General features: G+C 42.8%; 1 protein-coding gene and 1 long non-coding RNA gene across 6 annotated transcripts; one reads left to right on the top strand and one right to left on the bottom strand.

The window, feature by feature from the left end:
• The first annotated feature begins 6,869 nt into the window (after positions 1-6,869).
• On the top strand, positions 6,870-154,314 carry JADE2 (jade family PHD finger 2). 5 transcript variants are annotated; one of them, XM_083428812.1, is made up of 12 exons: positions 6,870-7,085; positions 26,928-26,985; positions 30,728-30,813; positions 53,294-53,451; positions 85,789-85,958; positions 111,882-112,093; positions 116,741-116,908; positions 117,370-117,486; positions 126,150-126,611; positions 137,876-137,993; positions 146,951-147,079; positions 148,507-154,314. In XM_083428812.1, the coding sequence occupies exons 2-12, from the start codon at positions 26,928-26,930 to the stop codon at positions 149,400-149,402; spliced, it is 2,574 nt and encodes an 857-aa protein (XP_083284938.1). In that variant the 5' UTR covers positions 6,870-7,085; the 3' UTR covers positions 149,403-154,314. The 5 variants fall into 5 exon arrangements, with proteins under 5 accessions (XP_083284938.1, XP_083284937.1, XP_083284941.1 ...); XM_083428811.1 differs by lacking the exon at positions 6,870-7,085 and adding an exon at positions 8,340-10,273; XM_083428815.1 differs by lacking the exon at positions 6,870-7,085 and adding an exon at positions 8,963-9,151.
• A 30,773-nt stretch (positions 154,315-185,087) lies between these two features.
• Positions 185,088-191,004, bottom strand: LOC310672187. Its single transcript, XR_014508462.1, has 3 exons — positions 190,669-191,004; positions 188,032-188,084; positions 185,088-186,069 (listed from the first exon to the last, which is right to left on the bottom strand). It is a non-coding gene; the product is annotated as an uncharacterized lncRNA (long non-coding RNA).
• Between the last annotated feature and the right edge of the window lie 18,687 nt (positions 191,005-209,691).

Below are 209,691 nucleotides of genomic sequence, written 5' to 3'. Positions count from 1 at the left end.
TGCTGAAGGCGCTGGCATGCTTTAAAGGTGGCAATAAGAATGGTTCCCCACCTTTTGATACTTGGGTCATGAGTGTTTCACCTCCTCCTGGATTATATTTTAAGCACATTGCACTCTTACACCCAAAAACATACTACGTATGTGTTTTTTCAGTATTTCTTCTAGGGCTTAATTCTGCTTCCACAGATTTTAATGAGTTCCTGAAATGGGTCTTTATAACTTGTAAAGAAAGTGAGTGAAGCTTATCATTTTGGATTTGTAGAATGAGTGTACAGAATGTTTGCGAACCATTCTTGTATTGAAATGCAAACAGAAAACCTAGACCAGGCTCCTGTTCTTCAATGTTTGACTATGTTGATGATGTTCCTACCATACTCAGGTTTGCTGTATTGCCTTAAATAAACATACTGCCCAAATGTGCAAATTGTTCTTGAGGGGGCCCTGAAACACACTGACTGTGAACCATGCTTCTAGTGAATTTGCTAAGGAACCCATAACTATAAAACTTCTTTTATATATTCCTATATTATCTCCAGGCTGGTGGAATACTGCTTTCCACGATATTTACTGAGTCAATATTTGTTGTAATGAAAACAGAATAACCAGAACAACACTTTAAACACAAGATAACGGTTTACACTTTAGAAACTCTACTAAAATTTCTTTTTTCTTTTTATCAGTGGTGATAGTGCAACAGGAAACTATTCAAGTGTCATCTGATAGCTATATCACTTACACAGCTGCAATTTATAATGCAGATATATTTAATAGCACTTCTAAGCCAAAGCAAATTCTTCTAATATGCAGTACTTGTGGAAAACAAATGTCATTCTAGCTATTTGTTGCTTATTGTGTGCATGTGTGCATATACGGTATATACTGCTCCATTCTGTCATGCAGTAAATTAGGCACTTGCTTTTGGTAAATTTTTCCCTTGGGAACTAGAGGCTTTAAAATGGAATTCTTCCTCTCTTTCCCAGGAGAAATGCTGTGGAAATTGACTAAGTGCTTTATATACTGAGCAGCTGAAGGAAATCCGTATAAAATGTTGGATCTATACAGTTTTAATACCTGCAATATATGTAGTTTCAGGATCAGTTGTGGGAATCCTAATATTGTGGTAAGGTTGTCTCTACTCAACACCTGTGACACTTTAGTTTGGCTTCAAGCCCAGTCATGACACTGAAGCCACTTTGGTCATCTTGGTTGATGCCATTTGTCAAGATGGCAATGGGAAGGCATGGCTGATGACAGTCTCTTTAAGGGGCAACTTCTGGTCCTTTTAGGCTGAGTCATTGTCACCAGTACAACCCTCTTAAGTTAGAAAATGGGAGGAAAGTCTCTATGCAGTGCACAATGCCATCTGGCATTATCCTACTTACAAGATTCAGGTTGTGTCTATAGCTGCAGTGGCACCAGACCAAGTTGTTGATTCTACATGCTTTTTAGTTTAGCTACACAATCATTTATTTGTTTTCAATTTCCCCTCCGGTGTATTTGTACAAAATAGGTAAGAAAATTCTTCTTGCAAGAGACAGTTAAGTAAAAAGAGGTTAGCTATAAAAAAAGAAGCGCAAGCAAAATGAGATCCTTTGTGGTAGATGTAAAAATTACTAGCCACAGCTGAAAACCTTTTGCGTTTACAGGAGTAAGAAATCTGTGGCCCTCCAGATGTGGTTGGACTCCAAGTCCCCTCAGACCAGCCACCAGGCCAACAGTCAGGGAAGATGGGAGTTACAATAATGATGATGATGATGATGATGATGATAATTTATACCCCACCTATCTGGCTGGGTTTCGCCAGACACTCTGGGCAGCTCCCAACAGAACATTAAAAACACCAAACATTAAAAACTTCCCTAAACATCCGAACAACATCCAAAGGTTGCACAGGTTCCCCATACCTGGTTTGCAGTATTTAAGTTGTCCCCAATTATATCATTGCTATTATTTATTTATTTATATTGGCCAATAGGCCCCTAGTACATTAGAGAAGGTGTCTCATTATTTATTTAAAAAACAGCATTCTCCACACCCCCCCCTTCCCTTTCCCTAGCTTCATGTAAATATGCAGGCCTCTGGAATGCCCTCTTATGTAGTTAGTGTAGGAACAAACGTTTAAAAAGAAAGCCTGCACATTAAACGTTTGACATTTTAAGGGGTCATGTTGAAGCGGTGCAAAATATAAGGGATCTTGAACTTTTGGATAAATTGTGGTTGGGAACATTAATTCTTGCAAAAGGGCTGTTTGAATGACTGTTGAATAATGGAAGCACTATTGGCCTGTGCTATGAACTATTCTGTAGTTTAATTTTGACAAACTTTGGTACTGCTCCAGCTCCCACTCCCCATTAGTATTTTTTGGTTAGGTGGTAGTAAAAAAAGAAGAATTGCCTCATTCTTCTAAGATGTTTGTCTCAACAACAGCCTGTTTGGGGTCTAAGTGGGGAAAGGGGCTGTGAGTAACAACTGGAAGGAAGGACAAGGAGCAAAGTATTACAGTATATTCCAGCAGGAAGTTCTTTTAATAAGTAAATCTTGTAGTGATGACTTGTAGAGATTCAGAGAATGGTGTTGGATAAAACAATAACAACACAAAACATTTATTTGCAGCTTGTGACAAGCATTTGCATTTTCTTTTATATATACTGTACATATGAAACTGTAAGGTGCCTTTTCTTCTACCATTGTGTCTGTTAATTACTTTTTCTTGTTTGTTAGCATTGGGGCTGTCACCTTTTAATGGGCAGAAATTCTGTGTTTGTAATAGAGAAAGCTTTACAACAGGCGGGTGGACGAAAGAAATGCAACTTTATTGTGGCTGCAAATTTTTGCACAGCTTCCACATATCTTCCTCATAAAAATGCTGTCCTATGTTATTTCTCAATTTAATCTGGATTTACCATTTCTGCAAAAAAACAACAACAAACACACAGTAAAAAACACCTTAAGAACACAGTAGATTAAATGGAGATGGGGTGGTGAATATGGAATGGGATTTTTATGAGAATGCTGTAGAAAAACATGGATGCATGAACGGCACCAAATCCACAATAAATTGTTGTGTGGAAGCGTGGCCTGTGTTGGGAGAAACCAATTTTTGCCTTTCATGTAGCTGCTCATTGCACAAATCCTCTGTTTATAAACTAAAATTAAACTCTTAACCAGGCAGCACTGCATTTTAGGCAGCACTCTTGGCAGGATCAGGACCTGATGGGTGAGTTTATTCTGAACCGGAGGCTGCACAAGGCAAACAAGCACAAAGGTGGCAGGCAAAGCCCAGAATCTGAAATCCAAGTTTGACAACTGAGTGAAGGTTTTGAGAGTGCAAAGTTGTAAGGGATTAGAAGTTGTTTGCAGGAAGAAATAGGAGCCCAGGAGGTGCAGCAAATGTAAGTGAAACAAGCATTGATAATACTGAGATATAGAAGGATCCCGGTAGGAAGTAACAGGAAAGCCCTAAGTGGACAGTCATAGGACCTTCATGTCCTTATTAAGGGCTTCTAAGAAGATCCATGGACGCGGGTGGTGCTGTGGTCTAAACCACAGAGCCTAGGGCTTGCCGATCAGAAGATCGGCGGTTCGAATCCCTGCAGTGGGGTGAGCTCCTGTTGTTCGGTCCCAGCTCCTGCCCACCTAGCAGTTCGAAAGCACGTCAAAGTGCAAGTAGATAAATAGGTACCGCTCCGGTGGGAAGGTAAACAGTGTTTCCGTGTGCTGCTCTGGTTCGCCAGAAGCGGCTTAGTCATGCTGGCCACATGACCCAGAAGCTGTCTGCGAACAAACGTCAGCTCCCTCGGCCAGTAAAGTGAGATGAGCACCGCAACCCTAGAGTCGTTCGCGACTGGACCTAACGGTCAGGGGTCCCTCTACCTTTAAGAGGATCCATGCCACCCACAAGCAAATGTGGAATATACTTTTCTACTCCATCAGTTCCTGACAAGAACCCCACATAGTCCTCACATCCTCAGTCACCTCACTCTTCTTTCAAATCCTTTCCCTGTATAACATTACCTCACTTCCTGATTTTTGTGGCTGCTTCTGTCCTTACAATAAAACTATGATCAGAATGTATACACAGCTTAATTAACATATGTGGTAGTAAGTTACACAGGTGTTATTTGAGTGTTTGGAGCTGCCTTACTATGAAAGCTGGTGTAGCTTTTATTTAGTTTTCTGTCTCCCAAAATTTCTCTGCTTTGAAGTATTTAGTGGCTCTTACATCCAGCTAACAGGGATTGTTGCAAGCAATTATTGCAAGGTAATTTATGTTTTTTATGTATGCTGATTCAATACTGTTGTATTAATTTGCAGAAATAAAAAAATGGGGGGTGCAATTATGATTAAATGCAAAGAAGTAAAAGTGTGAGCAGCACCTGTTCAAGCCTTCAGCAGTCTCAGTCTGCGGAATATTTATGGGAAAAGTAAGTAAGAATCCTGCAGTTCTTGTAGAGAGCCCTCTTTAGTTACTGATTTAAGACCATATAAAACCCAATAAAAGATAAACTCTTTGTTACAAAACATCTGGTAATTCCACTTGTGTTTTCATTGTGCAAAGGCTATTTCCCTTTTTCCTTCCAGATAAGCAAATGCAAGTGGGAGTATGGTCTTAGTGAATAAAGATGGGGGGGGGGGATAAAGCAGACATCATCTCCAGAGATTAAATTTCTTACATATTAAACTGTTAAGTGCATCGTTCTGCCCTTTCAGTAGAGAGAATTCCTTTTGGGGTTCCCAGTAAAGTCTGCACAGCACAGCACAGCACAGCACAGCACAGCACAGCACCGCTACCATACACCATTCACATTATTGAACCATCTTCAGGGTTAGGATGTGGTTGTTCTTAGTGGGGCAAGGGGTCAGATTCAGCAGTGGCTGCTGCTACAGGAGAACACATCAGATTTTCACTCTACTCCATCCCCACCCCAATTTAGCAACAGCATTTAGTATATTGAATTTATGCTTGAATTTGACACCCCTGCTTCAGAAGAGATAATATTATGCAGTGAGCTCCCATTGCTTGGCCCCTGCTCCTGCCAACCTAGCAGTTCGAAAGCACGTCAAAGTGCAAGTAGATAAATAGGTACTGCTCCGGCGGAAAGGTAAACGGCGTTTCTGTGCACTGCTCTGGTTCGCCAGAAACGGCTTAGTCATGCTGGCCACATGACCCAGAAGCTGTACGCCGGCTCCCTCAGCCAGTAAAGTGAGATGAGCGCTGCAACCCCAGAGTCAGTCACGACTGGACCTAATGGTCAGGGGTCCCTTTACCTTACTACATTTATTATTATATTCATTTCTGCAGTGAGCAAACGCTTGCTGAACTCTGTATTTCCTGCCCCACTTTAAGTATTGTATAAACTGTGTTTCTTATTTATTAATCCAATAATTATTTTCTAGAATGTCTAATTATTCAATACACCAGTGTGTCTTTATGTCTCCTAGGAAGCTGAAGGAACAATACATGGAGTTCCCACGTGGTCACTGAAACTGACCAGATGAAGACCTCCTTCTCAACGGTGTCGCTGCATCATGTAGATCAGAGATGGGGAACCTGCGGTTCTCCAGATGTTGTTGTATTACAGTTCCCATCAGCCCCAGCCAGCATGACCACTGGTCTTACTATTTTACAAACGCAGGACACCTGAAGAGGGTTTGTATTTCTGAAAGGGAAGCTGGTGGAAATGGGCTGGTGGGGTGAGAGGGGAATGCTGCTTATGATTGCTAAAAAGCCACGAGTAGTAGAAGACAATCTACTATTGATAAAATCTTTGGCCTTAGTAAAAAACAACTCCAGTCAGTTCAAACAAGTGTGAGAGATAGAGCAAAATGGAGACTGTGATTCTGCTGTTGATGTATTCAGTTGCATACTGGAGTATGCAAAGCATATGTGCCGCAGCTAAACCATCCTGCCCATCCAGTTCTTCACCCTGTCATGACCTGCTGATGATCATGCCAATTCAGTACACTTTGATATTTTGTTCCATATGCCAGACAGAAGGCAAACCATGCTTATGATTAGGGCTTGAAAACCCCACTGGGTCCCTCCAAAATATCTAGCATATGATGAATGTTAATTGTATTACATTAATTATTCCCTTTCTCTGGCACAGGACATGTGTGTTCCAAGGGCCAAAAACAATGTGATATGTTCCATGGGATGTGGTTCTGTAGCCGGGCAGATCAGAAGGGGCTAAACACAAATGTGGGAACAAGGTGATAAACTGACCCATTTGTCTGCCAAACTATCTACTTAGAAACTTGTGTATGAGGCATCCTGGTGTCTTCATTGGTTCTAAAATACACCAGCAATTTATATCACTATCGCACTTCTAATGTACATATGCTAGAAAGTTAGTCATCAATAAATCAGAGGCAGCATGGTTTAATGAATGCAACACAGTGATCTGTAGCGACTTAGGCTTTGTGGTAATATTACCACTTAGTTTTAACTCTGTGGTAATATTATTATAAACTTTTAGACCCTGGTGCATTTCTTGGGCAGAGTATCTATCCTCTTTTGTGTTTTCAAAGCCAAGTGGTAATATTACCACAGAGTTAAAACTAAGCACACAGTTTGAATGCTACTATGAAGGCCTCATTCATTTGGCTAAGTTCCATTTGTTCCCTGTGGAATATACCCTAATGATCACTTTTCTTAATATAATTGCTGAGGGATGTGTGTTAACTCTGGGATTTATTTATTTTAAATCTTCACTGGGAAACACATGAATGGTTTTCCTAAAATGGCAACTCCCCTGAATCTTGCAGTGGCTCTGAGGCATCCCCAGATAGTTTGAATGTATTGGGGTGCTATTGGGGTTCAAACAGTGAACATCCGGACAGAAAAGTTGTTGAGTGTTTTTTTTTCAAAGTTGCAAAGCTGCTGACCTTATTTTGACAAAATTATGCAGTTTTTGAGCTATTTTTTTTTAATAGGCAAAAACAGCACTGTGACATGGGCTTCCATACGTCTGGATTTTCCTGGACATTTGCTGCTGCTGTGAGTGCTGGAAGGAAGACCTGCTCCCTGCTGCAAGGCCCATTTCCACCTGGCCTAGGGCGTGAGGCCGACTCACCCTGAACAGGTAAAAGGCTCCTGGGAGGCCACTGGGACATTGGTGGAACAACTCTTGGTTTGGGGCAACTGGCTGAAATGTTTTTAAATGTTTTAAACGGTTCTAATTTTGGTTCCTCTGTTTTGTTTTTGTCAGGTTGGTGTTGGTTAAATGTTTAGTTGGGGTTGGCAATTATTTTAATTTTGGTACAACTGTAAACTGTTTGTTGTTGTTGTTTTCTATTGATTTATTGGTTTTCTATGTTGCTTGCCAACCTAGCAGTTCGAAAGCACGTCAATGAGCAAGTAGATAAATAGGAAGCTAAACAGCGTTTCCGTGCACTGCTTTGGTTCGCCAGAAGCGGCTTAGTCATGCTGGCCACAAGACCCAGAAGCTGTACCCCGGCTCCCTTGGCCAATAAAACGAGATGAGCGCCGCAACCCCAGAGTCGGTCACAACTGGACCTAATGGTCAGGGGTCCCTTTACTATGTTGCTTGTATACTAGGATATTTTGTTTTTTAATGTTTGGTTGTGTGTTTATATATGTTGTAAGCCATCCAGAGTGGCTGGGGAAATTCAGCCAGATGGGTGGGAAATAAATAGTATTATTATTATTCTTATTAGCCCAAATTCTGCCTGAACACTGCTAGAGACAGCTGGATTCCAGCTATGTCCGGGAAATCCGGGACATATGGAAACCCTAGAATGTATAGTTCCAATACATGAGGTAAATAAATAAATACCTTCATATTTTAGGACAAGGGTGGTAGCTCAGTGATAGGGCATCTGCTTTGCTTGCAGAAGGTCCCAGGTTCCATCCCTGGCATCTCCAGGTAGCGCTGTCTGATACCTTGGAGAGATGCTGCCTGAATTGCAACAGCATAGCACTTTCCCCTAACCACAATACTGCAGTGTTGAGTGTTAGGAGAATGTAGCTATAAATTTTGTTTTCGTACATCTGAATAACACTTGCACATGTACCACTGTAAAATCCCTTAGCAAGCCTACATCTTGAACCCAGAGCTTTGAGCAGCAGCTCCTGAGGAAAGTTCTACTTTTGAAAATGCACAAGGTTCTCAGTTAAGTGGGAACCACTCTAGAAAGGCAAAGCATTATTAACAAGTGGTGGTGGTGTGCGATGGTTAAGGAGGCACTTGGGGGAGGCTGCTGCCTTGAGTGGGCGACAGTTGATCAGGCAGAAGGCCTCCCCTGCGTGAAATAACTGTTATTTTATGAGAAGTAGGTGCCTGCCTCAAGCAGGCAGCGGTGGGTGTGGCCAGCTGGATGTTGGGAGCTCTTCTCAGCGGCTGCTGCTGCTGCCGCCACCACAGAAAACAGACAGGCAAGAGCAACAGCAACAAACACCCTTCCAGCAACGGATTGAAGTGTATTGTTTGTGCATCACAAGGTCAAGTCGAGAACTACAGGAGGGCGGACCTGGCTCCTCTTCTTCCTGTGCAAACTGGGCAAAGTTCTTTTTCCTCTTTGCCCTGTGGAAACCTTTCGGTAGTAAAAGAGGGCATTTGGAGGGATCGAAACAAACAGGCTCAATGGGGCAAAAATGTTAAGCGCCCCCCCCCCCATCTCTGTGTGTAGAGGGGGTGTCGAATCCTGTCGTTCAACTCCTGCTTTCAATCTCCCCCCCCCCCACCCTTTGGCACGGTTGCTGAAAAGGAGCAAGTGCTTAACGTCAGCATGCTCCCGGCTGTAAGTGATCTGGATAACTATTTGAATTAAAAGCGACCCCCCCCCATGCCCGTCTCTCTCCAGAGTGGTAGTATTTCAGCACAGAGGTGGCCGCGTAACTTTTGTGACCCGCGGGGAAACGATTCTGTTCCGATCTCGATTTGCAACCTCCCCCCCCCCCCGCCGGCTTCACTCCCTCACCTCCCGTGCCCTCCTAGCGAATGCGAACTCCCCCCCCCCCAATCCCCACGCGCGGTTTTCGCTGCGAGGGTCTCTTTCCTCCTTCCCGCGGAAGAGGTTTCTTGCTCGGTGTTCCTTTCCCCTTAATATCCCTCGCCGCCCGCCTTGCACCTCATCTGTTATTTGCAAGAAACGTCTTTTTGACGCAGGAAGAAATGGCAAATTTGAAGTACGTCATTAATATGGCGCCAAAAGATTTTGTTAAGTATAAGCTTATTTTTTGTAAGGTTGCAGCAGCAGGCTAGTGTGTACGCCTGTGCATAGCTCCGGGGAGGTGAAAGCGGCGCGGTACGGGGGGGGGGGGGCGCAGAGAGAGAGAGAGAGGAAAAAAGAGGGAGTGTGTATATATGAGAAGGGGAGGAAGCAAAGAAAGTGTTGCAGCTCTGTGATCTGTGTGTGCACTGCTGCCGCCGTTGTGTGCGCGCGCGAGGCTGAAGATCATTGCGAAAGTGACCTGATCAGGCTTGTAGAGAGAGAGGGAGAGAAGGAGAGGGAGAAAAGGAGAGCGAGCCCGTGTATGCAACCCGACCTCTTTCCAGCTGCCCAGGGCACAAGAGAAAAGAGATGGGGACTCAGCGCATCGGAGGGAGGTGAAGGCGAGGGAGGGGTGGTGGGTGAGCAGTGCGTTGGGGTGGGAGGCAACACATGCCGAACACAATCAGGGATGGGACCCACGTTTGCTACTGCCGCCGCCGCTGCCGCCGCTGCACCTGGACCTGCTGCTCGTCAGGGAGGAACAACAAACAAGAAAATAAGAAATTGAGGGAAGGGGGTGCGAGGGGGCGTGGGGGGGAGGAAGAAGGTGGGGTGAAACCGCCAGCATCACCCTAATTTATATACTACTCCTTTGAAGAAGTCCCTTCTTCGCCAGCAGGGGAAAAGGGGGGTCGGAAGAGAAAAGAAGAAAAAGGGCAGTCGCAGGATTTCGGGCAATTGCAAAGAGATCCGAAAAGAAGTCTGGATTTAAAAAAGAAATAGGAACACGCAGGGCTCGCTGGATTTTGCACAGAGCGGCCATCTCAGCTGGAAGCAATTCTTTGGAATTGATTTTTTTGTTGTTTTTGTTTTTAATTTTGCATCCATGGAGTTACTTTGTATCTACTCCTAAAAGAAGGGCATCATCTTCGGATCCTACAAGGGGGATGGTTTGCCCCCTGCGCAATGGTGCCGGATTAGTCTTTGCAAAGGGAGATTCCATGAGCGGTTACGTTTTTGGAGCATCTCTCCCCACACCTCTCTGGTAACCCGAGGGACAGTCTCAACTCTTGGAGGACGCTCTTTCCCAGGCAAGGTAAAAAGGGTGGAGAATTGCTCCATTTTTTATTTTTTTGCAGCTTCTCTCGATTCCCCCCCCCCGCATTTGTTTTACTGCTCCCTGACTGTGCTGCCTGCAAAGGAGGATGGGGGGTGGAAGAGTGTGTAGCGTTTTTAGACATGGATTGCGCATGTTGGTCAGTCATGTTTTAAAAGGGAGGCGGCAGGAATGTAAACAACAACTTTTTAAAGGATCAGAAGCCTCAGGAAACGTTTCCTCGAATTAATGACTGCGGCAGAGCTAACCCCAAAAGGTCTCAAAGCAAGAGGGTCGCTTTGAGGGGAATTAAACACGTTTTATTGAGGTGGAAGGGGGAAGAAGGCGCTCGAGGGGCAAAAAAGGGTGGCGGGCGAAAAGTGCGCGGCGTGTGTGTGTGTGTGTTGTGCCCTGTATCCGCGAGTAAAAAGAGGTTCGCGCGGCAATTAGCAGAGACACGAGTTTCATTTTTGTTGATACGCAGCACGTTTTGGAGCCTTTGCATGTCTTGAAGCTGCACCCACATGATCGGCTCCTCTCACGTGCTAGGGTTGTGGGGTCCCTGCCAGCTCCTGCAACAGACACAAACAATGCGCCCAGGAGGCAGGCAGGCAGGCAGACGAGAAGAGGCGCCTTTCCTTGGCGAGGGTGGGCGAGCCCGGGTGGGCTTGGAAGGGCGCAGGCTTTTCCGGGGTGCCGGTGGCTTTTGCAGTCGGGCTGCACAGCCCAGCGACGGCGGTGGGCGGTTGCCCGGGCTGGGAGGGGGCAGGGCGAGAGTCGCGCCGCTGGGGGGCATGGAGAGATTTGGGAGTGGAAATGTACAGGCAACGGCTGCGACGGAGCTGCGCGGTGGGGAGAAGGACTGTAGGGGGCGTGGCTGTTGTTTACCTTCTCAAACTCTCCCGGCTCCCAACGGGCTCCTCCGGGGGCGTCTCATCTCTTCCTCCATCTCTGCCACTGAATCCCTCCCCCTGCCGCCCTCCCTGCACTTCCTTGCAGGCTTTGCACTTTGCCTGGGCTGGGCATTCCTCCTGAGGGCGGCGCATCCTCTTTTCCTGCCCTGCTGCACCCACCCCTCGTGCGGACACCCGATGCCCCGCTTGCGGCTGCTTTCTATACAGTGCATTTATATGAAGTCAGAGAGACAGAGACCTGCAAGGCGCAGGTTCTGCCCTGGAAGCCCACCCCTCGTCCCAGAAGTGTGTGGGCTGGTTGTGGTTTACATGACCCTGAGGACAGATGCTACCTCCCTCACGGTTAAACCAAAAGGCCTTTTCTTCCATTATGGTTGTTTGGTCTCTAGGGCTGAGTCCTCTTGTCAGCTTAACCCCTGCAGATCTTTCTTCACTCAAACATTCTTCTCTGCTACAGGTGCTGCTTATACTCCCCCCCCCCCCAAGTGCTGAACACCTTTCTGTCTTTCCAGGGCTTGGTCAGTCATCTTTTCCAGGCTGAGGGCAGGCATTCTGAATAGGGGGAGATACCCTTCAGCAGGGGTGAGGTGCCTGTGGCCCCGCAGGTGGTGTTGGACCCCAGCTCCCACCAGTCCAGGCCAGCGCAATTGGCAGGTCAGGGATGATGGGAATTGTAGTTCAGCAATGTCTGTAGGGCACTATGTGAACTGCCTCTGGCCTTCAGCCTCCTGAGCTTTCATCATGGTGGGAGGTTGAATACTGGTGAAGGAGAAAGCAAACAAATGGCTGGGAATCTTTAGGCTAATTTGGGTGTCGGAAGATGCTCAGAATCAACATGGAATGAAAATAAACACATAGCTCACCCAGTCCCTCCCAATCCTTCATTCTTGTGTTTCCCAAGGGATTAGATTAGGCCTCATTCAACACTTCTTTAAAATGAGTGTTAATCTTTTTTAAAACAAAAAAACTTTCCCATACAGCTTGCCTACCCCATCCCATCTCCCATTTGTTCTCTGCTCCTTTTCCAAACTCTTAGGGCTTGACTTCCTTGTACATGTGATTTTTGTAGCAGTGCCTGAGCTTCCTACTCTTACCCAAGATTGTTCTCTTGACTCTTTAACATTCTTTGACGCATTCTGCACTTTGCTGTTACCCATGCTTCAATGGAATCTCCTTACCCTTCTGTTGTGTTGTCAGTTATTCTGTCACATACACCCCTTGCTATTTTCCTGTGCCACTGAGACAGTCATACCTTCTTTTGATACTTTTCCATTGCTGGCACACTGGGACTATGTCTCTTTTGTATAACTTTGCTTCTCCTGTAGTCCTTAATAGTATTAGCAGCCCTCAAAGATGCCCAGGTGCCCATCTTCTCTATAGCTTCAGTAAGCCCCACAGCAACATGATCATGCTCACTCCGTATTCCTGTTCTTAATTGCAATCCTCATCCTTTTTGTCCTCTACTTGTTGATATGTGGATGCCTCCTTCCTTTGGTGGGACTGTGAACACCTGGAAGTACCATAAATCATGAGGACTGCTTGGTAGATTCTGGGTTATTGTCCAGAAACTTAGAAGTAAACAGAAATGCAGGTTAGCATTTAACTGTGTTAACTGTTGGTTAACCCCCCTCAAAGCATCTCAAAGATAGTCAGTTTCTCTTTGCCTGTTTCTCCCTCAATCAGCTTCCTCTGTTACTCCTCTGTTACTCTTCATTCCTCAGTAAGTGATGCTTGATGGTCCTTGCTTTTTCCACGTGTCCCTCTCATTTCTCATTTTGTCTTGCTTACTCTCCTTCATCTTCTGTGGAATTGAGTTCATAGAAGCAAACATTTTAATCTCTCCTTGCTTATGTTTGCATAAAGAAAAAACATAATCTCCAGAAGGTTGATTTCTTCAAGTAGCTTTGCAAATTGTTGGGGCCTCCCAGCTGTCACTCTGGGATATAAATTAATCTCTTTGCCCTCCACCCTTGAAACTTTGAGCACATTTTCCCTACAAATCAAATGCCCGTCTTTGATCGTGCGGCTAACAGCATTTTAATTTTAGACCTAAATTGAATATAATATCCTAATTGCCTTTTCAAATGCTAGGGAATCTGTCAGCACCCCTCTTAGAAATTGCATTTGTAGTTTTAAGTTGAAGATGAAAATGCACCTGATCATTGCAAAAAGCAACTGAATTTCAGATGCATCTGTATAGATCCCTAGGTGCTGTGAACCTTATGCACAGTAGCAGCAGCTGTTTGCAAACAGGCAATTGATTATTCCTCCAACTGTCATTAAACGCAGTGCACTAATTTGGTAAATCTACATGCAAAACAATATCAGAAAGACCTTTGCAAATGAGTCTTTGGCTCCTGATAGGGCAGCAGTTCACTTCCCTCATCTTCTCACTGGGGTTAAGCAATATTGGCCTTTAAGAACTATACTTGACCTTTAAACATTTGCTGGCCCCTGAAGTTGAAGCATATTTGAGACTGAATGAAAAATAGTTTGTATAAAGGTCAAGTTTGCTGTAGGAAAATTCAGCTTGGGTTTTGACAGCCAAGGCTGCTGAAACAGGGCAGGAAGGTAAACATATTCCTTGCTTATGGAGGCTGGCCTTACTCAAAATTTCCCTAAGGTTGTTGCCACTGAGGATATAATTGGAATAACTATAGTTGCCTGCATTAACATGGTCAGATGTTGAGGAGGACAGAACTTTTAATGTTAGGTAAAAGAGGGAGTTCTGTCAGGAAAAGCTTTTATCATGCAGAATTGAGAAAAGCTGTCCCTGCTGAAATTGCCTTGTTTATATAATTATTGAAAATATTGAAACCTTGGCTTCTTTGGACTTCTGTCATGCTAGTCCAAATAGGTATCTTAAAGTCGCATTAACTTCTGTTCTGTTTCCAAGAATCTAAAGGCCTGACTATGTTTACCCTGCCTTAACCTTGTTTGTATGAAGTTAAAAATGAGGAATGAAAGTTGTAACCTGTCAAATCTGGCTGTGTGAATGGAGCCCTGGGTACTCCTCTGGCACTAACGCACATTTTTCATTAACCTTCTGATCTTGTTCTATAAATAACAGAATTCCTGTTCTATAAATAACAGAAAATGGGAGGTGAGAAGTTGTGGGAACAGAAGACTGAAGTATGACTTAAGTTGTCAGATACATATGTTGGAGCTGCTTCTGATTTGGGGAAGATGTTGAATAGTTTGGGACAACAGTGCACAGATAACTCTGGAGAAGATAAATTTGCTGCTAGGGTTACCACTCTTGAGTTTATTTATCATTTTATTTATTCATTCCATTTATATCCCACCTTTTTTCGAAGGAGTTCAAGGTGGCATAGCTGGTTCTCATCTCTCTTTTCTTTAATCTCTGCAACAACCCTGTGAGTTAGGTTAAACTGAGACTAGCCAAGGTCATTCAGTGAGTTTCATGGCCAAGTCTCCCAGGTCCTAGTCTCACACATTAAGCACTATGACTTCACTGGGATAGATAGCTTTCAGTTAAAAGCTGTAGATGGTAGAAGTTATTTTTCTCCCTTTGCTAGTAGTGCAGCCAGCAGCTGGCTTTGAAAGTTGGTTGCCAAATCATTTTCAAGGTGCATATTTGCCAGTTATTGTAGGATTCCAGAATCAGGGCCTGGAGCATGCATATTCTGTATTTGGCTACCCACCATCTTTGAATAATTCTGTTTAGAGTGGGCTATGCTTAGTTGTATTTTATTATTGTTATGCTTAGACATTACTATGTTGGTGATGCCCATCTCTCCTCCCTGTATCTGGATATCTGTTATCATTAACTTAATAATAATATAGCATTAATTTATTATTTATACCCCGCCCATCTGACTGGGTTTCCCCAGCCACTCTTGTCTGTCTCTGTTGCTAGTTTGTCTGGATATGTCTTTGGATAACCAAAGGGTTAGCAGAATAAAGAGAGTCAGAAAGGGAAAGTAGGATCATAAATATGTGTGATAAAAAAAATCCTCCTAGATATGGAAAAATGCAAAGCAGACAAAGTGAATACAAGAGAGTTTTGTTTTAAATTTAAATGAGCTTAGAGGTTGCTCCAGGAACCAAGACAGTGAGCATGGCTAAAGCAAAATCAAAAATACCCAACCCTAAGAAGTATGTGTTGATCGAAGCACACAGTGCTAGTTTAACCCCTCAATCAGAGTAATTGAGCCCTTGTTGAATCTTGAAATGTCTGAATGCAACTCTTTGGTAGCTTTTTGCTGGGTGATTGCACAGACAAAAATGTAGAGTAGTTTCACTGGATCCATTTACCAGCTGCTTTTTGGATACCAGAGACCAAGCAATTTCAGATGGAAGCTGCATGAGTCATGTAGGAGAGAGAGAAAATATGTGGTGTTTGGTGACCTCTGAATATGGCCAAACAATGCTTTCAAAGCGGCATTTTTATACTGATGCTCTGCTAAATAAATAAATAAAATGTTTACATTCTGTCTTCAGACAGCAAACTCGCACAACAGCTTGCAAGATAATAGAACAAATCCAGCACTGATATAGCTGTTGATGATTAAAGCTATGTAAAGTAATACAGCAGAGCACAAAAATGCAGAGTATCCAAAACCAGCAGAGAACAGTTAAAATCACCAGGTTAAAATCATCTAGCTGACATTCTAGAAGACCTGGGCATATAAAAATGTATTCTGGAATCGGGCTAGGTGAGCCGACCCTGGGAAGGGAGTTCCAAATGTGGGGGCACCACAGCTGAAAAGGCCCCCTCTCTAATTACCACCTTCAGAAGAAGGGGGCTTGAAGAAAAGCCTCAGGTGACAAATGCCAACCGTTGGGGAGGCTCATGTGGAAGGAGGCAGCCCTTTAGGATCATAGAAAGTTGCCATTAACTAGGTCAAGCCATTGGTCCATCTAGCTCAGCTCTGTCCACACTGATAGGCAGCCCTTCTCCAGGGTTTCAGACAGGAGTTTCTGGAGATGCCAGGGATTGAACCAGGGACTTTCTGCATGCAAAGTAGATTCTTTACCACTGCACTATAGCTTCATTCCCCTTAGAAACCCAGGTCCCCAGCCATTTAGAGCTTTAAAGGCCAGCACCACCACTTGTGCCCAGAAACTGACTGGCAGCCACTGTTAGCTGGACAAGCAACTTACAGTTTTCTTCATTCATTCATTCATTCATTTAATAAAACTTCGGCACTGCTTGATTGTAAGCAACCCTCAATCTTCTTATAGCCAGTCTCGGTTAGCAGCATAGTCACTGTATTTTGAAATAACTAAAGTTTCTGAGAAATTTGCAAAGTAGTTGCCTGTGCAGTGCAGTAGTTTAATTTAGAGACTACTGGAACATGAATAACTGTAGTTGGGCCAGCAGGGATTGAAGCTGATGGCAGGAGGTGCATAATGTGACCTCCAGTGACAACACTAGATCTATCGGCACCCACAAAATGCAAACTTGATTCTTCAGGTGGGTGTAACCATGTCCAGAATGGGTATTGTCACAATTTGGCTTCGAGTGTATTGCTTCTTGCCTGGTCCATTATTATTATTATTATTATTTTATTATAATATTTTATTATAATATTTTGTAAAGAACAATTATAGCAACAGAAGAAAATCAAAAGATGAAAAACAAAGAACATAGAATGAATACAGTTGCACATGGGTTAAACCAAAGTCCAAGTAAAGACCATCAGTGTTGTCAGATTATGAAGTATAGTTCCAGATTTGCCAGACTTGTGACAAGGGTTGTCATGAAAATGATGGTTCTGCTGACCTAGTCCGTTATTGAGCCTTAACACTGGCCAAGTTAGCTTGTGATCCTATACTGTGGTTTATCACTATGTACATGAGCTGCATCCAACATAATTAAACAAGCCAACTTCATAGCCAGTGTTCTGAAGTTGGCTTGTTTGGAAACTAAGCAGAGTTGGTCACTGAAGTACAGGAAAATTAGAAGGGCCTCATCCTCCCTGTCCTTTCACTTGTGTAGGTGATCAAGGCTGTTTCAGTGTCAAAACCAGGAGTGAAGCTAGATTTAATGGATCTAGATTTTTCATATGTTGGAGCTGGCAGAGGAAGAAGCAGGAAGTAACTTTTCTCTTTGTTTAGAAAGATGACTACAGTTATTGGAGTCATCCTTTTCAACGAGACCTATTAAGTGGAAAATGTTTACAGGAGACACACAATCCATACTTTCCACACAGGCCAATCTCCCATTCAGTTTCTAGATAATCCAAAACAAGGGTAAGTGCAGGGCTTTAAATATAATGGGACTTTTCCTTCATGGTCTTTTATTAGTTGCTGCTTCCTCAGGTATTCAGGTCTGTCATATTTTTAGATGTTGAAACGTGTAGTGCATTACATATTCAGCTATGTGCATAACTACTACTTTGTGTAGTTTTAAGGAAAATGGATTACAGTGGTACCTCAGATTAAGTACTTAATTTGTTCCGGGGGTCCGTTCTTAACCTGAAACTGTTCTTAATCTGAAGCACCACTTTAGCTAATGGGGCCTCCTGCTGCTGCCGCACCGCCAGAGCATGATTTCTGTTCTTATCCTGAAGCAAAGTTCTTAACCTGAAGCACTATTTCTGGGTTAGGGGAGTCTGTAACCTGAAGCGTATGTAACCTGAAGCGTATGTAACCCGAGGTACCACTGTACTTTTTAGTGAAAGCATTTCTGCCAGAGATGGGAAGCGCCTAGTCATGCTGGGGGGTTGTATCTGAGGCTGGAGAATGCAATAATTTACACATCCTTTCCACAGGATCCCCACACACAACCAATGGGAATGCTGCAGTTATTGTCCTGTATTGTTACAGTATAGTATTGAAGATGATTGATATGTAAACACAGGAACTGAAAAACAATTGAAGCTTTTTTGTTTGATTCTGTGTTTATGATTCTATGGCATATTTCTCATTGAAAACTAGAAAGTAACTTAAAAATGAGAACTAGAATTCACAGGATTCTTTAAAAGAAGAAGAAAAACTGAATTATTGGACACAAAAACCAAAATTTGGTGTATACAGCATGGAGGGGGGATGGGTCACCTTTGCTTTTCAGTTATGTACCAGGAAAACCCCTCTCCCACGGTAGAGGTGCAAGATATCACCCAGTGTGTGTGTCATGCTTGATGGTGCAAATGCAAGAGTTTCTCTTTGGATCTGTTTAGTTAGTCTACTCCCCTTCTCAACTTTGTTCTTTCCTCCAGTAGAGGGCCTTCTTATCAGTTTGGAAACTTCTCTTTCTTGGAATAAGTAGAATGCTAAAAATAAAAATTATCCAAGAGAAAACCAACTAGGATAGTTAGATATGTGGAAGGGACAGAGAACAAAGAGCACAGTCCTACCATGTCTACTCAGCAGTAAATCCTATTAAGTTCAATGGCGTTTACTCCCAGATTAATGAGATTAGGACTGTAGTTTTAAAGCATGGTTAGGATTGCATCCTAAGTGTGGTTAAGCATCTTAATACTAACAAGTACAGAACATAAACATAATGAGTGCCAAGTCAGTTCTATGCATTAAATAAAATATTTATTGAACCATTTAAATAAAATATTTATTGAACCATATAGATACTATAGAGGGAACTTTATCCATATTTTATTGGCTTATTGGCTTGTGTATCTCCTTCTGTTCCATGGTATTGAACTCAGTACATAAGAATCCCAAACTTTATATTACTAAAGCTCTTTTTGGAAGGTCACTTCTTCTCTTCTTTCATAATGTGCCTCTCTTTTGTTAGCCACAGAGGGAAATGTTAAGAGTTCCCATTGGTTCAGTGCAGGTAAAACCAATCAAAATAGCCAGATTGTTGACCAGGGCTGGTTATAGGAAACATATTGCTACAACACTTCCACTGGCTACTGGTCTGTTTCTGGGCACAGTTCAGCATTTTGGTTATAAAGGCCTACAGGGCTTAGGTCCAAGCTCTCTGAAAGACCATATTCCCTCATAGGAACCTGCTCTTCTTTAAGTTTCTCTACCCTCTCAGGCACAATTGGTAGAGATGCAGGTACAGGACTTCTCAGTAGCTGCTCCATCCTTAGAGAAGCTAGACTGGCCTCCTCTTTGTTGGTCTTGCCGCAGCAGGTGAAGACTTTCTTGTTTCAACAGGCTTTTGGGAACTGACTGCTTTTAATGAAAGGGGTTGTGCTGTGCTTTTTAAATTGCAATTATTGATATGTTTTAAATAGATTTTATGTATGTATATGGTTTTAATTTTATCCATGTTCAATTGTTTTTGTATGATTCCCCCCCTCCCCCTATGTTTCTAGCGGTTCTTATTTTATATGTAAGCTGCCTTGAGTTCTGTTAGGGGAAAAGGTGTAGTAATAGTAGTAGTAGTAATACTAATATAGTGGTACCTCAGGTTACATACGCTTCAGGTTACATACGCTTCAGGTTACATACTCCACTAACCCAGAAATAGTGCTTCAGGTTAAGAACTTTGCTTCAGGTTGAGAACAGAAATCGTGCTCCGGCGGTGCGGCAGCAGCAGGAGGCCCCATTAGCTAAAGTGGTGCTTCAGGTTAAGAACAGTTTCAGGTTAAGTATGGACCTCCGGAACGAATTAAGTACTTAACCCGAGGTACCACTGTAGAATGGTAAAGTTAGCTATATTATTATTTCCCAGCATCTGAAGTTTGAAAAATGCAGAGCACAAGCTAAACAAAATGTCAGCTTGGTCAGAAAGATGATAAAATGAGATCTAGGAGCTTAGTTTTCAGATGTGCTCTGAGCCAATCTTAGGAGTGTAGGAAGCAGCACAGTCAGACCACACTGGTTCTGTCTAGCTCAGTATTTTCTACACTGGCTGCCTATGGCTCTCCCAGGTTTCAAGCAAAAGCTTTCGCCAGCCCTACCTGGAAGCAACAGGGATCGGACTTCTCCCATGCAGTGCTCCATCACTTTGAAACTTGAAGCTAGTCAAACACTAGTCGATGGAGCAGGTGTGGAGGGGCATGACTAAAAAGCTTTAAACCTCATTTGCTTTATTATCTTCAGGCTTGAAGATGGGCTTAGAGTATTTTGAACACATCGTGGGCTCTTATCATACACAAAAGCTCCAGAAATCTGAATTTGATTGATAGACTTTGAGAACCATGAGAATGACTTCTTTGCTTTTTATTGTAGAAGAGGAATTTGGAGCACCTGGCTTGGACTCATTCTTTTCAGATTCATGAGCCCTCTTGTCTGAACCTTGAGTGAGGCCTAGTTTTTACTGAGGTACTAAATGTGGGTCTTGGATCACTTTATAGTGCAAGTGAAGTTTTATACGGCTGTGAATGATGTATGACTGCAAATAGTTATAGCCATTCTGCCCCCCCCCCAAAAAAAATTATGTTATTATTATTATTTGGTATAGAGTAGTATTCAATCAAGTGATGCAGCCTAGGGTTACCTAGGCCTTACATAGTTTTAATTCACAAACTGTAGAGGGGAATGTTTTATGGCACGGAGCAAAGAAAATACAAAGAAGAGAATGAAAACCCAAGGATCAGTAAGATACTTTTTAAGGAAAAAGGTTAGCTGTATTTTCTAGAAGTTACCAAGCAGTTTCCATGAAAGCTAAAAGGCAGTGAACTGTCCCGTGTGTTTTTAGCTGACAAAAAGAAAAGTGTCTGAAAATGGATTGCTAGAGAAGAATTATGGATTCAGAAAGAAGATTCCTAACATGCCACCGGGGGTGCTGTTTTCTTTTTTTTATTCAGGTATGTAGGAAGAACAAACAGGAAAGTGGTTTCTTTCAGCTGTACCACAACTTGAGAGAACACAGAATTCAGTGTGTGCGTTTCCCTTGACCACCACAGGATAAAAAATGACTAGGGATGGGGAAATTTGAGCCCCAAACGGGACACTGTTAAGTAAGGCGTTCCAAAGGCAGATTATCTGATGACCAAACACTTTTTTCCTTTTCTACAATTTGCTCTCCCAAGACGGTATTTGAATAAATTAGTGACATTAAAGATAGAGATTCCATTCACATGTTGGAGTGGTTTAGGCATTTGCACATTACGGTTGCTGTATAATTCTCGCTTTCATGTTAAAGAGTGCCACTCTGGGAGAGACTTTCCAGGCAAAAGTACTTTAGATCTTATTAGCATCTCATTTTATTCAACTTCTTAGTGACCTGCCACAGGGGGAAGTCTCAGAAGTTGCCTCCTGCAGTTAGCATTGTCAATTTAAAGTGTGTGTGTGTGTGTGTGTGCGCGCGCGCTTATGTGTATCACTTTGAGGCAATGGCTTTGTGGATTGTAATGCTGTTGCAAAGCTTATTCCTACACTGGGTAGGCTGGCTCATAGAGCTGTGGGGAGAAGTTAATGCAGAGGTGTGCTAGTTTAGAATTTATGCCAGAATTCTGCCAGATCCTTGCAATATATGCCATACAAAATAATGTTGTGCCTTCTGAAAAGTTGTAGAACTTGTGATACGCTTCTGAGGGACAAGGCTGCTGGGCTTGCATATATGACTTGTTTATGCACGTTATCAACCTTAATAAAAAGTGTGTGTGGAAATAATGTAAATAGAGGATTAGTTTACGAGTGGTTTTTAGCTATGAAAGTTAAGTGGGCTCTCCATGTTCAGGCCAAACAAATGACTATCACCTCTTGTAACTTGCTATGAGGCTTCATAAGTATCTGGCTAGCTGAGACCGAAAACAGAGTGCTGAACTAGATGGCTTGGAATGATCCAACAAGAAAATGCATATGTCCACAAGTGAAAGTTTTCAAATAAAATGAGGGAGCAGGCCATTGTAAGTCAGAATTTTCTACGCCTGAGAGAATGACACAGCTAATGCGTAAAGCAGAGGAAGGAATGCATAGAATGTCATTTCCCCTGCTGGATAGGGTAACCTAGTAATCTAATCAGCAGGTTGTGGTTATTTAGAGACTCTGGAACCGCATATAACATCCAAAGCCTGGCAGGACTGACTAAGCTCTTCTTCCAAGGGAAAAAGGGAGAGCACAATACAGCTTGCTGTTAGGAGGCTCTTTGAAGAAAATCTTTGAAAGAACATTCATCCTTAATTTCTTTTTGGAAGAGTAAAGTTCTCAACCCACATTCCTACAGTTATCTGCCAGGCCTAATAACATTAGCTTGCTTACTGGTGGTCTGCTTTGTACATAAAGTGAAATTACTGCCAACACCGGGGCTTCCCTTACCGTCCCTGTGTGTGGCACCTGTGCCGTGCAAGGACCTCCCCCACAGCATGTCAGGTCTTTATAAATGCCTGTGGCTCAGTTGTTCAAGAAATATAAAAAGGTCAAACATAGTTGTCATTCTGTTGCACATAGATTTTGAGGAGTACCTTGGGACGGTTATAAAAACATTCTTAGATGCTTAATCATCTTTGGCAAATTTAGTTAGTAGATGTGATGAACCAGGCTCTTGCCTACAAAATCTCACTTTAACAAATGTGCTGGCGTTTAAGGAGCCACAATATTTTATTGTGTTTTTTTTTGCTGCAACAGACTAGCATGGCCACTCTTCTAGAATTTTTATACCTTTGCAGCAAACTTACTCAGTGCCATTAGGCAAGACGTGAGCACTCAACCCCAGACCCCATTTGCTATATGAGGATAATAATGCTGGCCATCCTTACAGGGGTGTTGTATACTGAAGGAATGCATGTGGTGCACCTTAAGCACAAAAGTATTTTTTTAAAATAAATGCTGATTATTATAGTGTGACTGTTTGCTAACCTAGAAGGACTTCACCATAATTTCACATGTTATAGGAGCAGCATGAAAGAACATTAGCCTCTCAGCTTGGTGCAAAAGGGGAGGAGACAGGCTTTACTAGCATCATTTTACAACTGACAACTTAAGTATCCTAGAAGAAGCCTGGTGATCTCTGCCAGGTAACTTGTTTACTCCCGATTCAGTGACCTAGGCTCTGGAGTGCAGTGCCTGCTCACCTACCAGCGTTTCTCCATTTCAACTCAGTGCCGAGGAATTGGGCACACAGCATCCTGTGCCATTGAAGTGGCGCAGGGGACTCTGAATTGGCACAAATCACTTTGCCACAGCTGGCAACAATATTAAGAAGTAAAAGTCTCAGTGGAACTTAGCAGAATTTTGTAGCTCTGAGTCTTGCACCCTTCAGGATAATTTTGCATTTAATTTGCCCCACAAATACTTTTTTGCAGGAGAGCTTGTGAGGGACAAATATCAAGTCCTCAAACGAATCTTTCTCTGCCCATTCTTAGTTCCAAAGAGTAGAAGCTGCTCTGTTAAGTATTTATTTTTTTAAACTGACCTGGTCAGCAAAACCCCAGTAGGAAGATGCTCAGTTGGAATTTCAGCTTCATAAACTGTCTTCAAATCCATCTGCGGGATCTTTCTCTCTCCCTGAAATCTAATGGCCCTGAAGTGCAAGGCTGGTTTAATAACATCTGTTCCCCCTGAATTACTGGAGAAAAGTATTGATATAGCCATATTGTCAAGAAGTAATTTTAATCATGTTTTGACAGGGCAATTCTTTACCACAGCGTTGTCAGTAAAAATGTTTATGTTACTTCGCTGTTATTATCCTTCGTAGTGGCATGGTAAAACATTGCACATGTGCTGGAAATGAAGGCAGTGCTTAGGATTTTATGATTTAGTATTTATGGGAATTCCTTTGCGGATTGTCATCTTTTCCAAAGGATAATAGCATCCTGTGGTCTTGTCATCAAGTGCAATTTTCTCCTAATAGCTCTTGTGATTAAACCACAAACAAAACTATTTTCCACAGTTTTGTTCTTTCCTTCCTCATTCCTAGAAGAAGAAAAACAGGGTGGTGGTGGTGGTGAATGGTATCTAGTCATTGGTACCTTAGAGAACCCCTGCCCTGTATGTTATGATTTCATATGGTGGCAGCTTGTGAGATAATGTTGTACTTGGGGATTAAAATATGCTTATACTGCTTTAGTTATGATGAAACCAGGCATATTTTGGAAAATCTGAAAATGCACAGAAGCAGCAGAAAAAAGCAGGCCTTTGTTCTTAGGGTTTGCCAAATCAGGACCCAGAGGTTATGTGGGTGGTTTTAAATCCCAGAGCTGCTTCTGCCTGTTTGTGTTCAACCAAAGGTGAACTGTTCTGCTAATGCCATCTTGGTAGTCAAGATAACCCCACAATTAATTGGTAGTTGTTGCAGCAATGAGCTCATATATATTTATACTCACTTGCTTTGATATAAGTTAATGGGCTTGCTTTGATGTTATCCTTATCTGTGGGCTTGGGGTGCTGGGCTCTGAGCCCAGAAAAGGGGAACTATCCGTTAGACTTGGGTATTTGCCATCCATGCCCTCATCTGGGCAGGTGAGGCAACGGGAGGGCCTAGACAAAGTGATGTTTGCTGCTTTGTGTATAAAGAATGTATGCATGTTTATTTGGGCATGGACAAGCCATCTCCTTTCTGTGGTGTCCATCCCATGTCTGCAAAGGCTGAGGGTGCTTACCTTTTTCCTCTCTTGAGAAGTACATAGAGCTAATGCAGGAAGTTGGAAGAGTTATTGGAAGAGCTCAGATTAATTTTACTGGATCCAACGTTTACCTGCATTGCTTGGAAATGTAAGGCATGTGTGTGCATGTGTATGCTTTCTCTTTCTATATCTCTGTGGGAGGGGGCCCCATCCAGGAAGGTGGGAGTGAAGGGATCGGAGGATGGTACCCATGACGCTTGCTCAAAAGTCCTAATGTCCCCATGGGCCTAGAAAGGTTTGTGATATATGACTTGTGCAGTTTGGACTAGATGTAGTGCCATCTGTTGTTAGATAGCAATATATAAGGGAGGAGGAATTGAGAGTAGGTGTAGTAAGGATGAACTGCTCCATTTGTGTTGCATAGCGTATCACTGTAGTTACATCCAGCACAGTTAGCTGTGATGGTGTGTTCACAGCAGGGTTTCTGTACAATTGGTGTGTGAATCTCTGCTGCCCTTAATATTCATTTTCTCTCAATATACTTGGTTCAGTGGACAGTAGGAAAAATGCTTTGGATTAACCAAGGATACTGTTCTTAAAAAATAAAGGAAAGGATAAGAGTTCTAGGAATAAGTGTTCCTAGAAATAACTTGGGCCATGTCTTCCTTACAGTTTATATTGAGTGAAATCTGATTTCCATGCACATCTGACCTGTGCACAGATGTGCATTCAACCCTTATGCACCATAGCAGAGAGTTAATTGATGTAGATGCAATGGGTTGGTATGTAACATGGCATCTGGCATACTTCTTCCTCTCGGGAATCATTTGTTTTGCAAACAACTTCCACACCTGCATGCAAATACTGTGAGAGGAACGCATAGGCTTTTTTTTAGTGTTATGTAGAAACAATGCCACATACCGTGAGCTCTGACCATTGAGATACTTGCACACCCACCCACTTTGTATGTACCAGCGGAAAGAGTGGTAGTGATAATGTGCAGCACAAGTGAGGCTTTGAATAATTGGAAAACAGTTGGCTTGCGGTATGGACATAAATGAACTGAAGTAAAGATTAGCTTCTTCCATCTTAGAGATTTGGTGGTGATCTTGTGGTGTGTACCTCCCTCTCTCCTGTTTGAATATGAAATTGGGTTTGTGCCAAAAAATAAACCTCCAGAGTGGCTTCTTGTCCTTCTGGAGTGTGCTGGGGCATATCCTGATGTGGATCCTCTAGTTTAAACAGGCAGTGGTTCATTGGTTTAGGCACTAAAGTACTGTAATACAAGGTCATGGGTTGAGGAGAATTGTGCCAAGGTGCCATCTTTAATCAATAGTGTCACCCTCCCCTCAAGGTAAATGGCATTTCCATGTGCTCTGGCTTCTGTCATGGTGTTCTGTTGCGCCAGAAGCGGTTTAATCATGCCGGCCACATGATCTGGAAAGCTGTCTGTGGACAAATGCCGGCTCCCTTGGCCTGAAGAAAGATGACCGCCGCTCCCCATAGTTGCCTTTGACTGGACTTAACCATCCCGGGGTCCTTTACCTTTTTTTTTACCTAGTTGCAGAAGCTCAGTAGGAGGCTAGTCTTTTAACCCATTTCATACAGGAAACTTAATCGGGAGCATAAATTTATGGGAACAGAAATTTCTCCCTCAAACCCTTCTAAATGTCAGTCCTAAAATCTTGGTGAAAACCCTTGTGAATGTTACTGACTTGGTGAAATCCGCATGATAAGCATTTTACATTTCAGTGGCTTGTTGAATGGAGCCAGCCACCATGTGGTTCAATTTTCAAACCATTACCATGGGGCTATTGCTTGTCCAAGACTACATCTCCCCTTAGCAAACTAATTTCCACCTTTTATTTGACATCAAGTCAAAGATCGATGGTGTTGCCGCTATGGGCCATGGATGGTTTCTAAAGGTGTTCTCCCAAACTTTTCATCAACTCATTTGCTCCATTGGGCAATTGGCTATAAGTAAGTGCTGACCTTGATCCAGATTTAGATGCATGGTATCCTTGATACCATGTGATGGACATTCCTTAAATTTGTATTGTAGAATTGGTTTGAAGTTTTGGTTTCCACGAATTCTGCATGATTAAAAATAAAACACACCCAAGTGGCAGAGGGATTTAGAACAGAAGTGTTACTGCACCTTAAATTGCAGTGGTTCAGTGCTGTTCTTTTTCACTCTTTAAGCCCCTGGTAATTCTCTTGTCATTAGGCTAAGTATTCACTGGTATGGTTGGGTTAATGCGATGTGTGGATATCCTGAGATAACAGTGATTTGGTGCCATAATGAGTTTCCTGAACAGTAAGTGTAATATTCACTTTCTTTTGTTACAGATGGAAGAGAAACGGCGAAAGTACTCGATCAGCAGTGATAACTCAGACACCACTGACAGTAAGACCTTTAATTCAAGGCTTTGAACAAGATAACTAAACGATTCACCTCCAGCAGGGAAAGCATTTGAATAATTACTTTGCAGACAGCCAGGGAAAGCTACATTTTACTGGGTAGTCCCTGAACAATAAATTGTACTTGGGGATTGCTTTTCAAAATATGCTACAAGACGTTAATATCCACTTGCATATCTGGCAGTGGGGTGCCTTTTGTCTGATCTAAGTGTCCTTCTCCTCCTGTGAATGGTGCGCAAGAGGAAGCCATAAAATAAAACTGATTATAAAACTTTGACTCAGACAAAACCCTTATTAGACAGCACACTGCAACCCATCTTCTCTCGTAACAGCTTAGTCAAAGGACACTGGGCTTCAGGAAGGAGCAAGTGTTTGAAATAAACTTAACTTAAAGTAGTCTTTGGCAAGGCTGGAAGCTATCTGATGGCTATGTTACAGGAACAAAAACCGAGGAAAACACCAAATGCAAGGAAGCCAAAAAGAGGCGAAGCCTCCAAGTGGTGCTTAGAAGTACAGCATTTTAATTGAAAGATGCAACATAGTCAACACATTTTAACATACAACTTCTTCCATGTTCAATAAAGTGTTCTGTTTCCAAGCATAATTTTGAGTACTGTATGGGAACTGTTCTGGCTCAGTTTCCCATCAGTAAATTGTGTAGTTTAGGCTCTTAGCACTTCAAGGGCAGAATGTTTGTTGGCATAAAAACAAAGTGTAGGTGGTTAAACTGGGCATAGTGTAGGAATTAGTTTGGGATGTGCAACATGAACACAATTTACTTTAGTGTGCAAATATTATGGACTCTTCTCCGTAACTTCCCATGCTCAGTTACCTTTAAACAAGCTACAAGATGTGGCATTTAAAACCGTGTGACAATGTGCAGCTACTGTCACTTCCTGGAAAAGGAAGGTCATGGCTGTGTTTACAGTTACTCTGCAGGAGAGCATTTGTCAACAGTTAAAACATCACCTACTGCATAAATACCAAAGTCCAACTGAGATAAGGTGGTGCAGTTTAATACTGTGATTAACAATGTTTTAACCCCTCAAGAGCCCTGAAGTTCTCCCGAAAAGTTTTTTTAGAGGTTTATTTTTTAGGGTTAATTAAAAGGATAAGACTAAACCATTGGGCAGCAGCTTGGCAGGGTTACTTTTGTAAAGGAGTCGGATTCATCTGCTGGTACAGCCTGGTGCTGAGAGGAAGGGGTGATAGTTCAGGGATAGAGCATGTGCCAGGCAGGCAGAAGGTTGTTGAATGACTGGCATCTCTTTTTAAAGGAGAATCTAGTGCAGCCTTCCCCACTGGTGCTTTGCAGTTGTTGTTAGACTCCCAACACCCACTCAGTCAGTATTGTAAATGGTCAGGGACAATGGGAAGTGTAGTCCAGAGCCTCTGGAGGCCACCAGGTTGGTAAAGGCTGATTTAAATAAGACACTGCCAACTGAGTGGACAATACTGGTCTACATGTTCTAACTCAGTAAGAATCAGCTTCATGCGTTGTGCTTTGCCTCTTGAGTTAGCCATGTGAGGCTGGATGATTCCACTCTTAGGATCAGACACTTCCTGGGGATTTTCCCTTGCTGACCCAAACTTCTAGGTGGACTTTAACATTTCTTCCACGTTTAACTTTTTAATACAGGGGTGTACACATCCGGGACTTGATACATTCAAATGCAAAATGAGAACAGCATATTATTACACATCTTTCATTATGTCTATACACATCTTTATACGCAAGTGTCTTTCTTAAAAGAATAACCGACCACCTCTTAGAATAGAGCATCCAAAAGCTATATGCAAGTAGAGGACTGTGATCTGCAGTGTTCTTTAACTCATGTAAGAGTAAACAACACAGTACAAAAATTGGCTTGCATTTGGTTTTGGGTTAGATTTCCCCACACAGATGTTTTCAGAATAGTATGCATGGGTAGGCCTCAGCATGGCCTATATAGAATTACTTCCATAGCCTTTTACCCCTTGAGGTAGTGTATGTGCATCATTACACATGCCGGCATGCTGGCAAAGAGTTTGTCTACCCATTCAGATTTATAAGTGTCAGACTCAAGGAGGAGTTGACACGTGGGAGGGAAAGTTTGCCCTCCTGACCCACAGAATAAAGCAAGTTTATTCTGAACCGAGAAAGCCAAAAGAGATAAATGGCAGCATAAGGTTCTATGTTATGATTTAATTGGAACAAGTCAAGCAACAAGGACCTTTTTAGCCTGCGGGGACTTTTACTGCAATGGCAACAGCAGCTTTCCCCCCCCCCCCTCTTTTTTTTTTTTTTTGCAGACTCTCTGCATGGAGAGCCATTAAAAAAATTGTAAAGGTGTGATCTCTAGCACTTGAGAGAGGATCAGAACAGAGCTTCTGCATAAACTATTTAAAGCAACAGCTAAAAGAGCAAGTTTCTGTGGCCTTCCTCTAAATAGCAGAAGCACATAACAATGGATGGTTTTTTCAAATACCCTGGCTGGCATCTTAAATTGGATTAGAAGAGACTTAACACAATTAACAACAGTTTGTAATCCTTGAATGTCTGCAACCTGTAAAATCCACTCATTCTGTGACTGCTTGTGTGAGTACTCAGCACCTCATGTGAAGTACACTTCAATGACCAATAAAATTAAGGCTTGTTGATGACACTTGAGATGCTACAAGGGCTCTTGCCGGGCTGCTTCATTGTAGACCTCACCATGTCTAAAAGCTGCCATTCTTGTCACTTGGTAAAGCACCTGAGTGGAGTTGCTCTAGCAAGAGACTCCTCCCAGGACCATAGGAAGCTGCCTTAAACTGAGTTTATCTATATTTCTCCATCTAACTCAGTATTGTCTACATTGACTGGCAGTGGTTCTCCAGGATTTCATGCAGGGCTGTCATGCAGCCCTACCTGGAGACGCCTGTGGGGCTTGGACCTGGGAAATGCTTGCAATGATGGAGCAATCTGCTTAGCTGTGTTGAATCCTTCACTTTGGGTCTGCATAGGTTGGCTCACAGTGACTGAGATATATGATTAGCACAGGGGGGAAAGCAGGAAGGAATCACCCAGCAAAGAGTTAGAGCTAATTAAAAACCTCAGCTTTCCACTAAGGTTTGTCCACTCTTACTAGGCTTAAAGCTACTAGCCCATAACTGAAGCAACACTTGATGCTTCACCTGGATTTGTATTTTTTTAAGACCCAGATGCTTATCCAAATTAGAAGCATTTGAAGTACAATAGCTACACAGGATATTCAAGAGCATCATTTAGGACAGTGGTTCTCAACCTGTGGGTCCCCAGATGTTGTTGGACTACAACTCCCATCATCCTTGAGCTCCGGCCTTGCTAGCTAGGGATGATGGGAGTTGTAGTTCACCAACATATGGGGACCCACAGGTTGAGAAAGGCTGATTTAGGAGAAACCTATATTTCCAATCAAATAATGCATCTAGCAAAGAGATAATTCAAACAAGAGGCAACAGGAGCAAAACGAAGCTGCTGGTCTCATGTAGAACCAGTTTATATACCTCTGCTAACTTTCACCCAGTCGCTCTCTCAGAAGTTCTGGTGCATTGAATTATTCTCCTCAGCAACACAGTTGGTGTTCAGATTGCTGTCCATAGGTCCTGAAGAATCTTCAACAAATGAACTGTAAATTTCTTGTTAGATACCAGTTAGATGGTGATTAGACTTTTCTTCATGGAAGTCTTGCTATTGTTATCTTAATGAATTTTGTTTTCGTTTGAAGGTCAGACAACATCAGCTTCAAGATGCTCCAAAATTCCAAATACAAAATCCGGTTGGTCAAGGCAGAAGGAGAAGAAACCCTCAGAGGTAAGTTGCATTTCATCTTTCTATTCAGCCTCCATGTTTGGCGGAGTGTGTGTGTGTGTGTGTGTGTGTGTGTGTAGGTTTAAATACAAAAAGTAATGATCTCAAACCTGAAGTTAAGGGCGGCACTTGACACACCAGCAGGGATCAGAGACACTAGAAGAAAGCCCATATCTCTCTCCTTAGAAATACATAAACAATTCTAATGAACTCCCATCTGAAGATGCAGAAAGCACATCCAGAACCATTTTAGTGCAGGGCCAGAACTCTGCTTCTCATAACACCTCTCCAGCTAACAGCTGTAGCTGGGGCTAGATCTGGTCCGAGGAATTACAGCTATATGACAGTTCCCAGTTGAGCTTTGCTAGAGCTGTCTGTCTAGTTGCTGTCCTTGGTCCTGCAATACCTACTATCTTTTGGCTTTCATTGCACTTTTGATCCAGGTAAACCCCTAGTTCATCTCAAACTTGAGTCCAAGACAAATGAAAGCCTCCGCAGACATTCATTCACTTGTCATTTGTGTTCTGGTTCCACTTTTTGTCTTGACGTGGTAAAACCTTAATTACATGTTTACTCCTTGATACGCTTACATATGTATATATTTTAATTTTGCACACTGGTGTGACCAAGCAGAAGGCACCCAGAGTTGTGGTATATGACCATCCACAGAAAGACTTGGGGACGGTCCAGTAAATGGCTTTCCATAGAGCTCACTAAAACCTAGGGCTAGCCTTGAGCATATCGTTTGTAGATGATGGAATGTTACCATCCTTGCAGCACTCATGGATCAGTGTAATGTGTGAATGAGCCTGACACAGTGGGAAATGCTCCAACAGACTTCCATATGGCTTCCAGTTTCTTTCGCTATTTTAAGACAATAGCTAAATTTGACTGGATGATGAGTATTCTCAGTAGACCACAGTTTAGAGTTATCCTGCATCTCCCAACAAAAAGCAGTTTGTGTGTGCATTTGGGTGGTGCCAGTTTTAACTACAGCTAAAGATGCAGTGCTGCACTAGTGGCGTTTGGGATGAAGACTCCACGTAGTGCAGGAACGAATGTATTTTATTTGTTCATTCTAACGTTCATTGGCTGTGTTTCCCCTGAAAACTTTGCTTAAGGCAATGCACAATAAAATTAAATGCACAGAATAAAAGAAGCAAAACAGCAAACTACAACTCAGCAGAGAACGAAGATCAAATTCTATACATCAGTTACATTTTTTAGTTTCGCTACCTGGTACTTGTGGTGAAGAACAGCTCATTTGACAAGAAAGGTTAGTTATACATATTTCTCTAGGGCCCCAGGAAGTGTGTGACACACAGTACCCAACAGAAGAATCAGATTCCTCGGAGATGAGGTGAATCACTCATCACAAGCTGAAGGAGAAACAGCCTGGCCCTTTCAAATGACAACTCAGGGTTGGAAAACTGTTCTCTTTGGTTGCCTGAGGTGTCATTCTCCATTGCTCTAGCAAATACCATTCCTTTCCAAGATACCACGTTTCAGGAATTATGCCTTTGCACAGACTGAGAACACACATTATTGTAGACTGAAAACATGAATTTTGTTGCCATGTGGGAAGAACTGGCTGTTGATGGTGAACAGGAAAGAAGATATAACGGGTGCTTTTAACACATTTATTTATTTATTTATTTATTTATTGATTGATTGTGGCTACACCTGTATGTGCGGTTACTGAGATAGAAAGGAATCAAAAGCATATAGACAGGCTTGAATAAAATGGCCTTGTGGGATCTAAAAAACATTCCCTGTCATAGCACTGGTGAATCTTCACTGTAGTGTAAGCATTATTAAATATTTATTTCTAAATTTTAGATTATTTTTTTAAAAAAGTACTTAGAATTAGACAGCACTTTCAAGCACTCCACATACAGTGACTTGGATCCCAAGTTGCTCCTCCATTCACACCAGGGAGATGGCAGTTTTTGACTGCACCCACCCGTCCCAAATCATGCCCAAAGGTTTCACAGTCCCCTGGAGTGTATTTTCAGGGGACATCAGAGGAAAGCTGAGGCATGAAAGCCCCATGATCGTGAACTCTGTTGTGATCCAAGCCATTACAATGAAACTCTTACAACAACCCTGCAAGGTGGGTGTGTATTATCAGCCCCGTGTTGTAGATGTGGGTGTTGAGGCTGTGAAGCAACCAATGACTTGCCTAAAGCTAGACATTAACGACAGATGTAATACTCTGGGACCTGCTGATTCATAGCTCAGTCTTTTAGCCACTCTGCCACATTGACTCTCCAAATGAGCTAAGATGCCGTCTCTGGCACACTAAAAAGCAGCCCTGGATTCTGGAAGGCGCGAGATCCAAGATGAACGACCCTAGGACTGTCCCTCTTGAGGCTGTGTTCTAGTTCCATCTTTGAGCTGAGATGCCCTTCTTGTTTCCTCTAGATAGAAGCATAGGCAGGAAAGATAAGGAATCAAAGGCATTAGTGCAACATAGTCATTAGCTAAATCAAGAGTGGTGCTTATTATGAAAGGCTGTGTGACAAGGGATTAGCTATATGCATTTGCAGTGCAACTGGAAAAACGAGCTTCTTTGCAGAGGAAAAAAACACACCAAGCCTTTTGTCAACACCGAGGTCATTATGCAGCATTATCAGGACACCCAGCAACAAGCCTGAGGCCCGTTCCAAACAGTCAAGGTAGCTGCCATGTATCTGTGGAGATGGTGAGACTATAGAGTCCTAACACAATATAGGCTTCTGCTTGCATATACATTAGCAATGTGGTTTACAAACATGTGCCATAATGGCTCTGTTTTGGCAAGACAATATATATATATTCCTTTTGACAGCCTGAAAATGTATTTAAGTGGTGATAAAGCATAGTGAAATCGTAGTATGGATGGAATTGCAAGGCTTTTCACTGTTCACCTGTGTCTGTTCCTCTTATTCAGGGGCTGGCTAGTGACATATACCAAGGGAATATGTATGTAAAGAAGTACAACCAAAGGAATTGGGGAATACCCTTCTTTTGGCTGCCGCAGCACAGGTTACCCAGATACAGTGGTACCTCGGGTTACAGACGCTTCAGGTTACAGACTCCGCCAACCCAGAAATAGTACCTTGGATTAAGAACTTTGCTTCAGGATGAGAACAGAAATCATGTGGCGGCGGGAGGCCCCATTAGTTAAAGTGGCACCTCAGGTTAAGAACAGTTTCAGGTTAAGAACAGACCTCCAGAACGAATTAAGTTCTTATGTACAGTACGTGGTTAAGTGATCTTAAGTGTGACAACCTCTTTTGCCCTTTTCCAATCCTGCAAGACCTCTGTCATCACCTTCCCATTGTTCCCTGAGTTTCTGGTTCAGATCTGACCTTGCTGTGTTTGGGATCCATATTAGCTGAGAGCTGCCAGAAATTGTCCACTGAAACTATCAACTTAATGTAGCCATTCAAAGGGCAAATGGCATACTAAGAACCAATAGTAAAGAATATGTAATGCCTCATTTACAATTATATTCTGCCTGCCTTTTGAATATTGAGCACCATTTTTGGTTGCTGTCTTATGGAAAGGATTTAGTAGACTTTGGAAAATAAAGCAGAATAAATTGACCAGGAACATGGACCAGGGGCCTTAGATAGCAAAAGGGAGAGATGGATGGTAGTACTATATCTGCATAGTACTGCTCTATACCAAAAGTGAACGAGGAAATGCTTACTTAAACACACAGGTTTTAAAACAGATGGAAGGAGATACTTTTACACAACTCACTATTAACCCACAGAACTAATTATATTGGGAAGGAGTGAAGGCTAACTTGCAACCAAAAAAGGTTTTTATATTTTCACAGAAGTGCATCAGTGGTTTTGACCAAGATGTCCAGAGGCTTGGAATGTGGATTAAATCCTGCATAAGCCTTTTGTATACCTCTTCTGAAATTGCCAATACTTGCTGCTTTCAGAAAAAGGGTTGAAAACATCACTTTCTAATACATAAGATTCATAACAATTATTCACAGTGGGGCCAGTTCTCAAACACACACTAATGAGAACAACACAATCCTATACTCAGAAGTATGTCCTGTTGCGCTATATGGGACCTGATCCCACATAAAGACGTGTAGGATTGTAGCCCTCAGTGCCTAATCTAGGTTCCAGTCCCACATCCAAGCTTAAGTGAAAGGATTAAGATAAAAGCCAATTCATTCCCATGGCTCCAAGTCCCTATCTAGCTGCCCATGCTGGTCTTGGAACTCACATTCCCATTTCTTGCCAAAAAGGTCCTGAACTTTGAGCAAAACAAAGCATTGCAATTCAAATTAAGCATGTTTATGAAAAATGGCCTTATCTTCTAGTTAAAAGCAGTTTTATTCTTTGTTTTAGTTTTAAAGTCCAAAACAGAATCAAAAGCTTTAGATCTCAGCCAGAAGCAGATTTCACACAAACACAGAAAGGTTAACCAAAGAGGAAGGAACTCTGGTCTTTTCCAGGGACGCTTAAAGCAAGCTAGGTGTCTAGCAGCCCCAGATTTGCCAATCTGCAGCTGCTTTTAAAAGCATTGGCTGTTGGTGGAGGGTTTAAAGTGCCAGTTGAATTCTAGTGAGATTGGCTAGAGCTTTTGTAGGTGAATAAAACAGCCTTGAAACGGATATAGAAAAATTAATAGGAAAGCAAGTGAAGAGGCTGATGGGAAGAGAGAAAAGTGAAGTGGTTAGATATGAAGCAGAAGTGGTTTTGTGCCAAGCCAGTGAAAAGCAGCACATTATGGGAGATGGAGAATTTCAGCAGTTGCACAGGGGTCTGACAAAACTGCTGACCATTATCATCTTCAGGTTTCTCTTGTTTGTACGCGTCACTGGGGTAATAAAGTTGAGTCTTCAATGCAGCAAGAAAATGGCTTCTAAAATTATCTTCCTCTAGATTAGGCTCCAGTGGAAGTCTGTTTATGGTGGTGATGTCCCGCTTGTTTCAGCACTTTGCAGAGCATATAGGCACTTCTCGTGGTAGGCATGTGCTTACTGTAGACTGCTAGCCACAAATATGCTTAAACTGCTTAATTGATTTGACTTCCCTGTATTTAAAGCAATTTTATTGCTTGAAGAGCTCCTACTTGTTTGGTCCTGTTGGTCAGCTGACTGTCAGTTGGAAACCAGACAGCAGTGGTAGTGGTGGGGGTGGGGGGAATCTTCAGAGCCCTATTTGAAGATCCTGGGGATTGAACCAGGAAACTTCTTCATACAGAGCAGATGCTCTGCTACTGAGCTACAGTGCTTCATGTGTAACATCAATTCATGGATTCCATTTGCACCCATCTTCTTTTCCACCACATGCATCCATAAGGGAATGCCTTGCAGAATGGTAGTTTCCCCCAAAGTATAAATGCAAGTAGGCCTGAAAATGATCTGCCTCTACTCAAAGTTTGAGGACTGTAAATTGTAGTCCTGTCGGGCCAGTGAGTAGAGGCTGATCATTTTCAGGGACGCGGGTGGCACTGTGGTCTAAACCACTGAGCCTAGGGCTTGCTGATTGGAAGGTTGGTGGTTCAAATCCCCACGATGGGGTGAGCTCCCGTTGCTTGGTCCCTGCTCCTGCCAACCTAGCAGTTCGGAAGCACGTCAAAGTGCAAGTAGATAAATAGGTACCGCTTCTGCAGGAAGGTAAACGGTGTTTCTGTGCGCTGCTCTGGTTTCACCAGAAGCGACTTAGTCATTCTAGCCACATGACCCGGAAAAACTGTCTGTGGACAAACGTCGGCTCCCTCGGCCAGTAAAGCGAGATGAGCGCCACAACCCCAGAGTCGTCCGTGACTGGACTTAACTGTCAGGGGTCCTTTACCTTTACCTTTACCTTTTTAGGGCCAGTGAACACACTTGGTTGCAGCTTGATCCTGAGATGTGCTCACTACTAAATACAGGCTATGCCTGATTTGTGCGTGGTCGTGTTCTGGGTTATTGTGCATGACAGTGGAGCATGTATAAGCCCACTCTGCCCTATTAAGCCCCATTCCACTCCCTTTCCTGGCCACCTCTGGGTTGCCGTGATGCGTGCGTGCACAGTTGTGCACATTCTAAATATGTGTGAATTGGCCCTTGCCTGTAAACTGTTTGGTTTAGTACAGAATATACTGACCACCCATGGAACTAAAAAACCCATAGAGTGTGATTCACCTAAAGATCCTGCATAAGGAATTCCACTTGTGCCATGGAGTTCCCCCCACCCACAGTCCCCTTCTGAATTTGGCTCTGGGGAACACTGGGAGAATCCCCAGAACAGCATACAGGGGGAGGAGCAATTGTTCTGTCTGGACATCTGAAAATTTTGTGCAGACAGACTGATCGCCTCAGCTTGACATTGAATTCCACCCATAACATTATGTTTATACTGAAGGAGTATTATACTGGCCTTCAGGGCAGATTAGTCAGAACAGATGTTTCAGATTGGAGTGTTATGCTTTGGTCAGTTACTTTGGAGTAATCTCAGTGGCTTCAGTATACGTAATCTATGCTAAAGATTCTGCAAATCATAGCCTTAGGCTCATTTTAATACTCATGCAATAGCATGAACTGAGCATAAACAATTGTTCCAACACATTAATGAGCCTTCTCAGTGTGAGAACTACACAGCCTGCATCAGTGTCAGATTGTTCCTTTATGGGCAAAGTCTACAGCTGATAAAGTATTCAAATTAAGCAAATTTATGCAAAACTGTCTGATCTGCTAATTAAAAGCGGTTCTAAGCAAGACTTCCTTCAGTTTACTTAAGATGTCTAAAATGAAAATGATCACTTCTCCTAAACATAGTTGCTTGGAAAGTAAATCTCACTGTTTCAGTAGAACTTTCAAGTAAGTGTGTTTTGGATCAGGGCTTAGAGTCTCATTTCAGAAGATGGCAGTGTCATGGATTGGCTAGAAATAATGATACTTTGAGAAGTGGCTGATTGGTTCTGCATTGATTGATTATACAGTTTCTTTTAGATTCTGCCAGCCTTCAAACCATTCATGAAGTTAGTGCCCAGTTGACTTACTCTTGCTTGGTAATTCCAGAGCACAGTCCATTAGGGGCTAACCTCACTGGATTTTAATATTCTAGATTGCATTTTCTATGTCTCTTAAAAATAATATAACATCTAGTTGAACTTTTTTTTTTAAAGAGCACTTTGGGCAGGTATAGCCATAGGAAGGCTTCCAACTCTATGACTCTATAAGTTGCTTATGAAAAGCTAGACGGCAGCCTTTGTGATATTTGTTTATGATTATTCTTGTGATCTCAGGTTCACACAATCAAAGTATTTCCTCGGCCTTGAACCGAAACCTGTGATTGGTTGTTTGAGCTCCGAGAAGTAAAGAGTCATGCTGGTTGGGTTATCTTTTGTTATGGCTGTGGCTAATATATGGGGCTATTGCTTCCTATTGATTCAAGGCTTTTAATTCTTCAGAAGTGTTTAAAAAGAATACCAACCCACTTTCCTAAGTAGGCAATAAATAAGAACCTTTGCAAATAGCATGTTGAAACACACTTGTGGTGATTTGATTCAGCCTCTGCCAGTCTCGGGAGCTCAGAGGAGTGGAAATGACATATATTTCCATTGAGCTGATTTTTAATGACAGTATTTATCATGTTAAAGCAGTAGCCGATGCAGAACCAATAACTCAGAAGGACAGATTGCCAGTCCAGCACCCGCAGCACTTCCTAATGCAGGGTTTCTTACTGGCTTTGGAAGTTATAGATGTTTGCTGTAGGTTCTTTGGGAGCAGGAACTTTTCTCTGGGTGAATGAATTCTCCATTCACAAACTGTGTGAGGCAAGAAGAGTTCTGAATGGATGACACAGGGCTGATGAATGGCACCACATGGGCGCCAAGTATGGGGTGCTCTGGGTGCCTGAGCACCTACCAAAATTTTGTTGTGGGTGCTCAGCAGCCACACCACAGGGCCCCCACACACTTCTGAGGTCGTGCAAGGCCTCAGACAGCATCTCTGAGGCCTCAGAGATGCTTTCTAAGGCCTTCTGAGGTTTTAGAACCTGACTTCCAGTGGTACCAGAAGTCAGGTTTGAAGGCTGGGGGGCGGGGCGGGTGTGACGTCATACGCTGGGCACTCATAACCTGGGGCCCAAGTTGGCTCCCCTGGTACACCATAGGCTTTATTAGAGCAACCAGTTGGCAATTCACCCATCAGTCAGTACAATGGCCCTAATCCAATTAAAGTTGGTGGTGCCAAAGTCCCATTGAAACCAGTGGATAAAACACATGGACTAACTTAAGTCCAGTTCCTTTCAGTAGAACATAAGGTCAAAGGGTTATATCCAATGGAATCCCCTCAAAGACAAAAGGCTTATTGATCCAGTGGCAGCAAAACACAGAAGGGAAGTGGTTTGAGCTTATTCCTCCTCTCGCTGACTGTTCCGCCTGCCTTTGGGAGTGGTAGTGCAAGGAGGCTGCAGGATTGAGGCTGAATTGGCAAAATATACACTCCCTTCTCATTGCACTAATGGGAACTTCCACTGCATCAAACAGGTTTCAGCTGCTATCTTGGCAGCTGTCACCAACTGAGTTTACTATTAGCAGAATCCGCACATTGGAACTCCCTGATTATTGACACCAGGAGAAAATATACATAAATAAGAAAATCAGGGGAAACAAATAAAATACAGCATCTTCACAAACAGGGAAAGAAAAGTAATACAATACAGTGTTGTGTGAACAATTAGTCTATCAAACTTAAATTTATATGTGCATTCACAGGCTTGTCAGATAAATAAAAAAGATAATAGCATTGCTTCCTATGCTCTCTTTTCTCAGTTTTTTTTCTAACCAAAACTGTTTTCTGTTAAGACTAATACCTCAGACCAGAACATGTTCACACTATCCAGACCTTAGTTTCTGGCCATGCGTCTCCTAGTTTGGAAATGAAATGATACTGTTCAGCAAGGAATTTTTCCTTTGTACTTCTTTGTCCCCTTGGATACTTTATTTATAGGAAATTTCTCCCAGGAGGGCAATTTGCCATACAGGTAACTCTCAACTTAACACACATATAACTTGTGTGCATTCAGCTTGATGTGCTTGACAGTTAGGGGGAGGGGGGAAGAAAGGGGGTGGGTGTCCATGGAAAAAGACTTTGGCAATCCCACCTGCCATTGAACCCAGTGTGTATTGGCTTTACACGCTGTCCCCAGAACGTAACCCCCATGTAAGTTGAGAGTGGCCTATCCTATTCTAAGCTGATCAAGGGTCTTTCAGAATTTTACTACATATGACCATGCCAGTGCTAACAAATACAAAATGATGCCTATGTTTAAGTCTGCCGCCTCCTTTGTGTATAAAAATCAGCAGAGCTAAATAAAGAGGAATGACGGTCTATTTAATTAGAACGCTCTCATTTGTGCTGACAAAAAGGTGGTTTAGAGCCCTGCCCATTCCATTTCTGCTCCTCTAGTGGTGTTCCAATTAAGTTCTCACCAGAGTCTCTGACTCTTGAGTGGAACCAAAAGAGGCATCAAATCAATATTTCACATGATAAAGAGACCAAGCCCTTTACAGGCACGTTTGCATCTTTATTTACTTGGCTAAATTGGATTAATTACATAGTGGCGTCCCCCTTTTTTGTCTATGAACCTAACAGAAAAGACCTCAGTTGGCAACCCAAGAGCCAAGTGTGTCTTAATATTGGTTGTAGATAATGTTTTTCATAGAAGTCCAATAGAGTGTATAACTGATGAGGCTATATATTAAATGATCTGCTATTATATTTGAACAAGAAATGGCGCTGCAGTAGGATAACTGGGGCCATTCCCGATGCCAAGTGTCTCACCCATTTGGTCCAAATTTTAAATGTTGTCAATGTATAAGCATTTTCGAAGAATTGTAAAGAACCAAAATTTGGTTTCCAGAGGGTGCTGTGCTGTGTGTCCTCTAACTACATCCCTCATCCATACCCGTTGTTCATTCTCATTCTCCGTTAGCAAAGGAACCATATGGTTTAGTTGACATGCTTCCAGTTCATAAGTTTATTTTTCTAGCCAAAAGCCATGACAAACTTTTATTAGGCAATAGTATTAATAAAATAATACAGAACATACATCCACAATATAAAAATCCATAGTATAACTAAGGCTTTGTGCATCTCTGACAGCTAAAACTGTTATTTTGCCTTTTAAAAATCCAGCTTGCCAACACCCATGATGTAAGAGAGAAGTTTCCAGAGACACCAGCAAACTGAAATCCAGCTTGATTTCAGATTAAACCTCCGAATCACTACAACAATTTATAGTGATTTTCCTGATGCTTTTGCAGCCAGTGCATAGATGGCCACTCTCTGTGTTACGAAGCTATTATTTTCCTTCAGAAGAAACCAAATCCTTTCTGCTGGGGTGTGCCTGCTTGCTTGTGTGAACAAGGGTTTCGGAAAGTGATCTCTTGGATCTCTATATGAGGGGCAGTCTAACAGATAATGAGTGATGTATTTTACCTGAGGTTGACCACAAATACAAAGTCTGCTTGAGTATGTTATAGCAGTGGGTGTCGCTTGGAAATGCAGCCCAGTAAAGGCATTTCTTAAGGAAACTGGTGAGAGTTCGGTCAGATAATGAGCTCTAAAATGCTCTCTTCTCAAGAGTGGATACCAAGGGGGGAAATTGGTGTTTCTAATTAGTTGTAGGTTCCTTCTGGATTCTATCTAGAAGAGCCAGTCCTTTAGTTGACACTTATTCAAGGTCAAAATAGAGCTCATTTCTGAAAAATAATAATACAAACATCTTGACAAGCTGCTTTCCAGAGCTGGTTATCACCTGATTCTATATAGCACAGTACAGGAAAATGCTCAATAGGCACAGTAGCAATTTTAAAAATGTACTTCAGCTGAGTACAGTCCACTTTTGCCTTAATTGTTGGACTGGACTCTGTGCAAAGAAGAACTGCTCATATCCCTGATGGTAGAGAGTAAAGCTGAAAAAAAGGAGTGCCAGGACTGCCTCAAGCAAATCCAAAATAATGCAGCCCAACTCTCGTTGGGGCAAAATTTCCAAAGGTGTTTGTGGCACTATCCAGACACTTAATTCCTGCCCTCTTCTGTTCCATCCTTTCCCCTCATGGTGCCAACATCTGAAGCTGATCTCTTTGCCCAAATGGCAGAAGCAGTCATGGCTTCAAATGCTATTACCTTCCATCTTCCATAACTTCCACACTCTGCTTTCTTCTCCAGAAATTTGTTACATAGAGAAGGCCCACCTGAGCAACTAATTTCTGCTTGGGGGTGTCCTGATTGTCTTTTGCCCAGTGGCTACGGAAAGGCCAAATAAACTAGAGCCGTAAAGCTGATTAACCTATCATATTCCTGACCAGTTTATCATTCTATGAAATTAGAGGTGTATCCCTTTAAACGTTTCTCATTGTTTGGAGAAGCAATTAACATCTTCCAAGCAGATCAGTGGAACTGGTGTTGCTAAGCAGCAGAACTTTAAAGATAATTTGTCAATTTCTGCAGAAGGAAGAAAATAATAAACAGTCCTATTGAGAGAAAATTGCTCGTTTTCCAGTATGCAACTTTCCCTCCACCAGCAGGTCTTCAGTTCACCATTGCTCAATTTATTCTTTATTTAGCTTCTATAAATAATTCGGAATTGAGTGGAATGATTGAGACTTTTCCCAAACGCTAATCCTAGATAATTTGAAACAAAAGGGGGGAAATGTTCAGATTACAGTCTGAGTATATTAGCTGTTGGTAGCTTTCCAGACCACTTCTGTGGTTTCTTTTAGGCCTTTTCTGCAGCATTCCATCACTTCTAAAGGGCCCTAGTTTGAACATTCATAATTTTGTGCATTTCCAGCTCCACATCAGAAGAAGTATCATCATCATCATCATCATCACTAGAGTGGTGGCACACTTCCTTGTCTTTGAATGTGGGAAGCTTATCTCTTCAGAGGGGCACTAAACAAGTGAGGTAGCAATATTACAAATCAAGGCTGTGCATGCCTTTCCATTTTCAAGGAAATAGATGCAGTCATTTGGCATAATATTAGAACTAATCTGCTGTCTCGGTCCTGATATGAAAAGCCAGAAGAGACAGCTTGGGAGTAGGGGATTCTAGGAAAGGGTAATTTAGTGAAGGAAAAAGCAGAAGTTTTGCAACCTGTGTGGTTGTTCAGGTAAGATATTTGTCCCAAACATCCATTCTGGATTCTATAAGCTCTCTTGAGCTTTGATACCCTGCGACTGTTGCGTGTTTTCCATTCAGTCCTGGCTCACCAGGTAGCCAAAGCCTCACACACAGCTCAGTATATGTAAGCCTCTCAGCAAAGATGATGCTGACAGAGGCTGTAGCAGGTGAGAACATGTGTTCAAATGCAGAGAAGCCATGACCCCCATTAAAGCCATCCTGGTGACATAGAATGAACTAAATAAGTGGAGCCAGGTAGCTGCTGGAAATCAGTCGATCAATCAAACAAACAAACAAAAACACCAACCAACCAACCACCACCACATTTCATTTTTATGGTAATGAGCTTGCTTGCAAAACAAGATTCCTTTCTCATCCAGGCACATGTCAGGGAGAAGGTGTGTCCACCTGCTGCTACAAAAGAACCCCAAAGTGATTGATTTTTAATGCTTGATCTTTAATGCTTGATCTTCACTGCCTGTGTGCCTGCGGCATAGAAGTTGGGGGTGGGGAGGGAGAGAGAGAGTGAGTGAGTGAGTGAAGAGGGAGGGGGACTGCAATGAAAGCAGCAAACTGTCAGGTAGCTGACTGTCAATTAAGCGAACTGCTCTTCATTCATGACCTTCCGTTAGCCCACCCTCTGCCGAAAAGGCCTCCAGATGGTGGGGAGGGCGAGGAGGAAAAGCACTTTGCTGCAACAATAACAGATTACGGAGGCACGCTTAACTCTGCTGACATTTGGTCTGTGAATGAGATCTTCCCCTTTGTAGGGGTTCATTGGGTGGGAGTTCAGACGCTGCTTGGATGGGACAATATAAGCAGATAGACAGCCAGATTAGATGGAGTTAGCTTTTATCTCCTGATCCCCTATTAAAACTATTTGGGTGATTCACGCCATTGAAGATTCCCATCTGTGGCTTGCTTTCTTTCTTTCTTCCTTCCTTCCTTCCTTCCTTCCTTTTTTTTGCATGGACTCTGCAAACAGTATCAGCCCCCAAGCGCTAATGCATTATATAGTGCCCAACAGCTTGCCATTTAGTTCTGTTGAGAAATTTTCATTTTTGTAGTGCACACCTCTCCAGTCACGTCTGCAAGTGAAAACATAGTACTGGTTGTATGGATTTCTGGCTTCCATTTCCAATTTCCTTCTACCACATCTTAGAACAAGACAGTGTTTCTCTCTTGTAACAATTTCCAGAGGGGTTAGCTGTGTTAGTTTCTTGCAGCAAAAACCAAAATGAGGGGGGGGGGGGAACAATTTCCCTCTGACCTTGCTGTTTACAATTCCTAACCACCAGCAGCCTCCAACCAAGCGTACAGATAGATACCTGTAACTCAGGACAACACTTCATGCATCTGATAATGTGGACTGTATTCCATAAAAAATCTTTGTCTTTAAGGTACCACAGGATTCTTTGTTGTTTTCTCTCTTGTGCTCCAGTACTTCCATTTCACCAGAATATATTGATAAAAAGGTTCCAGCCATTGCATACCCAGATTTACTAATATCTCTGTTCATAGGGACGCGGGTGGCGCTGTGAGTAAAAGCCTCAGCGCCTAGGGCTTGCCGATAGAAAGATCGGCGGTTCGAATCCCCGCGGCGGGGTGCGCTCCCGTTGTTCGGTCCCAGCGCCTGCCAACCTAGCAGTTCGAAAGCACTCCCGGGTGCAAGTAGATAAATAGGGACCGCTTACTAGCGGGAAGGTAAACGGCGTTTCTGTGTGCGGCTCTGGCTCGCCAGAGCAGCGATGTCACGCTGGCCACGTGGCCCGGAAGTGTCTCCGGACAGCGCTGGCCCCCGGCCTCTTGAGTGAGATGGGCGCACACCCTAGAGTCTGTCAAGACTGGCCAGTACGGGCAGGGGTACCTTTACCTTTTTACCTGTTCATAGACACCTATAACTTAGCCTGACATGAAGCCCTAAACTATCCACATGAGAATACACTGCTTTATGCTGAGTTTAATACACTGGGTGCAAAGTCTGTGTTTTATCGATGATAGGTAGAAATGGGTTAGGGTTGGTTAGGCAAGTGAAGAGTTCAAGCTATCTGGGATACTGGTGTTAAGGGCTTGGCAGAGCTAGGAACTCAAGCTTTGCATCAGCAGGACTATCTGGGATGGTTTCAGGACCATGGCTAGAGTGCCTATAATATTCTCTGACAGGCAGGTAACACCGACCATGTTTGAACAATCAGATCTTTGTTTAATAAACCAAAATGCTCACGAGCTCATGGTTTAGTGTGAAGTTTGAAAGTGTCCCATGTAACATGAGAGCAGAGAGCAAGAGCGTACTTGCGCAGGATGCAGAGCTCAAGGGAACAACACATTTAAGCAAAGCAAAAGCCATTCCAGATTCCTGCAGGCAATCCCTTGCTTGGACGCAGGGGGAGGCAGAGCTGAAGTATCACTACAACTTAAACCATAGGATACTTGAAATGTCATTCCTTCCTAGTTGTAGCATGTGATTCTCAGTTAGCATACTTTAAAAATGGGAATAAACAAATTCATAGAGGATAAGTATGTCAATTCCTCTTAGGCATGATAGCTATAAATGGAACCTCCATGGCCAGAGGCATCCATCTATTGATTATTGGATGCTGGGAACTTTCATCCGGGGGGCGGTGAGTGGGCTTTGCTTCCAAGTCTCCCTCGGGGTATCTGATTGGCTGCTGTTGCAGACAAAAAGGTAGACCAGACTGTGTCACTTTGCTTTGCTCAAGCATTGCTGCTCGCTGCTTGTTTTCTGTACCAGTGTTGCACTGATGGGGAGCTTCCAATGTTAACTTTTTAAACTGACGCTGTTGGCTAAAGCTGCTGCGATAAATCCCTGCCCTGTTCCACAGTTGTTTTTGCCTGTGTCACTTACTGAAGAAGCTGCTCTTGCCAAGGTTTCAAAATGCCTATTTTCTGGACAAAGCTAAGAGCTTCTCCTGTGTCTTCTTTCTTCTTGGTCTCTCAGTCCAAGAAGCTATCCAAGACGCTATCAGTCACATCACCCTCTGATTCTTCTCTTCTTCAGGCTGTCCTCTTCCAAAACTCTTCCTGTCTCTCCAGCTGCCTTTTATTTGGTCAATTCTGTTTGGTTCTTTCATTCCCCATGGGAGCTCTAGAGAACTTACCGGTAGCCTTTATTTCTCTCCTCTTCTCACTCTGTATGTTTGTCTTCAGATGTTTTCTTTTTCTCCCTTTATGTTGAGGAGTCTCCAGTCTGCATTTCCACCCCTGCCTCTCTCCGTTGTCACTATGGCTGGAATCCAGACATGTCCACAATGGACCGAGAGGGCCAGCTCTTTGCCTCCTGTTTTCAGTGTGCAAGTTCCCACTGCAGAAGAGGCAAGCTACTTTTTAACATTGAATAGCAGCTTGTTTCTTGGACAGTGGGAATTTCTGGTGCTTTTGCCCTGAGGTCAACCCTTCCATTGTGAACCGCCCTGGGATGTTCAGATGAAGGATGGTATACAAATTTAATAAATAACAACAACCCCCATCTTTCTTCATGTCATGCTGCCCATTGAAATTCAATACAGCAGAGACAACATTCCCAATCTCTTTAGCAAATCTGTTTCCTCTCCTTGGGGTTTTTTTTTTTTGCCGAGGGGCGGGGGGCCGTTGGTTATTGTCAGAGATACTTTGTAGTCTCCTTCAAGCAGCCCTGGTCCTCTCGCCATCCTTCACTTTCAATATCGATGCTGTTTTTTGTTTCTTTGTTTTAGGTCTTTAAAATCCTGAAGCATTTAAAGGAGGCTTTTCAGAGATGGAGAGAAAAAGAGCAAGGTTTAAAATGGGCATAAAATGCTGTCATTAAACCACATCCAATATATGGGCAGGCAGATTGTCATGGTCACCAGTCCTAATAGATATGCAGCGCTTAGCAGACTAGGCATCTGGTGGAGGCTTTGCTTTATCTTGTTTGCTCTGTCCCTTTAGGAGATAGTCACTTGGCAATACTCAGTAACTTAAAACCACCTCTAGCCTGATATAGTGACAGAGAACAGCAAACACATGGAATGTGTTTCTAAAAGGGCAACAGTGTTCATTATGTTTTAGAAAAAAGTCCTAGATTAGCATTGGGCTTTCTTTCCTTTTTTATTAGCTGTCTTATTGCCTGATAACTAGATATGCAAAACTGCAAGGATTCTGACATCTTTTGCAAATCCTGCCTTGTGTTTAATTAGCATTTATCTTAATCTCGTTTTAATTTTTTTCCCCACACCCAGCAGCGCAATCAAATGCTACTGCGGCATTTTTTAACAATTATGTGATGTTGGCAGATAGAGACTTCAAGGAAGCTGACCTTTCTCAAGCCCAGACTTATAAAAGAGTAGGCTGTTAATTATGTTTTTATTGGAAGATGCATCCCGACTGCGTCTGGGCAGTCCAGCTTTGCTCTGTTTAGATGGGGTTGGAAATGTTCTCCAAACAAATGTGGTGGACTGAAAGAGCTGCTGGTGTGGAAAGAGGGGGCCCTGACTTTAGAAGGAAAGGTTGCTTATGTTTTTGTACTTTAGCTTTAATTGGGTTATCAGCTGCAGCTTCAAGGCTTAAACGAACTGACCTAAATATTAGATCTCTGTTGGGGTTAAATGTTCCCCCTTCCTATAAAGATTTGGTTTCCAAAGTAACTTCTGGAGCGTTTTAGCTCTGTGTTGAAAGTATAAAACTGCCTTTGAATCATTTATTACTGTTCACGCTGAGCAGTAGTTAGCTTGTCGAGAATAAGCACTCAAAACAAATTAAAAGGCATCTGAAGAAAACACCTGATCCATCTCTGTCCTCATGTAAGATCAGAGAATTCGCTGGAGAGAGACTGATTAGAGCGGGTGGTATTTGAGTATTATTGCCAGTTTTGTAGATTATCATTTCAGATAATAACATATAGCAGAAGGAAGGCAAAATTATCCATTTTCATTTACAAATGACCCTTTATTTCCTGAGAAGCGGGACGGCTGTAGTTAAATCAAAGGCTAATTCTTGACAGAAAAGCATTATTTGCCATGGTGGAATTGTTGTTCTTGTTGCTGTTAGGATGTTATTTCTTTTACCCTCACAGTGTAAATTAGGGGAATCTATAGAAGGAAAATAGGAAGGAGATGGGGGTTGAAATATTCTCATGAGAGCAAGACTCGGCATAGATCTTGGTGTTGCAGTTTCATGTGTTACTGAGAATCTGGTTGGGTTTGGCTGCAGACATTGTCAAGAAAGACAATGGCTACCATTTTGTTTACTATTCCCACCCTTTCTCTGAATAACCTTTCCCCTTTCTATCCCCACCAAGATGATAACCCCCCATTCTTCTAAGAGAAAACGAAACAATAAAATACATGTATATTTTGTAAGCCACTTTGAATTACTTTTGTAAAAGAATAAGTGCTAATAATTATATTATAATTATATATTATATTATATATATAATTATATCTTAAGTCAAGGTGGTGATATGATTTCAAGGAGGTATATTTTGCGGCAAACAGGAGTCCTCTCAGTCTCGGCCATTTCAGAAGCGAAGATAAAATCTGCAGTCAACAAAGAGCTGCAGAACATCACAGCTTTGTGACAAGTGTAGTTGCATGAGTCACCTACAAAAAGGCAATGTGTGAAGTGGTCTTTCTTCAAAACAAGGTTTGCTGTAAAATAAAAAAACGTTTAAGCTTGTAGACAGGTAAGAGCACTTCCATTGTGTCCAGCAGCTGCAGAATGTTCCTAGGTATTATTACTCGGAACTAGGAGCATTCTTTCCAGCTTGCTGAGAAGCCTCACTTCTGGGAGAAGAGACAAAGACCTTTCATTAGCTCAACAGATACAGTGTTGATTCATACAAATACCAGCCAGGAATTCCCCTACTCATGGTGGAGGTAGACTCCATGCACATGCTTACCACCACAGTACACACATACATCTAGTTCCCTGTGAGCCTTCTAGCTTGAAAACAGTGTACAGTGGTACCTCGGGTTAAGTACTTAATTTGTTCCGGAGGTCCGTTCTTAACCTGAAACTGTTCTTAACCTAAAGCACCACTTTAGCTAATGGGGCCTCCTGCTGCCGCCGCGCCGCCGGAGCACAATTTCTGTTCTTATCCTGAAGCAAAGTTCTTAACCTGTAGCACTATTTCTGGGTTAGCGGAGTCTGTAAGCTGAATCGTATGTAACCCGAGGTACCACTGTACAGTATAAAGTTTGAATAAATTGGGCGGTATGTATACTTACCTTTTATTGGTTCACAAGTACACCTGGTGCAGATGTTATGGATGCCCTATGCATGTTGTTGGGGTCTTGTAACCCACCACTTACAAGGGGTTCCCAAGGCTGATAAATATACAAACAAGTTTGCCTTCAGGACCACGCTAAAATGTGGGCTTTCAAAATTTCCACTGGTGCTTGTACACACTTCTGTCTCAATCAGGTCATGCAGAAAAGTTAAGATGGGAGAAGTCAGAAAGCGAAGAAGCTTCCACCACTTCTAGCAACCATCTGCACCTCCTTAATTTAAAGACAGAGGGTGGGATTCACCTGTTCCCCCCCCCATGTGCCCCTTGAACCTCCAGAACATCAGGGGAGGGGAAGAGTGGGATGTTTTGCCAGGCAGGCTGATATGCTTGTACAGGCGGGACACTTGTAACAGCATGACATTGAATTCTACTCAAGAGTATTTATGTAAACCTGGGACACTTTCTTTCAGAGGGTTTACTCTGTAATTACTAGTAATGTACTAAAGTGCCATGGATTTGTAGTGTTCATAAATAAAAATACAAGCTGAGTTCTCACCAGCTTGTAAGAACCACCCGAATTATTATAAGTGGTATATGATCTCTCATGAACTTCCTCAAGGCATAGTCTAAAAAAGTAAAAGGTGACCTGAGTTACCCAGGCTAGAAAGATTTGCCTGGTTCTGTGCCAGCATTCAAGTGCCACACTCTACTTAACATGTGGGCGAAACACAATCATCTCAGCTGAAAGACATCTAGCAAGAACTGATATGACTTTCTGCTAGCCTTTTGTAGGCTGTACAACAATTGTGCCATGAGCGTTAAACTGGTCAGTTTTTGTGTTTCTGATCATTAGTAGATTATATGGTTGGGGTCTTTGGCTGCTGTAAACTAATTAATGGCATTTTTCTTAACACTGCTACAATTAGCTTGGTCCTTTTCCAGTTTGCTTTTGGCATAAACCCAGTGGAGAGTCAAGAAGCATGCTTGTAGTCATGCTTACTTCTGGTAACAAGGCAATGCAACCTTTAGTTTTGTGGGGTTGCTGCTGTGTTTTAATCCTTATGTTTAACAATCCAGCATCTTGATGGTTGCTGAATTGGGCTCTGATTTGAAAAGAATGCTTTCTAAAGAACCAGGTGTGGGAGGGTGGTTTTATTTATTTATTTATTTTGCTGCTCTGCCTGCAATAATATATAAAAGAGTAACATGTATGAGAATCAGCTGACTGCAGTTGCACTGCTGCATTTATCTGGACCAGCCATTCAATTACAAGAAAGAAAACATCAACATGCCCTAGGAAAGGCTAGCACAGTGGAAAACCTGAGTCATTTCAGTTGCTAAATTAGTTTTAAATTAAATGTTTCTGAGGCCGCTGTACTAAGTTCACCCATTGTCTGGAAAAAGGACAGCGTTTGGACTTTTGCTCAAGCAACCGGCAGCTTCCATATTAATGTGGAGTGCCATATGACACTTGGATCACCTATTCATCCTCTGATTTACACAGAAGTAAGGTGGGGCAACTTTTCATTTGATACATGCCAATTTCCAATCATGCTCAGAGTTCTGTTTATTTTTATTTTTATTTTCCTTGATACAGTCAAGGAATAAAGGCAGTGAAAATAAAGAGAAAGATCAGCAACGGAGCATAGCAATTTGCAGTGCAGTATTATGCAGTTAAAGTAAATACAACCAGAACAAAACTAAAAGAAGGAAGCAGTGGGTGGTGGAAGGAAGAAAAGCGGCAGGAGAATAGGTCCTGGCAGAACCTGATGGGCGTGTGCTTCCTTCAAACAGTTTCCAGTACAACTCCCAAATGTCCAAGTGTCTATTCTCTTTGTGCCACCTACTGAAGGTAGCTTTCCCCCATATGGTGCCAGAGTAGATGAGTAGAGTGATTGTGGGTGTGGTAGGAGTGGAGAGATATATGCTTTTTCCACTAGTCTTTGGACCAGCAACAGGGCGCGCAAAGTCTAATTACTTTGCTCCTCTGTCAGGACCCACAGGATAACTGAACATAGCGTGAGCATCAAAGAATTTTGGGGATTTTCCCAGGACCAAGGCAATATGGATAATCCCCTCAGGACAGAGATCAGTCTGGGTGGCATGTTCATTTTTATCACAGGAACCTTGCCCCACAGACTCTGGGGTAAACATTTCCACCATTCCTAGTCACGCTGTATTTCCTTGATTATATGCATAAGTTTGCAGTTGACCACGTTGCCGCTGTCTCTGGGAACTAGAATTCCCAGATATGCTAGTTTAGCGGAACACAAACCAAAATTCCAAGCCTTGTAAAAACTGTGGGGCAGGACATCATCAAGGGATACAACTTCTGGTTTGGACCAGTTCATGCTGTATCCTGAGAGGTGTCCAAAATAATGGATGAGAGTTGTCAGTAAGTGACACAGGCTCAGTGCCATTCGTTTGAACCGGAAATGCTGTTTACCTCACCATAGAGGACATGGGCACCAGCTTTTTAGATTTCTTCCTCTGGCATCTCACTGCTGCTTTTTGTTCCCTTGTGTCAAGGAGGAAAGGATTGGGTGACATTCAGCTGATTTTTTCCCCTCCCCCCATGGAGACCCATTTGATGAGCAGTGTGGCAGCCTTAGTTAGGACATTCCTCGTTCTTCAGTAATATCAGAACCTATATTCCCCTCTTTGCCTTTTTTTCTTGTCAAGCTTCTTCCGTTATTGGGAGCGGATTGGATAGGCCCAACTGTTGGCTCAGTTGCGCTCTTGTGTGTCCATTTTAGAGCATTTTGTTATACTGTAGAAGTGTGTCGCTGTGCATTAGTCTGGCTGGGACACACTTGGCCAAGAAGCCCTCTGGGTGGCCCTGAGGAAGTCACTGTCTATCAACGCAGACTTCTTAATAAGGTCCTTATGAGGTTAAAACATCTCTCTGAACTCCCTAGAGAGCACAGGGGTGCAGCACATTCACTCCTAGGCAACCTTCTGGGTTGCACTGCAGCAGTAGGTAGTGCCAGAGGCAAAAGTGGGAAGAGCAAAGGAAGCAGCACACCTCTGTACAGTGACTCTATTCCAGCTGTGTAAAGGCCACAGGGTTCTGTGCAAGCAAGAGGCATTATTGCAGTTCAAGACATATTGCAGGCAAATGAAGGCACTTGAGAAAGACATGGAGCTGGGTATATGTTAATGAATCGACAACAAGTAACTATGGATTATTATTCTAATAATGGATGTTGGAGGGTTTTTTTGAGATAAAGTCTTCATACTGGGCTGGAGGAAGACTATTCTTGACATTTAGTGATAATAACAACTGGGTACCCCCTTTTAGACTTTTTGTGTGGAAATGGAAATGAATGAACTTTGGGTGCCTGGGGTTGAAGATTGGAAAATAATGTGATAACAATAATTATGTGACAAAATATAATGATACATATTTACAATATTTCAGCTGCTACTAGCACCACCAGTATTACTACTACTACTGTTAGCAAGAAGTCAAAATCCATTATGCGTCCAAGCTAAGCGTATGCATCTTTTGAGGAGTAACTCTGCTATTATTTGACTTTAAAAAAAAAATTCCCTGGAACAGTTCACAGCATGTATATGCTAAAGGAGATGACTCATCAGAGAAAACAGTTTCAATCAGTCAATCTTTGTGGGTTAGAGTGAATTGCTGGGAAATTTCAAGAAACTACAGAGACAAGAAAACAAACAGAAAGTAGGGTTCAGTGAAGCTACTGCAGTACTAATTCCAGTAGTTATCTCCATGAGTGAGACTGTGCTGACAAATGGATTCCTAGTGAAGCAAGTACCCATAAGTCCTCCTGGGATACAGAGACATTCCCTTCAAAAATTATTTGTTTTGCACTTCCAACTCTTCCTTCAGAGTAACTTGCAAATAATTGGTTCCAAGTTTCCTTGACAGTGGTTCCTTTTGACAATATTCAGTACTGATGTAAGAGCTCAGCATGTATATAGGAGCTAACTTATTAGCCACATTTGCTTTTGTGTATCTAATAACTTCCCTTAATTATCTAAGGCCTGAAGAGGTTTCCCCCATATATACATGGTACAGCCAGGTGGTAGACATGAATTTCTACTCCCAAAGGCCAAGTAGAGTGCCAAGGATGTGTCCTGCCTCTCACTGTCCCACTCTCATCTTCTTCTCCAGGTTTTTCGTACCGATCTGATAACAGCTATGAAAATCCCAGATTCTTACCAACTGAGCCCAGATGAGTACTACATCCTTGCTGATCCCTGGAGGCAAGAGTGGGAGAAAGGTGTTCAGGTGCCAGCAAATACAGAAACAATCCCTGAACCTGTGGTTAGGTAAGCCTGATGTTCTTCTGTTTGTGAGATACCTTCAGTTGGTTTTCCCCCCTCAGAGAGTGCCATGTTCTGCCTCCTATGATTCAATGAGGAATCTTTACATGATCCCAGTTGTATAGGGTAGCTTTATGGGGTTAACTTTTCCTGTGAGGGAGTTAGGAGTCAGGCCCAGTGTCAGCATGTGGCATCGTCCAATAGCTGTTATGGTATCAACAAACTGCTTTCTGATTTAGGGCTGTTTGATATGCCCGAGAGAGTCTCATTTCTTCTTTGACTCACTTGGGTTCTGAGCTAGAAGGCAGAAACAGCATTAACTTAGCTGTGCTGCTGTTGGAATAGGATCAGTCCCAGCTTTAACCACTGCACCAGCAGAAATCGGATTGCAAGCATGAAATGGTTCAAAGGAGTTAGTGGTTAATGAGAGGGTTTATGTGCACCTGAAAATCTACCTTGGGTATGATTTTCCCTGAGGTGGCAATCCAAAACCTGCTTGCCTGGGTTAAGCCCAATTGAATTCAGTAGGACTTGCTTGTTACTAGACATGATTAGAATTGTGCTGTTACTCCAGATAATTCGAGTGGATTTTGGCTGCCAAAAGCCTACTGCAGGTTGCATTATATGGAATGCTGTTGGGGGATAATAAATCCCAGGCTGTTGCTATGCTTTCCACCCTCCTGATCTTTCCTATTCTGAAAGCTTTGCAAAGTCACATGACAACTATGGTAAGTTAAAGTCAAGTGTGTTTGAACATAAGTGATAAATGTCCCCCCGTCTCACCAAATTCTGTTTTCAAAGATTTGCATAAATCCAAACTGGACAGAACTGCATTCTATCTCCCTGCTTTCAGAGTTTCTTTCAGTGATACATTATATAGCAGGGATGTCCAACAGGTCAATTGCGGGGTGTCCCTGGTCAATCCCGGGACCCCGATGCCCCCCCCCCAAAAGCTCAACAACTTTGGCTCATCCTCCTTTTTTTAATAGTGGGAGTAGATCAGTAGATCGCAGTCTCTTGGAAGTTGGATGTACCTGTTATATAGGGTCACTTGAAACTCTAAAATTGTTCTCCATGTATTGCACATTTGACCATCCCCAGGAATGCATTCTTATAGAAACCATAATGCGGTCCAGGCTGCCTGTACATGCAGCTTCAGGGAAGTAATTGCCACAACAAGTGTGCTGCCACAAGGGCACAAATTTCCACTGGGAATCTGGCTTTTTCCTTGGGCATCCTGTGACTCCTCATGGATGAAGCTGACTGTGAGACACCCCATGATTTTGAGACGTGTTATCATTGGGACATATTGGCACAACATACCTAAGTGAGTGTCTGGTGCTGAGAAGTTAATGGTGTTGAATAGGCTTTTGTCTTTCCTTTTTTATGGTATATCTTGTAGATCAGATATTTATGGCTTTGTGCTGTGATAACCCGGCTTAAGACTTTATGATAGAATACAACTCTTAAGTAAGTAATTGTTCAAGATTCTGCAAAAGAATTCTGGCAGAGAACAGTTCCAAACCCAAATCTCCCATCTTCTGGCATCCTTATTAGCTTCTTATTAAACGCTGAAGCCCAAATGGAAAAGGTCCTATTTAAATTAATTCAAGGCTGCTCTTGCACATGATATACTGCAAAAGCAACTGACTAGCATTTGAGCAGGCGTTGGCCAATAACATCCCTGCCTCTGCATTTTGCCATTTCTTTTTTCTTTCCTGTGTCTTTTCAAGTCAACTTTGATATCGATATCAAAGATCCTGGGGCTTTCTGCACTTAAAAGATGTTACATGTAATTCTGAAGCCCACTGTTAATCTGTGAAAATCAGTGTGTTGAAAGAGCTCAGGAGGATTTTAAGCGCATTAAGGTGTTTTCAGATTTCATGCAGGAAATTCCTCCCCTCCCCCCTAAAAAGGATGGAAATATTTTAGTAAAGTCAATAACTGCCTGAAGCACAGCTTGTCCAGCAGTGACAGCAGCAACAGCTGTTGGTGGAGGAAAGTTATGAAATAAACTTTTGTGCACTCATCTCCTTCCATAAGGATTTGGGGAAGGTTGGGGGATGAATGACACGACTGGAAAACAACCAAACTTCAATGAGGAATCTAAACGCGTCCAAAATGGAAGCCATAAAAATGGAATTTGAAGTTTATTTAATCCTTAAAGAAATGTTGGGTGGAATATCTATTTTTACCAACTTTGATATACAACCACAGTCTGTAGTCGTAAATGTCCTGCTCTAGAGCTGAAGGTTGATTTTGGTGCTGTGTCAAGATGAAAAGTGATAGCCTTACGTTGCCTGGGCCGGAGGTGCCTATTTAAAGACAGACTAAACGGATTCACTTTTTTTTTTTGGCAAGTATACTTTGCAGGCAAGCAGTTTGTTTAATGTGATCTGCTCTTTCACCCCACTGAGGAGGTAGCCAACGGCTCTGGACACAGCCCAGCACAGAGGTGGGCACCCATAAAGTCTTTGAAATCAAGGCTTAAATGTTCCCAACTCCACGTTGGACTGAGGACTCTGAATGATATACTGAGACCAAGGGATTGCATATGGAAGCTGGAAGTGCTTCAAAGGGGGAGAAAAATGCTTGTGCATAAACCAAAAGCATTTTTCTTGAGTAAGGAAATGTGTCCAGTCCTAGGGTTGTTGTGCTTCAGTCTTCATTATTCCACCATCTTTTCTGAACTAATTGAATCATCTGCCACACACTATCAAGCCATTGTTGGCATTTCACAATACCATCTGAAGAACTCTTGACTCTTGGCAAAGGTTATACTGAACCCATTTGTTCTGCCCTATCAGATTTCCAAGGTTCAAGCAGTGGCTTCAGTAAACCAGGCACTGATTTCCTACATCAGTCATGGGTAGACCTAAGGTTTGCAGGATCTACTTTTGACTGTTGTAACTAGAACCCCAAGATCCATCAACCAGAACTAGGTGCAAAATTGTGGCTCAGAGGCCAGAGCCAGAAGCAAAGTGGTGATTAAGAGGTAGCCTCAATTAACTATTGCTCTCAATGAACCATACACTTGAATAATCTCTATATGCAAGTATAAATCTATATCCAAGGAACTACAAAAGAGAGATTTCAATGTATTTGAGGGGATATCCTATTTAGGGGCATTAGAAATGCCATTTTACTACAAATCATCCTACAACGTACAAGTAGATCCTGATGTACTTTTTAGCCACTCTTGCAAGGGTCAGTGGTCTGAGACGATGAAATAAGTTTGATGCAGCGCAGCCTGGAAGTGTCCTGCACTTGGGAATCAGGTGATCTCAGATAGCCAGTCACATGCTATTGCCTACTGCAGTCATTCAGTGTGTTCAACCCATCACTTAGGGAGGCCACCTGAATCCCTTTCCAGCTCCAGAATGTCTGCTGCTGGTAGACCTGACCATCTCAAACTACACAGGAGCACCTTTCACAGTTCTGCAGGACGTGGCCCTTCTCTGGTGGCTGTGGATAGGGTGCCACCCAGCAGAGTTCATCTGTGCTTCTATCCCTTTCCTGCATCCATCCTTGCTCAGCCATCTGCACATCATTCTAAATTAGTGAGTCGAGATGAAAACCACAGCTTCCTGTGTCAGTAATGCAGGTGCATCTAAAGTGCCCATTATTTCCTGTCAAGTGGCCATTTCAGTTTGCAACTTCTTACATTTTCTCATAGGCCAAAAAAAAGAGTCCCACTTCCATAGGAACATATCAAGGCAGCTTTTATCTCCTAAGCTAAGTTTCAAAATAAGGAGTGACTTTTCAAGAGTGTTGCTACCACCTTGCAAGTCTGTTGTATCTCAGTTGTGACCACATTTTAAGAATGGGTAGCATAGCCACTTGCCATAAATGACTGTAGTTAGCGCAGGCAATAGAGAGAACCAGGAGTGTGGAATATAAATAGTGACACTGACGGCTGTCTTTATGGCAGCAAACAGGAAGGAGGGACAGGGGATGTATGCATGTATTGTTCCTTCTCTGAATACCCCAGGGGCATAATCACTTGTCCAGGTGTTTTCCACTTTCTGTCATATGCTAGATGATAGTCCCATTCAAAAGAGGAAGGCGGATTTCAAACACAGAGTTTATGACTTCTGGCTATAAACAACACTTTGCACGTTTCGCTTTATGACAAAAACATGCACCCTCAACAGTCTGTACATGTGAGACCCTGGAAATATGTTTTCTGTTTTGTTCAAAAGTAGGCTTCAAATAAAAACTGAATTTATGGAGGGGTTTCAGACTCTTCGGAAATTTTCTTTCAGATGTTACAAAGTCAGTCCTGGTTAGCTGATGTTAGAACTGCTGTAGGGAGACTTTGTGATGTCTGAAACCACGTTTCCCCCATAAAGATGAAGTAGCTACATAGTTGGCCCTTGAACAGTCGCTCTAATCTTCTTTTTTTCCAGAGTGACTACCCTGGACCAGTTGAATAAGGAGCAGGTGCTTCAGGGCTTTACAAAGCTGCCCGTGTCTAATAAATGAGTAGATTATTTGGATTGATTTTGTGCCATCTGAAAATAGTCACAAAACCATCATGCCAAAGAAGCCTTGGAAAATCCCACACCCTACTTACAAGAGGGATTTGGCTACTCCTTAGAGAGGGATGGCTCTGCCATGCAACTTAGCAACTACTCCCCTTTTTTCTGCAGTGTCCCCATTCCTACAGTATACACACCTAGGGAGGGCCTTAAAGCTGTTGAGGTGACATGTGGTGAATGAGGTAAGAATATGTGACTTACAGAACCTGTACATGAACAAAGCAGCAACTTTCTTCTTCTTCTTCTTTTTTACCAGTTATACCACATCCTTCCACTGCAACATTTGGAATCTCAGACCTTAGTGGTTGTCTTCCTCTTAATGTTTTCTTTTCAATTTGCTCAAATAAACAGCACAGATGACCTAATGCTTGCTCAAACAAAAATGGGCAATTGCCCCCTCTTTAAGGTCTCTTCATAATGGGACAGCGTAAATGCCTCTCTGAAAGTGAAAATGAAGGCCGTGGGGTTTTAAGCCAGCAAGGAGACAAATGCCCTGTGTTCTGTTGTGCTAATGCTGTCATTCTTGACAGTGATTTACATTGGAAATTCCTAGAGGGGAAAAGAGCCATACCAAGGTCTGGAAGCCACAAACACAGGCAATAGCATGTCATGACACATTTAGGAAATAATTCCGCTACATGCCATAGACAAATAATCTTCCTTAGTTAGCAAATGTTTAGATGATGCACAGATAATTTTTTTCCCCTGGGAGGGAAAGACGGAAGCAAGATAATTTCTCTGCCTGTTCCTCCTCCTCTCCCAGCAATGAAGTCATTGGCTTCTGAAGGGAAATATTTTTTTTGCTTTTCTTTTCATCTTTAAGCTTGGGTATCTATAAACTGACAGCCTACTTCCTCATTGCCTCTAGGTGTGCGTGCCCCAGACTGAAAAATAGGTTGTGGGACATATTTCTAGTGCTCCTGAATTCTGAAGCTTGGGGTAGGGAAGGCAAGACGGATTTATTTAAAGATATTTATATATATATATATTTAAATTATGATAGTGAAAGCCCCCTTGAAACCACTTGGTCAAGAAGTAAGAGTGCTCCCATTACTGTTACTGAATACAAAGGAAGAAGTGATTTCTTGATGGTTTTCTTGGGTCTGAGCCCGTTTGATCCAGCCACAATCCTCTCTCTTGTTCCCATTTAAAGTCTGCTTCATACCATGTATTAATTTCTTTGCTCTCCATTATCATTGTGTCTCTTACCTGCCAAAATTTTGGCACAGGCGTCTTGCATCATGAATTTGGGAAGGCAGGCTCCCAGTGCCTTACTCTTTGCACCATTGTGCTGGCATTCCAGAGATGATACCCACTGACCCGCTCTCCACCACCATTCAGTATCATCACTGTGAAACCTGTCTTGCTTGAACCCATTTGCCTCCAGATTGTCTGCCCTGACAGCTATATTGCTCATGCTAGGCAATCGTTTCTTCATCATCCTTTTCTGTTAAAGTTCTGCTATTTCTTTATTTTTTTTTGCAGAGAAGTTCACTGCATTTTTTAAAGAGACCAAATGGCTGCAACAATTTGAATTGATAGTCCCCTTCAATAGTTTCTCCAAATCATGTCGGGGAGAAAGAGTCAGACAGAATAGGGCCCACAACATGGCTCTGCCCCCAGAGTCACATCTCCTGCTAATCCTAGCCCTCACCACTCCACACTTCCATTAGGGCTGAAGATCTGAAGTGGGGATCCTGGCTCCCCATGTGATTGAGATCCCTGATCATGCAGGGTTCTCAGGCATGCAGGGAACCTGCACTTGTTGAATGCCACTCGTGAATCAGCTGAATAAAATGGTAGAGTTCAGTGGTAGAAACCACGGCTTGGAAACATTAAGTTCCAGTTAAAAAAGGATATCCATAGCAGGGTACCTCCATACCAGAGAACCTCTGCTTAAGGTTCTAGAGAACTAGATGGCCCCTGGTCCAGCTGAGCTGAAGCAGTGGTCTTACTCTTTATAAAGCGACTTTTTATTAATGCGGGGAAATGTTCAATTGGAAACTTGTTTCTGTTAAAAAGGAATTGGAACTGCTTATGGTTAATGATAGCTATATCCCCCTTTTTGCAGTACTGTACTGAAAGACCTTAAAATGCTTTGCAAACAGTCACAACTTTCTGGCAGTGCCTTTTCTGTGTATAGGTAAAGGTAAAGGTACCCCTGCCCGTATGGGCCAGTCGTGTCCGACTCTAGGGTTGTGTGTTCATCTCGCTCTAGAGGCCGTGAGCCGATGCCATCCGAAGACACTTCCGGGTCACGTGGGCGGCATGACGAAGCTGCAGCTGGCGAGCCAGCACCAGCGCAGCACACGGAAACACCGTTTACCTTCCCGCTATAAAGCGGTCCCTGTTTATCTACTTGCACTTAAGAGTGCTTTCGAACTGCTAGGTGGGCAGGAGCTGGGACCAAACGACGGGAGCTCACCCCGCCACGGGGATTCGAACCGCCGACCATACGATCGGCAAGTCCTAGGCACTGAGGTTTTACCCACAGTGCCACCCGCGTCCCCTTTTCTGTGTATACTCCATGTGTAATATGAATCTGTTTGTAAGTACATTCTGGGTCACTGAGCAACTGTTCTTGATTAGTGTTTTCACTAGACAGTGTATTACAACAGCATCAAGGTCTGGTGTGTTAATACTTTCGAAACAGGGATGCTTGATGAGGACTTTTTTCCTGGGTGTGACAGGTTGTGAAATCAGTATCCTCTATAATTCTTGGATTTCACCTTAGTAACTGGTGAGGTGGTTCAAGTATCAAGATGAACCATTGTTTATCGTGATGACAACAGTCTGCAACAAACCTTGGGCTTGTGTACTCTCCCTCCTCTCTCCTCAAACATGGCTGCAATGAGCAGATTATAAGGTTTTGCTTCTGGTGGTGGTGGTGGTGGTGGTTTTTATAAACTAAAACTTCAGCCAGTTTGCCAATCTTAGCTATGGTTTGTTTGAAACAGGCCAGCTTCAAACCATTGAATTAATTGGGGTTTATTCCCAAGTAAATGTACAGTGGTACCTCGGGTTAAGTACTTAATTCGTTCCGGAGGTCCGTTCTTAACCTGAAACTGTTCTTAACCTGAAGCACCACTTTAGCTAATGGGGCCTCCTGCTGCCGCCGGGCCGCCAGAGCACGATTTCTGTTCTCATCCTGAAGCAAAGTTCTTAACCTGAAGCACTATTTCTGGGTTAGCAGAGTCTGTAACCTGAAGCGTATGTAACCTGAAGCGTATGTAACCCGAGGTACCACTGTACTTAGGACTGCAGCTTTCATGTATGCACTGGCCTCGGGTGTAGCTTCCCTCTCCTACCCTGTAAACATGTAAGTTTGAATTATTGTTTCTAGTCATTCCCATTCTGTATAAAGCTGTGCAAATGATACCATATTTTTTTAATGGCAATGTACATTTCTTGCCTGAATTCATCTCTGTGAGTAGCCTCGTTAATATTTTTATAGGTCAGATTTCATAGAATTCTAATCAGCTGTACAGGATTTGAAGCACATAGCAGATGCATGAGTGCGCACACCCACCAAATACAGTTCCTCTTGTCTTTTAATAGGTGGTTGCAAATGCATGCATTTTTAATTGAAACACTTCTGGAAACTTTATGTTGCTTCGATAATGAATCCTAGTCCTTTTAATGTTAGTAACTCTGGTCTAGCTCAGAGTTACACAACTTTTGACACCCCCACCCCAAAAACCAATCAGAGTCCACAAGCCATACATTTCAGGCCACCAGGATCTCAGTAACAACAGCCAGTCTAGGACTGTAAAAACAGATTTGGATTTAGCTTCTGTTGGCAGTACACACTATCTCTGAGAAGTTCCATCCCACAAATTATTACGCTTCCCTCCCATCACATATGCAGAAACGTGCCCCTTACTCCACACTCACATTGTCTGCAGCAAAGAGGGGGCATAGATCATGACTGGCATCCAGTGCCCCCTTAAAACTCCACTCTGTTTTCAAGAACTGATTTACGTATGCAGTATCTCCTTGGTCCCAAAGCCTGACAAGTGAGTATTCAGTTCCCCCTACTGCCCAATCCATTCCTACCACTCAGAAGGGCCTTTCTCATTAATGGTTTCTCTGAAGAATAGGCATTAACAGCTGGTGCATCGAGCAGCAAATATGCAACTAATATCACTGAACATTGCTGATATTTACAATACAGCAAAATTGCTTTTTGTCATCCAATCCCCTCACCCCAAAAATCTGTCCCTTTGTTTTTGTTGGAATGGAACCAAATCTTTACTTGTTGCTCAGTGTCTTGATTCGATTTGTATCCATAAGCCATTCCATAAAATACTGAAAATGTTCCCCTTAATCTCTTGTGTTTTAATAATAGACTCCCGATTATCCCTCGGAGACATTGCTGTAGGTCGCAAGTGATTTTATTCTCAAGGACTCTGCGTGGCAGTTATATTCTGGATGATGGACTGGAGTTCAGACTTAAATAATTCATTTGTTCAGCCTGTCAATTTTTTCTAGAAATGTTAAAAGTGGGAAAGGCATGAACACCAACACTTTTTGGACTTAACTAGTCGGCTGAGTGTCAGGCTATTTTAATACACCAATAACAGCTTGGGATCTATTTTAGGAATGCTGTCTACTGGATGGCAGCTTAGTCTTCCTGTTTGTTTATTTATTTTTAACCTGTTAAAAATGTATCTTCAGACACCTCCCCCGGAACAGATTTCCTGTGGAATTTTCAGAGCTGCATAGGAATGTGGCCAAGCTGCATGCATGTTCATATTTGTTGTGAAGGCTCAATGCATAATGGGATTTGTAGTGTTCATTTTTGTGGATCAAAATTGGGGGGGGGGCACATGCTGTCACTTAGTACAGTTGGAATAGGTTGCAATGAAGTCAGCTTTGCAAGTGACATGGTTTGCAGCTTGCTGAGAACCTCCTGCATTTCTTATTCAGAAGAGAATTGTGGCACGTGTTGTTGCTTGATGCGCTGAAATTTCAATGAGTTAAAACAACCACGTGCGCATATGCAAATGGGCACATGCGATTTTAAAATAGGATAATATAGCTATCGCAAGAATAAATAATTCCCATTGCTGCGCATGTGATAACAAGAAAAGCTTTCCTGGTCCATGGCGAGTCTGTGGTGGACTTGCAGAAAGTAACAGAGCAGCTTAGAATTGAATCCAGGCAAATCAAAAGAGAAAACCTGTTTTCTGACTCACTTCTACAGGCATTGTTCGTTGTGGCTAGGATGGATAGTAAACAATCATGGTAAGGGTTTTAAGTTTCATTCCTGTGATGAAGTGGATAAAGTGCTGGGACTGAATGTGAGAGATGCAGAGTGAAATCCCCGCTGAGCCACAAAGCTCACTGGGTGGCCTTGAGCCAAGTCAGTGTCTCTCAGCTTAAAATTCTTGGGCCATTACTGTAGTCCTGTGAATTCTTTTGACCCAAAGTCTTAAAGGAGGGAGACACAGGCAGGACTGTTTGCACAATACTTTTCCACGCCTCTTCCCCACCCTCTTCACAATGCATAGAAAGCACACGTGCATTAGCTAATATAGGTTATGATTCCTGGGGAGGCTTGGGGAGGATGGGAACAGGGCAGGAAAGGGAGCACGTAAGCCTAAGCCCAACTCCTAATCTCATAGGGCACAGAGATGAGTTCAGAAATGCATCACATTTTAACTCTCTCAAACATGCCACCAGCTGAGATATTCCATTCTAGACAGTGCTCTTGGTAGAGCTGGAAGTGTTCCAAACCAAAGGTATTTCTCTGGTAGTAGACTTTAGATGCCAACTCTCTCTCTCTCTCTCTCAAGCTCTTTTAAAAACGAGGGATAAGGTTTCTAACACATTGTTAATTTCAATTTAATGAGCCAGCTCGTGTTTGAGAATTGGTATCCGTGTTGCCAAAAGTGTATGAAAATAAGCTTTGAAAGGGGGAAGGATGGAGCAATACATTAACTGGAGCCAAATTACTAATACAAAAGCATCTGGAATTATTTATCTAATTATCAAAGCGGCAATATTTTCAGAATTCTTTCAGCAATGAAACAGACAACTATTCATTTGCACTCCTTGGTTAAAAAGTGTGGAAAGTGTTGCTCTCCTCCCACACCCACCAATAAACTATAATAATTCATTTTCTGATAACAAATACCACAATGGCACTGATTCTCACTAATAACGGAGAGATGGTGAGATGTCTACCAAAGAGGGATCATAGTGTCCTTGGTGTATAGATGGCAGCTGGAGCCCATATGTAATTTGGTTGCAATGTAAACAGACCAGTGGTTATTGATGCCCATTGAAAAGTTGGAGGACTTCATGGGAAAGTTTATTAACATTTAAAATCCTATATTGCTCCCTGCTACAACACTTGATTTTAAGGATCATAGTCATGGCGGCTTAGTACATGCCATTCATGCACAGAGATGGGTTCTTTGGTGGATTGCCCTTTTGTCTACCTTGCACAGAAGATTTTTCGGGGCGGGAGTGGGAGAAGAATGCTTCCAATAGTTGAGGGAGCTATGATTCAGAGATGTTTGTTTCCAGACATTTTGGGATCTCTATTGACTTCAGTGGGAGTTTCTAAACTTCTGTCACCTCATCTGCAGATTTTATATACCATTCCATACCGTTGTCTCTCAGGGTGAGAAATGATATCGGAGTGAGTGTGGGATTCATTCCCCCCCCCCCCACTGCTCTGTCTATTTTTGCTTCTTGTACAACAGCACACCAGCACACCTGCTGCATTGTCATGCCTTCAGACCCCACCAGTGCAAGGGGACTTACTAGCATGCTTGTTTTTATCCATAGTGTTGCTTGTAGATAGGATCACAGCTTTTACTTTCATTGAATGATATTTTGATGGTTTACCAGTGGGTATGATTTCGGAATACTTTTCATTCTTTCCTAGGATTTCTCTCCCCCCCCCCAAGATAATATCACTAGCCCCTTCCCATGTCTGTGAAAGTCATAAGATTTGGCAAAGCTCTAAATCATTTTGCCAGATACATTTAATAAGCAGCTATAATTATCAGAAAATGAAAAACATCCCTTTTACAGTGTGTTTCATTATTATTTTTTGAGTTGTGCTATTTTTGTAAGATAATTCCTGAGTGAATCAAGGTGGCAGCAAATAACAATGTGAGATTTCATTGAAGACTGCTAGCAGAACTACCTTCCCACTTTAATAAGCTGATTTGTTTATGGGCATTGGCCACGAAGGCTTTATACTAGAATGTAGGTAGAGAGAAGATGACTGACTAATGCATTTGCCATAATAAAATTAAGGATTTGCATAAGGGAATTAGTATATGGAATGATGTAGCATGCCTATCTAGCACATTAAAGAGGAACAGTTTGTATATAAAATAAGAAAACACATTTGTTCCTGCTGGTTAGCATTCATGATACCGAATACTCAGGAGGTGGATTGAACCATTTTTCAACCATGCACCAGCTTCATAGTTCAGCTATTGGCTTACCCCCCCCCCCCGCACCTCTGGCAATTTCTCATGCAGTGTTTTAATTGTTGTAAACTGCCCTGGGACCTTTGGATGAAGGGGGAGTAATAAATTTTAATAAGAACAACAGCAACAATAACAACATCATAATATTACTACTCAGGGTCAAGCCTAGGTGGGTTTGTTACAGAGAATACCAGAATTTTTGGCCAACAACTGTTCCCTGGCAAGCAGATTGGTATGGTACACGTGTGGTTGCCACATTTATGCAATACACAGTTAAGTGCATGCTTACTGTATTGTATGTGTGTGCTCAGAAACATACATCAGGTGACCCTGCAGCTATTAAAACTAACATTTTTTAAAAAATATTGCTTCTGAAGCTTCCTTGAGTGTGTCAGGGCTGTTGCAGCCATTCAGAAATGTGCCCTGACTGGCCTTGATGCAACAAGCACGGTCTGCAAATATAGTAACAGCTAGCCAGAAGTGATCACTAGTTGCAGCAACGGAAAATGGGCTGTGCCTAAGGCATGAAACATAACCAGGAGTCTGTACAGTTGTACCTTGGAAGTTGAACGGAATCTGTTCTTGAAGTCCACTTGACTTCCAAAGCATTCAAAAACCGAAGCATGGCTTCTGATTGGCTGCAGGAAGCTCCTGTAGCCAATTGGAAGCCCCATCAGATGTTCGGCTTCCAAAAATAGTTCGCAAACTGGAACAGTCACTTCTGGGTTTGCAACTTTTGGGAGCCAAAACGTTTGGGAACTAAGCTGTTCGACTTCTAAGGTACGACTGTGTCTTTTTTTGTGGATATCCTGGGCCATATATTGCATGCTCCACACAAATGTTTCCCCAAGGACAGTTGTGTAGTGAAGATTTGAAATACCGTATTTTTTGCTCTATAAGAGTCACCTTTTCCCTCCTAAAAAGTAAGGGGAAATGTGTGTGCGTCTTATGGAGCGAATTCAGGCTGTGCAGCTATCCCAGAAGCCAGAACAGGAAGAGGGATCGCTGCTTTTGCTGCACAGCGATCCCTCTTGCTGTTCTAGCTTCAGGGATTCAGAATATTTTTTTTCTTGTTTTCCTCCTCCAAAAACTAGGTGCATCTTGTGGTCTGGTGCGTCTTATAGAGCAAAAAATACGGTACCTGAAATGGCCGCTGGCTTCCAGTTGTATGGCACTTCATAGTGCATTCCTGCATAGTTGCTGTTTGGTAGGCACATGGAACCAATCACCCTTATCCACCTTTCAGAATACATGCATTTTATTTTATTTTATTTTATTTTTTTATTTTATTTTATTTATTTTAAAAGAATTAATAAAGATATTCAGAAAGTAAAGAACCATTGTGGTGTTATGAAGCAGCTACAGGAGAAGAAAAGCTAGAGGTGAAAACAAATCATACTGTATGAGAAAACCCCATGGCATCTGGTTGAGGCAGATAGCCAGGCAAATGCTTTATTTATTTCACGGCCACATACTGCGCCCCCCGCCAGTAGTTAAGTCATGATTATTTGTTCCATCAAGGTCTCTTGGGCTGGAGTGGCTCCCCAGGGGGCAGAGCTTCAGCGATGTCCTTCACTGGGAGGGCTGAGGAGATGGCAAAGTCATGGCTGCACAGAAGCAGCAGTGGGAGCACCAGATTGGCTTTGCTGGTGTGTCTGCCATGTTCTCACCTCACTGCCTCCTGTTCTTCCTGCTAAGCATCAACAGTAGGAGGCTGCTGCAGTAGCTCCACATGACCAGGAGAGCCATCCCTGGTCAAGATTAGTTTTTAAAAGGAGTATTGCATGTCTGAGATGTGACCTCAGATGCTGCTGTTTCTGGAATCACTAAGCCATACATGTCACCCCTGTTTTCCAAATCTACCAATCTCCACACATCTGTTCGAGGCCCTGGTTAAATGGAGCAGCTCTTTAGCCCAAGGTGTAGTCATGGTTGTTCAGCCATGAACCCTCCAGTTCATGTCTAATTTGTAATTATGAGGATAAACTGTCAATCTGGAGTTGAATCAAAATGATCTATATGACTCGGGGCACACCAGTTATAGTCAAACAGTTGGATGTTGGGATAAATGTAAGTGCTGTTCACACTGATGCTCCTCTTACTGCATAGTTTGTTAATTACCTTCTACCTTTAATGAGGGGGAGAGGTGGTGGAGGGAGCACACAAGTTCAGAGCCCGCTTTTGATCTTGCCCTATATAGAATTCGATGGTGAAGCAATATCTGAACAGGTCCCAATTACTAGTTAAGGGATGCTGCTTTTAATCCTGGCACGCAGAATATTCACAACAAATGTTCAGTGTCATGGATGAGTAACACATAAAACAAATTTGTTGCAACTTGTTTTGGGGGAGCAGTAATAATCTGGGAATCACTTCTCTGCTGGGTTCCCAAGTATGTTTTGACTTCAGTAGAACACAATTCTATGCACATTTAAGAAGTAAGTCCTGCTGAGTTCAGCTGGGCTGTGTTGATACCAAACTACTGCATTTGGTGACCAAATTGGCAAGAGATTTGTTTGCTTACTGTTCTGCAGAGGCCTTTTTGGTCTCCTAGTCTAGGCTGGTTTTACCAGAGCAGTGCCACAAGGCCTAAGTTGCTCTTTGTCACTTTTGATTGCACTAGGCAAGTCACTTCTTTTCACTGTACATCTTGTTATCCCATTTACCTTGCAGCAGTAACGATTTATTTCTCACATTTATTCCCCACCCTTTCTCTAAGGACCTAGCGGCTATTTTGGTTTAGCAAGTACTGGATACCTTGAGGCAGGGCCAGCTGCTCTCATATGAATTTGCCTCAAATGTTAATATTCTCATCAGGCACCTAGCTCTGAGTAGCCCCACCTTCTGAGGTTAGGTGAGCAGCTGCCAGGAGCAGGATCATTCCCCTTTTCTACACCCTATTTATAGAATTCCCTACCAACCTGACAGTCCCTTTGATGATGATAGTGTGCTAGCTAAAATGATTTTATTTTCCCAGGCTTTTAGTGGCAAATAATAATAATAGAATCATAGACTTGTAGAATTAGAGGAGACCACGAGGATCATCTAGTCCAACCCCCTGCAATGCAGGAATCTTTTGTCCAACGTGGAACTTGAACCCATGACCCCGAGTTTAAGAGCCTCGTGCTCTACCAGCTGAGCTTTCCCAGACTGAAAAATCAAGAATGTTACTGTGCTGCTGCTATTGGTTTTATTGATGTATTTTTTGTTTGTTTTGATGTATTTTATGTTTGCTTGTTTTTTCAAAACTTTTGTTGTAAGCTGTCTGGAGGACTCTGCTCAAAAGGCTGGGTAAACATTTTAAAATAAATAAATAAATACACAGATGTCACTCCCATGTTATCCTTGCCGCAGCCCTGGTGAGACACGACTATGCCAAGATCAACAGTGAGATTCATGACCAATAATATTTTGAACCCAGGTCATTCCGGTCCAATTATAGCATCCTAGCTGCTATATGACACTTATTCTCCAGATATATCATATTACAAAAGCTATGAATGACAAATTACAACATAGGAGCAAATGCCAACCGATGGAATTAGTGTTCAATGTTGTGTCTAAAAGAGAGGCTTTTGCTGTGTGGGCTGAGGTGAACTGATGGTAGATTGTAACCAAATGATATTTTTGACACATCTGGTCTGAAATACATTTAGGTTTTGCCTCCTCTCAGTTGAGTGCATTGTTTATTTATTTCCCTTGTATTGTGTGCTTTCCAACCAGCTCAATAGACTACTTCCCTTTAACACCTTGAATTCAGGGTATTTAAATTTCTGTCTGAATTTCTGTCTACAGCCCCATTCATGTGTGCCACTTAGCACTTAAAACTAAATACAAGCAGGGTACTTGATGACGAAGGTGCTGAACTTCATCCCACCCCTATGTAACTGTGCCCATCGCCACCGACAAGTTGGAGGGCAAAGTCCAAAGTGGGGAGCCTCATCTACTAGTGGAGGCTGTACCATGATTTAGACGCCCAATTTTGCAGGTCCCTGTATGATGTGGCAAGGCTCAGCAAGTAGAGGAGTGCCTCTGCTCCAGCTCATAGAAAGTGGCTGGCTTAGCAATGCAGAGTGTCTGTAGAGTTTACCATGCTTGGAGACGCCTGTGCTGCTTGTGTGTAGCCTTTGCATGCAAGCAGCACAGCTGAATGGGGCAGTTGAATGTGTGAACTGAACCCATGGAACAGAATTACAGTGTAGATTGAGTTACCCGCTAAACCTTTCCATCAAGACCTTCCCTTCCTTAAACATACTTAAATATAAGTGTTTTCAGGAAAAAGATAGGCATAAATTACAGAAACGCATCCACTACCTCTGGGCTGCACAGTCCCTAAAAGGCACCAGAACTTACTCAGCAGAAAGTTACTCTTTCGTGGCAGCCTTCCTTCCTTATCATGCTGAATTCGGCCTTGAACTACTTGCCTCCTGGCTGTCTATCTGTTTTAATAGACCTCCCTTGTCATTCATATGCCACCAGGAATCGTGGGAATGCAATTTCCCGTGGGACAAGCAATAGCTCTGCTTTGCACATAGAGGGTCTCAGGTTGAATTGCCAGCATAAGCTCCTTCCCTTGGGATCTCTGCTCAAGGAATGTTTAGAGCTTTTCATTTTCTCACCCTCAGACTGGGATGTACCATCCCACACATTTCACTGCCTTAATGTTTGATGAGCCTGGGGTGGCACCCGCTTAGGACTCCAGCTTAACCCTATGCCACCCAATCAGCAGACAGGTAAAAACAAGCATTCTCATTTTATATACAAGCACTCCAGGACAGTAAAGCCCAGTTCCTTCACAGTCTGTGATAAAAGTCATAGTTTGATGTTGTTCGCCTGCGTGTTTGAAGTGGGCCTTCGGTGTCTTGTTCTCTTGCTTTCCAAATTTACATATCCATCGTTTCAGGGCATGCCCGTGTCCACCATGCATTTAAACTTTATCTGAATATCTTTGATGTCCTCCATCTGGGCCTTTCAGATGAATGCAGCTGAACTGTGCATGAACAAATGGATCTTGTACCTCTAGTGCAGGCTTTACATTTTCAGACATATCTGCTTCCAGAGTGAGGAGCCCTCCAGTGCCTCTGGCTGTAAATGAAAGCTTTTAATAGGGTGGTTTGCTGCACACCCTGAGAGGAGCTCTCAGAGGTTTCCTGTTCTAACATCACTTATTAACATCATCTTGAGATGACTCATCTCTGCCTTTCAGTTCGTCTTGTTACTCCCACCTCTGGCACGAACTTCAAACGGCTTCAAAGGGGGAAAAATATATAATCAGCATACCAGACTGCAATAGTGAAGGAGCATCTCCTGGCTATTTGCTTAATTTTTGCAGGTACAAACCTTTCCACATATGAACATGTGGGATAAGCAGCCATGTGGCTCTTCTCTTCCATGGTAATGACAGAGATGTGGGGCTTTTTTTAAACAACAGCAATAACAGTATGCCCATCGAACATTTTTTTAAAAAAACTTTTGAACAATCAATTATCTTTGCCTGGGGTAGGGGAGGAGGGAACCAAGCCTAGCAATTGGGCTCTAGGTAGATGCTTCAAATCTAAAAACAAAATTTCCCAATTTTAATAGAGAAATGATTTCCCATATATTATTGTATTTTACTTAGTCACCTTTAGGTTGAATGCATTTATTCTTTTAATGGTTTCCCCTTTCAGTGTATTTATCCCCTGCCCACTTTCTAGCCTGTTTGAAAAGATTCCCTCCGTACATAGGGATGAGTGACTCAGTTCCTGTGACATTTTCTACCCCCTCCAATGGTTATGATCAATTCTTTCTGTTCTCTTATCTCCCTGTATATACCATGCAGAGCCTTTAAAGTTCAAAAGTGTTATCTTGTTCTCTTAGTGGCAGGCTTATCTCGACATAAAGTTGGTTTCATTCATATTGTTCCCTCCTTTAAACTTAAGAACACTCATCCTGGGCTTTTTGATGTTCACTCTTGGTGCTTCACATTCAATCCCCATCTTTTTAATTCTGAACCTGGAACATTCCTATTTTCCACCCCACCCCAATACCAACAGAAGCAGCTAAGATATGAGGCAAAATTGCAGCTGTGAGACCAAATCTGCAATGGGTGTTTCACTTACAGTAGGTACACTCGGCGCCTCCTGTTGGCCCAGACTGAACATCATTTTTAAGGATGGAAAGGCATGCTTTTAAGGCATTACGTGGCAAGGATTTCAACTTCTGTATCTCTCTCTGTCCATAATTCACCATTTACACCATGACAAATAATAATGCCTATTAGCTACCAAGTTATTTTCAAGATTTAGGGACTGGGATAGCTAAAGGATTGCCTTCTGTTACTCAGACCTGCTAGGATGTTAAGATCAGTGGAGGAAGCTTTGTTATTAGGAAGCTTTTTATAATATTTTTCTTGCTGACAACATGGATGGGCCTTTTCTGTAGTGGCACCCACTCATTGAAACACTTTCTCTCCTGCTAGGCAGGAGGCCCTCACAGGAGACTCTTAAAACACATTTCTTTTGCTGGGGCTTTCACCAACTAGTTTGTTGGCCCATTTTAGATATTATGTACATTCCTGACACTGGACAATATCTAAGTAATGTGTCTTGCTAGCACAAGTGTTTACACTTGTATAACAGAACATCCTTCCTCTGCATGCCTTCTGAAGTTCCAGAGCAGATTTGGGGAGGACACAGGGGGAGGAGAGGGGGAAGCGCCATTGCACAAGTGTAAATCCTTGCACTGATGGGAAGCTTGAGTTGGATGCTGCCTGTTTATTGTTTGCTATTGATCTTCTTTAAGTCACTGTGTAGGGTTATATTTGCATCAGCCCTAGCAGTGGTAATCACTGACTAGGATTGACCTTATACTCAGAATTTGAAACCAGAGTTTGAAACGGATATGCAAACCCTGGTTATGAGTGAATCTGGTTATAAAGTTAAAGCAAACTATAGAATTAATGTGTGGGAGGAGGAAAGAAGAGGGGTATGGAGTATGCATGTCTGCATCATGTTTCTGATCTCAGTTGTGACTGCATTGTAACCTGATAGCTCTATGCCACCAGAATGCTGTTGGTCAATGGGAATTTTCATGCTGGCCAGATGTAAAAGGAGAGAGGGTTCCTGCCTCTTTATAGAGTTGTATAGAAGAGGGAATTTCAGCAAGTCATGCGAAGCCCTGGGTAGGAGTCTTTCATGGCCACCATAGTTGTGTTGCCAGGTTTTAATCTCTCCTTATCCTTTGAGGCTTGTGTGGTACTAGGGAAGTTTATACTTTGCGTACATTTACGTGAATTGGTGCTCAACATATTTTAAAAACGCACATGCAAGATCTTGTTAGAAGATAAATTCCAGATTCTGCACAGGCCTTCTTCAAAAGTGCCAAAAGTGATTGGTCATAACAGCAAGCCTCTTTTTCGAAAACAGCGATAACATAACTTACATCTGAATCTATGACTCATTCCATAACTGCCTCAGAACTTACAAGGCCGACTTTTGCCTCACCAAATGTAATTAAGAGGGCTGGGGAAAACACACAAATCTTGGCTTTCCCCACTTCCACCATAACACTTGAGGCAGACCAGGAATGGGTAGCATCCTGCCCTCTGTATGTTGTTGGACTACAACTCCAATTGTCTCTTGATTCTATTAGCCATGCCAGCTGGTGCTGGTGGGAGTTGAAGTCCCCCAACACATAGAGGGCCACAGGACCTCCATTTCTGAGCTAGACAACATTTTAATAAGTGAGAGAACAAATTTGCAGTATCCTGCCTAAAAAGCGATACCATGAAAGAATTGCACTCTCATAGAACCTTCCGCTAGCCTAGAACATGGGCAGAATAGAGGGAAAGGATCATAGAGAGAAGGAGCAGTGAAAGAGGACATTTATTACAGAATATGTGGCAGACAAGGGTGGCCTTAGACCCATTAATTTCTCACCCATAATTAAAATGGGAATAACAGTGATCTACCTCATGGTATTAGTGTGAGGGTGAATGAAATAATAGTTGTATAGCACCTCACATGCTGAAAATGCTATAGAGATGACTGATGATGATAATAAAAAGAATTTGGGCCTCTGGTGAGCACCCTTGACCTAACTATCCATCCTTCCTGTCTCCAGATGATGTTTCACACCTGAACCATAGTACATTAGCCTGCCTTTTATGCCTCTCTTTTATTTCCATTGTTAACATATTTATAGCAGGCAGTATTCACTGTGATGGCTTTTTTTTTTAAGCCTTAAGTGGTTTCACAATGGTGCTGTATATTATAGTGCTGGACCCCTCCAAAAAAATAACTTTGGGGAAAGGTAGTCGTTTATATGTTCCTAGGGTCTCTGATGCCCTATTCATAGGTGATAGCAAGGAACACAATATCCCTGGGATAATGTTCGGTTTTAGATTTCAAGGAAACTTGAAGTATATTTTGGCATCAGCCCACTGCCAGGCAACAAGCCTCAGCTTTCCTCTTTGGAGCTGGAGAGGAGGGGTGGGGCTTGTTTTTGGCAATGGGCCTATGAGGCTCTCGCAGCACAGCTCCACAACAGCAAGGCTTCTATGGTAAAATAAATGCCATAGATATCTAAGTTAATATATTTAAAAGGTTGCCCTCTCCATTTAGGACTTCACACTCACAACACACAGGTGTAAATGTGTTGCTCAAGTCAAAATTGGGGAATCCAAGCATTTAAAAAAAACACACCCAAATATCCACTGTTAGTAAGAAGAAACGTGCAGCCCAATCAGTTCTCGGAGCCACATACTGCCTCCTGTACATGTGTTCAGCATCAGGTGTAATGCACTGCCTTAATACACTGTTGAACCAGTGGTGCAAAGCTGGTAATCCAAGACAGCTTTGGGACATAGGAGGAAAGTGGAAACCTGCCTGTTGCACTGGCAAGAGCCACCAGATGCAATGTAATGTTGCTGTGCAAAGCTGTTTCATGGGTCAGAAATGGGCAAAGCAGGGGCAAGGACCCATATGTTCCAGCTTAAAGGTGTTCCAATAGAGCCAACTGCATCAATTCAGGCTGTGAATCTGCAGGACCTGGAAGGCCTCCTATGAAATACATGTTGATCTGACATGTATTCAGACTGGTGTACGAATAACCAGGATCTGGCCCCTAGTTTCCCTCCTGTCTGAGCAACAGCAGAGAAGCTAACCCACACAGTAATGCTACAGAGAGGCCGGCTCAGCACTTAACAGAATCCATTACTCTCAATGTACGGTCTTGGTAGTGGCTCCCCCCCCCCCCCCCCGGGCTAATGGGAACAGCTTTACACCTATTACATGGACATTGTGAAATTTTGCACACTTCAGGAGACTTTCTTGGAAATGAAAAAATACTTTCCTTTTTTGTAGCCTCCCATCAGCTTTGTGTCAACATTGGAAGCCTTCTGCTGTGTTTGCAATATAAACGACTACAGCGGGATTCTGGTAGTTTGGAGACAAGGGCTGTTTTTAGTTCTAACCATTTTATGACTAGCGGTTCAATTACTTACGTTCTCAGCTATCAAATGGACACTGTGATATTTATTTTAAGAGTGTGTCAAGAGGCTTGATTCGTGTACATTTGTAAATTAGGCACTGTGAATTATTGCTGTTAGATGAGAGGCTGATGCCTTAATTAAGCTATTAATAGCCAGCCATAATACCCAAACTCTATCCTGTGGTGTAACATATGGAAAAGAAACACTGAGACAAATAAACCGTTTTTGACATGTTTTGCCCCAATCTAGCGATTTCGTATGCGTGTAGGACTCCAGTATACACACAGAGATTCCTCGCTTGAAGCCGTGTTACACATTATGTTCTTTTCTTTGTGTGAATTTTTTATCCGTTGATATAAATGGATTTATACACACCCAAACTACAGGATGGGCATTGGATTTCTCTGTTTCAAAACCTTCCCCCACATTTTACATCAGAGGACTGAGACATCATGAATGTGACTGATTTTCTAGTTTTACAGCAGTGAAATGTTTTTGTTCTAGATCGTGAACTGCACTTCTGTTGCAAAGTGTGTGTAAGTCAGCCTTCACTACCAGAAGTTTTTATCTAGAACTCCCATAGGGCTGATGAACAGTTATGGTCCAAAGCATATGGAGGGCAACAGATTGGTGAAGCCTGGTGTAAGATTCGGGGGGCATTGAAGGCATGCAACTTTTGACTGATGTGCAGGTTACACTTGTCATGTGGGAAATTGTCCAAAACAGTGTATGTGTGATGCCAGCTCTGCATGGTAGCTGTAATATATGAAATGGGTGCAGCCAGATGTGTCCCTCCAGATGTTGTTAGACTCTTTAACTCCCATCACTCCCTGCCAGAAGAGTCAGGGATGGTGGGGCTTTTAGTCCAGTAACATCTGGAAAGCCACTGCTTCCTTAACTCTGGTATAAAGCAATCTTGCAGTGTGAACTAGACTCATTGTGCCTCCATGTTGGATCAGATGTTCTTGATGGAAGTTGATGTTGGTGTGGAAATGCTCTCATGTGATCAAGGTGGTCCACTTGGCAATCCATCTATTCTACACATTGCAGCTGTTGAATTGGTAACTCACAATGTGAAACAACAACAACAAATAAGCTTGCTGTGGCATAAGCTTTCACAGTTCAAATGCAATTTTAAGAGGTCTTCATGATGCAACAGCAACGTAAGAATTGGCTCCAGGAAACATGAGCTAAATACAACTTGCGTCCGCCTTCCTTCAGATGTTGATGCATTCAGAGCAGACTTTAAGAATGAAGCTGTGCAGGATCTTTAATCAGGCAGGTCAGAGGGGGCTATGGGAACAGCTTGTGGGAAGCGTGTGATTAACAAAACGAGGAGCTATCAAAGAACTGAGAGGATGGTTTTGGAGAACAACCTATTAATGAGGTGGGCGTAACCTTAAGTTAAAACATAAACAGACTTTCTTTTAAAAATGGTATTGCTAGGCATTACACAAGTCCCAGTTCATTGTCATTTTAAGAAAAGTCAAAGGCTGTAATTTACCAGTGAGAGTGACTGACAGCCTGACCCATTCTAGGCACTGCACAAATGCAACTCATGGAATTTGTTATTGTCACCATCCCAGAACTGGCATAAACATGCAATTGCTGAGCTTTAGGCCATGCAAGAGGCATACTCAAGTCATGATGAGGTTGCCAGCAGCCCCTTCCCCGGGTCACAGGTACTGTTGGAGCAGTTCTGTAACATTCACACAGGAACAGACTCTGGATTGTCGCTGTCTTTCCCTTGGTAATTCAGAAATCATTGCACGGCTCGGTCTCACTTGTAGTGCTCAGGATGCTAAGTTTAGCTGCAGCAGCATAAGTCAGTGTTTGCAACTAAAGTAGCCCCTCAGGGCTGACTGCCAGAACTATGATGTTAAGTCCGCATCTTCTCTTCTTTGATAATGTTTTTTATCTCTACCATAGAACAACATGTAGAAAGTTAAGAGTTAAATGTAGTTACTCTGTACCTCAGGTTTTTAGGTGCTTGTAGCCATTATCAGCATTAGACAGGTGATTACGAGACTGGGTGAAGATTTATTTCTCACCATTGGAAAGTGTCTCACCTCTAACTTCAGCAGAGCTTCATTTCAAATTCTCTTCTGCGAAGTGATAATTTTGAACAGAAGCCCTCAGGGAGACACACACACACACACACACACACACACACACAACACCCCACAAGACTTGTGCATGCACAGCTCTCTGCAAGCCACCAATGCTTAAAACCTGAAGTTTCAGTTATCTTGGTACAATATCATATGTGAAATGTTCAAAGCCTTCCCCAACCGCATGCAGTCTGCACTTGCATCAGTATCAGAGCTACTGTATTCCATAGGCTTTTACCGCTCTACTTGAACAAGCTCTTTGGCATTATTCTCACCAGCAAGTGCTTTTAGCTTTTGTTTAACAGATGCTTAACACACCTTATCTCCACTTGTTTTGTCATAGAAGCCCCGTAACATTGCAGTTCTAATGCACAGAACAGGAATAGGGAACCTGTGGCTGTCCAGATGTTGTTTGACTTCAGTAGCCATTGATCAGTAATATTTGGAGGGCCATAGGCTTCCCGTCCTTGGTGTAGAGCATGAGAGGCATTCAATGATTGCATGGACTGAGCACACACATGTTGGGCTCTATACTTGTATTCCCCTGTGTGTAATGCATGGATGGGAGGTCAGCCCAGGAAACGGCACTGTGCATGAATTCTACAAAGTTATTGGGTTAGAGAGACACCCACCCATCGCAGCTGAGGGAGTTACCTATATTCATTCCTGGGATTCTTCTGTTCACCATCATTTCTTCTTTAGAAATCAAACCTCCAGGATAGTGTCATTTAATTTCACTAAGCACAATCCCCTTTCACTGGGGGAAAAAGTGGTGAATGAGCATAGAATACAAATGAAACAGAAACCAGTCATTCCCAAATAACCCTAAATAACCCTACAGCAATATCTGTAGCTCTTTGCTTTTGTCCATGTGAATGTAGCCTTGGATAGGTACAGTGAATGATCTTTGCAGTTTAATGCCAGGCTAAAAATAAAATCTTCTTTCCGCTAAGGTTCAAAGCCCAGTGCTTTTTGAGCATCATCAGTTGGATGCATTTCAAACTATCACCTGTTGCAAGCTGACTGTTCTGTAAGCAAGTTATGTAAGTAGGATTAATAAAGGTTTAAAGCCTGGTCATGCTGTGTAGCTGGATCAGTTCAGACGTTCTTAGTGGCAGTGAAAAAGCAACACATTTATTGTCGCTTGATCAATTTGCAAAAGAGCACTAAGCTTTCTATTTAAAGTAGCTGCCTCATGATTTAACACAGACTTAGATTGTACTGATACTAAGATGTCAAGAGAGTGTTTAGGGCTGAAATCAATCTTGGTGGCATTTTTAAAACTTCAACAGACCTTTAGAATAGAATTGAGCCTGCAGATTTTAAAGGAGTCGTTTCCTCTTTAATCCAATATACAGTATTTCTGGAGAATCAGTCATGCAAAGGATTATTAGACGGCATTCCAAGTATGGAAGACCTCACAAAGGACAGTTTGGTTATATGTGCAGGAAGCTGTATATAGAAAAATTGTGAGGATAAACAGTTCCTGGCAAAAAGAGAAAAGGCATAATTCACAAATGTATAAAAAAATAGTTTTGATTAAAACAAAGCCCTAAAATAAGGTCTGTTCAATATGGAACTAGCCATTGGGAGTGGAATTGATCTATATTCTAGTCTACTACCCTAGAAAATGTCTTCACAGAACTGCTGTAGGTGGAAAGACAAAAGTAATTACTATATCTGAGGTGGTGATAGAGAATTTGGTTACCACTGGTGACTTCACCTGTTGTCACACTTGCTAGATAAATATACATCCCAGGTTGAGGGGAAAGGCAAATTTCCTAGATACAATAAATTGTTGGCATCCATCTGTCTCAAGAGACAGTGCCTTATAAAAGTCATGGATTCAGGTATGGGGAAGGCTACCATTGCTTAGTATGCCTAGCTCAGGCCTGTTGGTTGAAAGCATTATTCAAGCTAGAACTATTAAAACATGAACTATTAAAACACTGAGGTCCTGCTCCGAGGGCTTTCTGGTGGTTCCCTCTCTGCGAGAAGTCAGGTTACAAGGAACCAGGCCCTGTGGAACATCCTCCCATCAGATGTCAAGGAAATAAACAACTATCTGACTTTTAGAAGACATCTGAAGTTTAGGGAAGTTTTTAATGTTTGATCTTTTATCATGTTTTTACTATTCTGTTGGAAGCCGTCCAGAGTGGCTGGGCAAACGCAGCCAGATGGGCGGGGTATAAATTATTTATTTATTTATTTATTTAGGAGGACAACCCTTGCTAATGGAAACCAGTGTTATTCGTGTAAAGAGAAGGTTTCGCTTCACCAACCTTTTAAAATACTAGTTTTAAAAAAATCAGTATAACATGATAAACATAGCATATGACACAAACTTTAGTGCTTCAAATAACATCAGTTGTGATCCTACTCCCACCCAACTGTTTAGATAAGAAAGACACCATAGAAAACAAACACTAAACTTTTTAAAAAAATGCTCAGAAATCTATCCAGATTTCCCTTTCTAATACTATAGCCTTTGACCAATGTTCCATAAATCCTGAAAAATCACATTCCCTGCCTTTCCCCCTAGCCTGCTGAATACAAGTCAGTTTTTCCATTTCAGTGTGACATGCCAGACATTAAATAACCACTCATTCAAATCTGGTGTTGTATTTACTTTCCAGTGTGTAGCATAAACATTTTTAGCAGCTACTAGGGAATCCATCAAAACATTCTTCCTTTTACATTTACTTCCTTCATTAGTCTCCTCAGAATGATTTTTGGTTCTTTTCTATGTCTTCCCCTCTCATCAAATCCCAGGAACTTGCCTCCACTGGGCAATCTCATAAAACATGTCAATCTGCGTCAGTCCTAATGGATTCCCAGTAGCAATATATAATTGCTTGGATTCAAAGGCATATTGTGTGAGCAGAAAGGCACTTCAACTTGCACACCGTACCTCACCCCCAACCTGAATATCCCAGTTTCCCCAGTCCCTCTGCAGTTCCAGAAGGTTCCTTGACCCCCAGGAGTGGTTTTTTGGAGGGTGCAAAACATTTTTTTATGTGGGCCCTTCTGTTCCAGAAGATCTCAGTGAAACTGTTGAGGGACATTTCCTTCTCATCCCTCCTCCTCCCGCCTTCCATATTCTCTCTTGAAAGTGTAAGAGTGACGTGAACTGAATGATCACGAACATCCCAGATTTCAAATTATTTCCTGAAGGACAAGGAGGATGTTGCTCTTCCTCTGCTTGTTTTTGTCAGCACCAGTGTATATTGGCATTTGTGTCACAATGTGATATTTCCAGGGAGAGATGTGATCTTTGCAAATACCATGGCAAGCTTCAGCTCCTGAGTGTGCCGAGAGCTGTCAGAGCTGGCATCACAGCCCGCTTCTCAGGCCGAGCTCTTCCTGTGATGGTATATCATTATGTGTGACACTGTTGTTGTGTGCGTGGCAAGTGTCATGCGTAATGGTGCCAAGCTGCTGGAAAACAGCAGGAGAATTGACAGCAAATGCCCATTCAATTCCCACCCAGAAGCTACATGGGCAGACAAGGCCCCTCTCCTCTCCTCATCCTTATTTCTCAGTGTTCAAGGCCAATCTTCATGAGTGATGGGTGTGACACCTTCCCTTACGAAACACCCCCCACATCCCAGCACCTCTGGGAAATAGAGAACATTAAAACTTGCATAGAGCACTGTTGATATGCGGTTGCCAATCTGGGCTGCTACCCACATGTGCAGATGTCTACAGTACTAGGTACCACACACTTAGTATGTAGAAGTCTCCAAATATGCTATGCTGCGTACAAATGAACTGCTACTGTACAGTGAGAAATAGACAATATATTTATTTATGAATCGCTTTCCCATGAAACATATTGAAGTGATTTAATGACCAAAACGTCTACAACCAAAACATACGTAATCATCAAATAAAAGTCTCACACAAGCTGAAATTGCCTGCCCACTGAGGAGCCTGCTGCATCTCTCAGTGATTCACGGCTTCAGCCTCTATGTCTCCCACTCAGCTTTTCCTGGGGGTGGGTAACTTTGCTGCATGTCTGCGTTGGGTGTAGTTGGATCATTTAGTTGCTCCTGATGCAGAGATGTGCCAGAATTAACAGCCCTTCAGAGGAAGCACAGCCAAATCCAGAGCTCTTGTACACTCTCAAATGAACCTTTTTTGGGGGATAAGATTGAAACATGCCTGCAGCTGTAATTCACTCATAACAAAAGAAACAAAAAAGTGTGCCCAAGCTGTCAGAAGTTTTGGGATCCCTAAGCAAGCCTGGCATGGATTCTTTTGCTGTTTAACGCCATTGCCAACAAGGAATTAGCTGCTAAACAGAACATAGACATGTCATGGTCCCTGCCCATGGCTTGATGCTTCCTTCTTCCCAGTCCTCGGGGCCAATAGCACTTGGACCTTGTACATGAGGTTGCTGTGCATGGGACAACTAAAATGTATGACAACCTGCACTGTTTTTGCCTTTCCATTGTCTCCTGTAATGGTTCTAGGGGTTGCTTGTGCGTAAGCCGGTGCTTATCTCCCCGGCTGGGTGCAAACACCTGGCTGGGTTGCCTAAGTGAACCTTTTCTGTCCGGACAGCCACTCACCCGTGGCTGACTCCATCGCTGCCAGAATCCGTCAGTGGGCGTTTCTTAAACTTCTTCCAGCAAAGAAGCTCTTTGACGCCTAGTCTTCTCCTACTCTCTCTGCGCGAAAGCCTTCTGCGCAAGGAGGGCGTGGGCAGCGGAGGACCCTTACTCTCCCCGCTGGTCCCCGGCAAGGAGTCATGGGACCGCCTCGCCGATTCCCCCATCTGCCCCCCTTCTCCACTGGTGCTATGCTGATTCTCTTCCCCAGAAGATGGGCTGCCTCTCCCAATCCCTGACTCTCTCTGGAATCCCTCTGGCTTTTGCTCTCTCCCTCCGGCACTGATGGCAGTTCCCTGACATCCCCTGTGTGTTTTGGCAACATTTGTGCCCTTTTCATTAACCATCTGGCAAGGATGCTGTCCAGAGAAAAATCACTTCTGGTTAAATCCCCTTGAAATCAATGAGATGCCAATTCTTAAATTCAACTTGGGACCAGTCTTTCATTTAAATGGGACTTAAGAACACCCCCAACCAAAAAATGCCTGCCGTGTATTCCAGCCTTGATGTTCCACAAGAAAGGCAGATGCACCCCTCTTTTTTCTCTGTGGCTCTGTTTCTCATACTTAACCATTACGACTCAACAGCTGAGTTTGCTTTCTGTTATTGGTTTTGTTTATAGGAAACCCTTCATCAAAAGACAACAGGGTGGTTTACAGTGCCAGTAAAACAATAAAATCAAACAACAACATTGCAACCAATAAAACAATAAAATTCAAACAAGAATTTGCAGATCCATAGTAGCACAGCACAAATTAATAAATATAGATAACCCAGCTCTAATGAGTGAGGATGGCACAAAGGCCTGGGTGAATAAAAGATGGTGATGAATTATCAGCGCCAAAGATGCAGGACACGGCACTACTGCAGAGAAGGCCTTCCCACAGGTCACAGAACAGGCGATGTCCATAGCCAGGACCACAATAGGATGGTGGATGGTGAAGCGAGAGCTGGCTCATTTATGGAGACACTAAATAGCAAGGAAGTTGTCATTCTGTGAAAAAAAATACAAAATTCCTGAGCTTCCCCACCTTTACAAAAAGGGGCAGGAGGCTTAGAAAATAAGTGCTTTACCCTTAACAAGCACAGTTGTCAGTTTCTATTTTTTATAGACCAGAAGAAGCAGAATTCTTTGGGCTTATTGTCTCCTTCTGGAAGCCCTCAAAGTAAATGACTTTAATTGCTTGGCTTTGCCTACCTCAGCTGAGGCTGAAACAGCCTGTATTCACTTATCATTTTGTATCATATATAAAAATCCCATGGTTATTTCCCCTCCCTTCTCTTCCTGAAGTGGTGGTTTGTACATGTGATTATTCTGAGTGATATCCTCAGCAAGCTCCAGGGGAAAGAAAGCCTCCAGTGTCATAGGAAACATTATGAGAAGATTGATGCAGGCAGATTTAGCCGTAGGTAGGGTTATTTGTTTGACTTCAGAATCAAAACATGTGGGAGGTTGTTGCCGACAGGCTTATAGTAATGCTGGCAAAGCAACAACAAAAAAAGGGAAATAAAAGAATCACATCTAGTGGGAGGGTGGGAAGAACCACTTTAATTCATTGTGGTGTGAGCATAAGGCATTTGACTTTCAGACAATCTTATGGGCCCAGCTCTACAAGCTCTACTATTGGTTGCACCCAGGAGCTTTTCCATAGATCAGGAGGTAAAAGCAGAAACTAAAGACATGACTCAGTCTGTGCGTTGAATGTGGCACTGTGTGCCATAGCAGGTGGATGGGAAGTAATGAAGCTGGAGGGAAGTAGTCAGGAATTGAGTTAATCATCCCCTGAATTTACTTCAGAAAGAAACTTGTAGCTTTCGGTCCAGTGTAACAGACAGAACAACAGAATTAGAGAAAAGGAAAGGCCAAAGGGCATCTTGTCCATTCCTGTAGATATATTCATGCAATTCATGGTGTCAGGATGGAATAGAGCCACAGGGTGTCATGGGGAGGCTGGTCGGATGTTAAATGAGCTCTTTAATGTGTGGAAGGAGGAATTTCTGCTGAAATTCCTAATTCTTCAGAGCTATTAAAGGTGCTTGAGCTCTGTCTTCTTTTACATCTGGTCACCCTATTCTGTTCATATTTGCGGCAAGCCTCTGGTGCACCAGATGAAGAATGTTAGATTAAGACTCTAGTAAACAAAATCCCATTACTATTGGGCCACAAATGCAGCACTAGAACAGAAAAACAATGCGCCAACGTGGGAGAGTTTTTGGGTTTTGTTTGCTGCTTCCTTTGTTCTGGAGAGGTTCACTTTTTTGCTATTGTAGTAGGTTGTTTTTTTAAAGAAAAGAAAAGAAATAAAGTCTTCTTATTTCCAGTCTTCTTTGTAAATAGTACATCCCCCCCTGTACTCTTAGGGCAATTGTAAGCATTAGGTTTATGTGGCATGTACTTCAAGATATTTTTCAACCAGGCATGGTTGTCACCTATAGAGGTAAGAACCAATTAGAAAATCCAAATTAAGGAGTTACCTTCAGCAATACAGTCGTACCTTGGAAGTTGAACGGAATCTGTTCCCGAAGTCCGTTGGACTTCCAAATTGCAACTTCTGATTAGCTGCAGGAAACCGCAGAAGCCCGTTGGATGTTCGGGTTACAAAAGAACATTCGCAAACTGAAACAATCACTTCTGGGTTTGCAGCATTTGGGAGCCAAAACATCCGGGTTCCAGGGTATTCGACAACCAAGGTACGACTGTACAGTGGTACCTCAGGTTACATATGCTTCAGGTTACAGATTCCGCTAACCCAGAAATATTACCTCGGGTTAAGAACTTTGCTTCAGGATGAGAACAGAAATTGTGCAGCAGGAGACCCCGTTAGCTAAAGTGGTGTTTCAGGTTAAGAACAGTTTCAGGTTAAGAACAGACCTCCAGAACGAATTAAGTTCTTAACCCGAGGTACCACTGTACTAGCTTTATGATTAGGTGGCCTATCTAAAATGACATCATATTCAATTATTTAGTTTTATTATTTTATTGTTAATACAGGGGATTTCCTCTTGGACCAACTGCTTCCTGCCATCTCTGGCCTCAGGCTCATCCTTAGAGATAATTTTGCAATTGTTTCATGATAAACGCTGGAGTTACCTTTTGGTACAGCAGCTAAATCACTTAGGGTTGCATGCTAGACCCAAGGTTCGGTTGGGAAGGGGCTCTTCCTCAGTAATATTACCTGTGACTTAATGGTTGAGTAGCAGTTCCATTGTCCCTTGAAAATTACACCTCTTGTGGTGCCAACACTAAAGGTGTCCCCGAAACCATTTGCCATGTGAATCACTTCAACAGTGAGTTTTATCAGCAAGGTCAAGGGGAAGTACTCAGAGCTTTGTAACAGTGCTGAATGGTTATATCTTTCTTGTCACTCAGAAACACCTTTTTCTTGACACTGCTGATTATTAAAACCCATTACGTACTCTTTGGTACATATAGTTTATTCTCTTTGTGTTATGTCTTTTAAAAAGCACTTCCTGATTGTCAGAAAGGTCAATAGTTCCCAAACAAACCATTATTTTTGTGTCGTTGGTTTTGACAGCACCTCAAAGGTCTTTCAAAGAGTCGGAAGTCAGTGCCACTTTTGAGGTGATTCTAAATTGGCTTTAATAATAAGCAGGTGCCCCAGATAATTTTCCTATTCTGGCACTTCAGCCCTGTAGAATTTGAGAAATTTTGGGAAGTGATTCCTTTTAACTTCTTGGTCATTTGTTTGTTTTTGGTGTGCATCTGCAAGTTTTGGAGTCTCATTGAACTCTTCAGTCAGAAATTACTAAAAACTGCCATCTTTTCTCTCCACGTCTTAACCAGCTTAACTATCACACCTTCTCTGAAGAAATCCTAGTGGCTATAGCTCTGTGAATATGCCAATAATCTTTCTAATTGAATTTTTAACAACTTCACAAAACTATGCTTCACAGGTTCCTTGGGAAAATCCATAATGGTTAAACCAGTTTCCATTTGTGGTATAAATATTGCTAAAATTGCTAAATTATTCTGCTCCAAAATGGTAAATTTTATATCAAGATGAGTTGACATTTAGGCATAAATTAAGCTTAGGCTTCTTAAATTTCAGTATTTAAATGCCCATTCTTGTAAAAAGGAACTGCTTCCTCCCTGTACCTCTCTTTTATGTCTATGCTTGTTTTCTTCCCTAGGATCGTTCCTGTTCTAGAACATTCATCACCACAAACCTCACCAAGCAACCTGTCCAGCTCTGACAGTTTAGATGTCACCAGGACATACTCCCAAAGAGCAAGTCGCTATGACCTGGATGAAATCGATGCTTGCTGGCTGGAACTCTTCAACATGGAGCTTAAGGAAATGGGTAAGTGTTGTTGTTGTTGTTTGTTGTTGTTTTTAATTCTCTCTTGGGTTGCACACTCACCAGTCTTAAACCAAAGGCAAATTTTCACAACCAGTAGGCTTTCGTGCATATTGTTGAAAAAAGAAGGGAAAAACTGTCCCAGTCTATGAAGGATGATGATCTTTGAGAAGTTGAAAGGCAATAGGCAAAAGTCAATCTAGATGGAGGATAAGGCTGCAGTTCGTTACTGGACATTGTCTATTCTCTGCCTCCACATCAGAGGCAGTATGCTTCCAAATACCAGTTGCAGGAAACCATGGTATGCTGGGAATGCTCTTCTGCTCATCTTCTGTTTGCAGGTTTCCCACAGGTATCTGGTTGGCCATTTTGAAAACAGGATGCTGCACTAGATGGGCCTTTGACCTGATCAGCAGGCTTTTCTTATGTTCTTACTGATATTTTTTTTAATAGCACCCATTACTTTGGGATTATTGTGACTCTTTCATATCCTACAAATGTTATAAGCAAAAAAGGGAGGAGGAGAAGTTATAATGACTAAGATGCATTCTTACTTTAGCAGTACATTATTTGCCTAGGACAATTATTTTGCCCTAGTGGACATATCTGCCAATCACTTTGTCCCTTCCAGATTTGGGTAGAGTGTGTTTGGGGACAGCCCCATGGACTAGGACTCCACGTTACTGATTTCCTCTAGCCTCCTGCTGTTCTGGTGAAGGGTCATATTTGTGAGCATACCTCACCATAGCCTATCTGAGCCTTCAATATACTCAGTTCTGTGAAGTGAGATGGTGCTGTGGCCTCCAGTTTTTGCAATGACACAGCCATTTACCAAACGTATTACAGCAAATAAGCTGGGAATTTACCACATATCTCCTTCACTGAGGGTTTTCCCCCCTTCTTAGGACTAAGCTATATTTATACAGTATACATGCACAGCCCCCACAATCACACTCTTATGAAAGATTGGGTTGAGGTAGATGTCACAGCGTGTGTGTAAAGGTGTGATAAACTCCATAACACATTTATGTCATTTCTCTAGAGCTGTGTCCTACATTTTTATCCTACACTAAAGTTGCAAGCCTGCGCAAACTTATTTCTGAGTATGCCACATTAAAGACAGTAGAAATAGGACTGTAAAGCAGTCCGGGAAGTTTTGACTTAGAAGTGTCCAAAGTCTTGCTTTAATTAGTACCTTGTTTCCCTTCCCTTCAATTGCTGGTTCCACAAATTCTCATATTGCAGTGGGAATTCCCTGCTTAAAAGTGGGTAAGGGGACAGATCTGTAGCCATATGGATTGTAGATTTGTTGGCACATTGGTCTGAAAGTACAAGGTTTCCAAGAAGTCAAGTGACACCTTATTGGGGCCATCCTGAGAAAATAAGGCAGCTTTAGAGTTGTACCAAATTAGGACCCTAATAGGGGGTCCTAATTTTAGCTTATGGAAGGCAGTGTGTTGGCTGTTGCCTGTTTCTCATCTTGTATATTCCATTTTAAAAACAAACTAGTTCTTGTCCTCAAAGGAAAAGCAACAATGAAGAATTGCACAGAAGCTTACTGCTACATAGAGGGTAAGGAAAATACCTATTAGAACCTCTAGTTCACCCGCCTGATGACATGGGATTGCTCTACCTAGTATAATTTCTAATGCCTTTTCCATGCTAGTTTATATCCTCCACCCCTGAGATGGGATGTTTAGCTGTGCTGATTATACATGCCTCCCAGAAATAAACAAATATTCTACTTTTCTGGAGTACTTTCAATATAAAGTAGACATCTTTACCCAGAAACAGAAAAGCCTCAATATAAACAAAATGTACAATTAATTCATCAAGCACAAAACAGAAAAAGTCTGTTTTCTTTATCAGAAGCTCATGCTGGCTATCAGCTCCCCTACTTGGTGAAAATATGCAATGTAAAGAGCTGCCAACCGATAACGTGATGAACATTTAACTGTGTCTGATGGTTTTATTGGTTGCTGCTGCTGCCATGTGCGATAATAAAGAAAGTTGGTCTAAAGTAATTTGGATCAAACACTGAACTACATTCACATATAGGACATTATAGGCAGCATAAGACTGTTTTCCTTTTAAGCAGAAGCTGGGCCATTTATGTTTTTATTAAGATTTCACGCCATATATTGTGATCTCCGTTTAATCCAAAGCTATTGTATGGTTGTGACTAGTGAGACTTCAAAGGCATGAAAAGACCCTTCGCTGTTACATAGCCATCTCTCCCTCCCCCCCCCCAGAGCCCCCCTTCTTTTCTATCCTCCTGATTCACTAGCTGAGCTCAGTCTCTTTCTGCCACAAATATATTCTCAGAGAATTTGCAAAAAGACAATGGGTTTTATCTAGTGAAGTCATCCCATTACTGCAAGGGCTTCCACCTGTAGCTCAAAGGTTCTTCCTATGAATCTCAAAGTTAATCTCAGCTGTTCTAACGATTTCCTTTGACACAAACCTCTCTGCATCACTGCACATAGGACTGAGCTTAGATTTTCAGTTTCCATATTCTCGTGCTCCTGCTCCCTCCACTGTGGTTGGCATCTTAGGCTCCTCCTTGGGCCACAGTGGCAACAGCTATGGGTACTATTGCTTCACAAGAACACCTTTTCATAACTTATTCCCCACAAGAGACAAAGAAACAGTGGGAAACCAATGACCACCCCCCCACCCTAGTATATGTGAAGAGGACCTCCAGCTCCTATTGCAAGCAATGTCTTAGCCCAGCTCAGAGCCATAGTAAGATAATTTACTCCTTTTTTTTTTTTGCCTTTAGAGGCAAGCAGAACAACTTTTCCAGCTCTGTTCTTCTATACCTCTTAGGGGCTAGTTGAGAAGCTGATGACCCCATTGCCTGCCTCAAGCCTTATACCATGGAAATATCTGTTCGTGCTCCTAAGAAGGAGATATGATCATTCCAACTGACTTCCATCTTTTGTTGTGATGGGGGTACTTTTTCTTTAGCAGTTGCCCAATGGCCCCAAATACTGCAAATCCAGCTTTTCCAAGTAGCCCTACTTCCAAAAATTTAACACAGCCCTAACTAGAAGAGTTACCTGGCCTGTTTATTGAAATGCTAAGACTCTTCAAGGTATATTCCATGCTGATGGTCCTAGGCTGCTGTCCTTCTCTCGGACTAAGTCCCATTGAATTCCTTAGGGCTTATTTTTTGAACGCACGTAGGATCATTTTGTTTTGTTAATTCGTTAATTAGTTACAGGATGTAACTGGAAGTAGGCGATGTCTTTAGTCACCTGAGGCGAAGTGGGTATGAAACAGTTCCAGAGGGATGGTCGCAAGATCACATGTTCTAAATGAGTTGTTCTTTAATACCTCTGAACTTAGAGTAAAGAAGGATGTAACTGCACCATAATGTCCTCTATAATCTACTGGTGAAGGTAGCAAATAATAGAAAATGAACCAGCAGGAACACTCCCAAGAGAATGTGTGGCTTTAAGCCAGAGAGCCCAGAGTCTGAAAACACAAATAGCAGCTTGCCCTAGAATCCAGAGTCTCCAAAGGAAGCTCTTTAAAAATGGACAACTGACTAAAGGAACTTTTAAGAGCTAAATACACATAAATAAACCACAGCAATGCTGATGAAGGGAAAACCAGAAAGCCCTGTGTGGTTTGTTTGATGGCAATAAAATAAGTGGGCCACAGATTCAGCAAAAGATTTATGGTAGGTGTCTTGGCAGTTTCTAATACAGGAAATCAGCAAGCAGGCAAGGTAGATGCTTCTTGTTTTAAAAGCCAGCTTGTGTAAAAATATTCATTGGACTGTAAGATGGCATGATACTGTATATTAAAGATTGCCTTAATATATCCTTTCATATTCAGTCACGATGCTATAATTCATAGGATGCAGGTGTGTGTGTTTGTAGGTGTTTGTGTAGGTGTAGACTGTAGGCAACAAAACCATATCAAATTACTAGTGAAAGACTCAGAGACCACAATATGTTATTTTCAAATCCATTGTGAAATGCACTTCAGATTGTTCATCTAAAACATCCCGTGGATCTTGGAATTCAGAATCAAAGGCTTCCCTACCGAACTGTCTGACCAAAGACTTGGAAAGCATGTTGTGACATCAGAGCAACTAAGCCAATTGCAATTGGAGAGTTACAATATTGGGGGTCTTCTTTAGGCATTTAATGGCATAGAGATCCTTGCATCTTTAGAGTAAGGAACCTGGCCACTTGCAAGAGTAACAAGCCTACTGTGGCATGAGAGCATTAGCATCAATAGTAGCAGAGCAATCAGAGGGGATGCAGTACTGTCAAAAAAGAAGTTTAACAGTATTCATTGTCTGTCATCCAGGCAGGCTCGCACATATTAATATTGAACTATCAAGTCATATGAGTGACTGATTTTCAATACATATGTCTAAGCAATACAGAATTCATAAGAATCAGTGCTAAATTCTGTTACCTGTATAAATTATACAAATTGGACAACTTCACGTACTTTATTTTGCAATTTAACAAATTTGCATAATTCAAACATGGGGAAGGCAAGGAGCCACTGGAAATCTTTGACATCACCTGTCTGACTTCTTGATATCTCAGCGCAATTTAAAGCATATATTTCACACTATTTATGCCATTTCAAGCATATCTTCAAATCCATAAGAAGCAGAAATTACTCTTTTTAAAGCTGAAAGCTGATATTCTCAGGGAGTTGAATTCTCTGCTTTTTCCTGCAATACGACTATTGTTTATACCAGAGGTTTTCAACCTTTTGAAGTCTACAGCTCAAAACTACATTCTTTCTGCGGCACATCTTCCCTTGTTGAGTGTACCCTCAGCCTAGAAACTGTCCAGCACTGGCATTTTCATTCCTCCATCACTCTTGAGTATGGTAGACAAAAGTGTGTCAGCTAGCCCTGGTGGAACGCTGAATGCACCAGGTCCCGTGGTACAAAGGTCTTACTAAAACCGATAAGTTTAAGGGTACCTGGTGACTCCCTCAGGTGTTTGTTACTTGATCTGAAGGGCACATTCAAACTCCAGTCTCACAGCTCAGTCTTTGGAGACACTTAGTTTAGGACAGTGATCACTCGTGATTTTTGGTATACCTCACATAATATTTTTATTCAATTTTAGCTTTGAGGTGCTTTCTCCCCAAAAGTTATATCCTGCATTGTATTTGCAGCTCCACTGTGCTGCTTACGTTTCTCTCTTTTATTGTATTATCCTTTCTACCATTTTTCTTCCTCTGTTTGTCCTTCTTTGAGTCTTGTAGCTGCTTTCTCTACTTGCATAACAGAATGAAAGAAAGGCATATTGGAGGGGCGGGAGGGGAGAAAATTGTAGCTGCTCAGGTACCGATGGCCAAGCTAGGAGTCCTTCCTGTTCCGCCAAGAGTCTCTTGTGCCCTTCAAGTGGGGGGGGGGGGTGGCCCCTACCGATTTGAGAAATCCTGATCTAATGCACAGTCTCCAGGAAGGCTTAATTAAGGTCTATTTATTCCTCAAGGAGGAAGGGAAAGCAGTTATTAAATTGAGCTTGGGTGCGTGGGAGCAAAGCTCTTCTCATGAGCAGTTGATTTCCTGATCAGTCTTGTTTGTACTGCCAGTAACAGCTGATTAGAGGCACTGTCAATAATGTCTCTGTGTTCGGCTTTCTCGTGAGGAGGGGGGCTGAGAGATGAAGATACACTTGTAGATGGAACTGTAGGAGATGTTTCACATATAATTTCCTGAAATACAGTTTAGTATATTGGTCTTTTACAAAACAGCTAGCACTTGATTTTGAAATAAATAATTCTCTTGTACACTTTGTAGACCCAGAAATGTGTATACTTTACAACTGGTTTCGACTTTAATCATCAGTATTCTATATTTTACTCAGTTTTTGGACCAGAGCACATATGCCTTCTACCAGAACAGACTGTTCATCCATCAAACCCAGTATTGTTCACTTTGCGTGGCAGTGACTCTCCAGGGAGTCAGGCAGAGGCATCTTTAACATCACTTGCAATGTGGTTTCCTAATTGGAGATGCCAGAGATTTAACTTGGGGACAAAGCATGTTCTCCAACACTGAATAGGGTAGTAGTCTGGCTAGTGCTTTCTGTGTTCTGCAATGTGTGTCTTATGGATAAGTAGAATGCAAACCCTACTCCAATGGTTTTCAGACTTTCTTGTCTGGACCAAACTTCCTTGTCTGAATAAAAATTTGTTCACGCCACACCAAATTTTTTTTTACTGATAAATACATTGGGAAACAAAAAGAAACGACCCCTGGCAGTGCTTGATTTATAACAAGCGAAATCAATTACCTTATAAGATGAACATGGGGCATCCAGAAAGTATAAAACAACAAGTCTTCTCCAGCACTCTTGAACCGTGATTCTGGATCACAACTAGGGTTGTCCTCAGTATCGATTGATGCTCCCGTTCTCATTTTGAAAAGATACCTATCCATATTCTTCAATATAAATATATATATAGAGAGAGAGAGTACAGATAAAGATACTATACTGTACTGAAATGTTTAAATGTTTCTTTGATTGTCCTTGAATCTTCTTGCCACACCAATATGGCACGCCACACCCTTTGAGAACCTCTGCTCTACTCTGTTGCCCTTTTCATGTTTCGATCTTTATTGAATTAAAGATTGGTTAAAGATTCTTTAAACTCCCCCCTCCCCCCCTCCCCTGAGCTGTGTTGCAATCTATTTTATTTTGTCTTTGCAATGCCTTGTAGGTATATTCCATTTATAGAACTGATCTTCTTTTGCGCTTCAGTGAATGAAGTCTGAATCAAAATCATTGATATATTGGTATTGTATCTGAATTAGTGCTTAATACTGTTCCATCTTTCATCTCCTTGGCACTGTGTATTTTATTTCTTGAATTGTGGGTGGGATGTGGGAAGCCATGTCCTTTTAAGCATGGATTCTACTTCCTTTAATTGTCAGGCCCACTTCCTTCTATCTGCTTTCCAACCAGTTCCTGTGGTATAGATCATCCTTGTTCATGTCTGACTACATATTGCTATTCATATATTACAAACAGGAGGAGGATGCCATTAAGAGTCAGTTCATCCATTTGTCTTCCACATGTATGGTTACCAAGCTCTTTGATTTTGTAGGGGAAGTGAACTCATCTTAGGATAAAGTTTGCAGGAAATACCCTATAATCAGTTTAGAAGGCAGCTTTCATTTTCTTGGAACTCTTTTTGGTAACCCATGTGTTGCACAAGAAGCCTTCAAGTGAGGGCTGAATTTTTTTGTTCTCATCTCTTTTTGTATGAATAAGAAAACCAGTAAACCCACTGCCACTTAACACTGTGTTTGAATGGAGGATGCAATCAATCATAGGAATTAGATGTGAACTAGCAATTATAGAAGCCTTGGAAACAGATCTGGTCTACTTAGTTTTTCACCACTGTCAATCTGAAGCAGCTCCATTGGACATTCCAGAGCTGATTTTGTTGGTCTTTCATTAAATAAGTTATTACTTTTTACAGAACATGTGCAACATTGCTATTAAAATTGATTTTTTTCAAATGTATGCAGCCGTGGGATGCATTATTAAGTTCATAATATGAAGTATTTAAAAGCCCTCAAGTGATCAATACAAATAAGTGCTTTATAACTAGAGAGACCCGAGGTCTCATTGACTGCAATATTTGCCTTCATGGGGGCGCAGAAGCATAATTCGAGGAAAATGTTCTGCTGTATTAGAATTAAAAATCCATGCAGATCTCTCTGGGACAGCACTTGAGGAGCTAGTAATGATTCAGTTACTGTTGGAAAATCCATTAGGATTACCACTTCTGATGTAGTGGATGTTCTTACAAAGAATGATAGAAAAACTGACAAAGCCAGATTTGTTGATGTTCCGATCATTTTACTTTGCCTGTGGTTGCGATCCTATTACAGACTTAATCCTACTAAAAAGCACCATTGAACTCAGTGGGATAGAATTGTGTTGTAACGTAAGGAAAAGGGCCTTTTCAGTTGTGGCATTCCTTCCCTAGAGAAGCCCAGCTAGCGCAATCACTACTGTTCCTTGAGAAAACAGTGAAAACAGGTTTAGATAATTCTCCACGTTCATTTAATCCTACTCCAGGGCCCCCAGTACAGGAGCAATGCTTCTTTGGGAGCATTGGGGAGGTATGTAAGTTGCTGCTTTCCCTGCCCCTATCTCCTGGTAAGCCCCCCTCATACACACACAGGAACAGGGCTATATAGGGGCAGCACTTTGCCCAGAACCTCCTCAAAACCTGGAGCCAGTTATGCATTCGGACTTGAGAGGTTACTAGGAACAAAACAGCCTCATAATCAGAGTTGTCTCAGAACAGTTCTGTGATAGGAGAGCTTTATTACAGAGGCTCGTGTGTGTGTGTGTGTGTGTGTGTGTGTGTGCTGATTATAAAGTGACTTCTAAAAACATTTTGCCATCATCTTAAATTTAAGAAATAATTGATGTTGGTGGGTGGCATAAAGGGTGCTAATTGGTTCCTGTAAATCTTTTAAGTGCATTAGCAGGATGTGCTCATAATGAAATATCTAGGAGCTTCATAGCGCACGCTTGGCTCATCTGCTAGCTGTATTTTGTTTCATTTATGGAGAAGGGTTTCTGTGGCACTCATCACTGTATCACCTGAGCATCTTAATGCACCACTTTAAAAAGAAGCAAGCAAGCATTGTGCTGTTCCTTTTATTCCTCTTACAAAGGAAGCTAAATCAGAGGTAAATATTTAGAAAGGAAGGAAGCATGGAAGGGTCCCATCAATTTCTAAATAATCCCTTTGACGTTCATGGGATATATCCAGAGCTGGTGATTTGTCAACAAGTTCACCTCCTGATCCTAACAGAAAGCAAGTTTTAGCGATTTCAGAGGAAAACACTTGCATGTGCTTAAACAGAGATCACCAATATTGAAGTTTGGTCATCACTATTTTTGATTTAGGACATGTGAGTTCAGAAAGCACTGGAAAATGTGATTTTAATGAACTTATATGCTAAGAAGGTTTTAAAAAACATACCCCTTCCAGCTCAGAATTTCCTGACCCCACCATACTGTAGCCAGATTGCATGATTTATCTTTTGACAGAACTGTGCCTCTAATTTCCATTGGAAGATTTGAAATGATTTGGTATCATTGTCACTGAACAAGCAGAGCACACCAGGACAAAAATCGTATGTGCCCAAAATCCAAAGGAAGGGTTTGGGGGATTAAGGGAGAGAACCAGCCCTATTTATTTCTCGTGCTTTGAAATCCCAGTTCACATTCTGATAGTTTTAATAGTTTTTATTCTTGCAGCATCCCTGTGGGGTAGGTAAAGGCAATTTCAAACTAAAGCAGACGGATTTTAAGTGCCTTTCTTAAAGCTATATACAGAAAGAGCATTATTATTGTTGTTGTTGTTGTTGTTGTTGTTGTTGCTATTGTTATTATTTATTAAATTTATATACCACCCTTCATTTACAGCATAAGAATACCAAATGAGAACACAAAATATGTAACAACAACAACTAATCCCCCTCCCACAAACACGTATAAAAGGACATAAATTAAAAGTAAGATAAACATTTAGTGCATAGGAAATACTGTCTCTGATTTGAAATCTGCCTCATGCTGCTTTTAGAAAAAGGATGCCCACATGCTTACTGCTGAAATTTGCCAAAAGAGTAAAATAAAATAGAAGACAAAAGACTTAGGGCTTAGGCGGTAGAGTTTCTTCCTGTTAAAATTGTAGGATTGCAGCAATATTTATTATATCTCAGTATCTAAGAATGGTTATATATGTTATACATATTAGTATGCGTGTGTGTGTGCGCGCGCGCATGCGTGCACACACACACACACACACACACACACACACAATTAGGTTTGTGCTGTTGGGAATCAACTAATGGCACAGCCAGTGGCCTTAAAATTGTTGCTCATGAGCAATTTTATCATCCTCTCCAATATACTCTGCAGGGCGAAAGGAGTTCTGGTTTCAGTAAATTGATTTCAGTTGAAGTGCAGTTTAGCTGGAAATAAGTCTCAGTTATTGCACAAGGTGGTTCATCTGTTAATATTTCTCTCTGGCTTATTAAGCAATTCATTATCAGAACACTTCAAAAGTAGAAAAATGTGTATTTAATGGGAAACTGTTGATCCTCTTGCCATGGGACTAATATGAGCATGCCAAACCACCACACCTCTACCACATAACATCATTATGAAGACGTGGTTGATGAGAATCCAAAGAAAGAGAATTCTCAATGGAATGATTGGAGCCTCACCCTTGCCTGATGCTAATCTCAGTGGAGAGATTGCATTGGCAATGCAAAGTGGGATCCTTTTTTAATAGTGTTTTGTAGTACTGCCCTGGGGGTAGAAATACTGAAGGACAGGATATATAAATATAATTACAAACCAACCAACCAACTAAATAAATAAATAAACAAACAAACGGAGAAGTTCTGTTTGTAAGTTTTGAAATTATGACTACTTATTTCAGACCATTGTGAGGTTTTGACACATTTCATTGCCTGTTGCTGTCTATGAAAAACACTAGCGTTGACAACCTTCTTGCTGGCATTGCTCCTGTACCTGTATTTTTGCTCTAAAGCAGGACTGGCAGAAATTAAGCATTTTGACACTTTCCTCAGAACATAGATCTGATAGGAAGCATCACCTGTTCTGTTTCTGCCTGTCATGCAGTTTTTAGGTGCAGCAGTCCTTCCTTTTTAAAAAGTTGGCAATTAGTAAACATCCATCAAGCAGTATTTATATCCATCGTAACTCATTTTACACAAGGAGGGATATAAATAGATAGCTTCCTTTCCATAGTGGTTGAACCACGGCTTTCCCAGGCCTGTTTTTATGTAGCAGGTCCCCGCTATCAGAATGCTCATTATCCAAAATCTCAGTTACCCAAACACAAAGAATTATACCCAAACCTCGCTACACAAATGGCTGATTCAAATATCTGAACAGCCGAGAGTTTGCCCACTTCCTGTTTTGCTGGTTGGCGGCAGCCATTTTAAGCAGAAAGCATGGAGGGAGGACGAGAGTTCGGACAAATTGGAGAGCTGGAGAGATCGGACAAATCCCCCCCCCCCCTTGTTTGACTTCTGCTGATTGGCTGCAGCAGTTTCAGTCAGAAAGCAGGGAGAGGGGAGGAAGAACCAACAAATCACGAATTAGATATGTCCCCATAGGAAATAATGAAAGCCATCAACTTGTTATGCAAACACTCGCTTAACAAACAATTTCCTGGGATATTGAAAAGCAGGACCTGCGTGTACTTTTGAATTTGTTTGTGTTAGTCTAATTACATAGTCCCTTAGCACTGTGTCTGGGATTGCGATAGTGATTCCAGCTCTCTTTCAAGGGGCTGCTTGCATATTACATTTCCCCTGCTGCTCTAGAGTGAAAAGCACTGAACTGTCTAGAAATGGTGCTGGCTCTGCACTTTCTCTCTCTCTTATGCCTGTGACATACGTGAAGAACAAGATGCTTGATGGCCAAGAGAGCTCCTCTGTTGAACGCTGTCAAAAGCCAATAGTTCCGCTCAGTAGTTTTTTTAAAGAAAACTTTATGAATAGCAATAACTTTATATGATGCTGAGGAAGATAAATGGAGCATAAATGGAAAAAGAACTTTACCCTCAGGCCTCGTCGTTTAGCGATTCATAAGCCATTAATCGCCTCATACCCATCAAGTACATTTGTCACTTGAATAGGCTCCGGGGTACTTGTGAGTGGAGCTTGGCAAACTAATTACAGTGCTAATGTAATTACACATAAATGGAATGCAAGTGTATGTGTGTAAGAGACAAGAGAAGGAGATTGGCCGTATAACCAACGAGCGTTCCCGTTCATGCAGGCATCGCATATAATTCTTGCTTACTGTTTAAAAGCCCCAGTGGAGCTCCAGTCTTCTGCTCACCTTCAGAACTAAGCAAAGCCAGCCAGGAGATGGAAGAGGTTTTTCAGCAACTCTGTCCCATTTCTTGTGGGTTCAGCTGGCGGTATCACTAACAATGAAAAATTTACAGTCTTCACTGGCCAGAGGGAAAAGGCTGTAACAGAAGGCGTAGGGTAAGGATACAGTTGCAGGCATAAGAAGTTTGTTTCCACTTTGAATTAAATAGGCACCCTCTCAGTGCTTTTGTCAACTCTGGCTTGGTGTTACATTTCTTTTGAAAACCCTCTCCGTACCTTCTTCACCTTTGTCCTGCTATATGAAAGGAGAACAGTTCGGACCCGATGCTAAGCCACAGTTTGTTTAAACCACGGTTTGTGAAGAAGTAGGGTTCCACTCACAGACAAACAAAGGAGCAGTGGTTTATTTCATTTGAGGTTGGTTTCTTGTCCCCCTGCCTCTTTTTAGCATTTCAGGCCTAGCTTCTGTTACAGAGTTTTTATTGGGAGTAGTGACTTTCTTATTTCTTTTTATACAAGTGTTCATCTTCCTGTTTAACTGCTGAGTTGAACGATGCAACCTCTGTAGGCCTACTTCTTCAGAGAGGAGGCTAAATACTACTAGATTATAGTACATTCTCTGGAATTCCATTTGCACCTCCTATCTATTCCACAGGTTGACAAAGATCCTTACCTCTTCCTTGTTCCAGTCTTTGACTGCATGTATGTGGGGTGCCAATTGCTGTGAAATCCTTGTATCCTTAGCAGCAGCAGAGGGAGTCTATGAGAGAAAGTCTTGTCTGCCATAGCTGTGGCATAGACGCTGACCTCTCCGTGTGTTTTAGGTCCCAAGAATACCAATTTAGATTACACGTATTAAGAAGTTTATTCACCTTCCAAGGAAACATGAAGAAGTACCAGGTGTGTGTATGGGTTTTTTATTGTCCTTTACTGGACAATACCTGTCACATGCTCTTCACAGCCTTGATACCTAGGGTCCAGCATGACTGCCTCAAGGGAGCATGCATGCCTGGGTTGCTTGGATCCATGGAAATGGCTTTCTGGAGTCACTCTTCGGTCAACAATGTACTAAGTACAGAGGATTCGCAAATGTGGCTTTCCCAGAAGCAGAGCTGCAAAAAGCACTTGAGTGTGGAGGAGCAAAGGTTGGCGTTGTTTGCTTCCTTCGTGTGGGTTTTTGCATTGGTTTTTTAAAATTGGATAAGTTGCTAAGAGCAAAATTATGGTTTTATTATGCGTTCTTGGATAGATGTTAGGAAAATGGCCCAACGTTTTTCTCAGGTTTTTTCTTCCCACAAGCGTGCTGCAGAGCTAGGCTGGAGAGTGAGGGCTAGTCAGCAAGGAGGTTTGTGGAGGAAGAAGCCTGCTGTCAGGTAGAGTGAGGACAAGGTGCAGAAAACGTTGCCCCGTACCTCTGTAACCATGCAAAGTGAATGGCTGGGATGGAGATTTGGGGGGAAAACTAGGATGAAGTCAAGATAGTCTGATCAGATATGACACCAAACCATGGTTAATGCAAGTCATGGTTTCAGATTATGGTTTGTTGGCTCCCAATAAACCATACAAACCATAGCTAATTCGTTGGGAAGCGAGTTGAGATGTGGAAATAAAACCACAGTTAAGCTAAACAAACCATGGCTTAGCAGTAACTTGAAACATAGATTCATAGCAAAGACACTGCCATAATTGCTGTTCTACTTAATATCTGTACTGGCTCTACCTCAGATTTAATGTATGAGCATTAAGAAAAATGTGATCAGTTACGGTAGACTATTTGTTGTCCTCCACCTTAGTTTACCTGTTAGACTGCTTAAAAGAAAAAAGAAAAGAAAAGGCAGGAATCATGCAAACTAGGGCTTCCAAATATTGAAACTTGTTTGGTTGACTGGCTTTGAATTACTTAACAGTTGGTTGACATAGAAATAATTGGTTTACATTGAAATAAATACATGTTTTTTCTCAGCACAGGTGTCATTTAGGTTATTTGTAGAATGGAAGTGCTGATTTTTCATTTAATAGCACAGCAGAATAATTTGTTTAGACAGACCTTGCTTCAACTTGAATGGATTGTTCAGTTAATGCTTTCAGTCCTATGAAAGAATACTTCCAATAATATATAAACAAAGAATCCTCAAGCTAGCTAGCTTTGTCACATCTGGACTGCAATACACACTTCAGGTTCTGCAGCAGTGAAGAACAAGTAGAAAGGCACTTGTTTTCCAAAGCATAACTGGATCCTGAAATGGTTGATGAACTGACTTGTTCTCCTCCAGCTGATGGAAAGCATTCCAGTCGCTTCAGGGCTAGGGTCCTCCTCCTCCCGTTTTCCAGAGGCATGGCCCTTCAACTTTTGTTGATCCAGAAGGGAATGGATCTCCCTCCGTGTTCCCATGTCAGACCTGCCTAATGTCAGAAATACAGAGACTTGTCAGAGCTCCAGAGAAATTTGACAGTCCTCCCCAAAAGGATAGCTTTGATCTTTTACCCAGCCTGTCATGAATTAGGCAGGGCAAGTGCAAGGGAAATGGAACATTAGTCCATTTGGTACCTCTCTGCTCCCTCTTACAACTGGGCGGTGCGAGTGCACAACAGTGTCTGCAGGTTCTGTGGGTGGAATGAGCATCTGGGGGCAGAAAGGTAAGGACAGCAAACGGATTGCAGCCTAGACAACAGAGGTATTTTGTTGTAGAACACTCCGTTTTCTCTTTTCACTGAAAAGGGAGGGGGAGCGGCCTGATCAAAGGGGCCTTCCCCAGCCATTCCTTATCCTGGTCTTCACTCAAACAAGAAGGGAAAAGGGAATAGAAGCAGCTCCCCAGGAAGAGGCAAAGAGAGAGAGGCACCACAATAGCTACAACAGGTTTTCTAGCATTGTGATCCTACTCAGTCCTCAGAGAAAAGGCATGTGTCGTGGTCAGAAACCTGCCAGGATTTGATTATCTAAATCCACATAGCCTCTCCTTCCTTGACTCAGGATCTCGATTAGGGGAAAGGCTTACCATTTTAAAGGGTGCTAATATGCATACTCAAGCTCTCGCTGGACAATGCTTCTTTATACTGCCATCTTCAGTATAAGCCAGTAGCTATAAAACCCCTCTCAAAAAGTTGTCTGTGTGTACTGTGCCATGAAGCAGTATATACTAAGACTGTGTACCAGCCACAAGATTCAACCTGTACCTGTAGCTTTGGGAAGCAACCCATGTGTTTTAGCAACTTTTATGTCTTTTCAGCTCAGCACATTATTTGAGACCAGATAGATCTGTTAGAAAAACGAATCCGTTGCTTTCTTTCCATTCACTACAATGGGGAATATAAACAGGGATATAACTTTTTTAGTTTTACAGAGGTGCATGAAGATTGCAGACATAAGAGCCTCTCCAAAATGGATTAAGCCTGCAAAACTGTAGGCAACTGATTTTTATTTTATTTTTTTAAATGGGGTTTCTGTTCCCCATAACATATTTTTGCAGATATAGAAAGAGAGAGCTCTCTATCAACTATCCTTCACTTTGCCTTTTTTCTTTTTTTAAAAAGGCCACCCAGGTCTGCCTGGGACTTTAGCAAGTTCCTGGTCCATTGCTTTGTTAACGGCACAATCCAACTACAGAATATGAAAACCTCACCCAAATCACCCCTATTTGCCTTATAATTTGGGAAGTACACAGAGTCAATGCATGCTTCCTATTATATATCAAATTTAGATTCTGAAAGCATCCTGTAGTCATCCATGAGGTTTGCCAACAGCAAAACTGGTACTGTTAGGTTTCTCTGCATGTTCTAGCGTAACTATTCTAGCATTTGAAAGCCCTAGTAGGGAATTGTGTTGTCTGGCTGGCTGAATCCCAGACTGACATAGACATGCAAGATGCCAATCCAGATCCTTGCCTAAACTTGTCAGGCCAAGCAAAACAGCATGAAAATGGATGGCTCTTTGAGACGCTCTTTATGTTGCCCAGGTGTCCAAGCACATTGTAGATCTGCATGTTTTCTGAGCCAATTACTCCCTGCCAAAATCCAGATAGTGGTATCTGAATAAATTGTTCAAATTGCATACACCTTATTCTCTCTGCAATGTTTAACTCTCCCTTCTCCCTCTCTCTTTTAATATTGTGCCTATCCTTGGTCTTCTGCACAGCTGTTAACACAAAACTGCTCAGATTTCTGCATTATTTTCCATAATTTATTCTGTGTACAACCTTAAGTTTTTCAAAGAATTTAGTGTGCTTGACAAGAGGTGGGGAAACAGAAATGCGTAAAGAGAGAGAAAGGACTGGATACTGAGACCTAAACGCTTGTGAAGGGGTGTGTACTGGGAATAGCTACAGGGCAAAGAGAATAGAGAACCAAAGTCCCAGCTCTCAATCACTGGCAGTACTTCACCCAATGCTATAAAAAACCAGCTTCTTTCTACTTAATAGCTTTAACTAGGAAGTAACTACTTGTACCATAATCATACCCTAGATCAGTAGCTCCCAACCTTTTTTGGCCATGTCCCACCTAAGCATCTCTAAAATCCTGATGCCTTCCCCCCGTGAGATATAATTCTTACTATTTAAAAAGTGAACTATTCACATGGAGGAAGCCTAAAATGAGCTATTAACTATTAATAACTCATTCTCGAATTTCCACCCCCTTAAAAATCAAATTGCCCCCCTGTAGGGTGTGTACCCCACATTGGGAACCATGGTCCTAGACCCAAGCTCAGGAGGGGGTGACATTTCAGGGTCAGGACATCCTGGACTGCAGGCCTGTTATCATGAAGAAGAATAAAAGAGGCTAAATTGCCAGACTTAATTATCTGTAACTATATGGGGTATCTGGGCGCTGGTGGCACTGTGGTCTAAACCACTGAGCCTAGGGCTTGCTGATCAGAAGGTCAGCGGTTCGAATCCCTGCGACGGGGTGAGCGCCTGTTGCTCGGTCCCAGCTCCTGCCAACCTAGCAATTAGAAAGCACATCAAAGTGCAAGTAGATAAATAGGTACCGCTCCGGTGGGAGGGTAAACAGCGTTTCCAGGCTTCCCTGGTTTCGCCAGAAGCGGCTTAGTCATGCTGGCCACATGACCTGGAAGCTGTACGCCGGCTCCCTCGGCCAGTAAAGCGAGATGAGTGCCGCAACCCCAGAGTCGTTCACGACTGGACCCAATAGTCAGGGGTCCCTTTACCTTTACCTTTTATATGGGCTATCTACTAAAGGTGCACCATATATATCCACACTTTTACAGGGCCATGCATACCTTGGAAAAAATTGGGGTGGGGATATTTGGAGACCTGGGGAGGAAATGGCAAAATTCTTACACCTTTTTAGGCTCTCCTTTAGGTTGCTGGCTCTGTAGAGCAAACACACAAACAAACAAACAAACAAAACATGCTTATAGATGAAATTCTAGAATTTGTGGTTTGAGACACAAGAGAGTCCTGTGCCACTCTGTGTGACATGCTGTCTCAAGAGCGACAAACCCCAAAGAGTTCCTGCTGGCATTTCCTAGTTTGAGGCACCAACAGGGTCTGGCAGCAGGAGGGTGGAACAAGCACTACAATAATCAAGGGCATTAACATCACAGGGAAAGTGGGAGTCCATGTTGCCAGTAGGATTTATAATCCCCAGGACATATGTGGCTTGCTTGGAAGCCGTTGACCTTAGTTTCAGAGATGTACATAGGGTCCCTTGCATCCTTGCAAGGAGCTGATACAGCACCCACCCGCCCGCCAAAAAATACCACTTTACTGCACACTTTAGTGCCATGGTGCAGGAAGGACTGGAAGCTTCTCCTGCATCTGAATTCACTGCGACAGCGGCGGCATGCCACCACACACATACATCGTACACTCCATAGTCTGAAAAGTGATTTCTTCCCCCTCCCTGGGCCTGCGCCCTCCAGCGGGGGCCAGTTTCACAAACCCCTGGGTACGTCTCTGCTTAGTTTCCAGTACACATATGGCAGTAAGCTATGGTAAACTTCACTTCCTACTTTGTTTTGTCCACTCACATGAAGGAAGGAGTGAAGCAGCAGCAAGGGGGTTCTGTGTACTTGCATGAATTTCCATTCATTCATTGAAAACATGTACCTCCTGCTCTGCAACTGGAAAAGCTCCCAATTAAACAACTAGCAAACCAGGCTTTCAATACATGACGAAAAGAAAAGTGGATGGGAAGCGAAGAGGAACAGAAGCTCAACCTATTATTCTGTTTATTTTGCAGTCTGGATCCAACCTTTACACTATCTTGCAGTTGTTACTTTTCTGCCTGTATTAAGAGAAACCTTTTATTCCTCCCCTCTTTTGATCCTCACATTCAGTTCATCACATCATTGTCCCAGGGGTCATGGCCAGAGGTTAGGGTGCACCACCTTAGGGATCAACAGGAAGCTCATTGGATAGGAGCATCTGCAGAAGAGCCTTTGAAGATAGCTTACATTGATTGGTCAGATGTAACCGGTGTATTTGGTCTCAAGGGGAGTTCATAGAAGAATGGATCTGAGTGATGGGGAGCAATGTCTAAAGGGCATTTGTTACTTACGTAAAATTAATATGTATGCTCGTCGTATTCTCATGTCTGGCAGTCATGCAGCCAGAAACATAAGAAACTTAAACAAAGGGACCTAAAAAGCCCAAAGGACACCAATCAATGCTCTAATATTTCAAAATAGGAAAAAAGGAAGCAGATCTGTGTTACAACTTTGTATTGGGTGCAGAGGAATAATTATTGGGCCCCAAATATGCGCTACAGGAGTGTAAGTTGTGATTAGCCAATTGTATTTACACTACTGATTTTGCACTGAATGCAATGTGTGCATATTGCAGATAAATCACAGCATCATTCTGTACCATGAACATATGGTGTGAACCATAACTGAAAATCACTTTTATGATCCTGCTTATGAATAAGATAATCTGTATCGCTCTATAAATTTAGTTAGGTGGTTGTAATTGTGTGCTTTTGATTTAATTGTGGTCATCTAACCTGTTTTCTTTTGCATATTCATCATTTATTTATTGATTTAGATTTCAGTTGGGGAAATATGATGCAAATACCCTTAGCAAAATAAAATGTGTAGCAGCAAGAGTGTCTTGCAAATATAGCACTTCTCAAAGTACCCCTCTGAGACACCCTGCTTATTCAGTGTTTTTAAAGGTAAGAGCTATGGTGCTCTAGTTAGCTTCATTGTACATGCTCAATGCCAGACTGTTCCATTGAACAGTGGGGTTGCATTCCTATTGGCCTTGAAAAAGTGTTGGAATGAAAAAAAAAACAACCCTCAAAGAAGAAGTTGGGTGAGAATGAAGGCTTGGTGAAATTTTAACATTTTCCTGCTTTAGTTGCTAGTTTTTATTTATTTATTTGTATCTTTTTAAAAACTGTATGTGATGGGATGAAGAGCTGCTTGTGTGTAAATTGCAATCCCTCAGAGTTTGAACCGCTTCTCAAACCTCTGCCTGTGACGGAGCCCCTCCAGCATGGCTGCGTCAGTCGCTAGCAGAATCCGAAAGTGGCTGCTTTCGGAAACGTTTCCAACATAAAAGCTCCTTAACGGAAACACGTCTTCTGGACTCTCTGCGTGACAGTTTCCGCCGAGGAACGGGTGTTCCTATAGGGGGCCCTGAGACTTCCCCACTGTTTTCACTGGAAGCATCTCTGAGCCATTCCTCCGACTCCCCTTCCCTTGACGTTCCTGTTCGCCCCCTACTGGTTCCCTCTTCAGGTGTCAAGTCTCTCTCTACCTCAGAGAGCCTTGGCACCTCCTGTCCTGCCGATGGCAGTTCCCTGACATCCACCTCCCCTCCAGGGCCCCCTTCACCCCCTCCCGTCTCCTCCCCTACGGGTTGTGAGGAGGTAAAACCCCGGAAAGAACCTTCCTCATCGTCTGAAGTTTCGAACACCTTTCTCCACTCGTTGTGGTTCCTAGTCTCTCGGTACTCCTCGTCATCTGAGTCCGTTCCTTCTTCCAACTCCGACTCCGCGAATCCTTCCAGTTCCTCTTCCTCGTCTGTGGTGCCGAAATACTCCCTTCTAAACCTTGCTACCGGCTGTGGTTTCCGCGGGAATCTTTGGTGGAACGTTTCTGTTAAAACCTCGTCATTGACCTCCTCTGCAGTCACCCAGGTGTTTTCTGACTCCGGTTCCCCTTCCCACGCCACTAAATACTCCACCTGATTGCCCTTCCACCTGGAATCGAGGATTTCCGCTACATGGTTACTGCTTTCCCTCTCCTCCAAGACCGGTCCCCTGGTGTGCTCCTCTTCACCTCCCCCCTTGTACGGTGACAGTAATGACCTGTGGAACACTGGATGCAATTTCATGTGGTTGGGTAACCGGAGTTTGAAAGCCACTGGGTTGACCTGCTGAATGACCTCAAAGGGTCCCAATCTCTTGGGTCTTAATTTCTTACAACCCCCTTTGAACGGCAACCCTTGGGTGGACAACCACACCTGATCCCCCACCCTTATGGTTTCACCTTCCCTCCTGCTCTTGTCTGCCTGCTTCTTATATTGAGCCTTGGCCCTTTCTAAGTTGAGCTGAAGTTGACGATGGATCGCTTCCATCTCTTCTACAAACTGTTCGGCCGCTGGGACGCTCCATCTCTCGCCCCCCTCCCCCGGGAATGCCCTGGGGTGACACCCGTAATTGGCCAAAAAGGGGCTCATCCCTGCGGACACATGCTCCGCATTGTTGTAGGCAAATTCTGCCAGCGCCAGCTTTTCGACCCAATCATTCCCTCTGTCATTGACATAGCACCTCAGATATTGTTGGAGGATGCCATTTGCTCTTTCCGCCTGCCCATTGGTTTCAGGATGCCGGGCCGTCGAAAAATTGACTTCCACGTGCAGCAAGCTCATGAGCTTCCTCCAGAACCTGGAAGTAAATTGTTTCCCGCGGTCCGAGACAACCCTCAAGGGGGCGCCATGCAGCCGGAAGACGTGTTCTACAAACAACTTCGCTGTTTCTTCCGCTGTGACTGCATGTGAACATGCTACAAAGTGGCACATCTTAGTTAACAGGTCCACTACTACCATGATGGCCGTCTTCCCTTTGGATTTGGGCAGATCCGTCATAAAATCTATTGATACCGCCTCCCAAGGCCGTTCTGGCGTGGGTAGTGGTTCCAATAACCCTGCCGGCGCCCTTCTTTCCCCCTTGGCCCTCTGGCATTGGTCACACCCTCTTACATACTCCTTTACATCTTCCCTCACCTTGGGCCACCAAAACTCCCTGGTGACCATCCACATGGTCTTGTGTTGTCCAAAATGTCCCGCCGTGGGACTATCATGCAACTGCTTGAGTACCCTCCCTCTCAATTCACCTTCTGGTATATACAGTGCCCCTTTGTAATACAATGCCCCATTTCTTTCTTCAAAACCCTCCGGGCTCTCACCCTCTCCCCTGAGGCCTCTGAGCTTATTTTGGGCATATTCGTCAGTTTCCGTTTCTTCTACCAGCTCTCGTCTCCCCACCAGCGCCGCCCCACACACCCAGCGGTCCTCAGGAATGACATGTCTTTCTTCGCTTGCCCCCTCCCCTTCCAAGTACTCTGGTTTGCGTGAGAGAGCGTCCGCCCTGACGTTCTCTGGGCCTGGTACATAACAAATCTCAAAGTGGAATTTGGAAAATTCCTGTGCCCATCTCACTTGCCGTTGGTTGAGTACTCGAGCTGTTCTCCAATACTCCAAATTCTTGTGGTCGGTGCACACTTGCACCTTGTGTTGTGCCCCAATCAATAAATGTCTTCACCTCCGGAACGCTTCGTGAATGGCAAGTAGTTCCCTGTCATACACCGTGTAGTTCCGCTCGGACTTATTCAGCTTCCTCGAGAAAAAGGCACACGGTCTCCACCCTGACGTATTTCTTCCCGGCTGAAGAAGCACAGCCCCCACCGCTCTGTCTGACGCGTCTGTCTCCACCCTCATGGGCTTCTGTAGGTCCACATGCAGAAGTTGTTCTTCCGAAGCGAAAGCCCTTTTCAGTTCTTCAAAAGCTCTCTCCGCCTCCGCCGTCCAAACAAATTTCTTCTTGCTACTGAGGCAGTCGGTGATGGGCGCCGTCAAGTGTGCAAAATTCTTGATGAACTTCCGATAAAAGTTCCCAAACCCCAGGAATCTTTGCACATCCTTCTTGGTTTTCGGTGTCTTCCATTCCAGCACCGCCTGGACCTTGCCTGGATCCATGGCCAATCCTTGGTCTGACAGGCGGTACCCCAGGAATTCCACCTCCTTGGCATGAAACTGGCACTTCTCCAGTTTCACCCACAGCTGATTGGCTTGCAGCCGGCCCAACACTTCTCTCACGTCCCTCACATGCTGCTCTTCATTTTCCGAATACACCAACACGTCATCCAAAAAGGCCACACAATTCTTGTAGAGCAACGGCCCCAGGACGTGGTTGATGAAAGCTTGAAAACATGCGGAGCCGGCTTGGAGACCGAAGGGCATTACGAGGTATTCAAATGCTCCCAAAGGGGTGAACATGGTGGTCTTCCATTCATCCCCCTTCCTTATTCGTATCAGATTATACGCCCCCCGCAGGTCCAGTTTTGTAAAAATCTTCCCCTTCCTCACCCTGGTCAGAATGTCATCAATTCGGGGCATAGGAAAGGCCAGGGGTTCCGACACGGCGTTCAGGGCCCTGAAATCCACTACAAGTCTCGGCTTATCTGTGTTTTTTTTGTCCACAAAAAACACTGGGCTGCCCCCCACCGCTCGGGACTCTCTGATGAAACCCCTCTTCAGGTTTTTGTCAATGAACTCCCTCAGCTCCTGCATCTCCCTGTCTGACATGGCGTACAGCTTGCCCACTGGGAGTTGAGCCCCCGGGAGTAGGTTGATTTGACAGTCAAAGGGTCTATGCGGCGGCAGTTTGTCCGCTTCTCTTTCGCTGAATACGTTGCTCAGATCTGCATATTGCGGAGGCACCTCCCCTTGCTTCATTACCTCCATCCCAGCTAAGGTGATCTTGGCTCCCCCTGGATCCTTCCCCTGCTTGCAGTGTTCCAGGCAATGCGCCGACCCAAAGGAGACCACCCTCTGGTGCCATCCCACTAGAGGATCGTGAAGTGCCAGCCAGCTCATCCCCAAAATAATGGGAGCTCCTCCCAATGTGGCCACATTAAACGCTATCCTCTCGGTGTGTCTTGCCACCCTCATTATCATGGGAACAGTCTGTTGGTTCACTTCTCCTCCCAACAGCTCTCTGCCGTCAATCGTGGTTACCTGCAGGGGTTTACTTAAGGGGAGGGTTTGTATCTGGTGCTCAGCTGCGAACTCCTTACTCATGAAATTACAGGAGCTGCCTGAATCCAGCAGGGCTTTGATCTGTAGGGGGTGTCCATTTGGCAGCTCTAGCAACACCTCTATCACTAGAGCAGGCCTGGGAGGTTCTGGTGCGGGCACTCTCACTGCTTTTGAGCCTGGCTGCTGTGCCCCGACGGTGGCAGCCAGGCGTTGGCTTTTACCTGCTCTGTGCTTTCCTCCTCCTCTCCCCCAACAGCTCCTGCCATGCCTTGCCATTCCTTTCTCCGTGGACAGACTCTGGCAAAGTGTCCTGGCTGTTGGCAGAGATAGCATTTTTTCCCGCCCTTTCCCTCTTTCTTCCGCCCTTCACCGATGTTTGAAACTGTGCGCGCACGCGCTGTTCCCACTTCCATCGGCTCTGCCGGCGGGAAAGGCTGCTCTGGAATGTCTGGAATGCGGAGCTCCCTCCAACGTTCTCCTTTCCCCTCCCGCTTCTCCAAAGCCCTCGCCTCCTGGCGCGCTCCAATGGCTAGCGCGGCTTTAGTCAGCTGGTCCATAGACTCTGCTCTGGGGTTCCGGGAAAGTTCATCTTTCAAGGACGAAGACAGACCCTCTTCAAAAAGCATTTGAATGGGCTCAGAAGCCCAGTCCCACCCCAATCGATGAATCAACATAGTGAACTCAGTCCAGTACTCACGGACAGTCCGGTTTCCCTGTTTGCAAGCCATTAACTGCCTTCGCACTCCTCCCTGCTCAATGTCACTGGAAAACATCAGGTCCATGGCACGAAAAAACTTCATCGCGTCCTTTAGGATCTCATTATTTGCTGCCATCAAGGGTCTAACCCAGTCCTTCGCCCCTGATTCGAGGTGGCTAATTACAAAAGCCACTCGCGATTCCTCATCAGGGAAGTCATCGAATTGCAGATTGAGAGCATATTGCATCTCTGTCCTAAAGGCATGGTAGTTCCTGGGGTCCCCCCCAAATTTCTGCACCAATCCTGGCATCTTTCTGTTGAGTGGGGTGGCTTTCTCCCTCCCCCTCTCTGCATCCTGAGCCCTCCTTTCTTCCAGCCTCGCCGTCTGCAAGGCAAGCTGGATTTCCAACGTCCTATACCTTTCCTCCAGGCTTGGACCTCCAGCTGCCCCTCCGGTTCCTGCTGGTTCGCTCATGATGCCTCTCCCTGGCACAAGCTAGCTGTCGATGACTTTCGGATTGCTGTGATGGGATGAAGAGCTGCTTGTGTGTAAATTGCAATCCCTCAGAGTTTGAACCGCTTCTCAAACCTCTGCCTGTGACGGAGCCCCTCCAGCATGGCTGCGTCAGTCGCTAGCAGAATCCGAAAGTGGCTGCTTTCGGAAACGTTTCCAACATAAAAGCTCCTTAACGGAAACACGTCTTCTGGACTCTCTGCGTGACAGTTTCCGCCGAGGAACGGGTGTTCCTATAGGGGGCCCTGAGACTTCCCCACTGTTTTCACTGGAAGCATCTCTGAGCCATTCCTCCGACTCCCCTTCCCTTGACGTTCCTGTTCGCCCCCTACTGGTTCCCTCTTCAGGTGTCAAGTCTCTCTCTACCTCAGAGAGCCTTGGCACCTCCTGTCCTGCCGATGGCAGTTCCCTGACACTGTATATCATCTCTCTCCCATTATCAACATCTTAGCTAATTAACAAAATATTAATAAAATGTCCAAAGAACAATTATTAAAAAACAAATAATCACGTGACTAAGGCAGCAGCCAGAAATTACTTTTGCTAACAAGATGCGTTTGGTATAATTTCAAAGTAAAGATTCCTGCTGTGGATCAGCCACTGACAGGATCACATTACTAGCTATTGTTACTGAGAAATCTGGTATAATGAGAATAAAAAGCAAAGTAAGACATACAAAAAGTAAGCAGACCACCCCACTTTAGCATATCAGCTAACTAGGGAAAACAAAGAACCACTACCACAAAAAGGGGTCGATTTTAAGAGTGCAAGAAAAAAAATATTTATAAAATACAGTTAACATAAATACCAAAAAATACAAAAGAAATTAATTTTTCACTTTTTGTAGAGTTTGTGAATGCCCCCTCCCTTTTAAATTTTGTTCAGGGGTGTAAAGCAAACTAATAAACACATTGTGAGCAGTTGCCATTACTGTTAAAGTGGATCAGTTTTCACAAGCCTATTTGCATCAAAGCATTCTTTTTAAAAGTTCAAACAACAGAGAACATCCTTGCAAGACATAAATGTTGATACTGCCAAAGCAAATTATTGGCACTGGTTTGACTGATCTCATCCCTCTTTACTACCCACTGTTTGCCACTTTAATGGACACATCCTTTTGTTACTAACTGTGACACATAAACTCAGCCTTCAGAACCAAAAGCAGCTTTCTGAACAAGACCTTGTTTTACCAATCCATTTGTCTATTCAACACTATAAAGTGTTTCTTTTATGTACAATGGCCTTGTGAAAATAACCTTTATAGGTAGTTACTTATGTAGCTCAGGTACAATGGCAGGTACTCCAGGGAGTTGATTCCAGGGCTTTAAAGCAAGACTGGTTAACAGAACAGCCATAGTCCACAAAGGGAGCAGGATTGTTGTTTCTTTAAGTAGGCACCAATTATAGTCAAGGGAGGCAAGCATTCTTTTCTATGCCCAGCTTTGGCACATATTTCGATTGGGCTAAGGTGATGAGGCTCTGTCAACGATGTGCTGCAGTTAAACATAACACCCACCCTTTCTCACTGCGACAAAGTTTGAGAACCCTTGACATTAAAGTAATTTGAGCGTTGTTGTTTTTGGTCTTTTAGAAAAGCCAGAAATGGATGAATTCACCTTGGAAAGAGTACTGGAGGAGCTGGAGACGCTGTGCTATGAGAACATGAACGTTGCCATCGAGACAGAAGAAGGTCTCGGCATAGAGTACGATGAGGATGTCGTGTGTGACGTATGCCGCTCGCCAGAAGGAGAGGATGGCAACGAGATGGTTTTCTGTGACAAATGCAACGTCTGCGTGCACCAGGTGAGTAGCATTTCTCACTTTGCTGAGGCAGTACAGCCCCCTTCCCCAGAAGACTTAGTTGCCTGGCACACACCAGAACCAAGAATGACAGCCATCCTCCAGCCATTACTGCTGTGGTTTGTCACATCCTCTCATCACATGGGAAAGTTTGGGCTTTTCTTCACAGTTAGCATGTGCATTGAGACAACAGTCTTGCCTCAGAGGTAAGAGAGAGGAATCACTGTGCTAGGGAATAGAGGATGCCTCCAAACTCGTCCTGCCTGCCTTTTGCATTTCTTATTCTTCAGTATTTATGTTCTTCAGATGTTATTTCTCCCTGCATTTTGTTTTGTATTGTGTTCACATTATTGCTTACCATGATATTGGAGGAAAACGAGACTTCCTTCAGGCCCACCTGAACATAGGCTTAAGTATATTCACACATGCCTGTGTTGACCAATAGCTTATGCTGGTATAAAAACAGTAATATAATGGGTGTAAGGCATGGGGCTAAGTTCTTAAGTTTTGCCCCATGATTTCCTTCCCCTTTTTTACGCAAGTATAGTTGAATCTGGTATATCTTTAACTACTCATTTACATGCTCTTTTGTAACAAAGTGCTGGTTGGTGATTTAATGGCCTTGACTGAGCTGAATATGGCTGTGACTAAGAGAGGATCTTGGATAAGTTGCTCACATTCAATTTAATAGACAAATACGTAGCAAATATCCTATACAGGTCTGACCAGTCAAGTTTCCCGACTGTCCTTTAGAAGGAAAGAAAATCCATTGAAGGCCATTGAAGTCAGGCCATCAATAGTGTGAACCTGACTCTGGGATGTTCTGTGTAATCATAGGTAGCTTCCTTTAGGCAGAGACAACAGGCTTTCCCCTCTTTCTCTCTTGGCGGAGTTTCAGTGCTGCCACCTGCTAGCAGGATTTGCACCAGAGCATTTTGGGATTTAGGAAAAGAGTTGTTGAGGAGGACACAGGGCACAGCTTCCATCACTGGTGTCCATTTCCTAGTGGATCACAGTTATGCAAGTCTTTGATACGTTAAAAGTAAAACATTATCATATCTTCCAGAGATTACTCTTAGGATGTTACGAGACTTAGCATTACAAAGAGGAGTCAACTCTAGTACAAAAAGTGCATGTCTTTAAATAGAACATGGAAATGAAATGTGGTATTTCTACAGAAGTAGCCTCATGTATATGGAAAAAGTAGTCAGCATCATAGTGCTAGGAAGGCTATGGGCGTCTAACTTTTCTTTTCCAGTGAGTCTTCTTTTGTTTTTTGTTCCCTGCCCTCTTCATGTCTATAACAACTCCTCACTTATATGACCAGCCTCTTGTCTCTTTTTTTCTGCTTCCGTCTGTTGTGACACAGTATAAGATGCTTTAAACACCCCCCCCCCATGAGTTCTAATGCCAAGGAGGCCCAGGAATCATAAAGATTTCTTACACAGCAGAATATAGTGTGGGCAGGCTATATACCTGGGATGATCCAATATAATGGAAGAAAAGGGTTTCGATAACTCTTTAAGTGTTGTGTACATGAAAGAATTTCAGAACACGCTCCTTCCCCCCCCCCCATCAACTATATACAACAAGCTGCACCTGTCAGACAGCTGCAGAAGTTCACTTCTCCTTTGTATCTGTTTACCCTCATCCAGACAAATTCTTCCCTGGTTTATGTGCTTGAGCAATAAATTTATGCAAAAAGACACAGAAGTGGTCCCTTGTGAGGTTTTTTATTTGTTTGTTGGTTTTGTCTAATTGCTTCATTTGTCGATTTCACAATTTCCCCCAATACATTCAGCAGCTACAATTTTAAAGAGAAGTCCAGCAGGCGCAGCTATATTTCCATGTTAGAAAAAGTTCCTGGTGTTGAACTTTTGTCTGTCTTACATGGGACAGAGCCTTTGTCAGAAAAAAGGTGGTGCTTAATGCACCTCATTGGAGAGTTTCACGCTGTGTTAAGAAGCAAGCATTTCTTCTCTCCCTCAAGGCTTGGGCTCATGATTGAATTCCTCTAGGAAGGCAGGAATTGCTATGTCAGACTGGCTGCGTCCTGAGCAGTGGCAACCAGCAACCCCAGTCCCTTCTGTAGCCTCTTTAAGACATTGCAGTAAATTGAAATATGGCTTACCAAAACCATACAACTGAGCTGGCTCTCAGAAAGAAGCTTTCACCCACTTTGCTCCTCCTCAGTCCTTTTAGCAGTGCTACAGGTCATGGTTAACAAGGCGAGGCCTTAACTAGGATCCTGGGTTCAGACATTCTGCTCAGCCAAGCCTTGACTTAGCTGCCCCACCATACTGTGCTAAAAGGACCAGGGAAGAGCAAAGCAGGTGCAAGCTCATAGTTTGCCTTATCATGACATGCAAACCACATGCAGACAAGGAAGGCATGCCTTTCAATTGCCCACAAAGTGTGTCACCAGCAGTTTTTGCGCACGCTAAAATTTTACGACCTTATTTTGGCCCTCTACCAAAAAGCGGGCGAGAAAACTTTGCCTTTAAAAAAAAACACCAGTCATATGAATTTCAAAATTGGAACTAGGTAGGGGTGCTGAGTTGAAGGAAATACATTTTTGTTTGGTTCATTAGTACCCTTTGCTACTTCTTTGGGTGCAGCTTGTGTGTGCCCCCCCTTTCCAAACAAGCATGCTGTTGATCTCAGTGTAGGGATGCAAATGACAGGTGAATTTGAAGGCAGTTGATTATAGATTCCTCTTTGCTCCTAAGGATTTCTTCTTACTCCATTCTCTCTGGCACAGTTAAATCAAAGCTGTTTAAACACTGTGCTTCCAAGACACATGAGCTCAGAATGAAGAAAATGGATATTGGATTTTCTTTAAAAGTCCATAATGTGAGTCACACACTAACCCACAAGTGAACTAACCTGGAAGGAAGAACACAACAATCTGGGACACATTGTGAATTTTAAGGAGCTTATAGTTAAAGATTGCAAACAGCTGCAGGAAAGAGCACAAATTCTACCTTTTCCAAGAGGAACTTTAAATTGTGCATCAACTGCCGTCTTGCCACACACGTCAGATCAATTAAATGAATAAGTCAGGAGCTGGTTTTGGATTACCTTTAGGCTTTAAAATTTACCACCTACAGAGGGACCTGCTAATGAGGCAATGAGCTTTTAACGTCTAATGTATTCCAGTATTGGTAGCCCACACTGATGGGCTTGAGCTGTAGCTTGTGTGGAAATGAACCTGAGGTGTTACTCTTTCAACAAGAGTGCCTTGGTGACTTTCAGGGTGGCTTGAATTCAACATGAACATAAGGAATTGCTCTTTACTGAGTCAAATTGGTCCATTTTCGCTGGGGGAGGGAGAACCTGTGACCCTCCAGATATTATTGGACTCCAGCTTCCATCAGCCCCAGCCTGCATGACCAATAGTCTGGGACAATGAGAGTTGCAGTCCAGTAAGATTGGGGTGGGGAATCTAACCCAAGAGTGTATGCTCAGACTGGAAGCATCGTTCTCCAAGGCTTCAAGCAGGTCTCGGGCTTCTTTAATCTTGCTAACTTGAAATGCAAACATACTCCCTCCCCCATTTTTTAAACCAGGAGGTGCCAAGATTGAACCTGGGACCTGCTGTATGTGACAAAAACTACCCTCTAGAAATCCATGACTCTTTAGTACAGGCATGTCCAAAGTCTGTTTCGGGGGCCTAATCTGGCCCGCCGTTTGATTTAATCCTGTCCCCGTAGCAGTATACATCCTGGGGTAAAATCCTAACAAAAGCCCAACAACGTCAATCCTAGAAACAGCTCAACAATCTTGGGGTCAACTTCAACAACTTTGGTCAGCCCTCACGCATGTTCACTTCATCATATCTGGCCCTCTTTGAAAAAAGTTTGGGCACCCCTGCTTTAGGATGTTAATATGCCTAAACTGCCTCAAAAAAATGAGAGCCCAGTACCTGTGTTCATTCCTCCCATGTTCTCTCCCAGTTGTTCATTAGTAGCAAAGGTATCAAGCTCTGGGATTGTCAAAACACCAGAGAGAGGAAGAGCTCTGTAATGAGATCATCATTCAGCCCCTATCGTGGGTGAGGGCCAGTTTAAGCTTAGGGGTGTCCACAGTACGTATTTATTTATTTTTTATTTCCATTTATTAATTTCTTCCTTTCAAATATCTCAAAGCAATCTTAACAACAATTAATTAAATAATTAGTAAATTATTTGAAGTTCAGTCTAGGCATAATTGCACAGTGATGTACCGTTTAAACATCATACATAATATGTGGGTGTATAATGAACGAAATCTGGAAGTTAATGCCACTTTTGGCATATAAATCATTTAAACTTTGCTGTGGAATCCTGAAAGGCGTGTTTGGAGCATGCCTACACACACACACACACACACACAACCGTTGCATAACTTCTGGAATACTTAAGATTTGGACACTTGTGACTTGAACTCCAGTGCTTTGTAAATAATCATACTGAAGGATTCTCAAAGACTAAGAAAATAAGACAGAATAATGTAAGAAGTGCAATATGTCTACCAACAGGTTTAGCACATGGAATTAAATGTATCAGAGATAGCCACATTTAATTTGCCTGTCTTGGTTGTAGTGTATTTTACAGTGTTGTTTTCCATTCCTCATAAAAACAACTTACTTTTTGCAATATGTTTACTTAGGCTTGCTATGGAATCCTGAAAGTTCCCATCGGAAACTGGCTTTGCCGAACCTGTGCCCTTGGAGTCCAGCCAAAGTGTTTACTCTGCCCAAAGAGAGGGGGAGCTCTGAAACCCACCCGGAGTGGGACAAAATGGGTCCACGTTAGCTGTGCCTTATGGATACCTGAAGTAAGACACTAAATGACTTTCTAAGTGGTAGGTAGATGTGACGTAGATGAGATATATTTGGATTTCACCATGCCAGCTACTGTCCAGAATCATCACCTGTCATTCACGCCAAGGATTATGTTGAGCACACAGGACTTAAGGATGCCTGAAATTAAAAGCTTATGGTTGTTGAGCACTGTGATCTCTAAACAGTCCATTCAGACATTCAGAACCTTCTCCATGCAATGTGCTATAATTATCCCCAGGGCTATTCACACTGCAGTTGTAACATGCATTGCAGGCATTCCATGGATACACCTGCAGTTTCCTGGGAGCAGTTTTCACAGTTTAATTGTGCTTCACACATTACATGGTTGATGTGTCGAATTTAGTTTGTAACAGAGCCACCCTTAGAGTTCTGTTCTTATCCTTTGAGAAGATACAGGATGGCCAATAATTGGTGTGTTCTGTGTTGTGCTCAGGTTAGCATTGGATGCCCTGAAAAAATGGAACCCATTACGAAGATATCACATATCCCAGCAAGCAGATGGGCTTTGTCATGCAGTCTTTGCAAGGAGTGCACTGGAACATGTATTCAGGTAAGCAGTTATGTGTAGTCGAACCTGTGCACCACCCATATCAGAAAGATAAAGAAATTGTTTTAATGAAATGCGTGTTGAGAGTCACTGGCAAATAATATACACAAGCGACCAAAAGGCGCAACCTGTTAGGCCTTGCTGGGTGTTTATAACTTTTGTTATAACTTTTGTTTATTTATTTATTTCATTTCTATACCACCTTTTTCTTCCAAGGAGCTCAAGATGGTGTACATGGGTGTGTGTCCCTGTCAGAATGCTGGGTGGTAGTTGCTTGTGAGTAACCAGGCAGGACTCTGACCTGTCTTTTACAGGTTTTATTGTGCAAATTATATACAGTGAAGATACACAAGGTTCATGTCCGTCTTAGTCACTTAGGCAGAATCCGGGAGTTGCCCCTTCCGGCTTCTCCCCCAACATAAGAACTTAGACACCCCAAATCTCCACCTCCCCTCCTTGTGTTTCACCCCTCTGCGCAAGCGTGGCGACGGAAGTAGCGTGTGTGCCTCCTGGCCAGCCGGGCTAGGTGAGGTGCTTGGGCTCTCAACAGCATCTTCGAGCCCTCTCCTCACTTGGCTGGCCCCTTCCCTCTCTGCTACACTGGAGGTGTGGCGTTTCCCCTTCCTGAAAGAGGAACTGCTCCTTAGAAGCATTGGAGGCTCCCTGTATCCCGACAGTGTCTCTGCCTCTCTCCCCTGTTCCAATGGCAGTCACCTGACACCCCCCCCCAAAAAAAATTTCATCCTCACAACAGCCCTGTGAGGTAGGTTAGGCTAAGATATGGTGACTGGCCCAAAGTTACCCAGTACCCTTCTTGACTGAGTGGGCAAATCCTGGTCTCCCAGGTCATAGTCCAACCTGCTAACCATTATGTTACTTTACATTGACCTCACTGGCTTTTATCTCATGTGCAGCTTTTAGTTGGAAGGGAAAGGAGAGGGACTCCCCCTCCTCTCCTCTCCCAGTGTCTCCATGGAGTCAAGGGGGTTTGTGTGTAAATTATTTCCCTTCCTGACAGGTTTTGCAGGAGGTAGCAGCAGAATGTTGGTCTTTTTTATCTTTAGTTCCCAGGTAACAAGAAATGCCACTGAATACAGTCTAGTGTTCTTTTCCACTTCTTTTATCACAGTATTTTATCTTATCCAAGCTCACTTTGATCTCTAGGAAGATTACCGAAGTGTTGATCTCTGGGTCCAAAGGGAGGATCTGTCAAAGATTGTTTGTATGTTGAGGCTGCAACTGTCGTGAGACAGCTATCTGGTGGAAGGAAAGTCATGTGCTATATGAACAGAAAGTGTGAAGCCACCACCATAACGTTTGGGGCATTGTAAGGGAGAAATTTTAAAGCAATCCCTTTTAGCCTGAAGTGAAAGCTCTCACACACGTTTCATTAAATCTTTCCAACATTTGATGCAATTCCATTTGCGATGGCTCTGGGTGGATCTGCTTATTCACCCTGCCAGATGGAGATATTCTGTCATAATGGCAACTGCTTTTGAAGAACGGAAGGGCAGGGAAACGAGACGGCTACACTTGGCAGCCTTGGGTGGGGGGGTTGGGAAGAAAAGGAAGAATTCAGTTTTCTCTGAGACTTCATCCTCTTAGCTCTGGCTCGCGTGTTAGTTTTGAAATGCTCTGAGCTGAGTGGATTTGCATGAAAGGTCACCTGAAATGGAAAACAGGGTTTTATTGTCTCCTTTGCTGACATCCCACATTTCATAAGTCTTCATAAGACTGACAGTTGAGCTTTTGTTGGCACTGGCCTCGTAAGAGGGAGAACATTTTCACCAAAAGAAGGAATGAAAGAAATATGTAGATGATTCATTTGTTTAAACGTTTAAGCAATGACTAAGCATCAAACTGAAACATAGGGGGGGGGGAATTAGAATTCAGATCTGCCCCCACTCTCATCACATTAGGATTGCAAATCTCATTATTTGTGTTGATGTAGCATCTCCATCTGGGTTTGCTTATGCAGGTGAAATTTAGCATAGAAGACTCCACAATAGCTTTATAAAATAGCTTTTGGCCAAGGGCGGGGGGTAACTTTCCTGAAACCTTCCAGGCAAAGGGATCAAAATTCATGCAGCTCAGTGAAAGTGACAATAGCCAGGGACTTAGTGGAGAAAAGTAATGGAGTAGGTAATGGAGTAATGGGGTTGCTAGGAATTGTGTTACTTGTTTTTATAATCATATACAAATTCTTCCTCCTTTACTTGTATGATTATATTACTATAACCCACCCTGGAACCTTATGGTGAAGGTCAGATAAGAACTATTATAAATACATTTGTTGTTGTTAAATTTATTACCCACCCTTCGCCAACAGGTCTTGGGGTGAGTTTCAACAATCTAAAATTAAGAATTATAAACAGTTTTCAGCCATAGGAGTACCTTGGGCTCACAGGCAGAGCTGTGTCTTGAGCATTCTCTGAATACTCTATAATGAAGAAGCCACATGCACCTCTGTAAGAGGGGCAGACACAGAGAATGCCCTCTCCTGGGAGGTGGCGCTACCAAGAGGCCTGCCTCTGCTGATTTTAACATCTGGGAAGTGCTGTAGGGAAGGAGGTGGTCTGGGAGATAGTACCTTTAGGCAAGGCAACATCAGTGCAACTACACTGGTTTAGAGGTTCAACAGTGATACAGAGGATCATTCACAATAACCACGTTGGCGGGTAAACATATGACTTTGGTTTTCAAAGGGGCAGGGATATGCAAGAGTACCGTACTAAACAATTCCCTTTTTGAAGACTAAGTCTACAACCCTATTGTTACGGCAAAATCTGGGTGCGAGGCTGCTCTGCCACCCAGCTCGTCGGACTAAGTCCGCGGGTCCCTGCGGAGGAAAATGAGTTCAGCCGGAGAGGAGCAAACTGCAGAAGATCCATGTTTATTGCGCAATAAGGTTCAAGGCGAGATTGAACAGCGAGGAAGGGGTGACATGAACTTTTAAACTTCCCTCCATGTCCCAGAATACAGTGCAAAATACATCCCAGTTACATCATGAATACATTAAGAAGAGGTTGGGTTACACAGATTACATCATGAATATATTAAGAAGAGGTTGGGTTACACAGAATTAACATATGGAGGAGGGAGGGGGGAATATGCAGAGCTGGAGATATGCATAGATAAGCACATCCTGAGTCCAGGTGATGAGAAGACAATGGCCCATGTATGCATAGTCTGCCACCTGGCATTGCCCAGAGGAAAGGCCAGGCAGAGTGATTTGACAGGATTAGGGTCTTAACACCTTGCTTGAGGGATTATGGAGGACAGGGAAGGTGTCATGGAGTTCTAGAGAAATTGAGCAAATTGGCACGTTGATTTTCTATGATTTATAGATTTTAGTCCCTTCTGTCATTGACAGTTGGAAATAAATGGATATATTGTAGCGAAGAAGGAGGTGAAGAAGACATGCCCCCCCCTTCCGTATCACTATATACACATGAGTGTAAATCCCACTGAACTCATTTGGGTGTTTTGAGTAGGATTGTACTATAAGACATCTCCCTCCATGGTTTTTTTCGGGGGGGGGGGGGAATACATTTTTACTGCTTGCTAGAAACATTTGTGGTTGTGGTTATGATAACATTGATTGACTTGCGCAGAGTGCCCTCTCAATGCCCAACCAGGAAGAGGTATTTGCCATGGAGATGGGAGTTATGGTCCAGGGCTACCTGGAGAACAGCATGTCACTGCCCTTAAACAATGAGATAGCAGTATTCCAGATAACCAACCAAGTTCTTTTTTGATAGCATCTAAGAATTGCTCTCTTTTACTCTGAGAGTAATCTCTCCTATTCTTAAAACTGATAATCTGTGGCCACTTAACATTCCAGTTCTCCTGTGAATAAGGAAAACCAAACAACCCCAGTAACTCAGGGATTCATTATCCTAAACATTCATGGGTAAACACTTGAGGTCCAGCACCAAGGGCCTTCTGGCAGTTCCCTCACTGCGAAAAGCGAAGTTACAGGGAACCAGGCAGAGGGCCTTCTCGGTAGTGACGCCCGTCCTGTGGAACACCCTCCCATCAGATACCAAGGAAATAAACAACTATCTGACTTTTAGAAGATATCTGAAGGCAGCCCTGTTTAGGAAGTTTTTAATGTTTGATATTTTATTGTATTTCTAATATTCTGTTGGAAGCTGCCCAGAGTGGCTGGGGAGGCCCGGCCAGATGGGTGTAGGGTAATATGAACATTAACACAATTCCCAACTCCTTCTACCTTTCAGTATATTCTCCCCCCCCCCCCCCACTCTGCTGTATGGTTTTATTCTGCTAGCTGGGCTGGAGGAGGGGAATAATGCATCAATAACGTCTTCATTATCACTTTAATGCAAGGTTCTTTGGTAGCTACTGCTGAACAGGTACTTTTCGTTGTTGACCTGTCAGCTCAGCTTGCTAATTATTTCCTATTTGCATTTCGGGCAGAGTCCCTGACAACTGCTACTTGCCATCTGTCAGAGGAAACCCAGGATGGGTGGCATTCTGTTTGTTTTATCTCTAAGGTAGCGCGGATAATCTTTCCTTCATAAAAGGGCACTGTGTAGGCTGTTGTTCTAGCAAAAGTCATAAACAATTTAATAATGATATTAATACTGTTTGTGATGCAAATAGGGAGGGGAGGGGAGAAACTGAGATGCATTTATTTCAGTAGCTTTGCTAAGCCCGAGAGGTCCTTGCCCAGCTTTCATCTCAGCACTGCAGCTAGTTGTGTGCACAACAGCACAAAGGATCTTTCCAATCACTCATTTTAAAGTACCCCCAGATGTTACTCCAATATAAACACAATTGGCTCCATCAGTAGCTATCTAGCTATGTATGCAGTAAAATTACAGCTTTGGCTACCGGACAAGAAAACTCAATCAAAGCTGTTTACTGCTGGCAAAAGCCTGTAACCTCAAAATGCAATAACACTTAGGAAAGTGACTCCGCTGCATCTTTTCAACATAGTCTCCCATCCCCAGCCCAGGTATTTATATCAGGCAGGCCTATGATAAAAACCGCATGATAGCAGAACAGCATTGCTTTACAAATCTGGGCACTGATACTGTGCATCCAGCAAAATGAATGAAAACTCAATACTCCGATCCTTAGGTCTTGTCTGTGTCAGTGCATCCCACCACATCTTATCCCTGCATGGAATGCAGTTTAAAATATTTGGTTAGATCTGCTGTTTAGGGTCTATCAGATCACCACCCTGGACAGATTTCTGTTAGTAGCTCCACAAGTGGCAGAGTGTCCCATAGCACTGTCATGGCTCTTTTGCCCTCCTTAAGATCCTGCAAATATGAGGACCAAACCTGACATGTCAGTATCAGACCTCTTTGTTTAACCCTAGGTCTGCCCCAGTCACAGGGATACGGGTCTGCCTTTTTAGAGGAAAGGGAGATGCTCAGGGGAGGGGAAAGTGAACTCTCTTTGCCCCAACCTCTTATATTCCCTTAGCATCGTCTCACCAGATGTTTTTCCTGGAGCTCAGCGGAGGAGAAAAGCACCTTAAGGGACCAGTGGGGCAGAGATAAAGCTGCACAGAGTGTGCATTTAAAACTGAACATAAAATTGTTTTTCCTCTTCCCTGAAATGCCCTCACACTCAATTGAGTACGTGTAGTATCCCGAAACGCTTCTCAACATCCTTCAGGAAGTTTCCCCTTGCGTTAATGCGATCATTCAAGCTGGAGCAACCATGGTTCTTAACAAATATATCTGAAGTATGTAAACTGCTCAGTGTGGTGTCTTCAGCAATAAGGTCTTCAGAACAGCTCCTTATTGCTGTTTAACTGGCCATTAGCAGCTGGAATAGACTGATTTCTTATGGGTTATGGCTTAAATAATTACCTGACACTCGGAGCTATTAAAAAACAGTTAATGAATAGTGGGTGGATCCACGAGGAGACAGCAGAGTTACATACAGCTAGATGGGGAATGTGTTATATTGGGTAGGAAATGGCGCTTCAGATGTTGCTGCCTGGGGGAGGAGGGGGACAGAACAAATTAGATAGGGAGGGCTTTAATAAAATTGTTTGATTTTTTTTTCTTTAAAAGAACTGTTGACAGCTATTTAGCGACTGCAATGAGCGTTAATCAGTTAATTTTTATGTTACTAGCTTGCCAAAAGCTTGAGGCTCACTTTTTTGTTCTCTTTCTTTTTAATATATAATTAGAGGACATATATCAAAGGGGAAGATACTGTTAAAGGTCCAGTCTTTCCAGGGGCCTTGCAAGCCCCCAAGAGTGTAGATTTATTCATGAACTTGTGACCCAGTCTGCGACCCAAAAATCACATTAGCTAAGGTAGTTCAAAAAGAACGGAACACTGTGGTAGAAACTCTGGTCTCACCACCACCCTCATAAACACACAATAATATAACATGAGTGTTTCAGAAGGGCAAATGTATGCTTCAGCACCATTAGTACATTTGTTGCTCTGTTTTATAGGCAAAATCTCAACCAGAATTATTTGGGGAGTGGGGGAGAGTCTCTAAAGTCCATTTTCTTTCTACTGTTACTGCATTTTAGTACAAAACAAAAAGCAACCCACTCATTTATCAGAACTTCTCCATACCTTGCTCCTTTTATATTAGGGTTGCACAGCCTGTGACTCTCATCATCACTCACCATTAGCCTTGCTGACTGGGGTGGATGTTTGTTGTGGCCTCAGAACATATTATGGAGGGTCACAGGTTCCTCTTCCCTGTTTTGGCACATGCACTCAGCTCTACTCAAAGGGTTAAACATATTACTTAGTTTAACAGGAGATTATTTTCTATGTCAGCAATGTTTGTGTCATATATAAATACCCTCACCTTGGGTATTTACCTCCAGGAAACCAGTAGAACTATGTTTACCACTTTGAGCTCCTTGGAGGAAAGCTGGTGTATAAATGTAATAAAGAAAGTATCCTCAATTTTTTTTTGACAGTGGCAAAAAAAGAAAAGAAAAGTCCTATTCACCATTCAGACATTACAAGTAAAATGTTTTTTTTCTGATACCTTTTTATTGAATTCCGTTTTCCTTGCCCTTCCCTGTGTCACAGTGAAAAAAGGATTCTGCAGTGTTGGACATGTGGGATAGGTTTAAATGGGTAGGAGAGGATATATTGATTGCAATTTATCCCACCAGGCCCCCATGCGTGTGGGTTAGCAGAGTTTGAAAATCCCATCTTTGGCACCCCAATTAAAAGAATAGGAATTAGTCTTCTCCTTTGGAGAAATTTCAACTATAAAGTAAGCTTTATAAGAACAGGAAGTACTATATGCTGCTTCCTCTCCAGGAGAGGAGGGGAAATGATGTAACACACAGTTCTCTCTACCAATTGTATTTCTATGGTCTGAGTAGACACTCAGCAATTGCATGTCAGCAGTACAGCTCTATGGTATTAGCCCCTTCTCATGCTAACTAACAAGGAATATGCATTAGTTACGTTTGGCTGCTAATCTCCCACAGTTCCATAGTTCATGTTACCCCATGCTAATTAGTATTATATCATAGCTAGCTGACCTTTTGACCAGCACACTGGCTTCAAGTATCAGTAACTTTCAAAATGTGGTAAGCAGGGCAAAGGCATGGCCCTTGTGTTCTCTGAATAATTGGTCACCAGAGGAAAATATGGAGAGGAGAAATAAAAATCCTCCATCGCTCTTTTCTGATTTCCTACTTATCAGGATGTTAATGTTTGTGACATCCTACAGAAATTGCATTAGCCACCTTGGAATCCTTTTGGATGAAAGGCAGTGTAAAAATAAACAAGCCAGTAGGTAGGTAGGTAGGTAGGTAGGTAGGTAGGTAGATAGATAGATGATAGATAGATAGATAGATAGATAGATAGATAGATAGCTCGATAGATGATAGATAGATAGATAGATAGATAGAGATATAGATAGATAGATATAGATATAGATATAGATTAGATAGATAGATGATAGATAGATAGATAGATATAGATAGATAGATAGATAGATAGAATAACCTGTACTTCCTCTGGGATGCAGCTTGTTAATGTGAAATCAGTGCACTCTTCCTGCCCTTCCCCCCCAGAGGAGAGGCCACCTCGACAAGTTTTAAGAAGAGCAAAGAAAACAGCAGATCTCATCTTTACCCCATTCCACATAGCACCTCTTCCTGGATGGGCTTTCATTCTATTTTGCTAGAACAAGGCTTCTGAGTGTAATCAGTGGAAATATAATAAAAAATTGGGGAAACTTGGCCTGGTCATGCAAAATACCTGACCATCACACTGAGCCAATTTGGTGAGACACAGGATCAGCTGCGCTGTATAATTAAATATCTCCTCAGCAAAATCAAGTAGATAGATCCCATGAGGAATGTTTACATGAAGGAAAAACAGCAAGAACATAAACGTAGTGTGTAAGCAAGCTGTAGTGTAGTGGATAGAAATGTACTGTGGAAGATGAATAGTGAGAGAGGGCATTATGGAGGGGTATTTTTCCATCTCCTCAAGAAAAGTGAGGGTCTGAACAGAGAGTAATGCGGATGTGGTACTTTCCACCATCACCCTCCGTTAATTTTACTGCTAGCTTTAATTACGGCAGGAAATTTTTTGCTGTTGGTACTCTTGTAAAAGTGATCCTAGTTGAAATGGTTTTGCAAGAATACTCAGGTCTTCGCTCTGCTTTCTCCCCCTACCTGTTGCAGTGTTCCATGCCTTCCTGCATCACAGCCTTCCACGTAACATGCGCCTTTGAACGCAATCTGGACATGCGGACGCTTTTAGCAGAGAATGATGAGGTGAAGTTCAAGTCCTTCTGTCTTGAGCACAGCAGCGGTGCCACTAAACCACCAGACGAAGCACGGACGGATGCAGATCAAGGCAAGCTGGATATGGAAAAAGTAACGCTGAGGAAACAGAAGCTCCAACAGTTGGAGGAAGACTTCTATGATCTTGTGAAGCCCTCTGAAGTGGCTGAGAACCTTGACTTGACTGAGGGGCTAGTTGATTTTGTCTATCAGTACTGGAAGTTAAAGAGGAAAGCCAATTACAACAAGCCTCTAATGATGCCCAAAACAGATGAGGTGGACAACTTGGCTCAGCAAGAGCAAGATGTGCTGTACCGACGCTTGAAGCTCTTCACACACCTCAGGCAAGATCTTGAAAGGGTGAGTAGAATTACAGGCTTTGTGAAATGTTCTGCTGTTCTACCGTTTCTAGTAATTCTTTAACTCCAGTGGCCTGATTATCCTAACAATCACTTAAACTTCACAGTGCCCAGGCATAGCTTCTGTTCTGATCGCTATCTGTATATTCATTTTCGTTACGATTTTTACTCAAGGAGTTCCATATTTTTTATTTGCCTGTCTAGATCATCCTTTTGTAAAGATAACGAGAAAGGCCCCAGCCTTCCTCTTTACCTTGGAGCTAGGGAGAAGGCAGAATTTGTCCCCACAGCTGAGTGAGCTTCTGAGGGTTCAGTACAACAGTGGAGAAAATCCCCACCCCCTTTCCAACTCAGAGAGGAAGGTTTGGCTGGCACAGGGATCCTCTTGGCCACATGGGACCAAAATGAGCACCAAACTTTTCCTCCTGTTCCTTGGGTAGCTTGTGTGACAGAGTGAAGAACTCAAAGCACTTTTGTCAGCCAGAACCAAAACAAGTCCCTGCTCCTCTTCCCCAGGTGACAAATGAGGGCTGCAGTCCTGTGTATATTTACCAGGGTTAGGCCGGAATGAACACAATCAAACTTTACTTCCATGTAAACCAAAAGTTGTGGGTCCATGCTTACTCCAAGCAAGCACAAAAATCAAATGGAAAAATGGGGGTAGGAATTGTGTGTGTGTGTGTGTGTGTGTGTGTGTGTGTGTGTGTGTGTGTGAGAGAGAGAGAGAGAGAGAGAGAGAGAGAAGAACAATACTATCTGTTGTAGGTCCATGACATGGAGTGTCTGTCAGCACAGACCCATTGGCTTGGTTAGAATTAGCTCTTGAAAAGCTCAGTAGGGAAGTCAAATGCTCATAAATCCTGCAGTCCCTTCCACCCCACCACACATTTTGGTCCCTCCTAAGCAAATTAAGGGACGCGGGTGGCGCTGTGGGTTAAACCACAGAGCCTAGGACTTGCTGATCGAAAGGTTGGCGGTTCAAATCCCCGCGGCGGGGTGAGCTCCCGCCGTTCGGTCCCAGCTCCTGCCCACCTAGCAGTTCGAAAGCACCTCTTAAGTGCAAGTAGATAAATAGGGACCGCTTTCTAGCAGGAAGGTAAACGGTGTTTCCGTGTGCGGCGCTGGTGCTGGCTCGCCAGATGCAGCTTCGTCACGCTGGCCACGTGACCCGGAAGTGTCTTCGGATAGCACCGGCTCCCGGCCTCTTGAGCGAGATGAGCGCGCAACCCTAGAGTCGGTCACAACTGGCCGTGATGGGCAGGGGTACCTTTACCTTTAAGCAAATTAAAAGCACACTGCTAGGATAGCACAGACAGAAGGGTATCTTTTCTCATTAAATTTATTATTTCCTTTGTGATTAATTTTTATAGTAGGAATCAGTTTCTAGATAAGGCCAGGGAATGCTTTGTTAATAATCTTTTCAAAGGAGTGGTCAATGTTTGTGAAGTTGCTCAGTGTAACAGTTTATGATGACAAACCTTCATCTACTTTTATTTTGCCCTACTTTTCCCCTGCTGTGTCTAGTGCCGGCTGTGCTGCCACATGCAAGACAGTAAAAGGAAATTTATTAGAGTCCTGCTTTCTGAAGTTCCATGCTGCCAGAACTCTTGGACTCTTGTAAATTTCTCTTTTATTAGCTATGCATACAAAAACAAACAGTGGCGGAACCAACTGTGATGCTACAGAAAGTAGAGGAGATGGGGGCAGAGTTGGCACTGCATAAACAACTGAGGAGATGGAAGACACAAAACAAATTGCCTAGTGAACATCTCTTGAGAAGGGAAAACACAGAGAAGCAGAAAGGAAAAGCTAGGAATGGGAAGCAAAGAGGATTTAATAGTGCATGGGAATAAATGTACAGTGGTACCTCGGGTTAAGTACCTAATTCGTTCCAGAGGTCCGTTCTTAACCTGAAACTGTTCTTAACCTGAAGCACCACTTTAGCTAATGGGGCCTCCCGCTGCTGCCGCGCCGCCAGAGCACAATTTCTGTTCTCATCCTGAAGCAAAGTTCTTAACCTGAAGCACTATTTCTGGGTTAGCGGAGTCTGTAACCTGAAGCGTATGTAACCCGAGGTACCACTGTACAAGGGCTAAGCTCTGACAGAGGGTATTCAGGCATCATCCTTGTGACTGATTGCCCTAGTTGTGCCAGGTTCAGAGGTGAAACTGTGGAGGTTCAAATAAGCCATGAAAATATAAGATCCGTCCTGATCAGAGAGAGGAAGAGGAAGTATCAAAGTGGAATAGAGATTTCCTGAACCAGATATAACCTTTATCCTAGATGACATGATTATGCATTGAGAAACTGTGTTGGACTTAAAAGATTGATCTTCAGCCATGTACATTCCCTTCCCCCTTTATTTTCTTCCTGTAACATAGGAAAATGATTCTCTTGCTTACATTTCTGATCTCTGTAATTTTAGGATGTTGAAGCTGTGTTTTTAGCAACAAAGACAAACATAGCAGAACAATCTTCCACTGAAAGCCACTGTCCTAAGTTCCCCCGAGACTCAGTGAATTCAAAACAACACAGCTGTAAAAATTAATTTATCTTAATCAACTTCAGCAAAGCTTCATAATCTTTCAGTTACTTGATAGAGAAGTGCAGCTTGTTTATGGTGTGTGTGTAGTTTTAGCAATGCTGGTGAAAGTAGTTACATGGCCAATAAAAAGCATTTTTCTCTTAGACATATAAATTAAGAAACTGAAAGACATTCTAACACATATCTTGCCAGAGGCAGCTGTTTCCCTTGTAAAGAGATTTCAGTCTGATGTTCACTTCAAACCATAATAAATCGAAAGGTGTGTGTTAAAATATAGATCACATAAAATATATAGTGCATAAATCACATTTCTATACTTGAGTCTTGGGTATTTATTCTTACCATTTTTTTCTAAAAACTTTTCCACCTCTAAAACGGGACCTTCCAGAATTTCTTGAGATAATACAGTGGTGCCCCGCAAGACGGAAAACCCGCTAGACGAAAGGGTTTTCCGTTTTCAGAGGTGCTTCGCAGGACGAATTTCTCTATGGGCTGGCTTCGCAAGACGAAAATGTCTTGCGATTCTTGAGGTTTTTTTCCGCTCCCCTTTTTCTAAGGCGCTAAGCTGCTAATAGCCTTTTAGCAGCTAATCCGCTAATCCCTTAAGACTTTAATAGCCGCTAATAGCTGCTAAACCGCTAATAGCGCTAATCCGCTAATAGGGTTGCTTCGCAAGACAAAAAAACCGCTAGACGAAGAGACTCGCAGAACGGATTAATTTCATCTTGCGAGGCACCACTGTACTAACATTTTGTATGGGTTTGCAGTCCAAACCATGTAGGTCTGACAGGAAAGTGCATTACTGTTAGAGCAGTCATGATACGTTTATGCAGATAAGATGGTATTGTCTTGCACCAGCTTCCTTCTCTGTCATCCACTTTCTTATTGCTTCCTCCACCAGTTTTATGGTGGGATTAGGAGCTGTCTGAGTATATTTCAGTGTGTGTGTATTATAAGACCATGCAAGCAATGTATAGAGAACTTCACCTAGGGAATCATCAAAAAGAGCATACAGGATATATTGACAGTGTGAAGACTGCTTTCTAGGGTGTTTACAGATAAGACAAGCATTTTACTGTTTAAACCTTCTTCCCTAACACCTGCTATTCCTGTTACAGTGCTGTCCAATTGCTAGACCCGTCTGGGGTTTTTTTCATGCCACAAACCTCCCATCATCCTCTGTTGGTTCACCTCAATTTTCCCACCTTTCACAACCAGTTCTCCGCATTTCTTTTAACCCGTTTTTATACCACACCATTCCCAGTCTCTGTAGTCCATTTTTCACCACCAGGTTTTGATTCTAAGCAGTCCATAGTATTTAGTTTAGAGACTATCTTTGCTTTATTGCCCTGGGTTACAGCCTGAAAGTTCACGTAGAGGCCCCTTGTTGGCTATCTTCAGTTACAGATATTGCAGCTGGGGAAAGTGTCAAAGGAGTTGCAAAGTGTAATCATGGCTTGAGTTGGTATAAATTTACAGATCTGAACCTAATGCAGAAGTGGACTATGTGAAAGGGAAGTTCACAGAGCAAAATGGACTATCCACCCAAACCTAAAGTTAAGGAGGACAGAATATCTGGCACAATTCCTACCAATAGGCAGCTGTTTAAGCAATGATTGATCTCCCCACAAAAAAACCAACAAAAGAAACATCATTGATAGGTTTAAAATAAGCATTCTTTGATCACTGAGTACCCACAGGAGTTAGAAAATACTGAAAGCCTCATCTATTAGCTGGAGGTGTCATACCTTATAGTATTTAAGGCTTGTTCCTGTGAGCAGATTGATTATTGTGTTATTATTGAGGATTAGCTGTCCATGTAGGAACTACTTAATCCTGTGAGTGCTTAACCAAACTTTTAGCCTGATCCTACCTATGTTTATTCACAACTCAGTCCCACTGAGTTCGGTAGGCTTTCCTCCCAAAGAAGCATGCATATGATTATATCCCTAAAAAGTAATTGTGCAGTAGGAGCCAAACCCAGGAGCTGTGTATTATTGAGGCATTGTATTGAATCCAGGATTCGGGCTACTGCACTCACGCAGGACCTTTGTTGCTTTGGCAATGGGAGAGCACAGTCAGAGCTGCCGTGAATAAAATTATAAATAAAACTTGCAATTATATCCTCATAAGATGATTGTTTTTAGATTTGGTGCACAATATGCATTTTACCAATCTACTCAAACCCTTTTAAAACCTTAATAAGCATGTATCAGTAAAGCCAAGTCCTCTGCTTTTGCATATTTAGTTCCCTTTGAACTGTTACAGCACACATTCGTTTCAGGAGGGTGGTGTTCTTTTTCTGGCTAATTAGGACTTATTGAGGAATTAGTCATATTTTCAATTCACTTTTGATTGCTTTTACTTCCAAACTGACATCATATTTTGTATTCATGTTACTCCAGGAAGCCTTTATTAAAAAAGAAAGAAAGAAAGAAAGAAAGAAAGAAACAAAACCACCCATTCACAGATGTGACAATTTTAAAGTATTCCACTGTCCTGTTTCTTTGATTATTTTGCCCCTCACATGATTGACCTTGATAGACCAAAACTGACGCAGGTGGTGCTGTGGGTTAAACCACAGAGCCTAGGACTTCCCAATCAGAAGGTAGGCGGTTTGAATCGCCACAACGGGGTGAGCTCCTGTTGCTCAGTCCCAGCTCCTGCCAACCTAGCAGTTTGAAAGCACGTCAAAGTGCAAGTAGATAAATAGGTACCACTCTGGCGGGAAGGTAAACGCCGTTTCCGTGCGTTGCTCTGGTTTGCCAGAAGCAGCTTAGTCATGCTGGCCACATGACCCGGAAGCTGTACGCTGGCTCCCTCGGCCAATAAAGCGAGATGAGTGCCGCAACCCCAGAGTCGGTCACAACTGGATCTAATGGTCAGGGGTCCCTTTACCTTTTTTATGCGCTACTCCAGTCTAGATTCCATTGTGTCTTAGGGTGGTAAAAAGCCCCCATGCAAAGCCATGTGTGCTTTGTCAGAAAAAGGGCACCTGCATGTTTCACTGGGTCAGTTTTTGCTTGCAAAACTGCATGGGCATTTTTTTACCTGGATATGTTAATATAGATAGGGACAACAAAGCACCTCAGTGGCAAAAAAATAAAAATAAAAAATCAATAGATTCCAGGGGTTTTTTCCCCCCACCAAACACCTTTCAGAAGCATAAAGAACCATAAATTGTAATACCTTAAATTTTGGGACATCAGTTACTATTGTGCAGGTGACAGTCTCCTAGAAGGATTACGTTGTAGGTCTACTCTGACATAAACACTGCAGTGAAAATGCACCCAGTCTGGATGCAATTTTCTTAACTGCACCCAGAGAGAAGAATAATTGTTTGAGTGCAGGGTTTGTCCTCCTTAATTACATAAGGAACAGGCCCTTGCTTTTATTTGTCTTGCTGGTTATTTACAATTAAGATCCAGGAAGCTCACTGCCCAAAGTCTCACTCACATTAATTCATCAGTGAAGACAGAAGAAACCCAGATAATTGGGCAAGTGTAAATTCATGGTGTTTCTGTCTCCATAAAGCTTTCAAAAAAAGCTTCTGACAAGCAAAGAACTCTGTTTACTATTTTGGTTCCAGCTAGCAGAGATTAATGGTGAGGGGCAGATCAAATGTGATGTTAGAGATACACAGGCTCCTAAATACTTGCACTGTTTTGTAAAAGCTTTCCAAAGGGATGCATAGTCATGGATATCCAAGGCTTACTAAAGAGATAGATATTCATCTCCCCCACCAAAAAGCGAGGGGGAAGAATGAAAAATGTTATGTGAATATCATTCTATGTCTGTATAAATTACTGGAAATATTGTTGAGGACATTGTGCATTGAGCACTCCAATAAGAATTTACTTTTCCTCCCTACATTCACGCCATCTCACAGTTTTTCTTCAGAAATACAATGCTATTATGAGGGGGATTTGTTTATTTATACACACATAGCCTAATCCAGTCAATTGGCCTACAAACATGGAATCAAGCTTCCACATGCACAGTCCCTAGTTGGAAGAAGATTCATAAACACAAGTAGATGTAAACAACAACAACAACTGTATTTATACCCCAGCCATCTGGCTGGGTTTCCTCAGCCACTCTGGGCAGCTCCCAACAGAATATTATATTAAAAACCATGATAAAACATTAAAAACTTCCCTAATCAGGGCTGTCTACAGATGTCTTCTAAAAGTCAGATAGTTGTTTATTTCCTTGACATCTGATGGGACAGCATTCCACAGGACGGGTGCTACTACCGAAAAGGCCCTCTGCCTGGTTAGATGCATTTGTGATCCATCTATTAGGGCTGCACACACATAGCTTTTGGGAACTCTCTTTTTTCTGGAGTGGGTGGGGAGGAGCTGAATTTAGTCATTTTTCCTACCTTGGACACTGTTCCTCTTGTGCAAATACTTTGCTGAATTCAACACCCACCCATCCATTTTCTTTACTTGCTTGGAGATCGCTTCAGGACTTTTTAATGTAAATCTATATACAAATTTAATGAGCTAAACATCATGCAAGACACAGAGTTTGTGCTTAAATTGGTTCAGAACTTCTTTTTGGTTTTGCTTATTTTGGGTCCCCCCCCCAAGTGCCTGTTATACACACTGATGAAATAGCACCGTTTCTTATTAATTTGATGCAGGTAGGAGTTGGCAGGGATTCTGAAGTAGGGGTCTCCAGAGAGATTTTTTGTTATGTGAATAAAGCTTTATTTTCATACCAGCTGTTGTTATTGTTCATGGGCATGAGTGTAACAGCATTGCACGGGGCTTTAATGAATCAGAATTTGGCCCCGTTAGTATATGAATGAACCAGGGCAGCCTTAGGTCAGAAGAGGATGGGTATATTTAGATGCCTGTAAAGTCTATATTTACTTCACACTGTGCCTCTGACTGTGTGTGACAGGGTGGCTTAAATCATCAATGAAGTCCTGTTAGAGATTAGCAACAGGCTTTTCATGCCCCTGTACTGATTTGGAAAAGCAAATGTTAAAAATCAGGAGCTCTTCTGCTTGAAGACTGATCTTGAACTTCAGGGGTCAGGGGTCGAGGTCTCGGACCCCTGCAGTTGCCTCAGCATGATAATGTGTCAGGAAGTAATTTGACACTTGAACAGCTCTTTTTGGTCTCCTTGATCTGTGTCTGGGCTTTGCTCTCTCCTGAACAGCTATGCTGTCGAAACAGGATAGCCAACTGGTACAAGGTTTTCTTTTACCACTGACATTCCCTCTGCATACAGTATTTATGCTGAATGGAGCTTTTCTCTGAGGGGGATTTCTTGCAACTGGGTCATCAGTCACTGGTGAAATGACAGCAGCTCTCCTGAAGGAAGCAAGACAGAAGTGACCTTTGGGTGACTGGGTTTGTTTTAGAAGCACAGTCATTTGCTGTACACCTGCCAGAGAGAAAGGTGTTACTGTTTTGTGTGGGGGTTTTTTATTTTTTATTTTTAAAAAGAAGCATTTGGAAAATTCTGTGGCAGATTGCTGTCCGTGGGGACAAACAAAGCCAGTAGTATTAAACCACATCCCCTGTCTTAGCACTATGAAGAGTTGTGGTTTTTTGCCACTCCTTGTAAACCACAATCTGCAGCCAAAGTTTGTTAGTGTACCGATCATGGTTTGTTGGAGTGAAACAAACCGTAATCCCTGGTTCGGATATAACACTAAGCCAGAGTTTCCTCTGCATGCTAGCAGGGAGCCAATAAATAGTCCAGAAAGATGCACTCATGGTGAACCATTAACTGGTGTTTACCATGCCATGCAAAGTGGGCCACTCTATCATTTTGACATTTGTAGATCAATCCTGCTCCTCAAGGCTCCAGCAGGGTCTGCCATCTGAGTCTTTGCTGTATAATTCTCTTCCACTATACAGAGCTCTTACTAGCAACACAGGACCTTTAAACGTAATGAGAGAAAAACTTGCTGCAGTTCTACTGCAGAATTCCATAAAAGTACTATTTTATATAGACACATCCTGAACCAAGCTGTATAATTAAAACAGTACATTTTAATTATATTAAATGTATCCTACAGATGTTGTGATTTTAAAGTTCATTCCCGTTACAAGAGCCATGCTCAAACAAAATAATGCATTGTACCAATAGCTCAATCTTTGTTGGAAGGAAGGACAGCTGGGCTGCCTCTGGTCGCTGAAGCACACTAGTTGCCTGCTTGAGAGCGGTTGTACCATAGTGGCTGGATTTTGAGCTTGGACGTAGATGCAGAAGACCCAAAGTCCAATCCTTTCTTATCTTTGACATTCATTTAGTGGCCTTGGCCAAGTCACTATGTCTTAGTCCTGCCTGGCTGACATTGTCATATGAGAGTTGTTGTATGAGAAGGATAAAATGAGACAATTTCATCTCTTCCAGCCTAGAACTTTGTTGTGCCCTGCAAGTGTAGGGTAGAAAATTTTATTTAGAAGAAGCAGAGACTTATTTGTCAATAATTATTAAAAGATTCAAGACACAACAGAGGTTTTCTTACCCCAGTCTATGACTCATTAATATTTGCTAGTCATTGCAATTACACAACCGTCAACACTTGTAGTAAGTACTGACAAACATGCCCTAAAGTTCACTCTTATGCCAGGCTATGTGAGGTTTAGATTGAGTGGCAATGTCACTCCACTCGGCTCTGCTGACTGATTTGACTAGCCACCAAACATGTGCACAGGAGGACCACTGGTCGTATTGCTTCCAGCAGAAAGCCCCACAGCAGGGTTTCATTGGATCTCGAGGTGGATCATAGCTGTCTGCTTCAGGCCCAGTCCGGAACCAGTTGCTGTTTCAGGCTGCAGCAGGCGTGGGAATTGGGCTTGATCAACCTGCCCACCCTCCTCTCTGCTGTGACTGCCATGAGTGATTAGACTTCACATGCAGTGATGGCTCCACAGTTCTGCAAAGCCCTGTCAAGGGGGCGGAAGAGTTGGCACTGCAGCCTTACTTACAACTAACATTAACTGCATTGGGGTGTTGGCGTTTCCTAAAATTGTCTTCTAATGCAGAGCAGACGTGTTAGCTGCAAACATTTCCCAAAGGCTTCAATATCGTGGGCAGGACTTTTTTTTCAGCTGGAACTCAGTTCTGGAACCTCTCAGGTGGGCACCATTGCCATTATAAGAGAACAAGGGAGGTATTCATGGTGAATGCTACCTCTTTTTCTAGAAAAAAAGCGCTGATCTTGGGTAACAAAACATCAGCCTTAACTAACAGAGACATAGGTAGCTTACCGCATTTTACTTCCTCTTTAAAAGAAGTTACTTTGCCTCTCCCAAGCACCAGCCATGGTCTATATATTATAAGAGTTTGTAAGCTTCCTTAAAGTTTCAAAAACATGCAAAGAAGCAGTTAAATATTCCTTAAAGGCAACCTAAAATTAACAAGGACCCAGAAGAAATAATATTTCCTTTGTTTTTCTTCATGGAAGTTCTCCTGATTCAGAAAAAAGGGTCTTGAGAAAGTGAATTGTTTAACTCAATTTAAAGGCAAGATCTAGGGAGACTCCCCCACCCCAAGAACCAGCCATGTGTAAACTGGAATGTGCAGGTTAAGATTTATTTATTTTTTAGTAGTTTGGAAACTGTAGGATTTAATTCAAGCCATCTTATTTTAATTATCTTAGCTAATATGCTTTGATTTTGGTTTTATTTTCTTGAAAATGTTTAAAGAACTATTTTTGAAATGATTAGTTCTGTTCATTCCTTGATCCCTTGGATATTTACACCACTGTCTCTTCTCTGTTTCCTTCATGAAGTTCTCTGACACAGTCCTCATCATTTCAGTGGGGTTTGCATAGCTCCCCAGTGACTGTTGCCCCTTGTATCTAAAATGGGGACAGTGATGTACTGCCAAATGTTACTATGAGAAAAAATGAGAAGTGGATTGCAAAATACTTTTTACGTTAAAGGCATAAGTTCTGCCTGCACTTAAGGTATAAGAAAGTACAGGGACTTATTTGAGAGATGTACTGCTGCAAGTTTTCCAACAGGGTGCACATTTGCACATTTCACCTTCCCTCATTCTTTCACCATAGTTCTTGCTCTCATAACCAGAAGAACCCACACTTCATGCCACGTGTAGTCCTCTCTCCTGCCCTCCACAGATCAACTCCATTCCCGGATTAAGACTGGACAAAATATTTGTGGCATCTTCTGTTTGCAAACAATTGCTGCATGAAAAGGTAGATAAGCTACCCCCCAAGCCTATTACATGAATTAGATGCCAGACGGCCTCTGCTGATGGTCAAAGGCAGCTTATAACAGCCTTTGCCTTGAGCCCAGGTATAGAAAACCTGCCACTCTCCAGATATGGCTAGACCCCAACTTCCTCATCCCCAGCCAATTTGGCCAATGGTTGGGGATGGTGGGTATTTCACCAACATCTGGAGGACCACAGGTTACCCATTCCTGCTTTAGGTTATTGTCAGTTATTCATAGGTATCTGGATGATAACTGATCCAAGAGGGTGATGTTTCTTTTATTGGTAGTTTTTTGCCCGCAGTATTTGCATTATTCAAACTGCCTCCAGAGTGTACAAGAATGCAGGCATGAAAGATGGAGAAACAAAGTGTGCCATGGAAAGATTTGATCATGATAAACAAGAGGGCAAGGATAAGCAGAGAAATGGGGTGGCATTTTAAGTAGCTGAGATGCCCGTGGATTTTTGTCAGAATTCACTACTAAAGTAGAAACCGGGCTTTTTCTGTTTTGCAGGTTAGGAATCTCTGTTACATGGTGACAAGGCGAGAGAAAATGAAGCACTCCATTTGCAAACTCCAGGAACAGATCTTCCACCTTCAGATGAAACTTATTGAGAAGGACCTTTACCCAGGTATATGTTCCTTCTGGGGCCCAAAAAGCCTACTGTCAACATAATGATTATTGCTGATGTGTTTGCTGACATTTTAAAGTGCTATACAGTGGTGCCCCGCAAGACGAATGCCTCGCAAGACGGAAAACCCGCAAGACGAAAGGGTTTTCCGTTTGCAGAGGCGCTTCACAAGACAAATTTCCCTATGGGCTTGCTTTGCAAGACGAAAATTGACGAAAATTTTTGAGTTTTTTCCCCGCTCCAAAACCCCTTTTTCTGAAGCGCTAAGCTGCTAAAAGCATTTTAGCAGCAAAACCGCTAATCCCTTAAGCCTTAAAAAGCCGTTTTTAGCCTTTAAACTGTCAATAGCACTAATAGCGCTAATCCGCTAATGGGCTTGCTTCGCAAGACGAAAAAACCGCAAGACGAAAAGACTCGCGGAACGGATTCTTTTCGTCTTGCGAGGCACCACTGTATTTATTTATTTTTGGTAATGGGTATGTATGTGTTCCTGTAAAGATGCATTAATTCAAGAGTTTAATTTCTAAATATAAACTGCAGGGGCTCAACTTTGTTGGATGTCATACTCACTCCTTCTTACACTCCCTCAAGCCAAGCCAGTTTAAATAAGGAATGGTCAGAGATTTTTTTTTTAAAAAACCCACTTAATATTACTATGTAAAGTCATAACATGACTTATAAAAGCTTTTGTTTTTGTTTTTTTTGTTGTTGTTATAAAGCAAACTACCACCTGACCATTGCAGAGAATTAATTATTATTCATTTGTAATGCCAAGCCATGAAAATCTGAAATGGTACTACAGTTAATTGGTTTGCCATTAGCTACCCAGGGCCTAGCTTACTTAGACAGTAGAAGCTGTAGCTGTTTAAAAGGTAACCCAGTGTGTCATCACCCAGCTATTAATGGGGATAAGCAACAAGGTTCCTTCTGAACACATATGAAATCATCTTAACATAGTTAGCAAGACATCAGGGCAAATCCTTTAATTTCCTGATTTGCAGAAGAGCCTGATATCGCAGCTCCTGCTGACCCTGTGCAAACAAGCCATATGTCACATCTAAGGTGGAAATCCTAACTGCATTAGTTAATTTCTGTTTAATCAACCTGACCTGTTATGAAATCCTATTGCAGAAGCATGCTGTTTGCTTCCCACCTTCTTTGGATTATTATTGCTCATCTTGGCCCCCAAGGCTCTAGACTTTAGTGTTTTTAGTGGCAGCATCTGGTTCACTAGCATGGTTTGCCAGCAGTTACACTGGCTTGCTGGCAACTGCCTCTGACTCTATTAAGGATCAAAGGTTGAACTGCTGGCAGCTGATCTTTTTGCTCCTCTTTGCTCTTAGCTTTATCTGCAAATTAAGTTGTGGCTATCCGTTAATAAGGAGAGCCTTAAGATGCATGCAACCATCGGAAGATGTTAAAAATAAGCTCCTTTGAAAAGGCGCACACCCAGCCAAAAAGCACATAGTTGTTGAGTCCATATCTTGTAAATTAAAAATTAAAAAAAAATCCCCTTTTGCAACAAGAGCACAGAACCCAAAACTCAAAGCTATGTAACATTTTCTCCAGAAGGAGCATCTGGCTGTCTGGCAGAGTTTCCAGTCAGTTGTTGTGCTTGTGGCTTTGGAGCCTCCTCAGAAGCCATCACGTGGTCAGGGTTTCTTTAGGACTGTCTGGACCACATTCTCTTTTGCTGAAAGCTTTCTTCTCAAGTTCAATTTTGAGGGTCTGAGGAATGTGTTACCTGAGAAATGTGCGGTTCCACGTTTGTTTGACCATGATGCAAACTTTCTTTGTGCGCAGAAGATAAGATCCCATAACTACATTTATGGCAACCCAAGCAGAGGCAGACAAAAGCTTCAGAAAACTCGCCACATCAGGGACACCAGTGTAGGGCCCTCCAAATCCTATTTTACACGTCCCATCAGTCCCTGCTAACTTGACCAGTGGTCAGGGATGATGGGAGTTGTAGTTAAACAACATCTGTTAGAATAGACTCCTGTTGTGAATGGATCACTCTGTTTTTACCTTGTATACATTTGGGATTGTCATAGAAATGTCACAAATCTCCTGCTGTATACTTGTGTTTTGAGGCATGGTGTTTACTGCTTTTGCAGTATTCATGCATTGCTCGCTGCCAACTGGGGATCGTTGTTTATGCATCTAGTGGGCTCTGGTCCAGAAATGTTTATGCCAAAAGTAATATGTTAAACTGCAGTTCTTACCCTGGCTGCTGCCTGGCAGGACTTAACAGAGCAGTGGGGCCACAGTAGGATGTGCAGCCCTCTAGGTGGGTGGGGACATCCAAATGACTGATGCTGTGATCATGCCCAGATCGGCATCCAGTAGGTCTGGGCTAGCTCAGCCCTGGAACACAGGCAGAAGGGGAAACTTCCTGCTGCCGGAGGCCATCAGGGCTGGCACAGGGACATCCAGGACAGCACAAAGGGGGTTTGGATCACAGTATTTTGTCAGCTGCTGTGTAGTGCTCTTTTCTCTATAAAAAGAGAGAGTTAACAAAGGAAAGAAGTCTAAACTCAGCCATAATTTCTTCAATATCTTAAGTTTTCTTACTGAAAGGAAACAACCACGATATAACAAAGTGTTAGGGAAGTTCCAGAATTTCCAGTGGGTTTAAGGTCACCTAATTCTGTGCCGGATTCTGGATTCTGGAAGATGTGTTTTCCCTTTTTTTAATGGCATGACTCATCCTATTGCTGCAACAGTCTGTGGGGATCACACATTTCCTAGACTTCATTTGCTAGGGTTACTTCCTCATTGGCTAATATTTCACTTCAACGTGTTTGTGCAGATTTGCAGATTAGGTTGGGAGTCAGGTGTCAAACAGGAGCCTGCATAGCAGAAAAGGGAAGTTATATTTATGCTTAATTATTTCCAGATTGAGGGGGGTTGCAATAATTGGGGCACATTACTTAACAGCAGCTTTTCACTCAATTAATGGAAATAAACAGGAAAATAGAGATAGCAGTGGAATTAGGACCACTTTGGAAATTCTGTGTCCAAACAATATTGCCATTAGCCGAACTATTAAGAGGGGTGGAGGGTGGGGGGAGAACAGAAAGGTGAACGTGGTAGGGATGTCGTGAAAACCTTCAGTGCATCAAGAATTGATGCTTATCCCCAGCAGCAAGTTACACAGTGACTAAGGGAACAAAATTCATTTCAGGCTGAATAATTTAGAGTCCTTCTTTGTGAACATTCTATGGCGCGTATATGTTCAAAATAGTGCTTTGCCCCGCTTGCTTGCTTGCTTTTTTGCAGACCTTGAATTTTCCGTAACTAGTAGCAAAGCAGCCAGCATTCTAGAAAACATGTGAATTTGCAGCAATAATTTATTTATTTTAGTAGCTCTGTTTGAATACGCTAATAAACTCTTGTGAAGATAGCAGTCATCATGGCACAACTAATCAATATAACCTACCTACAAGAATATTCAAATATTATCTTGGAATTTCAATTCCTATACAGTGGTACCTCGGGTTAAGTACTTAATTCGTTCCAGAGGTCCGTTCTTAACCTGAAACTGTTCTTAACCTGAAGCACCACTTTAGCTAATGGGGCCTTCTGCTGCCGCTGCGCCCCCGGAGCACGATTTCTGTTCTCATCCTGAAGCAAAGTTCTTAACCCGAGGTATTATTTCTGGGTTAGCGGAGTCTGTAACCTGAAGCGTATGTAACCTGCAGCGTATGTAACCCAAGGTACCACTGTATTACATGCAAAATGCCATAATAAATACAAATGATGACTGGTATCCAGAGTGAGTCATGGGTACTTCTGCACAATCATGGGTGGTTTTTTTCTTTCTTTCAGCCTCTTTCCACCTTTGGGCATAGCTGTCAACTTTTCCCTTTTCTTGCGAGGAATCCTATTCAGATAACGGAATATCCCTTTAAAAAAGGGAAAGGTTGACAGCTATGCCTTTGGGAGAGCACTAAGGTTGAGGAGTTTCCACCAGAAACAGTGAGATAAAAATACCATGTGGATGCATAGAACTTGTGCAATACATTTATAGTTGTGAACCACTTAAAAGCCATTTTGGCATATAAGCAATATTTAAACTAATAAACAATTGGAGGAATCCAACATAGCACTGAGCAGGTCACTCAATCAGCATACGTATTTCTCAAGTTTCACCCTCACAAGTTGTGGTGATAGCCATTTACTTGAGTTTCAAAAAGGATTGACAAACTGATTTAAGAATTGGTCTATCAATGGTTAATGATAGCCGAAAGAGCCTTGTGGACCTCCAGCTGTTGTTGGACAACAGAGAGTCCTTATCCTGTCTGTGACTCCTTCCCTACTCACCCCTGTCTTTGCTGCAGAATTTGGATCGGAGCTTTTTGTTTGTGTTCCTTACACAGAGTATATATAGGCCGGCATGTAATCAGACTTCAGATAAGGGAACTGTTGTTTATATAGGGTGATAATGGTAACCTTGAGAATTCAGTTGAACTATATTATCCATGAGCCACATTTGGATTAGAAGTGTGTTAATATTGCATGTATGCTTGGGAAAGACTGTCCCCACCTGCTAATCTAGCGGTTGTTCCTGCCAAAATAAGCTGTCAAGGAGAATATTGCAGCTACCATTTGATTCACATGGCAGCTTCCATGCCGGTTTTGTAATTAGCCAGGATGTTTTGGTGCAGGTGTTTTGTTTCAGTCGCCTACTCCAAATGGTTCACATTTGCCAGTTTAGATTTTTATTTTATTTTTTACAGGAGCTGAACTGATTGGAGCTGAGTTGTCTTTTCTGTTTCAGTTGTAGTTGAGATTTGACTGCTAGCCTCAGGTGATGCAGACTTCCACAAAAGAGCTAGTGAGATTGAGAGAGACTTGAGACTGAAGAAGCTCTTTCCGGCTTCCTGTTAAGTGAAGTGGAGCTTTGCCAGTGACAAATGCGGAAATGGGATCAAGCCACAAATATCAGTTCTGTGATTTAAGGAGAAATTGCAGCTTCACTAGAAAAAGCAATCTCAGCCATGAACACAATCATAAGGCAGCATCTTTGTTTACTGCTCTCTATGATTGTAAGCCTTTAGGCAGAGCCTCTCCCCCACCTCCAGCTGCGTATAGCACCTAATTATTTTTCCTGTTTTAAAAATAGTTATAACAAGAATACATGGGCCTCATGCTTATCTCCCCATTTATACAAATCAAACCTCTATTTAAGTGAAATAGGAATAGGTTTTTGTTTTTCCGAGACTGATATGCAGATCATTCACATACATGCCACTCTGCTTTGGCAGTCACTAGCTAGACCTGCGATAATCATTTTCACACATACTTTCTACTTACAATGTGTTTGGATAAATAATCACTCTTGCCCTGGGAGTTTAATTTTGGCACATCATTCTGTAATCCCAGTGGTCACAGAGGCTATTAAGTAACCCCAAGAAATGCATGAGAGTTGCATTTCACTCTTTTGATCTGTAGCCCAGAAGCCTTTACTTCCAAAACAAATCTGTTTTCTTGGAAATGTGCTTAAAGTGGCCTTTCGTGCTGTCACTTGTGGTCACTTTGGAAGCTTGGCTTGTGAAAGATGAAGTTATGGAAATTCTTGTAGCTTGTCCTATATATCACAGTGTAGGTTGTATATTCATGTGATACTCCAATCGGCAACTATATAAGGGCTATTAATGGCGCAGGTTATGGCCCATGATAATCGGGTTTGCGGTTGCCACTAGCCAGGCCACCCTGCCAGCCCCTCCTCCACTTTGCAAGCAGGAAAAAAAATGCATTATCTGTAGCTGCTGAAGGAGTAGTTAAATAGATGCAACTTTTCTCCTTCAAGGTTTCTGACTAATGTATTACCTCTCAGCACCCCTAAGAACAGCCAGGCAAGTTTCATGGAAGGAATAATATCTTACCTGGCCTCTCTCTATCTTTTAGCAAGTAGAAACCATAGCTGGGGTGCGGGGCGGGGGAGAGAGATAACCACCTGGACCAGGAGCATGCTGCTGAGAGTTGGGGGGAGATAGCCCCCCCCCCCCGTTTTCATTTCTCTTGAAGCTGTTTATTTGTATGGTAAAGGAGGACTTGTGTTTATGCAGCCTGTAAATGTATTCTCCCCCCCCCCCCCATTGGGCAAATACTAATTTGCAGGAAGAGATTGGGAAAATATATCATGGGGCAATGGGAGACTTAACTCTGTTCCCCAGCCCAATTGTCTCAGTCTGTATCACACCTCCCTCCCCAGATGCTCTTTTCCAAAATTTAAAGAGATGGCAGAGCCAATTGTGCAACTTCCTTGTCTCATCTAGTTTCGCCCCCAGATATAGAAAAATACCAAATCGCCACTCTAAGGAGGATGGGCACAAAGTTTTGGTATTGACTTCTTCAGAGCTTTGGTCCAGGAACTGGCACTTGCAGGTTTCTCTTTAACCCACTTCTGGTTTCCAGAGCAGGAAATGGTTGAGATGAGCAATAGGCTGCCAGCAGCTTCTATGAAGCGGGCGCCCTGGTAGGAGGCAGTGGGCTGGAAGATGAAGTGCTATAGGCCATATGTTGCTCACTGTACTTCACATAATATATTTATGTCTGTACCAATTCCTGGGTGCAAGGGATGGAGGAGGTTTGCTTTTTTATGATTATGAGTCAATTAGACAAAAGATGAAATCACTTCCTCAGCAAGTAGTTACTCTGTGAGTTATAGCCCTGCCAAATTGGCATTGTTTGGAATCGAAAGCCTGCATGGAGCTGGTAGCCCTTGGAAATTGGCTGAATATCCTCAACTCCTGTTGCATTTAATTGGGCACAAGGATCAGTGTTGTGGATAATTCGTTATTACTGTTACTATCCTTGCACGGAACGACATGCTTTCTGAACAAAATGCACTGTTGAGATTGACCCAAGATGTCTTTGTCCTCTGTTGTCTTTTCCTTCTGGAGGGAGAAAGTTCTTCCTCATCCATCATTAGCCCAGTGCAAGTTATTAATTAATGTATGCCACAGAGGTTAATGAGCAACATCTTGGTGAAGCACATTTGGCACACTTCACTTTTGGAGACGGCCCTCGTAAAGTTAAGCTTGCTTTTTTATTTTGCCACTGATGAATAATCATTTAGGCATTGCCTCTTGAAGTGGGAAGGGGCTGCCCGTTTAAAAGTGGGCGTTTTCTATTTATCTCCCGTGAACTGAAAAACAACCCCCCTAGCTGTCAGACTTTGAAATGCAGCTGTTGTTCCTTTTGACAGACTTCCTTTTCAGAAAGGCTAACATTCATATTGCTGTTTGGAAGCATTGCAGCATCTAAACAAAAGCCAGATACTTTTATTTGTTAAGTCAAGTGAAAAATGGGTCTGCCCTTCTCCAGTTAGCTGGCAGGAATTGAGCAAACATCAATGTTGCTTTTCTTTCTTCCTGGAAGTCAGTTCAGTACTTGTGAGGGCTGGGTGCGGGGAGGGAAGTATTTGATTGGCATGCCTGGAAACATAAATTCTCCACATCAGTGGGTTTATTAAGTGACTACCAAGGACAGCCTAATTAGTTTAAGCCAGCAGTTCTTGAACACCACCACCATTTGTATTCTTCCTCTTAACACCAGACCGTTCTGCATTATTGGAAATAGGTTCATAATAGTACGGCCTATTGATGTGTACCATGGTAGCTGCTGTGTTTCTCTCTCAACCACCAGCCAGCATGTAGAGGCAATTCTCTTGCATTAAGCAAGTAATCTAACCATGAGCTGTCTATTTATCTCACATAACATCAAAACGGGTAGAAGCCTACTAAAACACAGGGTGTTAGCACTCCCATAACACTACTACAACAAGCTGTCCACCACAAGCAGAATCAAGTGTGCAAATTCATTTTTCATGTGGCATCCTAATACGGTCCTAGGTGTAAACATAAGAAGAGCTTGCTGGATCAGACCAGTGGTCCATCAAGTCCAGCAATCTGTTCTCACAGGGGCCAACCAGATTCCTATGGAAAGCCGTAATCAGGACCTGAGCACACAAGAGCTCTTCTCTCTTCTGCAGCCTCCAGCAGAAGGAGCTCTAGGCAGGACCTCACTGAGAATGCCCAGCATCCCAAGGAATAAGTAAAAAGCTTGGAGAAGTTCCTTTGCTGGAAAAAAGTAATATTTTAACAAAAGTCCCTTGTTATTTTAGTATGAATCAGCCAAGGGAAATAAATCCTGGGGATTGTTCAGATTGTTTTGTATAAATTAAATGTTGGAGCAGGATTCAATTTAGTTTGTTGTATTTGTGGAATGAGGTCAACTCACACAATGGGACATTTTCCCACCACTATCCCGGCAGCCCAGCCCCTAAATCTGCTCTGTGGGGAGGGAACCCAGAAGAAGTTTAGGTGGTACACAGGGGAAGGGGGAAGGCCCATTACACAAATGGAACTTGTTGTATTTGCATGCAGCCATTGGGCTGTTTTGAATGGAATTGAAGTTAAGCAAAGTGTTGTAAAAGATAAAGAACCAGTTGATTATGTCCTCCAATAGCTGGAATGCTCTGCTGTCCCAAACTTTCTAGAGATGTGCAAAACTGGTACCATAAAAGTGGATTGTGAATCACAGCCTAATAGTCTGATTTACGAAGAGAGGTACTTGACTTTAAAAGATACTGGTTTTAATCCAAGGAGTCTTACTTATTTCAGTGGTTCACATTGAGTTAAATCTTATGTATTCAAATAAACCCGTGTGCCAGTGACCCCATTCGTGTGTCTCAAAACAAAAAAAGTCTTAGACTATGTGACATAGAATTGCAGCCTGTGATGCTTTGCTCATGGGCCACAAGGCAAATTTGCAATGTCCACTTTCCTAAAACAGTGGTAAATGATTTTTCCATATAACTTCACGATCTACTAGCAGCCATCGTAATACTTTGTTACATATTGTTTCTTCTTAGTTCCCTCTGTATTTCCTAAGTGTCTGCTGGTTGTGTTTAGTATTAAAGATTTCTGTTTTTTAAACCCAAACAGAGCAAACTGGAAAGAAAACAAAGGGAAGAAGAAGTGACCCAAAAAGAAAAGGAAGAGATGATAGGAAAAGCAGCCCAGAGAAGAAAGAAAAAAGGAAATCGGGGAATGAGTTGGTGCTGGGGCAGCTGGGTAAGTTTGGCTTCAAAAAAGCAGCTTTAGCACCTGTGGAGAGGTTAAATGCTTTAAAAATGTTGCCCATGGAGCTTATGGGTGGGAAGTTTAATGATTGCCCCATTCAGAAGCTTTTATTCACATGTTAAGTGATCATGTGAACAGGACTGCACTGAATAGCTATGCCCCAGGCGTGTGGGCACTGGCCAGCAAGGTCTCAGAGTATCACATGTGCAGCATGCCCAATGGCAGGGACTGGCAGATGGAGTCTTGAGTCCACACACCCTGGAACTCTGATTGTTATTGGTATTGTAGAACAATTCATACATTAAAGAAGGTTCTACTGTTAGTGAAGTAATCTTCAGTATGACTCCTTTAGCAGGGCTGTTTGTCAAGCCAGTGACTCTGAGGCCCTTAGGTGTTACCGCCTGCTGATCCTAAGATAACTTTTATTGAATTCTGATCTGATGAGGAAGTACTAATGTATTTGTGAACCCCATGTGTTTCGTAAAAAGAGTTGGCTATTTAAATCATAAAGAATCCACTCACTCACTCCGTGGGAGTTCATCCAAGTCTAGGAGTTTCCATCTGTGTAGAGGAGGACTAGGCACTTCTGGAAATCTAAGAAACAGTTGTGGGCACCACAATATACCCATTTCACAGAAGAAAAGCAAGCAGTTCTCAGATACTCCCCCTTAAACAACAAACAAAACAGCCGCCCACACTCCAAAACAAATAAAACAGAAACAGCCAAAAAAGAGAGCGGGGGGGGGGACCCAAACAAGGAAAAGGTCCCCCAACAAACTGACAAAGCACCACCATGTGGGGCCCAGAAGAAATCTGGAGAAAGGAAGGATGCCTTCTGTCCCGCCCAGTGCCACCCATGGTTAAAAGGGGGAAAGTGAACATGTCAAATTGAAAATACTAAGAAATTGGAAGGATGCCATTATGTATGCAGGTGCCGTGTTGGAGACCCTAGGATGTAAAGCTAATGATTCACCTCTTGTTCACTCCTAACTATAGAGTTTCATGTTATTATATCAGGGCTTTGTATCCAGCCATGATAAAATATTTGATGCAAATAGGTGGCCGTGTGATTCACATTCAGGCTTCCCCGGACTGAACAGTCTACTTAGGAGCTGTACTATTACAATCATACGTAATGTAATATTTTGCCTTGGTCTTTCTGAAACTTCTGTCTGCCTAATTACTGACCCAAATTTGTTTGTTTGTTTGTATGTTTGTTTTCGTAGCCACCCTGTACTGTAAAGCCCCATGCTGAGTTACAACAATGTAATATACAATTATAAAAATTAGATTAAAATGTTACAATTATAAACAAATAAAACTGTTCTAATTGGAACAGAAATTACCTTTGTGACGGCGGTTAAATGTTTACTGAATCCTAAGGTGTCCTGTTCTTTTTCTACTCCTTTTTGGTTTAGGTTTGTCCACTTCCTTTCCCATTGATGGGACCTTCTTCAACAGCTGGCTGGCTCAATCTGTACAGATCACCACTGAGAACATGGCAATGAGCGAGTGGTCCTTGAACAATGACCACCATGAAGACACCACCCCAGGCCTTTCTGAGGAACTTCTACAAGACGAAGAGACCTTGCTGAGTTTCATGATGGATCATTCCCTGAAGTCCCCGTTGAAGCACAGTGACACAGCAAAGAAAGCTAGGAGCAAAGTGCGAATGCACACGAAGAAGAAAGTGGCACGGAACGGCTTGAGTACCATCTTTAAGAGACACCAAGAGGACTCACATCACTGGACTAATGTGAGCTCTTTGCCAGATAGCACCACCAAGTCCTCACCCCATGATTTAAGAAACAGCAAAGCAGAGAAAGGTGGGGACAAACTTCAGCCAGAGCGCAAGGTGATGTGCGAAGTGAAAAAGTCGGCTAAGAAGGGCTCTTCACACCCCACAACTCTTCCAAAAGCAAATGATTCACATGCCTCCCAGAGCCTGATAAGTAACCCGAGCAATGAGAAGGAGGAACCACTGAAATATACTCCATCTTCTGATCCCAAACCCCTGGTTAAAGTGCCTGATTTAGTACGTGGTCCGAAAACAGTAGTGAGGTTCAGATTACCAAAAGAAGGCAGAGGGACTCGGAGATCCCAGAGCGAGAAGCCTGCTGAGCTGGTTAATGGACCTTCAGGAAGTGAGAGGTCGAAAGTTATCTTACACCCTTTTGACAATGAGACTGATGGCTACTTCTCAGATGCAGAAATGAGTGACTCTGACACAGAATCTGGTAGTGGCAGAGGGCACCATAGCCAATTAGATTCAGGAAATGAGGATAATTTCAGAATGAGCATTTTGGCATCCTAATACGCCAGATAGACCAATTGTGACAGCTCTGTGAGCCCTAAATCCAGTTACAACTGCCATGTCTAATTTCCACCTGGTATCATAACAGAGGGTTTTGTTTTTCGTTTCGTTTTTGATTTGTATATATAGTTTAAGAAAAAAGAACTGTTGTTTTTCCTCTTCTCTGTTTGACTCCAAGCTTCACTGACTTATATACTGTAACAGTAGCTAGCCTCTCCTAGTCAAAACATGTGTATCATAGTGAAACAAAATGCAAGCATGTGCATTATTAGGGGCTAGTGCTTGCTGGTAGTGAGCAGGACATCCTAGAATTTTAACAAGGAGGCCTGAGATTGCCAGTATCTGTTGTTCATGCAGGGGTGACAGTTTTATGGGCATTATTTAAACCAAGCAAATAGATTTCATGGTCTGCCTGGTATAGCCTCTGTTTAGCAGGCTGCAGAATGGGGGTACTATTGTAGTAGCCAACTATATACACAGAACTTATGGAACAGTAAATTGTGTGTGTGCATGTGTGCGTGTATGCATACATCTGCAGGATTTGTCAGTGTGTGTGTGTGTGTGTGTGCGCACGCGCAACTATGAAGTAAAATAAGCGATTATTTTTTAAAGAAGCACAAGCTTATTTGAAGAAAGCACTTAATGGTTGGAGGAAAGACAACATTGTATTTATGGTCTTTTAAATCCTTGATTTTTCTTTTTTACCTCCAGTTTGATCCAAGTCCATCTAAGGGTTCAGGAACCAAGATTTAGCCCTATCACTCACAACTTATCAGCTGGGCAGCACCATAAACCCTCATCCAAGGGCCTAGGTAGATAAAGAATGACATATCTTTGTTAAAGCTGCTCTGCTTTTAATCAGTATGCATCCTGAGTGACATCCGATATTATTTACTGGTAAAACCTAAACCTTTGGTTGTCTGAAGCAATTCCCCTAATTTGCTCAGGTTGATTAAAGTAGCCTCTTACCAAAACACAATGGAGATAATAGGACGGAAGATGCAACTCCACAAACCTGAGAAAAATATTACTCAAATGTGTTGGGGTTTTGTTTTGTTTTTTTAATCAAATGGCTTCAGTTCCCATAAAAGAGGTCAGTCTACATTTTCAGCATAAATACCCAAATTATGGCTCCTGTTCAGGGAGCAAAACATGTAAACCTCCTCTGTACAATCATTTTACTGTAGACATCGAGAGGCGGTTGAACCTTTTTTCCTTTGCCATTTCTTTTCTTTCTTTAAACACTGTAATGGAATTGATGGTTTTCCTACCCTTTCCGCCCTTGCATTTCATAACTGAAATCCTACTAGGAGGCCGTTGAAAGTGATAGACAGATGTCACCGTTCTAAATATTTCAATACTATTGTGCATAAATTGTGTCTAGTACGCCTTAAGTGTCATTCATAAACTCATATTACCTATGAGTCACACAGGTTTCCCATGTTTGCACTTAATTACACCATTACTTCAGTTTTGGCTTCAAAGGTCATGGTTAAGGTTTGCTACATACTTTCTTGGAGTGACCCCAGTGTGAGCTCAGGGAACAAAAACAAAAAGAAAAGTGAACTTCACTAAAACTTTTTGTTGTTGGTATGTTACTTTAAATGTGTGTATGTGAGCGTGTGCGTATAGATATAGATATATATATACTGGGACACTTCCGCTTGTTAATCCATCACTTTCAAACTGGGGGAGATGAAGACGTTGCAGTTGTTCAGATAAATCAGTTAAATTATTTTATGGATGCCAAAGAATATTTTGAGAATAGCACAGCCAGAAACCGGAAATTTGTCATTTTGGGGAGGGGGGGTGATGAATGAATGAAAGCTGTTTAGCTGCAAAAGGACTAAATCAGTGTTCATGACACAGCTGAGGCATTAGGTTGCAAGCTTGCTGAAGATGATGCTTTTATCATTTGGATCACATCCCACCATTTTGATTTCTGATGCTCTTTGCTCATTGCATTCTGAGCAATGTTGGTTTTATGTTTTCTGATGCCAGACATTGGCTGTCCTTGGTTTTTTGAGAGTCAGTCATTTTACAAGCCTTCCAAAGTCCTTAATATCACTCCAGTTGAGCCACAACTTGGAGAACCTTTATTCTGAAAAGAAACCAAAATCAGGAGCCAAACACACATCAGTGTTTTTGCTGATTTGAGAAGTTATGTTTGCAAAATGATTTTTCAAAAGCACTGACTGAAATGGAACAATTTGGTATTTGCCTAACCCATACGAGTTGGCAAGTAAATTCTGCTCCTTAATTAAGGCTTGGTATGTTCAGATAATGTTAAATACAGTAAATAGGACTTAGTTTTATCTTATCAAGCTTGCTAGGCTTTAGCTACAATATCCTAGTTATGTCATACAAATAATCAATATGCTGCCTTTTAATGGCTCTTGCTTCCGTGTGCTTCAGTTCAACTATAGCTTAAAAAAAAAGAGAAAGAGAGAAACAGAAATCCAGAATTCTCACTGTACACAGCTTTGTTCATCAGCTACTGCATAACCTGCCTGCTCACCAGTACAGGACAGCAAAAGGAACAAACTTTAAAGAACAACCAAACTAAAGCAGCACCTATCGTCTTGATTTGGATTATATGTAGCACTCCGAGACACTCCCATTGTTACTGTGAATAAGAAGTAATAGTGAACCAAAAACAAAAATTAAAAATATATGGGGGGAAAGAAATGCTTTCTCCCATTCTAGCACCTTCAGCCCATTAATGAGACCCTGTACACAAAGTCTCTGAAATGACACCATGGAGTTACACACTAGGAGAAGCCCCACAAAATGGAAGAGAGCCAGGGCTGCCGTTGTTCACAAGGGAAACCAAAGCCCTGTGGAGTCTTGGATCACAGCCTTTCCATGTAATACATCCACGTTTGCAACTAACAGGGAATAACACTGGGTGTATGTGGATTCTGGCCTTTTTGTATGGAGAAAGATGAAAGAAAAAGATGCAGACTACTTTACTGGAAGCCAGGAATATAACATTGTTCCTAACTAGTTGATGACAATGCCCTTCTGTTCACAATGCCCTTCTGGCTTGGATCCAGAAGCGGCTTCTGCAAACAGAAGTATGGGGTGCAGATTCCCCATGCAGCCCCCCCACCTCCCATGATGAAGATTGGGGAGGTAGTATTTTAAGCTGTCACACATGTGAACAGAAGAACACCATTGGATCCACCTGTGTGTTAGAAAATATATTCACTGTATTCAGTGTAGACAAGCATGCAGTAGGAGACGTAACTACTTTTACCTTGTTGCTTTGGCAAAATGTTAGTATTTTTGTATAACTGCTGTGGAATCCCTTGATCTGGATTCTGTAATGTGCTTGGCCTGGCAATAATGCTCCTAGCGTAACTGCAGATGTGGCGGCGGCAGCCAGCGAGTGCCTTGGAACAAGGCATAGTCTCTGGAGTTGTAGAGGAGTCCATGTAAGCTGCCACCTTACAAGCAAAATGCAGTGCTAAGTACACAGAGGTACTCCGTATGGTTAGTCCAGGTTCACCTCTGGCATCAGAGTTTTGGTATATATCTGGCTGGCTACGCTAAAACGTTTGCAGCCAAAAGCATTGCTAATGAAAAGGGGTTTTCTTGCAGTGCAGCTCTGACTTACTTTAAATCATTTCCAGTTCTGATTATTTCATATGGTCTCCAGTAGTGACCATCTAAAGTCTTGTTGACATTTCTGTGCGGTTGACATATCTGCATATTGCTCAAAAATATTTTTAGAAGAACTCCAATCTTCCTTCGCTGTTTTGCACTTGCCTTTTTCTCAACAACAGCAACAACAAAGATTTGCGTAAAGGAAGAAGAAATTGTCCATGGAAAATATTTTTATGAACTGTAAATGTATTTTGAGATGAACAGAGAGCATATATGGTCTATTTTATTAAGCAACGGTCTTTAAGATGATGTGTGAACGGCAAGCATTTGTATTTGCAATGTAAAGGATGAATCTCATTTCCTTTGGAAAAGCAGCTTCATACTTTGGCATTAACATGGTCATAACGATTCTCCTCTTTTGTTCATCAACAAGAATCAAATCTTGCTTTTAAAATATCCGTGTTCAGTCAACTGAATTTCCTAAAGGCAATTTTGTAGCATATTTTGCATCTCTTTGAAGATTTTAACATTTATTATAAAAAATAAAATTAAACTATTATTTGACAGAGCTTTTCCTCAAAACACAATGGAGAATTAGCCATTTCTGCAGGAAGAAAGGAGAAGATTTCAATCCCACCTGGCTCCCCCCCCCCCCAATGAGCTCCTCAAAGTGAGGTTTTTGCAAGCTCTCATAAAAAGACTCCTGTTTCCTGTTACCAGGTAGGTGTGTGAATTTGGTTGTTCTTTAAGGAAACTGTAGTATACTTTGCTCCATTCCACACAGACGCAAAACAGGCCCACTCCATATCAGTTACAGGAAACGATATGAATGTCACAGAAGGTAAAGCCCTTCTGTTTTCTTTGTTTCAAAGAAAGTGATGTGCCATTTGTTAATATAAAAGAGAAATATTGAAAATATATTGAAAAGAGCAATTTTAAATTATTTTTGGCTTATGTTGCGATATTTATTTTCTTGTATTAGAAATTCCTTTGTAGAGAAAAAAATGTATTTTTCATTAATGCAAAAACCTATTTCTCCTTTTGTACATTTTCCATGTTAGTTAATCCTTAAAGCAATATAATGTATCAAAAGTTGTTCTGTGTGAAAGCTGTATTATGCATGCTGTTTGTGTTGCTTTGGAATAGGTCTGTCTGCCATAATTTTCATCATGTTTTGATTCAGCGTATGCTTTAATACACATTGGGACCATGAACCATTTGCTTATAAAAAAAAGAAAAGAAATACCTTTGCATTCTTCAATGTGTTGGCAAATGCAGTCAATAAAGCCGTGTTTTCTGTGTACTTTTGTTTGGCTATTGAGTATTCAACAGGACTAGCTCACCTCCATATCCAAAGGAGTCATCTTTTTCACCTTTCCATAAAATCTCAGTTGCAGTGAGCCTTAAGACTAGTTAGTATCTATGCAATATTAATCAGTTTCTATCAAGATTGAGGGAATAGTTCCTTTTTAATTCCTCAGCAGTAGTACTGTTTTTGCCACAGGACTTTGAAAGTACAAGAAAGCTGCAGAATAGTAAACACTGTAGAAAAGGGATGTATCCCTTCTATTATTATTATTATTATTATTATTATTATTATTATTATTATTATTAGAGCAGGGTCCTTCAAAGCATGCTGCCAGCGTAATCATATGCACCGGATTTACTCCCAAACAAGTGCCCATAGGACTGCAGCATCAGGAGTGTAAATGCCTTAGGCAATCTTAAACAGCCTTACCCGGAGGTAAATCCCATTGAACCCAAAGGTGTACACGGCAGGGACCAGGTGCTATACACCTGAAAAGTAACATTTTATAGGAGTAAGAACAACACACTGAGCTGTGAAGCAGCTGTAACTTTGAGGTTCCATTTCCTCCTAGGGATTTAAATTCTAAGGCAGGCATGGGCAAACTTGGCCCTCCAGAAGTTTTTGGACTACAACTCCCATCATCCCTAACAGGACCAGTGGTCAGGGATGATGGGAATTGTAGTCCCAAAACATCTGGAGGGCCGAGTTTGCCTGTGCCTGGAACTACATCCTGCTTCCCACAGTGACCAAAGTCCACTGGTTGGGCATGAAAGCAGTCTCTTCTACTCCCCAGCCACTGGTCATCTTGACGTGCAAAGTATACACAGGTTTATCTCACTATGTTGTATGTATTCACCTTCCCAGCCAGCATGCAGTATGTAAATATACAAAGAAATAGGGAGGGGGAAGGCAGTCGTTTCAATACATGCTTGTTATTTCTGTGGCTTCCATACATAATGCTTTAACCCCCATTGGTTATGTGTTCCAATCTAGTAACTGAATGAGACAACCACAAAATACAATGCTTATGCTGTAATCCTGCAGGAATGGTTGACTATAATAATAGCGGGAACATATCAACAGTGGAGAAAAGTACAGATAGCCCCCAAAGAGAAGGAAAGACAGACCAAATTATTAAGTATTCCTTTGTAGCTTTATCCCAAGAGAGAATGATTCCACTACTCCCACTGTGTATTTCTGTTGTATCATTGCCTGGTCAACAAGTTTAAGATGACTCCTTCCCATCAAGAATATCTAGATTGTGCCACTAGGCTTTGAATCCCCAGTTTTGTTTAATTGCCTTGGGAGTCACAAAACATTTGGGAACACTCCAATCTACTTAGAAGCAAGTTCACACTAGATATGGCAGGAACATACCCTTGTCATCTGTTAAACTGGAGAAACCTATACTGTCACCAAGGTAAATGGATATACACATTTTGAAGATGCAACCTACCACATTCTTGAAGGAAACATGCATGCAATATTGCATGAAGAAAGCTTGTCAAGAGGACAGTTCTGGAGAAGATCACACACTACAAGGCACTTATAAGACAAGACACACTACACACTTAAAAAACAAAACCAGCAAAATATCAGAAAATAACGAAAGGGCAAAGCTCTTGACATAGTGTTTAATTTTATATCAAAAACTCTGAGGCTTAAAATCACAGTCATTTATAACTGCTGGGTTTACATGTTCTTTTCTATGTAATTTTACATATACATCCCGTAAATGAAAAGTATGATTTTGCATCCACAAACACAATATTCACATGCTGGGTCATTCAAAATAGTAGTAGGTGTATAATGTCTGTAAAGGCAGCTAAACTGAGTATTCTGATCTTTGTTTATGCGAAGGTGGCTCTTAAATCATATGAGCGCTCAACATGAAATTTTACACCGTTATACTTCTTACAGTATTTTAACTTTCTAAATTTGAGGGAAGTGGGAGGATTTTATATATATAAATAAGTTTTCAGCGCCACATTGGTTTTTGCAGTTAACTACTGGTACATGTATCCTAGAATTTGGCATGCAAGTCAGGCCTATAATAAGCCTTAGAGCAGGAAAAAATTCCTGTGGGGAACAATCTGTCCCCTATTAGAATCCCCTCCTCTGGACAGATGCGTGGCCACAACCTGAGACCTACAGGGAAGTCATCACTGCTCTTCCCTTTTCAAGGCCCTCCTGGTTCTAATAGATGGTGGGGTGGGAGGAAGGTGGGGAATATCCTGCATGCCTTCCTTTGCCTCCCTTGGTTCCTGCCTTGCAGGTGGTGTGACACCACATAAACCACTGGTCCCCTCTCCTGAGTCACTCCCCTGGTCTGCTGCCTCCGCCACACACTCTTCAGGGCCTTGCCAGTCCCTGGCCACCCAGTGGGTTCATAGGCAGGATTGGGAGAAAATGGAAGGATTGGGAATGGAGGATTGGGAATAGCACTTTATTTTTCAATGTGGGGAGGGAATGAGATTTTTTAAAAGCTAACATTAGTCCAGTGGCCACTGATACATCTTTGGGTGACAGACAGCAAACAAAATCTAAGATCTATTTAGGAAGAGATTGGAATTGTGCTAGACAGTTTCTACCGCCTTCTGTATGTTTGAAGAAGGTAAAAGACAATTGTTCCCGCTGGCTCATAGCTAGACCAAAGCACGAGTTCAACAGAGGCATTGTTTGTTCATCTTCCAAATGTCTTAACCAGACCAAATATAAACTTTAAAAAAGCAATACACCCCCATCTCCTTTTTCTGAAACTGCACATTAGGACAAATGGAACCAAATCTATTAAAAAGTAACGTTTTGCTAATGTAATACCCAAATGGAAAAGAAACAGCTGAAACATATAAACTGATATCAGCGTTGGTCAGAAGCCAAAGAAAATAACAATAAAGTTGCACTCTCTCATATTGGAGATGAAATATTGGCTACTTTTGCTGTAAACATGAATAATGGCCATAAGACAACCGCCGGACTCATTCGGTGGAGTTTTTTAAAAGTGATAAATGGCCATCTAGTGGCAGTTATGGTTTCCATTCATAACAGAAATGCAGCTTCACCCAAACAAACGGTAATCTTCCAGCCATGTGATTGTTCTCTCAGATCACTAGATGATTACCAGGGTGGGTCTGATTGTGTCAGAATATACGAAATGTTTCCCCCTGTTGTAAACCTTGGCTCTCACTAGATCAACTCCCTGCTTTTATAAGACAATAAGTGGTCTGGGACACATTTGTAATGTTTTTTCGTTCTGGGCCAACTGCCATGTCTATAAGGTATGCAGTAAGGTAACTTCTGAAGAGATGCTGCGGTATGATGACTGCACCACTGCTTTGTTAACCAAAAGAGAACAGTAACTTTATTATGCTGAAATCAGTAGTGCTGGAAGAGCTACGAATGCATCCCAGGGCCTGATTCAAAAACACTCTCACCAAACCTAATGGTAGCAAACAGGCCATGACCACCCATTTTTAAGGATGCTACAAGCCATGTCTTTCCTGTATTGGGCTCTACAGCCACAGCAGGCACTCTAACTCTCCAATGGTTTGACCTCACTCCCAAAGGGACACTCCTCCACTGTCCCCTGAGACAGACGGATGCCAGCCAACAAGTCAAAGGCAAAAGGAAGTCAGGTTTTCGTCAAAGCAGCCTATATATTAGCAGGAAAGCAGCAGGAGACATTCTGATTGGAGGCAAAATGGCAAGCACATTCAACTTGACTCCCCCACTCCCTGAGCTCGAGCCAAGTGGCTGGATTCAACCACACCGTTGTGCTAGTGGGAGGCAGCACAATGAGTTGTGCTAGCACAACTGGAGTTTCCATCCTTTCCCCCCCTCAAATTGGCTCAGGGTGGGGCGGGGGCAGGAGAATCCCCAGAACAGGCCACAGGGATAGGAGAGACTATTTCAGCATAAATGCTTGCACTGATGGAACAATCATAATAGCATGAAGCTGAATTCTTCCCAAAGTTTTGTGTGGTTACTTTAAATTACTGAATAATGTTCATCTAGCCTCCCATATCCGAGATCCATCCCAGGTCAATAACGGGTCCCAAGGGTTTCCCCAATTTTTCTTCTTGCTAAAAGTGTGCAGCCTGGTCTGTTTTTAGGTTCCGTGTAGTTATCCAACCCTTTTCTCTCCCCCCTCCCCAGCTAGGAATGGGGGAGAAAAGGGATGGGATTCAGTTCACATTGAAAGGCAAATCTTCCTCATTTTGCACTTTCTGAAGCAATATGCAAACCAAAATTTAGCCAACCTTCAATATTCACACTATTCTGAATTTTGCAGTTTCCCAACCAAGTACAGTACTGTGCACAAAAATGCATATACTAGAGTCAAATGTGCACTAAAATGCATGTAATAGTGAAAATAACATACAAAGTGCATTCTAGTAGGGGGAATTGCTTTGCAAAAAAAAGTGTCTGTTAGGAGAAATTAGCACTAAAATGTTGATGAATTTTCATGGGGACTTTTTTTGGTTTATTGCAAACGGATGTGGAAATGTGGGGAACCGAATGTAAGACTGGTAAAATGAGAAACTGAAATTGACGGATTTGCCCATCCCTACTGCCGCCTTCCCCCTCTTTCCGGGCTTTGCTTTTCAGCTGACTCTCCCTTCCTACAACCACCCTGGCTATTTCACATCCTGCTGCCTCCACATCCTCTGTTTCCTTTCCCACATTGATTTTCCTATCGCCAATCCCCAGCCTCTTTGCAAGCAAATCTTAGGTCTCCACATTTTCCCCCAGCAGCGCTGAACCTCCTGCTCTAAGCAAAGCAATCCCATATGGTTCAGTGCCACCAAGGTTCAGTGTCACGTATTTGCATGGAATGTGTCATTAGCCCTGGAATCTGCACAGTGTGATTAGAAGTGGAATTGAACAGGATGCTCATTGATGAGCTCTTTTCCAAGCATCACCAATGGCAATATAATGCAGTTATCTCAGTTACATTGTTCTGTACTCCACCACAGTGGGGTTGGACTAAATGACTCTCAGGGTCCCCTCCGACCCTGTGTTCTTGCTGTAACTCTGGATTCTGAAGAAAAAGAGGCTGCTGAAGAGGTCAACCCTCTTCAGAACAAGCTTAGCCTGGCAGATTATGTTATGCTGGGAGGTTGGGCCTTTGCAGCAGATGGCCAAGTACAAATGACGTGTTGCCATAGAACAAAGTAGCTGGCAACACATCTCTCTTATGTCCCCTGGCTGGTGTCTGTGTAACTCTCCTGACTTTGGGGCTGCCCCAAAATACCTACAGAGGGAGCAGTTCTGTGGATGCTGTGAATCTTCCATCTTACACTCAGGTTGTATAGTTGCATAAATAAAGCCTCATATCGCAGAAACACTAAGTTCCCAGTAACCTTCATTCAAAGAAAAGGTAGAAAAGGTAAAGGTAAAGGACCTCTGGATGGTTAAGTCCAGTCAAAGGCGACTATGGGGTTGTGGTGCTCATCTCACTTAAGGCCAAGGGAGCCGGCATTTGTCCACAGACAGTTTTCTGGGTCATGTGGCCAGCATGACTAAACTGCTTCTGGCACAACAGAACACTGTGATGGAAACCAGAGCACACGGAAATGCCGTTTACCTTCCCACCACAGCGGTACCTATTTATCTACTTGCACTGGCATGCTTTTGAACTGATAGGTTGGTCGGAGCTGGGACAGAGCAACAGGAGCCCACTCCGTCTCGAGGATTTGAACCACCAACCTTCTGATTGGCAAGTCCAAAAGGCTCAGTGGTTTAGACCACAACGCCACCCGCATCCCTTTTTTCAAAGAAAACCAACCCAGGGTATATTCAGGAACCACATCTCATCTCTCAGACGTACGTACGTACGTGTGTGTGTGTGTGTGTGTGTGTGTAACAGTACCAAACCCAGAGCTGTTGAGTGCATAGAAGTGGGGCTCTGAAGATAGTGATCTGTGGCTCTCAATAAGGAAGCTACAATCTGGAACATAATTCAGAAGGTGATGGAGTCTTTTCCCCAGACTTCAGAGGGCAAGAGGGATAGAAACAGTGATTAAGCAATGTTATCCCCAACTGTACCCCTTTACTTCATTTACAGATGAATAGCTTCTCCTGCACTCTAAGGAGGGAAATAATTATTGCAAGAGGCCCAACTACTCCTGTCCACGGATGATCTAAACCCCACCAGTATACAGAGAGGCATTGTACATGTGCCTACAGCTCATTGGTAGAGCTTTGCATGTAGGAGAGTTCAGAATCAGTCCCCAGCACCGGAAGGGTCTGAGAAAAGCCTCAAACCTGTGGTGCTCGATAGCTAGATGAATAGTGAGTTAGCTGAACCAATGACCTAACTCAGTACTAAGGCACTGTCACATGTAGCAGCATGCAAGTGATGTGGTGGGGCTGTGTGACTATCCTGACCTCCATCCCACTGGGACACTGGAGCAAAGCAGGAGAGAGGAGCAGCATGGTGGCAGCAAGGTCAGTGCTGTGGAAATGCAGCGGCAGAAGTGCCAGGGTTGGCTCTGCCATCATGTTTCCACCTCACACTGCCTGCTGCGGTTCATCCATACATATGTTCTCGCAATATGCAGTCCCTGCTTACGCACACATAAAACCAAACCACCTGTTGTAATGACAGGCTTTTTGATAGCAAACGTAAGACTGGATGATGGTCTTGTCACAACAAGATATCATAAGAGGCAGCATTAACTAGCCCTCCAGACGTGATGGAAGATTATTTTCTCTCTCGTTGCATCTTTCACTACATCAACAACATTTCTAGGTTTTGGAAGGCTTCTGAAATGCAAGCACAAATGTTTGTGTATCACAGGGAAGTTCCCCTGCTGAAAAGAAAACAAACAAAAGCCAGACAACAGCTTTGTTTACAGCTTTATATGAGCCTGGCAATGAAGTTGCATAGAGTAGCCTATGGGGTTGTGCACAGCATTACACTGACTAATTCAGAAGTACCCAGCAAAAATTAAATGGAATAAAATCCAGCTTTGGTTAATGCTTCTAGAAAGGAAGTGTTTGAATAAAAGGAGTGAGTGTGGGTCCATTTCACCAATGAGTATGAAAAATGCTGAACTTACAAACTTAAAAGGAGTGGCACAAGATATTTTATACCACAGCTGATTCAATACTACTGTAAAAGCAATATGTTCCCTAAATGTGAAAAAGATGGTGCTGTACTTGTGAATAAAGGCATTTAATTTTACACATATGCATTATAAGATCTAGCCTTCCTAAATTAATCCATTTAGGGCAGCCATGCTGGGTACTAAAATAGCGCATTTCTCATGGATGTCCATGTAGGGATGTAAAACGAGGTGCACCTGCTGCAATTTGCAAGCGACGATTTGAAAACAAATCTACTATTAAGTGGCAGCGAACCAAGGGAAATATCCCGTCTGGGGGAAGCAAAGACCCTGGCTCACAGACATGTGCTACAACTTAAGCTTTTGTTGGAGTCTGCCAATTCTGCCAGGAGCGACAGAAAGGAATCAGGTTTTGATTGCATGCAAATATTCAGGGGTACCTTTCTGAATGTGACAATTTGCAAGTCTATCATCTCCTAAGGCACAAGGCTTAATGCCCTTGCTGTTTGTCAATGGGAAGCAGCATCTCAATACAGAGCCCAGGTGCGTCCTTTGGAATACTTTAATAAATGCATATAGATATCATCAGATGGGAGAGTAACAAGGACAAATAATAATCAGCACACAGGAGTGGATTTGCTCATTCGTTGCAGGTGGCGATGTTTTCTCCTCCAGCAACGGAGGGGGAGGCGTAGATGGAATGCAAGGGTTATCTGCAGCAAAAGAATGTGAGGGAAGTCAGCCAATGGGAACAGGAATAATCCTGAGATGAGAACCAACAGCTTTTGCTGTTTGTGGCTGTTTGCAGAGAATGACTCAGCAAGCAATGCTTGTGTCACTCAGGCAGATCACCTGCAGACAGAAAGGGCTCTGGAGAGAGATTAGGACTGGCACAGAGAGGCAAATAAGGGAGGAAGGGGCTTGCAGGAAAGAACGAAAGGGAACTCGCATCCAGGAGCTCAAGACATACTATCAGGAGTTTAATTAACTTGACAGAGCTGGAAGCAGCAGCAAGGAAAACAGCACAGCCGAGATGTATGGGTGCCAAGGATCCAGATGGATCCTTGCTGGAAGAATGCATTCACTCCTTTGGCAGCTGCAGTGCATGATAATCCTGCACTGAGGTGGTGGAAAAGTTGGGCATTCGGTGGCCTTGTCTCTTGATGGTCTTAGTAAGAGAATTCAGACTACTAGACAGGCCAGGGTGGTGTTGACCTGAACCCCCAGCTTCCTGGTGAAAATTCCCACTGGCGTAAACAGTATGTCAAATCCAAAGTTCAACGGTCAGAAAACATGGTCCGGGGGTCAATCCAAGTAAGCAAAGTCTGAAGTCCAGCAGTTAGGAAACACAGTCCAGAATCAAACCCCAAGTGCAGTCCTGTAGAAGTCCTGGAGCATCCAAAATGAGGTCCCTCAACATGGGCCGTTGAGCAGACACAGCACCTCAGCTCTGCTGCCCTTATGTACTTTGCATGTGGACTGCAGCATATGGGCTTGATGAGACCTGTTCCAAGCCTATTCCAGCTTTGGACTCAAACCCCTCCTCCCAGAGCCAGCGAGCCCCTCCTGGGCTGTGGGGCCTTGCCTGCCTCAGCCTGCCACTGCTCTCTATGCTTCACACAACCATGCAGCTCACCAGGTGACCTTGGGCCAGTTACAGTCTCTCAGGCTAACCTACCTCACAGGGTTGCAGAGAGGATAAAATGGAGGAAGGAGAGCTATGTACACCACCTTGAGCTCCTCGGAGGAAAGGTGGGATAGAAACGTAATAATAATGTCATGGCCTAAGCTGCAACCCACAGGTGAATTGTCCTGCGCAAGTTCCCATTCTTGTCAAGGAGACTCGTGTAAGAGGACTTCCCAGAGGACTGGGCCTATAAGCATGAATTGCAAGTCAGCCCCCATCTCATAATTAATCAGGTACATAGACATATATAATGTGTAAATAAAAGGGGGGCAGGTAAAAGGTAAATACCCTAACAAATGACCTGACAAGGTTCCAGGACCTGCAGAATGTGGGTGGCAGTCCAGACCAGAAAGAAACAGGAGCAGAAGGTGCCTAAAGGAACAAGAAGTCAACCAGATTGTGCGACTCTGCCAATTCTATGGTTGGAAGCAGCATGTTAGAGTCTCTGTGGAGGAGGTGGGAAAGTTAAATGGAGAGCAGGGAGAAAATGGCCTGTAAAAGCTGCTTTGTAGCATGTATGCTGAAAAGGGTGACTTAGGGCAGTGGAATTGCATGACCTGAATGTAAACCCCACTTCCCGCTGCATAGGAATGTTTCTGGAGGAATGACATTTCCCTCCTTTTTTATTCTCCTCTACACACACATAAAATGCTCAGGTTCCAAGTCTACTGCTATGTAGCATATAATGGGAAGAAAAAGGTGTTCCTCTCCCTTAGCTGAAACTTCCCTCTTTCCATCAAGTTCTGAAGAGGCCTACAAGGCTCCTGTTCCAGGCTGGCTGGATCTGTGAACAGAAGCACTCCTTTTAGGGGCGAGGGATGCACTGCAACATTATGTTGCAGATCCCGCATCATTTTAAATGCTACTTTTGCCTTGAAATATTTATTATGTTCACAGGCCACACACTACCACCACCCTGGGCTGATAGAGAGGATTGAAATCAGTGTGGCGCTAAGGGGATCATTCTGTCAACATAAACATTCCTGCTTGCCTGATGGAACTCCCCTTTCCTCCCACCATGCACTGCTCTGGGAGTTCTTCTGTGGATTTGTTGGGGGAGGAGAGTGGGGAAAGCCCCATTGTGCTAGCAGGAGTCTTTGCACTGGCTTCCACAAATGGATCCAGGTGGCTAAATCTGACCCCAATTGTCCAAGGCTACACATTGGACTCCAGTAGAAGTGAACATTCTATATCCAGTTCCTCCACCCCAACCCACACCCCAGGGGCTCTCAATTCAACTTCAGGTGGTGATGCGAATGCTAAACCAACCGTGACCACAATGCTCATTTCCATTATGAATGTATTTCTGCTACAATTAGACATGAGCATAGATGGGGCAAGAAAACCGCAGCGGTTATATGTGAGTGCCTAACTCTGTTTGCTGGATTCTGTTGGCTTCCTGGTTACTATATCCAGCCCTAAGTTTCCCAGGACTATTTGTGACAGGTTTTGGGAGGACTTGCTGGAGGGCAGATGATCTAATGTTTTTCATGCAAAAAAAGAAAAGAAATACCCTATCAAGGTACATCACGACTCTTCACATCAATAAAGTATATTTTTGTGAGTCAGATTCAGGGCAGGCTCCAAGAAGGCAATTTCAGCAAAGAACCACTAAAAAAAACAAAAAAAGTAAAAAATAAAGGAGGCTTAAAAAGTGGAGAATTATTGTTGTACATTGAGTTTTAATGATGACATAATAGCTAGCCAGCTGTGCTTCTCCTTTGAAACAATGAATTACCCTACTGCCATTATAACAGGTACTAGGGAAACAGACGTTCCAAAAAGATGGAGGCTAAAAGGGCACTCATGCAGATTGGCCATTAGCGGCTTTGCTCTTGAGGCTGAAATTGTCAGATCAATAAAGCTGAATTTTCCCTGAAAGTCAATCAAGTTAAGTAGCAAAATAACACATGCATACAATGTTGCAACTCCTGCCAAAAAGATACAGAAGATAACTGCTTTCAGAGCCTCCCTCAGCAAATCCATCTGGACATAAATGAGACGTTGATCCAAATGTACCCGAGCAATTCATTATCCCTCATTAAGGGTTATCCAACACACAGTGCTCCCAATTGCTAGAGCTTCAAATTTAGCAAAGGGGGATAAAGAGCCAGCATCCAAGGTCACGTTTGATTCTCCTATCCGTGGGATGGATGAGCCATGTTTTCCAGGCAGTGATCTGACAGGTGTCATGAGGCAGGCAGCCCTGGTCCCTGCCCCTCTTTATCAGCACACCATCCACTTTCATCTGCTTGGAGATGAAGGTGGCTCCGTAACTGCAAACTGTGGGAAGCTTAAGAAACCAAGGGGAGGGACCAAAGGAAGAAATGGAGACGACTTATTCCAGAGTCTGAAAATAGAACATGATCCAAGGGGGAGGCACTGCAGAGCTAGAACTGCGACCAAGTTTCCAGAGTATTCACACACCTTCTATACTGTGTCTCCTTCTCTTCCCTTCCCCCTTTCTCTCTGCTGTTTTCTTTTGCTTTACAAACATCTTAATTAAGGTCCAATTAGCATATGGGCTTTTCTCTCCCCCTCCACATTGACTGCCTGACTGGGTCCCAAAGTCCAAACGACATATGTGACAATCCACTTTGTTACCCAAATTTCTGGTCCTATATTGCACTTCTTTATATGTTCCTTGTGCATATATCTTTGCCTAGTAAGTTGTCACTGAATTTATAATTCTTCTGATGTGCTAGCAAGGGGTGTGGGAGAAATTTGATCCCGTTCACATCTCAGTGCAAAGCTCCCTGATTTGCACTTCCTAGAACAATATGAGATCCAAAATTCAGCTATCCTTAGAAATCAAAACGCCTGTATTTGTGAACATACACAAGTGCATTTTATTAAATGGCATACAAAAAAAAACCCTGTATATTTGGCAAAATTGCATGCAAAAAGGTATACATATCAGGAGAAGAAATGCTTGAGTATTTTCCTGAGGAATTTTTAAAAGCCAGTTAATTGCAAACAGACTTTTAAAAAATCACCAACTCAAGCAGACTAAAGACTAGCAAAGTTAAGACTGAAATAGGGGAAATGAAAATTGAGAGATTTGTCCATCCAACACCTGCCAAGATGGTTAGCTGTCTACACACACACACACACACACACACACACTGCATCCATTTTCTGTGCCACTACTCAGCAAAGAGATATTAGAGAGTGGATTGTGGGAAGATGATTGTGGAAGTGTTCACCCACTTCCCACACACAAGCCTCACAAGCTCTCACTTTGATCTTATGGTAGAGGCAGCCTCCTACAGAAATGAGGATGACAGACAAGGCATTAGGGGAGAAGCTGCTGTGGAGCTGCAGCAAAAAGGTATGTTATGCACTGCACAAAACCTTCTGCTGCAGAGCCAGAATTTCCTGAATTCTCTTCCTTGAAACAATCCTTTGCAGACATAGCCATCTGATAACTAATGTGAAATCAGTTTGCAAAAAAGACAAAATGGAATACCCCCTCCTCTCTCTGCGCATGCCCCACACCCTCCCCAAATCTGCTCTGGGCAGCTGTGGGGAAACCCAGAACAGATTTAGGGGAAGCAGCTCTATTGCACAAGTGACAATCCTTGAGCTGAGGGAATGAGCTAGTTGGACACTGCCCATGGCTGCCTTTAGTAGTTGGAGGACCTCCAGGGCAGATTTAGGATGGCTGCAGGGTGCTGCTGGGTGCCTGCCTCTCTCCTCTTTCTACTGATGTAAGCTTTCCGTCATCAGGGCAGCATCACTGGATACAGCCCATATAACAGTACAATCCTGTCCATATTGACAAAACAGAATCAACCAAAGTGAAAAGATAATAGCTGCCCGGGACAGCAAGATAAGGCAAATATATATATGAATTTCAGAAATACATGGCCAACATTCAAAATCCAAATGTTCAGCAAGCATAGGAACATTCATCTGTTCTTTTTAAGCTTTAATTTTTGTACAGCAATTCAATTTTTGATGTATGCTTCAGGTCCATCCTAGGTTAGTGGAGATTAATTGTCCAGAAATTATTTTATTAGCCTACAAGAAATTAGCTGGTGCTCTGAAGTCTTCCCCTTAAATCATCAGTGCTCACACTACAGTTGGTTGGCATATATACTATTATGAGTTTGGGTGGAGGAAGTAGGCTTTATGCAAGATCCTTCTAACCCCTGGATCCAGCAAGCGTTAAAATATAAGCCAGGCTAGTTTCCTGCATTGAGGTGATAACCTGTGTGATGGGCCATTAAGGGAAACAAAGGAAAGGGGCTCTGTGTGAGATGGCAAACTGGTGGGGCCCCCTCACCCAGCTCACGATTAGTTGGACAAAGCCAGAGTTTGGAGTGGAGAGTGAATTGCTGTGACCTAGAGGTAAAGCAGCAAGCTGGGGAGTCGGAGCAACATTTGAGAGAAATGTTTGATTTCTGTTTGTATCCAAGACTGCGACTTTGGGAGAAACAAGACACTTTTGGGATGTTGATGCTATGAACCCCTCAATCCCAAGTTCAGGTTGTAGATATGTGTAAATAAGCCATATATAGCATAAAGACACCACAGTCTCTGCTGTGCCTCATTTCAAATGGAAACACGAACCCTGGGTAAGTGCCAGGAACCCCAGAAATCTCGCACTGCTTGGAGACTGGGGTGGCATGCAACAATATGTCACCTGATTTCACTTTTGATTGAATATGCTTGTCATCGGATCTATTTTAGTTTAGCTGCTCTTCATTCTTCAGTGACCAAGTTTTAAAAACATTATATTGAGATTTTAATTTTAATGCCGTTTTATGATATTTTTATGATGCTGAATTCATTAATTGTAAGCCTCTGCTTGGTTTTCATAGAAGAAAAGCAGCATATACAGTTAAATACAAAGAAATTCAAATAAATAGGGTAGATATTCAATCTAGATTTCTCTCTCTCTCTCTCTCTCATATAACTCAAGTAGAGGTGTCAGTCTAGAATTTTTTATTGTGACCTCTACATTTACCACATGCTTAGATGCAAATGAAGTATTAGCCACAGACATAATTTATAAGATGTACCTCCTGTATAGTAAAGGAGGAACATGCAAAATTGTAAGTAGCAAGCGCAGCCTTCCTAGTTGGATCAGGTCAACAAGTATGTATGGTGGTACCTCTGGTTACGTACTTAATTCGTTCTTGAGGTCCGTTCTTAACCTGAAACTGTTCTTAACCTGAGATACCACTTTAGCTAATGGGGCCTCCCACTGCTGCAGGTGTGCGATTTCTGTTCTCATCCTGAGGTAAAGTTCTTAACCCAAGGTACTACTTCCGGGTTAGCAGAGTCTGTAACCCGAAGTATTTGTAACCCGAGGTACCACTGTATGACCTCAAAGCTATTATAGGAGTCAGGGAATATCACCTGACTGCTCAGGCCTATCGGAACAAGATCGGAACTGGTGTGGTGGGTCTCCCTGCAGTTTCTTCCTGTGGCTATGGATGAGCAAATCTATTAATTTCCATTTCTATTGGTTACTCGTTTTTCCAGTGTTCAGTTCAGGCTTAGAAACCCTGGAAAGTGGCCGCCAATCAGTGTCAACAGTACTGAACTAGATTGACTAATGGGTTCTGAATCAGTGTAAGGCAGTTTCCTATGTTCCTAGAGTCAGCTTCCTTATAAAGAGGAATCATTGGAGCCTTTTGGCATTTTGTGATATATGTTTATTACAGATATACACGCTGAGCATAAGGGAGCAGGAAAATGCTTGAACAGATAGTGCTAGCCTTCATAACAACAACCATCCCTCCAAAATCAAACAGCATGACCTTGGAAGTAGCCGGTACCATTGTACCTATGCTGAAAGTTATGAAATGGCAAACACTTTGAGCGGTGTACTGCTTGCACATGGATGAATGGTTACAATAATTTGATTCCTTGTACCTTGGGGAGTCAATCATAATTTGTTTCGATTTGGTTGACTCCATTTACACATTATTTCTAATACAGCAAGACACGGATCATGGAAACCAGAGACAATCACAGACATGTTCTTTCACTGACATGTAGTATGGTCCTAATGAAAAATGAGTTGGTAATTCCATAGTTTTGACCTGCCCATAGAATCTATGAATCGGTTGTTAGAAAAGAAATGTGCCTCAAGGGGCAATGTGCATGCCGGTATTTTCTTTTATTCAGAGATTTCAAATCTGAAGGATTGTGGGTTACTCAATTGGTAAAACATCTAGCTTTGACACTGGACTGGTAAAAACACTAATTTTCAACTATTCAAAGCAGAAATTAATTAGAACAATAGCAAAAAAATAGAGAGAATTGTGCTAATTTCAAAAATGACTTTCTTCCTGAAGATTCCAGAATCTAGTCTCTCTTAATGTATAGCCACCCTCTACCCTTCAGCAAACACGGTGCCATAATAAAACTGCTAGCACATTTGCAAATCATAAGCAGGGTCTGGTATGGTTTCAAATTGAATGTCAAGGTTCCTGCATTGCAGGGGGTTGGACTAGATGACCCTCGGGATCCCTTCCAACTCTACAATTTGATGATTCATAAACACAATGAACCCAGTCTTGTTCTGTCTTCAGTGAGCAGTTAATTGTTTACAGAGATTCTAGCACCTAGCACTGGATGCCTCTAAATACCTGCAGAGTTTCTTTCTTTCCTGAGGAGAAAGAAATCTTTTTTTTTTTTTTAAATCACTTATGGGCAAAGTGTACCTGAGCATGTGAAGAATATCATTCCCATGTGAAGGGACAGAGCACTCATCTGTTCCAAGATTGCACTGCCAGTTCAGAAATGAACTGGTATGAGCAGGGCCGTCTTAAGTATATTCGGCACCGTGGTGCAAAGCTCCCTCCGGCACCCCCCACCCCCGTTTCTCAGATTTTAATTTTAGGGAGGACGGCACTGCCGGCGGGGCTGGAGGAGGCAGGCAGTGGCTGGAGGGCGGCTCCTCTGGCGGGGAAGAGGCAGAGGCTGGACACAGCACCTCCCGGCTCAGCTGGCCGCCTCGTGCCATGGTGGCCATGGCAGACGGAGGCTCCGGGTGTGGCGCTGCTTTGGTGCAGCTTGGCAGAGGCGGGCAAGGGCAGCGAGCTGATGCTGGGAGGCACCACGCCCAGCCTCCACCTCTTCCCTGGTGCCCTCCAGAACTTGGCGCCCTGGTGCCCCATGCCACTAGCCTGTATGGGTAAGAAATGGAAAGTAGTAATTCAGTTGATGGGCTCCATGCGTGCAATGGAGAGACGGACAAAGACCTGCAGTTTCAACTAATGCAACATGAGGAATGGTGCCATTCTTCTCTATGGTTCTTTTATGGAGCAGCCCAATTTGCATGAGTTCATGCCAGAAAGCTTTCACAGTGCATCCATATGTACTACCCTGCAAATGCAGCCGCTTCCCCCCATTGATATGGCACCTTTGTGCATATGCTCTCAGTATCACAGTGCTCATTGAAATACTGTTAGCATAAATTACTCAGCAAGGTGCTTCCATTTCTGCCATTAGGTGACTGCTACTTACACAAAGGTAAAAGCACATCCTGAACCCCATGTGGAAAGTGGAGCGGGGCAGCAGGGAGGGAAAAGGTACTTAGGAAGTGGTTAAAAATCTCCTTCCCCTACTGCTTCTCTGTTCAAATTCACATCTTCTGAAAGCTACTTTTCATTTAAAAAATAGTCTCTGGGATTCATGGCACACACTGCCTGTAACATGTGGTTTTCTCCCAGGTTTCTGCCACTCACTCCTGGTGGCTGGGCAATATGGGATATGGACATTGCTGAAAAGAACCCATACAGTGACTTGTTTCCTTGGAGAGCATCTCCTGCTCCAGCTATGCCTTTCTGCCTGCTCTCAAAGCAGAAAGTGGTGACTTTCTGAAGGAAATCCCCTTGATTCCCTATAAAACCCTAAAATGAACAAAACACACGAGGAAGCAACAAGCAGGAACAGTTATGGCAGGGAAAGATGGAGATCTAAGTAATATTTCCACCTCTGATTTCTATAATTTCTATTTAGTAATGACAATAACAGATCTCCGTTTCTGAGTCACTTGTAAGAAAGGCTGTTTCCCTTTAGAACTGTCTCCTGCTCATCCATATGAGCTGTTTAGTTTCATCCTGTACATATTGTTGCGAGTTTGAGGGAAGGGTGTTAGGCTGTATGCATGAGTCCCTTTCTAATTTATGGATCCAGCAAGGATTCAATTACTGGAATAGCCAGGCAAGCTTCTTGGTAATGGCCCCCTAAGTATGGTTCTTTAATTTAACAAAGGAAGCGGCTCTAGGCCAAAGGGCAAATTTGGTGGGGGGCTCCAGCAACTACCTGTTCATTAGGACAAAAGTCAGAGTTGCATGTGTGAGCTGGGCTAGAAGTAGGAAGAAACCAGAGATTGAGAGCCATGCCTGATTTCTGCTAGAATCCAAGGCTATGGCTTTGGGAGAAGCAAGACCTTATAGGGTATTAATGCTGTGAACTCCATCACAGGCTCAGGTTGTATATATGTGTAAATAAACCAAATGCCTTAAACACGCCACAGTCTCTGTTGTCCCTCATTTCCAAAGGAAACACAAACTATGAGTAAGTGCCTGGAATCTCACATTGCTCAGAGACAGGGGAGGTGTGCAATGATATTGTTTCTGAATTACCCCCCCCCCCTTTTCCTGTTAGGGAAAGTTGCAGACCTCCATTTACAAATCAGTCGAACAATCTGAAGTTCTGTCTTTATTCAACAGCAAACCTTCCATAGGCTTAATTGCTAAGGATTCACACAATCAGCAAGTCTTGATCACCATGTGTGTTATTAATGCAGCCTGGTTGTGTTTTTCCCCCCTTCAAATTAAACAAATTAACACAGCAATCCTAAACATGCATACGCAGATGTAAATCCCACGGGGTCTAATGGGACTTCTAAATCATTGTGTTTAGGATTGCAGCCTGATGCATTATAGCGGTTTCATGAACCAACCTAGTATACAAATGGTATATACAAGCCTACAATGATGAAGATTTTCTCCAAAGGCTGTTTCATATGCAAAAAAATTTCCCACAGGGATATCACTTCCATGCTGCGAGTAATATGTGAGGAATGCGCACATATCTATTTCACTGTGCTTACATTTCATTGAGCAGCTACCATTGCCTATGGCTTCCCACACTGCAAAATAGTCAGAGAAGCTTGCGCCCAAACCCACAAAAATGATGAGATGGACACAGTAGTTTGCATTTAAAATGGGCAACATTTTAAATCAAATATAATGAAGGATTTATGGGGGAGGAGTAGCTTAATTACTACTTACCAGTGCAGATTCCTAAAATCTGAGTGCTTTTAAAATTAAACCAACTCCTCTGATTTTTTTTTAGCAAGCTACCTTGATTTGAGGTCCCCAAATAGTTAGCTTGCTACACCCCTGGCCCTTCACTGCTGGCACATTAACTGTGCCTAAGGATTTCAGCCCAGTTCACCCTCTGCTCCACCCTTGAGGCACTGGAGCAGCCAGCAAAACCTGCCTCAAGAAGCCATTCTTCAGCCAAATGATTCTAAGCCCAGGAAAGGCAGAACGGATTGAAACAAATTCCACCTCAGCCTGAAAGCAAATGTATATGCTTTCCCTCAAGTCCAGGTTCATTGTCTCCCTAGCAAACCAACAGGACATCAGGCAGGGAGCCACTGAGCCACCATTTGGGTCCCTTCAACTCTACACTTCTGTGATTCTATGCCTGAAAGGAGCTGGCTTCAAACAGTGCCATGCATCCCCGACCACTTGATACAAGCAATCAAACTAAAGCTGAGATGTGAACCCATGCTGGACACCCATGCCACAGAGTACAAATGTAGCTTGTCCGTTCAGTGTAAGTAGTCTTGCCTGGACACCTTTTTTTCCTTGTCCTGTCATGTTGGCACCATTATCATAACATGGAAGTCTTTAACGTTAATGTTGTTTTCCCTCTGTTTTTCAGCAATAGTTCTGTAAGTCTTTCTCCGATCGATTACTGGCAAGAACTGTCTGGAATACTGTTACACACCACCCCAATCTCCACAGTAGTGCGAGATTCCAGGAGTTCCAGGCACATTTTATCAACCAGAGTCTGTGTTTCCTTGGGGAAACAAGGCATAGCAGAGACGGTAGTGTCTTTATGGTTTATTTACACATATAGACAACCTGAGCCTACTACTGTGGAGGGGTTCACAGCATTCATACATCAAGAGGTCTGGTTTCTCCAGTAAACCACAGCAGCCTTGCTCTCAAATGTTGCTCTCTCCTCCTCTCTCCAGCCTGCTGCTTCCTAACTTTGTTGCTTAACTTCTAACCCTTTTCACTAAATTTCTGCCTGCATTACTTCTCTCTATTCTTAACCCCTGGTTTTTTGTAGGCCCCACTTGCGTTGATTGGTTGTTGTGCTAACGACCCACCTCATGCAGGAGGCTAGTCCTGATTTAATTGGCTTTTAACACTTGGCTTAATTAAAGGATTAGCAAAGCCTAGCACAGCTCAGATACACATGGGTCCATCCTAAATACACATGAGTGTTTCCAGGTTTTAATTCTCCAAACCTTCATTAATTTCTAACAGCAGCTTAATCCAGAATTCAGGGTGTCCTGCACCCCACCCCACCCGGATTCATAAGAATAAACAGTACTACAAACTGTTCATTTACCCATCTTCCCCATCTTCAGCAAATCTCACTTGTGAATGACATTTTTTCAGAGGAACTTACATTAAGATATGCAATCCAGTGTGAAGAATAATCTGTTCTGTATGTTCTCTAACATTTCCTTGGGACTACTGGTTCATTCTGAATAGTGTTTCCACAGCAGTGACCATTATGCTCCTTTGAAAATACACACCACAAATGTTCTCCATTTCTTCATTTTACTTGCCAAGCAACTGTACAACAGAAATATTCCGTTGCCTCTGAACAGGTACTCCGAAAATCTCTGGAATGCCAAATCGTGCACCATCAGGGGCCGTGGAATATCCATTAGGCATTTGAGCACACCCTTCCAATGCTGAATTTCTTGGTTTATCATCCGCTGATGTTCTGCATCAATGCACTGGTTCAGCCTCGACCTAGATTCAGTTTCTATCCAGTTGCAGAATGAAGTGAAATGCTTGGATGACTTTTTGTGCTGTTTCAGAGTGTTTCCAGTCATTGGCCCTGATACTCCCAAGCGAAGAACTGGCAGTGGCAGTGGCACCACCTGGAAATGTTTTGCAGAAGCAGCAAAAATCCTTGCTGGTACTCTTAGAATAGACAAGCCAGCACCTTTTCAGCTTATCTAAAGCCCTTTCAGCAAAAGCTTTTGAAAAATGACATTTTTTTCATCTTGAGGAAAACCCATATCCTCAATTTCATTTCGCCCGTTGGAAACCACAGAATGAGAAATATGTATGTAGAATGAGAAATATTGCTGATAGGTACATATAGTAGGGGTTCCTTCTCTTTTACTATTTCAGCAGGAGTCTCATGAGAGGCAGAGTTCTCATCTTCTACATTAATGGAAATTGGATCATTTAGACAGTTCTCATTGAGAACTCCTACAGGTAATCACACAAATGCCCCACTTATACTATATGCCTTGATGCAGTTAACAGTACGGTGATATCAGCCTAAATAATACTACAAAACTGACTGGAGTTCAAGGCAATTGCTTGACTTGGTCATGCGGTTACTGCCGCTCTGTATTTTGGGGCAACAGCAACTTTCAGTTTTCTTTAAAAAGCAGCAAGGGAAGAAGGCCAAAGAAGCAGCTACAGTCTGGGTGACTGTAGCATGTCCTTTAAAGACCAATTACCGTATTTTTTGCCCTATAGGGCGCACTGGCCCATAGGACGCACCTCGTTTTTTTTTTGGGGGGGGGGATAAAAAAAATTAGCTTCCCCCGACCCCAGCCCCCAGAACAGGCTGCTATCCGCAAGCCTTGCAAGCCCGGCGGCAACTCCCGCTGGGCTCGCAAGGCTTGCGGACACCTGCACGAAGCACGGGGCGCCCTCTGGAGGGTGCCCCGTGCTTTGGGCTGCAGGCTGCTGCCCGCAAGCCTGCAAGGGCTTGCAAGGCTTGCGGATAGCTTCCTGAAGCCTGGAGAGTGAGAGGGGTCGGTGTGCACCGACGCCTCTCGCTCTCCAGGCTTCAGCAAAAGCCTGCATTCGCCCCATTGGACGCACACACATTTCCCCTTCATTTTTGGAGGGGGAAAAGTGTGTCCTATAGGGCGAAAAATACGGTATATCACTTCAATGGAGAGCCTACTTCATGTAGCTGAGGACAGAGTGCTAGAGAATTAGAGAGGAGAGCTTGTAGCAGGAGCCATTTTGTGTGTGCGCTGAACATAATAAAGAATATAGGCCTACAAATCCATGAGGCCTTACTGAGTGAGTAGTGGAGAAGGCCAGCAGCAGGCCACAACCAGAAGACCTGTGAGACTGAGCTCTGCCCAAAGGGCATTGGAACTACATATTGAAGGAGGCGCTCAGGAGAAGCACAAGCTGATCCCTCATGTAAGAAAAAAAAATGAAGCACACCTATCATTAATTTCAGAGCAAGAATTCTCACATATAACCTGTGCATGCAATAATTCTAACATGTGATCCCTAGCTTTGTACAAACCTGCATAGGTCCTTGTAGGGGGTTCACAACATCATACCTCCACCAGGCCCCATAAACACTCTGGGTGGCCCTGAAGAGCTGGCCATGGAGGTGTGGGCAGTATTCATTTTAGGGCAGGCCCTGCCTGGCAGACTAAACATCTGGACATGCCTTATGGGGTCATGCCCCATCAGAGATGGGCCAGGTGCAAAAGGTTTTCCCCCACCCCAAAGCTGAGCTCAGGTTTGGGGAAAGGGATCACAGATATCCATGTACTAAAAGACCATCAATTGTGGAAATGAAATTGTCATTTGTTAGGAAGGACTGTAATTTTTGTTCAGGTAAATACTCTTGGCAGAATTCACTCATACGGAAAGTGTTATTACTACTGTTGAAAATCACAGTGATGGTTTCTGCTTTGCTTCTAGCCACTTGGTCTCCTTATCACTGCTTCTAGCTACAAACTGCACAATGGCTTCTTCCAGTCTTAACACTGCAATTCATAACCTAGATAAGCAGAGCTTTTGATATAGGCCACTAGGTCGAAGGGAACTAAATTGGTTACAATTACAACTGCGTTGTTGTGAACTGAGCCATGTGCGCTATGCTGAATTCTCTTTTATGCGACAACCCATCTAGATTAAAGAAGACTCTTCATAGACGCTTCACTTACCCGCAGAATAGCTAGAGGCAAGCTGTAATGGCCTATGTAAGAAAGCCGCCTGACTCGCTCTGCATTCTAGTGCTTGCTGGAGTACTGCCCACTGCTTAAAGTTCAGTTTTTATAAGTTTTGATCCTGTTTGAAAAGAGCATTACTCTCTAGCTTACATGAACAAAGGCTTGTCTTCCCAGCCTTGTAAATGTGAGTATTGGTATTTGTGCAGAAGCAGTAGTGACTTGCACATTATACCTAAGTTTCACTCCTGGATAATTACTTGTGAAGTCAAAAAAGATGATCTTCCCACAGTGCTGGTCTTAATTTGGAAAAGACCTACATCTCTGCCTCACCTTCACTTGAAACATGGTGGACATAAAGGGTAGTATCCAACTAGGTTCTACTCAGTGTAGGGCCATCAAAATTAAATAGCAATTGGATTTTTATGCTAGAGCCAATCACCCAAGCTCTGTAATCTGTTAAGTTAAATGTAATGGAAATGAAAGCACACAAGAACAGTACAGTGGAGCAACTCAAGGGTTAGGCTAATGAACCATGCCAATCATTCAAACTAATCTGTTAGTTCATCTACACGCCTTACCTGGATTAACTGATTGCTTCACTGAGGATTTGTTTCAGGGATGAAAACCAACCTGCTTACAGTTCGTTGAAACTACATCTATCTCAGCTATATCACATTGAAGAAAAAGAGTTTCAAGTCCATGTCAATTCTATTCAGGAACTTTACAAATCTGAAAACTTTAGGGATTAACCTGCTACTTGGTAAGAGTTGTGGGCAAAAAGACATACCAAATAAATATCACCCATCATTGCATGACATATGCAACATGTTTTAATGGGTATTATTTACTGGCAGGATATATTAATTATATTTAATACTCTACAGATCCACATGTGTGGGATAGGGAAACGAAAGAAAAAACAGTTGGTGCTTGTTTCTAAAAACACAGGGCTTGCACATAAAGAGCCACAGTAGCAGAATTTAAATCCAATCGTTAGTGAAGCATAGGAATAGGCTTTTAAAACTTATTTTAATACTTTCCAGCTACCTGAGGTATAGCTGGCCCCCTTTATCCCTCTTGCAGGGAAACAGAGCACATAATGAAGTAAGTTTTAAATATACTTTATTTACAGTCATGCATTGTCCTTAGGAGCAGTGATAATAGGCAGGTAAATGTGCTTAGCTGTAAAATACACTGAAGGCAGCCTCAGATATATTCCTGAGGCAGAGAGATATGTTGAGGCATGGCTGCCTCCATCACATGCAATGTGTGTGAGAGAGAACAGAAACAGGATACAAGCCTTACTTACTTCCTCTCAGGAGAAGAGGGGATGTGACATTCCTGAGCCTACTCTAGAAATTTAGAACTCTGTAGTCCTCTGTAGTCACATACAGCCTAGCATTGTTAGGTTTGACTGCAAATCTCTCACAATATGAACCTTATTGAACTACTGGAGCACACCAAACTGCTATTAAAATGGCCAGCCTCCCAGTTTCTCTCCAGTTACAACACACACACAACTGAACAATCCTTTAGCGCTTTGTGCAGTGTGAAAACATGGCTACATTCAACCATGAGTGAAAACTGATCGTCTAGATGGTGTTTGCTGAGTGTCCATAGAGAAAAGCTGAAGATCTCCCCAAAAGGAGAAATTTCTAAAAGAAATTATTGACTGTTTTGGCCAAGAGTGTTGAAGACTCCAGTTTTCATTTTTATAATGATTCACATTGTGTTCTATTTTTCCTTATGTTATGGACAGACAAGCATTAAAAAAAAAAAAAAAAAAGTCTGCTGGTTTCAAACCTTATGCCTTGCATTCACCATCATAGCTAAGACAGTTTATGAGCCAAAGGTGTGGCACTGAGCCTTAGGGTTTTGTTTTGTTTGGTTTTTTTAATTTGGTTGAGAGTGCTGCAGTGTTGTTGTTCAAATTGAAGCTATATCCTACCCGGTTATTGCTAACTGGACAAATAATGCAATTTGTTTGAAGTTAGTTCTGAAAGGTACAATCCCATGCAATACAGTAAATCACCAAGAGGCACAGCCCAACATTGTTTCTCGTTGCTTCTTTTCATCACATGTAATGGGGCGTGGGGTTCAGTAGTATAAAGACTGCAGTAGTCAACAACCGGCTCCTCCCCCAGAACTATTTATGTAGACACCCGTGCTGGCACCAGCAAAGTATTAAAAAGAAAAAGGTTTAACCCCCAGAGCAAAGAGCCTTCACTTGGAAAGGCCTGTTGACGTTGGCTAGGCTATCAGAATAAATAAGCAAGGAAAAAATGCAGCCGGGAGAGGTTCTTCCACTGGGCGATGATGAAAAAATAAATGTTTCATAACTTGGACAACTGAATGCATTTATGTAGGTAAATTTAATAATACCAAAGCCCTATTGACCTGAGCACGAATTAAACTACACTGCTGGTAACTTAATGGCATGCACACACTGTGTGATAATGGACATTCAGGGGTGGTTGCAGGCAACTTTTGGGGGTTGCCATACACATAGTATAATCCCCATGTCATCCTTGCCCCACACTATTTGTCAATCTAAGGAATACTCCGCTGAAACAGTTCTCAAGCACTTGCTGCACAAATTTGTCCACAGAGAGTATGGTAACTTACCCGCCCCTGTATACCAATGTGCATCCTTTTCATATCAATATATCAACACACCAGTATCCAGCCCCTCTATTTGGAAAAACTGAAAAATTATTACTTTAAAAAATGGTATGTACAAACAGTAACTGAGGGAAAGCATAATAAAGGACACCCTTGCATGCTACAGGGACGCGGGTGGCACTGTGGTCTAAACCACTGAGCCTAGGGCTTGCCAATCAGAAGTCGGCAGTTTGAATCCCCACAACAGGGTGAGCTCCAGTTGCTTGGTCCCTGCTCCTGCCAACCTAGCAGTTCGAAAGCACGTCAAAGTGCAAGTAGATAAATATGTAGCGCTCCGGTGGGAAGGTAAACAGAGTTCCCGTGCGCTGCTCTGGTTTGCCAGAAGCGGCTCAGTCATGCTGGCCACATGACCCAGAAGCTGTCTGCGGACAAACGCTGGCTCCATCGGCCAGTAAAGCGAGATGAGCGCCACACCCCCAGAGTCATCCGTGACTGGACTTAACGATCAGGGGTCCCTTTACCTTTAGCTTTAGCTTGCATGCTAATTTGAAAACAATCCCACCTGCAACACAGATAGGAGCTACTGCTTTGGATTTCATAAAGGTGTGTACAACTGCAAACCATTATGCACAAAGGCGTCTTGTGAATAAAACCCTCAATGCATTTCAAAGGCTATGTGTGTACACAGCCCACATACAAACACTTATACTTCACTCACAAGCCACCCCTACCACCAGATTCCTCGGCAAATGAAAACACTATTTCAAGTAACAGAGACCCATTTATGTTAATGTGCAACATGCGTATGAAGATTACATAGGGACACACTTGCCTCTGGACACTTAGAGCTATCTAACTTGAAATTCAATCAGGTTGTTTTGGATTACATTTTTATCACTTTCCTTCTTGCTCTTTCTCCCTTGCTTGTCAGACACACACACAAACACATACTCTCTCCCTATTACTCATCCTTAAAAGGTAACATTTTCTAAGTAACAAGAAAATTGGTCTGGAAAACAAGTTTCTGGCAGCTGCTCTCTGTCAATTTCTGTCCATGAGTCAGCAAACGGCTGTGTAAACGCCAATGCTCCACAATACTCATCAGGCCCTGGCAGTGCCAAGGCCCTTCCCACTGCCAGGGAGACAAATCCATCATCCAGAGCTGCTGTAAAGACAGCACTGACATTTAAAACCTGAGGGCTGCCTCCATTTCACGGTGTGCCTCAAAGACTTCAGGATTGCAGTGCAAGAGGTAGGAAGGGAAGTCTTCAAATTTCAGTACAGTGGTACCTCAGGTTACATATGCTTCAGGTTACATACGCTTCAGGTTACAGACTCCGCTTACCCAGAAATAGTGCTTCAGGTTAAGAACTTTGCTTCAGGATGAGAACAGAAATCTTGCTCTGGTGGCGCGGCAGCTAAAATGGTGCTTCAGGTTAAGAACAGTTTCAGGTTAAGAATGGACCTCCAGAACAAATTAAGTACTTAACCCGAGGTACCACTGTAGCTGCTTTGGTACCAAGCAGTCTCCTTGTCAAATGAAAAGGAATTCTGGTGAGGTTGTGCAAAAGCTGATTTGTCTCCATCTTTTTAAGAATAACAAAGGTCTGTGGAACTTAGGGGCTAACTGCTCTGTTGTGGGCAGAGCTTTTGTGGACTAGAGCCCACGTGCAACTGACAAAGTAGGTTCTACTCCAGACATAGGCAAACATGTGGAGGGCCACAGGTTCCTCACCCTGCCTTAGAGACATGAATGAGTATATTTGATTTCAGGAGGCACTGTTCTGAGCTCATTCAGCACACCCCACAATATACTTCTCTCAGCAACCTGATACACACAATTTCAGCGGTCTAACTGGGTCACTCGATAGTATGTGGCTCTCCAGGCCTCTCTGTCTAGCCCAAAGAACTAGATCCAGGCCACACACCCTCACTGGCCCTGTTTTACAACCTCCATGAAGGTTCTTGCCTGGCTGGAATGTGCCCCTCAACTCCAATAATGCTTCTCACTTGCATGGATGGAGGATAGAGAGTAGCATGCGAGTAGGAACAAGCCTACTGTGCAAAGGTAAAATTCACATTTGTTGCTCTGTTCACTTTTGCCTCTGGTCTAATCCGCCAATGCCGTATGGCCCGCAGAAAGGGATGGGACCCTCAGGTTGAAAATGGTTCCCCATCTCTGCTGTTATACAGAGATAGTCCTGATCCACCAAATGCTTGCAACTTGATTGCACAACCAGAACCAAGCACTGTTTGCTCAACCCTAGTCTTGTCATTAACCCCAGGTAACAGCTTAAGACTTAAATATTAGGTGCCCATAAATGCATGTCTTAAAAATAAAATGTAAAAACAACATAAACGTGGGATTCTGTTTGCAACTGGGATTACAGCACGCCCTCTGCAATCCTGGACCATCTCCCACAGTTGCAATTAGCAACAGAGAGTGGGAGCTCCCATTAGTTAGAATGCTGGCGCTCAGGTGGTGGTGCATTACAAATGAGAAGGCATTTGTTTCCAGGGAAACAAACTGATCTTTTCTACATCAAACAATATTACACAATTACATTCTGCATTCAAATTCCCAGCATCTAGTTAAGATGTTCAGAGATGAGACAGAACATTACAAAAGAGCAAACTAAATCCCGGCCGCAAAGGGTCAGGAAATATAAGGATGGAAGAAACCACAAAATAAGCCATCTTGGAATAATCTCGACACTCTAACCATGCCTTATTCGCTGGTGTGTGTCTTGAGAGTTAAAAACCACTTCTTGTATCATATTATTATGACTGAGAATTTCCCTCTTCTCCTTAAGAATTCTCTTCCTCCATACCAACTGCTTTCAACCCTGAATTGCCAAGTCCCCATATCTTATTCACTGAGAGGCTCTTGTCCCATGAGGCAGCAAGTTCTGGAAACTAGCAGCTGCCTCCCTGCTTCCTACCATCTATTCACAGTGCCCTTTTCTCCTGGAGCTCCAAAACAGGGGTGCAGCTGGGTAATTTTAGACTCAAAGTTGTACTCTAACCCTGCTGCCTCTGGGATCTCCTGCCTTACACTCCCCTTCTTTAGGTGGTATTGCTTCATTTTCTTCAAAATATGTGGCAATACAGTCCTGCTGGATTGGGGTCGGTGGGCTTTAATGATTGTGTAAGACAGGGGTCAGCAAACTTTTTCAGCCGTGGGCCGGTCCACCTTCCCTCAGACCATGTGGTGGGCTGGACTATATTTTGAAAGAAAAAAATTCCTATGCCCCACAAATAACCCAGAGATGCATTTTAAATAAAATGCCACATTCCACTCAAATAAAAACACGCTGATTCCCGGACCATCCGTGGGCCGGATTTAGAAGGCGATTGGGCCGCATCCGGCCCCCGGGCCTTTGGTTGCCTACCCCTGGTGTAAGACCTCTCCCCCAAGCTGGTTAACTGAAAATGTTCCCTTTAAAACTTCACTGTGACCAGTGATCATTTGGGGAAATACGAAGTCATATGGATGTTCTTTCCTCAACCAGACAGTTCACATTAATCATTCTGAGGGGCCTGTTTGGCCTTGTTCACTAGTGTTATGGTAGCTGCCATAAATCAACACCACCTAGGCACAATTCCAAGCAGAAGCTGCTTGTTCAGAAGGAAGTTGTAGCATGGTATTGCCCATTTTAATTACCCCAGCTAATCCACTCAGGGCAGGCCCCATTAGGATTGTGGTACAGTTGCTACTGCAAAGTAGCTCCACAAGGCTGGCTCACACATTCCATTAGTAACTGATAGTTATCAGGATCTCATAAGCAGTTTGACTTGTGGGTACTTACCCAGGCCACTGTCTCTTAGGGCTGGCTGCCCATGCTTGCTCAGGAGGTATCCATGTGATCCTGGCTGCTCATGTGCTCCAAACATCCACACTGGGCTACGTTCAGGGTGCTGGTACTGCTATATAAAGCCTTATACAGCTCAGTACCAGGGTACCTAAAAGATTGCCTTATCCCTTCCATACCCAACTGATCACTGCACTCTGCAGGTGATAACTGTTAAGTATAATTGACTTAATTGACACTGAAATGAAAACACCTGTATAAATGAAGTTCTAAAATGAAAAATAGCTAAATGTGTATTGGTGAAAAGGTTTAACTTGGTGTGTCCCCCCCCCCCATGGGGCTATATTAAAGACAAGGAGAGTGCTCTGAGCTCTTGCTGAGTTAATTATTAACTGATGGTTGTTCTCTGGTAGCTAACATATGAATGAACCTTTGATTATGTGATGAAGGTATTGAGTTGCGAATCTCTATTTTGAAGGGAGTTGCCTTTGAGTCCTTTTCTCTCAAACTCCATGGAAGTGAAGATGTACGGTAAATGAAGCTCTCCTGAAGGGAGGCAATGAAGGCTGGAATGCAGGCGTGGAGAGGAGAAAGAGAGACCTTTGCTTATAGGTCTGTTTGAATTATTTCATATTTTGTAAGATGCTGAACCTGTGCCTATGGATATTTTTGTATAGTTTTGGTTGCATCTTTGATGCTTCTGTTTTATTTTGCAGAGTTCTGCTAGTAAAATTTGAATAACATTTTCAAGGGTCTGGACAATGCTTCATTTCCAAAAGGAGTCTAATTTATTGCATCTAGGCACTTCAAACTGCACAATATCTGCAACAAGGACATCCCTACAAATGCAATCTGATCAGGAGGTTCATTCTGTGTGATGTTAGAATTGTGCCTTCACCTGCGCTTTGGAGCTCCTGATATGAGGTTTTAGCTGTTAGCCTCCATGTTGTGTCAGGAGTGAACCAAGGATGAGTTTGGCTAATGTGAAAGACCCTGGCTTGACCTTAGGTGTAGTATTGCCATTGGTTTTTCTATGCTTGATCTTTTTGCCAGCATCGAGGATCCAGAAAGTTCATCTGACTCACTAGAAAGCCAACATGCAATAATTCTAATAAGATAAAATGACTGGCAAACAAAAGGTTAGCTCTGGCATCTAAAAGCCCCTGCATCTGAAGACAAATTTCCTCCATCAATCAGAAAATCCACAAAAATGTAGATGCAGATCAGCAGAACAATAGCATCTGTAGGTAAAACAGCATGACTCACCAGAAAGCTGTTTGCCACAATCATTGTTCTTAATAGGTAAATCCATTCAGGAGGACTGTCCACTATGTAAACATCCTGGATGAGTCACCCTTGTTGTGGACATGTCCCAATCTACCTCTTACCTTTAAGACTGGGGTCTTCTCTCCTGAAACCCTTCCCCTATGTGCAAGCACACCTACCTGGATTTTGCCCCCTTCTCATTGGTTATCATGCCAACTCACTGAGACACACTTTTGAATCCCCTGCAAACCCTTGCAAGCCTAGATTTTAACCTTGCTCTGTGTGTGTGTCATCTCCATGGCTTCTGTCTCTATATGCCATCTTTCTGGAGATCCCCTCTGGGTTTCCTCTCTTGCACCCCAGGAACTCCTTCAAACTTGCCGCTGGACTTCGAACCTAAAGCTCAGTGAAGGGTCTGTGCTTGTGACCCTGTTTTACTAATAAAGACCTGAAATCTCTTTGGCCATAGACTCCTGAGCAAAATGCCTGGGTCACTCACAGCTTCTTTATTGTCTACACTCAAATGGTGTCAGGAGTACTTTAGCCAGAATGGAAAATTAGCGAGATCCCAACTAAAGAAGAATGGCAACTTAAGCTGATGGAATATGCGCAGCTGGCAGACCTAACATATAGAATAAGAGAAAAAGAAGAATACTGTATTGGAAAAGAGAAGATTGGAAAATGTTTATTAAATGTATGGAGGGGAATTGTGTACACTTGAAAATGTTGGCAGCATTAAGAAAAATACAACAGTGTAAATAAGTTTTGATGGATGTAATAATGGAATACTGAATGGTTTAGTTTATGTAAAATATGCAGGGATATATGGTATGCAAAATGAACCATGGAAAGAGAAGAAGGGAAGATATTGATATTTTAAGGATGTTTAAGTAAGTATTCAAAATAGTAAAAGAGAAAATTTAATAAAAAATGTGTGTGTATATATATATATATATATATATGGAGTACTTTAGCCAGCACCAGAAGAGGTGAACTTTGCAACGCTCTCTGTTTTTAGTGCTATTCCCTCCTTTTTAGTTTAAAATTCTTATTTTTTTAAGACAGAAGTGTGAGTATGTTTGAATATTCTTATGTGTGCCTGACACTGTACCTAGATATATATGCTGCTGTGCAGTGTTGTTAAAAACTACGGTATCTTCTTTTTCTATCATCTTTGTTTGGGTATAAATCCTTAGCCTGAGAGGGTTCAGATACATGTAAATAGGACAGCACTCAGTTTGACGCTACCTAAATATCCGTTTTGGGGGAGCATGTTTCCAGGACCTATTGAATATCTTTCTCTTCCAACAAGTGGAGGTTTTTATCCAAGTCTTTATATAGATTGGACTACAATTGTATTTTTTATATTTTTATTGTTACATTGCTTCAGGATGTTTTATGGGAAGCAATTCACAAATGAAAATAAATGTATGTATGAATGAATGAATAAAAAGTTATCTATGTGGTGTGGGAGTGAGCCATGAGCGAGCAGATTTGGGGCAACAGCTTCATAACAAGGGTAATGAATGAATTGGGCCTTTTTATTAATTTGCTCGAGCCATTCTGGGTGTAGCAACACAGTTGGCTTAGTTAGCAAGTGAAGGGGAAAGGGAACTTTGGGATCACTTCATTTTGCAATTTTTTTTATATTCATCTGAACAAGCTGAGTTTTTCAGCAGATTCTGGCAAGTGTAACCAGTCACAACTCCTTTGACAAAGGACCATTTTTTAGGGGCTGAAGTCAACGCAAGTTGGTTTCTTCAGCTTTTTTGGCAGGCCAAGTCAGGTTTACGAAATTTCTGTCAGGAGTCCAGACTGCAGCCTGACTCATCTCCGTTTCTAAAGTTCTGTTAAGATATGGCAGCCCACATTTTCAAACCAATACTGCATTTGAGTGCATAAATCAGGGTCCCGTGACTAATTCTCTTGTCAGGCAGAGCAGTCCAAACCTCCTTATGCTGGGCTGGGCGAGGTGTTCCTCTACTCAGCTCTGCTGGCTGAACTTGCAGATGAGAGGCCTATTGGCAGTTTCCCCACCAGCAGGAAGCTCCAAAACAGGATGTTCTGAGGACAGAAAGGGAGCAGGGATGAGCCGGCCCAGGATCCTGAGCTCGTCTCATAGCCATCATACCATGACCTTGGCTCTAATTAGGAGTGAATCTGTCCAAAGTTTACAATTCATTGCATGAACATTTTAACTAGAGACTCACCTACAGAAATTTGCTTCTCCGCAGAAACACTCAACTGTGTTATTCCTGCAACTTACCAAAAAGCCAACTAGGAGTTATTCTAAAATGCAAACAAGTTACTTATTAGGATAACAATGAGGAAGTTCCATACAAACTAGAGAAGCAAAAGTTAATGCTGATGCTATCTTTAAATTGCCCTGACTCTGGGATAACTGACTCTGAAAGTTTGTGACACCCAGTAGCACCACACAGTGAGGCAAGAGCTGACTGCATGACCCTCAGGTTGGAAACTCGCATGTTGAGCATAGAGAGCCAAATAGATCCTCTGCTACTGGTTTAGAATTCAACAGATGGACAACACTACACTACAAAAAAAATGCCTGATTGAGCTCTCAAATGGATTATCCCTTAAAAACTGCGTACATCACGCTGCCCAACTGATGGGCAAATATGACCTCTCAGTGACCGAGATCAAGGAACTTCCCTTATATTCACAGATAAATATTTTAAAACAAACAGTAAGGGCAGTGGCAATTAAAAACGACCTAAACTATATACACATCCACATGCGCCCCATTATATTTTAAACTTAGAGAGGCCCATGAACAAACACCTTATTTTAATGAACTGACTTTTGTACAACTTCGGAAAGCTTTTACAGAGTTACGATTAAATACAATAAACTCTGATAATAGAGATGGGAGACACAGAGGCATACCAACAAACGTGTTTGCATTAGGGGATGTCCTGAAGTAGAGGACCTTATGCATTATATCTTGCACTGCTCCTTATATAATGAAGCAAGAGAATGATTTTTAGCACCTATAATGACAAGGTCCCCTGGCCAGAACCCCTCTGACATGATTTTATATCTCCTCGCAGACATAGATAAGTATGTGACCTGGCGTGTAGCACTCTTTGCAACTGCCGCTAGGAAAATTATATAGCAAATTATATAGCCAAGATAGCCACCAACTGTAAAGGAGATGAATTTATTTGACTCTACCTACATCAAGCTATATTCTCTCTTTATCACCAAACGCCGAATATAATTGTACATTGTATTAATTAACATTGTTTTTAATATATTAGTGGCCATGTGGTGATTTTAGCCTATAATTTTTTTTGTTTAAAGTCTTAACCTGTATATTAAGGTACTTCTATAACTCTGTTTAGAGTAGGTAATGTCTTGATAATATACCGGTAGATGTTTTAAGTTTTTTGTATTAACCCAGCATATTTCCCTTTAACTGTTGAATGATTCTGTGTACATTGCGGCAGCCTTTGGCTATGTTAAATAAAGCTAACTGACTGACAGACTGCCTGCATGACCCAAACAAATTATGTTAATGGGCCTCACTGGCTCTCATATTTTGTACTACCTGCTATGATTCCTGCTGGTACCTTTTTTTAGTCTTGAGTTTTGTTTTCATTTGAATCCTAAATCTCAGGCTCTTTGATCACCTTGGAAAGACTTCCTTTGTTTAATCAGATTAAATACTTTGTTAAGAATGAAATCTGATGGGATGCTTTGCTGTAGCCCTGTGTGTGGCTTCTTTAATTATATCTGATATTCTTGATATCAGTGTGAGATCCATGTAAAAAAAAAAAAGTGGCAAGCTGTCGGTCTGACAAAGTGACATTTGCTTCCCAGCTCTAGTCACGTAATGTGGGCCAGGGCTGCAAAATGTTTTATCCTTGGCACAGTCAATATCCCTTGACTCCAGGGTCTATTTTTAAATTTGCACTTTCATAAAATTGAACTGAAGTCTCTTACGCTTGGTTGGCTGGCATCAAAAAAACAGCAGCAGAATTGCAAATTATTTTCAGTACTCACCTCCTTGACAATTACTTCTACGGTCTTCAGACATTATTTGTGTTTGGCAATACCTATGGAGGGAAGGAAACAGTTGTATGTGAAGAAGCAATATCTTTCATCCGGCTGTGAAGTCACTCTCAAGGACACTAATGACACTGTCTGAATGGTATACGGACCCTCCCTTCCTCTTGTGTCATCGGCACTATAATAAATTTTACCCCATCTGTTTCAACCACAGTTCATAGGAAATATACAAAGCACACTGAAATGCAGTATTGCTGTAACATCAAATATGCAGTTCATACAGAGCAGGACTGTGGCACCAAAGTTTAATCACATTTTAGTCAGCACTAAAGCAATGGGTGTGACCTTTTCGCAGGACTATCTGGCATCAATTGCAAGTTAGTTTCTTTAAAAAACAACAGCAACAAAAAAACATTTAATTATTCTGTGTGGGGCCCTGTGAGGTGCTGGGGCATTCAAACCATCAATGACCCAGGAGGAAAAGTTGTGTGAGCATTGTAGAAAAAACTGTTGTACATGGGCAAAGTTGGGTGTTATAAAGAGATGTTTGTGAAAAGCAATATGATGAGCTTATTGGAGCCTGGAGATTGTGTGAAGCAGCACTGCTTGGGCTGGAGGGATCTCTATAAATATGGTCCATATATAGCAACACCCTAGTGGTCCCGGGCCCTAAGGAAGTTAGATTAGCCTCAACCAGAGCCAGGGCCTTTTCAACTCTGGCTCCGGCCTGGTGGAACGCTCTGCCTAATGAGACCAGGGCCCTGCAGGATCTGATTTCTTTCCGCAGGGCCTGTAAGACAGAGTTGTTCCGCTTGGCCTTTGGCTTGGAGCCAATTTGATTCCCTCCCTCTCTTTCTTTTTTCTTTTCCTTTCTCCTTCTGCGATGAGGCTGCATTTTAATATTTTAATGTTTCAATATTTTAATGTTGTATTTTAATTTTGTTTTTAAGTTGTATTCATTCAACTTGTTTTTATTATTACTTGTTAGCAGCCCTGAGCACAGCCTTGGCTGGGGAGGGTGGGGAATAAATAATAATAATAATAATAATAATAATAATAATAATAATAATAATAATTCCCTCAATTAGCACAGTTGCAAACGCACAGTTGATCACAAAGACACCATCCATTTCCATGACTTCTTTCCCTTCGTTTGGGATGAAACTAACCCCTGCCCTAAAAGTATGAATCTCCAGATTTGAAACAATCATCAGAATAGTGAACCTGGGGTCCTTTACGATGAAGAGTGGGATATACATTTCATAAATAAATGAAATGAATATCTCTTTCTTTGTTAGCTAACTTGCACCATATTTATTTCCGTTGACGATCTCTTGCAAGACTACGTATTCCTACCCCTGACATCTTTGTTAATGATAACATTACTAGACTCCTGGTGGGCTGAAAGGTAGACTGTAGTACATACACAAAAATAAAAATAAAAATAAATGAATGATTCAATAAATGCTTTAGTTGGTCCCTCTCAGTTACTTCACGGAGAGCCCCTGCCTACAATCAATAAAATTCATATTTTCTCTCTGAAAATAAAAAAAGGTATATTTTCATACAACTTCCCTGACAAGACTCTATTTTGGGAGAAAGATGGAAGATGTTCTTTTGTGCACAAAATATGTGAACAGGCCCTATAATTGTGCATTGCCAGAATCCTGTGTCCTCATGCAGCATCCTAAGAACAGCCACAATTCTGCTGGCACAGTAAAGGCTACAGCAAGGCTGTGTGTGAGACAGAGAAAAAGAGACAGTCAGACAGAGAGACTTTGTGTTGCTTATAAGAAGCCAGGACCTGTACGTATCTCAGTTACCGGTATATTTTGCTAAATTGTGCATATATGCAGTCTCATGTTTAATACTGGCGAAAGGATCTCTCAGGTAGGAGTTCTGGGAAAGACTTTAATGAGCTGTTGCCAGTTAAAATATTCAGGACTGTGCTGGGTGGATTGTTAATCTGGGTATAAAGCAGCTCTTTATAAACTTGGGTGTGTGTGGTTCCCACACTTGAGAAGACGCACTGCATGTTCTTCCTGGTGCTAGAGCCTCTGAAAAGGAGGGTAGAATTAAGCCATAAATTACGTAGTTACTCTTGTCAGATACTTACATGGACGCTTCACCTTTATGCTTCAGATCTTAATCTGAATCACATTTTTAATTAATTAATTAATTCCAACAATTTACATACCACTTGACTATGCAGTATACAGGAGATTGAAATGAATTTAAAAATGAGTTAAAACTGTAAAAACTGAAATAAATTAAAACAAAACAGTTGTCAGGAGCTGTAATCCAGGGGTCAGCAAACCTTTTCAGCAGGGGGCCGGTATACTGTCCCTCAGACCTTTTGGGGGGGCCAGACTATATTTTGAAAAACAATAATAATGAACGAATTCCTATGACCCACAAATAACCCAGAGATGCATTTTAAATAAAAGGACACATTCTCCTTATGTAAAAACACGCTGATTCCCAGGCCATCCTCAGGCTGGATTTAGAAGGCAGTTGGGCCAGATACGGTCCCCGGGCCTTAGTTTGCCTACCCATGCTGTAATCAGTAATAAAAAAAACCCTGATCAGTGAAGTTAATTCTTTATTTAAAGAAACAAAAACAGCACAGACCTAGTAATCAGAACAACTCTTCCCAGTAGGTCTTGCTCCAATGGGGCAGTTGTGAGGACTGAAGATCTCTGCCTTCCCACCGCTCTCTAAGGTTCCTCCTGCGGTTCCTTCCCCAGCACCCTAAGGCTCCTTTATCTTGTCTCTCTTCACTCCACTCTCTTCACTTCTCTACATGTTCTGGGAGACATGGGAAGAGGGGAACTGGTTGCAGGAGGAGTAGGAGACTTCCTAGATTCTTCTGCAGCCTCCCTCATCGCTATCTTCTCGCCCCCACTCCTCTCCTTCTCTGAGTCTGGACTGCTCTCTGTCAGAACCTCTTCCTGCTCACTGTTGCCTCTTCAGCTTTGACACCTCCTCCTCCCAGTCTGTTCCCTCTTCTCCCTCTGACCAGTGTGGTGTAGTGGTTAAGAGCGGTGGACTCGTAATCTGGTGAACCGGGTTCGCGTCTCCGCTCCTCCACATGCAGCTGCTGGGTGACCTTGGGCTAGTCACACTTCTCTGAAGTCTCTCAGCCCCACTCACCTCACAGAGTGTATGTTGTGGGGGATGAAGGGAAAGGAGATTGTTAGCTGCTTTGAGACTTCTGAAGGGGAGTGAAAGGCGGGATATCAAATCCAAACTCTTATTCTTCGTCTTCTCACCATTGACCTACCAACAATCCCCTGGCTCTGAGCCTTCCTCCCTTCAGAGGTCCCTTGGGGGTTCCCTCAGCTGGTGCCTCCCATCGCTCCCCTGCATTCAGTCAGTCCATGACAGTAGTGAACTCGTGTTGAGTTATGAGACCCAAAGGGTCTTCAAGCAGCCTATATTGGTCCAAATATATATGCATAAATACATTATACTATAGAAAAGGAGGAGGGAGATCATACAGGACATTAATATTTCATACAGAGAAAACAAAAACAAAAAATACCAGCATAAGCTCCCTCAGAACAGTGACAGAAAACATTAGCAGCATGCAAACAATAAACAATGGTTTCTCTGCTTATCTTACTGGGCTGTATAATAAAATTGCAATGCTGTTGTCGTGCTGCAGTTTATGTGGCCTCCAATACGGTGAAGACAAAACAGCAAGCGGATGATCGAGCAAGCAGGGCAGGGGGCCAAGGCAAACTGTTTAAAGGAGGGTGGGAGGCAAACCATTCTCAGATGTGCCTGCCCCTCTCCTTTAAAATAGGGTGGGGGTGTGCTGGGAGGAGGTAGGCAAGGGGTAAAGGGAGGGAGTTGGTCAAGTGTAAAGGGAGCAGTGGTTGGCTAGGTATGTGGGAAGCAGATTGGCAGGTAAGTGGGGTTGGTGAACAGAACAAGCAGGAGTAACAGCCCTTACATAAAAAGAACATAAGTAAAGCCCTTCTTTAGCAGGCCCAAGGCCCATCTGGTTTGGCATCCTGTTCTCTCATTGATGAACCAGATACAGGTGGGAAGCCCACAAACAGGACATAAACACAATAGCAGTTTTCCCACCCATGTCCTCCCCTCCAGCAACTGATATTCAGAAGCATATCGCTTCTGATACTGGAGGTTGTATACAGACATCATGACTAGTCTCCATTTTTAGTTTTACTGTCCATGAATACGTCTGAGCCCCATTTAAAGTTACCCAAGTTGGTAGCAAATTCAATAGCTTAACAATGCACTATGTTTCTAGATTAAACTATACAGCAAGTGAGGATTGTAACAGTGGATTCTGGTGCCACAATATGGTCTGTATTTTTACCTCATTTTCTTGTTCAGAAGGCTCAACCAGACAGTGCATGCAGGTGTGTATAACATAAGCCTAACAACCTACAATAAATAAAAAAAAGCCCCTTCTGTAGGGACAAGCAGGATTGGAAAAGGTTTATGTATTTGTGTGTGAGAGGGGTATGTGAGAGGGGCGGGGAAGAGAATGCAACTCTTTATTTGCACATTGTTTCCAGACAACATCTCTATTCTTCTTAGAGTGGGCAGACGAAATATTTAGACAACTGAGAGACAGGAGAATATTCAACAACAAAATTCAAGGGGCAATTTTGAGAACTTGAGGGAAGAACATTTATTTCAGCTTTAGTCTAAGCTATCCTTTCACACATTGCTGACAGACAGGACAGCATGCTCAGGGGAAATACACCCCATAATAACCGCTTGCTGCCACTACATCAAATCCTTCTTGCTGGGAGGAATGTACAAGCAAGGTCAGTGCTGCGGGCACCAGGGTAGAATCTTGCCCAAATCTGAAAAGCAAGCTCTAGTTGGGTAAAGCCAGTCAGAGAAGCATGGAGTGGGGCTGTTTGTCCTGGCATGGCGGCTCCTGTCCCTGTTCTTAGCTAGCTCTGCCTTTGACACACATCTGGCATTTTGGCCTTGGGCCCAGAATCCCAAGTAATTTTCGAAACCCTGCTCCCTGAGTAGGCAAGGGGGGGGAGTGTTGGGGGGGGGGAGAGAAGGAGGGAGATCGGTTTCCTTGTTAACAAAGGCTAACAACAGACAGAGCTTCCTGCTTAAATCTCAGTCCGTTACCCACCTCCTCCCTGTCATCTGTCTGCTCATAACTGCTGGAGGAGAATGCTGTAGCAAGTTCACCTGAGGGGGTGGGGGAGGAGGATAGAAGCAGAGCGGGAGAACTGATCTCTCGCAGCAGATAGCATCATCTTCCCTGTGAAATGAATGAGTCATCTCTGCAACACACTTTGCCTCTGTCAGCCAGAGACACGGGGTCCCATTTCCCTGCCTGCGGAAGCAGTCCAAATGTGCATCAGCTTGACAGCACAACCCCCCTCCTTTTGAGCCACTTCTTTCATTTGTTTTTTAATGGTCGGCACCTTTTATTTTAATACACACGCACACACTTTCAATTATGTTTGCTCTTTTGGTCTGAACTAGTCACTTTAAAGGACAGATTATTTGTGCCTTTTATAGTACTGGCACCATACAGAGCCAGTAAAACAAAACACATTGTTTATTTAACTACACTAAAAAAGGGTGCATGCGAAATCTAGCTGAAGTTCTTTACTGCAGTGGCTGCAAAGCTCTTTGCAGCTCTTGGCTCAAGCTGCTTTGGAAAGACAAGAATGAAGGACGTTTTCCTCCCAGCTTGCGAGTGGGAGAAGAAGAATAACCCTCTGCCTCACCCTGCTACCAATTTCTACCCAGCCTCCCCCACCCACATAGGCAAATGTGGAAGGATGACTCAGCACACCAAAGCAAAATATATTGAGCTGTCTCAACTCCAGTGTCTCTCCCCCCCCCCCAATCTTCTCCTTTTTCTGAGCAGCTGGTAAGGCCTGCAGAGCCAGGGGCAATGGACATTTGTTAGCTCCTGCATTTCCAAGCGTGAGAGTCCAAGGAAGAACATATGCCCTTGGCGTGAAAAGTTCAAGAGAGCCCTGCTTGGCTGAGGTCACAGAACAGTGGAAGAGAAGGGGACCGTGCCAATCAGCACTAAGTGACATGTGAATACCAGGAGATGAGATGGTGTTTAATGATGCCATTTCACATTTTAGGGCTGGAGTGGGCAAAGATGGGGGGGGGGTCCTCAGCAAGATTTGAAAGTCCATGAAAACTAGTTGGCGGGAGGGTGGGGTAGTGAAAGAGTTTCAGTGGCCATTATTAGGAGAGCAAGGACTTTGCTAGACAAATTAGATACAACATAGGAGCCAACTCCTAGGGGCCTTGGGGGCTTTGGTCCCCACAATAAAATACTTGAGGGGGCTAGGCCTCCTAAAGTTGATGGACATTGCCATTCAAATGATTCAGATGATTCAGATGATTGCCATTCAAATCATCGATCTAGGAGTCTTGGTTGACCACAAACTTAACATGAGCCAACAGTGTGACGCGGCAGCTAAAAAAGCCAATGCAATTCTGGGCTGCATCAATAGGAGTATAGCATCTAGATCAAGGGAAGTTATAGTGCCACTGTATTCTGCTCTGGTCAGACCTCACCTGGAGTACTGTGTCCAGTTCTGGGCACCACAGTTCAAGAAGGACACTGACAAACTAGAACGTGTACAGAGGAGGGCAACCAAAATGGTCAAAGGCCTGGAAACAATGCCTTATGAGGATCGGCTAAGGGAGCTGGGCATGTTTAGCCTGGAGAAGAGGAGGTTAAGGGGTGATATGATAGCCATGTTCAAATATATAAAAGGATGTCACATAGAGGAGGGAGAAAGGTTGTTTTCTGCTGCTCCAGAGAAGCGGACACGGAGCAATGGATCCAAACTACAAGAAAGAAGATTCCACCTAAACATTAGGAAGAACTTCCTGACAGTAAGAGCTGTTCGACAGTGGAATTTGCTGCCAAGGAGTGTGGTGGAGTCTCCTTCTTTGGAGGTCTTTAAGCAGAGGCTTGACAACCATATGTCAGGAGTGCTCTGATGGTGTTTCCTGCTTGGCAGGGGGTTGGACTCGATGACCCTTGTGGTCTCTTCCAACTCTATGATTCTATGATTCTATGAAATGGTGTGTGTGCACTGCGTCATGTAATTGATTATGTGAGCGGGGCTTATCTGGGCCCCCACAATATCTTATTCAAGTTGGCACCCCTGAGATACAAATATACTGTGAGTGAAGACTAGAGAAGAAAATGAGGTGCTAGACCAGCTTTCCTCAACCTCGGCCCTCCAGATGTTTTTGGCCTACAACTCCTATGATCCCTAGCTAGCAGGACCAGTGGTCAGGGATGATAGGAATTGTAGTCCCAAAACATCTAGAGGGCCGAGGTTGAGGAAGCCTGTGCTAGACAATGTTGGTGGGAATGCCTGGTATCCCTCCTTATTACACGGAGTCGTTCTTGCTTAAAAGTTCACTCTTGAATAGTGTTATGGATGTTAAATACTTGTTAAGCTGATTGCTTGTTAACAGAGATGATTGATTGATCTTTCTTCGATGGGAGAAAATAAATGACTCATTCATTAAAAAAACCCCAAATCTATCTGCAAAATGGGGTCTGAGGGTGTGTGCTCAGGGGTATGTGTGTGAGAAAAGAAAGTACAGTGGTGCCCCACAAGACGAATGCCTCGCAAGACGGAAAACCCGCAAGACAAAAGGGTTTTCCGTTTGCAGAGGTGCTTCGCAAGACGAATTTCCCTATGGGCTTGCTAATGGGCTTGCTTCGCAAGACGAAAAAACCGCAAGACGAAAAGACTCGCGGAACGGATTCTTTTCGTCTTGCGAGGCACCACTGTAGTTGGTCACTTGAATTAGGACAAAGAGAGAATTTAATGTTTGTAGCTAGAGGAAGCAGCTGGGGAAGAGGTTGTGCCGTTGTGCTTTGTGAGATCTGAAGCAATGTTTTTAATAGGCCAGTCAAAATGTCACAAAATACTGGGTGTGAGCTTTCGAGTTATCCAAAACTCTTCATCAAGCCAGATGGTTTGGGCAGGGGAACAGAACTTGACTGATGTTCATGCCATAAGGTCTGAATCCGATCATAGTCTCTGATGGAAAAATTCATTGGGAGCCAAGATCCAAGTTTGGGGCAAGTACTCTTTGGGGAGAGAACCCCAGCAGAGATTTAGCAGGGCAAAACATGTAATGCTTCTGAATGTCAGTTGCTGGAAACTACGAGAGGGGTTCTTGTGTTTATGTTCTGCTCCCTGGTTTCACACTGGGAGAACAGAATCCTGGACCAGATGGGCCATTGGCCTGATCCAACAGGCTGTTTTTATGTTTATGTTCTTAAGCAGCTCAGATATGTTAGTGGATCATGTAATTATATACCTTAATCACTGGTGCCATTGGACTTGGGGTGGAGGTACTATTCTATTCCTGTTTAAGAGAGACAATAAAGTTATTGCCTTGCTTCTTCACTGACATGTCTTGACCATCTTTCTTCCCATCATTTGATCCTGCCCCTAGAGGTGAATGTTGTTTACAATAGCTAAAATGGCTTCCAACAGAATAATGCTGACTGCTTGAGGCAATGCAGAGTCCCTTGACAGTGTTTTCTTTTCAGTGCCGATCTTTAAAGCTTACTGTGACTCATTCCCCATGCCAAAATAATGCTAATATGTGTGTGACAGCAGAAAACATTCCCACATAGCAAACAGGCAGAGTACATTGTATATTCTAAGAGATCCTTTTCTAAGGCCATGCTGCTTTTCCCTTTGGACCCCTACTATACCTCTCTCAGAGGCTCATTGGCTGTGCTCCTAGCTTACATTTGATCTTGTCAAGCAAAGGCAGGAAGTGTCAGGTTGCAACGTACACGTGTGACAGAGAAGAGTAACAGATGCCAACTGGAAAGGGATAATTTATGAAGCTGCTCTACAGCAAGTCATATCATTAGTCCATCTAGCTTAATATTGTCAACCTGAACTGGCAAAGGCTCCCAGCCCTATCTAGGGACACCAGGGATTGAATATGGAACCTTTCACATGCAAAGCATTTGCTCTGCTACTGAGAGAGGGTTCTTCTCCTGTGTTGCTTGAGTGGGATGGCGGATGTGCACAATGCATGTATCCGAGCTACTTGGCTTCCAAAGCAGGAACATTTGAGAATGGTCCCTTTCTTGAAAATGGTACTGTTTGAGCCTCCTCCCAGAAGAATCGATGACACAATTTCTCAGGATGCAGCCATGGGGTAATTAGCGGCTTTGTTATTATTATTCCTTAGGTAGTGTATAGTTGTGGATCATTTGCAGGGAACCAGGTGCACAGAGGTACACTTAATACCCGGCGGAAGGGCCTTTATTTCTTAATGATCATTACAATTGGCTCTTGAGGAATCGCTGAGAACATTAGGAGAGGCAATCATGTTGGATAGCTGCTCTGGGGTGAATGGAGCTGAGTCTTATTAAATCTTAATGCGAGCTTTATTCCTGGGAAATGTATAAAGCAATTAGGTAGAAAATTCTCATGATTTAATTAGAAAAATGTCTGGGAAATGCTGTGCCACGTGACACTGCAGTTGTGGCCCGATCCTATTCTCAAGAGGGAAAGGCCAAATCTTGAAACACAATATCTGAAAAGGAGAGTGGAAATTTAACTACTCCTTCCAATAAAGTTGCAAGCTCATCAGATCCCATCCAGCCTAAAGATAGTAAGTGGGAGGCATTTTAGCACACCCACTTGAATATTCTTTCCCCCAAAGATGCAGCTCCTTTCTCATTGCTATAGGCTAGCTAAGATGGCATTTTGGTGCCTTCGGGACCAGTTGAGTGGTCTATTTATTCTCCTCCTCACCCTCTTCATTCACGTGATGATCTTACAACCACTCCCCAGCCATTCACAGTGCCTATTTGTGATAGTATTTGGAAACTACAGGTCTCCTCCAAAGCAAGCAGAGAAGAAAGGAGCTGGTGGTACTATTTGGGAACTCCTGCATTAGGGAAAGAGACATGGCTCAGTGGTACAGCAAATATTTTGTATGCAAAAGGTCCCAGGTTCATTCCCTGGCATGTCCAGGTAGGTCTGGGAAATTTCCCTGTCTGAAACCCTGGAAAGTCATTACGGACAGCACTGAGCAGTGGTCTGACTTCATATACATCAGTGCCTTGTGTTTCTGCCTGGTCTATATCATAATTTTCCCATGGAGCTAAAATGTGGTTGCTGTTCTTTAAATCATAGGGAGGAATTCATCATCAGCAGCACAAGCATTCCTTCTTGCCTAGCAGAATGACCTTCCCTCTCTCCCCACTGCACCCTATTCTGGGGACTCTCCTGCTTCCCCCAGAGCCGATGGGAGGAGGAGAGGGGAGCAAAGTCCCATTGCATTATCAGTGGCACACTATTGTTGGGGCTATGTAGGAGAGATGCTGGGGAGTGGTAAGATGTGAAAGAATCTGCAGTGATGGTAGTTGTGGGGAGAGAGGGTGGAACTGGATGGCCATAATCTCACACAGCATTAGGCATGTTTCAGTCCCTTGATCTGAATGTCCTTAAGCATCTCTATGGAGTCGCAGTCATCAATTTTGTAGGTCTTTTCAGCTCTATGATTTATGAACTGTTAATGAGGCCTCTCTAGTTCTTGGCCATACTTTTTACTGTTTGTGTGGTGAAGCGCTAGCCCTGCGCAGACAGACCCCACAACAACTATATTTAACTGTAATGTCTCTCTTTTTGGAGTGTAATGAAAACTTTAAAGGCCAACACATTTTGTGTGGGTTAGAATCTAGAGAACTGGAGTTTGGGGGCATGTCTTAATGTAGGGTGGCCATATTTCAAACAGTAAGAATACAGACAGAAAAGTTGTTGAGCTGTTTTTGGCAAAGTTGTTGGGTTTTGGGGGGAAACTGGCCAAAGCAACACTGCCAGCGTGGGCTGCCATATGTCTGGGTTTCCCAGGATTCTCCCCCTTTTTTTGCTTATTTCCACCCGAACACTGCTGCCGACTGCAGTATTCTGGATATGTCCAGGAAATTCTGGACGTATGGCAACTCTACTTAATGGTCTTCTTATAAACTCATCCCACCAATGGCATTCATATCTCAGTCTGTTTCTGCTCTGCGCTGTCAGCAAAAGAGAGATAAAAAGGTGGAAGATGACTGATTGCTGAGTCATCCTTTTCTTTTGCTCTACTTCCTGTCACCTGCTACTACTACTACTGTTAATCCAGGAGTTCAGCCTAGAAAGGCAGAGGTATTTATTCTTCCTTGCAGGCAGTATTTCATGCTGTGCTGACAGACTGCAGCATGCAAGCTGTGTACTAAGATGCCATCTTCTGGAAGCTGACAGTTGCGAGTGAATTAATTGTGACAGGAGAAGAAACTCTGCAGACTGGCTAGGCATCAGGAAGAAGTAAAGGGTTGTCTCCAGGAGCTGCTGATGCTCTTTTCCTTTTGTAGAGAATAAGCTGAGCTTCATCTTAGACCACTTTAGCTTGTGAGTGATGAATCAGCATGAACACTAAGATTGCATGGACATGTAAACAAAAATCAGGACTCAAAATGATTTTTCCTCTTGTGGTTTGAGCCCAGCTTCTCTCTGAATTTGTGACCCATTTGATAGACGCACTGGCCAATGAATCACATTCTGGCTCCTTATTCTTTTTACTCATGTTTCAGGCAATCTGTCCAATTTTTAATTTGTTTACTGTTATTAAATGTAATGTACCTTCACCCTCTGCTTCTATTTTCCTTTAAGGGCAGAATAAAATTTTGAAATGTTGACAAAAATTTCTTTGTAGAAGAAAGAGGAAGTTAGTAAGATCAGCTGTTGTTGTTGTTTAGTCGTTCAGTCGTGTCCGACTCTTCGTGACCCCATGGACCAGAGCACGCCAGGCACTTCTGTCTTCCACTGCCACCCGCAGTTTGGTCAAATTCATGTTTGTAGCTTCGAGAACACTGTCTAACCATCTCGTCCTCTGTCGTCCCCTTCTCCTTGTGCCCTCCATCTTTCCCAACATCAAGGTCTTTTCCAGGGAGTCTTCTCTTCTCATGAGGTGGCCAAAGTATTGGAGCCTCAGCTTCACGATCTGTCCTTCCAGTGAGCACTCAGGGCTGATTTCCTTAAGAATGGATGTGTTTGATCTTCTTGCAGTCCATGGGACTCTCAAGAGTCTCCTCCAGCACCATAATTCAAAAGCATCAATTCTTCGGCGATCAGCCTTCTTTATGGTCCAGCTCTCACTTCCATACATCACTACTGGGAAAACCATAGCTTTTACTATACGGACCTTTGTTGGCAAGGTGATGTCTCTACTTTTTAGAATGCTATCTAGGTTTGCCATTGCTTTCCTCCCTAGAAGCAGGCGTCTCTTAATTTCGTGGCTGCTGTCACCATCTGCAGTGATCATGGAACCCAAGAAAGTAAAATCTCTCACTGCCTCCATTTCCTCCCCTTCTATTTGCCAGGAGGTAATGGGACCAGTGGCCATGATCTTCGTTTTTTTGATGTTGAGCTTCAGACCATATTTTGTGCTCTCCTCTTTCACCCTCAATAAAAGGTTTTTTAATTCCTCCTCACTTTCTGCCATCAAGGTTGTGTCATCTGCATATCTGAGGTTGTTGATATTTCTTCCAGCAATCTTAATTCCGGCTAGGGATTCATCCAGCCCAGCCTTTCGCATGATGAATTCTGCATATAAGTTAAATAAGCAGGGAGACAAAATACAGCCTTGTCGTACTCCTTTCCCAATTTTGAACCAATCGGTTGTTCCATATGCAGTTCTAACTGTAGCTTCTTGTCCCACATAGAGATTTCTCAGGAGACAGATGAGGTGATCAGGCACTCCCATTTCTTTAAGAACTTGCCATAGTTTGCTGTGATCGACACAGTCAAAGGCTTTTGCATAGTCAATGAAGCAGAAGTAGATGTCTTTCTGGAACTCTCTAGCTTTCTCCATAATCCAGCGCATGTTTGCAATTTGGTCTCTGGTTCCCCTGCCTCTTCTAAATCCAGCTTGCACTTCTGGGAGTTCTCGGTCCACATACTGCTTGAGCCTTCCTTGAAGAATTTTAAGCATAACCTTGCTAGCGTGTGAAATGAGTGCAATTGTGCGGTAGTTGGAGCATTCTTTAGCACTGCCCTTCTTTGGGATTGGGATGTAGACTGACCTTCTCCAATCTTCTGGCCACTGCTGAGTTTTCCAAACTTGCTGGCATATTGAGTGTAGCACCTTAACAGCATCATCTTTTAAAATTTTAAATAGTTCAGCTGGAATACCATCACTTCCACTGGCCTTGTTATTTGCAATGCTTTCTAAGGCCCATTTGACTTCACTCTCCAGGATGTCTGGCTCAAGGTCAGCAACCACACTACCTGGGGTGTACGAGACATCCATATCTTTCTGGTATAATTCCTCTGTGTATTCTTGCCACCTCTTCTTGATGTCTTCTGCTTCTGTTAGGTCCTTACCACTTTTGTCCTTTATTATGGTAATCTTTGAACGAAATGTTCCTTTCATATCTCCAATTTTCTTGAACAGATCTCTGGTTCTTCCCATTCTGTTGTTTTCCTCTATTTCTTTGCATTGCTCATTTAAGAAGGCCTTCTTGTCTCTCCTTGCTATTTTTTGGAATTCTGCATTCAATTTCCTGTATCTTTCTCTATCTCCCTCGCATTTTGCTTGCCTTCTCTCCTCCGCTATTTGTAAGGCCTCCTTGGACAGCCACTTTGCTTTCTTGCATTTCCTTTTCATTGGGATGGTTTTCGTTGCCGACTCCTGTATAATGTTTCGAGCCTCCATCCATAGTTCTTCAGGCACTCTGTCCAGCAAATCTAAATCCTTAAACCTGTTCCTCACTTCCACTGTGTATTCATAAGGGATTTGGTTTAGATTGTATCTTACCAGCCCAGTGGTTTTTCCTACTTTCTTCAGTTTAAGCTTGAATTTTGCTATAAGAAGCTGATGATCTGAGCCACAGTCAGCTCCAGGTCTTGTTTTTGCTGACTGTATAGAGCTTCTCCATCTTTGGCTGCAGAGAATATAATCAATCTGATTTCGATGCTGCCCATCTGGTGATGTCCATGTGTAGAGTCGTCTCTTGTGTTGTTGGAAAAGAGTGTTTGTGATGACCAGCTTGTTCTCTTGGCAGAACTCTATTAGCCTTTGCCCTGCTTCGTTTTGAATTCCAAGACCAAATTTGCCAGTTGTTCCTTTTATCTCTTGATTCCCTACTTTAGCATTCCAATCCCCTATAATGAGAAGAACATCCTTCTTTGGTGTCACTTCTATAAGGTGTTGTAAGTCTTCATAGAATTGGTCAATTTCAGTTTCTTCAGCACCAGTAGTTGGTGCATAAACTTGGATTACTGTGATGTTAAAAGGTCTGCCTTGGATTCGTATCGAGATCATTCTATCATTTTTGAGATTGCATCCCAGTACAGCTTTCGCCACTCTTTTGTTGACTATGAGGGCCACTCCATTTCTTTTACGGGTTTCTTGCCCACAGTAGTAGATATGATAGTCGTCCGAACTGAATTCGCCCATTCCCGTCCATTTTAGTTCACTGATGCCCAAGATGTCAATGTTTATTCTTGCCATCTCATTTTTGACCACATCCAACTTACCCAGGTTCATGGTTCTTACATTCCAGGTTCCTATGCAATATTTTTCTTTACAGCATTGGACTTTCCTTTCGCTTCCATGCATATCCGCAACTGAGCGTCCTTTCGGCTTTGGCCCAGCCGCTTCATCAGCTCTGGATCTACTTGTACTTGTCCTCCGCTCTTCCCCAGTAGCATGTTGGACGCCTTCCGACCTGAGGGGCTCATCTTCCAGCGTCATAACTTTTATATACCTGTTGTCTTTGTCCATGGAGTTTTCTTGGCAGGGATACTGGAGTGGCTTGCCGATTCCTACTCCAGGTGGATCACGTTTGGTCAAAACTCTCCACTATGACCTGTTCATCTTGGGTGCCCTGCTCGGCATAGTTCATAGCTTCTGAGTTCTTCAAGCCCCTTCGCCACGGCAAGGCAGTGATCCATGAAGGGGAGTAAGATCAGCAGTTCCCAACCAATCAGTGCTACCCACCACTTGTTTCTGCAAAAACCAGAAATTATGTTTCCCCCCCGCCCCGAACTTGATTTCAGGGAGTACTTCTTAGACTCATAGAATCATAAAGTTGGAAGGGGCCATGAGGGTTCTGAACAAAGCATGGTGGGCTCACTGCTACAATGTGCACATTGAGTTTAGGCATGGGGGAGAAATGCTATTCAGTTCCAATTTAAAACATATATCTAATTCTCACAATATACCTAATTCTCACTTTCCAAAAAAAAAAAAGTGAACTGAAACACAGCCATCCTTTCAGATTTATATTTTCTGAATTATGCAGTGCAGTTCTCCAGCAAAGTAATGTGCATAAAAATGCATCTACTAGGATAAAGTGTTTGTTATTATATTAATTTGTAAAAATGTGCATTTTAAGGAAAATTGTATTAAAAACTGCATATTAGGAGCAATTTGCACTAAATTGCTGTTGAATTTTCACTTTTTAAAAAAATCACAAACTGATATGGAAATGTAGACAACTGAACTTAAGAATGGGAAAATGAGAAAACACATTCAACTTTCCTTAATCTTACACATCTTAAAATACAAAGGAACGGCTAATGTGCATTCAATTTTCAAAAAGGATGGTTTAACTTCCTTTGGAAAAACCACTCTTCTCATCTCAGTGCCTCCAGGTGTCCTACTGCAGATGTCAGTAAATGAATAAATCTTATCCATCTACTCCCTATTGAACTAGCTAAGTTCTTTCAAGGCAGATAAGTACATAAGAGACACTACCAGACTATGCAGCATCTTAATACTCCCCCCCCCCCAGCCAATCTTGACCGAAGGGATTTGAAGTTCCAAAAGCAATGGAGCATCCATTGCCCATGAATTCTGCTGTGATCACATTCCACCATGCCTGGTACTGAATTAAAATATGTAGCAAAATGCTCTTCTCTTTAAGAATGATATACTGTAATGGTTTGGGCCAATTCTATGGGCAGAATCACCAAGCAAATTCAAAGCTATGTTGACAAGGCACTAGCAAAACTGAAATGTCAGCTGACAGTTTTTTCAGACACGACAAATCCATTGTTTTGTGTTATGAGGACAAGTGACAGTGATCCTTGGACTCACATGCTTTCCCCCAACTTATACAGTGTGGTCACAAGGAGATAGCCAGAAGCTTCCACTCCACTTTAGATTAACCTCAGTTTGCCATGATGTCTAAATCCAGACAAATGGTGGTTAACTGGTACTATAGTCTGTTGAAACAAGCTGACTTCAGACCATTATCCATGGAACTGAGCTGTTTCAACTAGTCATAGTTATGATCCATCATATTTTAGGGTTCAGAAAATACACTAAGCTGTGTTTAAGCAGAAGTGATCTTGCTGGAGGAGACTCTTGAGAGTCCCGTGGACTGCAAGAAGATCAGACGCATCCATTCTTAAGGAAATTAGCCCTGAGTGCTCACTGGAAGGACAGATCGTGAAACTGAGGCTCCAATACTTTGGCCACCTCATGAGAAGAGAAGACTCCCTGGAAAAGACCCTGATGTTGGGAAAGATGGAGGGCACAAGGAGAAGGGGACGACAGAGGACGAGATGGTTGGACAGTGTTCTCGAAGCTACAAACATGAGTCTGACCAAACTAAGAGAGGCAGTGGAAGACAGAAGTGCCTGGCGTGCTCTGGTCCATGGGGTCACAAAGAGTCGGACATGACTAAACGACTAAACAACAACAACAAAAAGATTTTGCTGGAGGGGAGGAAGAGGACTCATGAGCCTAGGCTCACTGAGATTTGCTCTCATAACACTAAAACACTTGGTTTAGTGTTGTGTCTAAACTCAGCCAATAATAGGGAAAAGTTAATGTAATTCTTAAGCATATTTAAAACTTAATGCAGCAGGCAGAGGAAGCTGGTAGAAAGCCTGTTCAGATGAGTCACCTTATATATGTGAATAAATTACTAAGCAATTAGTGAGGAATATACTGTGAAAGATAATGACTTGGGTTAATAGATGCTGGCATGGCCAATTACAGAGGCACCTGACCCAGGAGCACACCAAAATGAGAAATTAACTTTGAGTCTCAATACCTGTCATAAGACATAGGCTTCTTGTTGTTATCTGACATTTCCATGAATTTCAACAAGCAAAATTGTGGTAATACCAGGAAGTAGAATTCCACAGTTGTTGCTAGCTAAAGATCTGTCTCAGGCACAGAGAACGCGGTACTCTGCAGATGTTGCTAGACTATAACTCCCAGTACCCCTGACCATTAGCTGCACTGGCTAGAGCTGATAAACATCTGGAGGACACTACATCAATTCTTCGGCAATCAGCCTTCTTTATGGTCCAGCTCTCACTTCCATACATGACTACTGGGAAAACCATGGCTTTAACTATACGGACCTTTGTTGGCAAGGTGATCTCTCTGCTTTTTAAGATGGTGTCTAGGTTTGCCATCGCCTTTCTCCCAAGGAGCAGGCGTCTTTTAATTTCGTGACTGCTGCCACCACTACATGCTCCCACTACATGCTCTCAAATCTGCTCCAACCCTCTAGAGCAGCTTTTGAAGGTGTGTCCAAGAAGTGAACTGATGGAGAAGAAAGGAAAGAGGGCTTTAAAGAGTCTGGTGAACTGCTAATGTGTTCTATGAAAGGTGGCACAGAGAATGTGGCCATGTTGACCAGCTCTGCCCCCAGTGCACACCTTCCTGCTTGCCTCACCCCTTCCATCTGCAAGTATATGTGGCCATATTCACACCATATATTTAAAGCACCAGGATACTGCTTTAAATACTCATGGCTTCCCCAAAAGAATCCTGAGAGCTGTCGTTTGGTAAGGGTGCTGAGAGTCGTTAGAAGACCCTTATTCCCCTCCCAGAGCTTCAATTCCTGGAGTTCCCCATGTGGAGGGATTGATTTGTTAAACCACCTTGTGACTTGTAGCTCTGTGGCAGCAGTAGGATCTCCTAAAAACTCTCAGCACCCTAATGAAGCTACAGCTCTCAGAATTATTTAGGGGAGGACATGCCTGTTTAAGGCAGGATCATATATTAATTGTGTGGTGTGAATGTGGCCTGTGAAGGCTGCCTACAGACTTTTGTACCAAATGCATAGATGTGGAAGGAAGGGCTAAGAGCCTAAGAAAAGCCCTGTGTGACTTGAACTGATCTAATCCAATAGCCTAGAATCATAGAGTTGGAAGAGACCACAAGGGCCATCGAGTCCAACCCCCTGCCAAGCAGGAAACACCATCAGAGCACTCCTGACATATGGTTGTCATGCCTCTGCTTAAAGACCTCCAAAGAAGGAGACTCTACCACACTCCTTGGCAGCAAATTCCACTGTCGAACAGCTCTTACTGTCAGGAAGTTCTTCCTAATGTTTAGGTGGAATCTTCTTTCTTGTAGTTTGGATCCATTGCTCCGTGTCCGCTTCTCTGGAGCAGCAGAAAACAACCTTTCTCCCTCCTCTATGTGACATCCTTTTATATATTTGAACATGGCTATCATATCACCCCTTAACCTCCTCTTCTCCAGGCTAAACATGCCCAGCTCCCTTAGCCGATCCTCATAAGGCATTGTTTCCAGGCCTTTGACCATTTTGGTTGCCCTCCTCTGTACACGTTCTAGTTTGTCAGTGTCCTTCTTGAACTGTGGTGCCCAGAACTGGACACAGTACTCCAGGTGAGGTCTGACCAGAGCAGAATACAGTGGCACTATTATTTCCCTTGATCTAGATGCTATACTCCTATTGATGCAGCCCAGAATTGCATTGGCTTTTTTAGCTGCCGCGTCACACTGTTGGCTCATGTCAAGTTTGTGGTCAACCAAGACTCCTAGATCCTTTTCACATGTACTGCTCTCAAGCCAGGTGTCACCCATCTTGCCTCTCATTTTTTTTGCCCAAGTGCAATACTTTACATTTCTCCCTGTTAAAATTCATCTTGTTTGTTTTGGCCCAGTTCTCTAATCTGTCAAGGTCGTTTTGAAGTGTGATCCTGTCCTCTGGGGTGTTAGCCACCCCTCCCAGTTTGGTGTCACTGTGAGCCTGTTTCTCACAGTGATCATCTAGTTGCCTATGGGAAGGTCACAAGCAGAACATGAGGACCATAGCCCTCTGCCCCAGTTGTTCTTCAGTAACTGGCACTGCAAGACCTACTACCTCAGATGCAGCAGATAATATACAGCCTTTGTGATAAGCAGCCATCCAAGTTGGTGGCCATTATTCCATCTGTCTGCAGAAGCAAATTCTGTTGTTTAACATCAACTGTGTCCTGAATCGTTTATCATTTGGCATCTTTAGATTATGAGAGCAAGAGAAAAAAATTCCTTTCAAATTTCTCTGCAGCATGTACAGCTTCTCTTCACCCCACCCCTTACTTGCCTTAAAAAAACACACACTAATGCTAAGAGGGGTGGCTCTGTGTTTCATGTGAGAATCCCATCCTATTTATACCCTTTGCATCAGCTAGGAGTAAGGATATTAAAATTAAATGCATTTCCGGCTATTAAAAAAACTAAAATCCCTTTGCCTTTCGAAAGACTTCCAAGAGGTAGACTCCTATTTATTTGCAATACTACATGTGGATATTGTTTAAATTAATGTTTTTGTGGAATTTCTCCCCCCCCCCCAATAATCAGAAAATACTTTTGGAAATTGCTCACTTATTTTCTGACGTTTGATTATCAGCTGGAGTCAGCCACAGTAAAATGAGAGAAGGTCCAGTGTTTATGGGTTGCTGCCACCTAAAGATGGGAAGTAATAAGGACACCCTGAAAAAAACCCTTAAATAGCTTTCTCTGCATTATATCATGTCTTCAACAACAAATGGCCAGCAAAGGGGGGGGGGCTTGCCATTGCAGTGAGGAATTGCCATAACTTACTTATGCCTCTGCTGCCCCCCCCCCCAAAGCTGGAGCCAATATAGCATAAGTGTGGACATGGCATAGCTTATGTGGGCAGCCTCAAATAAGAAGCCCAGAAGAGGAGGGGAAATGGGGTTAATTTGACACTGGGGGAGTTTTTAAGATGCACGCAGGAAGGAACTAGAGAGACATGAAGAGAAATTTCTCTAGAACTGTGAATATTCCTTCTAGGTATGCAATTAGACAAGAGCTATTTTGCACCAGAGAATTGTCAAACCTTCAGCTGTCTGGGGAAACAGAAGGCAACTGCTTTCCTCAAGCAGAAGTGGTTGGGCCTGAACTATTTTCTCATACGCGAAGCTTCTTCACAGTATCACTGCCCACAACTGTTAGGTTTTTGAACTTTGAATTTGTCCGCTATTTCCCTCACGTTTCACCCTATCCAGTAATCTTTGGTGCAGATTGTGTCCCCATTCTGCTCCCACCATAACCACAATTACTAAAAGAACATAACAGATTTGTAATCGTGTGCTATGATCTTTGGCAGAGGACCAATAATTTGGTTTTTAATAATAAATCTCCTTCTTTAAGGCTGTTCTATCTTCCAGTTAACATAAGTGGCACCAGGGGCTTGAACTGGGAATCCTGCAGCTGCTAATTCCACTATTTTTGTTTGCAGTGTTGTAGGATTGGGCTTAAGCCCAAAGACAGAAATAGGGCCTTAGAAGCCTTTTCCCTGAGCAAAACATTCCATGGCCTTCTTCCAATGTTGCCTTTCTGTTTAATTCCTATACCTTCTTTCTATCCATGCAGCTCTTTGCCTCAGATACTAACATGCCTGTATCCTGCATGTTTGTCCTTTGTCATACTTACCCTTATGAAAGGTTCCCTGCTTAAACAGCTCAGGGTCACACCCTTGACTCCTTTCATGTTTTCCTCTAAGCAGACCTCAGTTGCTTGTTGAGTTCAGTTTGTCTTTGTTGTCAGCCCAACCTGGCTACTAACCATGTTCCCTATGGTTGACTTGGGCAGTATCGTTTGTGATAATCAGGAGCACATTTCTGGCTAAAACCTGCTTGGGGCCTGGCCCTTAAGAGTGCAAAGTGCATCATAATGCATTCTAAAGCAGAGGCTATGTGTTTAAAAAGTACCGTATTTTTTGCTCTATAAGACTCACTTTTCCCTTCCTAAAAAGTATGGGGAAATGTGTGTGCGTCTTATGGAGCGAATGCAGGCTGTGCAGCTATCCCAGAAGCCAGAACAGCAAGAGGGATTGTTGCTTTCACTGCGCAGCGATCCCTCTTGCTGTTCTGGCTTCTGAGATTCAGAATATTTTTTTTCTTGTTTTCCTCCTCCAAAAACTAGGTGCATCTTGTGGTCTGGTGCGTCTTATAGAGCAAAAAATACGGTAATAATTAAATACTGATTTTAAAAATCAGTGCACAATATGGAGCTCTTAACAGCAGAAAGATGTTTCTGTCAGGAGGGGGAAGGTGGATTAAATATTTAATATTTAAGAATATGAAGAATTATACAGTAAAATACCATGTGAAAGTTATGAAATTAGCCATTTCATAACTTTCTTGTGGTCTTTTACTGTATAATTTCTTAGACTATTATTTCCAAATCCCACACCACATTGTAATATTTATAATCAACAGCAGGTTGATTTTAGGGGAAAGGCCTGCAGGTACTCCATTTTCAAATTATCAGCTTGGTTTGCAAGTTGAACGATACAAGAGAGAGCAACAGAAGTTAGATAATTCACTGTTCAGTTATATAAATTTG

The sequence above is a fragment of the Podarcis tiliguerta genome (genome assembly GCF_965153285.1).
Source record: "Podarcis tiliguerta genome assembly, chromosome: 2".
Classification (NCBI taxonomy): Eukaryota; Metazoa; Chordata; class Lepidosauria; order Squamata; family Lacertidae; genus Podarcis; species Podarcis tiliguerta.
This window is presented reverse-complemented; position numbering and strand designations above follow the sequence as displayed.

What these genes read in the sequence shown, in the direction of transcription:
- JADE2 (XM_083428812.1), top strand. Translation starts at nt 26,928, where the DNA reads ATGGAAGAGAAACGGCGAAAGTACTCGATCAGCAGTGATAACTCAGAC. An exon ending in CATGGAGCTTAAGGAAATGG is followed by an intron (nt 85,959 to 111,881) that starts GTAAGTGTTGTT and finishes TTGGTCTTTTAG; the next exon opens with AAAAGCCAGAAATGGATGAA. An exon ending in TCAGGCAAGATCTTGAAAGG is followed by an intron (nt 126,612 to 137,875) that starts GTGAGTAGAATT and finishes TCTGTTTTGCAG; the next exon opens with GTTAGGAATCTCTGTTACAT.